Source organism: Gnatocerus cornutus, chromosome 9 (genome assembly GCF_029298725.1).
Source record: "Gnatocerus cornutus isolate USDA-ARS CGAHR chromosome 9, icGnaCorn1.1, whole genome shotgun sequence".
Lineage (NCBI taxonomy): Eukaryota > Metazoa > Arthropoda > Insecta > Coleoptera > Tenebrionidae > Gnatocerus > Gnatocerus cornutus.
In genome coordinates, this window is record NC_142241.1 from 12,205,340 (window position 1) to 12,488,084 (window position 282,745).

General features: G+C 35.0%; 24 protein-coding genes and 2 non-coding genes across 41 annotated transcripts in view; 12 read left to right on the top strand and 14 right to left on the bottom strand.

Annotated features, from left to right (window-relative positions):
• Positions 1–31,438: 31,438 nt before the first annotated feature.
• On the bottom strand, positions 31,439–39,010 carry Sarm (sterile alpha and armadillo motif). 2 transcript variants are annotated; one of them, XM_088044808.1, is made up of 10 exons: positions 38,897–39,010; positions 37,683–37,784; positions 36,907–37,266; positions 35,782–35,949; positions 34,120–34,356; positions 32,765–34,068; positions 32,181–32,709; positions 31,965–32,131; positions 31,679–31,915; positions 31,439–31,530 (listed from the first exon to the last, which is right to left on the bottom strand). In XM_088044808.1, exons 1-9 carry the CDS (start codon positions 38,987–38,989, stop codon positions 31,723–31,725), a joined length of 3,153 nt encoding a protein of 1,050 aa, XP_087900934.1. In that variant the 5' UTR covers positions 38,990–39,010; the 3' UTR covers positions 31,439–31,530; positions 31,679–31,722. The 2 variants fall into 2 exon arrangements, with proteins under 2 accessions (XP_087900934.1, XP_087900935.1); XM_088044809.1 differs by lacking the exons at positions 35,782–35,949; positions 36,907–37,266; positions 37,683–37,784; positions 38,897–39,010 and adding an exon at positions 34,667–34,865.
• Positions 39,011–48,421: 9,411 nt separating this feature from the next.
• Positions 48,422–48,493, bottom strand: TRNAA-UGC (transfer RNA alanine (anticodon UGC)). The gene has a single exon. It is a non-coding gene; the product is annotated as a tRNA-Ala (tRNA).
• Positions 48,494–58,846: 10,353 nt separating this feature from the next.
• Positions 58,847–58,919, bottom strand: TRNAM-CAU (transfer RNA methionine (anticodon CAU)). Its single transcript has one exon. It is a non-coding gene; the product is annotated as a tRNA-Met (tRNA).
• Positions 58,920–71,337: 12,418 nt separating this feature from the next.
• nmo (serine/threonine-protein kinase nemo) lies at positions 71,338–112,497 on the bottom strand. Of its 10 annotated transcripts, none has more exons than XR_015770829.1 (10): positions 111,666–112,497; positions 87,216–87,345; positions 86,923–86,978; positions 79,779–79,885; positions 79,626–79,711; positions 79,181–79,579; positions 76,555–76,756; positions 76,218–76,311; positions 73,249–73,432; positions 71,338–72,958 (listed from the first exon to the last, which is right to left on the bottom strand). XR_015770829.1 is itself a non-coding variant. In XM_088046668.1 (10 exons), the coding sequence occupies exons 1-9, from the start codon at positions 111,881–111,883 to the stop codon at positions 73,072–73,074; spliced, it is 1,371 nt and encodes a 456-aa protein (XP_087902794.1). In that variant the 5' UTR covers positions 111,884–112,497; the 3' UTR covers positions 72,872–72,958; positions 73,056–73,071. The 10 variants fall into 10 exon arrangements, 4 of the variants coding, with proteins under 4 accessions (XP_087902795.1, XP_087902797.1, XP_087902794.1 ...); XR_015770834.1 differs by having other exon boundaries at positions 73,249–73,429; positions 76,171–76,311; positions 111,666–112,496; XR_015770833.1 differs by having other exon boundaries at positions 76,171–76,311; positions 111,666–112,496.
• Positions 112,498–116,104: 3,607 nt separating this feature from the next.
• On the top strand, positions 116,105–118,172 carry LOC148168895 (uncharacterized). Of its 2 annotated transcripts, none has more exons than XM_088045281.1 (2): positions 116,105–116,448; positions 116,704–118,172. In XM_088045281.1, exon 2 carries the CDS (start codon positions 116,718–116,720, stop codon positions 118,104–118,106), a length of 1,389 nt encoding a protein of 462 aa, XP_087901407.1. In that variant the 5' UTR covers positions 116,105–116,448; positions 116,704–116,717; the 3' UTR covers positions 118,107–118,172. The 2 variants fall into 2 exon arrangements, with proteins under 2 accessions (XP_087901407.1, XP_087901409.1); XM_088045283.1 differs by having other exon boundaries at positions 116,107–116,448; positions 116,732–118,172.
• A 110-nt stretch (positions 118,173–118,282) lies between these two features.
• Positions 118,283–122,800, top strand: LOC148168896 (cilia- and flagella-associated protein 65). The gene is given in 15 exon segments (XM_088046260.1): positions 118,283–118,381; positions 118,425–118,644; positions 118,690–118,958; positions 119,004–119,478; positions 119,523–119,682; positions 119,735–120,016; positions 120,059–120,293; positions 120,340–120,675; positions 120,719–120,792; positions 120,835–121,105; positions 121,149–121,556; positions 121,597–121,844; positions 121,891–122,074; positions 122,077–122,453; positions 122,497–122,800. Coding segments are annotated over 15 exon segments (3,882 nt in total). The 3' UTR covers positions 122,741–122,800.
• On the bottom strand, positions 122,728–123,824 carry LOC148168897 (tRNA (guanine-N(7)-)-methyltransferase). Its single transcript, XM_088044827.1, has 4 exons — positions 123,529–123,824; positions 123,184–123,484; positions 122,919–123,134; positions 122,728–122,873 (listed from the first exon to the last, which is right to left on the bottom strand). Exons 1-4 carry the CDS (start codon positions 123,636–123,638, stop codon positions 122,742–122,744), a joined length of 759 nt encoding a protein of 252 aa, XP_087900953.1. The 5' UTR covers positions 123,639–123,824; the 3' UTR covers positions 122,728–122,741.
• Positions 123,825–123,883: 59 nt separating this feature from the next.
• Positions 123,884–130,747, top strand: LOC148168898 (ubiquitin-protein ligase E3B). Its single transcript, XM_088044826.1, has 12 exons — positions 123,884–124,138; positions 124,186–124,663; positions 127,565–127,753; positions 127,800–127,991; positions 128,036–128,471; positions 128,520–128,691; positions 128,734–128,852; positions 128,899–129,781; positions 129,830–129,959; positions 130,004–130,168; positions 130,222–130,333; positions 130,377–130,747. The coding sequence occupies exons 1-12, from the start codon at positions 123,978–123,980 to the stop codon at positions 130,547–130,549; spliced, it is 3,210 nt and encodes a 1,069-aa protein (XP_087900952.1). The 5' UTR covers positions 123,884–123,977; the 3' UTR covers positions 130,550–130,747.
• Positions 130,748–130,801: 54 nt separating this feature from the next.
• Positions 130,802–133,848, top strand: LOC148168899 (peroxisomal targeting signal 1 receptor-like). Of its 3 annotated transcripts, none has more exons than XM_088044491.1 (9): positions 130,802–131,107; positions 131,156–131,295; positions 131,344–131,535; positions 131,583–131,736; positions 132,341–132,654; positions 132,703–132,917; positions 133,164–133,329; positions 133,375–133,532; positions 133,579–133,848. In XM_088044491.1, the coding sequence occupies exons 1-9, from the start codon at positions 130,918–130,920 to the stop codon at positions 133,781–133,783; spliced, it is 1,734 nt and encodes a 577-aa protein (XP_087900617.1). In that variant the 5' UTR covers positions 130,802–130,917; the 3' UTR covers positions 133,784–133,848. The 3 variants fall into 3 exon arrangements, with proteins under 3 accessions (XP_087900617.1, XP_087900619.1, XP_087900618.1); XM_088044493.1 differs by having other exon boundaries at positions 132,703–132,893; XM_088044492.1 differs by having other exon boundaries at positions 131,156–131,289.
• On the bottom strand, positions 133,773–135,604 carry LOC148168900 (ran-binding protein 3-like). The gene is made up of 5 exons (XM_088044494.1): positions 135,512–135,604; positions 135,326–135,394; positions 134,475–135,280; positions 134,237–134,332; positions 133,773–134,187 (listed from the first exon to the last, which is right to left on the bottom strand). The coding sequence occupies exons 1-5, from the start codon at positions 135,528–135,530 to the stop codon at positions 134,071–134,073; spliced, it is 1,107 nt and encodes a 368-aa protein (XP_087900620.1). The 5' UTR covers positions 135,531–135,604; the 3' UTR covers positions 133,773–134,070.
• Positions 135,605–135,747: 143 nt separating this feature from the next.
• On the top strand, positions 135,748–140,065 carry cdm (importin-13-like protein cdm). The gene is made up of 14 exons (XM_088044490.1): positions 135,748–135,989; positions 136,035–136,202; positions 136,251–136,403; positions 136,449–136,567; positions 136,615–136,752; positions 136,805–137,000; positions 137,047–137,892; positions 137,941–138,105; positions 138,152–138,337; positions 138,386–138,523; positions 138,571–138,802; positions 138,851–139,178; positions 139,224–139,319; positions 139,747–140,065. Exons 1-13 carry the CDS (start codon positions 135,837–135,839, stop codon positions 139,315–139,317), a joined length of 2,916 nt encoding a protein of 971 aa, XP_087900616.1. The 5' UTR covers positions 135,748–135,836; the 3' UTR covers positions 139,318–139,319; positions 139,747–140,065.
• LOC148168902 (pre-mRNA-splicing factor ISY1 homolog) lies at positions 139,349–140,752 on the bottom strand. The gene is made up of 6 exons (XM_088044495.1): positions 140,563–140,752; positions 140,488–140,510; positions 140,067–140,434; positions 139,735–139,884; positions 139,581–139,687; positions 139,349–139,533 (listed from the first exon to the last, which is right to left on the bottom strand). The coding sequence occupies exons 1-6, from the start codon at positions 140,563–140,565 to the stop codon at positions 139,369–139,371; spliced, it is 816 nt and encodes a 271-aa protein (XP_087900621.1). The 5' UTR covers positions 140,566–140,752; the 3' UTR covers positions 139,349–139,368.
• Positions 140,753–141,719: 967 nt separating this feature from the next.
• ETHR (ecdysis triggering hormone receptor) lies at positions 141,720–168,283 on the bottom strand. Of its 2 annotated transcripts, none has more exons than XM_088045585.1 (4): positions 167,908–168,283; positions 159,714–160,192; positions 147,019–147,199; positions 141,720–143,001 (listed from the first exon to the last, which is right to left on the bottom strand). In XM_088045585.1, exons 2-4 carry the CDS (start codon positions 160,126–160,128, stop codon positions 142,224–142,226), a joined length of 1,374 nt encoding a protein of 457 aa, XP_087901711.1. In that variant the 5' UTR covers positions 160,129–160,192; positions 167,908–168,283; the 3' UTR covers positions 141,720–142,223. The 2 variants fall into 2 exon arrangements, with proteins under 2 accessions (XP_087901711.1, XP_087901712.1); XM_088045586.1 differs by lacking the exon at positions 141,720–143,001 and adding an exon at positions 143,008–146,186.
• A 19,624-nt stretch (positions 168,284–187,907) lies between these two features.
• e (nonribosomal peptide synthetase ebony) lies at positions 187,908–197,307 on the top strand. Its single transcript, XM_088045248.1, has 11 exons — positions 187,908–188,047; positions 191,259–191,678; positions 191,728–191,892; positions 191,945–192,234; positions 195,189–195,399; positions 195,453–196,004; positions 196,055–196,267; positions 196,319–196,454; positions 196,500–196,763; positions 196,815–196,998; positions 197,047–197,307. Exons 2-11 carry the CDS (start codon positions 191,267–191,269, stop codon positions 197,182–197,184), a joined length of 2,565 nt encoding a protein of 854 aa, XP_087901374.1. The 5' UTR covers positions 187,908–188,047; positions 191,259–191,266; the 3' UTR covers positions 197,185–197,307.
• Positions 197,308–201,945: 4,638 nt separating this feature from the next.
• Positions 201,946–204,808, bottom strand: Nelf-A (Negative elongation factor A). The gene is made up of 7 exons (XM_088046340.1): positions 204,555–204,808; positions 204,163–204,417; positions 203,935–204,112; positions 203,695–203,886; positions 203,498–203,644; positions 202,541–202,875; positions 201,946–202,488 (listed from the first exon to the last, which is right to left on the bottom strand). Exons 1-7 carry the CDS (start codon positions 204,762–204,764, stop codon positions 202,162–202,164), a joined length of 1,644 nt encoding a protein of 547 aa, XP_087902466.1. The 5' UTR covers positions 204,765–204,808; the 3' UTR covers positions 201,946–202,161.
• A 233-nt stretch (positions 204,809–205,041) lies between these two features.
• On the bottom strand, positions 205,042–217,678 carry Vps13B (vacuolar protein sorting 13B). The gene is made up of 27 exons (XM_088046426.1): positions 217,514–217,678; positions 217,359–217,464; positions 217,137–217,314; positions 217,007–217,091; positions 216,778–216,959; positions 216,520–216,730; positions 216,337–216,473; positions 215,892–216,287; positions 215,605–215,845; positions 215,238–215,553; positions 214,716–215,193; positions 214,280–214,669; positions 214,065–214,231; positions 213,884–214,013; positions 213,674–213,835; positions 211,872–213,625; positions 211,667–211,822; positions 209,221–211,618; positions 208,914–209,175; positions 208,496–208,868; positions 208,287–208,448; positions 207,857–208,240; positions 207,244–207,810; positions 206,951–207,196; positions 205,953–206,906; positions 205,718–205,904; positions 205,042–205,668 (listed from the first exon to the last, which is right to left on the bottom strand). Exons 2-27 carry the CDS (start codon positions 217,443–217,445, stop codon positions 205,085–205,087), a joined length of 11,187 nt encoding a protein of 3,728 aa, XP_087902552.1. The 5' UTR covers positions 217,446–217,464; positions 217,514–217,678; the 3' UTR covers positions 205,042–205,084.
• Positions 217,679–217,750: 72 nt separating this feature from the next.
• LOC148168907 (ribosome biogenesis protein BRX1 homolog) lies at positions 217,751–219,034 on the top strand. Its single transcript, XM_088046428.1, has 4 exons — positions 217,751–217,947; positions 217,992–218,268; positions 218,316–218,599; positions 218,647–219,034. The coding sequence occupies exons 1-4, from the start codon at positions 217,840–217,842 to the stop codon at positions 218,968–218,970; spliced, it is 993 nt and encodes a 330-aa protein (XP_087902554.1). The 5' UTR covers positions 217,751–217,839; the 3' UTR covers positions 218,971–219,034.
• On the bottom strand, positions 219,026–222,190 carry Ctl1 (choline transporter-like protein 1). Its single transcript, XM_088046427.1, has 10 exons — positions 221,928–222,190; positions 221,496–221,878; positions 221,284–221,450; positions 221,010–221,239; positions 220,794–220,961; positions 220,605–220,752; positions 220,265–220,550; positions 220,052–220,214; positions 219,786–220,007; positions 219,026–219,736 (listed from the first exon to the last, which is right to left on the bottom strand). Exons 1-10 carry the CDS (start codon positions 222,036–222,038, stop codon positions 219,602–219,604), a joined length of 2,013 nt encoding a protein of 670 aa, XP_087902553.1. The 5' UTR covers positions 222,039–222,190; the 3' UTR covers positions 219,026–219,601.
• Positions 222,191–222,216: 26 nt separating this feature from the next.
• Positions 222,217–223,394, top strand: MED19 (mediator complex subunit 19). The gene is made up of 3 exons (XM_088046429.1): positions 222,217–222,657; positions 222,704–222,960; positions 223,008–223,394. Exons 1-3 carry the CDS (start codon positions 222,477–222,479, stop codon positions 223,281–223,283), a joined length of 714 nt encoding a protein of 237 aa, XP_087902555.1. The 5' UTR covers positions 222,217–222,476; the 3' UTR covers positions 223,284–223,394.
• A 143-nt stretch (positions 223,395–223,537) lies between these two features.
• caz (FUS RNA binding protein cabeza) lies at positions 223,538–228,017 on the top strand. Of its 2 annotated transcripts, XM_088044625.1 has the most exons (9): positions 223,538–223,652; positions 223,846–224,031; positions 224,315–224,422; positions 224,473–224,533; positions 225,078–225,106; positions 226,505–226,626; positions 226,832–227,135; positions 227,346–227,691; positions 227,744–228,017. In XM_088044625.1, the coding sequence occupies exons 1-9, from the start codon at positions 223,643–223,645 to the stop codon at positions 227,787–227,789; spliced, it is 1,212 nt and encodes a 403-aa protein (XP_087900751.1). In that variant the 5' UTR covers positions 223,538–223,642; the 3' UTR covers positions 227,790–228,017. The 2 variants fall into 2 exon arrangements, with proteins under 2 accessions (XP_087900751.1, XP_087900752.1); XM_088044626.1 differs by lacking the exon at positions 223,846–224,031 and having other exon boundaries at positions 223,539–223,652.
• Positions 228,018–230,072: 2,055 nt separating this feature from the next.
• LOC148168911 (estradiol 17-beta-dehydrogenase 11-like) lies at positions 230,073–231,490 on the top strand. Its single transcript, XM_088044627.1, has 5 exons — positions 230,073–230,291; positions 230,345–230,507; positions 230,553–230,707; positions 230,762–230,939; positions 230,990–231,490. Exons 1-5 carry the CDS (start codon positions 230,287–230,289, stop codon positions 231,428–231,430), a joined length of 942 nt encoding a protein of 313 aa, XP_087900753.1. The 5' UTR covers positions 230,073–230,286; the 3' UTR covers positions 231,431–231,490.
• An 81-nt stretch (positions 231,491–231,571) lies between these two features.
• On the top strand, positions 231,572–234,879 carry LOC148168912 (sterol O-acyltransferase 1-like). The gene is made up of 6 exons (XM_088044624.1): positions 231,572–231,678; positions 231,725–231,895; positions 231,940–232,088; positions 232,135–232,268; positions 232,312–232,746; positions 234,415–234,879. The coding sequence occupies exons 1-6, from the start codon at positions 231,647–231,649 to the stop codon at positions 234,847–234,849; spliced, it is 1,356 nt and encodes a 451-aa protein (XP_087900750.1). The 5' UTR covers positions 231,572–231,646; the 3' UTR covers positions 234,850–234,879.
• A 3,436-nt stretch (positions 234,880–238,315) lies between these two features.
• On the bottom strand, positions 238,316–238,544 carry LOC148168913 (uncharacterized; the record flags this gene model as incomplete). Its single annotated transcript, XM_088046261.1, has 1 exon — positions 238,316–238,544. A coding segment is annotated over one exon (192 nt), but the record flags the coding sequence as incomplete, so codon positions are not given.
• LOC148168914 (uncharacterized) lies at positions 238,478–239,102 on the bottom strand. Its single transcript, XM_088046262.1, has 3 exons — positions 239,043–239,102; positions 238,839–238,998; positions 238,478–238,801 (listed from the first exon to the last, which is right to left on the bottom strand). The coding sequence occupies exons 1-3, from the start codon at positions 239,100–239,102 to the stop codon at positions 238,557–238,559; spliced, it is 465 nt and encodes a 154-aa protein (XP_087902388.1). The 3' UTR covers positions 238,478–238,556.
• LOC148168915 (leukocyte surface antigen CD53-like) lies at positions 239,063–241,956 on the bottom strand. The gene is made up of 6 exons (XM_088045508.1): positions 241,777–241,956; positions 241,535–241,726; positions 241,314–241,487; positions 241,085–241,267; positions 241,011–241,037; positions 239,063–239,291 (listed from the first exon to the last, which is right to left on the bottom strand). Exons 1-6 carry the CDS (start codon positions 241,834–241,836, stop codon positions 239,223–239,225), a joined length of 705 nt encoding a protein of 234 aa, XP_087901634.1. The 5' UTR covers positions 241,837–241,956; the 3' UTR covers positions 239,063–239,222.
• Positions 241,957–269,061: 27,105 nt separating this feature from the next.
• dpy (fibrillin-like protein dumpy) overlaps positions 269,062–282,745 on the top strand; it is a 125,357-nt gene continuing 111,673 nt past the window's right edge. The window contains exons 1-2 of the mRNA XM_088046342.1: positions 269,062–269,180; positions 281,170–281,222. Of these exons, the coding sequence (XP_087902468.1) occupies positions 269,171–269,180; positions 281,170–281,222 (63 nt within the window). The 5' untranslated portion in view covers positions 269,062–269,170. The remainder of the gene's footprint in view (positions 269,181–281,169; positions 281,223–282,745) is intronic.

A 282,745-nucleotide genomic window follows, 5' to 3' on the forward strand; every position in this document is an offset into this window, starting at 1 on the left:
CTACAGTCGAAATTTGCAAATTTTTGCAAAAAATCGTGAATAAAACTATGCCAAACTTCTGATATCGATATCTCTCTTATTTTTTAGAGTAAACTGAAGTTATTATACATCAGTGTAGGCAGAATTTTACGCAGATTCCAATTCTGGAATTTAAATTCAGATTCGACAGCAAATAACTGAGTTATGGCCGATCAAAGTTTCGGATAGTTGATTTTCATTTTTTCTCATTTTTAAAGTTAAATATCTCGGAAACTATTTGAGATATAGAGATGCGGTTTGCGCCATTGTTTTTCTCGCCTCATTTTACGTTAGAAAATGTTCTCAAAAGCCCAAAATTCGATAGTCGATTTTTCGCGAAAAAAAAATCCGACTCAAACGATGAAAATTTTTAATTTTTTTTATTTTTGGCCATAACTCGTAAACTATTTGACCGATGGATCTCAAATTTGGCCAGTAGATAGATTTTGAGCTTCTTCTTCGACTGCTGTATAATTCAAAGCTATTAAACGTTGTTTTCATTTTGAAAACATTGGTTGAAAATCACCCTAAAATGATGATTTCAAAACAGTTTTTGGCCAATACCTCGTTTATTTATTAAGCAAACTAAACAAATTTGGGTCTCATTTTACGCAGAATTTCACGCTGAATCCAAAAACATGAGAATTTTTGAATTTTTGTCAACCAATAACCGAGTTATGGCCGTTTGAAATTTTGGGTTGTCGCCAGAGGGCCAAATTTTTGAATGTTCAAAACAATTCGTGCTTGATATCTCGGAAACTATTTCAGATATTGAGATGCGGTTTGCGCCATCGTTTTTCTCGCGATTTTTTACATAAGAAACAATTCTTTTATTTTTCTACAGTCGAAATTTGCAAATTTTTGCAAAATATCGTGAATAAAACTATGCCAAACTTCTGATATCGATATCTCGCTTATTTTTTAGAGTAAACTTAAGTTGTTATACATCAGTGTACGCAGAATTTTACGCAGATTCCAAATCTGGAATTTAAATTCAGATTCGGCAACAAATAACTGAGTTATGGCCGATCAAAGTTTCGGATAGTTGATTTTCATTTTTTCTCATTTTTCGTAATTTTTAAAGTTAAATATCTCAGAAACTATTAGAGATATTGAGATGCGGTTTGCACCATTGTTTTTCTCGCCTCATTTTACGTTAGAAAATGTTCTCAAAAGCCCAAAATTCGATAGTCGATTTTTCGCGAAAAAAAAATCCGACTCAAACGATGAAAATTTTTAATTTTTTTTATTTTTGGCCATAACTCGTAAACTATTTGACCGATGGATCTCAAATTTGGCCAGTAGATAGATTTTGAGCTTCTTTTTCGACTGCTGTATAATTCAAAGCTATTAAACGTTGTTTTCATTTTGAAAACATTGGTTGAAAATCACCCTAAAATGATGATTTCAAAACAGTTTTTGGCCAATACCTCGTTTATTTATTAAGCAAACTAAACAAATTTGGGTCTCATTTTACGCAGAATTTCACGCTGAATCCAAAAACATGAGAATTTTTGAATTTTTGTCAACCAATAACCGTGTTATGGCCGTTTGAAATTTTGGGTTGTCGCCAGAGGGCCAAATTTTTGAATGTTCAAAACAATTCGTGCTTGATATCTCGGAAACTATTTCAGATATTGAGATGCGGTTTGCGCCATCGTTTTTCTCGCGATTTTTTACATAAGAAACAATTCTTTTATTTTTCTACAGTCGAAATTTGCAAATTTTTGCAAAAAATCGTGAATAAAACTATGCCAAACTTCTGATATCGATATCTCGCTTATTTTTTAGAGTAAACTTAAGTTGTTATACATCAGTGTACGCAGAATTTTACGCAGATTCCAAATCTGGGATTTAAATTCAGATTCGACAACAAGTAACTGAGTTATGGCCGATCAAAGTTTCGGATAGTTGATTTTCATTTTTTCTCATTTTTCGTAATTTTTAAAGTTAAATATCTCAGAAACTATTAGAGATATTGAGATGCGGTTTGCGCCATTGTTTTTCTCGCCTCATTTTACGTTAGAAAATGTTCTCAAAAGCCCAAAATTCGATAGTCGATTTTTCGCGAAAAAAAAATCCGACTCAAACGATGAAAATTTTTAATTTTTTTTATTTTTGGCCATAACTCGTAAACTATTTGACCGATGGATCTCAAATTTGGCCAGTAGATAGATTTTGAGCTCCTCTTTCGACTGCTGTATAATTCAAAGCTATTAAACGTCGTTTTCATTTTGAAAACATTGGTTGTAAATCACCCTAAAATGATGATTTCAAAACAGTTTTTGGCCAATACCTCGTTTATTTATTAAGCAAACTAAACAATTTTGGTCTCATTTTACGCAGAATTTCACGCTGAATCCAAAAACATAAGAATTTTTGAATTTTTGTCAACAAATAACCAAGATATCGCCGTTTGAAATTTTGGGTTGTCGCCAGAGGGCCAAATTTTTGAATGTTCAAAACAATTCGTGCTTGATATCTCGGAAACTATTTCAGATATTGAGATGCGGTTTGCGCCATCGTTTTTCTCGCGATTTTTTACATAAGAAACAATTCTTTTATTTTTCTACAGTCGAAATTTGCAAATTTTTGCAAAAAATCGTGAATAAAACTATGCCAAACTTCTGATATCGATATCTCGCTTATTTTTTAGAGTAAACTTAAGTTGTTATACATCAGTGTACGCAGAATTTTACGCAGATTCCAAATCTGGGATTTAAATTCAGATTCGACAACAAATAACTGAGTTATGGCCGATCAAAGTTTCGGATAGTTGATTTTCATTTTTTCTCATTTTTCTTAATTTTTAAAGTTAAATATCTCAGAAACTATTAGAGATATTGAGATGCGGTTTGCGCCATTGTTTTTCTCGCCTCATTTTACGTTAGAAAATGTTCTCAAAAGCCCAAAATTCGATAGTCGATTTTTCGCGAAAAAAAAATCCGACTCAAACGATGAAAATTTTTAATTTTTTTTATTTTTGGCCATAACTCGTAAACTATTTGACCGATGGATCTCAAATTTGGCCAGTAGATAGATTTTGAGCTCCTCTTTCGACTGCTGTATAATTCAAAGCTATTAAACGTCGTTTTCATTTTGAAAACATTGGTTGTAAATCACCCTAAAATGATGATTTCAAAACAGTTTTTGGCCAATACCTCGTTTATTTATTAAGCAAACTAAACAATTTTGGTCTCATTTTACGCAGAATTTCACGCTGAATCCAAAAACATAAGAATTTTTGAATTTTTGTCAACAAATAACCAAGATATCGCCGTTTGAAATTTTGGGTTGTCGCCAGAGGGCCAAATTTTTGAAGGTTCAAAACAATTCGTGCTTGATATCTCGGAAACTATTTCAGATATGGAGATGCGGTTTGCGCCATCGTTTTTCTCGCGATTTTTTACATAAGAAACAATTCTTTTATTTTTCTACAGTCGAAATTTGCAAATTTTTGCAAAAAATCGTGAATAAAACTATGCCAAACTTCTGATATCGATATCTCGCTTATTTTTAAGAGTAAACTTAAGTTGTTATACATCAGTGTACGCAGAATTTTACGCAGATTCCAAATCTGGGATTTAAATTCAGATTCGACAACAAATAACTGAGTTATGGCCGATCAAAGTTTCGGATAGTTGATTTTCATTTTTTCTCATTTTTCGTAATTTTTAAAGTTAAATATCTCAGAAACTATTAGAGATATTGAGATGCGGTTTGCGCCATTGTTTTTCTCGCCTCATTTTACGTTAGAAAATGTTCTCAAAAGCCCAAAATTCGATAGTCGATTTTTCGCGAAAAAAAAATCCGACTCAAACGATGAAAATTTTTAATTTTTTTTATTTTTGGCCATAACTCGTAAACTATTTGACCGATGGATCTCAAATTTGGCCAGTAGATAGATTTTGAGCTCCTCTTTCGACTGCTGTATAATTCAAAGCTATTAAACGTCGTTTTCATTTTGAAAACATTGGTTGTAAATCACCCTAAAATGATGATTTCAAAACAGTTTTTGGCCAATACCTCGTTTATTTATTAAGCAAACTAAACAATTTTGGTCTCATTTTACGCAGAATTTCACGCTGAATCCAAAAACATAAGAATTTTTGAATTTTTGTCAACAAATAACCAAGATATCGCCGTTTGAAATTTTGGGTTGTCGCCAGAGGGCCAAATTTTTGAAGGTTCAAAACAATTCGTGCTTGATATCTCGGAAACTATTTCAGATATGGAGATGCGGTTTGCGCCATCGTTTTTCTCGCGATTTTTTACATAAGAAACAATTCTTTTATTTTTCTACAGTCGAAATTTGCAAATTTTTGCAAAAAATCGTGAATAAAACTATGCCAAACTTCTGATATCGATATCTCGCTTATTTTTAAGAGTAAACTTAAGTTGTTATACATCAGTGTACGCAGAATTTTACGCAGATTCCAAATCTGGGATTTAAATTCAGATTCGACAACAAATAACTGAGTTATGGCCGATCAAAGTTTCGGATAGTTGATTTTTATTTTTTCTCATTTTTCGTAATTTTTAAAGTTAAATATCTCAGAAACTATTAGAGATATTGAGATGCGGTTTGCGCCATTGTTTTTCTCGCCTCATTTTACGTTAGAAAATGTTCTCAAAAGCCCAAAATTCGATAGTCGATTTTTCGCGAAAAAAAAATCCGACTCAAACGATGAAAATTTTTAATTTTTTTTATTTTTGGCCATAACTCGTAAACTATTTGACCGATGGATCTCAAATTTGGCCAGTAGATAGATTTTGAGCTCCTCTTTCGACTGCTGTATAATTCAAAGCTATTAAACGTCGTTTTCATTTTGAAAACATTGGTTGTAAATCACCCTAAAATGATGATTTCAAAACAGTTTTTGGCCAATACCTCGTTTATTTATTAAGCAAACTAAACAAATTTGGGTCTCATTTTACGCAGAATTTCACGCTGAATCCAAAAACATAAGAATTTTTGTATTTTTGTCAACAAATAACCGAGTTATGGCCGTTTGAAATTTTGGGTTGTCGCCAGAGGGCCAAATTTTTGAATGTTCAAAACAATTCGTGCTTGATATCTCGGAAACTATTTCAGATATTGAGATGCGGTTTGCGCCATCGTTTTTCTCGCGATTTTTTACATAAGAAACAATTCTTTAATTTTTCTACAGTCGAAATTTGCAAATTTTTGCAAAAAATCGTGAATAAAACTATGCCAAACTTCTGATATCGATATCTCGCTTATTTTTTAGAGTAAACTTAAGTTGTTATACATCAGTGTACGCAGAATTTTACGCAGATTCCAAATCTGGGATTTAAATTCAGATTCGACAACAAATAACTGAGTTATGGCCGATCAAAGTTTCGGATGGTTGATTTTCATTTTTTCTCATTTTTCGTAATTTTTAAAGTTAAATATCTCAGAAACTATTAGAGATATTGAGATGCGGTTTGCGCCATTGTTTTTCTCGCCTCATTTTACGTTAGAAAATGTTCTCAAAAGCCCAAAATTCGATAGTCGATTTTTCGCGAAAAAAAAATCCGACTCAAACGATGAAAATTTTTAATTTTTTTTATTTTTGGCCATAACTCGTAAACTATTTGACCGATGGATCTCAAATTTGGCCAGTAGATAGATTTTGAGCTCCTCTTTCGACTGCTGTATAATTCAAAGCTATTAAACGTCGTTTTCATTTTGAAAACATTGGTTGTAAATCACCCTAAAATGATGATTTCAAAACAGTTTTTGGCCAATACCTCGTTTATTTATTAAGCAAACTAAACAAATTTGGGTCTCATTTTACGCAGAATTTCACGCTGAATCCAAAAACATGAGAATTTTTGAATTTTTGTCAACCAATAACCGAGTTATGGCCGTTTGAAATTTTGGGTTGTCGCCAGAGGGCCAAATTTTTGAATGTTCAAAACAATTCGTGCTTGATATCTCGGAAACTATTTCAGATATTGAGATGCGGTTTGCGCCATCGTTTTTCTCGCGATTTTTTACATAAGAAACAATTCTTTTATTTTTCTACAGTCGAAATTTGCAAATTTTTGCAAAATATCGTGAATAAAACTATGCCAAACTTCTGATATCGATATCTCGCTTATTTTTTAGAGTAAACTTAAGTTGTTATACATCAGTGTACGCAGAATTTTACGCAGATTCCAAATCTGGAATTTAAATTCAGATTCGGCAACAAATAACTGAGTTATGGCCGATCAAAGTTTCGGATAGTTGATTTTCATTTTTTCTCATTTTTCGTAATTTTTAAAGTTAAATATCTCAGAAACTATTAGAGATATTGAGATGCGGTTTGCGCCATTGTTTTTCTCGCCTCATTTTACGTTAGAAAATGTTCTCAAAAGCCCAAAATTCGATAGTCGATTTTTCGCGAAAAAAAAATCCGACACAAACGATGAAAATTTTTAATTTTATTTATTTTTGGCCATAACTCGTAAACTATTTGACCGATGGATCTCAAATTTGGCCAGTAGATAGATTTTAAGCTCCTCTTTCGACTGCTGTATAATTCAAAGCCATTAAACGTCGTTTTCATTTTGAAAACATTGGTTGTAAATCACCCTAAAATGATGATTTCAAAACAGTTTTTGGCCAATACCTCGTTTAGTTATTAAGCAAACTAAACAAATTTGGGTCTCATTTTACGCAGAATTTCACGCTGAATCCAAAAACATGAGAATTTTTGAACTTTTGTCAACCAATAACCGAGTTATGGCCGTTTGAAATTTTGGGTTGTCGCCAGAGGGCCAAATTTTTGAATGTTCAAAACAATTCGTGCTTGATATCTCGGAAACTATTTCAGATATTGAGATGCGGTTTGCGCCATCGTTTTTCTCGCGATTTTTTACATAAGAAACAATTCTTTTATTTTTCTACAGTCGAAATTTGCAAATTTTTGCAAAAAATCGTGAATAAAACTATGCCAAACTTCTGATATCGATATCTCGCTTATTTTTTAGAGTAAACTTAAGTTGTTATACATCAGTGTACGCAGAATTTTACGCAGATTCCAAATCTGGAATTTAAATTCAGATTCGGCAACAAATAACTGAGTTATGGCCGATCAAAGTTTCGGATAGTTGATTTTCATTTTTTCTCATTTTTAAAGTTAAATATCTCGGAAACTATTTGAGATATAGAGATGCGGTTTGCGCCATTGTTTTTCTCGCCTCATTTTACGTTAGAAAATGTTCTCAAAAGCCCAAAATTCGATAGTCGATTTTTCGCGAAAAAAAAATCCGACTCAAACGATGAAAATTTTTAATTTTTTTTATTTTTGGCCATAACTCGTAAACTATTTGACCGATGGATCTCAAATTTGGCCAGTAGATAGATTTTAAGCTCCTCTTTCGACTGCTGTATAATTCAAAGCCATTAAACGTCGTTTTCATTTTGAAAACATTGGTTGTAAATCACCCTAAAATGATGATTTCAAAACAGTTTTTGGCCAATACCTCGTTTATTTATTAAGCAAACTAAACAAATTTGGGTCTCATTTTACGCAGAATTTCACGCTGAATCCAAAAACATGAGAATTTTTGAATTTTTGTCAACCAATAACCGAGTTATGGCCGTTTGAAATTTTGGGTTGTCGCCAGAGGGCCAAATTTTTGAATGTTCAAAACAATTCGTGCTTGATATCTCGGAAACTATTTCAGATATTGAGATGCGGTTTGCGCCATCGTTTTTCTCGCGATTTTTTACATAAGAAACAATTCTTTTATTTTTCTACAGTCGAAATTTGCAAATTTTTGCAAAAAATCGTGAATAAAACTATGCCAAACTTCTGATATCGATATCTCGCTTATTTTTTAGAGTAAACTTAAGTTGTTATACATCAGTGTACGCAGAATTTTACGCAGATTCCAAATCTGGAATTTAAATTCAGATTCGGCAACAAATAACTGAGTTATGGCCGATCAAAGTTTCGGATAGTTGATTTTCATTTTTTCTCATTTTTCGTAATTTTTAAAGTTAAATATCTCAGAAACTATTAGAGATATTGAGATGCGGTTTGCGCCATTGTTTTTCTCGCCTCATTTTACGTTAGAAAATGTTCTCAAAAGCCCAAAATTCGATAGTCGATTTTTCGCGAAAAAAAAAACCGACTCAAACGATGAAAATTTTTTATTTTTTTTATTTTTGGCCATAACTCGTAAACTATTTGACCGATGGATCTCAAATTTGGCCAGTAGATAGATTTTGAGCTCCTCTTTCGACTGCTGTATAATTCAAAGCTATTAAACGTCGTTTTCATTTTGAAAACATTGGTTGTAAATCACCCTAAAATGATGATTTCAAAACAGTTTTTGGCCAATACCTCGTTTATTTATTAAGCAAACTAAACAAATTTGGGTCTCATTTTACGCAGAATTTCACGCTGAATCCAAAAACATGAGAATTTTTGAATTTTTGTCAACCAATAACCGAGTTATGGCCGTTTGAAATTTTGGGTTGTCGCCAGAGGGCCAAATTTTTGAATGTTCAAAACAATTCGTGCTTGATATCTCGGAAACTATTTCAGATATTGAGATGCGGTTTGCGCCATCGTTTTTCTCGCGATTTTTTACATAAGAAACAATTCTTTTATTTTTCTACAGTCGAAATTTGCAAATTTTTGCAAAAAATCGTGAATAAAACTATGCCAAACTTCTGATATCGATATCTCGCTTATTTTTTAGAGTAAACTTAAGTTGTTATACATCAGTGTACGCAGAATTTTACGCAGATTCCAAATCTGGAATTTAAATTCAGATTCGGCAACAAATAACTGAGTTATGGCCGATCAAAGTTTCGGATAGTTGATTTTCATTTTTTCTCATTTTTCGTAATTTTTAAAGTTAAATATCTCAGAAACTATTAGAGATATTGAGATGCGGTTTGCGCCATTGTTTTTCTCGCCTCATTTTACGTTAGAAAATGTTCTCAAAAGCCCAAAATTCGATAGTCGATTTTTCGCGAAAAAAAAATCCGACTCAAACGATGAAAATTTTTAATTTTTTTTATTTTTGGCCATAACTCGTAAACTATTTGACCGATGGATCTCAAATTTGGCCAGTAGATAGATTTTGAGCTCCTCTTTCGACTGCTGTATAATTCAAAGCTATTAAACGTCGTTTTCATTTTGAAAACATTGGTTGTAAATCACCCTAAAATGATGATTTCAAAACAGTTTTTGGCCAATACCTCGTTTATTTATTAAGCAAACTAAACAAATTTGGGTCTCATTTTACGCAGAATTTCACGCTGAATCCAAAAACATGAGAATTTTTGAATTTTTGTCAACCAATAACCGAGTTATGGCCGTTTGAAATTTTGGGTTGTCGCCAGAGGGCCAAATTTTTGAATGTTCAAAACAATTCGTGCTTGATATCTCGGAAACTATTTCAGATATTTAGATGCGGTTTGCGCCATCGTTTTTCTCGCGATTTTTTACATAAGAAACAATTCTTTTATTTTTCTACAGTCGAAATTTGCAAATTTTTGCAAAAAATCGTGAATAAAACTATGCCAAATTTCTGATATCGATATCTCGCTTATTTTTTAGAGTAAACTTAAGTTGTTATACATCAGTGTACGCAGAATTTTACGCAGATTCCAAATCTGGGATTTAAATTCAGATTCGGCAACAAATAACTGAGTTATGGCCGATCAAAGTTTCGGATAGTTGATTTTCATTTTTTCTCATTTTTAAAGTTAAATATCTCAGAAACTATTAGAGATATTGAGATGCGGTTTGCGCCATTGTTTTTCTCGCCTCATTTTACGTTAGAAAATGTTCTCAAAAGCCCAAAATTCGATAGTCGATTTTTCGCGAAAAAAAAATCCGACTCAAACGATGAAAATTTTTAATTTTTTTTATTTTTGGCCATAACTCGTAAACTATTTGACCGATGGATCTCAAATTTGGCCAGTAGATAGATTTTGAGCTCCTCTTTCGACTGCTGTATAACTCAAAGCTATTAAACGTCGTTTTCATTTTGAAAACATTGGTTGTAAATCACCCTAAAATGATGATTTCAAAACAGTTTTTGGCCAATACCTCGTTTATTTATTAAGCAAACTAAACAAATTTGGGTCTCATTTTACGCAGAATTTCACGCTGAATCCAAAAACATGAGAATTTTTGAATTTTTGTCAACCAATAACCGAGTTATGGCCGTTTGAAATTTTGGGTTGTCGCCAGAGGGCCAAATTTTTGAATGTTCAAAACAATTCGTGCTTGATATCTCGGAAACTATTTCAGATATTGAGATGCGGTTTGCGCCATCGTTTTTCTCGCGATTTTTTACATAAGAAACAATTCTTTTATTTTTCTACAGTCGAAATTTGCAAATTTTTGCAAAAAATCGTGAATAAAACTATGCCAAACTTCTGATATCGATATCTCTCTTATTTTTTAGAGTAAACTGAAGTTATTATACATCAGTGTAGGCAGAATTTTACGCAGATTCCAATTCTGGAATTTAAATTCAGATTCGACAGCAAATAACTGAGTTATGGCCGATCAAAGTTTCGGATAGTTGATTTTCATTTTTTCTCATTTTTAAAGTTAAATATCTCGGAAACTATTTGAGATATAGAGATGCGGTTTGCGCCATTGTTTTTCTCGCCTCATTTTACGTTAGAAAATGTTCTCAAAAGCCCAAAATTCGATAGTCGATTTTTCGCGAAAAAAAAATCCGACTCAAACGATGAAAATTTTTAATTTTTTTTATTTTTGGCCATAACTCGTAAACTATTTGACCGATGGATCTCAAATTTGGCCAGTAGATAGATTTTGAGCTCCTCTTTCGACTGCTGTATAACTCAAAGCTATTAAACGTCGTTTTCATTTTGAAAACATTGGTTGTAAATCACCCTAAAATGATGATTTCAAAACAGTTTTTGGCCAATACCTCGTTTATTTATTAAGCAAACTAAACAAATTTGGGTCTCATTTTACGCAGAATTTCACGCTGAATCCAAAAACATGAGAATTTTTGAATTTTTGTCAACCAATAACCGAGTTATGGCCGTTTGAAATTTTGGGTTGTCGCCAGAGGGCCAAATTTTTGAATGTTCAAAACAATTCGTGCTTGATATCTCGGAAACTATTTCAGATATTGAGATGCGGTTTGCGCCATCGTTTTTCTCGCGATTTTTTACATAAGAAACAATTCTTTTATTTTTCTACAGTCGAAATTTGCAAATTTTTGCAAAAAATCGTGAATAAAACTATGCCAAACTTCTGATATCGATATCTCGCTTATTTTTTAGAGTAAACTTAAGTTGTTATACATCAGTGTACGCAGAATTTTACGCAGATTCCAAATCTGGAATTTAAATTCAGATTCGGCAACAAATAACTGAGTTATGGCCGATCAAAGTTTCGGATAGTTGATTTTCATTTTTTCTCATTTTTCGTAATTTTTAAAGTTAAATATCTCAGAAACTATTAGAGATATTGAGATGCGGTTTGCGCCATTGTTTTTCTCGCCTCATTTTACGTTAGAAAATGTTCTCAAAAGCCCAAAATTCGATAGTCGATTTTTCGCGAAAAAAAAATCCGACTCAAACGATGAAAATTTTTAATTTTTTTTATTTTTGGCCATAACTCGTAAACTATTTGACCGATGGATCTCAAATTTGGCCAGTAGATAGATTTTGAGCTCCTCTTTCGACTGCTGTATAATTCAAAGCTATTAAACGTCGTTTTCATTTTGAAAACATTGGTTGTAAATCACCCTAAAATGATGATTTCAAAACAGTTTTTGGCCAATACCTCGTTTATTTATTAAGCAAACTAAACAAATTTGGGTCTCATTTTACGCAGAATTTCACGCTGAATCCAAAAACATGAGAATTTTTGAATTTTTGTCAACCAATAACCGAGTTATGGCCGTTTGAAATTTTGGGTTGTCGCCAGAGGGCCAAATTTTTGAATGTTCAAAACAATTCGTGCTTGATATCTCGGAAACTATTTCAGATATTTAGATGCGGTTTGCGCCATCGTTTTTCTCGCGATTTTTTACATAAGAAACAATTCTTTTATTTTTCTACAGTCGAAATTTGCAAATTTTTGCAAAAAATCGTGAATAAAACTATGCCAAATTTCTGATATCGATATCTCGCTTATTTTTTAGAGTAAACTTAAGTTGTTATACATCAGTGTACGCAGAATTTTACGCAGATTCCAAATCTGGGATTTAAATTCAGATTCGGCAACAAATAACTGAGTTATGGCCGATCAAAGTTTCGGATAGTTGATTTTCATTTTTTCTCATTTTTAAAGTTAAATATCTCAGAAACTATTAGAGATATTGAGATGCGGTTTGCGCCATTGTTTTTCTCGCCTCATTTTACGTTAGAAAATGTTCTCAAAAGCCCAAAATTCGATAGTCGATTTTTCGCGAAAAAAAAATCCGACTCAAACGATGAAAATTTTTAATTTTTTTTATTTTTGGCCATAACTCGTAAACTATTTGACCGATGGATCTCAAATTTGGCCAGTAGATAGATTTTGAGCTCCTCTTTCGACTGCTGTATAACTCAAAGCTATTAAACGTCGTTTTCATTTTGAAAACATTGGTTGTAAATCACCCTAAAATGATGATTTCAAAACAGTTTTTGGCCAATACCTCGTTTATTTATTAAGCAAACTAAACAAATTTGGGTCTCATTTTACGCAGAATTTCACGCTGAATCCAAAAACATGAGAATTTTTGAATTTTTGTCAACCAATAACCGAGTTATGGCCGTTTGAAATTTTGGGTTGTCGCCAGAGGGCCAAATTTTTGAATGTTCAAAACAATTCGTGCTTGATATCTCGGAAACTATTTCAGATATTGAGATGCGGTTTGCGCCATCGTTTTTCTCGCGATTTTTTACATAAGAAACAATTCTTTTATTTTTCTACAGTCGAAATTTGCAAATTTTTGCAAAAAATCGTGAATAAAACTATGCCAAACTTCTGATATCGATATCTCTCTTATTTTTTAGAGTAAACTGAAGTTATTATACATCAGTGTAGGCAGAATTTTACGCAGATTCCAATTCTGGAATTTAAATTCAGATTCGACAGCAAATAACTGAGTTATGGCCGATCAAAGTTTCGGATAGTTGATTTTCATTTTTTCTCATTTTTAAAGTTAAATATCTCGGAAACTATTTGAGATATAGAGATGCGGTTTGCGCCATTGTTTTTCTCGCCTCATTTTACGTTAGAAAATGTTCTCAAAAGCCCAAAATTCGATAGTCGATTTTTCGCGAAAAAAAAATCCGACTCAAACGATGAAAATTTTTAATTTTTTTTATTTTTGGCCATAACTCGTAAACTATTTGACCGATGGATCTCAAATTTGGCCAGTAGATAGATTTTGAGCTCCTCTTTCGACTGCTGTATAACTCAAAGCTATTAAACGTCGTTTTCATTTTGAAAACATTGGTTGTAAATCACCCTAAAATGATGATTTCAAAACAGTTTTTGGCCAATACCTCGTTTATTTATTAAGCAAACTAAACAAATTTGGGTCTCATTTTACGCAGAATTTCACGCTGAATCCAAAAACATGAGAATTTTTGAATTTTTGTCAACCAATAACCGAGTTATGGCCGTTTGAAATTTTGGGTTGTCGCCAGAGGGCCAAATTTTTGAATGTTCAAAACAATTCGTGCTTGATATCTCGGAAACTATTTCAGATATTGAGATGCGGTTTGCGCCATCGTTTTTCTCGCGATTTTTTACATAAGAAACAATTCTTTTATTTTTCTACAGTCGAAATTTGCAAATTTTTGCAAAAAATCGTGAATAAAACTATGCCAAACTTCTGATATCGATATCTCTCTTATTTTTTAGAGTAAACTGAAGTTATTATACATCAGTGTAGGCAGAATTTTACGCAGATTCCAATTCTGGAATTTAAATTCAGATTCGACAGCAAATAACTGAGTTATGGCCGATCAAAGTTTCGGATAGTTGATTTTCATTTTTTCTCATTTTTAAAGTTAAATATCTCGGAAACTATTTGAGATATAGAGATGCGGTTTGCGCCATTGTTTTTCTCGCCTCATTTTACGTTAGAAAATGTTCTCAAAAGCCCAAAATTCGATAGTCGATTTTTCGCGAAAAAAAAATCCGACTCAAACGATGAAAATTTTTAATTTTTTTTATTTTTGGCCATAACTCGTAAACTATTTGACCGATGGATCTCAAATTTGGCCAGTAGATAGATTTTGAGCTTCTTTTTCGACTGCTGTATAATTCAAAGCTATTAAACGTTGTTTTCATTTTGAAAACATTGGTTGAAAATCACCCTAAAATGATGATTTCAAAACAGTTTTTGGCCAATACCTCGTTTATTTATTAAGCAAACTAAACAAATTTGGGTCTCATTTTACGCAGAATTTCACGCTGAATCCAAAAACATGAGAATTTTTGAATTTTTGTCAACCAATAACCGTGTTATGGCCGTTTGAAATTTTGGGTTGTCGCCAGAGGGCCAAATTTTTGAATGTTCAAAACAATTCGTGCTTGATATCTCGGAAACTATTTCAGATATTGAGATGCGGTTTGCGCCATCGTTTTTCTCGCGATTTTTTACATAAGAAACAATTCTTTTATTTTTCTACAGTCGAAATTTGCAAATTTTTGCAAAAAATCGTGAATAAAACTATGCCAAACTTCTGATATCGATATCTCTCTTATTTTTTAGAGTAAACTGAAGTTATTATACATCAGTGTAGGCAGAATTTTACGCAGATTCCAATTCTGGAATTTAAATTCAGATTCGACAGCAAATAACTGAGTTATGGCCGATCAAAGTTTCGGATAGTTGATTTTCATTTTTTCTCATTTTTAAAGTTAAATATCTCGGAAACTATTTGAGATATAGAGATGCGGTTTGCGCCATTGTTTTTCTCGCCTCATTTTACGTTAGAAAATGTTCTCAAAAGCCCAAAATTCGATAGTCGATTTTTCGCGAAAAAAAAATCCGACTCAAACGATGAAAATTTTTAATTTTTTTTATTTTTGGCCATAACTCGTAAACTATTTGACCGATGGATCTCAAATTTGGCCAGTAGATAGATTTTGAGCTTCTTTTTCGACTGCTGTATAATTCAAAGCTATTAAACGTTGTTTTCATTTTGAAAACATTGGTTGAAAATCACCCTAAAATGATGATTTCAAAACAGTTTTTGGCCAATACCTCGTTTATTTATTAAGCAAACTAAACAAATTTGGGTCTCATTTTACGCAGAATTTCACGCTGAATCCAAAAACATGAGAATTTTTGAATTTTTGTCAACCAATAACCGTGTTATGGCCGTTTGAAATTTTGGGTTGTCGCCAGAGGGCCAAATTTTTGAATGTTCAAAACAATTCGTGCTTGATATCTCGGAAACTATTTCAGATATTGAGATGCGGTTTGCGCCATCGTTTTTCTCGCGATTTTTTACATAAGAAACAATTCTTTTATTTTTCTACAGTCGAAATTTGCAAATTTTTGCAAAAAATCGTGAATAAAACTATGCCAAACTTCTGATATCGATATCTCGCTTATTTTTTAGAGTAAACTTAAGTTATTATACATCAGTGTACGCAGAATTTTACGCAGATTCCAAATCTGGGATTTAAATTCAGATTCGACAACAAATAACTGAGTTATGGCCGATCAAAATTTCGGATAGTTGATTTTCATTTTTTCTCATTTTCCGTAATTTTTAAAGTTAAATATCTCAGAAACTATTAGAGATATTGAGATGCGGTTTGCGCCATTGTTTTTCTCGCCTCATTTTACGTTAGAAAATGTTCTCAAAAGCCCAAAATTCGATAGTCGATTTTTCGCGAAAAAAAAATCCGACTCAAACGATGAAAATTTTTAATTTTTTTTATTTTTGGCCATAACTCGTAAACTATTTGACCGATGGATCTCAAATTTGGCCAGTAGATAGATTTTGAGCTCCTCTTTCGACTGCTGTATAATTCAAAGCTATTAAACGTCGTTTTCATTTTGAAAACATTGGTTGTAAATCACCCTAAAATGATGATTTCAAAACAGTTTTTGGCCAATACCTCGTTTATTTATTAAGCAAACTAAACAAATTTGGGTCTCATTTTACGCAGAATTTCACGCTGAATCCAAAAACATGAGAATTTTTGAATTTTTGTCAACCAATAACCGAGTTATGGCCGTTTGAAATTTTGGGTTGTCGCCAGAGGGCCAAATTTTTGAGGGTTTTAAACAATTCGTGCTTGATATCTCGGAAACTATTTCAGATATTGAGATGCGGTTTGCGCCATCGTTTTTCTCGCGATTTTTTACATAAGAAACAATTCTTTTATTTTTCTACAGTCGAAATTTGCAAATTTTTGCAAAAAATCGTGAATAAAACTATGCCAAACTTCTGATATCGATATCTCGCTTATTTTTAAGAGTAAACTTAAGTTGTTATACATCAGTGTACGCAGAATTTTACGCAGATTCCAAATCTGGGATTTAAATTCAGATTCGACAACAAATAACTGAGTTATGGCCGATCAAAGTTTCGGATAGTTGATTTTCATTTTTTCTCATTTTTCGTAATTTTTAAAGTTAAATATCTCAGAAACTATTAGAGATATTGAGATGCGGTTTGCGCCATTGTTTTTCTCGCCTCATTTTACGTTAGAAAATGTTCTCAAAAGCCCAAAATTCGATAGTCGATTTTTCGCGAAAAAAAAATCCGACTCAAACGATGAAAATTTTTAATTTTTTTTATTTTTGGCCATAACTCGTAAACTATTTGACCGATGGATCTCAAATTTGGCCAGTAGATAGATTTTGAGCTCCTCTTTCGACTGCTGTATAATTCAAAGCTATTAAACGTCGTTTTCATTTTGAAAACATTGGTTGTAAATCACCCTAAAATGATGATTTCAAAACAGTTTTTGGCCAATACCTCGTTTATTTATTAAGCAAACTAAACAAATTTGGGTCTCATTTTACGCAGAATTTCACGCTGAATCCAAAAACATGAGAATTTTTGAATTTTTGTCAACCAATAACCGAGTTATGGCCGTTTGAAATTTTGGGTTGTCGCCAGAGGGCCAAATTTTTGAATGTTCAAAACAATTCGTGCTTGATATCTCGGAAACTATTTCAGATATTGAGATGCGGTTTGCGCCATCGTTTTTCTCGCGATTTTTTACATAAGAAACAATTCTTTTATTTTTCTACAGTCGAAATTTGCAAATTTTTGCAAAATATCGTGAATAAAACTATGCCAAACTTCTGATATCGATATCTCGCTTATTTTTTAGAGTAAACTTAAGTTGTTATACATCAGTGTACGCAGAATTTTACGCAGATTCCAAATCTGGGATTTAAATTCAGATTCGGCAACAAATAACTGAGTTATGGCCGATCAAAGTTTCGGATAGTTGATTTTCATTTTTTCTCATTTTTAAAGTTAAATATCTCAGAAACTATTAGAGATATTGAGATGCGGTTTGCGCCATTGTTTTTCTCGCCTCATTTTACGTTAGAAAATGTTCTCAAAAGCCCAAAATTCGATAGTCGATTTTTCGCGAAAAAAAAATCCGACTCAAACGATGAAAATTTTTAATTTTTTTTATTTTTGGCCATAACTCGTAAACTATTTATCCGATAGATCTCAAATTTGGCCAGTAGATAGATTTTGAGCTCCTCTTTCGACTGCTGTATAATTCAAAGCTATTAAACGTCGTTTTCATTTTGAAAACATTGGTTGTAAATCACCCTAAAATGATGATTTCAAAACAGTTTTTGGCCAATACCTCGTTTATTTATTAAGCAAACTAAACAATTTTGGTCTCATTTTACGCAGAATTTCACGCTGAATCCAAAAACATAAGAATTTTTGAATTTTTGTCAACAAATAACCAAGATATCGCCGTTTGAAATTTTGGGTTGTCGCCAGAGGGCCAAATTTTTGAAGGTTCAAAACAATTCGTGCTTGATATCTCGGAAACTATTTCAGATATGGAGATGCGGTTTGCGCCATCGTTTTTCTCGCGATTTTTTACATAAGAAACAATTCTTTTATTTTTCTACAGTCGAAATTTGCAAATTTTTGCAAAAAATCGTGAATAAAACTATGCCAAACTTCTGATATCGATATCTCGCTTATTTTTTAGAGTAAACTTAAGTTGTTATACATCAGTGTACGCAGAATTTTACGCAGATTCCAAATCTGGGATTTAAATTCAGATTCGACAACAAATAACTGAGTTATGGCCGATCAAAGTTTCGGATAGTTGATTTTCATTTTTTTCTCATTTTTCTTAATTTTTAAAGTTAAATATCTCAGAAACTATTAGAGATATTGAGATGCGGTTTGCGCCATTGTTTTTCTCGCCTCATTTTACGTTAGAAAATGTTCTCAAAAGCCCAAAATTCGATAGTCGATTTTTCGCGAAAAAAAAATCCGACTCAAACGATGAAAATTTTTATTTTTTTTTATTTTTGGCCATAACTCGTAAACTATTTGACCGATGGATCTCAAATTTGGCCAGTAGATAGATTTTGAGCTCCTCTTTCGACTGCTGTATAACTCAAAGCTATTAAACGTCGTTTTCATTTTGAAAACATTGGTTGTAAATCACCCTAAAATGATGATTTCAAAACAGTTTTTGGCCAATACCTCGTTTATTTATTAAGCAAACTAAACAAATTTGGGTCTCATTTTACGCAGAATTTCACGCTGAATCCAAAAACATGAGAATTTTTGAATTTTTGTCAACCAATAACCGAGTTATGGCCGTTTGAAATTTTGGGTTGTCGCCAGAGGGCCAAATTTTTGAATGTTCAAAACAATTCGTGCTTGATATCTCGGAAACTATTTCAGATATTGAGATGCGGTTTGCGCCATCGTTTTTCTCGCGATTTTTTACATAAGAAACAATTCTTTTATTTTTCTACAGTCGAAATTTGCAAATTTTTGCAAAAAATCGTGAATAAAACTATGCCAAACTTCTGATATCGATATCTCTCTTATTTTTTAGAGTAAACTGAAGTTATTATACATCAGTGTAGGCAGAATTTTACGCAGATTCCAATTCTGGAATTTAAATTCAGATTCGACAGCAAATAACTGAGTTATGGCCGATCAAAGTTTCGGATAGTTGATTTTCATTTTTTCTCATTTTTAAAGTTAAATATCTCGGAAACTATTTGAGATATAGAGATGCGGTTTGCGCCATTGTTTTTCTCGCCTCATTTTACGTTAGAAAATGTTCTCAAAAGCCCAAAATTCGATAGTCGATTTTTCGCGAAAAAAAAATCCGACTCAAACGATGAAAATTTTTAATTTTTTTTATTTTTGGCCATAACTCGTAAACTATTTGACCGATGGATCTCAAATTTGGCCAGTAGATAGATTTTGAGCTTCTTTTTCGACTGCTGTATAATTCAAAGCTATTAAACGTTGTTTTCATTTTGAAAACATTGGTTGAAAATCACCCTAAAATGATGATTTCAAAACAGTTTTTGGCCAATACCTCGTTTATTTATTAAGCAAACTAAACAAATTTGGGTCTCATTTTACGCAGAATTTCACGCTGAATCCAAAAACATGAGAATTTTTGAATTTTTGTCAACCAATAACCGTGTTATGGCCGTTTGAAATTTTGGGTTGTCGCCAGAGGGCCAAATTTTTGAATGTTCAAAACAATTCGTGCTTGATATCTCGGAAACTATTTCAGATATTGAGATGCGGTTTGCGCCATCGTTTTTCTCGCGATTTTTTACATAAGAAACAATTCTTTTATTTTTCTACAGTCGAAATTTGCAAATTTTTGCAAAAAATCGTGAATAAAACTATGCCAAACTTCTGATATCGATATCTCTCTTATTTTTTAGAGTAAACTGAAGTTATTATACATCAGTGTAGGCAGAATTTTACGCAGATTCCAATTCTGGAATTTAAATTCAGATTCGACAGCAAATAACTGAGTTATGGCCGATCAAAGTTTCGGATAGTTGATTTTCATTTTTTCTCATTTTTAAAGTTAAATATCTCGGAAACTATTTGAGATATAGAGATGCGGTTTGCGCCATTGTTTTTCTCGCCTCATTTTACGTTAGAAAATGTTCTCAAAAGCCCAAAATTCGATAGTCGATTTTTCGCGAAAAAAAAATCCGACTCAAACGATGAAAATTTTTAATTTTTTTTATTTTTGGCCATAACTCGTAAACTATTTGACCGATGGATCTCAAATTTGGCCAGTAGATAGATTTTGAGCTTCTTTTTCGACTGCTGTATAATTCAAAGCTATTAAACGTTGTTTTCATTTTGAAAACATTGGTTGAAAATCACCCTAAAATGATGATTTCAAAACAGTTTTTGGCCAATACCTCGTTTATTTATTAAGCAAACTAAACAAATTTGGGTCTCATTTTACGCAGAATTTCACGCTGAATCCAAAAACATGAGAATTTTTGAATTTTTGTCAACCAATAACCGTGTTATGGCCGTTTGAAATTTTGGGTTGTCGCCAGAGGGCCAAATTTTTGAATGTTCAAAACAATTCGTGCTTGATATCTCGGAAACTATTTCAGATATTGAGATGCGGTTTGCGCCATCGTTTTTCTCGCGATTTTTTACATAAGAAACAATTCTTTTATTTTTCTACAGTCGAAATTTGCAAATTTTTGCAAAAAATCGTGAATAAAACTATGCCAAACTTCTGATATCGATATCTCGCTTATTTTTTAGAGTAAACTTAAGTTATTATACATCAGTGTACGCAGAATTTTACGCAGATTCCAAATCTGGGATTTAAATTCAGATTCGACAACAAATAACTGAGTTATGGCCGATCAAAATTTCGGATAGTTGATTTTCATTTTTTCTCATTTTCCGTAATTTTTAAAGTTAAATATCTCAGAAACTATTAGAGATATTGAGATGCGGTTTGCGCCATTGTTTTTCTCGCCTCATTTTACGTTAGAAAATGTTCTCAAAAGCCCAAAATTCGATAGTCGATTTTTCGCGAAAAAAAAATCCGACTCAAACGATGAAAATTTTTAATTTTTTTTATTTTTGGCCATAACTCGTAAACTATTTGACCGATGGATCTCAAATTTGGCCAGTAGATAGATTTTGAGCTCCTCTTTCGACTGCTGTATAATTCAAAGCTATTAAACGTCGTTTTCATTTTGAAAACATTGGTTGTAAATCACCCTAAAATGATGATTTCAAAACAGTTTTTGGCCAATACCTCGTTTATTTATTAAGCAAACTAAACAAATTTGGGTCTCATTTTACGCAGAATTTCACGCTGAATCCAAAAACATGAGAATTTTTGAATTTTTGTCAACCAATAACCGAGTTATGGCCGTTTGAAATTTTGGGTTGTCGCCAGAGGGCCAAATTTTTGAGGGTTTTAAACAATTCGTGCTTGATATCTCGGAAACTATTTCAGATATTGAGATGCGGTTTGCGCCATCGTTTTTCTCGCGATTTTTTACATAAGAAACAATTCTTTTATTTTTCTACAGTCGAAATTTGCAAATTTTTGCAAAAAATCGTGAATAAAACTATGCCAAACTTCTGATATCGATATCTCGCTTATTTTTAAGAGTAAACTTAAGTTGTTATACATCAGTGTACGCAGAATTTTACGCAGATTCCAAATCTGGGATTTAAATTCAGATTCGACAACAAATAACTGAGTTATGGCCGATCAAAGTTTCGGATAGTTGATTTTCATTTTTTCTCATTTTTCGTAATTTTTAAAGTTAAATATCTCAGAAACTATTAGAGATATTGAGATGCGGTTTGCGCCATTGTTTTTCTCGCCTCATTTTACGTTAGAAAATGTTCTCAAAAGCCCAAAATTCGATAGTCGATTTTTCGCGAAAAAAAAATCCGACTCAAACGATGAAAATTTTTAATTTTTTTTATTTTTGGCCATAACTCGTAAACTATTTGACCGATGGATCTCAAATTTGGCCAGTAGATAGATTTTGAGCTCCTCTTTCGACTGCTGTATAATTCAAAGCTATTAAACGTCGTTTTCATTTTGAAAACATTGGTTGTAAATCACCCTAAAATGATGATTTCAAAACAGTTTTTGGCCAATACCTCGTTTATTTATTAAGCAAACTAAACAAATTTGGGTCTCATTTTACGCAGAATTTCACGCTGAATCCAAAAACATGAGAATTTTTGAATTTTTGTCAACCAATAACCGAGTTATGGCCGTTTGAAATTTTGGGTTGTCGCCAGAGGGCCAAATTTTTGAATGTTCAAAACAATTCGTGCTTGATATCTCGGAAACTATTTCAGATATTGAGATGCGGTTTGCGCCATCGTTTTTCTCGCGATTTTTTACATAAGAAACAATTCTTTTATTTTTCTACAGTCGAAATTTGCAAATTTTTGCAAAATATCGTGAATAAAACTATGCCAAACTTCTGATATCGATATCTCGCTTATTTTTTAGAGTAAACTTAAGTTGTTATACATCAGTGTACGCAGAATTTTACGCAGATTCCAAATCTGGAATTTAAATTCAGATTCGGCAACAAATAACTGAGTTATGGCCGATCAAAGTTTCGGATAGTTGATTTTCATTTTTTCTCATTTTTCGTAATTTTTAAAGTTAAATATCTCAGAAACTATTAGAGATATTGAGATGCGGTTTGCGCCATTGTTTTTCTCGCCTCATTTTACGTTAGAAAATGTTCTCAAAAGCCCAAAATTCGATAGTCGATTTTTCGCGAAAAAAAAATCCGACACAAACGATGAAAATTTTTAATTTTATTTATTTTTGGCCATAACTCGTAAACTATTTGACCGATGGATCTCAAATTTGGCCAGTAGATAGATTTTAAGCTCCTCTTTCGACTGCTGTATAATTCAAAGCCATTAAACGTCGTTTTCATTTTGAAAACATTGGTTGTAAATCACCCTAAAATGATGATTTCAAAACAGTTTTTGGCCAATACCTCGTTTAGTTATTAAGCAAACTAAACAAATTTGGGTCTCATTTTACGCAGAATTTCACGCTGAATCCAAAAACATGAGAATTTTTGAATTTTTGTCAACCAATAACCGAGTTATGGCCGTTTGAAATTTTGGGTTGTCGCCAGAGGGCCAAATTTTTGAATGTTCAAAACAATTCGTGCTTGATATCTCGGAAACTATTTCAGATATTGAGATGCGGTTTGCGCCATCGTTTTTCTCGCGATTTTTTACATAAGAAACAATTCTTTTATTTTTCTACAGTCGAAATTTGCAAATTTTTGCAAAAAATCGTGAATAAAACTATGCCAAACTTCTGATATCGATATCTCGCTTATTTTTTAGCGTAAACTTAAGTTAATATACATCAGTGTACGCAGAATTTTACGCAGATTCCAAATCTGGAATTTAAATTCAGATTCGGCAACAAATAACTGAGTTATGGCCGATCAAAGTTTCGGATAGTTGATTTTCATTTTTTCTCATTTTTCGTAATTTTTAAAGTTAAATATCTCAGAAACTATTAGAGATATTGAGATGCGGTTTGCGCCATTGTTTTTCTCGCCTCATTTTACGTTAGAAAATGTTCTCAAAAGCCCAAAATTCGATAGTCGATTTTTCGCGAAAAAAAAATCCGACACAAACGATGAAAATTTTTAATTTTATTTATTTTTGGCCATAACTCGTAAACTATTTGACCGATGGATCTCAAATTTGGCCAGTAGATAGATTTTGAGCTCCTCTTTCGACTGCTGTATAACTCAAAGCTATTAAACGTCGTTTTCATTTTGAAAACATTGGTTGTAAATCACCCTAAAATGATGATTTCAAAACAGTTTTTGGCCAATACCTCGTTTATTTATTAAGCAAACTAAACAAATTTGGGTCTCATTTTACGCAGAATTTCACGCTGAATCCAAAAACATGAGAATTTTTGAATTTTTGTCAACCAATAACCGAGTTATGGCCGTTTGAAATTTTGGGTTGTCGCCAGAGGGCCAAATTTTTGAATGTTCAAAACAATTCGTGCTTGATATCTCGGAAACTATTTCAGATATTGAGATGCGGTTTGCGCCATCGTTTTTCTCGCGATTTTTTACATAAGAAACAATTCTTTTATTTTTCTACAGTCGAAATTTGCAAATTTTTGCAAAAAATCGTGAATAAAACTATGCCAAACTTCTGATATCGATATCTCTCTTATTTTTTAGAGTAAACTGAAGTTATTATACATCAGTGTAGGCAGAATTTTACGCAGATTCCAATTCTGGAATTTAAATTCAGATTCGACAGCAAATAACTGAGTTATGGCCGATCAAAGTTTCGGATAGTTGATTTTCATTTTTTCTCATTTTTAAAGTTAAATATCTCGGAAACTATTTGAGATATAGAGATGCGGTTTGCGCCATTGTTTTTCTCGCCTCATTTTACGTTAGAAAATGTTCTCAAAAGCCCAAAATTCGATAGTCGATTTTTCGCGAAAAAAAAATCCGACTCAAACGATGAAAATTTTTAATTTTTTTTATTTTTGGCCATAACTCGTAAACTATTTGACCGATGGATCTCAAATTTGGCCAGTAGATAGATTTTAAGCTCCTCTTTCGACTGCTGTATAATTCAAAGCCATTAAACGTCGTTTTCATTTTGAAAACATTGGTTGTAAATCACCCTAAAATGATGATTTCAAAACAGTTTTTGGCCAATACCTCGTTTATTTATTAAGCAAACTAAACAAATTTGGGTCTCATTTTACGCAGAATTTCACGCTGAATCCAAAAACATGAGAATTTTTGAATTTTTGTCAACCAATAACCGAGTTATGGCCGTTTGAAATTTTGGGTTGTCGCCAGAGGGCCAAATTTTTGAATGTTCAAAACAATTCGTGCTTGATATCTCGGAAACTATTTCAGATATTGAGATGCGGTTTGCGCCATCGTTTTTCTCGCGATTTTTTACATAAGAAACAATTCTTTTATTTTTCTACAGTCGAAATTTGCAAATTTTTGCAAAATATCGTGAATAAAACTATGCCAAACTTCTGATATCGATATCTCGCTTATTTTTTAGAGTAAACTTAAGTTGTTATACATCAGTGTACGCAGAATTTTACGCAGATTCCAATTCTGGAATTTAAATTCAGATTCGACAGCAAATAACTGAGTTATGGCCGATCAAAGTTTCGGATAGTTGATTTTCATTTTTTCTCATTTTTAAAGTTAAATATCTCGGAAACTATTTGAGATATAGAGATGCGGTTTGCGCCATTGTTTTTCTCGCCTCATTTTACGTTAGAAAATGTTCTCAAAAGCCCAAAATTCGATAGTCGATTTTTCGCGAAAAAAAAATCCGACACAAACGATGAAAATTTTTAATTTTATTTATTTTTGGCCATAACTCGTAAACTATTTGACCGATGGATCTCAAATTTGGCCAGTAGATAGATTTTAAGCTCCTCTTTCGACTGCTGTATAATTCAAAGCCATTAAACGTCGTTTTCATTTTGAAAACATTGGTTGTAAATCACCCTAAAATGATGATTTCAAAACAGTTTTTGGCCAATACCTCGTTTAGTTATTAAGCAAACTAAACAAATTTGGGTCTCATTTTACGCAGAATTTCACGCTGAATCCAAAAACATGAGAATTTTTGAATTTTTGTCAACCAATAACCGAGTTATGGCCGTTTGAAATTTTGGGTTGTCGCCAGAGGGCCAAATTTTTGAATGTTCAAAACAATTCGTGCTTGATATCTCGGAAACTATTTCAGATATTGAGATGCGGTTTGCGCCATCGTTTTTCTCGCGATTTTTTACATAAGAAACAATTCTTTTATTTTTCTACAGTCGAAATTTGCAAATTTTTGCAAAAAATCGTGAATAAAACTATGCCAAACTTCTGATATCGATATCTCTCTTATTTTTTAGAGTAAACTGAAGTTATTATACATCAGTGTAGGCAGAATTTTACGCAGATTCCAATTCTGGAATTTAAATTCAGATTCGACAGCAAATAACTGAGTTATGGCCGATCAAAGTTTCGGATAGTTGATTTTCATTTTTTCTCATTTTTAAAGTTAAATATCTCGGAAACTATTTGAGATATAGAGATGCGGTTTGCGCCATTGTTTTTCTCGCCTCATTTTACGTTAGAAAATGTTCTCAAAAGCCCAAAATTCGATAGTCGATTTTTCGCGAAAAAAAAATCCGACTCAAACGATGAAAATTTTTAATTTTTTTTATTTTTGGCCATAACTCGTAAACTATTTGACCGATGGATCTCAAATTTGGCCAGTAGATAGATTTTAAGCTCCTCTTTCGACTGCTGTATAATTCAAAGCCATTAAACGTCGTTTTCATTTTGAAAACATTGGTTGTAAATCACCCTAAAATGATGATTTCAAAACAGTTTTTGGCCAATACCTCGTTTATTTATTAAGCAAACTAAACAAATTTGGGTCTCATTTTACGCAGAATTTCACGCTGAATCCAAAAACATGAGAATTTTTGAATTTTTGTCAACCAATAACCGAGTTATGGCCGTTTGAAATTTTGGGTTGTCGCCAGAGGGCCAAATTTTTGAATGTTCAAAACAATTCGTGCTTGATATCTCGGAAACTATTTCAGATATTGAGATGCGGTTTGCGCCATCGTTTTTCTCGCGATTTTTTACATAAGAAACAATTCTTTTATTTTTCTACAGTCGAAATTTGCAAATTTTTGCAAAATATCGTGAATAAAACTATGCCAAACTTCTGATATCGATATCTCGCTTATTTTTTAGAGTAAACTTAAGTTGTTATACATCAGTGTACGCAGAATTTTACGCAGATTCCAAATCTGGAATTTAAATTCAGATTCGGCAACAAATAACTGAGTTATGGCCGATCAAAGTTTCGGATAGTTGATTTTCATTTTTTCTCATTTTTCGTAATTTTTAAAGTTAAATATCTCAGAAACTATTAGAGATATTGAGATGCGGTTTGCACCATTGTTTTTCTCGCCTCATTTTACGTTAGAAAATGTTCTCAAAAGCCCAAAATTCGATAGTCGATTTTTCGCGAAAAAAAAATCCGACTCAAACGATGAAAATTTTTAATTTTTTTTATTTTTGGCCATAACTCGTAAACTATTTGACCGATGGATCTCAAATTTGGCCAGTAGATAGATTTTGAGCTCCTCTTTCGACTGCTGTATAACTCAAAGCTATTAAACGTCGTTTTCATTTTGAAAACATTGGTTGTAAATCACCCTAAAATGATGATTTCAAAACAGTTTTTGGCCAATACCTCGTTTATTTATTAAGCAAACTAAACAAATTTGGGTCTCATTTTACGCAGAATTTCACGCTGAATCCAAAAACATGAGAATTTTTGAATTTTTGTCAACCAATAACCGAGTTATGGCCGTTTGAAATTTTGGGTTGTCGCCAGAGGGCCAAATTTTTGAATGTTCAAAACAATTCGTGCTTGATATCTCGGAAACTATTTCAGATATGGAGATGCGGTTTGCGCCGTCGTTTTTCTCGCGATTTTTTACATAAGAAACAATTCTTTTATTTTTCTACAGTCGAAATTTGCAAATTTTTGCAAAAAATCGTGAATAAAACTATGCCAAACTTCTGATATCGATATCTCGCTTATTTTTTAGAGTAAACTTAAGTTGTTATACATCAGTGTACGCAGAATTTTACGCAGATTCCAAATCTGGGATTTAAATTCAGATTCGACAACAAATAACTGAGTTATGGCCGATCAAAGTTTCGGATAGTTGATTTTCATTTTTTCTCATTTTTCTTAATTTTTAAAGTTAAATATCTCAGAAACTATTAGAGATATTGAGATGCGGTTTGCGCCATTGTTTTTCTCGCCTCATTTTACGTTAGAAAATGTTCTCAAAAGCCCAAAATTCGATAGTCGATTTTTCGCGAAAAAAAAATCCGACTCAAACGATGAAAATTTTTAATTTTTTTTATTTTTGGCCATAACTCGTAAACTATTTGACCGATGGATCTCAAATTTGGCCAGTAGATAGATTTTGAGCTCCTCTTTCGACTGCTGTATAACTCAAAGCTATTAAACGTCGTTTTCATTTTGAAAACATTGGTTGTAAATCACCCTAAAATGATGATTTCAAAACAGTTTTTGGCCAATACCTCGTTTATTTATTAAGCAAACTAAACAAATTTGGGTCTCATTTTACGCAGAATTTCACGCTGAATCCAAAAACATGAGAATTTTTGAATTTTTGTCAACCAATAACCGAGTTATGGCCGTTTGAAATTTTGGGTTGTCGCCAGAGGGCCAAATTTTTGAATGTTCAAAACAATTCGTGCTTGATATCTCGGAAACTATTTCAGATATTGAGATGCGGTTTGCGCCATCGTTTTTCTCGCGATTTTTTACATAAGAAACAATTCTTTTATTTTTCTACAGTCGAAATTTGCAAATTTTTGCAAAAAATCGTGAATAAAACTATGCCAAACTTCTGATATCGATATCTCTCTTATTTTTTAGAGTAAACTGAAGTTATTATACATCAGTGTAGGCAGAATTTTACGCAGATTCCAATTCTGGAATTTAAATTCAGATTCGACAGCAAATAACTGAGTTATGGCCGATCAAAGTTTCGGATAGTTGATTTTCATTTTTTCTCATTTTTAAAGTTAAATATCTCGGAAACTATTTGAGATATAGAGATGCGGTTTGCGCCATTGTTTTTCTCGCCTCATTTTACGTTAGAAAATGTTCTCAAAAGCCCAAAATTCGATAGTCGATTTTTCGCGAAAAAAAAATCCGACTCAAACGATGAAAATTTTTAATTTTTTTTATTTTTGGCCATAACTCGTAAACTATTTGACCGATGGATCTCAAATTTGGCCAGTAGATAGATTTTGAGCTTCTTTTTCGACTGCTGTATAATTCAAAGCTATTAAACGTTGTTTTCATTTTGAAAACATTGGTTGAAAATCACCCTAAAATGATGATTTCAAAACAGTTTTTGGCCAATACCTCGTTTATTTATTAAGCAAACTAAACAAATTTGGGTCTCATTTTACGCAGAATTTCACGCTGAATCCAAAAACATGAGAATTTTTGAATTTTTGTCAACCAATAACCGTGTTATGGCCGTTTGAAATTTTGGGTTGTCGCCAGAGGGCCAAATTTTTGAATGTTCAAAACAATTCGTGCTTGATATCTCGGAAACTATTTCAGATATTGAGATGCGGTTTGCGCCATCGTTTTTCTCGCGATTTTTTACATAAGAAACAATTCTTTTATTTTTCTACAGTCGAAATTTGCAAATTTTTGCAAAAAATCGTGAATAAAACTATGCCAAACTTCTGATATCGATATCTCGCTTATTTTTTAGAGTAAACTTAAGTTATTATACATCAGTGTACGCAGAATTTTACGCAGATTCCAAATCTGGGATTTAAATTCAGATTCGACAACAAATAACTGAGTTATGGCCGATCAAAATTTCGGATAGTTGATTTTCATTTTTTCTCATTTTTCGTAATTTTTAAAGTTAAATATCTCAGAAACTATTAGAGATATTGAGATGCGGTTTGCGCCATTGTTTTTCTCGCCTCATTTTACGTTAGAAAATGTTCTCAAAAGCCCAAAATTCGATAGTCGATTTTTCGCGAAAAAAAAATCCGACTCAAACGATGAAAATTTTTAATTTTTTTTATTTTTGGCCATAACTCGTAAACTATTTGACCGATGGATCTCAAATTTGGCCAGTAGATAGATTTTGAGCTCCTCTTTCGACTGCTGTATAATTCAAAGCTATTAAACGTCGTTTTCACTTTGAAAACATTGGTTGTAAATCACCCTAAAATGATGATTTCAAAACAGTTTTTGGCCAATACCTCGTTTATTTATTAAGCAAACTAAACAAATTTGGGTCTCATTTTACGCAGAATTTCACGCTGAATCCAAAAACATAAGAATTTTTGAATTTTTGTCCACAAATAACCAAGATATCGCCGTTTGAAATTTTGGGTTGTCGCCAGAGGGCCAAATTTTTGAATGTTCAAAACAATTCGTGCTTGATATCTCGGAAACTATTTCAGATATTGAGATGCGGTTTGCGCCATCGTTTTTCTCGCGATTTTTTACATAAGAAACAATTCTTTTATTTTTCTACAGTCGAAATTTGCAAATTTTTGCAAAAAATCGTGAATAAAACTATGCCAAACTTCTGATATCGATATCTCGCTTAATTTTTAGAGTAAACTTAAGTTGTTATACATCAGTGTACGCAGAATTTTACGCAGATTCCAAATCTGGGATTTAAATTCAGATTCGACAACAAATAACTGAGTTATGGCCGATCAAAAATCCTCAAACTTGAAAAACATTATGCGCGTCCTGCGGCGCAAGGAATTACGTTATCCCCCATTATAAACAATGACTTCATGTTTTATTAGTTCAGTGTCTCTTAAGAATGTAGCGGAGACGCTTGTGTGCGGTGATTACGTGGTGAGTTTTTTTTTTTTAATAAAAAATCCAGTCTCTTAATAAAATATATTTTTAAATTTAACATAAAAAACAACTTTATTATTACTAATGAAGTGTTAATCCTGCACATCGATATTATCGAACAATAAGAAAGGCAATGATGCATTGTAAAAACTTCGATATTCACCAATACTGTTGTTTTAAGCAAGTCTTGGCGTAATATACACGTTAAAACATTTAAAATTGATAAAATATAATGTTAATATATTGCATAAAGAAATCGAATAACGCTTAAGTCTAAAAAATGTCCAAAAATAGTTTACACTGACTTGAAAGGCTGCATTATAATCACATTTCATTTAAAAGCACAATTTTGTACTAAGTAATTTAGTTGCCATCAAAAGATAAAAATTGCTTTTCACGATTCTTCGCCTGTGCGTGTTTTTAGAAAGCAACTTTACAAAGTGTGGTAGATTCGAATGGCTGATCCGAATCTACCAATTTATAAACAACAAATAGGACATTAATAAATAAAATCGTATCACTTATACATCATGTATATGAAAATATAATAATTATCTACTAATATAGTTTACACAATAGTGAAGAACTACTTTTTAATCAGAGATCTCACTTTACTAACACATCGATCCATGAAATTTCGTTTTCGTTTAGAATCACTGGAACCGCTTTGTAACGACACTTTGTCGGCACTGTCCAAGTCATTGTCCATGCTTTGCGACTTGACACTAATTTTAAATTCGTCTTCAGTCTGACTTTTATTGTAATCCTTGTCTAAATCGTCACAACTTTTCGTATTTTCGGACGGAGTTTGTTCAGTTATAGTTGCGTTTGCAGCTGCACTTGGTGGCTCTGAGTCCAGAAGACCATCCAAACTACGAGATCTATTCGGTGTCGGTGGCTTACCAGCCACAATCGACGCTACTGGAGTATTGGAACCTCTTCGAGTGTAGGGATATTGCGGAGGTAATCCACGGGGATACCGGTTTGTGTTCATAAGCCAGTTCCGTGAAGGACTAGCCGTCTTATAAAACCTGCAAATAAGAACTGAGCTTTATGTTAGTCAAAGGGTTTGTTAATAGAAAACGGTGTGTTATAAGGTTTTGGGGGACGAAGCACCATGCATTTAAGGAATTAGAATCAAGTGATGCATCACCCAAAACTAGCTTATCAAAATCTTACCGAGGCAGCGGAGTAGGAGTTCCCGAGGCAAGGGGACCATCTAGTCAGTCCCTGGCCAATCCCGTATTGCCGTTCACATCCTTATCGGAGCTTTTACCACTTCCAGAGTCATTGCTGTGCATCCTCTGGTAAGTTGGGGGCTGCCGGACCAAACTCGGATTTGCTGGAGTTCCTGGTGTGATATCTCCTTTCCCAAACTTATCGATACATCGCATGTTCAATTCTCCTCGCATGAACCTAAATTTTTAATTAGATCCTGTCGCTACCACTTAGCTTCAAATATTACCTTTCTAGTTTGTCCACGCAGGCGTCTTGGTAGTCATGGATCCATCGAACTCCGTTAAAATGACACACTTGTCTCATATCCTCCGGAAGCTCATCTGCCTCAGGCCACTGGAAGTTGTCAATGATCGGAATTATATTACACTGAGCTTCTAAAGCTGCCACAATTTCCTGAAAATTTGGTGTTAAAACAATCTCTTTTTGTTATGGGAAAACTTACTCTGTGTACCCAGTCTTTGCCCTCATTATCTCCCCTACACCTCTCCAAAGCGTTCGGCGTCAACACCAACAAGAAGTGCTTCGCTTTCTGGATGCTTTGCAACAAGTTATTATCAAACTTCCCAGCTTCCAAGCGCTCCACATCAATAAAGACGCTGAAACCTCTTAACTGGAGATGAACTTTCAATAAACTAGCTAATTGTGATCCGTTAGATCTTCGGTAACTGACGAAGACATCCAGAGATTTGTCTAAGTTGTCTTCGGCGGAGTTGGCAAAACCGTTTTCTAACTGTCGGATGCCTTCCATGATGCGGAAGCGATGGATGGAGTTTAAGATTGCACACTCGTTTAGTAGTTGGTCTTCGGAAATGTTTCGGAGAGCGTCTTTGGTTTCCACGCCTGCGTTCAACAAGCTGTAAGTGTAAATACTGAATTCTGGCCCCATTGCTTGCAAGAAGGTGTTGATGTTGGCTGTGTCGCGGGAGGTGTAATCTGCCATTTTTTTGAGCTTTTGCAGTTCTCTCGTGAATCTGCAAACGAAGATGTTAGATGTTGTTTGTCGATTAACATTAATATTCTCCTTACCGTTTTCTTTTGATTCCATTCGTCAGTCCAATATCGTCCCTCAAGTTCTCTTCCGTTAGCTGCAGTAAGAGATCTCCATCTACTCTACTTTCTACAAAGCTAGGTGCATATTGAGCAAATCCAATTTGTTTGACCCATTCCTCCACATCTTCAGCGGACCACAAAGGCACTTGTTGACTCAACTTATGGGGGACTTCTTCCCCGATAAGTCTTAAGGCTTGTGCTGCATATTTGGAAGCGACAGCATTCGGGCAACTTGCTACTTTCTTCAAGGATTCAATAGCACCAATTTCGGCGAAAATATTCGTGTTGTTCTGTTCGCGTTTGATTCCCGCTTCCATGCAGAAGTGGAAAGCTGCCAGATTTCTGGCTTCTTCTCGTTTCGAGCTGAGCACCGGAACGAGGTGTTTGAGCCAGGTCTTGCTTTGACCGTGAGCATGTGCAAGGTTAGATTTGGCGAAATCGGAGGGATTGTGCGTGGTGACGAAGGGTTCTACTAAGCCCAAAGTACCGGATTGGAGTACTTCCGCTTCGATTTCGGCGTTGGCGACCAAGACAGTGATGGCTAAGCACGCGTAGTACTTGATGTTGTCGTCGTTGTGGAAAGCCAGTGGAAACAACCACATGGGAACTTTTCTTTTGATCATGGCTTCTTGGTTTTCGGTGCCTCCGTACAGACTTAGATTGGCAAGGGCTCCAGCACAGTGTCGTAACGTTTCCACGTCGCTTTTTCGGCATTCGAAGAGAAGGGCGTCCAAGCCTCCCAACGAGACCACATCACTACAGGTTTCTTCACTGTGTTTGAACAAGTGTTCGAGGATGCCGGTACCAACGCGCGAGTGGTTCACAGAATTCGCCATTTTCGTACACTGACAAGCCACCTTCACCACTTTGTCGAGGCCGTGCTCGACGACATGAGCTCGATTTTCGGTTGTCAAACACTGCTCCAGGAGTTTGGCGCTTGAGAATTGCAAGCTGCTGTCGGTTTTAGTGCAGTTGGTGATGAGGAGGTCGAGGCCTCCGCAGTTTCGCAATGCGTTGCATAAGGAGTACCCCAATTCGTGACCGTGAGTCGGGACAGCCCATGCCTTCTGCATCACGTCGTTGATCTTGTCGAGAATTCCAGGAGCGTTGATTGTTTCGTTCTTCTGCAGACATTTAACTGATTGATCGAGATACATGGAGTATTTGTGTATCGCTTGTTCGACCTCTTGAGGGTTGGACGCCACTGAGAGCTGCTCTAAATCGTCGCACGTCATGTTGAGAATCTCTTCTTCTTTCGTGCTACCATTCATTAGATGAAACTGTAAAACCTGTGATTAGCGAAATTAAATTGAATTAGTGGGCAACTGTACCATTGACGAGGCAGCCGTGCTGATTCCTTTCGTGGTGGTGGTGATAACTGAGTGACTAGACGAACTGTGCTTCTCTTGATTGAAAATTCCACTAGAAGTGACGGTTTGACGCTGTTGTTGACTTTCCATCGCCGTTTGCTCGCTTGTAAATTTATCCGTTGTAACTTTCATGTTCGTGTGAGCCATATTTTTGGATTCTTGTTGGCTCAGATCTCCGGCTTTCAACGATCTCGCCTCCTGCACAAATTTATGCATACTGTTTAAAAACAATTAACGACGGGAGTCGTGTTTTATGGTGAGATAAGCGCTAATAAATGTGGAACAATGATAAACGTTTCATCACAATTGTTAATTATTATTTAGGGAAAGATTACCACTTTGAGCCTCGCTACAAATCTTCATAATTTTGTCAAAATTTTCGGGAAACTACTACCACTTGCGACACTAGCAGTAAAACTGAGCAATGTTGAGATTAGTGAGTTCCATAAAACTATTAACATGAGTACGTAAATAGTTTCAAGGAAAGAGCAATGATGGAAATCTTTACGTTTTTCATAATGTGGAGCTTGAGTTTGGGTTTAGTGAGCGGCGTGTCACTTTGCCCCGTGCTTTTGAAAGCACCTTTCCGGACAGGCCACGGTGCCGACATTTCACTACACTTTCACATGTATGGAGCCCAAAATTTGCCAAAAAAGTCCGAACGGAGGCGGCAACTCCTTGCCCAACACAGATATAGACCTGACTGACAAAACTCTATCAACTGTGTAAAAATACGCAATGGGTTTGGATAACTGCCATGTTTTATTTGCGATTTGTTCCTGCTACGTATTAACTTCGGTTTTTAAACACTCTAATTTATGAGAGAAGTGGGAATTAGCACTCGGGAAAAGTGCAGGACCAACAATGCAAAAGTCCCAAAATAACCGCGCGCTTCGCAAGTGAATCACAACAAAAACGTATTTTTGCGATTTGCGTTAAAGTTTTAAATAAATAATGAGATAAATATGGAGCACGACCTTTGACGTAGTTATCATATTTTCCATGCGCATTTAATGGCGTACAGGTGCTCAAACTTTATAATCGCTGGTCTCTATCAGCCACACGTTTAGTAAATTATTACCGATCGTACCATAAATATTAATGTAATGGCGTAATAAAATTCTTTAAAATATCCAACGCCTTAGGTCAAGGCGAATTTCTGGAACGTGAAAACTGAACGAACCTTTACTAAGAATCTCCGTGTATTGATATTAGCCACATGGGAGCACTTCAGGAGATTTTTCGAATTGTTTATAAAAATGACCGCGATACGGCTCATTGCGTGAACACCATTGGTACTGAGGTCACGACGAGCGTCTCGACGCCAGTGGCGCACCACTGTATCGATTGTTTGCTCGAGGCAACAAAACTTTAGGGACCAATTTCGAGTGGGTGGAATCACGATAAAGTGGCAATTATATCGTGATTTTCACGGTTGCTGGGTCGATTTTCGCACTGAAATGTCTTTATGGCGGTAATTTTTATCTATTTACATTTATAATGCGACACACCCGAAAGGAGTGTTGTCTCAAATGACCTAAATAGCGATTCTAGGGGCCAAGGTTTGCAGGGCTAGTCCTGATATCTCCATATCAGTGGAAATGGGTCGTTTGTTAAATTTACCTTGGCTTTCATTTGGCTTTTTTCCGCTGAAACTCCATCGATTTCTAGTCGGGCGCGGGAAGCAGCTGCCGCACTGTTTTCTTCGTATGAGAGGTCTCCGGCTTGGATTTTCTTCATTTCGGCACATTTTGCGCTTTCTTTTTCGGCGCTGAATCCGTCTTTCACAACCTACAAGATCAACATGTTTTTGAAAGTAAACAGACAAAATGAATTGCTTATAAATAACACAAACAACCGATAATTATTACTCATTTATATCAGCTGTGGCCAATTAGTCTGCAGTTACGAAATGTTAATTGCCGGCTATAAATATTTCATTATGTAAAATTGCACTTAAAATGATGCTCCAACTCCCAAATGTTCGGATGTAACATGATATCGGCAATATTTATTTGCGAATTAGAAAAACATGCTTTTAACAACAGCCAAAGCAAAATATTGTTGACACTATCGAGATTAGGGATTATCTTATCCGAAATCATAATACCAGAACTGCTGTGAGAATTAAATTCCACAAAACAATAAATTCCATCGCGCCATAAACATTTCAATGTCAAATAAACGAATTGTTTGATATTTCATTCCTACAACTTAGTATTCAAAATGTGGGTTGACTTAAAGGATTATGAAGAAAATTGTAATCGGTCCATCAGCCCCAAAACTTGGCTTTGCTTGATTAGATCACTGTGCCAAGTCAACCAGAACAGATTTATTTAAAGCATGTTAAACGTGTCCAAATACATAATTATGCTAATCCTATCAAAGAAAAAACTCCCATAAATCTAGGTAATCTCCACCTACAATATTTCACGATTTGCGTGTAAAAGTACCGACCTAGTTCGCAGAAAAAGTGAACAAGATCGATCAAACTTTGAATTAAATTTCAAAGAACTGTATAAGAGTCTTATCAAACATTTCCTCTCGTGTTCCAATGTCCGATAGTATCAATAATCTCAGATAATATAAATACTTCTCGCGTTCCCGACATCAGTAATTCACAGAACGTTATCAATAAAATCAATCGTCACGAAATAATTTGGCACCAGCTCTGCCTATTTCTAGAAAACTCGTCCTAAAATTAGCCCCGTTTGAATCACCGTCATCGGGAATTTCGCCCATTTTTACCTTAGTCTTTTTGAAATTATTCATGGTCTTCTGTTCGTACTTCACCGTGTCCATCGTGTTGGTCGGAGAGCCGATTTCCGACGGTACCGGCGTGTCGTCCGGGAAAGTGACCAAAGGCTGTGAGATTTCCGTCATGTCGTCATCGGCATCGACGAGATTTTCGAACGAGTTTTTGAATTGTTGCAAATTCGAAATGCTACTCTTCATGTCGTTGAGGTTGTTCTTCAGTTCAACCAGATCAGATTTCATGTTAGATGCCTTCAGGTCGGAGGAAGTCACGTGTAGTCGTTGCGTGCTCGTGGAACTTGTCGAAGTCTTCACGCGGGTCGTTGTCGTACTAGTTTGTGAGTTGGTCTGTAACTGAATTTAAAAGGTCCGTTGATGAGACATGGCGTATTTTCAGTGTTGTGATTCTATTGATATAAATAGGTTTGCAACGAAACGTTGGACACTCTCCAGTTGTTACTACGAACTCAAACGGTTAGTTTTGGGCCAATTTTATGGTACATTGTGTCCAACTGACGTAAATATTTAGATGTGAGAATAAGAAGTTTGAGATAATCGTAGTGTAAATAAATAAGAAGTGACTTGACTACAATAGTTTTGATAAAGTAAACACTTGTCTTATCAGTGAAGTAGTGTGACCTTAACACGAGTTTTCAAGGTACGACAAGAAGTACTAATAACCAAAATCTAAATATTTAAAGTCGCGGACCACTGGCTTGTGTCGTGGTTCCACAAAGTGCGCCTCTTAATTATTTCAAAGGAAACATTACCTGTGAGGATGTGGCGACTGTCGACCTTGGTATATTTTTTATAGTCATCATTGGAGGATGTTCATTTCCATTGGTATTGTCGACCGACAAATCCGTCGCCATCTGCAAGACAACAAAAATATATCGAGACTTTCTCACAATCGGTTACAGACTAAATCCAAATACCGATAAGTGGGAACAGGGAAATTTGGTCTCTTATAAGACTATCAGGATAAGTTCTATCCATGGAAAGGTAGAGAGAACTTTCCATTATTACTTTCCTAATTAGGAATGCGAAGATTTGTCATCGAATTGATGAGGTTTCCCAACCGGATTTCCGTTAGTCAATCAATAGAGATGTTTATCGCGTCTTAATCTACGAGGGTTTCTTTCTGTCCGGATTGTCGACCCCATTCTTGCCATCATTGAGATTTATCGGGAGGATTTTGCACATTGTATTGTTTGGAGACCCGGAGGTCCGAAATTTTGGCGGGAGCATGAATCCACGCGCCGCGCTATCGCGGCAACTCGCTGATGGCACAAATGTTAATCATACTTTATGTCCCACTATCTTATTTATATGTTAATGGAGCGATTATTACAAGAAAACCCGCGACCTCTCGTCGATATAACGAACTATTATTAGTAAAATGATGTCACTAAACAATTCACCAGTTACGTATGAATGAAAACGTAATCCTCGTCGTATCATGATGTCACAACATTGTTTAATACAAGTTGAATCTTGTCTTATTTACAGTTTTTCTCAAGTTATTTGTTGGTGTGGGTGTCTTCCTCGTCCTTCAAACGAGTTTCTAACAAAAATAACAATGTCCTAGAAAATCAGGTGGCGTTTCAAATGCGTAAATGCGGTATCAACTGATAAAACTTCGAAATGGTGTAATTGGGCTAGTGCATACCCATGAATTTAGTAGCGACTTCCGCGCTTTTGAGGCTCTAAAAGGGAAATTCGATTGACTTATCGTTAGATAATAGTTACACCGATTTAATTTCGTTACTTTTATATTTGGATCATCTGCACCAGTGCCAAACGTGACGTTTTTGAGCGAAAATATCAAAAGCGCTCGTAATAGTGCAGTAATTTAACGTGTATCTTAATCATGATGCATTAAGAATGTTTGGAATGTCATTGCCAAAACAATAAAAAAAATGTTGTTGGTACACCCACGATCAACAAGTTTCCGGTAAAAAAACCCAAAAACCCAAAAACCTACCCCTTCTTTAGATCGGAAAAACTGAATCATGTCTTTGACCGAAGTTTGTTCTTTTGAGGGATAAGAAAACGGTCTTCGAACGGCCGAGTACATGTTAACATAACTTTCAAAAACTTAACACAATTCACATGGCGCCACGTCCGCTTCAACACAGGTAAGAAACTCAACTGACGTTATCTACCTGTTCTCGAAATTTTAAGACTCGAATTATCTCCCAGGATTACGATTCGTCAAGCGTTATCACAAAGATTTTTAATAAATAAAAATTACCTTGTAAGATTGCGAATTCGCACTGTTACCACTGCATTATTAAATCGATCATGTGTAAAACAAGCAAGCCATGACTGACTGAAAATCAGACAGTCATGTGTTTATACAAGGCCGGCTCGATCGCGAGCACCCACGGCATACTACGATGAATGGGAATGGTGAATTCAGATTATCCTGATTAGAGCTGCAGGATTGTTTTGGAACGGGAACGGAACGTAAATATTGGCGGAAGAAAGACCGCGCCGGCGTGTTTCGTCATTCTATTGTCGAGCTTTGTGGAATGCCAGGAATCCGAAGAGTCCCTAAATTTATAATTATGTAAGTAAAGCTCAACGTACACAATCATAATAGTATTTTTAGATCCTGTTATCAATGGAGGAATGACTCATTCCTAAGTGAGATGAATGAATCATCCGGATTCCTCGGATATTTCGAAGGAGTTCGGTTTTGACCAGCTGATTGACCCCGACGGTTACCACTCGGACAATTAACGATTTTTTCTGCAAAAAGCGGATGACTAATATTTTAACGTGCGGATTTTCGATGATGAATACAAACAACTCAAACCTGTTCCCCGGAATCGTTACGAGAATTCGAAACCGTTGCCATTTCAAAAAGCGAATGTTTTGGTACTGCGATCACCTGTTGAAGGTGCACTTCTTCAAATAAACACTCTTATTCCACCGGCGGATGTTAAACAGAAGTCGGAGAAAGTAGAATATGAAAAACGGAGAACTACCGTTAAAAGAAATGACTAATTTTGAACCGACAGGTCATTTCACGCCCATCAACGGTTAATCGGTTTTTGCGCCTTTTCGTTTCGTTTAAAAAATTGTCGAAATTTTCGTAAATCCTCAAAAGTAAAAATTCTAAAATTTACTTTTCTTGTTCTAAAATTTTGTAATTTTTCTCAGTTAATAAAAGACTATGGAATTTTATAGAAATAGTCAACATTTTTGGCTCCTTTTGAGAGACCAAAAAATTCTAAAAATTTCTAATTTTACGCAGTTATTTGCCGTTTCGAAAGCTGCAACTTCCCCAATTTTCATTACCTTGGTGTCAAAACTACAAAAATTACGAAATTTTATAATAGTCGACATTTTTGTAGACCCCCAAAAGAAAAATTTCTAAAATTTTCATTTCTTTTAAAATTTTGAAATTTCTCTCAGTTAATAAACGACTATAAAGAAATAACTTCTGCAAGTTTAATTGTCTTCGGTCTAACTAACAATGTTATAAATTTTTTTAGAATTAGTCAAAATTTTTTGCTCCTTTTGAGAAAACAGTAAATTCTAAAAATTTTCTCCAAGGGTCGATGGTTTTCTAATTTGGCGCAGTTATTTGCAATTTCAAAAGCTGCAACTTCCCCAATTTTCATTATCGTGGTGTCAAAACTACAAAAATTACGAAATTTTGTTGGAAATGGTCGAAATTTTTAGACCCCCAAAAGCAAAATTTCGAAAATTTTCATTTCTTGTTCTAAAATTTTGAAATTCCTCTCAGTTAATAAGCGACTTTCAACAAATAACTCCTGCAAGTTTAATTGTCTTCGGTCCAAAACTATTAAAGTTATGGAAATTTTATAAAAATGGTCGCAATTTTTTACTCCTTTTGGAAAAAAAAAATTTGAACAATTTTCTTTGTGGTTCCAAAATGTTTAAATTTGACACAGTTATTAAACTGCCTTAGCGTCAAAACTAGTAAAATTATTAATTATTATTAAAAATTTGGCATCCAGATGTTCCAAAAAGGATTAAGTCCGCTGAATGTATTCTTGTTTTCGCGGATTTGAATACTGGCCTGGTAACTGCCGGATTTGACCCTAAAATTCGCAACGCCATTTCTTCCGTTTTAGCAGGATAAAATTAGAAAATTGGGACGTCAAAATACATTAGAATATTGAATTTCGCCTTTTGGCACGGCTATGAAATTAATTATGAAGCTCAACCTCGTTGGAGAGACAAATAGATTTGTGAAAATAAATTATTTAGAATAAAACAAAAAAGTTTGACATTGTGGTGTCCCATCAGAGTGCACCTGGTGCATAAATTACGGAAGGAATTAAAATATCTCTTCCCACACGTTATGAAAATGAATATAAAGCTCCCTTTCCTCCAAAATTCCGTGTGTGGCAATGCATGAATTCCACAAAAGGTAAATTTGCCCATTCGTCATTGTTTAAACAAATACCACAAAAGAATGACGAGATAACTGAATGTTTGAGTGCACTCACGGGTCATGACGATAAAACTGATTCATGACGGTTACAGGAACGAATCAATGGAACTGTTTTACATTTAATCAAAAACAATAAATAATTCATAATTTCGCTGTTACAGAGGAAACGTGGGGGGACATTTGCATTTCGGTGATGTTTGAAGTAGTAATTAGCGCACAATTTTTAAGGTAACAAGGTAAATAGAAAATGATTCAATTTCTTGAAATAATTTCTACATTTCAAGTTGTAGGTGTTGAGAAACTGCACCATTCATGTCTTCAATTCGATTGACCTTAATCAAATCTGTATCAATTGATTTAAATTGATTTAGTGGATTGGAATTCGTTGTTTGCATAGATGATAAAATGTGGCACCGGTTGGCATGTTTCCTGGACCAGATGTATGTTTCTAAATTTTTTGACCCATTTTCTCTGATTTAGAAAGATTCGTGTTTTTCTTTGATCTGTATTATTTGTATAATGCGGGCGCCATTAATATGTAAGTACTTTGCGTAGGCGAGTAGCTGACAGTTAATTATAAAACCCGATTTTATTACGTTATTGTTCATACTCTCCACTGTCCTTGTTTGGTTCATTTACATGTAATTATACATCACGGTTCAACGGCTAAAAACAAAAATGGAATTTACTCAATTTGTCTCTCGTAATACTTAATAAATTAAACACATCACTTGCTAAGGCTCAATTAAACTTTACATTCAACCCGAAGAAGTGGAAGAAACGCGAGGCAGCTGATGGTCTGATCCAAAAATAAACAAGTTGTTACGCGGAAAAGAAGGTAAATTTTCCTTCTGTGCTATCGCGAGTAATACTTTGACCTCGGACATCTGTACGGTTTCTCCTATTACCAACAAGACTTCTTTAATTTCACCCCGTTAAGCTGTTTTTAAGCAGATTATAGCGATTTAAGTTATCGTCTCCGAGGCGCAAGCCACAACAAATTGCTGCTACGTAGGATCTAGGAGCAGGTAGAGGAAAGGCGCGAAAAATGGCACAAAGGCCTAATTTTATAACCCCTTCAGGTAGGAGCACCGCAAATTCCAAACGGATTTCAGAAGCGAGAAACGCACACATTTTCACCTCTGATGGGCATCGCTGTCACCGTAAATCTGCGTTTCAAAACGTAATTAACCCAGAAAACGGAGAATTTTATGAAGTAAAAATTAAATGTTCCAGGATGAAAGATATAAAATGGGTTCTGTCATAACGACGGAAAATACGAGCGAACATATTTTAAGCGGGCTTGGACGTTTGAAATTTTGGGTCAAATTATATTCTTCATTTCGGATTTTTTGTTGTTTCATACTTCATTTTACAAGCTTTTAAATTGGAAGACTTTACACTGTGTCAGCGTTTAAAAAAATGGTTTTTGTATTTAGAAGGAACAAATCTACAAGAAAATACTGCCATTTTATAAAATTCGAGCTTTTTGCCGAAATTAAAGATTTTAAATTGAAAGAATTTTTGTCGCTGCAGCATTTAAAAAAATCGTCTTTTTCTTAATTCTGTTTATTTTTGGACGATATCTTGTTTCTGTGTTTAAAAAGTGAATTTTAAGGAAAACTAAAAATACAATCTCAGTCTAATAAATCGGAAGAAACGAAATTTAAAGATTTTGAAGAATTTAAAAAATCTGCGGATTTGTTCGAGCAATTGGAAAAAAATAAAGTAAGTTTAGATCATCATAATAATTAAAAAATCAAGAAAATTTGAAACATCTTAAAAATCTGTGCATTTACAAAGTGCTTAGAAAAAAAAACAAACTAAGTTTCACTGAAAATCTCCACTAATTGCACGTCAAACTTCACTTTCTTTCCCCCCGTACTCTACTTTCGTTTGAAGTTTCATTTTCGTTTTCACATCAAATGAATGAGCTTCTTTCATTATTAACCGGTAATTTGGTGCATGTAATTCCTTTTTTTCGGAACCGGAACCGGAGCTTTAAACACAAATAAATAATGTAAATCCTGAACCGAATTCCTAAAATTCGAAACGCTTGAAAGCTTTCGTGTTGAGTCAGGAAACACGTTTGGTAACATTAAAATTTACCTTTGTTGGGCTTTTTTAGCTCTAATAATAAAACCCTTTCTCTATAGTCATGCATTATAACAATGCGTCTAATGCACGTTGGTTGGACAATTTATTGAGGAAACATAATCCAACAAAAGAAGTCCTTCATAACTGGTTGCAATTTAATGGGTCTTACATTCTATTTCGCGAAGATCTCCCCTATCTTCTCTGTCTTTGCACTAATAACTTGAAACGGAACATTGTAACAATGTGTCAATGAAAACTTTATGTAGCGGGTGACCCCGCAATGATCAAGATTACGCAATTCACGTGATAACTCCAATCTCTCAATCGCGTTTGAAATAGTGATAGCAACCGCGACAACTTCCCATAAATGCGGATATTTTTAATCCGGCTTGCGTACTTAGCACTCCACCGTAAATATTTACGCTCTAGGGAATTATAAACAATTTCTTCAAAATCGTAAAACTCGTGATTTTCGCAAGTCTTTGTTCCACCACGTTATCAAAAAATCGCCGCGGAATCGATCGATTTATTTGCAGAGGAACCATAAACTTCTGTTTACGTGGATGTGTTTATAACGGGCGCGAAAACGTTCAAATTACCTTTCTGTTCAAGAAAACACGACGCATATTCATGTTTGGTGGTTGGGCAGGCATCGTTATTTTATTCACAACCATAATTGACGATACACTTGCACTATTTCACATAAAAATCACATAACAAAATTTTATTTCAACAATGTGGAAACTGCAAAGTCGCGACTCTGAACTCTTGGCTTAGCACCGAGCCGTTCAACGAGCTTGCACGAAACTGCTTACTAAAGTCACTCAAGTCAATGCTGCTCAGTATTTAAATCCCCCTCTGCTACGTTTAGAATAGACCGATGTTCTGGGAAACGAGATGTGCAAAGACAGTGAACCGACGCTCGAATTTTGCGTAGAGCTTTAAAAAAAAAGAGCTTCCGGAAAAGTAAGAGGCGAGATGAGTCCTGTGGGCTCAGCAAGGATCAAAAGTGTGATTACGTGCTTTGTGTACATAATCGTGCCAAATAACCAGTCAATTTGTTAATTTACATGAATAATGACAAATATAACATTTATACACCTGTTATTTTAACGTAATAACACCTAATTAATAATAGAGATAATAACCTTGCAAAATTCATAATTCCCGCATGCAGACCTTCGCACAAAAATATTTCAAATGATGTCATAAAATATCAAAAAGGTGGAAATATAAAATGTTAAATTACTACAACATTATAACCACAAAAACGCATAAATCAATTAGCAACTAATATCTTCATCATAAACAGCAATATCATCAATAAACGCATAAATTTGTCTAATCAACAATTCCACTTTTATGTCGTTGTAAAGAACACCTGTCCTATCTTACTTATCAAAATCTTTGTACTAATTTTTGAATAAACAGTTGTCACATCTGTGACGCAACTTCTTCATTTTAGCAACGGAAAATTTGATCGACGTCATTTGAATCATTTCAGTTTTGTACTCTGAAGTAAATATCATTGATAACGTGCCAAAGGGTTCGTCGAATCATCAAAGGCGGTATTATATAATTTTATTCGCTGTAGTACCTAAAGTAAACAGTTCCTAGATTTCGCGTGCCAAAAAGTGAAGTGACACACTTTGCCACCAAAAAAGAATTCTGTTTATCTTTATGGAGTACGCTAAATTAAAAACATAAACTGACAGCGCTCTGTTGAGAGGAAGGAACTTATTATTAAGTCGTTTAAAACCACGAATACGGAAAGATGATGCATACAATTACACTAGGAAAAATAACCGTGTTATGACACATCAGATGAGGTTACGGATCGGAAAAAAATTGATAAGAGAAAGAAAACAATGTCAGGATCAAGGTTTAATTATAGCACGTTTGGAAGGTTTGTCACCGGAAACTACAATAAAGGTGATATCGAATAAATATCTGGAGGTTGAATGGACTTTTTTAGATTGAGATAGCGAATTATATGTTTGGAATTATAAAGGGAAAAATTTAAATTTATGGGCCAAAAAGACATTTTACAAGATTGTGATACACAAATTTAACATGAATCATAAATGACATCTGAAGATTGTCTTCTGAACTTATTTGACGATCCTCTATGGATTTGATTAAATAAGTAGTCTGTAAATTTTTATTTGATTATTTTTTCTAAGTATTTGAATTTTTTGGATCTTCTAAATTCTTTTTTGACATTTTCCCTGGATTCTATAATTTCGTTTTAGATTTTTTCTAGATTCTACTACATTCTCAGTAGATTTTCTTTAGGTTCTCCTTGGTATTTTTATAGCTTTAAATTTTTATAGATCAGTGATTTTTATACATTTTATATGCACGTATTCATTAAGATCCTTCGATTTTTAATTTTTTTTATTCTTTTCAGTCACTCTTATTTTGCCTCAATGAATTCTTCAACATCTGACAACTTATATTATTTAGTTCCTTGAATTTTTTTAGACTTCCTATACGAATTTTGCCTTAGATTTTTTAAATTCACAGATTCTTTTAAAATTTTCTATAAGATTTTCTTTATATTTTTGTCTGATACTTTGGATCTGTTTAAAATTGCTAGATTTTTTATGAATCTTCTAGATTTGACGGCACTTATTAGGCAATTATTACTGTTTTTTTTTATTTCCTAAATTTTCCTCAAATTCCATTTGGATCTACCTAAAATTCAGTAGAGATTAAAAAATTTTTAGATTTTTTTCAGATTATTTTCAAAGCCTCTAGTTCATTTTAGATTAACTATTAACTTTAGATTTTCTCCAACTTTTGTTGCATCTGTGCATTCTTCCAATGCTCCTTGAATTTAATATTAATTTTCTCTCGATTGAGCATAATTTTTTTTTTGTATTTACCGTAGATCCTCTTGAGTTTTGTCTTAGAATTCGTTTTAGATTCTTTTTGAATTGTCTCTAAATTTGCCCTAGATTCTGTTTATAATTTCCAGATTTTCTGTGAGTTTGTCTTCAAATTCCTTTTAGATTTTCTTTAGACCCTGTTTGGAACCTCCAGACTTTCTGTTACTTTATAGATTCACCATATGTTCGAATTTTCTTCAAGTTCTTTTTACTTTCTCTTAAATATTGTTCTTGAAATCTCTGCGTTCTCGTTACATTATTTATACATTTTCCTTAGATACTCGAATTTTTCTTTAGATCTGTTTCTTTAGATATATTTAGATATTTTCTATAGATCTTTCTTAAAATTCTCCTTGTGCATATATTTTTTATAAGAAATCTCATAACTCTCTCATAATTTACACAGGAGAGTGGATTAATACTTCATTTTTCCTATATTTTCTTGTTTGACATTCCGCAAGAATTGCACGAGTTTACAAAAATCAGCTGTTAAAGCACCAATCACAAAGCCACACATTTTAAATTTGGCGTCTATAAACAATCTCTGCAGGAAAAATGAGGTTTTGTTTAGATCCTATTGGTGTTGGGATTTTGCGGGGCACTTACCAACTAAATCCGCCTCTGGTGTTGAGAAAAATATTTTCGACTCAAAAATACATGAAAATGAACATTAAAGAGACCGCAGAGGAATATTTTTGGATTTCATTAGACACGGATTAGTTAAAACATATCACCGAATATCGGCAGATTAGATAGAGATTTCTGTTTTTCCTGCTTCCATGTGAAATGAAATAACAAAATATAAAACTGCTTTTATTTAATGAAACGGTATTTTACCGAAAAATGTTAAAAATGGTAGCAACAAAAAATAAATTATTCAAACATTTAAAATTTGAAATAGTTGTGATAAAGCGAGTATCTACATATTTTTTATTGTATTTATGCAAAAATTTGCAAATTTATTAAGGTTTCTACGACAACACGAAAGTAGCGAAAAGTTTTTTTCCTATTTGAGCAGACGTAAATGACAGGATATGAAATGATGTGGAAATCCGATTATGTCAGAACCTCCACCAATTCTGTGTCAATGTCTGGTTTTCAGGAAACATTTACGACAACGTTAAAATTTTATGTGTAAGCCTGTTGAATAATCTTACGCGGAATCACATAAACAAAGTATATCTAAAACCAATAGCCTTCAATACAATTGTCTAAATTTATTTTGGAACGAAATTATTATTAACTTTCGAAGAAGTCGGGTGGCTGGTTTTAATTAGACTGACATTTTTATTTATATCACGCTAAAAATACCTCGATAGCGGCAATAATTGCGTTGTGTTGTTCAAAATTGAATGGTAAATATTTCCGCTTCTTTTTCCTGCGGTGTCTCCATAAATATTTAGTTGCTGGATAAAATATTTCACAAAAAATTGTTTTACATTGGTAATGCAAGCAGACCTTGAAGATATAATAATCAGTGTCATATATTTGGAAGAGTCGTAGGATAAAAGGATAATAACAGAATTTCGTAATTGTTTGTCCCACACCAACAAGAATTTCGTCCAGACTGGAGTGAGTCAAAAATGAAGTGTTCGTAATAAACTTGAACCAGTTCTCCGAAAACCTCACGATGACACACCACTGTATTGATTTATTAATCTTAAAAACGTTATTATTTAATATTTGCGAACTCAATGAATCATGGTACGAGATTTTATAGCCTAGGAAACCACAGTAAACTCAGGATTAAATGAACAACTCATTCAACAATGTTCATTCAAGTGCTGGTTTTGCAAATAATTGCATTAGCCAAAATATATTTAACAAACACTCAGATGATAAGCGAACATGTTGATTTTCGCATTACAAAAACGAGCTCAATAAACGTGAAATTTTATTTTTACTGTTTCGACGAGACGACTTTCATCTTAAGAGAAAAACTAATTTTAAATGATGGGAACTGAGCGCAGACGCGACGGCGACGTTCAGACGAAAATTAGTCGGATATTGGTAGTTTGCCAGGATGCGTTTTCATTTCCAAAAAGTTTCTATTTGTAAACAGAAGAGTGGTTGGGAAAAAAGAAAAAAGTGGAGATGCCGGGGATCGAACCCGGGGCCTTTCACATGCAAAGCGAACGCTCTACCACTGAGCTACATCCCCGCGTTGGCTCCGGAGTGCCAAAGTCGCCTCGCGAGGCGTTATTTATGGATCAAGAGTTTGAAGAGTTTTTTACCCCAAGGCAGATGTTTAAGAGTTTTTCAAACAATAAATGATTAGTGCGTAACCCAATTGTACAAGGTTTATAATTTCGTGGAATTTGACTAAGTAGATAAATTTTAGAGTTATCAGGTCAGTCATAAGTTTCCGTCTAAATCTGACATAAATTAACTACACGCTCTATTTTAACCGGTTGGATAATACACAAACATAAATTCGAAGATAATTCTTTCAAAAAAGTCATTAGATTTTATTTACAATGACAAGGCAGAAAGTTTCTAGCATTTCTGGAAAGCGTGTTTATTACGAAAATTTTTATTTGATTTGTCGAAGACGAATGAACACAGATAACATTTGCATAAATTGCACGCATTTATTTATTTTTCGTATTTTCTCAGCTGTGTACTTACCATTGCAACCATTTCCGGTCTAGGCTAAAATACAAAAAAAGTCAATAAACTTGTTATATTTATCTTTCTATATTTATATTGTCAGGATAATATATTTCTCTGTACAAAAAGAATAAAGCAGAATAAAAGTAAATGTTGAAAAACTGAAAAATCTACAATCTAGCAACTTGAAAATGAAATTTAAATTCTCTGCCGCTCACAATTGGTTTAACTATTTATTTTGCAAGTAATGGTGAGTTCTTATTTTCCCAACAAATGTGCCAACAGTTATGAAATCCTAGACGAGAATATCCGACCCGAAAAAATTGACAAAATGTTTGCCAGATGTAAGAAGCTTTCAATCCATTAAACCGTAACCAAAAAATATTAATTTACGAATTAAATGTTTATAAATAGAAGCTGTAACGGTTGATGAAAACCATTCAAGGAGTCAGGTCATCGACAGCTCAGTAAAATTTTGAGAGTAATTTTTTTGAGAACAGTCTTAGATTTATATCAATAACAATTTATCAAAAATTAACCTTTGAAACTAGGGCAGGAAAATTGTGTTAGTGATTCAGTGTTATTATTTGTAATCAGCTGATCCTGACAGTTTTAATTAATTATCGACCTGAAGCTCGACCGTCTGTTTTGATTCTCCGCATTAAAATTTAATGAATTACACAAGGTAAATATTTGCACATAGTAGAAATTCCTCGGTCTTTCTAAAATTTGATAGTTGTTACATAAAGCAGTGCGCTGCATATTTAATTATGAACAAACAATTCATCAGAACAACAAAATTGTTTTCCAAAATCGGTATTAGCACAAAATGTTAAAACAAAAAGAATTTCACAACTCAATATTTGCACGTTCTTAAAATTCTTCCATTATTTACGACGAGCAGAGTCTGTATCTAAATGACATGATTCATAATGTACATCAAAATTTTCTTAACCGACAAACATAATAATTTTTGTACCGGAAACGCTTATAAAGTAATTATACTACATTTCCTGTGTGTAGTAATTCATGATTACAAATTTTAGGATCATTTCTGTGGTAATTATAGCAAAACTTCTCTTGGAAGTCCCCGGTGGTCTCCGTTGAGAAATGCGTAGATTTATTGTTTAATTGAAATAAATAAAGTCGTCACATTTCACTTGCAAATTAGAATCGCGAAATTGATTACTGAGCAGAAAACTTCCAATGACAAAGTCTAAGAAATTTATTTTTGTATCCAATTTGGCAGTGGTTCTAGTTGTGCTAGATCAGTCAAGAAGATAGCTTTCAGGAGCTAACTTTTCATTAAAATCGATGAGTCATAGATGTGACTGAATTTTGTGGTAAAAGAGAAATTGTCACAACAGGGCGTTACTCATTTGCTGACATTTTTCCATCAATCAGTGCTGATTGATCAACAAGACGTTAAATTAAAATGCGACATAATCCATATTAATGTAACTAGGTAATTCAGGTATTATAAATCTAGCGTAACATAACATGTCAAGGCGACAACTCCAAAAGAGGCAGTGGAATTCTAGAATTATTTTTCCAAGAAACTCGTCTTTGTCTGTGTTTTTTTGGGGCTAATCTGCGATTTTCGAGCACTGACTCATTAGAATGAGAGTAATAAAAAACTTCATTGTGTTATCGAGCCAATTTCCCGTTATCATTGCGTTTTTCCCCCGTTTTGTGCTCTTTTGGTCCTAAATAACAACCTCAACTTTCCAGTATTTTACAAACCCACACGACATGTTGCAACCAGAATCGAGGTGCAACATTTCCGCTGCCCACACCGCAGAATTACAGTCCAATATCATTATTATGGTTGTGGTACTTTTTATAATAACACACGTATCTCTATCATAATATTTTAATGATAATTAGGCTGTACAAATTAGATCGAATGTTGATTTCTCGAAGAAGTTATGAGCAAGATTCCAAGGTTGACCCCAGCTTTTGACCATCCTCGCCAACAACGTAGGAGGAAGAAGAATGATTCTCGTTTATCTTTTTATTTCTGCATAAACGAATTTGGCGTATCGCTATTAAAACAAGTTTTAGACTTATATAGAGATAAGGAAATTATTTGCATGTCGTGTGGGATGGACCTGTAAAGGTGCTATATTTTTTCTGGCAGGTTCTTGAGGTTTTGTTTGACCGTTAGCTGGTTTGGATCAAGTGGGGCAGATTGCCTTGCTATTCTTCAAGGATTGAGGCTGCACCGAAACTGCAGAGCTGCGCGAAAGCATGAAAAAATTATAGCCATGAAATTTGGGGAGGTTGCCACTCTTAACTCATTTATTAATTGTGGCAAAATTCAAAATTCTGGGATTTTAAAAAATTTTGTTTTTAGGTCGAACCTTAGTCTCAAAACTGTATAAAAAAAATTGTATCTTTAGTTGTTTTAACGCCACCACGATCAAATTTGGGGAAGTTGTGACTTTTAACTCATTTATTAACTGAATCAAATTTTAAAATTCTGGAGCTACAAACTCAGATTTTAGAAATTTTATTTTTAAAGCGAACCCAAAAGTTTCAAAATTCTATGAATTGTATCTTTGATTGTTTTAGCGCCACATTGATGAAAGTTGGGGGGGTAACGTTTTTTAACTCAGTTATTTATTGTATCAATTTTAAAAATTCTGGAGCAATCGTCTGACATTTAAAAAAAATATATATTTTTGAACGAACCCAAAAGTAACCCAAAAATTTCAAAATTGTATAAAAAAAATTGTATCTTTGATTGTTTTAGCGCCACAGTAATGAATATTAGCGAGGTTGCGGCTCTTGAACTCAATTAATAACTGTACCAATTGACCAATTGAAAATTCTGGAGCAACAAATTCAGATTTTAGAAATTTTATTTTTACAGCGAACCCAAAATTTTGTAAATTCTATTAAAAAGTTGTATCTTTCTTGTTTTAGCAGTGTTTTTGTTCGTTAACTTCTAAATGATAAGAGATAAATAGCAATGTTCTGGTCAGCGATTTAACAATTTAACAATTCTTGAGTTATATGTAAATTTGCATATAAAAATCACTAAAAAAGCGTTTTTTTTTGGGACAAGAAATCAGTTTTTCAAAAATATCTTGAGAAATACCAACCCTAGCAATAAGTCTTATAGGTCGTTAGAAAGCTTATTAAATTGGCTTTCTAAAACACTGTCGAGCAATTCCATAACTTTACACATTTTCAAGAAAAACTGAAGAAAATAACGGTTTGTACAGCAAAACCTGAAAAATCATTTTTCAAGACTATCTCAGAGTCCGGACCTGATGGAGCAAAACAGATTCGGAATCAGGAGGATTCCACTTTAGAAATGATTTTGCACTTTTCCAGCACAATTCGTTTTTTGAAATAAATAAATTTAATTTTACGAGGAGGTTCCTTTTAAGAAATCTCAGAATAATTTTTTATTGTTTTACTAAGATTTTTATTTCGTTTGAAACTTTGTTTTTTTTATATTTCAGTTCCTGTCAAATTGTGTTTGAAGTCTTTGCCAGATTCTTTATAATTGGATTGTTTAGATTCTTCGTCTTCTTATACACTTAAATCCACAGATTTTCTTTGCTTCTTTGAACTCTTCAGTATTGTCCTCTAATGTTTTTCGATTTTTTTCCTTTGCTTTCGTTAGATTTCCGTAGAGGTGTTGAAACGGCGGAGTTTACCTTTCACTAATAACAAAATTTAAACCATTTCAGCGATAATATCAAACGTCTTTCACATTTTAGATTGTACTCATAATTATAAATGTTGTTCCTTTTTTGACTTCTGGCCATAGAACGGACCATTACTTATGTTTATCACCTTTTCGAATTAAAAAAAAATTCTTTTTTTATCTCGCGAGGAAACGAAATTTTGATTTTGAAAATGGATCAAAACCGGGCGTTTTTCCCTGTTTATCATTTCCGTGCTTCCAAATCCGTGTTCGGACTATCAAGCGGATGTGTATTTAACACCAATTCAACAAGAATAATTTGATAACACAGTCATCTTTGATAAGGTGATGCGCACGTATGGTGTCACTACTTCAGATTTAGCGTAATGAAAACGTAAATTTAATACGCCAATTTCAGTGTGATAGATCACGTCCGTGACACATTTTGCTTCGACATCCTCTTCAACAATGGCGCCAAATCCAGATGTGAATCAGTCTCTACGCTCACTGACTCCATGGGATTTATTTACTCCAAGACACTCAAAAAAACAAACTCCGGCTGAACGCGCTTAGCGTAAACAAAAAATTACAGAAAAAACGTAACTGGTTCTCGTAATTGTTTAAATCTGACGTAATTAAAATACGCGACCATTCACAATTTATTAGGTGAACGGACCAACAGTCCAAAAAGCAAAAAAGTGCTTACTTAGCGTGTCCTAGTTTCTTTAATTAATACAACCCTTGCGAAACTACAAGTGCTGGTGCATTTAAAGTGAAGATGAAGAATTCTTCAAGTTCCGGTCGCAATGGCCACTCCTTCCTGCGGGAGCGCCGACCTGGAAGTCGGCCGCTTCTGCTCAGTGACTCACCTGAGCACCTTTTCTTTAAAATTCTGATCAGCAAACACTCCACCTCGTAGCTTTAGGGGAATTCTGCGTTTTGAGTGATTCAGCTGATAATTTTCGTAAAGCACGTGCGATTATGCACAAAAATGCAAATTCAAAAGTGGTCTTATAAGGAAGTGCCAATTAATTAAAACGTGATTCATGTGATCGTTCCATCGGAACGAATTACTTATTTTGTGCTGTTTGTAGTGGACAAATTAAGTAATATCTAACACAGTTGGTACAATTTTATCAAAAGGATGAGCAATGCAATTCGTGCTAGATTCTATTAAATTAGTTACAAAGGAGTTGACCTACTTTGGACGGGCAATTTTGTAAAAATTGTTGGAAGGTGTGTCTGAATAATCCACGATCTATGATAATAATCATTTTGCACATGTTTCTCTGTACTCGGAAATTTTTTCGTAGTCATTCAAATTCCCAGCATTTGCTTGTGGAGAAATGCGAAAAATTTGCGTCAATTAATTTCAATTTGGATTGAATTGCAGTTTAGTAGGCCAAACGGGAGCTTAATAATTAAGTAATAACTTAAGTCAATTAATTGAAAAAACTCCTTAAAAGATTAAATTGTCGTTGTTCCCATGTTTAACAAGAGCGGAGTCTTTGATTGCTTTTTTGGATCGAAGTGAAGAACACTTTGACCATGGATCAATATTTGTACAGTAATAACTTTAGTTTAAAAGGATATAGCAACTTTTAAGTTGAAGTAATAAAATTTGCGATGGCGAGTCGTTGTCACCGGAAAAATTAGAAGTGGGTGGCTACATATTATCTCACCTAGAATTTTCTAATTCTAATGATCACATTGAAGCCACTTACTTTTTATGTCTTCTTTTTATGTCCCTTCCACTGGGAGAAAGGACCTCCGTCCTTTTTATACTTACTTTGAATTAATTTTTCTGTTTTAACCTTGTCAACAGATTTTTATTTATTGCATTTCTGGTAACAATTGTATCAGTCATAATTTTATGATTCGATGATTTATGCACAAAGGCGATGCAATTAATAATCACGGCCGACGCCGTTCTGAATCATTTTAAAACGAAAAGCTATAAATTTCAAACTTGAACAATAAAAAATTCTATTTAAAACTGTGTCAAATGTATTTGTCTAGACGATTGGACTCATAGTTCTATTGGGCGCTGTGCACTGCATTGTGAAATTTTAAGAAAATATCTAAGGCAGAAATTGTCTAGAATTATCGATTATTTCAAATCAGTTCCGCAGATAACAGGGGAATTTGAATTTTATTTTTTTCTTGCTCTCCAGAACCTATAAATAAAGTTCGAGTAAATGTGGATTGTACGTTAAGAGGTTCTTAATTTTTGAAAGCCATTTTTAGGATCAAATGTTATTTTTGAAGGTCCACCTCTCGCTTACTTTTGGAGCAAATTTACGTTGTTGGGGCTCATATTACGCAGAATTTTGCGAGTCCAAATCCCGCCTCAAAATCTACATTTGTCGCCAGAGGGCTACATTTTCTAAGGTTTGAAACAATTCGTGCTTAATATCTCGAAAACTATTACAGATATTGAGATGCGGTTTGCGCCATCGTTTTTCTCGGCTCATTTTACGTTAGAAAATGTTCTCAAAAGCCCAAAATTCGATAGTCGATTTTTCGCGAAAAAAAATCCGACTCAAACGATGAAAATTTTTCATTTTTTTTATTTTTGGCCATAACTCGTAAACTATTTGTCCGATAGATCTCAAATTTGGCCAATAGATAGATTTTGAGCTCCTCTTTCGACTGATGTAGAATTCAAAGCTACTAAACGTCGTTTTTATTTTGAAAACTTTGATTGAAAATCACCCTAAAATGACGTTTTCAAAACAGTTTTTGGCCAATACCTCGTTTATTTATTAAGCAAACTCAACAAATTTGGGTCTCATTTTACGCACAATTTCACGCTGATTCCAAAACATGAGAATTTTTGAATTTTCGTCAACAAATAACCGAGTTATGGCCGTTTGAAATTTTGGGTTGTCACCAGAGGGCCAAATTTTTGAAGGTTCAAAACAATTCGTGCTCGATATCTCGGAAACTATTTCAGATATTGAGATGCGGTTTGCACCATCGTTTTTCTCGCGATTTTTTACATAAGAAATATATCTTTAATTTTTCTACAGTCGAAGTTTGCAAATTTTCGCAAAAATTTATGACTAAAACTATGCCAAATTTCTGATATTGATATCTCGCTTATTTTTTGGAGTAAACTGGCGTTATTATACATCATTTCATTTCACGCAGATTCAAAATCCACGTACGACAACAAATAACTGAGTACTTATATAATATAAAACATAGTTAAGTACGAAAGAATAAGAATAACAATCTAAGCTTGAAACAAGACAACACTTTTTATCTCCAGCCATCGCCGAAGCTAAATTATGCCATATATTTAATTACGAATATCTCCAATCATTAAATTTAATTTAATCACGTCGTAATTTTCGATTAATAAAATTTTTATGAACAGTTTCGTAGCTATGCATTTAAATTAACCATTAATTCAAAGTTTTACAGTAGAAGAATTGAGAAGCTACAAAGTTGATCGCACCGAAAATTTCACTGCTCCCAAACCGCGTGCTATGCATAAATTTTCGGCAAAATGACTTTGATTGAACCTCGAATTGTATTCACGATTTTGGTTTGCAATATTCCGTTCGCCTTGTACTTGATGACTTCGGGGAAATTTCGATGGGTCACGAATTTAGCAACGTGCTTTGCGAACCACAGACAGTTTTCGAAATGTTTATTAAAAAAACTGTAGTACCATCCTCCGATTGTTCAAAATTACAATATCCGCCTGTCAACAGTGCAGCAACTTTGTTCATTGAAAACAAAGCGCAAGGAACAAAACGCTTCTAATTAACCTTAATTTAAAAGCCACAAAACAAATTTTAAAACAAACAAACCATTTCACCACTTATATTTTATAAATAAACATCCACACGATCTGTTTTACGAATTATGCATTTCAAAAAGATACCATGTCGAAAGATAAAATGCTCGACAAGCAACTCCTTGTTGTCGTTATCATCATTACAACAATAATTATGCAATGTGTGTGCGGCAATCTTCTTTGAAATACAAATCGCACGTGGAGAGCCAGTCATTGTCCTTTTCCCTGGCGGATCTTCATTTTTAGGGACTTTGGGAAACACGACAGTGTGACGTTGGTAAACAGGATGATGGGGCCAAACCTCCACTTTCCAATTTGTTTATGTTTATTGAATGAGCAATGTACGCGATGCGAACGTGACGATGATCAGCCTTTATTAAATTCACTACAAAATTTATGATTCGACAATCACTACAGGGAAGTAGGTTGAAATTTATAGTTGCCATAAATTTGGGAAAAAATATACCGGTATACCTTAATTTATTTACTTTTTCTATTAATAAAAAAACTGGATTTATATTGGAAGGCTCGGGTGCTATTTTTGCATGCAGGTGTGCTTGAAAAACAGAATAGGAATGACGATAATTGCTTGAAAAATTATTCGCAGAACTAATTTAGTTGACGAACTGACAAAAAATCAAAAATTGGTTTGTGGTGATTATGTTTTTCTACATAGAATCTGCGAATTATTAATTATCTTTTCCAGAGTCCTTGGGCATAGTCCTCTGTCTATAATAAAATGGAACTTTTTACTTTGAATGAGTACTTAAAATTGAACTTTGTCTACAGCATAAAATTTGTTTATTTCAGAATATATACGAGGTGCAAAGGATAGAAACTAATTATAATTTTCTATGATCTTGAAAAGGCCTGACGGCGCCGTTCTTCAATTTTGAATGTTATCACGTTATCAGTTTACTGATTTCAAGAACAATTTTTCTAGATATCGTTAAGTGTAAATAAATATAAATATACAACACTACAAGTCTATCATTCCATTCCTGAAGTATGCAAAAATTTCTAAAATTTGATGTGAATTTCTGGAAATTATACAGAAACAACGAAGTAGATTTAAACGTTGAATCTTGATAAAACTTCATTATTTGATGCATTTCGATCTCTACTTTGCCGAAACAGCTTGATAAACCATCTGTTTATGAAGAAAATCGTCGTTTAGGTTCAAATTTATTTGATTTTCTGACGAATTTTGCAGATTTCAGCCGATTTAATCGTTAAATCTTGCAAAAACTTCATTATTTTATACATTTAGATCCCTACTGTGCATATACAGCTTCATAAACCGCCCGTTTATAAGAAAAATCGTCGTTCAGCTTTAAATTTAGTTGATTTTTCGACGAATTTTGTGGATTTCAAGCACATTTCAGCCGATTTCTCCAGATTTAACCGTTGAATCTTGATAAAACCATTATTTAATTAATGCATTTCGTAAACATATAAAATCTAGCAAAGAATCGATTCATTTTAATTCAGCTGAGTAAAAGAATAAAAGAAAATTTATATATAAATTAAACTACAAGTTTATCCTTCCATTCCTGAAGTACGCAATATATTTCTAAAATTTCTTCGATCCCAAAAAATCAAAAAACACATCAAAATTAGCAAAATATTTGTCACCTTTTAAAAACACCACTTAAAATAACCGTCGCTGTCCGTAATTAAACAGAAAATTCGGTTTACATATCTATGAACACTCTTCACGTGTGTGTTTATTCAGTACCGGTAGCTAGATGTCTTTCTAGCTGTCAGAATGGTGCCCACTGATTAAAAAGCGATTTCAAATTCTTCTATAAAATTCTTTGCACGTTCCAGTATATCTAAACTTTTAAAATATTTGGATCTTTATTTATATCTGCTCTTAAATCTATTTAGGGTTTACATATCAAAGTTTATTTCGGTAGTCCAAACTTTGGAAAACATAATTCTATCACGCCTGAGGGGCATTTCTAAACAAATCTGATTTGAGAATTTATGTGACAAATGATTCAGATTTTCTGCAAATGTGAATCAGGTGAAGCTTTCCTGAAATGTTGGCGCCGAAGATCTCATTTGCATTCGTAAATACGTGTAACATGTCGTCCAAGACACGTAATTTCAAGGCAGAAGAAAGTTTATTGATTCATGGAAATGGAAATTGATAAAAACAATTCCCAATTCGTCTTAAAAAATTCCGAAGAAATAATTTAACGTTAATTTTATTAATTAATGCTTAACTTCTTCGGTAATTGATTTAATTAATTTGTTAATGACACACTTCTTAATAATTGTCGCATTAATTTGTAATAATCAGAATAGATAAAATTGTTCTGATTGGATTTAAATCAAGAAAACAACTTAAATTTAATGTGACAATTGCATTGCGGGAATCTCCACTTTCCAAAATGGAGAAAGTTTTCTCTCCAAAATAGGAAAAAAATTGCCCCGGGTGAGGATCGAACTCACGACCTTAAGATTATGAGACTTACGCGCTGCCTACTGCGCTACCGAGGCAGTTGTGCACGGTTTCTTTTCCTTTGTTGTTGAACGTCCGTGTAAGGAAACGCGGAGAATAAAAAAACGTGAATTTAACACGCTAAATTAAACTATAAATACCCGTAAAACCGCATTGTTAAAACCAAAATTTGAGGCAGACACTCACCTTGAGCTTCAACTCTGGATGCTTTTGTTTGCGCTTATGCCTTTCAGGAACAATTTTTCCTTCCATTGTGGCTAATAGATCAACAGATGTGCACAGTTTTTTACTTGGTGTGTTATGTAATTGGACTACACTTAATTAGTTTTTTTCCTGCACACCGAAATGTATAAATAACCCAAGTAGAAAAGGAAAATTATTCAAGCAAGGCCAAGAAAAACATTGTGTTAGATGTTCTGGTAGGATTTAATGGGAGCAATGAGACGAATGTGTTAGATTTTTTATTGTATATTATTCTTTAGTATGGATTTTGATGGTGCTTTTAGGTCATTTTGTTTACAATTTTAGGAGCGAGGAACACACGTTCTCAATAACACTAAACTAATAAAAGTTACTTTCGGACAACCGCGGCATCTGGCGGTGTGGTCAAAGATCAACTCGAAAATACGCGAAAAGCGATAAAATGGTGGAAATTACAATAATAATTATATTGAAGCTCGAAAAATCACGACTATACGCCAAATTCGTCCTTAATTATTAGTGTGGGTGTTACATTCTAACGATTTTTTACTTTTTAGCCAATTAGTTGTAACATCATGTAACTTTTTTTACAAAAACTTTATTTTTATTAGTTAACAACATTATTTATTTATTTATTCTCGTCTTTATTGTTAAAAGTTACGGTTTTATTAGTCATTCTGCCCACAAAAGGTATATTGGGTTGCCTACCTCCAGCAGCGATCCATACTTTTATTAATACACGTCCTTCGTCCTTGGATACTTTTCGTTCACCAAAATATAAATCATCTTATCTTGAATTGTACAAAGAGCAGTATTTACATTTCCATTTTAAGCTCCACGAGTTCAAGCAAATTTCTGCTTGATTCCCTGTATCATCGATATCATATTAAATTCGTCTTCATAGAAATAATATTTTCATTTGCTTTACCATTTAGCAGGTAGAAGTTTTTCAAAACACATGAAACCTTCGTAGCGATTATTTTTTCATTTGCTTGTATAAATTGGTTCCTATTATTCCCATCATAAACCCGAAACACTGGAGATAATACAATCGTAAAACCTTCCAGAAGCCATAATAAAATTTTATGTAAAAATCTATAACCAGAATCCCGCGTCATTGTACAAAACGAAAAACATAAAGTCAGCCCACGAATAAATAAAAACGTTTCATGCTTCAACTGGACATTTTCATGGTTTTAAAAGAGAGGGATTAAAGGTATTTAAGAAGCTTTTAGCTTTATTTTTGAAGTAACTAACTTTCTGTGGCAGGAAAGCGTGTGAGAGAGGATAAGTGGAAATTGCCATTACTCTGATTACTTGGGAAATATAATGAAAATGAAAAAAAGCAAACCAATGAAAAAGATAGTAACCCAGCGCATCCACCATTTTTGATGGAAGCTAATTTTACTCAAGCAGTCAATTTGCAGTTCACAGGTTAAAATCTAAATGAAATGCGCATGCATAAGTTCTTAATTATTGTAATGAACTGTTCAACACGAACCGAATTTTTTGTCTGGAGATCGAAGTTAATTTACTTCTATTTATAATAATAGAACTTTAAAATTTCAAGGTACTTATACCCCAGAATAATACATACAGGGTGAACCCGCATAAAGTACAAAGATTTTAACCCCAATATCAAGCAACGTAGGCCAAATTTGGCGTTGACGTTTCCGAGAAAAAAATTATTAAAGTTTTTTGCAAAAATCGCCGTGCGTCTTTGAATTATGTCACTCCAATGCCATTATGTCAGTCAATAAAAACGCTAATGAACAAGTGGCAAAAAATGTCTTTATTGGAGTTCTCGTCAGTTCGTGGTAGAGAAATGTTGGTTTTATAGTGCCAAATTGTTCAAATTCTTCAAATTGGAATATCTTCGAATTAGATTTATTTATTCTTTGTCAGTGGTTTCTTCAAAAGTGTTGTGATGAACTTAAAGTTATAAAAAGTGTTATGTTTACGGGAGAAACTAAATTTACGCGTGATGACATTCTGGATGTCCAATGGAAGACATTTGGTTATTTTTCGTAATAACTCCAGGTAAAGTAACCCAGAAGGTATAAGGCTATATTGCACTAATACAAATTTTGACCGTCAATTATTATCTCTTTTGTACCCTTATCGGCAAGCGCGTGTCTCAACAATAAACCATGGTTTGTCTGAACTAACCAGAACCGGCTTAAAATATTTTAGTAATCATAAAATTAGGATTTACCTGCGGTGCTAAATTTACCATTTATTACATTCTTTAAGAAAAACAATAGAAATGTGGGTAATCTGCGATTAATAATAATCTCTTTGTCCAAGTTTGATGTAATTCTTGCACATGTTTCCATAATTTTTAAATATTATTAAGCCGGGACTGGTCGAAGTGACCAAAGTAAGCGCTGCGGTACAACCAGATGGTTTATAGTGAGCCGCTTTCACCATGGCGTACCTGACTTTTAGAGTCGAATATTATCTTATTGCACTCATAATGTGGAGGGTGTAAACAGGCTATTGTGTCCGAAAATTAAAATTTACGACATCTCCAAGTAGGTAGAAAAATGTGGACCCGTGCCTCTTCCAGGTATTAGCGCGGAGGCTCAAGATGATTGTTGATCCCTTCACCGTGTTTTTTTTAATGAGGCTGATAAGCTTTTAATTTTTGTTTATTAATTTGAAAAAACCGAGAGACATCAAGTTTTTACGATAAGAACGAAAAACGAACATGTTGGAACATGTGTATTTGCATAATTATACAGGGTCCGGCAACACTTGTGTCCACCCCCAAAATCGTCATTAATTTTAAAGTTACAATTTTAAAAATTTGCATACGCTCATAGTTGACAAAGTTCTAGAAGTTGACGCAAAAATTTGTTTTTTATCACCGATAGTTTTGGCGTCGCGACGCCTAAGAAGTATAATTTTTAGCGATTTTTGAGTTTTTGCGGAAATATTCGCAAATTCAATTTTTTTTCAACATAACTGTGGTACAAATATCTGAGTTTTTATTTTAAATCTAATGCAAACTGTGTTTAAAATTTGCGAAGAAAACGTTGTTTTATCAAGTTAGTTTTCAAAATTATGACAGCGCAGGGGCAAACTACGTCTACACCAAAATTTCACAAGTCACTTCATTCACTCTTATAAAGGTTAATTTTGATTAACACGGGTATGTTGCACTTTATGGACACCACAAATCGTTAATTAACATCGACAAAGCGACAATTTCACCAAGTAAAACTTTTGTTACAATCTAAAGCGAGCCAAAGGATAGATGTCATTTGTGACACAAAATGTTGACAGATGGGTGTAAACGTGGTTCCCAATTTTGACGTAATTAAATTGGAAACTAACTTGATAAAACAGCATTTTTTCCCCAAATTTTGAAGACATTTTGCATTAAATCTAAAATAACAACTGAGATATTTTTAACACATTTATATTAAAAAAAAAAAAAATAGGGGTTGATATCATAAAACCTCACAATTACCTAAAAATTAGATTTTTAAGGCGTCGCGACGCCAAATCTATCAGTGTTAAAAAACAAATTTTTGCGTCAGCTTCTAGAGCTTTGTCAACTGTGAGTGTATGCAAATTTTCAAAATTTTCTCTTTAAAATTAAAGACGATTTTGGGGGTGGACACAAGTGTTGCCGGACCCTGTATAAAAAAAATATAAAGAACATCCTAATCCTATCTATCTAATTAAAAATTAAACAAAAATTATGAAATTTATATAAAGTTATAAAGAAACTACAAATTAATCATTCCACATCAGAATCATCACTGTCATCATTATTAGTGTTTATGATGAGTTCTGGAAAGTCATTTCGACCTAGGAAATTGTTTTCCACGTGAACTGCGTGGTCAATACAATTGGACCAAAGAACACCGTCAATTTTTTGAGCCTCTTCGCGGATCAAATTAACGACAGAATTAGTCAAATTTGGCGTTAAATTACCCTTCCTAACTCGGTGTTTGAGTTGGCTCCACACCAACTCGATGGGATTTAGCACACAGTAGTATGGTGGAAGTCGCAAAACCTGGTGTCCACAGTTTTCAGCAAAGTTGTCAATCGCATATGATTTGGACTTATCCACGTCACTTTGTGTAATTAAAGCAACCAAATTCTTTTTTGTCTGCTTTAGACCTTTGGGAATGGGAATGTTCTCTTCCTGGACGAATTTCAATAAGGCATCCTTTTTTGAAGATTTAGTTGGGATTTTTCGGTCTTGTCTGGAGTGGTACGAAGCGTTATCCAGAACAATTACAGAGTTCGGTGTTAATTCTGGAAGAAGCCGATTCTTGAACCAATCCTCGAAAATTTGATTGTTCATATCGTCGTGGTAATCTGCGCTGCTGTCCTTTATGTTTTTGGTCGCTAAAACAAATGAATTAGGAATAAATCCATTTTTATTACCTGCTGCCAAGATGATGATTGGTGGCGTTTCAAAAAAACATTTCTTGGATCCGTCAACCCAACCTCGTTTTACGACATCATGACTATCGTACCACGTTTCATCAATGTAGACAATGTTTTTTCCCAAATCCCTAAATTGTCTAATTTTGGATATAAATTCCACTCTCCACGTCACTGAACGAGGTGTGTTCATTATGGAACACCGTTTGTCCAAAATTTTGTATCTAAAACCAATGGCTCTTAATAAGTTACGCATAGTATCCACGCAAAAATTTGCTGGGAACTTAGCTTGAATGAGTCTTTCTCTAACAGCCATTACCGTTGGAACTTGCTTTTCTTTATACATCGTGTAAATGATGGATCGAACAAAATCTAATTCTGGTTCACTGAATTTTTCGTGGACTTTCAGTCGGTGACGCCTATTTGGTCCACAGTTTTCTCCGGTAGAATTGATGATGCGCTGAACTGTCCGATATGGTATTTCCGTTAATTCAGATGTAACCTGGACAGGTGCTTTCTCTCCCCGGTTAATCAAGTTTTTAGACTTTTCTGACCAAGTCCTTTGCAGAATTGCACAAATATTTTCGCACCTCGCTAGCACCTAAAGAAAAAACAAATTTTATAGTTATTAATTCCATTTATAAATATTAGGTCCGTAAGAAAAATATCTAAATTTTATTTAAAATAATGAATTGATAATAAATAAAAATAATGGTTTTCTTCACTTACCTTCTTTTAACAAGTTTTGCTCTGGAACGTCCATTGGCTCTACACCAATTACGTCGATAAAATCATCATTTTCATCTTCATTAGATTGATCTAACCAAGGTTGCCACATCATGAAATAGGTCGTAAAGAAAACAAAGTGAGCAAAATTCGTCAAACAGTTAACTTCAAAATGATTTTTCGTACTTACCGGTCCTCTTTATACATATTACCACTCCTTTTAGTTTAACGACATTTTAATATTCCACTTAAAGTCCCCACTTTTTCTAAGAATTAAAGAATTAAGAACAAATAGGCAAACAGACTACTTACAAAAGATTCTGAAAAGTACCTATTTGTGGATTAATTAAACAGCAAAATTGGATTGCGATAGAAAACTAATTTTGCGTATGAGAAAACAATGAGAAGGAAACGAATGTTTATAATTCATTTCACAAATTCAGAAGCATTATGTTAATATTACATTTTGAATTACTTATATGTATTTGTGTTAGGATTCGAAAATTCTTTATAATTATGTAAAATACACGTTCCATCATTAAAATGATGAAATTTTTTCGTTGTAAAATTTTAAAAACTTGATAGCACTCCATTTTTTTAACTTGTTTAAAATTTAAATTAATAAACAAAAATTAAAAGCTTATCAACCTCATTAAAAAAAAACACGGTGAAGGGATCAACAATCATCTTGAGCCTCCGCGCTAATACCTGGAAGAGGCACGGGTCCACATTTTTCTACCTACTTGGAGATGTCGTAAATTTTAATTTTCGGACACAATAGCCTGTTTACACCCTCCACATTATGAGTGCAATAAGATAATATTCGACTCTAAAAGTCAGGTACGCCATGGTAAAAGCGGCTCACTATACAACTCTGGGATGTTTTCTATTGTAGACAAGTTAACTTTTACACAATGGGATAATTTTACTGCTGCTATATAGCCTTATACCTTCTGGGTTACTTAACTTTACTTTAACATTATTTTATTTCTAATTAAAATTTCAGTTTGGTTCACCAAGCGAGTCGGAAAAAGTCACCTTACGAACCAATCGAGATAAAGATTGGCCCTTTTGGGTGCTCCATTTACATATTTCAAACAAATTAACTTTTTGCAATACTCAATTTTTACAGTTTTTGCAGTCTTTGGGAAACAGTGTTTAAATTCAGTCCTATAAACGTCGAATAACAGGTAATCCAGGGGGATTTTGCCCCATTCGAGTTTTGCTTTTTTTGCAGAATCATTATCTACATCGGTCTCTAATATTGTGATTAAAATCTTTGCACTTTATTCGGGTTCACCCTGTATGTATATTTACTATAATTTAAATATAATTTTAGGATCTAAACTCGAAATTAATAACTAACAACAGTTTATGGTTGTACAATTTACCTATAACTAAAAAAAATTCAAGAATCGTCAATTACTTAAAAGCGAGAAATTCTTCTAATTAAAAATTAAAGGTCAAAAATATAAAGTGTACCCACAATTCCAGGATTAATTTTCAATTCCGCTTATACAGATTATAAATTTTGAAATACGAGGCGATGGATTTTTTTCCAGTTTTTCACATGAAGTTTACAACAGTTTTGTGCGAAAACGAATGCAATTCTCTAGTAATAATCTTTCAGTGCTGATTTTAAATCTGCAAGTCAAAATTTTAAAATTTCTCAAAAAAAAACGATAATTCATAAAATTTACAGATTTCCCAAGAAAAAAAGAAGAGTTTTTGAAATAATATTCTTTGCTAGGACTAAAAGTTTTGAATACTTTTATAAAATTAGAATTCTAATCATAACTTGGGAAAGTTGGTACTTTAGACATGTTTATTAATCATATCCAATTTAATTACGAACTTCTAGAGCAAAATACACAAATTTTAGAAATTGTCATTTATAGATCCACCCTTTCTTTATAGCAAAATGGAGAATCCGATTGAAATCGGAATAAAACGGAAAAAAAATTCATTCATTGGCTCGGTTTAACTTTATCACAGAAGTTTTTACAACAAAAAACGCACTGAAGCAACCAATACGATGAATACTTTTCATTTATTGGCTAGATTCAATTATTGTTTATTAAAACCAATTCGTGGGATGTTGATAACAAAATACGCACAAAACAAAAGAAGTCGAGCTGCCGATTTGCTGCGTAATTTTTCATTGGCTGTTGTTCAGTAAAATAAAATGTTAAATTATTATATACAAAAATGTTTATAATTAAACTTGACGTTTTAAATTTTCATAAATAGCAGATCCCCGAATCAGGAGTCTTAAATTAAACAAAAAAAAACAAAAAAATATTTGTAAATTTTGAGAACAAATAATTAATTAATAAATCGTCAGATTTTTAAGTCAAAATTAACTCTACTAACAAAATGAGATTGATGAGACAACTGAAAAACTTTGTATTAAAATTTTCAGAAATAAATTTCAGATTAGAAGTTACGAGTTACAGTTTCGTCAAACGAGTGTTAAAATAGATTAAGCGGATTTAAAAATATCGGGCCCAAATATATCATCGTGACCCAACAAAATTTTCTAGTTTGATAGCCAAAAAAAAGTTAACTGTTTAATTTAAATGACATGCACTGATTGAGTTCGTGAGATTTTAGACTTTGGCGCAGTTTTTAAAGTTGTTGTTTCTGTGTATTTCAGAGACTTTTTAGGTTCTTCATGAGCTGGTGGAAACGACTACATACTTCTCAAGGCAAATACAATATGTAGTCGCAGTTCCTTCTTAAAAAAGCCAAATTTTAGACGACAACTGAAGAAAAAGTGGTTCTAATATGAAGCGCCTGAAATTGTTACAATTTGACTTCTTTTGACCCAGCGCCTCCACCATTTTATAAAAAATAAATTATGTGTATATTAAAATTGTTTAATAAAATTTCTAGTTTTTTCTGTTTTTATTATTTATATTTTTCTGTCTGTAATTGAATGGTAATTCTTCTCAAATTACACATCTTTTCAATGCAAAAACATTGAAATCGATGTGAACTTCACCGACTCCTCAATTTTCGATTTTCTTCGGCCAAACACGCCCTTGTGGAAAGGCCACATTTCAAAGCGATGATGCTCAAACTTGTATTAATGCAAATTTTCATAATAATAAATAACCACGTCCATGAATCCTCTATTTTAAAAACCTGGGAATGATTCAGCGAAACAAGAAAGCCACAAAATAAAACGTCGACCCTAAGTAATTAAATTTTGTCCAATTTAGTAGAGTCAAATGTTGAACTCCTACGTTGTCATAGATTTAAATTAAAAACGCGTTGTATGAATACTGAAAACGCGACGAAACCTCAGTGATAAAAATGCAAAGCAGGTTTCCTTGTTGACTCATAATTTTGTAAAAACGTTTGCAGAATCAGGTAGAAATTCATTCTGGGTCTAGACCGGACAAAACGAACGCAGAGTTTGGAGTCATGCCATGTCTCTGAGCTACGCAACGATTCTGCAATTCTAGAAGAGATAATTTGGTAATTCTTATATAAAAAGTTTTGAAATTGATGAGTTATCGACACTAAAATCGACCGTGAAGAGTGCAGTGAAGGGAATCCGTGAATTTTATAGGTCATCTTAGATCTCAGAAAAATGATTTTCTCGCGCGAAGAATTGTGCAATCAACTAACCCATTGATCTTTAATAGCACCACTTAAGATTCTTGTATAAATTTATCCTTAAAAAATAAAAACCGATGATGTGATGAGATGATGGAAGCTGCCTTGTTCCGATTCATTGCATTGTTCCTACCTTCACAACAAAACAACGGTAAATAAATACTCGTGTCTTGCGTGCGTCTAAAGCATGATACATCACCCAAAATAACCAGAAAACGTACGTTTGATAAATGTTTATGTAATACTCTTGTTAAATATTATTACAATTTCAAGTTTAATACGTCTTTATCATAGTTTACTCACCGAAAATTTCGCTTTTTTATATTTCGGGGCGAAGCATTGCTGTACATTGCCCATCATCTCCAAAACACATCACAGAAAAACACAACAAACTAGGCACTGTCAATCTGCCAAATTAAATTTTCATCGTCTCGGACGTTAACACAAATTAATAACAATTAGATAAATTTCGCTAACAAGAATCATGATTTCGGACCGTTCGAATTGTTAAGTAAGCGCGCGCCTGTTTATTTTTTACGACGACGATGAAATTAACATATGTAGGGACCATGCGCGTTTCTTTTAATAAAATCCAACCGGTTAGAATTGCAACGAAAACTTTGAAGTTCATTCATTTGCCTGCTCGAAATGTACACTGGTTTTCTAGGTATGTAGGTGGAATTATCGGTCATACTCTAATCAATTACGTTAAATATTGTAACGATAATGTTTTATTATTCTTGAAAATACGTATATGTATAAACACGAGATAGCGCGAAACCTTGACCATTTTATTTGTTGAAAGCAAGTGTATATTTGTGGAAATAAATTAGTCGTTGGATGGAAATAAAAAATGATGGTCAAGATGAGTTGATTTATTTAGTCTGGATCTGTTTCGTGTTGGGCTTCTGGAAGGTTTCAGAATTTGACGATTTGACTATTAAACCGTTCAGTGTAACGTTTTTAGGTTCTTTCAACTTTATTTATCACAACAAACCAACAGAAACATTTTCTCTAAATCCTTTAAAAATGAAAATTAATTGAGTTCATCCAAGTTTAATTTTAAATCTTCATCTGATTTCAGTAACTCCATACCTTTGAAAATTGATTCGGAAAGAAAAATTCATTGATTTTATTGAAAAATAGAACACTCATAGGTTTTCTTAGAGCAGTTAAATAAAAAAAATCCAAATTGAAGCAAAGGAAATAATTTTTTAGGTTTTTCTAAAGTATCTCTGACGGCTGGAGCTGATTTAACATTGGAGAACTGAATTTATTTCTTTTTTTTTGCGAAATTTGTACACATGAAGCAAAGAGCGAATTATTGCCATTATTTTTTTTTTCTGGATTTTCTTAATATTCTGTAGGTAAATTGTTTACTTATATATTTTTCTTAGATTAATTTTGGATTCCCTCTAATTCTAATTTTCTTTTTCTGCTAACATTTCTAAATATGTACTCTTGAAATCTACAAAAATTTTTAAACTGCATAAATTCGTATTGATGTTTCTTCATATTCTCTAGATTTTTATTAAATGCAAGAATCATTAAATATTCAATAACAGGTAGACTTATAAAGATGGAGTTTCTAATAATAAATCAGCACTGATTCCAAATTTTAGTTTCTTTATAACAAGTCCAAATTTCGAGATATCTCAAGAAAATAACAATAATTCAAAATTTTACGTGTTTAATTTCAAAGTTCTACAACAAGAGACAAATTTTTGAAATACTTTTTACTGAGAGAACCAAAAGTTTTGCATATTTAAAAATTTTTAATTACTACTTTTAATGTGTCCAATTTTATTGCAAACTTCTGAATTAAAACGGACAAATATTAGAATTTCCTTTTTAAATTAATTTTGGATTCTTAATTTTCCATTTTTTTTCTGCTTACATTTGTAAATACTCTTGAAATTCCCTTAATTTTCTAATCTGTGCATAAATTCATATTCATTTTTTCTGAGATTCTCCACATTTTATTTAATTTTTTTATATTTTCATTCTCGTTATCAGAGTCAGCCTCAATTTTATGTAAATTTTTCTTCGGTTTCTTTATTTTTACCGACTTTTCTTTGGACTCAAACTTCTCTTTAAAATCTGTCTAATTCGCAATAGATTTTCTTTGAATTTCTTTTATTTTGTACAGAGCCTTCAATTCACATAATTTAGTTTCTATTTCTTCTTGATTTTCTTAAATTTTTAATTTTTATGACTCCTGTTTCTACTTTCAAAGTACAAAAAAATCTGAAGAATTTTAAATTGCAAACCTCGGCTTCGCTTCGGTTAACTTATATTGGCCCATTTTACAACTTTTTAAAATCTATCAGATCAACGAATTTTAAAATTTTGAAAATGAACGAATAAAAATACAAATTCAGTTTTATTCTTAAACACGACTAAAATTTATAATGCCCCATTTTTGCATCTCAAAAATTGAGAAGCGTCTCATATTCGAAGGATTGCGGTAATTCTTTTGAATCCTTTTAGATTGTAGATTATTTAAATTTGCCTTAAATTCTTTACATTCACTTTTCTCAGGTGCTTTAGCTGTTTATTTTTTTTAGATTTTCCATCTTTAGATTGTTCTTAACTTTTCTTTGCTCTCTGATTTTTTATTTTCTTTAGGCTTTGTTTAAAATCTCCATAATTTTTTTTGGAGTATGTAGATTCTAATTAAGTTTGCTCCAAAGATTCCTTTCAAAACCTCTATTTTTTTATTTATGCTTAATTTTTCTTAATTTTTTTGATCGATTCTCTAGATATAAATTCTGTTTCTGTCCAAATTTTCTAAATTTTCATGAATTCTTTTATAGAACCTGCTTTATTGTCTTTAAATTTTTCAAGATTTTCCTTAGATTCTCCAGGTTTTCTCTAGTTTATTTTTACTTACTTCCAATAGAATCTCTAGATTTTCTGTATATATTATAAGATTTTCCTTAAATTTTATTAGATTCTCTGTATTGTTTAAGTCCTTATTTTTCGTGCAATTTTTTTTTTACAATTTGGTTTTTTATTAGTTTGAATAAATTTAGTGTAAAATTGGGCTTTTGCAGGGCCCTTCTAAGACCTTAAAATGTTCAGACTGCAAGATTTTTGGAATTGGAGAACTGGAATCTTATAAAAATCTCAGATTATAAGCTCATCAGATTTTTAAATTGCATATCCCATTTTCATTTCGACTTTTAGATTACCTGTTTAAAATCTTAAATTTTAATCTGATCTGACCGCATGATCTCTGAAATTTAGCTTCATTGGATGCGGTACATTCTTGACATTATTTACCTTCAAATTCTACGTTTTTTTTTTAAATATTTGCTGACGTTATTTGTGACTCTTTAGATTTGCACTTCCTAAAAGGGGTCATCCAGTGTCAGTGACACACGACAGTCTGAAATTCTGAAGTGTAATGAATCACCCAATCGCAGTACTGTAAAATTAGACTACACTTCATAAATATGTATAAATGATTCATTGATAGCTCTCGGGAAAATAAGTAAATTTCTTAGTTCATAGTGTTGTTTATTTTTTTCATATCAGAGTATACTAAGTTAAAGTAAACATAGACTGACCATTACTCGAAAAAAGTCTGAATAAAGGCAGCCCTACACGCCCAATATTCTCATGCAATATAAATTTTGCATAATATTGAACGTTAAAGGGCGATGATGTGAAAAAACATAAGTAGATACAGTATTGCGTAATATTATTGCGCAATAATATTGAGCAAGAGAGGTGCCTTTATAAAATATATTTACATACGCGTTATGAGATCTCTGGAAAAACCATTGGAATAATTACACAAATTCGTTAAATAATGCTAATGGAACTCGAAAAGCGCCAGATAATATTTACATGTGGTCACTGACATATCACTACATGAAAATATTATTGATTAATTTTTTTTCGTAAATTTTTGCTAGAATTAGAATACAATTAACTAAACCTACAAAAGGAGTAAACATGAGACTATTTACAATTTTATACCAAAATTAAGAATCACCAACTTTGCAAATAATTTTGTTTGGTCGGTTAATCATTTGCAAACCAGTCAAAATAAAAGTGACAATGTGTACTGTCCGTGTTATATACAAATTTGGTTTAAAAAAAAAACTAATTTCCTACAGAAAAATTATAACGTAATAAAATTTACTAAAATTAGTCCTACTAACCTAAGGTTCTCTAGTGTCAAATTTTCTCTCACAATAAAAAAATATATTTACATAAAATTACACGAGAAAATGCGTAAGCCTATAATTTCCCTGTAGGAAGGCTGGTGCACGCTACAAATGAGAATTAGCACACATTTTTGAGCGTTGTTAATTAAATAAGAGTTCCAAATTAAAAGAGCACAAAGTAAAGGCCACAGTATAACCAATTTCACTTTTTACACTACAATTGCTTAGTAAAAAAAAACTAAATAATGAGAGCTGCTAATAAACAGTCTCAGTCTCATTGCACACTTAACATTTCACACAGAATACACTACAGTACATACTATTTATATGTAAAGTTGGCAATTATTTAACATGAAGTTTACTATAAAGGAATCTTAAGAGCTGCACATTGTTTTCTGGGTTTATGTAGCTATTCACAGTCTTTACCTTACAAGTCTTAAATTAATATTAAAACTACCAAATTTGAAAAACTTGGTGCTTATCGAAGGCAGTTAATTCGATGTCGGAGACGATGTGAAAAAATAAACTAAAAATTTTTGATTCTGTCCTGATTGGAACCGACAATGATTAACTGCCTGTTCGAAAAAAACTGCCAGTCTTATTGAACTAAAAACTCTAAAATATCTATACTAATCAAGGCAGTGATATCTGTACACTGTATCTAAATTGGCAGATCTACATGGTATAGATAAAATCACACTCTGAGCGACTAAATATACACAAAACACACACTACTTTAAAGTTGCAGCGCGATTGTCCAATTGTTCATATTTGCATTGCATAGAATCCCTGAATTATAATATTTGGTGTACTGTTACTTATAAATTATTACCCAAGTTCATTAGAAAGTTGAAAGAGAAGAGAGTAGTTATCTACGGACACTCCACGGTCAATCCCATTGATGGGGCGAAGGAGGCAACTCCGATGGGTGAGCTACAGTCGAACTGAAACAACAAAACCATCAAATAACGTTAAAACAATCAAAATGAGAGAGGAATGAGCATGCAAACAAAAAAAAGGAGCAAAAATAAAATCACTAACCTAAACAAAAATGTAGTCACGCGGCACAGAGAAAGATGACAGGTGATAACAAGATTTCTAGGGTCTTCTTGAAAGGTTCACAGCCTTTTTCTTTCCTGTACAACAACCATCATCTTACTTGGGCTCGTCAACAAAGCAATGGAGGGATGTATTATTAATGAGGATGCAGTTCGTTAGTAAAGTGATAACTTACTGACTTCCATGCATGTGTTTAAAAATTCTGATCTCGGACCAGATTTTTTAATCTGTCACTCACAGACAGGGTAAGAAATCTCGTCTTTCCATAGGTGCGTCATTAGTGGAGGAGGACAGTCAACATCAGGTCATAAATAAACGGAGAGGTTCAATTTCTACAGGGAAGAAACAGGTTCTAACTACTGCAAAAGATAAATAAAAATAATTGGAACGCACGCGCCAGCATGGAAATCATTGTGTAAATAAGTTGATGTTATTTTATGATTAAGAAGTAATAAAAAAATAACACTGAAACCTTTTGGTGCACGTTATTTTTTCACACAGTCTCAACATAACAAATTATAATCACCAATCAAATGAGAGAAAATGTCATGAAAAATTGGCAACAACACTAAAAGTCGGCTTAATCTCACTTAATTATCATTCGAACTTGGACCCGAATCGCTTCATTTTTCATTGAATGACAGAGGATTGCTCCTAAATGTATAATAAATTAACTTAACTATTTTTAAACTGAACCTTCGTCTCGAAAAATAGTCGACAAAGCTAACGTTTCACTTTCAGCCTTCATGTCAAAGGGATACAAATACGTTTAGACTTTTTCTCTTTTTCAGCTTTGTGGAATTTTAATGCAAAATTGTAAAAACGCAGGTTTAGACTCGGAGAGGTTACAAAAACAGGTTTTTATTTGGTTTTATAGAGTTCCAAATCGCCGCAATAAATAAACGCAGTACTGTAAATAAATACAGATTTGGATCGGGCGCCGAAGTCGTTGATCTAGAGAGTAAAACAAGTCAGTTTGTTACGTTAAGTCCTTCTTAACTCAGCTGGGCTAGTCCCAAAACTTTAGACTTTAGCTGGCGCAAGTGTCTAGAGCGGATAAAAAATTAGAAAGCTCTTGAGAATCAAAGAGAATACAGAAATTCTGGAAAAAACAAACTAGAGAATGTAAGATGTACAGTTTAGAAAATCCAGAAAATGTAGAAAATTTAATTTACTAAATAGTCGAATCTGATAATAAAAAATGAAGAGAATTGTAGAATAAGAAGGAGAGACTGAATTTCAAGTGTCTGGAGCGAATGAAAAATAAGGAGGATCTAGAGAATTCTTTGAATAATGAGACTAAAGAATCCAGAGAACAAAAAAAGTGAAATTTTGGCAAGCTGTGCAAATTTCGGCAATTTAAAACTTCTAGAACCCCTAGAAAGTTTTAGTAGAGGACGAGATTCTAGAACGTAGATAAAATAGTGTTTGTAATGAAAATTAATTTATAAAATCTAGATAATCTGGGGATACTACAGAATTTGGTAGGCGAATAGAATGCAGAAATTCTAGGAGGAGAAATTGGATAATTCAAATTATTTACGAGATTAAAGGCATTTCTGAAAGCCTACACAGATCAGAAAATCCAGATAAAAAAGTAGATTTTAATTTCTAGACTATACAAACTCGATAATTAGAAAATGTCGAGAACTCTAGAATAACAAGAAGAATCTAGAAAATTTATAAAATCGGAGAATCTGATAAAGAAGGAGAATCGTCAAAGTAAATGGAATTACGAAAACTTAAAAAAAAAGGATTAAAAAAGGTTTCAAGTGTCTAAAACTGAACAAAAATAAGGAGGATTCAGAGAATTCTATGAAAAAAGAGACTACAAAGAATCTAAAGAATCAAAAAACGTCCTGTTTGGGGTAGAAAATCCAGATACTGCAGATATCATAATTAACGAAATAGTTAAGCAAATCTAGAGAATCCAAAAATAAGAAGATGAATAATCTAGGAAATTTAAAAAATTGTACAACTGGGAAAAAAGGATTCACACTGTATGTATAAAAACCTAAATAATCGAGGAAAGAAATTTAGAGAATTCTAGAAGAAGGCAAAGTAGACAGTTCAGAATTCAGAATTCATAAGGTTTAGAAAACTAGAATATAGAGTTATTAAGAAACTAGAAAGTGTAGAGAATGGGATTTTTTTTTAAATCTAAAGAAACTGTCAAACTCTAGATAATAATTCTTTTTAAAAAAGGAATTCTAGAGAAGTAAATAAGTTAGTTAATCGGTGGACGATAGAGAATTTAAAGAAACTGGATAATTGATTCCCAAAAAGTCTAGAAAGAAGAAGTCTGATTTGGATCTAATTTAGAAGAATAAAAGAACAAAGAATGAATGGAAAATGTGGAAACTTCTTCAAACTAACTCAAATGTGGGAAATTGCTGAAGAAAACTGAAGAGTCTAAAAGATCTAAGCAATATTAATAAACCTTGGAAGTATACAATCTGACAATCTAAAGCGTCTAAAGCGTAAAAAACGTCTAAATACATAAAAATCTAATTTAATAGAACTAGGAGTAAAAAGCGAAAGATTTCAGCGCAACAAATTTATACATATTAGTTCAAATTTTTAAAAGAAGAAAATATGGGAGCGAATCTGGCATTTCTAAATATTACATATGACGCAAAACTCATGAGCCTAATGTTTACATCAACCTAATTCCGGAATAAAATATCCCCAACTGCCAAACTCTCGACCTTACTTCTTTTGGCCCTGTCAATTAAAACCCAAAATTAACTTTGAAAACCGCACAAAACAAAATCGATTGGACGCCCCTGACACACACCGACCTTGGATCAGAATCAACTCCTTCCAGTCCTTGGTTCACAACTACCCACAATATTGCGCCGTTTTTGTGTTATTCCATTTAAAATCCAACTTCGCGTTGCTATTTTTATTACCCGACCTCAAAACCCGAAGGTAACAATGACTACCGGGAACTTTTCCCATTTCTTCTCATGACAATTTCTGTGGTTTTTGTATAAAATGCTAGTTTTAGTGATTACACAAACGAAAAACACAAAATGTTAATGTGCATGTATGAATAAGTGCTAGAACGTACACCAAGAGGTATGTGAGCGGTCACCTATGCAATGGCGCTGCGCTGGTCTGCGGCGTCGGCGGCCGTCTTACCTGGCGAAACTCTTGAACGCCGCAGATTGGGGGTTTATGCAAAGAGGAACTCTACTTGTATTCAGTTGCTCTGCTATAAATTTATGCATCTCCTCTGGAAAAGAAAACGTGATTAGCGTTTCGACAGGGAAACAGATTTTGATTTTTTAGTCATAAAAATCCCTGATAAAGAAATTCTTGCAACACTCATTGTTGTTCTAAATGACTAATAAACAGGTGGTTCCATTGTGAGTTTCATAAAAAGTCAAATCATTAATTGCTCCCCCTGTTCTGGCAGTCTTTAAGAACAAGTCACCAAAAGCTGCGACTACACAAAGACCATCGATTTCATAAGCACCTTTCACATGTTGTACCGATGTAAGTTTCTTTTCCCAGTGATCGTCGAACGCTTGTGGGGCTGTTGTTTCGAATTCTGACGTGTATTGCCTCATTCCGCTCGCTGTGGTGTAGCAACATTTGCACATGCATGAATGGTACCTCAACCGTCCCTCGTCCAAATAAGGGTGTGCTAAGGCGTCAACGACGGAAATACGTTTATCCTGGAAAAGAAAAATTCGCTGTTAATGATACGTGAAACCGTGATGATACGCTTAATAGCCGGATTATTGTTGCTTTTACACGTGTTGGTGCTTTCACAACTTTCAACTAGTGAGGATTCTATTTCAGCGATTAGATATAGTTTTGTCCTTGACATCGCAAAATGGGAAGATAAATCCGCGAATACAGCAAATTGAGGGGTGAAATTTAAGACAAAATGCGTTTTTATTCCCTCTCTAAATTAACTTGCGTTTACTCTACCCGTCACGAGTTGGATGTTTTGACACTTTTAGTATAAGCGTAAGCTGTTTTGCAGAATTTTGCCAAAACATTGAACATGTTATGAGTAACAGTGTTGTACGAAAATCATAACAAACTGCTGCGAAAGCAGTTAAAATATTAAAAATTTAAAAAAAGGTTTATCCGAATTCTATGAACTAACGCTATTTTAGCGTCAATACTTACATTTTTAGCACCTTTTGTTTGGTTTATTAGAGATACTAAATGCGTTTTACGGTTCATTTTGCGTCACGGACATTGTGCTGCGTATTGGAAACAGAAAAATGCTCTTTAAACCGGTGTTAGCCAGGTGATTTCACTATTCATTATTTCGTGCAGGTTTTCACTGGGAATCGTAAATTTTACTGAATTTTAATTGTAAGCACACCGATGCTCTGCGGTTGTTTACTCGGTTATTTTTTAAATGACGGGAAAATTGTCTCTAAAAGTCCTGCATATTCTCAAATTCGCACTTTGATTTAATAATAGTTTATTAGGAAGGCCTAATCTTATGAACAAATTTTTCTCAGTGACGAAATGCTAAAATTTAGTCTTCCAAATTATCATAAATGATTAATCCTTTGGGAAAATTGTCTGCAATGGCGCTAAGATTACTTGTCTTCAAAACTTTTTTTGAAGTGTTCATTAACTGTGCCAAACTACAAAATTTTAGAACAAAAAATAGAGATTTTAGAAAATTTAATTTTAGGATGAACCAAAAATTTTTAACTTGTTAGTTTTTAAGCTATCACTATGAAATTTAGGAAAGTTACTATTTCTAAAGTACTCATTAACTGTGCCAAAGTACAAAATTTTAGAACAAGAAATAGAGATTATAGAAAATTTTGTTCCAAGACGAACCAGAAATTTTGAATTTTTTTTTATTAAAATTCGTATCTTTGTTTCTTTTTAAGTTATGGCTATGAAATTTGGGGAGATTACTATTTTGAAAGTGTTTATTAAACGTGCTAAAGTACAAAATTTTAGAACAAGAAATAGAGATTTTAGAAAATTTCATTTTAGGACGGACCAAATATTTTTAACTTTTTTTGATTAAAATTCGATCTTTGTTAAAAAAGACCAAACGAGTATCATAAAAGTATGTCACTTTGACAGCAATTAATTGTAAGTAAGCAATCGTTTTGTACACCCATTTATAGATGATTATCCGCCTTTTGTTAGATTTCACGCATATTCGCGCCGATTTCTCAAATTCCAACCGTTGAATCTGCGCAAAAATTCGTTGGTTATTGAATCCGCACCCCAAAACAGTGAAGTGTCAGTTTTAAAATAATTATCAGAACTGTCACTTGAAGTATTTATCGTTAAATTTTGCATTTTGTTGCGATTGTAAAAAAAACACTAATTTACTACACGTGCGAATTTCTAGTGCATAAAATAGATCATTTCGCAACTTGTTGCAAAAGTAGGTATTTCGTTACTCAAATACACAAGCAATAAAAGGTCTCCGAAATTTTGATAAAAACATTATTTTTACATATTGATAAACTTATAATCATCGGAAATTGTGGCGAAACATTGCCTGCAAATTTTTAACGCTTCATTGCTCTGTATTAAAGTTAGATTAACTAGTTTTTCAAGATTTCAAAGGGCTGAGAAACCTCTTAACTTAATTTTTCTAAAGACTTGGAATTATTACCAAAACCGTGAAAAACCTGACATAAAAATCCAATTGAAAGTCCTCATTAGCTATTTATCACTCATTTATTCTGTTTTCTAGTGAGGTTGTAAGGTGAAACACGTTTTGTGTCCTTCCATTTTTAACACTGTGACCCACTTTCCGGATTTTACGCCAAAAGCTTGGAGCAAAATTCAACATTTCCCTGTTTTATCGTTATCTAGCGCAATAGTTTTTACCCCGAGTAGGTCGACGTGCTGATATCACAATTTCTATTGATTTACAGGGTACTTTTTACGAGCGATTAAAAAATCGTACTTTTATACCGAGTCACGAAGAAATAAAGATAAAATAAATTAAACAAAGCGCACGTTGTGGTTGAAGTAGAGTAAGGATTCGTCGTATTGTAGCACAAGCAGAATTTCCCTTTGATTTGTTTGTAATTTTACTCGGACAATGAGTTGATTCCCCGGAAAGTGATTAGAAATTTAGAGAATTTTTTACTTACTGGATCAAAGACAAGCATCTGACACAACAGATGGACAACTTCGTGCGTCGCTTGGGAACTCAAAGTATAAAAAGCAGACAACGATGGTGGTTTGGGCGCCCTCCGCAACATATGCGTCTTCGCACCTTCGCAGGCATATTTCATGTCATCTAGCGACGGTGTTCCTAACAATTCTGTAATTAATTCTAATTGTTGGACCGGATTCTGGGCTTGGAATAATATCCTTCTTCCCAGTAATTCCCCAAATATACACCCAACAGACCACACGTCTACAGCAGCTGTGTAATGTTTGGCACCCATGAGGATTTCAGGAGCCCTGTAATACTGCGTCACCACTTCTTGTGTCATGTGTTTGGACGAATCGGGTTCTTCTACTCTCGCTAAACCAAAATCACAGATCTACAAGAAGAAGAGAGTTAAATTGGACTGGTAATCAACGACTTACCTTAAGAACACAATTGCTGTTTACTAAAAGGTTTCCAGGTTTTATGTCTCTATGTAATATCCTAGCCGAATGTAAATATTTTAATCCTGAAAGTGAGATTATCATATAATGGGACCGTTCGTCATAAGCGTGTGAAAGTGTTTCATTACTCACCTCTAAGTATCTGGTATAGAAAAACTTTGATGTGATCCGAAGAGAGGGGCTGATGTGACACTATAATTTTATGTAAATCACTTTGTAGTAATTCCGTGATTACATATCTAAAAATATCGTTAAGGAAATTACGGGGAAACTCCAATTCTACAATTTACAAAGACCACGAAATGATCTTTCCACGTTATTAAACAGCAAGAAAAATAAAACGATACGGGCAAATTGTTATTACATACAATAAAAACTATTAGAGTTTTAACTGCGGTCTCAGCATGATGATTAACGTCGATATAATACTATAACATTAATAAGCTTGTCAAATTCATTTTTATCAGAGTGAAGAACATTTTGCAATAAGGAAGTTGTTACTTTTATTAGATAGCAGCTCTCCTTCCTTCAGAGCGTTTGCCATATCCACCGATAAGTGAAAACATTCGATTCAACCATAAATAGGTGGAAATCATAAAATAATAGCACAAGTAGAACACGGTGACATTGACCCATTATTGTTGTTTACGCCTTCAATATGAAAAATTGGATCAGACCTGGGATATGTTTAAAATTAACGATTTCCCAATCCTCTGAGTTGACACATTGCGATTTTGTTCATGAAGTTAAAATCAATACAAAACGTTCGTTAGTGTCATGGTCAGGAAACTAAGATGCTCCGTATTTCGAAACGTTGTCGCAAAAGTGATTTGCACTAGTTTCGTGTTGGTTTAACACCGTTTTAAGAAATTGGAATTTACTCATTATGGTTTAACAAAGACAAACGGGACCGGTGTTTGCAAGACTATTAGGAGGGACGCCAAATATTGACAAGACTTTCCTTTTCGATAATTTTTGCTCGGTGTTGAACGTGATGTTTCATGTTTCGGAGATCCGGGCGAACTACAATCAAATAATTCGGGATCGTTAGGGCGCGTTTGCAGGTAGACACAAAACATTTTAATTGGCTATAATAAGTACATAGAACCCAACAAGGTCTATTTTTTCTGCTTGGTTTTGACTAATTTCCTGTTTTATCATGTGATTATAATGAACCCGTCAGCAGATCGAAAGAGGATCGGCGCAAAACAATGCGTGCGCTTAAAACGTATTAGAGGCACCATAAATTAAAAAATGGTAATTTTAACCATATACTTCGATTATAAAGATATTTTTTGATTTTATTCACAATTTTGGCACGTGTTCCGAAACCGAAAACCCCATTTCTCTATCTGTTGTAGCTTCCGAATTATCGAGCGGTCCTTCAAAATTTCGGCTCTCTGGCGACAATCCGAAATTTAATTCGGCTATAACTCAGTCATTTTGAGCACGAATTCAGATTCAGCGTGAAATTCTACGTAAAATAACCCCCAATAGCGGACACAAATAAACTCGATATTGGCCAAAATAGGTTTTCATATCTTTTTGGGGTGATTTTGTGAAATCTTTTTCAGGGGAAAAGCGACGTTTAATGGCTTTGAGTTATGGATCAATCGAAAGAGCAGTTCAACGTGTTTCAACTGGCCAAACTTCAGATTAATGGGTCAAATCATTTACGAATTGTGATCAAAAAACGAAAAATTAATTTTTTTCCGGGGATTGAGCCGTATATTAATTTTTTTTTTCGAAAAAACTGGCCCATCAAATTTTGAATCAAAGGACGAATCCTAAATAACAAAAGGACGAGAAAAGCGATGGTGAAAACAGCATCTTTCACTCTGTCGTAGTTTCGAAGATATTGAGCATTAAAAATTTCGAAAATAAAAATCAACTATTCGAAATTTAATCGACCATAACTAAGTTATTTGTAGTCGTGTGTGGATTTTGAGAATGGATTTGGAATCTGCCTGAAATTCCGCGTAAAATGAGTTTCCTGTAACTTAAATTGGCGGGATATCGACCGAATTAGATTTGGACAAATTAAATCCAAAAAGAAACTTTTGGTCGAAAAATTGCTTTTTTTAAAAATTTTCAAAATCGAGATAATACAAGATTCTTATGTAAAAAGACGCGAAAAAAACGATGGTGCAAAACATTTTTTTCAAAATCGAGATATGACCGATTAAATTTACAGTTTTAGTCGAACTTTTATACCAAAAAAAAATAAATTTTCGAAATTCGAAAAATGTGTAAGAGCGAATTATTAGCAAACAAAATGTGAGAAAAATCTTTCTGTCGTTTCCAAGATATGGCACAGATATTTCCAAACCTTCAAAATTTTGACGATAACCCCAAATTTTAATCACCCAAAACTCAGTTATTCGACTGTCGACAGAAATTTTGAGCACGGATTTGGATTTAGCGTGAAATTCTGAGTAAAATGAGCCCCAATAATGCAAGTTCGCTTCACAAAGAAATTACATATTGACCGAAATATGTAAGTTTGCAAGAGGTTTTTTGAGATCATCAAAGAAGTTAATAAAAAATTGAAAACATTTAATTGCATTTTTTTTATGATAAAGTCGATAAAACAAATTATAATAAAACAGCCGAGATTTAAAACAGAAAACACGTTTTTATCGGTTCCAATGTGGAATTTTCTTTATTTTTTTCTTTCATAATTCCTTCTCTATTTGTTTATTAATGTTTTTCCAATTTCCTTGAATTACATTTTTACCCGAATTCCCGTCAAACTCGCGCTTCGCTCCTAAAAAGTCAACAAACACAAATTGGCACGTGCGAACATTTTGGACACAACTTCTGCATATTTGTAAACTTTTTCTGAAACGTAGTAAGCTAAATCCATTCACAACCAATAAATTTTCAGAAATCCCACGACCCAAAAGTACTGCCAAAGTAATTAAGCTCTGAGAAATATTACCAAGTAAATATTTAGCCGCTGCTACTATTTTTGGGTTGATCAAAACCCTAATTTGTAAAAATTGGTCTAATCAAAAATAGTTTCACCTGAAAGCATTGTCGCAAGTGGTTTGAACTAGGTGACAGTTCTAAATTAACCAGTCATGAGTGGATGCGGGTATTCTCAATTTACTCAGAATTCATGTCATTGAGGTGGATTGTCAAGATGCATTTAAATAGAATAATTTTAAAATTCCATCCATTTTTGTCTTCACAATGGTAGTAGTTCCGGAAACGGCGACAATGTTGGGAATCTTTGTGGTTTTAAGATTTAAAAGTCAAGTTGGAATTTAAAAAAGGCGGATTTTGACCCGCCTGGCTTTCAATAAGCAAGTAAAACGATATTTTTGGACCACTGCTTTGTTCCTTGTTCTTCATTTTCTCTTGGCATGTTTTGTGTAAACAGGAATCTCGTTGCAACGCATCTGCATTGTCAGTGTCATCTTCGTGCAATTACATTCTCCCGAAAATAAATACGACGAATTTAGCCTTCTACGTCACTGTTTAAAAATACTGAAATTTAAAATTTTATCGACCATTAATAAATTCCAAAACCGTTCTAAAAGCGTCAATCTGTCCGGAAACTAGCAAAGAAATTTAGTAAATTCCGTGGAATCGCTGAATCAGTGACAGTACAGTGGCACACAATCGTGGGAACGTTAAACTCTTGTAAATCTGAGTAGTAGGAAAGGGCAGGATGGTTGTTGGTCATCGGCATCTCCGCTTGCTAGCTACCAAGGCCGTCGGGCCTTTGTACCATCCAAACCCGAGCCCAAACACCTGACCTGCTACTCCAGGTGAAGGAACAAATCACCATGCAGAGAGCAATGCCTCCTCAGTGGCTGTTGGCCGCATCGCCTCTACCACAACAAAAATCAAATGCAATTATACCACACGTTTACAAGGAAATTCCTGCTCGCGGATGCTGAATTCAGCGGTTTGAGACAACGAGAGCTCCGAGTTTAATTGCATCCAGAAGCTAGTCAAAATTTAAAGATTTTTGTGACTCCAATAGAAGACAACTCCGCTTATCTAAATCTCCACGTTTCTCCGAAACGCCATCCACGTGTTATACAATACAAAAAAACGTCAATAATTCTTAGGTGGTCGTCCCCACGCTCCCCTATTATCTAGAATTCCTCGGCTGATCTTTTTGGAAAGTGACGCTTCGTTACCATACCGATTACACAAAGTGAACACGTTTTCCTTGTTTACCTTATTTTCAACTGGTTTTATTGCTTTCAAGACACTTAGCAAAACCGCACTGAAAATCTCAATTTCGACAGTGTGAAGAAAATAAATTATCACTTCTCTTTGTTTCCCAGAGTCTCGATTATGATCCACGATCTCGTCAGCTTTTAACACTTTTTACAAAGAAGCCAAGTTGAAAATCGGAGTTTTAATTGGAATTTTTATCAGAGCAACAGGAAACGAACTTTGAGCAGACCCAAAACTCTCCACCCTCGCAGACTTGCGCCCCTAAATTCAAATTAGTTAATAATAATCCGCAGCTTTTTGAGCTTCAGTAATGAAAGCTCGGGAAAATGTATCCACACGTGTTATGTGACGTCACACCCTTTTATTTACCCCACCCTAAATGGGCTCCACCCCCTCTTAAGACTACAGCTGGCCGATAACCGGCGAAATAGGTCGCGTTTTTGTTACAAATAAATTAGAGGCTTGTTGCAATGTGCAGGCTGACTTTAGCTTCAACGCCACTTTTTTCGTTTATCTCCAATTAGTTTCACACGTTTGCCACTTTTTGTGGAAAAACAGTCGTGGGAACTTACTTTTTGATTCCCACATTAAAGTTGTACCAAATTTTTAATAGCACGACCCTCGTCAAGTGCTGGGGTGAAGTTCCAAAGACATAACTCAGACGACCGATAAAAGTTTGTCTTTCCAACATAAATCTCGAACTGAATTTTAGTTTTCGAAATTTCCCATAGATGAAGTTCAAGCGGATGTCGCTAATGGCCCGGATAGGTGCACACATGTGTCTAAGACTATACAGGTGTTCCTATGCATCTGTCTAATTGGGTTGCAGAATGTTAAGATTTGTGCACGTCCACATTCCGTGAATATTACTTGAAATGAAAAATCATTATGACTGGTTTAATGGGTCATAAATTGAGTGCTTTGGAAAAAGTGTGGTGCACAATTGCGGCATTTTCAGGGAGACGTTTCGGACTGTCGAAGAGCTCTTCCAGCAGGTCATCAATTTATGAAAACCACAATTTTAAAACTATTTAATCTTGAAAAATGTTTACAGAATCATTGAAATTATTGGAGAAATTAATCACTTTTTCTCATGTACAGGTGTTCCAGAACTCGCGAAGCACAAATTCCATCTTGTGCTGTGCTAATTTGCGAATAAAAATTGTAAACACATAAAATTTTAGTTTGATTTTGAAGAATTTCAATCATTATGACTGGTTTAATGGGTCATAAATAGAATGCTTAGGAAAAAGTGTGATTCGCAATTGCGGCATTTTCAGGGAGACAGTTCTAACAATTTAGACTTTAGGTTTCGGACTCTGTAAGAGCTCCATCAGGTCATCAATATATGAAAAGTAATATTTTAAAACTTTTTAATCTGGAAAAATGTTTGTAGAATCAGTGAAATTATTGGAGAAATTAATCACTTTTTCTCATGTACAGGCTGTTCCAAAACTCGCGATGCACAAATTCTGTCTTGTGTTCTGTTAATTTACGAAATATAATTGTAAACTCATAAAATTTTAGTTTTATTTTAAACAATTCACAAATGTTTTATTATTATACGTCGTTTTTCCTGCAGAGAATTCTCGGATTTACAAATGAGAAATTTTATAAATGATACCTGTAATTTGATTTAATAGATGGCTCCACAAGCAACGGACAAGTTTTTTAGTAATCGCAAAATTTAATAATAAAAAACATAAAATTTTAATAAAATTTGCACTGAAAATAACAAAAACACGTTTATTACTGATGCTCTTACACTTTGACAAATGTGACACTTCTAGTTTGACACTCCGCAGGAATTGAACGACCAATCACAGAGCCGCATTTTAAGTTTGGCGCCTACAAAAAAATTTCTGCAGGAAAAATACCCTTTAGTTACTTAGCAACATAGTTTTTGTCACAAGAAGAAACGTTTGTGATTGGTCATGTTCAAATTGTGACGTCTGTGATTAGTGAACTTGAAATTGCTCAAATCTAAAATCTCATGAGTTTAGATTTTTTTTTCGCTAATTTACGTCATTGGTTTTGGAACAGCCTGTAGCTTGACTATATTTAATTGCTTGAAAAACAATACAGTCTCGGAAAATCGCATATTTGCATATTTTGAAGTCGAGATGAGGGAAATTATTTACACAATTTAAGAGTCTCGATTTAGCTTCCGGCTGCTTCACAATCTTTAAATATTTTTCTTGTTGTTCTTAAAATTTGTGCGTCAATAACTTTATCAGATAAGAATAAAATTGTTTTCCATGATTTATTTTTGTGTTTGTGAATTACTTATCGAATGATTTGAAACGAAGTTCATTCAGATTTTCCGATCGAATCGAAAAATTCGTGGCTGTCATAAATACCATATTGTATGAACAATAAACGCCGCAAATTAAATTAGGAGAGTTCAATAAATCGCAAAAAGAATAAAAACGATTTGATTAGATGTATTAAATTCCCTATGGAAAAGCTCCCACCTATTTCTGATTGTTCACCGTACTAATTAATAAGCAATCTAGAATTACAATTACGAAACGGTTATCCAATTTGTCGAGGTATTTTCAGAAAATGCCCCCACTCGCTGGAGCGAATCAATATCAAAGTAAAACAATTCGACCAAACTAGCATATTTACGTCAAATAGTAATTTTTTTAAATGATTCGAAAGTGTTCTGTCAATTTTCTATGAATTTAATTCCAGTGTAATTGGAACCTGTCAAGCAGGAAAAAAATTAGCATTCAGTTGCCCTGGATTGAATCTTGAACGGCGTGCTAATAATTTATGGCGTCAATGTCGCAAATTCAAAAAGCGGCTTTCCTCTGTCAATTAGAGCAGTTTTTAACGCCGCCACTGTCCATAATGGTTCATGTAATAATGCATTAAAGCATGGTACGTGTATCTAAATTATGTATCTTGAGCGCAGCTAGTGAATGAACCACTGAATTCACTCATTTAATAGCCAATTAAACGTTAACGGAAGTTGTAAATTAAAAACTCAGCATTCAGATGATTTCGACCCCAAAGGTTAACATATCCGATGAGGGTTAACCAGTAATGTACATCCAACGTTAAAAAAGGATACATTTCTTGGAAGAAGTCTAAATGAGGCGGTTGGAGGATATCTAAGGCGGAAAGAACCTGAAAAAAATACACAGTTATCCCAAAATAGCCCAACACAAAAGTGACTTTATTCCATGAGTTGGTTGAACTTTTAATTATCATTCCTCGAATCATCCACACACCCTTCAGTTTTTTTCGTGCAGACATTTTTAGATAACGGGTCGATGGATGAAAACCTGCTGCCTGACACGTGTTGATTTTACCGAGTTTTATGTGTGGGTAAAAAATCCCAGGATAAGAATCGATAAAACTTACGTTTTCGTGTTTGAAAAAGCACAGCATTTTCAGTTCTCGAAACACTCTTTTTGATGAAACTAGGGATTGGAACACATTCGGTAACTTCTTCAGAGCGACTCTCCTACCATCGCGAGGATCCGTCACAGCCCTGCAACAAAAAAACATGTTGAGTCTTCAAATTGAATGATTGTGATATTATCGCATTTCGAAAGTTCGGATTACGGGTTTGTTAGCACCTGTTTTGACAGGTGTTGGGAGGAAATAATCTTCAGACAGGCAGATTAAGATCTGCTGGAACAAGTTTACAACGCATGGACCACAGGATTTCGTATTCGAGACGTTGAAAAATTGAGGAATCTATGGTAAATATTATTTGCTGTGACCTGCATAATTCAATAATGAGCGAGCTCTTTTTACATGACTTTTATATTGAAATTTGTAACAAACAAAGGGGACGACGAAGGTTGTGGGTTTGGAAATTTGTGTTTCAAATTCTAAAGAACGCTCCATCTACACGTCTGGTTTAACTATTCCAATTCTCTCGGCGTTTTTCAAATGACAACATGAGAAAACCACTAAAATTAGGCGTTTTTTACAAACATCCTGTATATTTAACTATCGTCAACACAATTTGTTTCTTGTATTTCCATAATTGCAAAGGCTCTTCTTCTTAAAATGTATTATATTCAGAAAAGCTCGGTCAAGGCCGTAACAAACATACTAAAAACTTGTTTGTCTATAACAAAATCTTTCAGACTGCAAAAAGGTGACCTACAATACGAATCTATTCTTCTCATATTTTAATGGTCTGAGAAGTTTCAGGAAAAGTCATAAATGTCAAGAATCCCAGAAGTTATGAAGTTTTAATTAATATTTTGTTCATTAATTCGAAAAAAATGCACCTCCGTAGACTGGAAAAGTTAAAAAAAATACGTCAGCAGACTTGAAAATTTAAACAATTATATTTAATTAACGAAGACCAAACATAACATTACGTGGATTACGTGCAATCAGCATTGGTCATTTTTATTATGAAGTTGCGAAATCCATTCAAGTTTTCGAAAATAGGTCACGTTATCGTGTAATGAAGTTTGATCTGATTTGCGAAGAACTTTATCGATTAGGTTTTATATTTATTTATTGGAGCAAAACTAGGTGGTCCTCGGAAATCTGTGGATCTAGCTTTTTCGTGGACCGCTTTCATAGTATACGATTGAAAATTAGTAACTTCACTAAATTTCATTGCAATAGCACGAAAATTGTGGCAATTACGAATATTTTTGTTAAAAAATTTGATTTTTTTTTCTCAAAAATAAAAAATTCTTAAATTTATGTTTTTTGCTCTAGAATGCTGCAATTTAGTGGAGTCCATTAGTAATTTCACCAATTTTCAGTGCTATACCACGAAAAGTGTAGGAATTACGAATTTTAGTAAAAAAATTAAAAATTTTATTTTCTATCATATTTTTTTAAATTTGTATCTTTTACACTAGAATATTGAAATTTGGTGAAGTCTATAAACAACTCAAAATTAGTAAACTCACAACATTTCATTGCTAGAACACGAAAATTGTGGAAATTACGATTTTAGTAAAGAATTTTGAAAACTTTATTTTGTTTTAAAAATAAAATTTTCTGAAAATTGGGTGTTTTGCTCTAGAGCGCTGCTATTTGGTGGACATTATAAACGACTCAAAATTAGTAACTTCGTTAAATTTCATTGCCATAGCACAAAAATTGTGGGAATTACGAATTTTAATAAACATTAGAAACAACCAGAACAGTCTGCTGATACAGTGGAATCAAAAGCACTCTAAAATGTCTCGTTTTAACGGGGTTCCAATTTTGGTAGTATTGGCAATGTAATTTAGGAAGGTTACTACCCTGTGTTAAATTACAGAATTACAAGCACAAAGACGAATTTTTACGAAATTTGTAAAATAAAAGCTTTTTTTACAGACAACACAATGTCACTCCATTTTCGCTTTGTTCAGCAGGTGGTTATTATTTATCGCTGGAGACCCAAAAAGAAAAATCAGCAACTTTCGCTCGATAAATTTAATTTGACAGATTACACATGTACGGTACAAGATACGACGTGCCTTTCAATAACAGGAACATCACACTTAACGTCGCTTCTTGACAGGCCGTTGGTGGCAGATTTGCAAAGTCGTGCGTACGTAAATGACAGAATTTAGCGCCCGTATGTTTCCCCGGATTTCTGCAGTTTTGATAACAAAGTCGATATTCCGGCAATTATCGCCGGAGTGACCTTTACCATAAACCACATTAGCCTGCCTATTTGGTCCCGGGCCTCGAGCTTTGCATTTGATATTAGCACTGATATCGGCGAGGACCTTAACGTGTTTAGTTTTTCCTTACCAAAGTGGTATGACCTTGGTTTGGAATTTCTTTGAACTTAGTGATGGCGTTTATTGATTCCGGTGCGGGGGCACGTACGCCACTGGCATGGCAGGTCGCTCCGGTCTTTGTCTACCCAAGGCGACCTGCTGCCGTCTAGACGGACCGTCGTCCTGGCTGCACCACTGCTCATCACCAACTTGATTTACTGGAACTCCGAGCCGAACACCTCAGGGAAAAACGTGTTTCGAAGCTTCTTGTGTCCGGGTAACTGCAGCAGCGTGCATGCTAATAATAGGAGGGATGATGGGGAAAAGTGCGAGGAGCTTTTTGACTAGGCGAGCTAATTTCATTTGCATTTGACCAACATTCCGAACTAATGCCAGGAGGCGAAGACATTCACCTCTTTTGGTCCGACAAACTCCTCAAAAACCTCAGACAACCTTTGTTTAGGCACAAGTTATTCGAATCGTGACCTTCCTGACTTCCGTCGTATCGCGATCGGCGTCATGGCTTCCTCCATGACAAGAATACACCAGAATAATTAACTCGAAGAAAAAGTAATTTGCTGCGAAAATTACCAAACTTCTTCCTCTCAACTTAGTTCCCACACTTTCAAGGTTGAAACTTGTCTATGATCCGTCCCTAGATATTTTTACCTGCTAGAAAAATTCGCAGCAAAGAAAAAATCGCACCAGTGCCGTTCGGAACAGTACAAAATCTCGAGTTTAAATTTAGTTCGGGATACTTGTATAGGGAATGGTTCACAAAGCGTTCTCTAAATAACCCAACATTCATCTTCCGACACAAAGAAGCGAGTTCTTTTCATATTCACAATAACATATGCGTGTGGCTTTCACACGATCGGACTGAAGAGTATGACTTATCTTTGAATGATCGAAAATACCACCATTGGGGTGATTACTGATCACCGATAAAAACACAGTAAAATATCGCCTGACACGACGAATTAACGAATTTTCAACAAAACTCGAAATACGTAATTTCGGGTTGCAAGAGCCGCGAGCACTACAGAAATTACAACGACATTTCCAGCGCTGTGGTTTCTTTTATCAAAAGGTATAATTCCACCACATGGAGAAAACATGCGCTGAATTAATTCGCCAGTTGGCGAATGAAAGAAATTAATAAAAATTTCAAGATCGGATTTACACATCAATCCAAGCGAGCAGGAATTCTTCCTAGAAGTACCGTTAGACTGATAAAATCTCGTGCAAACTGTCAAATATATTGTTAAGTTCCACCCGTGGGTGCTTTACTGTTAAAAAATAGTCGCGTAACTACACCCACTTGTGGAGATTACATCGCGCCCTATTGTTGCAAGACCTTTTAACAAATCAACACCAATCGCCTGGAGACGGCTCTGAAGGTTGCTCTTGTGATAATTGGTCGCAGTGTGTTAACACAGCGCTGATTACATGAAAAAGTAATTTATCATCAACAATGAGATTTCTAAATATGCACTATTTGTTTATATTCCTGCGCAACCGTGAATCATGAAAATCATGAGACTTACAATGTAAATATTCCTGAATAAGAGCCATTTCCAGCCTTGGTACATATTCCCTTGTTCTATTTTAAACAAAGTCAGTGCGTTATTTATAGAAGTGCAATGACTGGACCACCTACCAAGCAACCACTTAATTAGAGAAAATATTAAAAACATTTTACTTAATGTAAATTCGCTTTTAAAGTCTGTGCCGATAACTAGAAAGGACTGGTCATTATCACGTTTACGATAAAGTAATTTTCATGTGGCATTTAAATCACCATCTGCTGGAAGTGCTGTTGAGCACAAAACTAACTCGAAGAACTTGTCCTCAAGTCACGCTTTGAGGTTTTTTAAAGAGAATCCGCAAAAGTGACCGGAAATGGGGTACATTTTCAACAATTGAAATTGGGAGAACAAAGAAAATACTAATGACCTTGAACCTCTCGTCCAAAGCCGGCTTGGATATTTACCAAGTTCAACATCCTTACCTCGGAAATGCTAAAAATACAATAAAATGAATATGCGAAAAGTTTTTCTGTCTAAATAAAATTTCGTTGAGCTTTCTTAAATCACGAGTGTTGGCTTAGGTTGTGATTGTAGTAGCGTGCTTGAACTTTAGGCACCTCCCTAATAGTACATGTGCTATTTTCGCAAAACCTTGGTGACGAAATTAGCCGCGAATGCGTATTGATCATTATTTTCAACGCGATGAAATCTTGACGAAGTGGTAGATCTAGTATTTCAGGATTTCTACACGAGATAATAAAAGCGTCTTTGGGCTTTGTTGAGCTGCTTCATCAGTTGTAGGTTCAATGTATGGTGGACAAAGAGGAACAGGTATAAAAGAACTTGGGTTTTTAGAGGAACACCTGTCTGAACGCCCGCTTTCACCCGAAATTTCATAGAGCACTAGGTAAGGCGACCAACAAAAGGATGCAAAAGACTGATAACTTCAATCAAAAATTGATGGGGTTCCACAATGGATGTTATTTCCACAAATTCCTTATTTTTATTTCGTGTTGCGATGCTTTTTATAGGATGCTGTTTCATCAATTCCTGATTTTGCGGATTTGCTTATACGTGTTGAATTTTTATTTTATGGGCCTCAATTTCTAATGGCTCATTCATTATATTTCGAGACTTAGATTGAACGGAGAGGATGTGCTTTTAGACTCCTTTTATATGCAAATTTCCCTTCTACTTTATGAATGTTTAATAAGCGAAAATTTTAAAACTAATTCTAAGTTTGTCCTCACAAGGATTTTCTTTAATACGTGAATTCCACATCGGAAATTTTTACTGTGGGCTGAAATATTCTTACATTACATTCTTTGAAAATCCCTAAATCGAAAGTTTTCAGCTTTGCACGATTCCGGGATTTTCAGTTTGAAAATTTGTAGAACTGTCCCAAAGCTTTTCCACTCTCAATTCGTCACAGTTTTTCAGGTTTTCAGTGTGGATTTTTAAGAATAAGGCGTTCTGACAGTTTTAGATCTAGATTTTTGATCCCGAAGTTTCTGTGTTCTGATTCGTCTAAAAGTAGGAAAATGGAAACTTCGGACAGAGAAATCTCTAGAAACTGTCTTCAGAAAGAGATAAACCAGAAAATATATGTTAGAAACTAAAAACCTGGGAATATAACAGCCAAAGGAAGACGCTAAAAACGCCAAAATTTGGAAAAATATATTAATTAGGATCGAATTGAATATTTACATACGAAAAATGATATCCCAATCATTTTCTCAATTCTCGGAGTTTTAAGATTCTCACGTTTGGGAGTTCAGATTCCAAAGCTTTGGTCTCTCAAATTTCGTGGCTTCAGGTTTCACCCGCAGTTTTTAGTTCTGGAAATTTAAGAATTTAAGTTTCGAGATTGTTCGTTCCTAGGCCCCCGGTTTCCCAAAGGTTTTCCGCTCTGAAGTTATCAGAAATTTTCATGTTTTCAGTGTGGGAGTTTTCAAAAAGCCTTTCCAACCAACATTTTTAGATCTAGATTTTTCTGAAGTTTCTGCGTTCTGATTCGTCTGAAGAACTTTGAACAGTGAAATCTCTAGAAACTGCGTTGAGAAACAGAAAAACGCTGACAGTGCGAAAATGTAGAAAAGAAGAAACGAAGAACCTTAAAACCTCATCGAATTGAATATTTACACATAAAAAAAGATAATCTCCAGTAAAATATTACCCCATGTCTGGCCTTTGATTGTCACGCCCTGTTTATAAATTACCCGTAAAACAAGAAATTTATTACTTACCGAAAAAATCCGATAATGTTCTTTGTAACTTTGATAAAGCCATACAAAGGTTTCCATTCTAACCCGAATGAAAAATGATAGCACTGAAATTAATTAACGAATCTAAAGTAATCCCTGAAATGGAAACCAAACCCTGTCTGAAAATATTTTCGTAGACAATTAATGCCAGGCTGTATAATAGCGAAAGATAATCACACCACGTCATACATTACAGTTATTATCCAGTATTACGGCTCGACATAAGAAAATGACCACTAATGATAATGATTCAAGTAGAATTGCCGGAATTAGAATTTCAGCTCACTTTTCAATCAAGTAGTTAATATGTTGCAATTGTGTCTGAAAATAGCACAAATCCTCGAGTGATTTTTCTGACCCTTGCGCTTTTCTATCCTTGACAACGAAACCATGTAAGTAAGTGTGAATCGATAATGAGAAAGTCATTTGTTAATGTCACGTTTACATAATTTCGGAAAATCCTTGGGTCTTTTTAAAGCAGAAGCGTGTTTACCTAGAAACGCGAGACGACACGTGGAATGAAAGATGTAGGTAATAATTGTTGACAAAATTGTTCGCTTTCAATGCACTTGAACTTAAATTCGCCTCCAACCTACTTACTTACGTAGGACCGAAGTGCAGACGAGCACTAAAATTATTATTATACTTTTGAATTTTCGACGATCAAAATCAAAATTCTTCAATGATTTACAACTTTCAACGGACGTAAAACTGCCGAACCGTAATACTTAATCATTTAAAATATCCCACATCTCTCGACAACAGCGTGAAATGTATTTCACTCGACATTGTTTCGGTTTCTTGATCAGATAAATGCAATCTTGAGATTTATTTAACTGGATTTTGGCACTGTATACATATTCATGCTCCTTTCAAAATTATGCATTTATGGTAATCAATATGGCCCATCTCTGCACAAAAATTCGAGATATTCCAACGCTGAAATTCGCGACGGAAAGCAGTAGAAAGTCATCAGTTTTTCAAATATATCATGAGAAAAACTAACCCTAGCATAATGTTATATAGGTCGCTGGAAAGCTTAATGAAGGGGCATTCCAAACCACTCTCGAGCAATAACTTTCCATAACTTTGCTCGTTTTCAAGAGAAACTGAAGAAAATAGACTTTTAAACAGTAGAATCAAAAAAATCATTTTTTAAAATCAGGAGATCATTCCACTTCTGAAATGACTTTTTTCAAAAATTTGTTGACTTAGTTAAATATTCTAAACTGGAGAAAAAGCTGCATCGTACTCTCAAGTTGCCTACAACTTTTGGCAAAATTCGTACTTTTGATACTTTTTGTGCTACAGCGATGAAATTTGGGGAAGTTTCTCTCTTTGAATAGTTTATTAACTTAACCAAATTGCAAAACTATAGAACAAATGACCCAAATTTTAGAAATTTTCATTTTTTAGAGGAGCAAAAATTGCCAACAACTTTTGCCAAAATTCGTACTTTTGATAATTTTAGTGCTACAGCGATGAAATTTATGGAAGTTTCTCTCTTTGAACAGTTAATTAGCTCTGCTAAATTGCAAAACTGTAGAGCATAACCCTCAAATTTAAAAAAAATATATATTTTCAGGAGCAAGCAAAAATTGCCAACAACTTTTGCAAAAATTCGTATTTTTTATAATTTTCATGCTGCAGCTATGATATTTGGAGAAGTTACTCTTTTTGAATAGTTTATCAACTCCACCAAATTGCAAAACTGTAGAACAAAAGACTCAAATTTTAGAAATTTTAATTTTTAAGACGAAGCAAAAATTGTGGACATCTTTTGCCAAAGTTCGTAATTTTGATAATTTTTGTGCTATAGCGATGAAGTTTCTCTTGAATAGTTAGTTAACTCAGCTAAATGGCAAAATTTTAGAAAAGACTCAAGTTTTAAAAATTTTCTTTTTTAACAGCAGCAAAAATTGCCAACAACTGTTGTGAAAATCAGTTTTTTGAGACATGAGATCAGTTTTTCAAAAATATAATGAGAAAAACTAACCCTAGCAAAAAGTTTTATAGGTCGATGGAAAGCTTATTAAATTGGCTTTCCACAACTTTGCAAGTTTTCAAGAAAATGGATTTTTGAACAGTAAAACCAAAAAAAGCATTTCTCAAAATATCTCTGAATCCAGACTTAGTGAAGCAAAACGGACATCAGATTCAGAATCAGGAGACCAATTCACTTCCGAAATGACCCTTTAACAAAATTTCTTAACTTATTTAGTTATTCATAACTGAAGAAAAAAGTGCAAGTTGCCAAATCAAGCCGCAACGTTAAAAACCATCAAATAGAAAAAGCACAAAAACATGCTCTATTAATTTCCGCACTGTTAATTATTTCCGAAATTAATTTATCGAGAAAATAGAAAGCTGCACTTGGTGATTAAAAACGACGTTAATGAATCCACATGAGGGATATCAATAATTGTAGCAATGAGGTCACGAAGATTTTTTAGGGAGTTACCAGTTGAAACGCTCTTGTTGCTTCTACTGTGGTTTTTAGAGAAAGATCAGTGAGAATGTGCAAATGACTGCAAGAACTACATAATTAATAATAGTACTATAATTACAGCGTAATGGAATTAAAACACACACGCGATGAGTCGGATGCCTTGGGAAAACGGCGAAGAATAAGATTTCGGCGAACATTTCAATGTTAAATTCTTTTACCAGGAATCATATCAAAGCGGCGTGTAAACAGTATTATAGATAAATCTTTATCAATATCAATTCCACCAGACTTCGCAAACAAGGTGCAACTTGCAAAGCGTCAAGTTAATATCAGAATGATAGTAACATTCTTACAACTTTGATAATTCCGGAACGTCGAAACAAATACAAACAGGCATCAGTCTCATATTTCATCCTTAGCATTGATATAGAAGCGCAAAAATACACAATTTGCGCAGTATGAGTTCCTGGATATCGATATTTTAATAGCAAATCTTATTCGGAGGATTAGCTATGATTACATTTCAGACGCAATCGCAGCGAAGTTTTTTGAAGCCACCTCACTTATATGGATCAAGTTTTGATTGTCTGTCATTTTGGGCACAATGTCGACCTGGTCAGTGAGTAATAATTATCCAAAGCTTAATGCCAATGAGTATCGACGTCTCTGCCAAGATACATTAACCCACGCTGTCGATAATAATGAATACTTTAGTTGAAATTCGTCCCTCTGCGAAATTAGTATCATCGTCCTGAGCTCTTTCTATTATATTTTATGTTGGTATTTAACAGCCCACCACAATTTATTTGATGTAAATCACCGATAATTTACACGAATGTAGTTTATGTGGTGCTGAAGACTTGATCTCTATAATTTAAACGAAATAGAAATAAACCGAAATTTTCGCGTCGGAGTAACGATTTGTGCTCTTCACCGCCAGCATCCAACTGCAGCATTCGGGGGGTGAGCCCCTTGCCCTTTAGATCCCACCGGAGTCTAGCCACCCCTTCATTTGTGCAACACCCCAAAACTTTTTTTATCGATCGGGGCTTTATGTTTATGTCGGTATATAACAAAAAGACTTGATGGCATTGGTCGAGCAAAGACGTTAAGGTCGCTGAACGCTGACTCCTCTGAGCCGGTCTAGAATATAATTATACACTTTTAATATCCACATCCGACTCAGAAAAGCATAATCTCAAGTTATTCCGCGAGTCATGAAACACGTACGCGATACTATGCAAAACTATTCAAAGTTCCTCACTGGAAAGCTGCAGAAAATTGGAGGTCATTGCTAATGGACACTGGAAATTCATTCCGACGTTCGGTGAAAAGTGAAACAAACGCCCGGCTTAGTACTTTTCGAATTAAACGCTTGAGTTATTTAGATCGTTGCAATTAATAATTGTCGGAGAAGTGTTTCCTTTTAGAACTAAAGTTACAAAATTTCTTGTTTTTTTACTTTCATTGCTGCGCAACATCATATTCGTGATCAGGAAGTGTGGCAAAACAAAGGGTTTGGTCACATTGTAGGTATTTGAGAAATTATGTACATACCTTTACAAGAACAATAAGTCTGTTAATAATGCTAATTTAGAGGTTTAAAGAGCACAAAAGCTGTTTGAAGTTTTCGTTAGAAGCTTACAGCCGAAAGCACCTCGTTCTTGTAATTTTTGTTTGAATTATAAGCTGCTAAAGTTTCTGGTTATTGGAAGTGGATTTCTGGGATATAATACTTCTTTTATTTGGAGCTAAACTCTAACTACACCACTCAAGTACGAGATATTCATAAAATTGAATTTTAAGTTCTACTGAACAAACACAAATTTTCCGAGATTAATAAAATTCGTAATTTTGGAAATTTTATTTATACAGCGATAAAATTTGAGGAAGTTACTACTTTTCAGTCGTGTACTCACTACACCGAATTGTAAAATTGTAAAGCAAAAGACTCAAATTTTAGAAATTTTTATTTTTAAGATGAAGCAAAAATTTTCGACATGCTGCACTAAAAATCCTAATTTTGGTAATTTTAGTGCTACAGCTATGAAATTTGGGGAAATTACTATTTTTGAGTCATGTATCAACTCCAGCAATTTGCAAAGTTGTAAAGCAAAAAACTCAAATTTTAGAATTTTTTTATTTCCAAAACGAAGGAAAATTTCCGAAATCCAACATTAAAATTTGTAATTTTGGTAATTTTAGTGCTACAAAGATGAAACTTGGGGAAGTTATTAAACTTGAGTCGTGTACTAACTATGCCAAATTGTAAAATTGTTAAGCGAAAGACTAAAAATTTTAGAAATTTTTATTTTAGAGATAAAGCAAAAATTTTCGACATCCTTTACTAAAATTCGTAATTTTGGTAATTTTAGTGCTACAGCTATGAAATTAGGGAACGTTACTATTTTTGAGTCGTGTATTAACTCAACCAAATTGTAAAATTGTAAAGCGAAAGACTAAAATTTTAGAAATTTTCATTTTAAAGATAAAGCAAAAATTTTCGACTTCCTCCACTAAAATTCGTAATTTTGATAATTTTAGTACTACAGCTATGAAATTTGGGAAAATTACTATTTTTGAGTAATTGCGTATCCACTCCAGCAAATTGCAAAGTTGTAAAGCAAAAGACTCAAATTTTAGATTTTTTTATTTCCAAAACCAAGGAAAATTTCCGAGATCCAACATTAAAATTCGTTATTTTGGTAATTTTAGTGCTACAGAGATGAAACTTGGGGAAGTTATTAATCTTGAGTCGTGTACTAACTATGCCAAATTGCCAAATTGTAAAATTGTTAAGCGAAAGACTAAAAATTTTAGAAATTTTCATTTTAGAGATATAGCAAAAATTTTCGACATCTACTAAAATTCATAATTTAGGTTTTTTTTGAGCTAGAGCTACAGCTATGAAATTTGGGGAAATTACTGTTTTTGAGTCGTGTATCAACTCCACCAAATTGCAAAATTCAAAAGCAAAAGACTCAAATTTAAAAAAAAATCGTTTTTGAAATGAAGCAAAAATTTAGACATCCTCCACTAAAATTCGTAATTTTGGTAATTTTAGTGCTACAAATATGAAATGTGGGGAAATTACTATTTTTAAGTCGTATATCAACCAAAACAAATTGCAAAGTTGTAAAGCTAAAAACACAAAATTAAGAATTTTTTATTTCCAAAACGAAGCAAAATTTATCTAGATCATCATTAAAATTCGTAATTTTGGTATTTTAGTGCTAGAACTATGAAATTTGGAAAAGTTTCTCGTTTTAAATAGTTAATTAACTCTTCCAAATTGTAAAACTGTAGAACGAAAGACTCAAGTTATAGAAATTTTCGTTTTTAAGAGCAGCAAAAATTGCCAACATTATTGCTAAATTCGTAATTTTCATAATTTTTGTGTTATAGCGAAGAAATTTGGGGAATTTTTACGAATATCTCTGATAAATAAAGAGGCAATTCTACCACTGCTCCAGTACAAATTGTATCCAAAATTTTAGTTAGTCAGTTAGATTTCAACTATGCACTGATAAAATTGTCCACCAGTTGTGTAAAGGTCCGGAGAAACGCGTGAAAGTAAAACAGCACAATTGTCCTTTGGTAAGTAGTTAATTGTCTGTGAACTAGATGTATAACTTTATTGCACTATTATAATTGTTGGCTGCAGGGATAAATAATTTCAAACGAAATGATTGGTTTGCCCCCTTTGGGGTAGCTCTTAGTTTCACTAAACGACCTTTGATAATGAGACTGTCCGCTGACAATGTCACTTTCTAATGTGTAAAATCGTCATTGACGTCACGAACATATCATCTTAGTTCAATGCTCTATTTGTCAGATAATCTATATTAGTTAATGATGTACACTCCGTCCAGCGAGGCGTCCAGACTCGAGCCCAATTCGTCCAGTTGCACCCCTTTGTCGCGCATCTCCACTTCCTTATTTAATTTCGAGGTTATCAATCTGACTAGGATCGTGTTTTATACGAAAATCTTCTCAGTCAGTAGGGGTGCGCAACCGGCTTGGGTTCGATACCCGGGGATGCTATATCGAACGGGTCAGTGCGCCCTCTCGCCAGTTTCCAAATTATACAGCAGGCAAGCGTCTCCGTGACGTGAAGTTTGAAAACCGGCACGAAACCAAGGTGAACGCATCTTTGTTGGTCGTTGAGGAAATTGGTATTGTTCACAAACACATAAATCGTCCGTAGTTGGTTGGAAGATGAGGCGTGTGCAATCGAATAAATCTCTAGACAATATCTTGGACTCTAAATGCAGAGGATTTTCGGCGGATGACACCTACGAGGGGTTAACGGATTTTCAAGACGAGACGATATAAAATTTCAAGAGCTGCCAGTTATTTCGGGGCTATTACCTCAAACTACAAATTGAAGTGTTGTAATATGTTAATCTTGACGGAGAGACCGTCAACAGAATTCTGATGTCCACAATTCTGTTGTTTTTATGGTTCTATGAAAAATTTTCTATTAGTTTAGCAGTTTCCCGCATTTTATCTCTGCGTCATATAAAAGTTTCCTGCTTGTCATACTAAAATTTTTTGTTGATTTTTTTAGGTCAACGCTCCAGTTTTCCGGCGTCTAGCACTGTCTTAGCCAAATTACACTTCTCTGCAAACAGTTTCTACGTACGGGAGCTTAAATTAAGCTAATTGGAGGTTTGGTGGAGCTGACCCGATCGATCAGTTTTTACTATTTTATATCCACTTCCAGGTACTCAAGAATTTCATTTTAAAAATCGTAATTTTGGTAATTTTAGTGCTACAATTGTGAAATGTGGTAAAATTACTATTTTTTGAGTCGTGTATTAACTGTAGCAAATTACAAAGCTGTAGAGCGAAAGACACAAAATTTAGAATTTTTATTTCCAAAACGAAGCAAAATTTTCCGAGATCCATCATTAAAATTCGTAGTTTTAGTAATTTTATTGCTACAATTATGAAATTTTGGGAAATCACTATTTTTAAGTCGTGTATCAACTCCATCAAATTGCAAAATTAAAAAGCAAAAGACTCAAATTTTAGAAATTTCCATTTTTGAAATGAAGCAAAAATTTTCGACATCCTCCGCTAAAATTCGTAATTTGGATAATGTTAGTGCTGCAATAATGAAATGTGGAGAAATTACTATTTTTGAGTCGTGTATTACTCGTACCAAATTGCAAACGTGTAGAGCAAAAGACACTAAATTTAAAAAAAAATATTTTCAAAACGAAGCAAAATTTTTCGAGATCATCATTAAAATTCGTAATTTTGATAATTTTAGTGCTAGAACTATGAAATTTGAGGAAGTTTCTCGTTTAAAATAGTTAATTAACTCTGCAAATTGTAAAACTGTAGAACAAAAGACTCAAAATTTAGAAATTTTCTTTTTAGCAAAAATTTTCAACATCCTCCACTAAAATTTGTAATTTTGGTAATTTTAGTGCTGCAGCTATGAAATTTGGGGAAGTTACTATTTTTGAGTAGTTACACTTCTCTGCAAACAGTTTCTAAGCACGGGAGCTTAAATTAAGCTAAGTGGCGCTGACACGATCGATCAGAATTTTACATTTTTATCTCCACTTCCAGGTGCTCAAGAATTTCATTTTGGATGTTTCCAGCATTTTGCCAGTCTCTCTAATAACCAAAAATAGCCGATGAATGTGTTTTGCAGGTCTGACTATCGAGTTCCAATTTATTGCGACTTTCCAATAATTTGGTCTTGATTGAATAATGAATATGATATCGATTACGTCTAAATTTCCGATTCACTTGAAAGTTGTCTTCTTAATTTGTTCGAGCCAATCGAGAGAGGCTATTTCTGCATGTTTAATACCGTCGATTTTCAATAATTGAGGCCACAAAAAGACACTGACGGATTTTAAACAGCGCCATTCATAATTAAGCATGTTCCATTTTCCTTATTAAATAATCACGAACTTAGCCGCGACTTTCCTTGCTCCAGAAATCACAAATTCAAACACCGCAAGATCACCTATTTCCCCAAAAATCTCAAGAGAAAGTGTTCAGCGCTACCGTTTCAAACCCACAAATCCGTGCAATTAAGAGGACATCCAAACAAAACTAACCATAAATGTATCAACGCGCTGTTTTAAACAAACTAAAGCGTTTGGTATTTCACACTTGACCATCCTGGTTATCGTGTCAACAGATGAATAAAAGTAAAAACCCGAATAAATCAATCGTGGGAATAAAAGCGTCGATTAAATTCGAGGTCGGTGTGGTTTATTGAAAGTAGAAAAAAAAGTACAGTAAAAGTGCGTGAGATTGTGATAATAAAGAGTACCGGAAGCTATGCACTAGTTAAATGTTTATAGGTGCCGCGACATATGCCATTTGTTAGTTTTATCATTTCTGTAACGGTTAATCGACGTTTCAGTGGTGGCCAAAAAATGGTGAAGTTATTACCGATATTACAGCGGAAAAAAGCGTGGCGCGCCGGCGACGACTTCCTCAGTAACTGTTCGTTATTTATTCACAATATACTGGTTGATGTTGCAATACATCGAAAAATTCTGTAATGAGTTCTGAAGCCGCTAATCTACTTAAGTCAGAAAAAGCGAGCAGGTGAGACGTCACCTGCTTGGAAAATATTGAAAAATGATGAAATCACCTGCAAATGGGACAAATTTGCTGATTGCGGAAATATTATAAAGGTCAACAATTAACCTTGGCCCTAAAACCGCCAACAATAGGAATCCACAAGGAAAGTATAAAAATAAAAGTAGAGCCGCGTTAAATCGTAACCATTGTAGCAATCGCATGTTGTGTCATAAGTCAAAGTATGCCAGTGGGTCACCTAGCATCTTCCTTGGTCGTGGGGAAAATTATAACAGTTTTTATGGTCATGATTGGAAGAGGATTTAGCCGGAATTGTGCGAATAAATCACACATGATTTGAATAAAGAGGATAAACCCTGGATATTGGATTTGCAAAACAGATTAACTAACGGCGTGATGCCAATTGGCGGTTGTGTTCTACAATTTTTGCTTCAATTTATGTAGCAATTAGCTACTGCTTAGCATTTAAAACGAAAGCGGAAAAACGTGGTAACGACCCAAATTCCGCACTGCCCAAAATGAACCGCATTTGCCGATTTTTAGCCATGGAAAAGGTGACTTGAGTTTTGAGGACATTGATTTCTTTACCATAACAGCACACTTTAATTGTAAGTGGAACAAGAAATAAATCTTTTTAATATCACATTCATCGAGGCAAGTTACTACTAAATTTCGTATTTTTCTCCTCAACAAAGTTATTAAATTGTGTTGTTCCCCAAGTCCCACAAGTGTCGCAAACAAACCGCACGAATCCTTTACCCGAATCATAAATATTCATTCTGTTTTAATTCAAGACATTCCTGAATCAATTCCCTGTGTAATTTTTACGCGGAAATCGCCCCCTAAATGCCATTTAAAAAATCATTCATCAAATTCCTGGCGAACTTGCACCCAACTATACGAAACCGATCGCTCGGTCAATTGCATTGAACAATTCGCAATAATTAACTTGTTGATTCAACCCGGTTCTATGACCGTTGAAAAAATGTTTTCAACGATTCAGAAAAAATAATAGCTTTATAGATAAAAAGGGGTTTTTCCATATTGATGGAACATTGCAAAAAGTACCCTAATTGTTACATTTATCACTATTGTACTTTGTGATCATGCACCCCTACCCTTCTCATCAAGTAGGATCGATCCAGGACACCCTAACGTTTCTAGTGACGTCACGGACCGGCGTCGCAAACTGCTGTATTCCACAGTTTCAAAACTTCTCTCTCTATACAATTATTACATCACAACAAGAAGAAAGTCATTACATTTTTTTGGGTAATTACAAGTTGGTTCGCTCTGATTAGACAGGAATATTGGCCACGACCATTCGCGTTCGAGGGAAATTTACATTTTACCGGGGTGGCTCTGCAGCAGTTGACCAGTGCAGTGGCTTCTGCACTTCACAAGCATGGTTTTGCTCGAAAAATAAAATTGGGGACTGTGCTCTGATTTACAAATTGATCAATTAAATCAATACAAATTGTGAATATTAATAAATTACGACCCTGATCGTTGCAATGTAAAAATAAACTAGTAATGAATCAACGAAATCTATTTTCTACTATTGGACTGAAATTAGCTTTGATGTTGCTGTTTATGGATTTTTATAATTCGCGAACTTGCATTTAAACCGGAAATTGAGGTTTTATTTTGTTTTCGAAACTCGACTTTATTTGGGAATAAAAACTTTCAGCTTAATGTTTATTATTGTTTTATTAATTCTGACAAAAAGCACAGTTGAAATTCGATTTCGACCATCAGAAAGCACTTTTGTCTGAAACCGAAATTGGTATTTATAATCCAAAAATTTATTTGAAAGTCGCTTTATGAGGAGCGGAAATAAACGCAGAAAAGATGTACCAAAAATTTATTTAAAAATCCAAGATAATACAAAATACACGCGAAAATCGAGGGCGTAATTTAGATTCGCCGAAAACTTAACATTTCTCAGTTTTAAAACAGTTTAGTCTACATTTTACAAGCAAAAATGAAATGATATACAGAGTGTTGCATTTAACAAATATTCGCAAACTAATTTTGTACGCCTCGGTTTGTATACTAGTTTATTCAGTCATAGCTAAAATCTACCAGATTAAAGAATTTTGAAACATTTTAGAAAAACTAAACAAAAATTCTAAAATTTTGGAAAAATTAATATGCAAATTCGGCTACGCCTCGGATTGTATACTATTTACCAAATTAACAATTTACCAAATTAAAAAAAAAAAATAAAAAATTAAACACAAACCTCGGCTACGCCACGGTTTGTAAACTATTTTATTTATCATAGCCAAAATTAACGAGATAAGATTTTTTTTTAATTTTGAATTGATTAAATGTAAACCTGGGCTGCGCCTCGGTTTCTTTGCTATTTTTTTTTCATAATCATGGCTACAATCTACTAGATAAAAAAATAGAAAAAGTTAAATACAAACCTCGGCTACGCCTCGGTTTGTCTACTATTTGACAATAATAACTAAAATTTATGCCCATTTTTGTGTCTAGAAACTAAGAGTGCCTTTTATAATCAATAAATGGATGAAAATCAACAGTCGACTCTCGATAATTCTTGGATAATTCGAAGAAATTCTGTGAATTTACTGCTCGTTAAAACGAATTTTTCTCGGAAAATAAAGATTTACGGCAAAATCAAACTATTCGGTAATTCAAACTCAGTGCCTTGAAGTTTGAATTATCGAGAGTCGACTGTAAAACTGATCGAAATAACACAATGGGTACAGAATTGCCCATTTAAAATTTTCAAGGTAAAAAAATCCAACTTTGGTGTCGCAAAACATGCGTTTTACTCGCATATTCGAAGAATTTTCAATAATAGAATCAACCCCTAAATGGATGCGGAAGACCCAAGGGGACCAACGAACTACACAAAGATCTAAAGAATCAGCGCAAATCAAAAGAATGTGGAGAATACAAACAACCCAAAATTTGTAAAAAATTGAAGGTAGAGCCCCTGGGAAACGAAGGAAACACAATAAAATACCTATAAAATTAAAAATTGCCCAAAATTAATTAAACGGGTACCTGAGAAATCCTAAAAATTTAATGCGTAGAGATTGAATTAGAAATGACCCCGTGAAGACGAATTAGCCGTGCAATGAGTTAGACAGAGGATAGAAAATTAACAGCCAAAGCGGTTTGGACAGAATGAACAAAGGCCAGTGAATTTGGAGAGAAATGAGGACGAAAAATCCAAGAACGAGTGTTTAAAACAAACTTTCTGAAACAGAATCAAGTTTACTATTATAACGATTCGTGTGTGGACTTGTCAAGTTCAAGTTCAATGTTTCAGTCAAATTCTTTAACCCTTTAGCCCTTTTTTCTTAACTTTTGTCCAAGAAAAACAATACGAAATGTTGACTCAAACTTTGCAAAGTATTGTTTAGACGTGTATCATGAAATATTCCGTTGTGTCATGATGAAAAATTCATAATTTTAATTATTAATTATTATTAATGATTGCGCGAGTTAGTCATAGTAAACCGAAAGCAAATTATGTAGTCCTGGAAATAGCAAAGATTATTCACATTCTTCTTCGTATTGTAATTGAAATACTCTTCTACATAAGAAAGAAAATTGCAATTAATATGCGCGAATAAATATTTTGGGAACTAGAATAGCACCAATGTGTCTAAATTAGGCGAAGGCTCGTGAAAGAGTCCATTATTTTGAAAGAACTTGAAAGCTAGCGGCTGTAAATAACGCGTTTTACACAAAAACTACTGTACATCTATTATTCCACGTGTCCCATTTTTCATTGTGTAAATGTAATAAAATCTGATCAATACCACCACATATTTTTGCCTAGTAATGGATGACGTGCACGCATTATCTGTGGAATTTTGGGTTGTGGTTCGTTCGCACTGCAGCAGTGAAACCCGATTTCGTTCGAAACAAAGCTTCAACATTTTTGATTGAATAACTTAACTACATTTAATGATCCATAAAGCCCGCGTGATTATTTTTAGAGCTAGTTTTTCAACAGTGTGAGTTTAGCTTATCAGAATGGTTGCGTTACCCTACTAATTCAAATCAGACAAAGCTCCCGCTCCTGTCCTGTTTACAAAGCCGATGAAGACACGTGCATGGTATCTACTCAGTGGAATAAAAAACTCAGTAATCCTGATTTAGTGACAATAAAATAAAGTGGACACTTTCGAATCTCCCGATATTCAAATGGCGTCAAGGTGGTGATGCAACCAACCAGTCTAATTGCCAATAAAATGAGTAATTATCGCAAGAAAATTGGTAAAAAGCGCCTTGTCGCCCCTATAGCATGTTGTCGATGTGCTTTCGCACCATTAAGATTGTACCTCAGTACATTTCTTCGCGTGCTTTGGTCATCTTATGTGAACCCATTTTCAATCAGACAGATGTAGAACCACCTGCCCCAAAACAACAGCTGGCTGCGCCCGTACGAGCCCTCAGCGTTGTTTTTTTTCTCTTCAGATCACTTTTTAAGTGCTGCAAGTTGTCCATGCACATGGTAAAACAAGCAGCTTAATTAAATTTATGAGAACACAGTTAATCAACTTTTCCGTTAAAGCAAAAACGGCTCAACTCAAAAGTTGAAATGGAGGCGTTGTAAGTTGTACGCTTGGAGTTCTCAGAATCGACCGATAGGTTCGTTCTTTGTCCTGAAACCTGATCTAAAATCTACCTGAATGGAATTGTAGGTAACTAGTCAAATATTTTCTGCAAAACTGACCGTACAGGATTAAAGAAGTCTATATTGTTCAGCTTTTCAAGGACGGTGGCTGGTCTATAAAATTCTAGTCGTGGAACTTGGAAATATTATCTCACTTTTTATTAAGTTTTTCTCTGATCTGTCGGTAACTTAGATGCACGTCTGCGCATGTGAATTCCTTCCGGTGATCAGTTTTCACCCTAGTCAAGTGAAATTCATAGCCGAGCTGCTCCCACGCTCGGTTTGTCTTAATTGCTAATATTTAATACCTGGAACGGTTTATTGGTAATATTTCCAATAGTAAGAAGGGAAAAATGCAATGCAAATAAGTCCGGTTTCCTTTCCGACTAGTCATCGCTTCATCATTATTCGAAGACTTCTATAGAACGGCACCCTCGTTTTATGCGGCGAAACAATTTTTAATTCAATCGACGACCAAAGTTCAAAGAACGCCCTCCACCGCTCGTACGCTTGCCTCCAAAATTATCGCATCATCCAATTTGTAGTTTATAGATTCAGATTTCCATTGAAATTCAACAGAAATTTAAAAGAAATTGTCTTTGGTGGGTTTTTAACACGGAAAGAAATTTCTCTGATATTTTTCCTGACTGTCGCTTTTGCTGAAGGTCTTTATCAGCAACATATCGATAATCGGCTCGCGGGTATTCAAAGATTCCATGAAAGTAGAAACAAGCCAGATTTTTGACCCTACAAACCCTCACGCAATTTTTACTTAGAATCCACGCTCAAACGTCCAAAATTCGATCAATTTTTTTTTGAAATTCTTTTTTTTTGTACGTCACTCGTAAACTATTTGACATAACAATCTAAGATTTGCCTAGTTGGTAGATTTTAAGCTACTCTTTCGATTGATGTAAATCCAAAGATGTTAAACGTTTTCGCTCTGAAATGATTGCCCAAAAACTCCCGCCTGAAAACTTATTTTAGTCAATATGTATCTAGGTAATTTGTAGCAAACTTCCGTTATTATGACTCATTCAACGTAAAATTTCACGCAGAATCCAAAACTATGCAATTTTTTAATGTACGTCTACTAATTAAAGTTTCTAAAAGTGAATTTTTAATGCTCAATGTATTTGTAACCACGGCAGACAGAAAAACGGTCTAAAACGGTCTCCGCCATAGTTTTTCTCGGGCTTCAGGAAATCTATAGGAAATCAGGGAAATCAATAAGAAATCGCTAGCAAATGAGAGGAAATCATGGGGATATCAGGGGCAATCAATACGAAATTAGAGGATGTCACTAGGAAATCAGGGGAAATCAGACGAAATCACGAAGAAATCAGGGGAAGTTAGACGAAATTACCAGAAAATAAGGGGAAGTTAGACGAAATTACAAGGAAATAAGGGGAGGTTGGACGAAAATCACAAGGAAATCAGGGGAAATGCTATTTTTGAGATTAACCCCTGGAAATGAGAGGATCAGTTTGGACTCTTACATTTTGAGCATTTTGAAGGCATTGGTGGTACAATTTAAGCCCTTTATTTATGAAAATGCCCGACAAAGCAGGACCCCACGACATTGTCAGGCAGTAATTAGAGCTAGAGAACGCAAAAAGCTCTCTGAGCAAAGTTAGAGTTCTTGTTTTAATTGTTTGAATGCTTTTCACATTTTCTCTTTTTTCTTCCTTTTGATACATTAATTCGTAAAGTGTTGATTTGTGAAAAAAATACCAGAATTTTATTTTGGATTTTAAAAGTGACGCGATAGTTTGGAGGCGAGCGTACTTTGGTTAAATTTCGCAGTCTTGAGAAAAACCTGGAAAACCTTGGAAAACCTCTTAATTTGAATACGATTTCAAGGCAGCATTAATTAACGGTCATCGCGTTAAAAATACATTTTGGAGTAGTGGCTTCAATGTGATCACAGCTAATTATGCATGCGTTTTGAAAAAACTGCAGTTCCGCATCAACTTCTAATCTCTCTGTTCCTTCCGCGCGGAATCTAACTGTAAGAAACTATCGACTATTGAAATTTATAAAAACAGATTAAACATCCACAACGGACGTATTACTAATACATCTACTTAAAGACCGCTATAATTAATCTTCAGTTGACGTTGAAGACTACAAATCGAAGATGAAAGATGAATAATCGCGCGGTTGCGCTTTTTAGTGGCAAGGTTAGATTCTAGGAGGAAGAAAATTGATGTTTATAACAAAGAAGGAAATCACCTCCCACAACTGCCATTTTCGAATCGATAATTACTCAACACAGCGTCCTCTTGGAATACACAAGAGACTAGCTCCTTGAGAATTAAATACTTGAAACCAAAGGCTTAAGGCGGCTTAAACAAAATTTATAATTCACGACATTTACAGTCGACTACTTTACAACTTTGATCGGTGGAGTCATTTTCTAAGCTGTCACCCAACAAAGGACTCAGCGTTTATTGAGGTATTACGATAAAAGAATATTTATTGTCTGCTTGCTTATAGAAGGACCGCTGACTTTATGATAATTATTCTGGTTTGTTTAATTTGCTGATAGGCAAACGTGGTGTAATTGCTATATTATAAACCACACGTCCAGTTGAACCGGCATGAATAACAATTCTGGCTTAAAATACCGTTGCAGTTGATATTCAAAAATGTAAGTGCAAGTTTGTACCCACATCTCAACACATGCTGCTTTTAAAATAATTCAGTAAAAGAACATGCGGTTACCAAACACGATTCAAGGTTTAGTGTACATAATTACTGGATAAAGTGGCCTAAATATAAAGAAACCACACACTGATGTAAGAAGTTTATAGAGGAAGGAGTGTTTTCTGTGCAAACTGGAAGATAATCCTGTGTAAAAACATTCCATATTAAAATTCCAATTAAAAAGTTCAACAAAAAGATAATGGGTTGTTCACTGCCAAATTTCCGCCGACTTAAAACCGTGACTAATTCGAAATAAAGACGACTTATTATTCACCAAAATGAGTAATGAGCGCACATTTCAAAATTCAGTTATCTAAGCAATTTGTATCCGAGAACGGGTTTGAAAAAGAAAAAATATCCTACTTTCTATTCGCCGCTTCCTTATCTCCGAGCTTTTTATTTAGCCATAAACTAGTGCCTTTATTACACCTGCTCAATTCGTCTTTAAAGGTATTGTTTGAAAGCGTCTCCAGGCCATCGACCTACGCAGGACCGCGACAAAGTACTTTATTTTTGGTGCGTCTTTGTCCAAAATATTTATAGTTCTTCAAGATAACAATTGTCCTTTATCGCGGAGTCATGATCTGGACGTGCGTAATGATATAACAAAAGGAACAGAATTTTTAGATAAAATTCGAATCGGTTCCACGGCGCCGGTATTTAAAATGCAAACAAGAAGCTAATGACCTTATCCTCCGGTCATAAAAATTTACATTTGAAAATATATTTACATCTCGAATCGTAATCAGTTGTCCAAATCACATTTTCCAGTCAGGACTCATATCACAGTTGGGTCCTTTGAAATTTTGATCCAGTTTCATGGGAATCCCAACACTATTATTTACATTTTTAATCCGGCTAGCCTTAATACGGACTACTTAAGAAACAATAAACATTTAGGTCATATTGTATGTAAACTGTTATAACCTCATTATTGAAGAAAAGACCCTAAAACGCTTTCCCTTGAATTTCATAAAGTTACAATTATGCTGGCACGATCTCAAAGTGACACTTGCACTCTGTCAGGGACAAGGTGAAGATTTTACCAAACACGTCACTCTTAACCTCGGCTTTACGACTCTATATTTACTTTTGTTATTTCAAATAACAGTTTGCACCAAATCGTTTCTAGATAAAAGAGACTTTAATGAAGAAACAAAACAAAGACGAAAGCGCAGTTTCATGAATTTCCAACTGTCTTGACCCCAATTTGAATGCAGTAAAATTTAGTTTTGGTGGTCAAAAAATTTAAATTAGCCTCGTCAAAGTAGGTGGAATGGAAATGTGGAAACCAGGAACAAAAAATCAAGATAAGCATTGCTTCCAGATTCAATGTTGGCAATATTGAAGTGATAAAATTGACCAAGTGAGCAAATATTTGATAAAAACGTAGAGAAGGTTTTATCTTCAGGACAGAAAATTGGCTGATAAGGGACATCGACAAAAATATTTAAAAAATCGTCGTCACCTAAAACTACACTTTTTTTCGAAATTCAAATGAAAATGAAGTCCTGAAGGTCCCAATTTCCCACTAATCGATTAATTACCGGCAATGATAAAGGATATCGAAGAGATTAAGACGCAAATTGGTATTTCAGTGCGTTAAATTTTATCGTGCGCTCACACTGATTATCTTGAATGGGTGCAGATAATTTAATTAATTTATTTGTATAAGAGCTCAAGTGCACTTCTACGGCATTTTCCGGGGCGAAATTATCGGCCAATCGGCGGAAACCAGACAAAACTAGCCGATTTAAAAAGTTCTAATTAAAAAAATAGCGGCGAATGCTAATTAGTTAAGAGTAAAACGGCCGTTATAGGAAGACGGAGTGCACCCAGAGAGGCAGTAAATGCGTCGCGTTCTCCCCCTCTGTTCCACCCTCTTGTGCGTCCTCGCACCCTATCAAAGCAACAAAGGAAGACTTACCAGACAACTCCGAAAGCCCCATATCCAATAGGCCTGTCCGGTTGGACTTGTTCTTGGGTGTGAGCCGGAGCGGCAGCATGCTGGGGGTGGTAGTAGGGCTGCGCTGCATGCAGCCCCCCTTGTTGTCCTCCGGCGGTGGGGCCGGCGGTACCCTGCATCATGCTCATGGATACAGACATGGACACCCTTGAGTGGCGGCTGGGGCCCACCACAGCCATGAAATATTGCACCAGTTCGCCGCTGTTTGTGTCCACCCCTTATATCGTATCGAAATCAGCACAGCACCACATGCATAACGAGCGGGCGAAGCGAGCGTCTTTGTACGAGAGGGGAGTTCTTAACGCCTGATTGTGCGACAGACGTCACGTATTTTGTTATCCTTGCGAGAATTTTTTAAATGCCTTTTGATTATGCTTCGTACTAGTTATCCTTGCCTTTTATTCGTTATTTATTCTGAAATTGTTGATTTCTTCCCTTGTTACTGACGGTATTTGCGTGGAATTTGCACTGTCTTCATCACAGGACGAATTTCAAATGAAAACTTGACGGTAAAATGCAAATTTCGAGTCCTTGTAAAGAGAACTTGTAATTAAATTTAATTTCACTGTCATATTATCACACTTCGATGCACTGTGGTTTTTCCAACCGAAAACGAACGTACCAACATAAATTAATTTAGCAGAAATTTCTTAAAATAAAGTTACTGTTTAAATAAAAAATAAGGAAATAAGTTGGAAATTTGTGACACACAATGCACAACTTACACAACCGTTCGATGCGAACTGAAATTCTACTCAACATGGCTGCATCGAGGACCAAACATTTGCGGACCCCACTATTCCTGCTTTTCCTGCGCATGTACAGCGGTCTAACAGCTGACTACAGTCACGTTACACTCATCGAAATTCACTAACCTGAGATACAGTCGGACTACCTAACGCTACTATCATATACAGCTTGGTTCCAAACTTAATTTTCACGGATTCTTAGCAGAAAATTCGCATTTTATGAAGCGCCTACCAAAAGCTTCCAACTGATGAAAACTGTTTCAAACTTGGAGCAAAAAATAGGAGGCTGTAGACTCTTGTAGGTAGATAAAGTGTTGTATGCAATAATTTTAGAATATGAAGGTCCAAAATCTATTAAAAACCGTAAAATGTGGAATAATTTGCACACGTATAAATCAGCGCGGGCTCTTTTCATGGCTTAAGGGGAGTGAATCTCTAAAAATCCAGTTTTAGTGCTACCACGAAGGGGCACTCTCCCTCAATTGCGTATTCATAAACCCATTCGTATGTTCACAGGATCGTTTATAGTGAACCGTAATGTTGTCTTTGCGCTATTTATTTAAATTTCACCCTGTATATGGAATTGCATTAGCGCCAGTTAAGTAAAAATGCAAATCACGCAATCTAAGTCATGGCAATTTTTACCGCACACGTAAAACACTTGTGGAATTAGAAAAACACACAAACAATGAGCGAAGTAATAATAAACAATTAACTTCTTAAATCTTGTCTTTACAGTGCAGCTGGCTCCTCCCGAAAAATGTTTCCACTAAAATCACGATTTACGAACATAAATGTCGCGAAATTGCCATCAAGAAGCTCAACCAAAATTGAATCCTTTCTGAGAAACCTCAAAGTCTGTTGAAGTGACCGAAGAATTTCAAGCAGAGGATTATAAAGTTAAACTTACCTGAGATTTATGACTGACAAGAGTTGCGCCCACCAAAGTCGGTGTTGTAAAACATAATTGCGGTGCAGCTTGTACGAAATTTAGGGGGGTGACAATATAAAAATACCTGGAGATTAGTCAAGGGACGAAAAAGTTCATGTTTGGTGTTCAAGGGTTGTGCGTTCGACCACTTTTCGTCACAATATTTGATTCATTTTTTTACAAGTGGCGGTATTTAAAAATATCGATTTTCGTGACAACACAAGTTTGTCATGTTTTTGTTCTCTTTTAACTTAAAAACTTTGTGAACTAGAATTTCCTTTATCATGACCGAGAGGTAAGAATAACAGGAAATTACATTTTTCTTGGAATGCGTAATTCTATTATTTATCAGTTCTATTTCAAGAGTGGCGTAGTTGAGTCTTAGTCATTTGAATAATCTTCTTATCAGCACCAACAGAGTTGTCTACACCTGCCTAAATTACTTTTGAATACTTTAAACTTTTACCTGACTTATTACTGTCATAAACCAACAAATATTTAAAAAAATGTCACTTATAGTAGTTATTTTTTAGAGTAAACTTAAGTTATTATACATCAGTATACGCAGAATTTAACGCAGATTCCAAATCTGGGATTTAAATTCAGATCCGACGACAGATAACTGAGTTATGGCCGATCAAAGTTTCGGATAGTTGATTTTCATTTTTTCTCATTTTTCGTAATTTTTAAAGTTAAATATCTCGGAAACTATTAGAGATATTGAGATGCGGTTTGCGCCATTCTTTTTCTCGGCTCCTTTTACGTTAGAAAATGTTCTCAAAAGCCCAAAATTCGATTGTCGATTTTTCGCGAAAAAAAAATCCGACTCAAACGATGAAAATTTTTCATTTTTTTTATTTTTGGCCATAACTCATAAACTATTTGTCCGATCGATCTCAAATTTGGCTACTAGATAGATTTTGAGCTCCTCTTTCGACTGATGTATAATTCAAAGCTATTAAGCGTCGTTTTCATTTTGAAAACTTTGATTGAAAATCACCTTAAAATGACGTTTTCAAAACAGTTTTTGGCCAATGCCTCGTTTATTTATTAAGCAAACTCAACAAATTTGGGTCTCATTTTACGCAGAATTTTACGCTGAATCCAAAAACATGATAATTTTTGAATTTTCGTAAACAAATAACTGAGTTATGGCCGTTTGAATTTTTGGGTTGTCGCCAGAGGGCCAAATTTTTGAAGGTTCAAAACAATTCGTGCTCGATATCTCGTAAACTATTTCAGATATTGAGATGCGGTTTGCGCCATCGTTTTTCTCGCGATTTTTTACATAAGAAATAGTTCTTTGATTTTTCTACAGTCGAAATTTGCAAATTTTCGCAAAAATTCATGACCAAAACTATGCTAATATTCTGATATCGATATCTCGCTTATTTTTTAGAGTAAGTAAACTTAAGTTATTATACATCAGTGAACGCAGAATTTTACGCAGATTCCAAACGATTTTATTCTGGTGATTCTGACAAAAATTTGATAAAGCAAAACAACTTATTTTTGGAATCGTCAATTGCTCCAACTTACCTCATTAGTATAATTTGCAAAAAATTGATTAATAAAATAAGTATACGATAATAACGTGCACAAGAACACCAAAAATCCGCAAACTTAACATTATTCCAACTTAAATATTTACCATAAACAATTGATTGTTCTTTAATAATATTTACATACAAATCATTATAAGTTAAAATCGAATATTCATTACTTCACGACTGTTTCCATTGCAGCTTTGCTCATTTAGAATTCATTGAATATGATTATGAGACTCTAAAACTAATCTCTTTACATACCGGCGCTCAATCGTTTTTGTCCGCTTTTGGAAGAATCCTCCAACACTATTCAATTAAAGCAATAATTTTCATTCAATAATTATCACCGCACAGTGTGCGCTAAACAATCACCAAAATTCCATAAAATCGTGATTAGTAACGGCAAATTAACAGAAAGTAGCGTTTTCTTCATTCAACTGACTGAAATCAACGTTTCCTTCATAAACTTGGTACGACACAATAACACATTGTGTAGGCTACCATAATAGGTACGCCATGAAAATGGACTGGATGAAAATAGAATAATAATAACACAAACTGGCAAAAAATGATCGGAATTTTATCTGAATAAATGACCGGATCAGACACCATCCAAAACGGAGAAATTAATAGGTTGTTGAACATAGTGAAGCGTGTAAACAAAATAAAATCCGTTAAATACTGGTGACTGTGGAAATTTGCATTTTTTAATGTGTGCAATTTCTATCTTAGTAAAGATCTTGAATATTTTAGTTTCCATGGAAAGCAGATGTCTAATTAAATCTTATAAGGTTTAGCCCTCCATCAAAAATAATTTATCTCGTAAAATACGGTATTCGCAATCATTTCGGTCGTAAATAAATTGAAATATGGTTTCGTCCTTTGTGTTTTATGACCAGTGAACGGTGTTATTAATACTCATTAATTGCAAAACATTCGATTTTTCAATTTAGATTCTATAAATGGAGCAGGTGTCATTACGACTTTTCCTACGCTTTATTGAGTTATTTAAATGTAAAAATTCAGTGTTGGACACGTGTTTTCAGGACATTTAATTAGTGATTAGTTGTTGAAATGGGAATAAGTAAATCAAGAGATTAGAACTTTCATCCCACTTTCAGTGATGATATAATAGCGAGTACCACGATATTTAAATTACGTGTTGTATTCCTATTATCCCGCTGTTAAAACCGCCTGATTTATATTGACGTCTTGAATAAGTCTCTTAATTTTACCATGGAACACTTTGAAACAATGTGTTCCCGAAATCTACGTTAAATCGAGAACAGTTCTCACGAAGCTCCGAGGCTTGGCCTTGCTAGATTTTTACATCAGACCCACGGACACGCTAAAGCGAAGCAGAGTTTTGAAACGGTAACTGCACAGTTGCATTAATAAGTTATTGTGTGCGTCTTGTGCGAAGTTCGCGCGTTGTAACAACGAAAAATGTTGCTTTAAACAATTATGTAACTGCCAAATCGTTCGTTTTCAACAGTACAAATTTCCAGTTCCTCTCTGTAAGTACTAACGAATTTTAAGGTCGCTGCACACCTGACCGAGTTAACGCAAACTTATCTCAAAGTGCGATATCGCACCCCACGACTCTTTTATCAGTTCTTCGGTTTAATTCCAGTTGATGGGGCCGAAGGGTCAGTTAAAACGAAAACTTAGTCGTATGAGTGTACAGTGTGCAGCCACCTTAACAAGATTCGGTTGTTTTTCTTCTTCGTCCGTTTAAAACCCGTTTTGGTAATAAAACTAGGGCTTTGTAGGCAACTCTTCATACATGTTTTCTTGCAGTACCATGGACAAATGGATCTTCGCAATCACCAGTATTACCATAATTAAGTTAGCATTAAGTATGGAAGTATCCAAACTCTGCAGGAATAGAAGTGGGGTCTTGAGCGGAGAAGAAACAATCTGTCACAACGCGACTCTTCTCCTCTTCAAAAACCCAAACTTATTCGTTACAAGAGTCCACAAACTCGCGTGTGAGAATTGTTTGTTACCAACCATGGACGGTACTACCTTCAATGTCACCAAAAACAACATCCATCTTCTCTCTTTTACGTCTTCGAGAGTCCGCACCATCAAACAACACACCTTCAGTCAATTCAAGTTGTTGCGGGTGTTGAATCTCCGGAACAACTCCATCATGGATTTGGACCCTAAAGCCTTCACGAATTTAAAACGGATGGCGCATCTTGATCTGAGCCACAACTACATCCGGATACTAATAAACAACATGTTTGAAGAGTTACCAAATCTAAATCTCCTGAATCTCAATCGTAATTATATTTACTACATCCAACCGGAGGCTTTCAGGGGGTTGCAAAACTTACGCCATCTTTATCTCAACGAGAACCGCCTGGAGAAACTTGAAGGGTTCATCTTCAAGTACCTTCCAAACTTGTTGTTGCTTTATCTAGAACACAATCAGATTCTAGAAATAGATTCGTTCGCTTTTGCGAATTTGGGGAGTCTCAACTTTCTCTATTTAAACAACAACAAGCTGCAGTTTCTCACACAGTACAATTTCAAACCTTTGAGCAATTTGATCGACCTGCAACTTCGCGGTAACAACCTCACGGAAATCCAAGTCAGTTCTTTTAACGGGCTGACAAATCTAAAGCATCTGTACCTCGGGAACAACAGCTTAAAAACCGTAAAACGTTACGGTTTCGTGGGCTTGGATAATCTCCAAAATCTCGAACTGATTGACAACAAATTCGAACTATTCCAGCTCAGCTACATCGAAAACATGAAGCATTTAAACATGCTCTGGTTACAAGAGAACCGAATTTCGAATTTCACCGTCGATTTTAAATTAGATCCTTTGGAGTCTTTACATAGTTTGGGGCTCAATGACAACAATCTCACTGTTTTGAATTACAGGTTGTTGTACGATAAGATGCCCAACGTTCGAGATATTTTTGTGTATAATAACACGTGGAAATGCGAGCTCCTGGTGAATATGTTCAACTTTTTGCAAGAGAAAAATGTGAGCGTTTGCGCGAGTCTTGACTGTAATGTCAACAAAACTAAACAGTTTGTTGAAGAAAATTGCGTTTTTGAGCAAGAAGACGAGGAGGATGACTCGGATTTCGTGAGCGGAAGCGGAACCTGTGTTAGAATCAGCGTAATTTTAATCGCAGTTCAGTTGATCTTTATGTAATTATGGTTAGATAAGATGTTGAGCTACCTCATGTTTTCAAAGCTTTAATAAACAAATTTTAACTAATTTATTTCTTCTATCAATCTTTTGGAGTGGTAAAATCTCGTTGCTTCACTTTTTGAAAACGTCACCTTTCACTGATTTTTCAGACAGTTTTATTGTCATTTTTAGCAAACATGGATCCGTCAGGTTTTAACAATTACGACATCGACTTCGGAGAGGTTCCTGTGGGCACCACGTCCTTGAAACTCCACCAAGTGAAGAACCCGAGTTATGTAAATTTCGTGCAAAAACTTCGGTACTTAAAACCGTTTTTAGAACCGTGTTACGTACTATGTCACAAGAAGCACGCAAACCAACCCCATTTACTACGCCTTCGATGTTAACAAATACGAATTTAGCGTCAAAGCGGAGGCAGTGTTCCAGCTAAAGATAATGTACAATCCTAATCTTCCAGGTCACGCGGATTTTGATTATTTCACTGTTACTGATAACAAGGAGTACTATTTTCGGCTGCGTTTGAAAGGAGAGTGTTTAGGTAGTAATTTTATAGTACCGACTGGAGATAACGTTGTTTTTCAAGGTCCATCAGTTGGGTGCTCTGTTAAAAATTTAATTTTCTTCCGGACACCCAAACGCAGAGTCGTTAAGTTGGTTTTTACCATCACCAACAACTCGGTTGTTCCGGCCATTTACAATTTTGACTGTGCTGCTGAAGAGCAAGGCCTCTTCAAGGTGGAACCAACAAGTGGTACTTTAGCATCTTCCAGGAGTGGGTATGTCACTATCAGGTTCATCGCACAAACTGCAGGGATCTATTCACGGCAGTTATTCTGCTTGGTGTTACAACAAGTAAGAGTATTTATCTTATCATCCCCAAGACCTAACGTTTTTTAGGAACCTATTGTCTTGAATCTCTTCGGTGTTTGCTCCAATAGTGTTGCGTATGATAAGGTCGACAACAACTTAAGATTTTATCCGTTTCCTTATGAAGAGACAGTCGGTTTCAAAGGGTATTTCAATGACAGCGTCACAGTGAAACGGGTGCCGCCGCCGGTTTCACTAACTGTTAATTTTCTTGATTTTGGGAGAATGATGCCCGAGTGTTCTTGTCAAACATTGACCACAAGCCTCACTAATCATCTCTCTCAGGATGTAGAAGTTGATTGGGAGAATATCAGTCACTTTCGCGTGTATCCAGAGAAACTTACAATTCCGCCGCAACAGTCAGTTTTATACGAATGTCGGTTTCAACCAGACGAGATTTGCAAGCTTTCGATGACGATCCTCCATGGATATGTGTCTTGGAAGTTATCCGATCGTGACGACGGTCTTGTTAACGCGCCAATACCAATTTCTTTGCGTTTAATTGGTGAGTTTACAAGAAATGGAGGTGTGGCTGAGTGTAGCTTGCAGGGCACAGTTTTCCTGACGAGATGTGGATACCCTCTATTACCATCCCCAGCTGTGTTGTTCTACCTTTGAGTATTCCGTCCAATCCGTGTTGGACGACGTTTTTAATCAAAGTAAATGGGCATTTACCAGTTTTATACAAACTGATTCCTCCTAGACACTCGTTGGTCTTATTGTCTTGGTCCAAAACATTTCAATTCGCTCGTTTCTTCCAGAAACTTTATAATGAAACCCATGATCGGGTTAATAAAAACCCACCAAGTAGTCGCGGTACAACTCGAAGCGAACACCAACCAAAAGAAGTCTTTTATTGAACAATGGCAGATTGAGCTCAACGGACGGTTACAAGAATCGATCCCACTGTACGTCAAAGCGCAAACTGATATTCCCGACATCAAAATCTCTGAAGACAATTTAATCTATTTTGGACCGATGCAACCGGGAACTCAAAGTATTCTTTGCGTGCCACTTCGAAATACCTCCAACTGTTGCCTCCTGTAAGTAATTCAAGTCCCAACTTCTTGTCACCTCTTGTTTAGGTACGATTTTGAATTAAACGAGCAGTTTACAATTCAACCCCAGAGAGGTGTCTTAGCACCAAACGAAGAAATTTTCGTTACAGCGAGCTACACCTCCAACTTACACGACAGTGGAGTTAGGAAAATATCAACGTGTTGTCAACTCAGAGGTGTTTTTGGCCGAGCTTCTTTAGTTGGCGAGCTCTGGACGGTTCCAATCACTGTTATAGGAGACGTTGTTTTCTCGGAATTATGTGTATGAAGTAACCCGGCGCATCCACCAATTTCCGCATTTTTTTTAGGCGTTACCACAAAGTTACGAGTGCAAAGAAGTTGAGTGGAACGCGTTCATTGAAACCTGCTTCTATCTCTTCAACTTCGGACAAACCAACATTAACTTTAAACTCTGTCATAATCATGATTTGAAGGACGTGGTTTTGTACCCAGAGCATGGGCGTTGTGGTCCAAGAGAAAAACTCGTTGTAAAAGTGCAATTTACGGTGCGAGTTTTGGGGAAAAATTGTTTGATGATCGGATACAAGAACCGCTTCAGCGAGTACTCGTACGATAGTGTAGCGAACGAAGGAGTTAAAATTGTGTTCAAACTACAGTATAACTGTCTCATGCCAATTCTTCAAGTATGACTATCAAGTGTCGAAAAATCCGCTTATTTTTTGCTAGATTGTAGGTTTGGAAGAACACAACTATAGTTTATTCAGCAATCAAGACTTGTGGAGATTGTTAAACATCGATAAGTAAGTCTTCCGTTAGATTCCAGTGATTTTTATTTCTTTCAGTATCAACGCCGCGCTCGCGGAAACAAATCAAGGAGAGATAAGAAGAGTGGACTTGAGAGTTCCGGAGTTTGAACTCGGAAATAAATTGTTCTACTTAATTTTTACCCTGAAAAACGTTTCCAAGCTTTCTTTAAAACTCAAAGTTAAGCGGAGACAAGTCTGCGGTTGTCGACAAAAGACGATTCAAAACAGTTTTACTTTTCGAGGGAAATACTTTGATTGTCCTCACAGGGACTTGTGTGAAATTGGAGTTTCTGAGACTTGTCTGCCCGTGCGTACTTTTATTTGTTGTTTTATCTAACTCCAGATTGTAGTCTAATTCGAATGGGACTCTTCGGATATGTGTCCGATACCTCCTCCCTGAACAAAACATTCTGTCTTATACTCTACAGCTGTGTCATGAAAGAACGGTGATTTTGAACATTCTAATTTCGAGTGTTTCTCCGGAGAAACTTATCTTGTCTGTGTATGACAACAGTTACACTTTGGACGTGGGCTTTGTTTATATAGGTCTAAGAGCGCCCCCGGTTTTTGCCTACTGGTTGCATAATCCCACTAGTTATCCGGTGGGTTATATTCTTGATGACACAGACGTGGTAAAACTGTGCAACAAAAACCAATTTCCGGTTCTAAAATGTCTCAACTCCACTGGGTACTTACAACCGTTCACTAGAGCCCCACTTTTGTTCAAATTCTGGCCCATAGAAGCCAAACTATACAAAGTAAGATACAGTTGGGGAATCCTCACTTTACCCCGAATAGATTTCAGTGCCTTTATTATTAGGACAAAAACCGGCTCAGCTCACTTTTCAAGGACACGGAACCGCTCAGAAGAGCAAAATCGAGTTCAAAGCAATGCGGCAGGAAGAACTGAAGCCGGTGAACAACAACGTTCTTAGTCTCTCAGTGGATCATTTGATCACAGAGCCTCTAATTGTATCGACTTCCACCGAGCGCATGTTGTTTATTCGACTCAATAAAACTAAACTGATTCAATTCACGTGGAAGCCGTGAGTTTAAAACTCAGATCCGTTTCTTGTTCAACCAACTTTGTAGATGTTGTATTGACGGCATTGTCAACATTGAAGCCTCACCCTCGCAAGGTGTGATCCAAAATAACGAGTCTCTGCCTGTTGTTGTAAAAATCTCTTCGTTGCAAGAACCGTGCAGCCTTTGGATGTCGCTACAATTGGAGTTTGTGGATTTCCACGATCTAACCGAATATAATAAAAATGTCAGCGAGAAAGGAAACTGGTCGAGGCTCTCCGTAACGGTGATTATAAAAAATCATTTTTATTTAACGTTTTAACGCAGGAATCTCGAGACTCGCAATTCCTGCAAGAGCCTCGATATTTTGTTCTAGCGCTACCGATTTTTGTTAATATTGTGGGTAGTTTGGATCGAGATAATTGCATAACTGTGGAAGATCAAATGAGGCAGCAGCCGTGGTCGGGGGCTTTTGAAGACGTCGATGAATTCGTAGCGACGTATTTTGAGAAACGAAGAACTAAAGAGGCGCCAATACGACCAGTGGTCCAGAACCTGAAAGAACCAGAGGAGACAACTAAAATGATTATCGACAAGAAAATGACTGAAGAGATATTAGAACAACTGATCGGGTATTTTTCCTCTTCTTTAATTTATTGTGACCAAAACTTCCAGAGACGCCGTTCATAGCAATTACTTCTTGGAGATTTTAAAGAGTATGAAGACCGCACCGTCGCCTCTTTACTCTCAGATCAAACTATCCATAGCAAGGAGAGGCGAAGAGCGGGAAGAGCACACGAAAAAGACTCTCCGGCAACCACCATTACCGGAAGTCGCGAGTGTTTGTCAGAAAATCCTCCTTGATTCGCTAAAGACAGTTTTCCGCACCGGTTCCAAACGCAGGTCAATTAACAAATAATTTAATTAGATGAACTACAATGGGGGTCTTCAATTCGTCGGAAAACGGCTAAAAATTTATCGCCATCATTGCGTGTCACTTTCTGGCCCTCTTCTGAGCTGCTGTAGAGTTTGTCGACTACAGCATCGTTTTTCTGGAATTGCTCTGTCTATTTAATGTCATCTGAAGAGTAACTTACCAGTTCCTCATCGTCAATTTGTTGGAATAAAGGGTGGTCTTGAAAGTGTTGTTTCATCCAGTCATGCAGGTCTTTGACGTCGGTGACTGTGTACACTATGCCCCCCACAGATAGAATATACGCGTATTCAGCCAGTAAACACTGATTTATAATACGCCACTTATGTTTAGACTTCTTGAAATGGGGGTCTGGGTACAAAAAGAACATTTTCTTCAACTAAAAACGACAGATTTACCAACAGGAAGGGTGAAAACTGTTATTTTACTTGTCCCTTCTTGAAATAATTGGGTAAGTACTTCATGGCGTTGGTTCTTAGACAGGCTATATTATGGTATTGAGTTTCGTGCTGGGAGCGAAGCGCCGCAATCCTATCAACCACATAATCAGACACTTTTACTCTAATTTCCATTCCCAACATTAGACTTTCTGGGAAAAGGGGCGACAGGGTTATTAACAGCCCCCCATAGCCGCACCCTATGTCAGCAAACTCCACCACTGGTTTAGCCTGTCGTTTAAACATCTCTGGATAATATTTAGACCAATCCATGTGATCGGGGCTCCGGGGGCTACAATATCTCCTTAGAAAAATGAGGTTAATTTGAGTACTTACTAGTCAAAACAGTGATCCGCTATAGGGTTAGAATGAGCCCTTTGCCTGTAGTACCTTTTCTGCGGCAAGGAGAGACTTTGTTCGAGTTCCTTAGACATTTCGACTTCCATTTTTTAGGTTATATTTACATGTGGATTTGACAAGTGACAGGTGGTGTGACAGCTGACACTACTGACAGTTCTCACCGGTGTTGCCAAATATCTCCATTTAAACTTCAAAACATTATTTTTTTCGGATTTGTGTCCTTTTAAACCACTAAAAAGAAGTGTAAAGTGTTTGATAACCACCAGTCTCACTGTTTATCAAGTTTGTTTGATTGGTACACAACAGTCACGATGGTTTACGAATTCAGTGCAATTTGTGAAGCAAACAAAAATGTTAGGTCAAACACATTTACCTCTAAAATTTCTTTGTGATGTGTTTAAAGTCAAGTCTGTGATCACATCGTAATGTTTCACAAAGCGGACAACTCAAAAGGTAGTTTCCTAGAACAAACCAAAGCAGCTAGGGAAGAAAGGGCCTTTGAGAAGAAAAAAGAAAAAGCGGCTGTCGTAATCCAGGCCACTGTCCGAGGATGGCTCACTCGTGCTCAGTTCTGTCGCAAAATTCTGTAAGTACCCCCTAGGGAATGTATCACAACTCTCATGGTTGTTGTAGGCAAGAATTTGATGACACCATCCCTGATATTCCAGAGGATGGGGCGAAGCCCCCCGTTAAGCCCGCGCTGGAGATCTACACCCAGTCACGTAGATTGTTGTTTATATGGCGCAAAGAAAGGGATAAAGACAGGTTTGAGAAACTATGTCGATATTTGGTCAGTACTTTAGAACTAGAGTCCCCAAAGTTCAGCTATGTGGGAGTAGCTTTGAGTAAAGAACATGTGATAAGATGGATCTCTCATATGAATAATATTCTTTGGAAATGCTGTGAATATTTAAACGATTTAAAACCAGAATTCGCGGGTGATATGAAGTCTATTGTTTTGTACTTGCACATGTTAGTTTCTTTCACCAGCACCAGCAACTGGATGGTGTTGAAAAACAAGAATATGGAGGTTCTTAAACCAGGGTTGAACCAATTATGCGCTAATTTAATGGGGCAGTTGTTCCACAAAGGGTTTTATTTAGTTTTGAAGGTAAAGGGACTACTCCATTAACCCTTTAACTGTTATAAACGTATACATACGTTTTGACATTTTTCTCATAAATTACATAAGATGAGAATTTGAAATTTTGGGAACAAAAATAAGCGAATAAGACAAATCGAATGACAATATTCACGTCTTCTTGACACTTCCGGTTATACCGGAAGTAGTAGTCAACTTGCTTATTTAAAATGGAACACTCCATATATTATTGCATTTTCAGATTCTACATCCAAATTAAGGGTGGCTTTATGTATAATGTATAATGTGTTATATGTACTTACAGAAGTAAAATTTTCTTTCCGAGATAAATGTACCCTATAATCTATTTTAAAATCGCCACGTTAATTGGAAAATAACACTTCGGTCAAAAAGTCCCGGGACTAACCCACAATTGGTTTCACATTTAAAATTTATAAGTATGCGTTGGATAGTTTCAACCTTCAAAAGATACGTGTCAAAATTTCATGACATTTTGACCATTAATTTTCAAGGTATTGAAGTTATTGTGAAGCTACTTTTGATATTTTCAAAATAATGGAAAAAAGCGAATTTAGAGTGCTTATTAAACATTGTTTTTTGATGGGAAAAAATACCGTTGAAGCTCAGCAATGGCTTGAAAAGTGTTACGGGGAATCTTCTCCATCGAAAACAACAATTTGTCGGTGGTTTGCTGAGTTCAAACAGGGCCGTACAGACACTGATGATGCTCAACGCGCTGGACGTCCAAAAGAGGTCACAATACCAGAAAACAGCGAAAAAATCCTTAAAATTGTTTTGGACAACCGGAAGGTAAAGTTGCAGGAGATAGCTGACATCGTAAAGATTTCGAAAGGCAGTGTCTACAACATTTTGCATAATTATTTAGGCATGAAAAAATTATTTTCCAAATGGGTGCCGCGCTTCCTTACTGACGAACAAAAACAACAACGTGTTACTGAATCCGAGCGTTGTTTGGATTTATTTACCCGAAATAAACGGGAATTTTTGCGTCGGTATGTGACAATGGATGAAACTTGGATACACCACTACACTCCAGAATCAAAAAGGCAATCAGCTGAGTGGAGGGCAGAAGGTGAAAGTCGTCCAAAACGACCAAAAACGCAACAGTCGGCCGGAAAAGTTATGGCTTCCGTATTTTGGGATGCACATGGTGTAATTTTCATTGATTATCTTGAGAAAGGAAAAACCATTAATAGTGAATATTACTCAATGTTATTAAATCGATTAAAAACCGAAATCAAGAAGAAACGGCCTCATATGGCAAAAAAGAAGGTGCTGTTCCACCAAGATAATGCGCCGTGTCACAAGTCAATGGTGACGATGGCAAAACTACAAGAACTGGGCTTCGAACTGCTGCCGCACCCACCATATTCTCCCGACTTGGCCCCTAGCGACTATTACCTATTCGCAAATTTGAAAAGGATGCTAAAGGGAAAAAAAATTGGGACAAATGATGAAGTTATATCTCAAACAGAAATTTTTTTTGAAGACCTTGGCCAATCGTTCTACAAGAAAGGGATCGAAAAGTTAGAAACGCGTTGGAAGGAATGTATAGCTCTCAAAGGAGATTATGTTGATGAATAAAGTTAAATTTTTCAAAAATTGTAATTTTTTAATAGTTAGTCCCGGGACTAATTGACCGAAGTGTTAAGCACAATATAAACGTACAATAAAATTTTGCGTGGACTCAAAACTATATAAAAATTTCTAAAATCTGTGTCTTTCGCTCCAAAATTTTGCAATTTGGTAGAGTTAATACACAACTCAAAAATAGTAACTTCCAAAAATATCATAGCCGTAGCACTAAAATTGTCAAAATTATGATTTTTACTGGAGCATGTCGCCAATTTTTGCTTTGTCTTAAAAATAAAAATTCCTAAAATCTGTGTTTTTGCTCTACAATTTTGCAATTTGGTAGAGCTAATACACCACTTAAAAATAATGACTTCCCTAAATTTTATAGCCGTAGCAATAAAATTGTCAAAATTACAAATTTTACTGGAGCATGTCGCCAATTTTTGCTTGGGCCCAAAAATAAAAATTTCTAAAAACTGTGTTTTTCGCTCCACAATTTTGCAATTTAGTAGAGTTAATACACAACTCAAAAATAGTAACTTCCAAAAATTTCATAGCCGTAGCACTAAAATTGTCAAAATTATGATTTTTACTGGAGCATGCCGCCAATTTTTGCTTGGGCTCAAAAATAAAAATTTCTAAAAACTGTACTTTTCGCACCACAATTTTGCAATTTGGTAGAGTTAATACACAACTCAAAAATTGTAACTTCCAAAAATTTCATAGCCGTAGCACTAAAATTGTCAAAATTACGATTTTTACTGGAGCATGTCGCCAATTTTTCTTTGTCTCAAAAATAAAATTCCTAAAATCTGTGTTTTTTGCTCTACAATTTTGCAATTTGGTAGAGCTAATACACCACTTAAAAATAATGACTTCCCTAAATTTTATAGCCGTAGCAATAAAATTGTCAAAATTACAAATTTTACTGGAGCATGTCGCCAATTTTTGCTTGGGCTCAAAAATAAAAATTTCTAAAAACTGTGTTTTTCGCTCCACAATTTTGCAATTTAGTAGAGTTAATACACAACTCAAAAATAGTAACTTCCAAAAATTTCATAGCCGTAGCACTAAAATTGTCAAACTTCCGATTTTTACTGGAGCATGTCGCCAATTTTTGCTTGGTCTCCAAAATTCTTTATGTATTGGACACCTATTTCCTACTAAAATACGGAAAAAAGAAGCGTTTTTACTCTTTTGTTATCAATTTTCAAAATTTCAAATTCTTATCATTTATTTTGTGAGAAAAATGGCAAAACATACATATACGTTTACAACAGTTAAAGGGTTAAGTGTGCCTCATATTTTTTTTAGAGTTTGCTCATGAGGGGACTGGGACGTATCAAAATAGCCTTCAAACATGCGACATTGTCTGCGATTCTAACTCTGGCGCTGAGACCTCTTGTTGCGGCTAATTTTTCCGACAAACTCATGACGATGTTTCTTATTCATATTCTGTCAGTCCCTGCTCTTATTCAGCATCTGGAGCATCTAACACCTGAGGTAACCCCCTTGCCCGTACCTCCAGAAGATTAATTCTTATTTCCAGTGCATTACAACAATAAACAATCATAGACTATTCTCGAAAAGTCTGGAGCTTCTTTCTAGCCAACAATCCATGAGGATAGTCTTCAACACTCTTGAAGGCAGCTATGCGCTTTGTCTCCTTGCGAATCTCTTACAGCTAGCCTACATGGAACGAGACGGTGCCTTGAAAGATCTGAGTTTTCCGACGTTCACTGTACGTACCTTCAAAGTCACGAAACGAAATTAACTCTTTTGCAGGTTGTAGTAACTGGTTTGTTAGAAAGTTGCCAAAATTACGTAGTCAGTAAGCAGTCCAACCTAACCCATTGGCATCCAGTGTTGGGTTGGTTCGCCCAACCCATGGATCCCGCCCTCAACGCGGCGATGCCCCATGTAAAAATCCAACTCAATCTCTTGTGGAACTCCCGAATTGTGTTTATTTTACTGGGAGACCTCCTGCAGTTGCTAGTCCAAAACGTTGACTCTCCTCAGCCAAGTCCAAGCCTGCAAAGTATTAATTTCAGTGGTTCAAACTTTTTTAAGAAAGTTCTAGAAGCTAGAGGGAATAAGACTAATACTCTGAAGAGTTACCGGGCTTTAGGAAGTCCGGAAGTCCATAGAGTTGTTCTTGTGTGTTCTTTGTATCATACGGCTTTAAATACTTTGACTCAACTCCAGTTGGACATATTAACAGGTGCTCGAGAAGAAGTAGAGTTTCTTCTAGTAACGGATTTGATTCCAGGACTGTGTTACCAGAACTCGATTTTGTACAACTTGTGGTTGTTTTTGTGTTCATTAGGACCCAACTGCGGACTGAAAAACTTCTTAGATCACTTGGCGATTAACACAAAGTGTACAGCTCCAGAGTTTCAGATGCTACAATTGTTTTGTGATTGCATGACCCATTATGTAACGTAAGTTGGTCTGTTTTCCTCAACAAAAAAACTGTTTTGTAGGATTTTAGACGACGTCGAGATGTACGAACAACAAAACCCTTTTAAATTAAGTGACTTTATTGTTTTATCTTCGTTTTTAAACACGTTTTTATACAAAGCCGTGTTGGGAAATTTATTCGGTAAAAACGCCGAAAGTTGCGTAACAGTATTAACTCGTTTTTGTAGACTTGAAAACTATACAGACGAATCCGCTTTTCCAGTCATTGCACACTTTATTGATGCTTCTGTATCGGAGGGACTGTCGGAGGACGTATACACCTCAAGGCCATTGGTTACTTAAGGATATAAAAGTGTCGAGTTTTATGGCCGATTTGGAGAAGAGTCGGAAGGCGCCTCAATTGTTGTTGCAGACAATGCCACATATCATCCCACATGAAGACAGAGTTAGGTTGTTTCGAAAGTATATAACTAATGAGAAGACGGTGCTTGGGCTGACGGAATCGGCGTGCGCTTCTCCTCAATCCACCCTGATAACAGTTCACAGATCGCGCATCGTGGAGGATGGCTACCGTCAACTCGCCCTCCTTCCTCCTCAAGCCCTCAAGGGGGTGATCAGAGTTCGGTTTATCAACGAGCAAGGTTTAGACGAAGCCGGGATTGACCAAGACGGCGTCTTCAAAGAGTTTCTTGAGGAGAGCATCAAAAGGATCTTCGATCCTTCGTTAAATCTCTTCAAAGTTACAAGTGAAGAGCGCTTATATCCCTCTCCGTCGTCTTACCTCCAGGATAATCACCTCCAACTGTTTGAATTCGTTGGGAGGATGTTGGGGAAAGCAGTATATGAAGGAATAGTGGTGGATGTGCCTTTCGCGTCCTTTTTCTTGAGCCAGGTGTCGGGGCAAACTGCCCAAGCTTTGTACAGTTGCGTGGACGAATTACCTTCTTTAGATCCAGAGTTGTACAGAAGTTTAAGTTACGTCAAACACTACGATGCGGATGTGTCTGATTTGGATCTCACGTTTAGTTTAGACGAGGAGTGCTTAGGGAAATTGGTGACGCACGAATTGGTCGCGGGGGGCAAAGCAGTCCCTGTCACCAACGAAAATAAGTAAGAACCTAAATCAATTTAAATCAGTGCGCTTGGAGGGTTTTCTAGGATCAACTACATTCACCTGATGGCGCATTTCCGGATGCACGTGCAGATAAAGGACCAGACCAGCTCTTTTATTCGGGGGTTCCGGTCTATTATCAACCCTGACTGGCTCTCTTTGTTTTCCACACCAGAAGTTAGTTTTGTTTGTAAAAACCCAACAATAACTTTAATTTTTAGTTGCAACGTTTAATCTCGGGAGACAACGTCCCTCTTGACATGAAAGACTTGAGAAAACACACCCAATACTATGGGGGCTTTCATGATTCTCACAGAGTCGTCGGCTGGCTGTGGGACATCCTCGAAAAAGATTTCACTGAAGAGGAAAAGGGGATGTTTCTCAAAGTCTGTTTTTTTCTTCATTCTCCCCTTGTATCACTAAATTGGCGACTTTTTAGTTTGTAACGAGTTGCTCCAAGCCCCCTTTGTTGGGATTCGCGCATTTGGAGCCCCCATTTTCCATCAGATGCGTTGAAGTAGGGGATGACGAAGACACTGGGGACACAATAGGTAATTTTGATCGACGTGTCAGTTTTTTTAATGCAATTGGTAGGGAGCGTTTTCAGGGGCTTTTTCACGATCAGAAAAAAGGATCCGCAGAATCGTCTCCCGACTTCTTCGACATGTTTTAATCTGTTGAAACTCCCCAATTATCAGAAAAAAAGTACCTTGCGAGAAAAATTGCGATACGCCGTGACGTGCAATACTGGATTTGAGTTATCGTAAATAAAGGTGGAATTGTTAACATATACAGAACTCATATCATTTTTTGTATTTTAATAATCTACAATTTAAGTTAGTCCTCGTTAAGTTTATTACTGCTGTGTTCTTTGTCATGTAAGTTTTATTAGTCTGTTTGGTTTAATTCTCTGACGCTGTAATTGTGATTGTATCGTGAAATAATAAGTCTATTTTAAAGTAAAATTCCATTTATTTAAATTTGAATTTGGTCTGGGGGAAAACTTGCGTCATGTTGGTCGGTTGGTGCCCCTGCGGTCCAAGGTTGTGGACTGAATGTCAAAAACGTCAAAATTTCATACCTTGTTTTGACAAATGTTTTTCTAGTTTAGAAATATTTTAAAATTTTTAGAAAAATGGCATTCAATCCCTTAACAGAAGCTGAGTGTGGACAGAAGAACCCATTGGCCCGTTTGACGTCTCACATCACACATGATCACACATTTGCAGAAGCCCATGGTCATGCCTTCCCAAGCAGTTCAGACCAATTGGTGGAACAATTCTTACAAGAAACGAAAACAATGCCACAGAGCTTCAGGATGGACGGTATTTTATTCAAATTTTAGCTCATGTGGCGGTAATAAACCCTTTTAGATTTAATGAGGGAGATGCATGAAATCGAGTCACAAAGGTCAGCTGTGCCCCCTATTCCAGCCGCTACTATCAAAGATCAAATACATGACGATGCTTGGGCTCAGCAGTACATTGAAGACGGGAAAGTTTTCAATGTAAACGTAAAGGCGCAGTTTTTGCTTTGTCATTATCTGAAGGTTATTTTTAAGGATAACGCGAATAACGAAGCAATTTGGGCAGAGATTTCCTCACAGGAACAAAGTAACAAAACGCACTTGGAGGAATGGAATGCAGAGTATTTTCAAGAAGTGCTTCCTGGACCAAGTCAATTTAATGCAGCTCAACAAAGTGCTACAGAGCTCACAGACTCAGTAGAAGACCCTAAATTTGTTTATTCAAAGGTTCACAACACCAAATTGTCGTACAAAAAAACTACTTTTTTTTCTAGTTCATGAGATTTATGCAACAAGTAGGTGATGGGGATGTTAATCTAGAAAACGGAAGATTAACTGAGGCAGAAGCAGAGTCGTGGAGTAAAGAATTCCTTCAGGATGATGAAACCAAAACTGAAAAATTGTCAAAAAAGTGGGAGAAAAATTATGGTGAGATTTCCGCTTATCTTTGAAGTGGTTACATTGTAACTGACATTTTATCAAATGAAATGTAGATAAAAGTGTACCAAGGTCGGCAAGGCTGTAGGTTCATAAATGAATGTAGCCTTGGTTGGAATTTGTAAAACGATAAAATCAATTAGGTGGTTTTTATTGGGATTGTATTGTGGTAGAACCTGATTTTTGCAGTCATGAGGAAGTTAATTCTTTTGCATTTTATGAAAAGAATCAGTTGACGTAATTTTAATGTTGCTGTCTCATTGTTTACAATAATTTTAGAAAAAAACTACTGGCGAAATGGGTAATATTTTCCAATTAAAATTGCCTATTGATTTTGAATTTCAAGCTCATTTTGCTTTTAAAATTTGATTGAATTACAGTAGAACCTCGATTATTCTTACCTCTATTATCTGGATCATCGATTTAAAAAAAAAACACTTGGCGAAAGGTTTTCTGTTGTTAAACTTTTATAATAATAGAAAGTTTTGCATAATTTAGTCCGGATAATCGAGGTTCTACTGTAATTAAAAAACAATTAAACAGTCCGCTGCTAAAAGGAGCTAAAAGAAGTTGAAATTATTTTCGCTGTTCACAGAGGAAGATTTCAACTCGAAATTTTGGGACAACCTGCAGGAAGAGCTCAAGCAAACTCTCGACGGCGGCGAGTCAAGCGAGAGTCCGTGGCTCTCCGAATACGAATCTTTTTATTCAGGTCCTAACAATGACTATACATTTTCCGAAGAAAACCCAATGTTTGATATTCCCGATCCTTTACAACGAGGAAAAAAGCTCCTGGAAGACGGAGATTTGCCTTCAGCTGTTTTATGTTTTGAAGCAGCTGTGAAACAAAGTCCTGAAAACAGTGAAGCCTGGCTATTATTAGGAAAAACCCAGGCTGAAAACGAACAGGTTTTTCCCGGAATTTTGTTGTAATTCGTAAACTTTTCTTTATTTTAGGACTGCAATGCCATACCAGCTTTAAAGAAGTGTTTACAGTTGGAACCGAACAATCTGGCGGCTATTATGGCGCTAGCTGTGTCATATACTAATGAAAGTTATTACAGTCAAGCCGGACAGATGTTATTGAAGTGGTTGGCGAATAATCCGAAATATAGCGATTTGGTCCCTGGCGATTTTCAACTGTCTGGGCAAGTTACAAGCTTTTTACAGCCGTAAGTGATGGTGTGGGCATGTGCTTCTCTGTTACCACTTTTAAACACTGTAAATATTTTTTCAAGTGTCTAGAAACAGGAAAACAAGACAAACTGTAAATATAACTCGCTCGCTTTTCAGTGTGCTCTATTTCTGGACTCTTCACTGTTGCACTTCTGTGATTAATCTCCGCTTTTCTTTAATTCATAACACTCGACATTGTGTTCCATAATCTGTTCTTTTTCCTAAACTGTCTTTCTTAACAGAGATCAACAAAAAATGATACAAGATCTGTACATAAAAGCGGCGCAGAGGCAACCTGTGGATATAGATTACGAAGTACAGTGTGGCCTTGGTGTTCTTTTTAATTTGTCGGGAGAATACGAGAAAGCCGCTGATTGTTTCCGATCTGCTCTAGCTGTAAAATACGACGTAAGTTCTATGGTTGTACTGCAAATCCTGATCGCTTCCTTCCAGGATGCCAAACTATGGAATAGATTAGGTGCAACTTTAGCAAACGGTTCAAAATCTGAAGAAGCGGTGGATGCATATCATCACGCCCTCAATCTTGAACCTGGTTTTATTAGGGCTCGGTATAATGTGGGAATTATTTGTATAAATCTGCGGGCTTACAGGTGAAGTTCTCTGGAGGTTTGTTCTGGTTTTTTAATTGTTTTGCAGGGAGGCGGCAGAACATTTTCTTACAGCGTTAAACCAACAGGCTCGAGGGAGAGACGTAAAAAACACACCCGCGTTGTCCCAAATGTCCGACACAATTTGGTCTACTTTAAGAATGTGTATTTCTCTTTTAAATAGGACGGATTTGCGGCCAGCGGTGGACAACAGGGACTTGGAAACACTCAATAAAGCATTCGACATTGCGTAACTAAAAATGTATTCAAAATCGGTTACTTTTGTATAATTAAAAAAGTTATTATACTGTTGATTTTTTCAGCTGTTTTATTGCTTATCTTTACAAAATATTCAACACATCCAATTAAATCATGTTTTTTTCTATTTTTAATATTAATAATTACAAAATCGTTTCATGCGCCCTGTCTGACAAAAAAACTATGATTTAATTAATTAAAACTTAATTTACATCACATTTGTAGATATCAAAATGAACTTTTCTGCAAAATGGTAAATGACAATGTTTCAGAAATCAACAAGTTAATTACCCCCTGAGTCAGTATCTACGGAAACTTTTTTATGTTTTTGTGCTGCGATTTCTTTCTGGACTCGCGTCTGAATTTGAGAGTACAAATGTTTGCTATCTTCAATGCTAGCCTGGAAACAAATTATAACCATTGGAATTTTAAACGTGCGGTGGCCTTACCATTACAAGAAACACTTTTATCACTCCTTGGGGGTCCAACGCCGTGAACCGGACGCTCTTTTCACTAGCCTGCTCCACAGTCATCTCCGCCCAAATCTGGAAAAAAATCTCTTCTTATTGTTCTCGTTACATAATATACTGATGAAATCACCATCACCTGGCAGACCGTAAAATTGGGTAAAAACTAACTTAATTAAAATTGCATGCGCTATAATTGGCTCCTTGAGCATAAACTCACTTTGGTGTTAAGGATAACCCTCCAAATCCCGGTGGTTCTAAACAGAAGCCGACTTTGAACATGACCATCCCCTTCAAAGTCATTCAATCTTAAAACTCCTCTCCCTCGCTCCTGCCAGCTTCCAGAAGCTTTATCAAACGCAAAGAGCTTACAGTTAATGTTTAAAATATTAGTTTCGTCTTCCTCCCCAGTTATGACTTCAACCTCTTCATACTTTCTTTTCACCGCTCTCGACTCTTCATACTCCCTTGCAGATTCGCTCAGCGACTTTGTTTCTTTCGCAACATTCCCATCAGGCTTGACTTCGTTCTTGATAGCGCTGCTAAACAGCATTTCTGTTGTTCCATTCGAACTTAAACTAGTCGACGGTTTGGGCTCATCGGATTTATTTTCACTGTTTACGACGCGCTCTTGGAGATTTTGACCAAAGACGAACGAATTCGACGCCACGGTTGGCGCGGAAGTCGTCGGTGTTTGTGAAGTGGTGGATTTGGGTTCTGATTGAATAAGAGGGACAAATTTTGGTGTTTCTCCGTTGATTTGGCTGTTTTTGACTTCTTTAGAATTTTCATTAGCAGGTGCAGCGGCAAATGGATTTAATCGACTTGGATTTAGAACAAAAGGTGGCTTACTTGAGTTATTGGTGTTGTTTATACTCAGTTGAGGCGGTTTTAGGATGCCACGAGTTACGAATTTATTTTGAGAGTTAGAAAAAGGGTTAGTTGGGATGTCTGTTGATGGAATTCTATTAGGGCTGCACATTTTGAATTCTTCTTTATCTTCGTTTTTATCGTTTTCGTTTAATTCTGCAAATGAGATTTTAGAAAAAAAAGGGCGAAATTGCGATATACCTGATTTGGAATCTTCTGGCGGGCCTTCTACCCTCATTGTAATTTGAGGGTTACCACTATTTTCCAGATCTATAAAAAATTGAAATAATAGTAACACCACCCCAGCATAGAAGTAACAACAATTATCTCGAATTACAAGCACAGGAATTACGAATAAAATAAAATAATGTTGTCAAACAAACTCACTTTTATGCGTATCCGCCATTTTTCTTCAAGAACTGCTGCACACCATAACCTCAAATTTCCACCAAAAAAACTTTTTTCCACCACCGAGAACGCAAACCTCGAAATGCTATGAAATTGCAAGCATTGAAGCTAAAACTAAATTCCACTCGAATTTAGGGCCAACTGAACGGTTTTTACGACTTATTTAACATGACATCTGACTTTTGACAACTAACCACTTTTGACGGTTATTGACGTCTCGCGGACTGTCAGTGTAAAATGTAGCAAAGCAAACAGAAAAAATTACGAATTTTAACTATTTAAACGAAAGAGTGTTAAAGCCAGCATGGAATACACGACGGAAAATTTAGAAAAAGCGGTAACGTTATTTTATAGGACGGAAGCGGGGCAGCAGGCGGAGGCCCACCAGTGGTTAACGGAGGCCCAGAATTCGCCACAAGCATGGAGTTTCGTGTGGGAACTCCTGAGCCCCCATAGAGTAAGTCTCTTGTTTCACAACTTCTGATCTAACAGACTTTCATAGAATTCAGAAGTGCAATTCTTTGCTGCGACAACTTTACACACAAAGTTGATGAAGCACTGGAATGAGGTACCAGAAGACCACTACGAACTTCTAAAGAAGCGGATTTTAGAAGCGATAATTAATTATGCTATGGGTCCCAAGATTGTTTTGAACCGCCTCTGTATTACCGTAAGTTCAGTTTTGGGGGGAATACAAAGTCCTGAGAGTTTTTTCTAGTTGTCTGCTTATATTATTCACACGGTTCCTTCGCATTGGCCCAACGCTTTTGAGGAGTTAGTTTCAAGTTTTCAACCTCAACATTTACCAAATGTAGAGCCAGAAAGAGTGATTTGGATACTTCTAGAGATTCTAACTGTGATACCTGAAGAGGTATGGAAAATTCCCGACTTGACCCCTTTTTAGTTTTTTTTTTAGTTTCAAAGTAACTTATTAGCGCTAAGCCAAAGAATAAGAGTGCGCTCTGTTCTACAAGACGTTTCTAAAGACATCCTCAAAGTCGTTGAAATGTGTCTGATGCCTCTACCAAGTGCTGGGTATGAAATCTTATCCACATTTCCATTATCTGAGTAATAAATTTTAGCTTTGACATGTCCAATTTAACGACGTATTTGAACGCCGCGCGATGCGCCTCCGCGTGGATACAACTAGGGGGCTTAAATATTGACGATTGTACTTCAGTAATGGATCTTTTAATTAATTTGACTTGTTTCGCGTATTGGTAAGAGCTACAAACACAAAAATCGCTCGTGTTTAACTGTTTGATTTTGAAGGAATAAAACAGACCCTGAGTGCATGTCTTCAGAAGAATTAGAACTGATGGAGGTAGCAGTTGAAGCAATAACGGCAATAATCCAACATCCACACACCAATAGATACCAAACTCTTGTCATGAAATGCAGTGCAGATATGTTGTACAAATTCGAGAAAATCCTCGAGTGCGAGCGCAACAATCCCGAGTCTAATAAAGTGGGTAAAATTAGAAAATTCCCAACAATCTCCTTAATTTTTCCAGGACATCGTCGCGAATTTGTACGGCTTGCTAGTCAACATAGCAGACGTCCATTCTAAAATCTTCATCAACAATTTGAAGTCGGACCATCCTGAAGAGCAAAGAATCAGTTTTGACTTCTTCAACTCTATTTTGAAGTGTACGAACTTACCGGGATTGTACCCTGTGGATGAGTCCAGCAGTACCTTAACTTTCGGTTTTTGGTACACTCTCCAGGACGATATTCTCTCGCTTGAAACGGCAGAATGCGCCCAATTGTTGCTGATGATAAAACCATATTACCGCGACCTTGTTTGTATAATGTTGCGAAAATCAATGTACCCCCTCAACGAAGATTGTGATTGGTCCCTCGACGATCAAGAAGTCTTCAGGTGTTACCGACAAGATATCGCCGATACTTTCATCTACTGCTACAACGTCCTCAACTTAGAAATGCTTGATATTTTAAATACTAAACTAATTGAAGCTTTGCATAAAAATAACAGCAGTGCGGTGGTACCACCGATACAATGGAACGAAGTGGAGACTTGTCTGCACGCTTTTGGAGCAATCGCCGAATCTATAGAGTTAGAGAATTTATATTTGCCTAAATTAATGATAACTATTAAGGATATACCGTTCCGGGAGCTGCACAAGAAAGTCATGGCTTCGGCTCTGGAAACAGTGGGATCTTATTCTGACTGGATCACCGAACATCCGGAGATGTTGGAGAACGTGTTACCGTTAGTCATCTCAGCGCTTGATAAACCGGAAGTTGCCACCAGCGCGACGATGGCGTTGAAGGATTTAACTCATAGTTGCCAGAAGTATTTGTTGCCTTACGCGGACCACATTTTAATAGCGGCACAAGTAAATTTCGCCTATTTAAACCTCAAGATCACTTACTTTTCGTTTCAGGCGGCTCTCCAAGGAGGCACGTTAAAACTAGCCGAGTGCAGCCGCCTCATGTACAGTATCGGAAAAGTGCTAAGTATTTTGCCAGTCCCTCGTATAATGGAGTACCTCAATATAATCCTAGCACCATCTTTCAAAGAGATGCAAGAGTTACTTAATGTTGAACCGGTAGGTGTTGAATCCCACCGGATTTTTTGTAAAATCGTGTTTTCAGTCTCCTGCGGTGAAAACTTCTCTGATTACTCGCCTCAAGGTGTTGTCGTCTTTATTTAACTCCCTCTGCGTTAAAAAGTCTCCGAATCAAATGATCGATCAACCCACAGTACTGGTGATGCAGAACACAATGCCGTTGTACAAAGTAATCGGCGAGAAATACGGCACAAGCAAGGAAGTAATGGAAGTAAGTTAACTGACTTATCGCCGACGCAACTGCTAAACTACCTTACAGGAACTGAGTGTTTTGTTTAAATACGTGGTGACTACACTCCTGGATGACTGTACGCCGTTGATTAACGACATTCTTCAGTTGGTGGTCACGGTTTATCGCGAGTGCCCGCAATCTAACATTTTGATGGTGGCTAAAACAGTGAGTTTCCGGTATTGAATTTCTGTTTTTACTTCAGTTTTTGTCAGGTAATGATCATGTTCGGCAACGAGGAGCAGTTCAGATCTTTAACGCACCAACTTCTGCACGAAATCGTCAGCACGACGCTCCAGATGTGCGCGCAACTTAACAGTACAAGTCAATTGGCTGAAAAGACCGACGTTCTTGAAGGTTTCTTCGCAATGTTAGCGCAGTTGTACAAGAAAATTCCACAAGTTGTATTTGCTAGTGGTATTGACACCGCCGCTCTCTTCCAGTGTGGTACGTATTTCTCTGCGTTTTAGAGTGTTGTTAATCAACTCTTTACAGCCGTTCTTTGCTTGTCTCTACCTGAAGCGCAAACTCTCAAACTATGCGCTAGTTTTCTAGTGAATTTCATATCGCAAAGTCGTGAGACCGCTCAAGCTAGTGTCGTCCAAAACTACGGGGAAAGTTTGGTTCTGCGAATACTTTTGAATTTAGGAAGTACTGCACCGAGATCGTCCGTCGATATCTTCAGTGATTTATTACTTGCTTTAAACAAAAAATACTGTGATAATCTTAGTAGGTGGTTGAATACTTTATTGGCACAGGAAGATTTCCCATCACCGAGGATTTCCAGGCAGCAAAAAGAGAATTTTATTCGACTAGTTTTACGGTAAGTTGTTCGGAACATGGAGGGAATTTCATCGTTTTTTTGCAGTGAAAAAGCAAATAAGAGGAAACTGTGTGATTCCGTTCTAGAGTTCACTTTAATATGTAGGGGAATTTTAAGAGAGGATCCAAACATGCCATAAATGTAAGTAGAGGAGTGCGAATGAAACCGAATTTAGAAAAAGTTCTGTTTATTATAACGGTTGGTTTTCTTCTTGGACGCCGTATTTTTCTAACAGTTCTTGTTTGCGGCGTCTGAGCAAAGCCTGCTCGACTTCTTGTTGGCTGGGTACAGGCACATGTGCTATGAATTTCTGGTCGCCTTCCGCTTTCTTTTTCTCGACGTCTTCGTCGTCGGACTGTAATAAAACGATTACAAAATGAAAATCGCTCGATTTTTACTCACGTCTTCCACTGCGTAAATGTGTTCTTCCTCTGGCATCTCCTCATCCTCGTCGTGCGTCAATTGGCGCTCCTTCTTCTCCTTCCAGTCCGCGATGGCTTTCTGTATTGCTATAACGAGTGTTAGAACAAATGCGTGCTTGTGTTTGTTGACTTACATGCTTTTTCAGCTACCATCTCCAAAGGTATAAGTATACCGTCATCGTCGTCCATATACCCGTAGTAGTCCGCATCTATATCTTTCATCATCTCCGCCCTAGTTTTCCTCGGGGGAGGCGGTGGTTCTTGCTCAAACAACTCCCGGACTCCTGCAGCGTAAAGACAATACTCCACTTTAAACACAATCACTTTTTCAAAGGAGCTACGATTCAAATGTGATGTTTTCCGTTACCAACTATTGTTTTATTCCACATATTAATAGACAGTTTTTTAATTGTTCGATTTTCGTGTAGATAAATGAATTAACATTTGAATAAAACCCGAAAATTACCTGGCAGTTCTTTCGCCGCGCCGAAATACTTGTACCCTCTGTTTCCCGGGACTTCCTTCCCTTCATGGTCCAACATTCGTGGGCCAGTTCTTTGATAATCCGGCCCTCCTAGTTCTTTTATCCGATCTTCCCAGTGTCGTTTTTCACGTAGAAGCTTGTTGATTTCGTCGTTTAAATCGCGGATTCGGAATTCGCCAAGACCCGCGTTTTGGATTTGAGCTACTTTTTTGGCGATCTCGCGGATGATTTGCATCCGCCATTTTTCGCACGAGTATAAATTGCTACATTCGGAGGCTAAATGGGGCCGCCGGCGCTTCTGCTTGTCCACTTCGCCTAGTTGGGCCGCTCGCCAACGCGCCAAGGTGGTCCTAAATTAAACGAATTGATAAATTCGGTTAAAAGGTTCATTCTTATTACTTACATCGCTTTTTCCGCGTTTCTGGCCTAAAACAAAGTCAGTGTTAGCGGTAAAAATTCTGCGAAAATTACGACTTACCATGATTATGTCCTGTGGAGAAAATTCTTCTTAATTGTGGAATTTTGTGGGGGAAATATCAACTTTTCACCCTCACAATTGAAACTTATTTTAAATTATCGAAGGAAACACAAAAACGCGTTTAAACGTCATAACATGACTTTTTGTGGTTAGGATTTTAGGTTATGCTTGCGACAGAGGCGCCATCTCACGGAAGGTGCGGCAGCTTACATTTCAAAATGTTTTCTTTTCAGGAAACTGAAAATTTCGCAGTTTTCACCAGGCGTAGCTACTGGTACGAAGGGAAATACAGAGCGGAAAGTCCGTGTTAAAATTTACGAAAATTGTACCACAGTTATGCATAATTTTATTGGCGAAATAAGTATGGAAATAAATATTTTTTGTTTAACTTTTTTGGATCGCGTGAATACTTCAAATTCTTCGCTCTCGTATTGTTTATTTTACCTGAAATTTTCGCTTTTTTTAATGCTTTGGATCCATTAAATTCTTTACATTCTTGGATTCGTTTTACATGCTTCAGATCTTTGCTTTTAAAATCTTGTTTTTGGGGTTGTTTGGACCTTTTAGACTTTTTTTATTCAGATTCTTTATTACCTTGCATAATTACATCCTTTGAATCCTCGTACTTCTTTAAATAGCGTAAATTATTCTGATTTTTCTATGTTTTTAAATGATTTCTATCGATTTATTGGATTTATTTACTTTTAGAAATTTATAATTTTTTTTATTGATGTTATTGCTCAACCCATTATATTTATTTTTTTATTTTTATTAGAGCTTTTGGAATCTTTAGCTTTGTTTAATTTTTCTTTAAATCAAAGTTTTTGTTGATTTTTTGCGTCCTCCAAACTTCCAATATTTTTTTTAAAATTCTTATTCTTAAACCGTTTAACTTTTCTACATGCCTTGATTTCCTTAGATCTTTTAGAATTTGTAAATTGTCTTTATTTCGGTTAATTAGACACTTTTGATCTTCTAGATTTGGTCTTTTGGTAAATTATTATTTCGCGACTTAAGAATTATAAGGTTCTAATTAAGCGAGCAGTGTCTGAGTGGATTTGCTGTTTGCAATCAGTAAAGTCTAATTGGCGTATTATTTGTTGTGACATCTTTATTTTTTGAAGAGTTGTGACGAGGTGGGAGAAATAAATACTCACTAATTTAAAACACATTTATTTTCATTAATAAATACAGAAATTGGTTTAATAGAAACGAATAGAGTATGCTCCTTTACGGCCCTTCAGCTATTACAGCTCAGATTTTGATGAAATCCGTTCGAAAGCACCATCCCTGAGAATCTACAGGGTGAACACTCTTACAATTACCACGTTTCGTAAAACCCAGTGAGAAATAAACGTTAAAGTTTGCGTTTTATTGTCAATAAATTAGTCGGCAAGGATATTTTTGGAGTACAATGAATAAATATATAAAAGCCACCCTTCAAGAAAATTCTCTACTTTTGTTAAATTAGTGTTTTACGAAGGGAACACATATTGTCATTGGTGGGTACTCAGTTTGGCTCCTTCAGGGTGTCTAAACCAATCGCGAGTACCCTGTCCTATACTTAACCGTATCAGTTCTTTCAGAATAAGTGATTGTACCAAAATATATGCTTTTTTGGAGTCTTTTTGGGTCGTATTGTACGTATATTATAATTTGTCCTAAACATAAATCTCACCGTTCGAGAACTTTTGGCCAAACGGAGCTCGAACGACATAAAAGTCTTTACTTTTATCGGGGTTGCAAATATTCGTTTCTTCTTGGCCATCGGACACCTCTTTAATCTCCCTGAGACTGTTCGTGCATTTTTTCTCGGAATTTCGTTTACCGCTGTTCAGAAAAGAATCGGAAGTTTGATGCGACGAAGTATGAGTGGAAGAGCTCGTACTTTTCCTAGTGATTTCGCGTTTATCTTTGCGCCTTCTTTTAATAACCTTTACTCCGCACAATTTCAGGAATCCGCTTCTGAATTTCGAGCTGATTATATTGTATAAAATCGGATTGACGGCTGAATTTATATGAAACATAATCCGGGCGAAATAAAGAATGTTGTAATAATTCTCGAAGCCGATTTCGAAATTGGAGCCTGGTGGCGCAACGATGATCCAAAAAGTTAGTGCCCGGAATGGTAAAAGACACAGAAAAAATGCCAGAACTACCGCGCCTAACATTAGAATCACTTGTTTCCGGTATTTTATGGCACTTTGAGATGGCATTACGGTTTTGGTGCCGGTCATTGCTACAGGGTGATGCATTAAAGTCTTCGCGATGAGGATGTAAACGATTATTAGAATAGCCAAAGGGAAAATAAAAAAGATTACAATTGAACCGAGGAAGAAAACGCACGGTAGAGTATCTTCCACCAAACTGAAGCAGACGAAAACTATGGAACCATCGATGTATTCTTCAGGACCGTACTGGGTTATTGCCAAGATAGGGCTGCAAAATTCCAATAAAATAAGTATCGCATAAAAATTTCAACGCCTAAACGCTACGAGGCGTGTTCACATTTTTCCTCGTGATTGTTCCTAGAAAATGAGAACTTCAAAGGTACAAAAATAGCGTGAACAAGCCTCGGAAAATGTGACACGTTGCTTTAAGCGTTGGTGTCAGTTCTAGTAAATCAATTAATAGAAGCAACTGTCAGTGGAGGCAAAAGTGGACATAAATTATTTCCAATTATGATTGATCGCTATTGATTTAATTTATGTGAACCTGTGCCTGAATGAGACCAGTCGTGTTAAAGTATGATTGCTTAATAGAATGTAAATTAAAAATTAACTAAAAGATACTTACTCATAGAAAAAATATTCGAACTTGATGTGGATATGTTCGGAAGGTTCTATTTTTTTCTAGGGGTTAGTGTACAGCAACTTTCATTTGACGAAAGAAAAATGTGGATAGTTGACATAATGAATCATCTCGCTCGCTTCGTAAAATGGGTTATTTACAAGAGTGTTCGCGTTTACATGCCAGGACTAATGTTCACTGAAATTTATTTCACGCGTTCGAAAACGAAAGGATTCACTTTGTCGTCCATTCTTACAAAATAATAAATATATTGTTTATTATACACGTATTCTTTGGTTTGATAAATGTACTAATATCTATGGATAAATGCACTTGGCAGATGAAATCGAAAGTAACAGCTTAACTAATTATTACAACAAACTGTAGATTTACTGGTCTATTAGTAGTTCGAGGTATTTACAAAGTTGTCTGACCGAGGTGCAAAATGGAATTGTTTAGCATTAAAACCATTCACAATCTTTTGGAGTAATTTTTTGAGTAATTTTTGATTATTTAAGATTCCAAAAAAGTTTAAGATCTCTTGAAAATTATCTGAATTTCTAGGATTCTACTGGAAGTTCTATGACTAGAAGTTTATAGATTCTCTGGAATTCGTGGAATTCTTTATGAATTCTTTTTTATAATTTTTTATATTTTAAGCATTTTTGAAGAATTTATTTTCTTCAAACACCTCTAGAATGTTCTAAAATTCTTTAGATTGTGGAATCGTTTAGGTTTCTACATAATGTAGAATCTTATTAAAAAGGATGACTTTTTTTATTTAGAATTTCCTAGAAAATTCAAGATGTTTTAGATTTTTTTAAGATTTGTCTAGGATCCTATAGATTTCTTTAGAATATTGTGAAATTCGAAGGAATTTTGAGATATTTTCTACGTTATCAAAAAGACAATTTATTCCCAAACACCAAATTTCGTCAAAAATTGCTGACGCGCGTTTCGATAGCAATGCTACCATTAATCATCGCTCTGATTTCTTCCTTTTATTTATTTTTAATATTAATATCCTGTTTCTCGAAGTTAAATTTTTCATGCTTTCCGGAATTCCGAATTCCATCAATTCTTGGATTCTTATGGCTGTTCACTCTTTAATTTTTCAATTCCTGTTGATTCTCTAGATTTTCTACATTTTTAATTCCTGTTTCTTTAAATTTTTGAAGTTTCTTCTAAATTTTTTTAATAGCGCATAGTTATTTCTTTTGGGTTGCCATTTTAGATCTTTTGAATCCTCGTCCTTGTTTGAATCCTTTTTACACCCGCTCTTTTAAGATTTTCTAAAATATTTAGCTCGACATTCTGAGATTGTCGGATGATAATTTTACTTTTATTCCTTGTCTCAAAATTTTATCTCAAATTCTTTAGTTTTTGAAGTATTGAATCCTTTAAGTTTCAGTCTTCACAAAAAATGAAAATGAAAAACTTCTTAAATTAATGGACTAGAATACTGCGATTTGATACATATTTTTGGATTCCATCTTCATTTAATTACATATTTAGTTTTCAGGTATTCCTTCAAATTCTTAACAGCCTTTAATTTCCAGATCTTTTTCTAAATTGAATTGAATATAAATTAAATATGAACAAACTGAGATTCAGAAAAAATAAAAAGTCAGGAAAAATTAAATTTAGCAGTTATTAATTTTGAAATTAACGAATTTTGTGAAAATTTGGGCGTCCAAAATGGTACAAAATCGTATCCTTTGGAGTAATTGGATTCCTGGGACGGTTTCTACATGAGTTTTTAATAAAACTGTCATTAGACTTTTTCATAAAACCAGCCGAAAAATCAGTTGGGTGGACGTCCCCACTCCTCGAAACAGAGCCTCAATTATTTATTGCATCGAATAAAATTAAAAAACGAAAATTCCACTCTTTATCTAAAAGGTCGTGAATGGAATGTGCTTGTTTCACTTAAAATTGGAAACATGTTGGTGCTTTTCCTGTCCGTGTAACCCGTACAAGAATGGCAAAACAAGGCAATAAAAATAATTTCCTCGGCGCAAAACCAATATTTCAGAAAAAGTGATTATACCATCAGTAAAATGTATTCGCATTTACCGAAACGCCTCCATGACCTTAGTGTCACTCAAATGTCAAAGCCCGCATAATTTTGTATCTAAACTGGATGATGTTTCAACTCGGAGTCGTCGCTCCGGTTGGATTCCGGTGAATCGTTGAAATTTTTGATAAGAATGGAATTATTTCTCGGTCTGAAACAGACATTGTACTCTTCTCGATTTCTGAACGTGCTACTTCGACATGAATTAGCTGTGGTACTGAAAGTGCCGTTTCTTGTGCGTTTGAAGTAAAATTTCCGGTTTGTTTCGGAACAAATAATAAATCCAGTCCGGAATTTCGAGCTCATTAGATTATACAAAATCGGATTGATCGCGGAATTTAAATAGACCATGATTCTGCAAAAGTACAGTATGTTGTAATATTTCTCAATTTCTAAATGATAAACTTGTTCTTCCGGGACTAAAATGATCCACAGTATGAACACCCGGAACGGAATCAAACATAAAAAGAAGCTTAACACTACAGTTCCTAGCATCAAAACCACCTGTTTCCTCGCCCGCAATGAAATATTGTCGATGTGTTTGTTTAAGACTTGCGTTGCTGCATTCGACATGAGATTCTTGGCGATTATACAGTACAGGATGAGGAGGATTATGAGAGGAATTATGAAAAAGAGGAAGATTATACTTAGGAAGTAGAGGGCGGACCAAAATGTATTGGCCAACGTGTGACAAGCTGGTACCTTGGAACCGTCGAAGTAATCAAGTTGTTTGTATTCTGCTATGACAAGCATTGGGCTGGAAATTTAAAACACTGTAACTAATCTTCGTCAGAATTTGAGACAACCAAAACCAATCTCAAACCTCTAAGCCCGCTGTATACAGAGAGAAAATATATACAGCAAAGCTGGACACTCAAATTTTATAAATTATTGAGCAAACAAAAATCTTCTTTTTATTTTCAACTCTATTTGCTCTGCGGTTAAATGAACTTAGCCGAAACTTTGATCCTGCAAATAATGCAAATAAATAAAATAAATCCTGAGTCAGATCGACCATTTCCAGCTTTCCTTTATCCTTTTAGATTTCAAGGGTCGGAGATTTTTTATTTAGGATTGGGATCCTAAATGTGACAATAGATGAGCTTTGCACTCATTTTTAGAAAACAGAGATAAATGATCTATAAATACTCGCTTTTGTGGTGGTTTTTAAATATTTGAAAACCTAATTGCCACATCTGTTCGTATGAATTTAGATTTTTGTTGGTAATAAATGTGTCAACGTGAAAAAAAAACACCGGAAATTCGTTTTTTTAACTATTTGTTGAGTGTCCAGCTCCGGTTCTGTATACAGCAAAGATGTACCAGTCATCTAAGGGTTTACAGAGGTGCTTTAAACATCACAAAGGTTAAAACACAAACACAAGGCCACACAAAACAAGGTTAAGGACGTGTGGAGGTGCTCTTCATGTCAATTTTAATCGTCTAGTGATTATTAGAAGGATCTCCCATCACCATTTGTTTAGAATGAATGTGGTGCGTCGTGTAGAAATCATAAAACGTGCGGTTTTATGGTTTCTTTTATAGTGTTCCAATAGCTACTGGTGTTGAATTGCAACCCTGTTTCTTACCTTGTAAATAAGGCAGCGATGAACCAGGCGAACAAGCAGATAAGAGATGCTCGAGTTTTGGTGCATATGTAGCCAGCTTTCAGAGGCTTACATATGGCATAATACCGCTCGAAACTGATGGCTAAAATGGTCAGGACTGAGGCATGGGCCACTGTGAGCTCGACGAAGGGCACGGCTTTACCTAAAACAAAAGTTGCGAGGAAATTAATTTAAATGTCGCTCTTGATTAAAAATCACTTACAGCTTTGGATATTGAATGGAAAAAAAACTCATTTGTACCAAATAAAGAAGGACATCCCAGCTTATTATCGCTGACAGCATCAAATTAAACCGGAATTTAAATTTAATCTTAACAACGCATTGCCCACTAAAGAGGCAATCAATGACTTCAATGTGTAATAAACAACGGCTTAAGTCTGTACTTAACTATCTATTCTATTGTGGCCAATAAACTGCAATGCTAATGACGCCATACGTTCGTTTTGTACCATTTAAAATGGTTTTTTATAGGTCAGTCGTCGCAGTTTAAAAATTTGTGGTTCAGGAATTTCACTCAGTCCGTAAAAACCGGCATTTCCCTAAACAACCTCCATTTCTGATCCGCGAAATTCTCTCTTATCACGCTTCTTTATTACAACAGTAATTTATAAGTTTCTTCCTTTTCGGGACTCGCTCGAAATTTATGACTTACTTAACCTGATGTTTGAATAGAATTGCGAGAGATAATTAAATATGAAAGTTTTACGCGAGATAATACATTTTGACTACATCTTCCAATTAAGGGAACAGACACTAAATCGGTTAGGAACAACCGGCCAAGCACAAGAGATATTCGCCATAGTAACAAATTGAGAACGACTTTTCCGGTTATTTTAAATTCCAAATAAAAGTCAGAAAGCTTTTGTAATGATTGAACAAAGCCCGGCCGGTAGCAACGATTCACAATTAATTACGCCCACTCTTGTTAGCTTTTATTTAATTGCGGAGTTTGTTAATTGATACAAATGTTAGGGGAAATGTGAAGAAGATATTCGGTTTTTTACGTTAGAAGCGCTTATAGAGACGGACAGGGCAAAATTTACGATCCAATTGTTCGATTTTTGGTCCATTCAATGACACAAATTCTAAATTTTTCATCGTCTAACTCGTTCCTGTTGCAAATGTTGCAATGGCTGTGTTACGTGAATTGGGTTTTGGGAAATAAAAGACAGCAAATCTCATGTCAAATTTTGCCAACCTTGTCATTGTGAAATTTTTAAAGCTAATTCATTAAGATTCCAACTTCAAATAAAAAAATAACTGTGGATATTTGCAACCTGATTCAACTGTAAAGTTTTAAAATCTGATTCGGTCAATATCTCTCTTATTTACGGAGCAATCTTAAACTATTGGTGCTCATTTTACGCAGATTTTCACGCAGAATTCAAAACTTTCGCGTACGTCAATAAATAACAGAATTATAAGTGTTTCTAGTTGTGGATAGTGAATTTTTAGTTCCGAATATACGCAAACAAGTGTGAAAGAAATTTTATCATAAATACCGTTTGAAAGAAATTTTATCATTTTTATTAATATTTATGCTTAAATTAACACGACACTGAATAGAAATAATACATAGAAATGTCAAATGAATGTGAAACGTCAAATGGCTGTCAATTTACAATGCGGTTGGTGTAGGCGCGAACATTATTTTATTAGTAATATAATGTAAACATTGTTTAACTGCGATTTCTATATGGATGTTGTGGATAATAATACGAACATTTTGTGACGCCCGAAAAAAAAGACTCGTTGCCTATCTCCACTGTAAACAAATTCTGATGATTATCCATAATAGCCGCGATAATAATAGGTTTGCTATAAAACAGCCACGAGCCAATAAGTTTCGATAATTTACTTTCTATTTTTAAAATTCGCAGCATTTCTCAGAGTTAATCATAGTTTTAGCATATTTTTGACACTTTCTCTATCATCTGCAGGCGAAAAGGAGTGTCCCCTCAAGAAAATATTTCCAAAGCGTGAAGGTTTAACAAATCAATTTTACTTAAGAATGACAATTTTTTTCACTATGCTAATTTTAAAATCGCGTGTCTAATAAAATCAGGAACTTGCATATTATTTTCCAATGGAGAAATAAAAGTATTACGTTTGGTTTAACTCGCGAGCAATAAATCTGAAATTATTTGGCTATAATCTAAACATTGGAAATCGTGTTATGTCAGAGTTGGAAATAATTCGATGCTATTTTTGCTTGGTTCGTACTTGTTTATTGTAACGCTGTAATAATATGATTAATAAATTATCCTTCATGTAATTTATTAGAAGAATAATAAATTTCATTAAAACGGGAAAACGAAATACTAATTCTATTGAAAAGTCATGAGAAAATATTACTTTGAATGTGTATAAGCTTTCGCAAGCTTTATTACCACGTTTGTGTAAAGGATTGTGACATTGGATCTCTCATTAAATTGTATTATACTGAAAATGGGTCCCTCATCAGTATTACCTTGATAGATGACAGTGTCGGAATTAATTACATGTTGTATGAAACGTATCAAATTTCCCATTCACATTCGTAAAAATTTTCAATACAGAAGGTACCAATTTCAATAAATTAAAGATTTCTTCTCCCAGCAATGTAAATAACTGTTATTAACTTACAAGCCCACGCAATTCCTGATGTGGGCTTCAAGCTTATTTTCGCTGTCACGGAAAGAATTATTTTCTGCTTTTAGTTCAACCGCAAAAAATCAATTAAGTAATTTAGCAATGTCCATATCTATCATTGTAGTGTCAGAGGTGATGTTCGTAAAAAATGCTTGACGCTACTGGAGGGCATGTAGGCGGCACTTTCTATTAGTTTTAGTTTACATACAATCATTCTGAATTTAAAGGCGCCACTATGGGCGTATAAATTTAGGTGGCATGTTTATAGCGACATTTTAAACGGTTTTAAGGTGAGGAGCTGCCAACGAAATTTAGAGGAATTTTTATTCGGCAAATCTGATTAATTAGCATGAGCCTAATTGGTCTTGTAATTATTCTTTCTGTTCCCCCAGTAATTACTTAACAATATTCGATGAATCATCTCCGTCAATCTGGTTGGTATCGATTAAAAAATAAATTGATTCACATCTCCCCGATACGAAAAAAATCTGTGATTTATGTAGTGACGCGTCGAAATAAATTTCTAAGAACAATAAAATTTCCCCGAGCAATCTCGTCCACCTATTTACACCGGTTTTAATTAAAACATCTGACAATTGCTCCAATTAATTTAGTTAAATCGCGCGTAAATGAAGTGATAACTTTAATTTTGTTGTGGACACCGTTAAATGTCTCTCATAATAGCGGCGATATATCGAGAAAAAAAATCCCCATAACGACCTCCAGTGGAAATTTTCTCGCCCCTAATGCACTTGATGTGTTTCGACAAGGTCAGTTCGATTTGCGGTATGGACATTCACCCCAATTACATAAAGGCACAACGTCATTTGTGACTGCGTCGGGATAATTTTTATTCGATTTGATGGCGTTGATATTTTACAGACGTCGCGACGCTTGAAACGGGAATTAATAAGAAAAGTTGCGCCACTTGCAGAAGTTATCACCCTCTGACAATACTCTCCGAGGATGACTCTCATTTTAATTATATCAGGAATGAAAATAATAAAAAATCTTCGGGCGTCATCAAAATTGTTTCAGAGTTGTGTACAAATTAGGAAAGATGGTTATGTTTGGAATTCGCAACGTCCTACACTTTCCACGTCACGTTCTTGATGCAATATTGAATAGGTAGAATACGTCTCTTGAAGTAACGAATACGCGAATTACATTCCTGTCAACGTGCACCAGTAATAAAGCTAGTTTCACTTCGTAATTAAATCATTACACCTATTTAACGTCAAAGTAATTAATTGGGTGGAAAATTAGCACAGGTCAAGGAATTCCATGAAAATCTATTGTGCGAAAACGAAATTTTCAATCCCTACAAGTAAAAGCTTTCTCTCGGCATCGTTCACTCGCAACTTTCTATTCCGAGTCATATTTTCGTACTTATATGGGCACTTGCCTCTGTCAAAATTACGAGTACGTTTTAATTAGGTGTCAGGCTTAAAAGGCCTTAAAAGCAACGCCGGTTTTCCCATCGTTATTCTTAATTTTGTCAATTATTATTGAGTTAATCAAGCGATTTATTGCTACTCCTCAACATGACATATTACTTGTTATTAAGCCGAAGTAACTGTGCTAAAATCACGAATTTTAATTAATCTTAAGGATAAACTACCCACGCTTCTCTCAGCATTAGCATTTAATTGACTTGACTTGTTGGTGTACAAAAATTTTGTGGAAATGGTGCAAGCTTCGAGATTACACATTTAGGAAATGGGTGTTTGTTAATTACAAATATACGCCAGGAAAAGTTTCAAACAGCTCTTTATTTAATTAAAAAATCGCAAAAAGTACAGACTTTGAAAACCCTAGTTTTTTAAATCCTATTATCCTTTAATGGATAAATCGCCAAAACACAAACGTATAAAAGTTTATACCCAATTATTTCATGCTACATTTCTCAGACGAGTCAGTACGGTACTTGTATCTGCTGTACTGGAGAAAGTTGCTCTATTGTGTAATTTTTTGTATTCCTTTAAGATATGTTTACTTGTTTTTCGCTCTTTTAATAGCCCAACAGGGAATTGGATTTAGTACAAAATTGAATTTAAATTTAACACCGAACAACTTACCTGAATTTTTTTCAAGAGACGTGCGTGGGTAAATAGAAATGAAGAAAGTTTCCAGAAGGAAAGAATCGCATGCAAATAAGGAACTTCATTGTTTAAAATTTCGATCAATGATTTCAAGGGCGAAGAACAAGGATAATGGAGAGGAACAGTAAAAACTGAATTTGACATTTTGGAATTGAAAAGAGGAATTAGAAATTTGACCAACACATTATGTCGATCTGATTCTAAAAAAATACGATAATGTTTAAATGAAGAAATGAAAGGTAAAGAAATAATGAAGACTTTTTGTTAGATGTAGGAAGATCAAGATAAAATTTTGAAGGAAGTAACGGGACACGAGATTCTGCTGAAGATTGTGTCATAATTACGGGGCCACTAGAAGTGTAAATTCTTCAAAATAGAAAAACGATGAATATAAACAAGAACACGGATGACGTTCCTATAGTGGCCGAAATACATCGCTTTGTAAAAATCAATTTAACGAAATTCTGAATTAGAGGGCTCAAAATTTAAGAAAAAAAATGGTTTTAAATGGGCGCACAAAAAATGGGCAATTTGACAGTTGGTTTATGAAAATATATTGATTATGGATAAAATATTATATAAACCGAGGCGTAGCCAAGGTTTGCATTAATTTTCATTTTTTTTTAAATTGTTTGATGTAATTGATTTTAGAAAAATGAAAAATAAACTAGGCAAAGTTTGCACTTTAATTTTATCAAAATTCCTTGATGCGATATATTTTAGAAATTTAGAAAATGGGCTATTAGTGGTCGTGGTCGTAAAATAGTATACAAATCAAGGCGTAGCTGGCAAAATTGTCAAAGTTGTGGACTTTAAAAGTAAAACTCAAATTTTGGGCTGCTTAGAAAAACAAAAAATTAAAAAATTCAAAATAAAATTTTTAATTTTTGTTCTAAAATTTTACAATTTGGCACATTTTATTAGCATATTTAAAGCAACAAGTACACCAAATTTCATTGCTTTATCGGCAAAATTGGCAAAATTGTGGACCTTAAAAGAAAAATTTGAAATTTGGGCTGCCTAGAAATTCTAAAATTTGTAATTTTGGTTCCAAAATTTTACAATTTGACATACTTAATTAACATCTTCAAATTTTAATTCTTAAAGTATGAGAAATATGAAGTTTTAGACATAAAATGTAAGCATCTTTGATTCGAAAGATTACAGTAATTGAAGAAAACAAAAGCAACAATCTGAAAAAAAACAGAAATTGAAACAGCAAATTTCGAAAAAATCAAATAAAAATTTTGTTTTTTTTTGCTCGTGGTAAAATATTATAAATTGTTAATTTTGTGCGTTGCAGGTTCACAAATACACTCGAAAATCCATACTTTGTCGTATTTATAACCAAAATAAAGTTCGTTCGTAAAACCACTAAATCATCCGTTTGGACTGGAGGTCACGAGCTCCAAGTACATCGTCGTTTTGAATCAGTTATAAAATTTTACGCACGGCGATAATAAAGCGGTAATTGAATTAAGCCTCGGAGACACGAAATGATATTAAAATCTCATTATTATGTTATTATTAACAATGAAATTGCGGCTTAAATATAAGGATTTGATCGTCTATTTATTTGAGATTGTTTCCTCCCACGTTTAGTGGTTAATTAGTTATAAACCGACTGTTAATAAAAGCAAACTAAGAGCTCTTCGTGTAATTTGATAAAGGAGGTTAATTTTACCTCAAATAGCAACTAAATGAAGCGTGGGTGGATATATTTATACACCCTATAAACAAAATAAATCGAAAATGTGAAATTTGCCGAAATAGGTCAAAGAACAATGCAACGGAATTTGCGTATATAAACCTAATTTTGGGTATTAAATCATATTTAGTCACGAAATCCCGTAAATAAACAGGTACACGTGAGGTTCCTAATATGGGCCTCGATAAAACACTCGAATATCTGGAGCTGAAATTTTTTCAGTGTGAGAAAAATTCCGAGGAGCTTGTTTACGGCTCGCATAGTTCGTAAATAAATTTGACTATAGCCTGACCCCACGTGATAATAGAGAGCCACATAAGCACACACGTGGAAAATAAATCACACGTGTGTGTGGTTGACTTGGCTTCATGTTGTACGTGTCACAAAGGCAGTTTCCTGTACAGGCATTTATCAGATTATTGTCGTGATAATTTGTATGCGGAAAACGTTGCTGTATTATCTAATCTACTCAAAATGTAGATACATTTTGGAAAACAGGCAGGGCGTAGGTGTAACGTCAATAACACAATTTAGCTTTTAACATTAACCCAGATATTGCCATTCAAAGATTACAATAACTCCAATTTTATTAAGTTAGGTAAATATCATGAATTATTTATCCGTCTCGACGAAAGAGACGCCAAAAAAAAATATTAGGAGACGGCTATCAAAAGAAACGGATGCTAAATCGAACCGTTTGCAGTGTTATTTATAGAGCTAAATAACACGAGACTTTATTTGCTTAACTATTACGATCTGTCAATATCCATCCATCGAAATCAATTACACTCCTAATAAAACAAGAGTGTAATAAAGTAGCAAACTACTCAAAATCGCGGAGAATTTTTCATCGTCTCGTCAAACAAACTCATTTTTTATTAATATCACCGGAATTAAGTTTAATTTTTTATTCTCTCGGTAAACAAAATGCAGAAATGAATAATTGTTTCACCATTCATGAAATCTACTTTTATTTTGCATTCTCTTCAAATCCGACGACTTCCACAATGAATGAGATTTTTTGTTGCGCCAGCAGAATTATGCGCTCGAAGTTCTACAGAATGTGACTACCATGTGTCTTTTTTTATTTATAGTCCGATAAATTCTACATTTTTATACGTTTGATGAGCAGTAAAATCTTCATCGGGCTTATAAGAGAATAAACAGGTGCTTTCGTTTAATTTAAAACCATAACTTATTTGTAGATTTTCGTCTGAAGTTATCAGTTGAATCTCTTCTAAATTAATTCGTTTCAGAATATCCAAAATATTCGATCTTTCAATAACGCTAGTCGACAAATTTTGAAAAAAAAAAATTTCCATAGTGGAATGGTCTCCTGATTCCGAATTTAAAGTCCGTTCTCCTCCATCAGGTTCGGATTCAGGAATATTTTTGAAAAATCTTTTAAGATTCTACTGTGCAAAAATTTCTTTTTTTCAATTTTTGTTGAAAATTTGCAAAGTTGCGGAATTACTCGACAGTGTTTTGGAAAGCCAATTTAATAAGCTCTCCAACGACCTATAAAATTGATCGCTAGGGTTAGTTCTCCCCATGAAATTTTTAAAAAATTGATCTCATGTTCCAAAAAAAACGCTTTCTTGGTTATTTTCCTATGTAATTTTGCATACAACTTAAAAATTATCAAATACATCGATTTGTTATAGTAAAGCATTATTGAAAAGACGGATCTTATCGCTTTAAAGTTACAAGACAAAAAAGGAGTTTTAATTAAAATGTTTTGTTATTTTTGGCGATTTAAAAAAAAATTAATGCCATTGCTTACAAAATCGTAATTTCTAGGCATATTTTAAGTTTTAAAATGACTTTAATGCCAACACAGCCTAAAATAACACATTGTAGAAAACGTCTTGATGCTGAAGAGTTGTTAGTTTGGCTATAGACCAAAAAAATTAAATGGTGGAAATCTTTGAATGGAAAATTAGGATAAAATGGGAAGATGGATGTCACTGAAAATTTAGTTTTCAATTTGGTGGCATCTGGCGTGATGGAGCAAAACGGGCTTCGAATTCAAAATCAGAAGCCAATTCTACTTTAGAAATGACTTTCCAAGACTCCAGTACCAATTTCATCCCACTTTGACTTTTGTAGTTTAGTTTTTTAGCACAGAATTTCCAGATTCTGTTGATTCTTTCTTCGAATTTCCACGGATTTTTGTCCTCCCGAACTAATCAACCTCGTTCCCCAATTTTTATTGAATTTTTACTGTTTTTCCACAATACGCAGTTTATCATTCATTTCGATTTATAGTCCACAAATTTCGCAAACTTGGGAGGGCTCGGTATAGCCCACGTTTATTGCTTGGGGTGTATGGCATTAATTAAGAACACGATTCGTGCTTAATTAAAATACTAAAATGTTTCTATTAAGCTCAGTTTATTTCCATAAACAATTATCACACTTTCTGGGCAATTATTAAACAAATATTTACAGTACGATTAAACTCAAGTACATAAATTTATTATTCATTTCAACTACTAACATTTAAATCATACGCAATTCGAACTTACGTGAGTTCACGAGAAGATGACATTTCTAATGACACCATTATTTTTCAATAATTACCAGCATCCATTTGCTAACCGTTTCCAATTCCGATTTTAGAGCCACAATAAGATTCATTGCCCTTAAATAAAAGATCCGATGCTCCCATTTTAAAGAAGCAGTATTTTGGACTTTTGCTTTTGTAGTTTTATTTATACCCACTTTCATTCCTTGTTAAATTGTTATTTTATTTAGATGTTCCAAATCGCTAAGAAAACAACACAGGATATACTCTTCATTCTTTAGAAGCTCAATAACAACAAATTCATAAATCAGCGGGACAGTAGTCGAATCACTAAATGCTACACTTAACAAAGTGAATAAACAGCCGGTTTTTAGCACGTCTTTGAAATGTTAGGAGTGTAAACAAGGATTTAGAAATAAATATCTGGTGTCAATGGCTGGGTTCCGGCAACAAAAATAAATATTTCGCGGTGTTTTTAAAGGAGACAATATCTTTATCTGGAAGCGATCACCAGTTGTATTTTTTATGGTAACTGCAAAATTAGAGCATATTTACCATATGGTTGTCATCTCCTATCAGAAAAAGCAGATGCTAATTCCACGCCAGCAGGTGGTCCCATCTTTAGCAATGGTATGCTTTAAAGTGCACGTCAGTTTTTTTTAATTTTCCCGGAACTTCAGACGCTGAGTGAAGTGCAGTGAAAATAATTGCAATGTGGGTGTTGGACCTTCGATATTTCAAACTCCATTATTTCTTCTTATGTGGCCTCCAGGGCTAGTAAAACCGTGGAGGGATAAGCGATAAGCTCTGTCCATATACATTATTAACCAAAGGCTCGCAATAAATAACAAATTATCTCCGAACCTTTATGGATCCACTTCAAATCTGATTTCAGAAGTCATTTGCCTTTCGGAATCGTGTTAGTTTTAAATCACGGTCTTGTCAAGAATCCCAGAGAAGCAAACATGCATGACGAATTAAGCGGAGATTTATTAAGGCGGAATAAAACGCGATTGAAGGAAAAATCGATTGAAATTGGGTTTTACTAGCAGATGTAGTTTCAATTGCTTCAACACCTACTTACTCTGCTTGTTGATTCTTCTTTTATTCGCGAACATTTAGTCCAATTTATAGTTCTCCGAAATTTAGTTACAATGCTTTTATTACTGTAGGCAGATCGTGATTTTTATTGTGTTATTGACGGGAAAATTACGAGGTCAATTTCGTGTAGGAAAAGTGTCTCTTTGACGTCCTATTTATTTATTAACAATAACTTAATTCTCTTTAATTTGAATAAATTTCCTAATCGGTACGACAGTACAACTTTCGGAATTACCATAATGGAATTGATAGACGAAAAAAACCTAACCAAATGTGCAACTGCTTAATTTTTCTTCGACAATAATATGACTCTGATGACATATTCTGACTTGTCACGAGAAAGTTGATTGGGTCACTGTATACAAAAGGTGGTTTGGCGTGTAGGTCAGCGTTTCCCAAACTTTTTCAGCTGCCATGGTCGGCTGAAATGAATTTTACAATTTCTCATATCGGGTTAAAGATTTTATCAACTTATCGGTATAGAAATCTTAAAACCTTTTATGGATGCAATCATTTCAAAATTATCACATAAATCATACACAATCACATACCAAGTTATGAGTGATCATCTTTTTGACGTTTCTAGTTTCACACGACATTAAAATTTAATCTCAGTGGTGCAATTATTTTGATAATGTGGGATGGCTTCAGGGGGAATTTTTGAATTCATTTGAATCTTTAATTTGACGCAGGGGGCTCTTTCAAAAGTTTGAAGCGATGGACTGAACTTAACTTTCTTGGTCGAAGGAATATTTTATGATTGTGGTAAAATTCTTCTTCAAAATGATTGTTTTTTTATTTCTTCTGTTGCATGCGCTTTTATTCATTGCTTCTCCTCTTGTTCTACTGCTTTTTTTATCACCTTTATTGTGTTTTTGTTTTACATTTTATAGCTTTCCAAGCATCGTAATTCTGTTTTGAGAGATCAGTTTTGTATAATTTTTTTGAACAAAAATATTAAAAAGCAGGCAATTTTGTACTAGTAAAACGCCCCCAATTATTAAAATACAAAACGGACATTAGAAAATGAACCATTTGAATAAAATAATAATCAAAATTTTATTTTAAAGATTTTACTTTAATTTGTTACTGCTTCTGTCTACTGTTCGTTTAAAAAGACGCCCTAATTAAGGTACAAGGGCAAATAACTAGTTAGAAATTATTATTTGTAATTTCATTTAACATCATTATGAGAAAATAAAGTTACAAAAGAATAAGAAAATTAACAATTTTTTTAGGCATATCTAGGTTAAATTCTTTCTTTATTGGCGATTTTGACGTTTGACAAGTGAACCAATGACAGTCCAAAGTGACAGAACTATTTCAAACACAGTTCAGTGAGAGCGACACAAATGGAATTACGTTCCAAAGATATCTAGATGAAAATCATTTTGAAACATCCTGTATATTAAATATTCTATTTTTGAGTTGCTTATAAAATTTAAAAATATTTAATTTTTAGCGAAAAAATCCTCGAATATAAATAAAACTCAAGACTGGCTCCAATTTTTCCGGAACAAAAACCAGCAAAAATTTAAAGAATGGCTGTATTTATTTTTGAATAATAATTTCGATAATTGCCCATTAAAAAGCGATATTATTTAGTATTGCAATCGATAGTCAGATCAACTTTTTTCAAAACTGTGATCCCGTGGGAAGTGCTTACTGCTAACAGACACTTACTCGTAATTCATCGGGCAATTTAAAGCTACATGTATCGCCGATAAAAATGTTACAACCGTCCATTTCCTTCATAATAAATGATATAACGGCAATAAAATCTCTGAACTTATAAAACTACATCTCTTTAAGAATTCCATATTCGCATACTCTAATAACTCCACTGTATCGAAAGTTGAACAAGTCATTTGATTAACTTCATATATCTTCTTCCAACGAAACTTTTTTAATGTTTCCAACAACGCAAGCGCTTTATTATAAAACTCTTCCGAAAGTTGTTAACGCTCGAGCTAAAAGCACATCGTGGTCCTGCCGAAACTGTGAGTGGCAAAGTAAACAATAATTGTACTATGTGACTGATCCTCGGATATAATTACAGATTGGTGTTCCCTTTAAATTGCTCCAATATCAACTTCTGCGAAATTTTATCCAGGTCAAAGTTTAGATTGGTTTTTTCCGAGGTGGCGCGTTTTCCTTTGATAAAGCCGCGGCGAAAATTGCTTTATTCCTGGTGTATCGCAACGGTGATAACAAAATTATGGTGTTTTTAAATGTGGCGATTAGGTGGAAAGAGCATCCGGGGGCAAACAATGCACCTAGCGTATTGGTGATAATAAATTCGTATCTATATGGGTCGCCGTGTGTATTAAAAAACGGGCGGATATTTCGCGTTCGGTTAAATATTTTGGAATTTAGGAGCGCTTCTATGAAATGTGACGACACGTGTATAAGTTTTCTGCCAAAATGAAAGAGATCTCAGTGTTGGTTTCTATCAGTTCGGACGTCAAACTTTAATTTACCTAATGTAAAGTGTAAAAAGCATTGGCCAAGTTTTCAATTAGGACACACAATAAAACCAATCATAAGTAATAAAATCGAATTCTGTTTATCCCCGATGTATACTTACACATCTCCTTTCCAAGGACCCAAGTCTCCGGTCGAGAATTAACTTCGACGAGGACGGTCGGCGTACAAACCAGTAGCACCATTAAATCAGCAACACTTAAGTTTACTAAAAATATATTCGTGCTGTTCCTCATATCCTTAGTTTTAAAAATAACGATAGGCACCATTACATTACCGATTACACCCAAACACATAATAATTATACAAAAAACCATAGAAGTTGTCCGTATGTAACTGGGAAACACTGAAGATGATGTATCGTTGAAATGCGAAACGTTAGATGTGTTGTAAAGATCTATGGCTGATGATGGAGTGTAAAGATAGTTAGCGGTGCTAATGTTAAATTCTATCAAAGGCGTCGAATTGGGAAAAGTCGATGATGCGGTCGTCGTTAGGGTGAATCTTGTCGAAATCATATCATAGTAGGCTTGGGGGTGGAAAGTCAATTATCACTGCTGTCTGGATCCATTTCAAGTCATCCTGCAACATTTTATTAGATTTATTTGGCGAAGAAGGGATTTTAGAGCATCACTGCTAATCGGAAGTAAACAACAAAAATAAACACAAAGGCGGATATTGGGGTAATTATTCCAGTTTTTATGTTCGGGCCGAATTAATCCCCTTAACTTCTAACGGGATTACAAGGAAAACACACTTTTTCACTGAATTTTTATTTGTTTTGTCTTAAGTATTAATTAATTTTTTGCACAGGATGCAAACTTTTAGCATTTATTCACACATTTAAAACAGAAAAAGGTCACCAGCAAGTCTACAAATAAACGAAAAGTTGTGTTTGTTACCGCTGCCATCGAAAATGAACAGAAATCATGTACAGCACTCTCGCGAAACGGTCATAGCAAAAGCTCCCTCACATACAGCTCGTGGTAACTATTATTCACCTGAACTTTTAAGCTTAGCGGAGCAGAAATTTTGGGGTTGCAACCCCTCTCGTCTTTGGATTTGTTATGATTTTATCGAATAAAAATAAGGGAAACTGATAAAATCATGTGGCTACCAATGTTCTGCTGTATTCATGTATTCACCGGTTGAAGTTGCGGGTCACCCCGTATATGTGTGTAAAAACATTCTTGTTTGTAAAAATCCGCAATAAATCAACAAAGAATCTCCATTAGAGCGATTATAAAATCATTTAATGAAAGTTCGTTCAATTATCTAATTAGCTGGAAAGTTGTAACGCTAAAAACGTCAACTCTTCATTAACAAACAGTTGGCCGGCAATTTTTTCTTTATTTTATTATTATTTGTTTAATCTTATCTTTATAGTCAGTCCTTTCTAGCTAGTTCATTTCCATAAAACAGCCAATTTATTTGCATTTTCAGCAATAAATTCTCAAATTTTTAGATTTCAGATATTTCGCAACTTGTGGAATTTAAGTTATTTCATTAAGGGAGTACTTCGGACACTCCCCTCTAACACAGGTCATTTATTCAGTTGTCACTTTTACTATCTGTTATTGGATTCTTTTGGGGCCCTATTTTTAGTTTCATTTGACATTCTTCTTAAGTATGTTATTTTATTTTCGAACCATTCAACAATACATCAAGAGAGGACGAGAATAGTGACAGAGCCAAAAACTCACTTATGTAACAAACTTTGTTTGGATTTTTGAGCACAGGCGTGTGACATTTACATATTTAGAACAACGGAATCACTTAGATGCAGTTTTGTATTTTTAAAATTGGTGGTAAACTGACGGAAATTGGTGAAGTCAAGCGTACCAGACACTAAATTTTTTTCCAACTTAATCGATGTAAAATCCACGAGTTTTCTACATTTTTTCCGAACAAAAATTACGATAGAAACTAAATAAAAAATAGTAATAACATGGTACCATTCCATGAGGGACACAAACGTTTTTAGTACCGTTACGTAACAAAAATTTCAGGCATCCTTCAATAAAAATTCGTAATTTTGGTAGTTTTAATGCTAACACTATGAAATTTTGAAAATTACTAGTTTCCAGTCGTGTATTAACTCTAGAAAATTGCAAAGTTTTAGAATGAAAAACACCAATTTTAGATTTAGCAATAATTTCAAGCATTCTTCACGAAAATTCGTAATTTTTGCAGTTTTACTGCTACAACTATGAAATGTAGGGAAGTTACAATTTTTGAAGCGTTTATTAGCACTAGAAAATTTTAAACTTCTAGGACGTAAGACGCCAATTTTAGAAATTTCTATTTTTAAGGAAAAGCAACAATTTCAGGCATATCTTTCACAAAAATTCGTAATTTTGGTAGTTTTAGTGCTACAGCTATGAAATTTGGGAAAGTTTTTATTTTTGAGTCGTGTTTTAGCTGTAGCAAATTAAAATTATAAAACAAAAGGCACAAATTTTAGAAATTTTTATTTTTAAGGAAAAGCAAAAATTTCAGGCCTTTTTCACGAAAATTCGTAATTTTTATAGTTTGTGCTACGACTATGAAATTTGGGGAACTTACTATTTTTGAGTCGTGTATCAACTCAAGCAAATTGCAAAATTGTAAAAGAAAAAACACAAATTTTTGAAATTTTCATTTTAAGGCGAAGCAAAAATTTCAAGCATCTTTCACGAATTCGTAATTTTGGTAGTTTTAGTACTACAGCTATGAAATTTGGGGAAGTTACAATTTTTGCAGCAGGTATTAACTCTAGAAAATTACAAAATAACAGAACGAAAAACACTTATTTTAGAAAATTTTATTTTTAAGAGAAAGCAGAAATTTCATTAATTTTTCACGAAAATTTGTAATTTTGGTAATTTTAATTAGTAAAAAGTCGGAATTTAACGGAAGTTAGATACCTTCAGTTTAAACTTTTTTAGTTCTTACAGTAATAAATTGGACAAAATTTGAAAGAAATTTAAAAGATTTTTTCTTAAAATTGATCCCTCAGTGTTAATCAGTTTTTCGTTATACATTTTAAGATTCATTCAAGTGACATGTAACTAAAAAAACGGTTTATTTTGCTTGTATTTTCGGTGTAAATTCACATTACATAACAATCTCACGCCACCGTCTAAATTTTTGATTAAAAAAAGTGTTACCAATTCAATTAAATTATTTTAAAGGAAGTCAAATCGAGCCACCGACAAAAATGGCAAAAGTAAAGTAATCATGTAACAAGGGGTATTATTTTATTTATTTAGTCGTGCTCGGATTTTCGTTCAATAAAGACGTGCTGTGGGAGCTCGAAATTTGTTTTAGTGATTTGTGATTGCCAGGAATTAAAGACAGGGCTCTCATGATGTTTTAAAGGTAAGCGTGTATTATTTGGAGATAAATATTCAATTTTTTACTTATACGCATTTTTGGTTTCAGATATCAACTTCGGATTTTTTACTCGAAATCTTGACAAATATAAGAAATAAAGATTAAGGTAGAAAGAACTTTGAAAGTAATGTACTCACGGGGGTTAAGTTTGAGACCCAAATTCTCCATTGCCATTTTAACATTTTCATTACTTGTCAATTTATCTACATCAATTTTCTCTTTTTTTTCTAATTATTCCTTTTATTCAAATTCCACCATTGATTTCGAGTGCCGAAATTTTTAGTGCGCGAGATAGTTCACTTCAGTTTCAGTAGTGTCTTAAAAATAAAGTTAAAATCGTCTTTAAAATAAAGTGAGTGAGTGGTTCCTGGTACCTCGAGGGGGATGCATTGGTAGGAGCGCGACGATACGACTTAGGGATCAGGATTAAAGGGTAAGTTAACTACTAACTTGAAATTGTTGGTTCAAATTTCTAATAAAAAATTTCTATTGCAATAGGTCCGTGTACGAAGATGATGGCAACGTTGGATCTAACAAGGTAGGATTTTTTTCCTTCTGGTGGTGGAATTTGAACGATGATGGACCTCGCGTTGGGATGTTTTCTCTTTCAGAGTTGCGTTTTCGCTTTTTCCCGAACTCAATTGCCACTATTTTGTTTGCTACAACTGCCAATATTTTTAACTCCGCCTGCAGTGTCCTGAAGACGCTGCTGCCGGTCCCAAGACCGGTTAAAGGAGGAGGGTTTTCTTGCAAATTTGACTGGCAATCTGCCCAAAGTAACTTTTTTCGTATATAACCGTGCAGCCTTTAGTGGAAAACCAAGAGGAATTTAGCAATTTACTATACAGATTCCATCATCCGGCGACCAAGATGTTTCCTCAGCGAAAAGATAACAAAATGGTAAGTTCTTTTATTTTAATCACTAAACATTAAAGTAAAACGTGCAGTGTTTGATCCGATGGATATCTATAACATGTAAACTTGGAAAATTGAGTTTTTCCTTCTTGGAGCGAAGTTTTAACTTAATTGACTATAAAATGCTTTCACTCGGTAGCAAATTTCATATCCTATAATCAACGATAATGTACATGTAACTGTAATAATTGAGCCTCTATTAATAGTTTACAGCTTTCATTAGATTTATTGAAGGAAAGTTAATGTTCGCATTTGCGCAAATTACAGTCATATTTTACAAACTAGCGAGGTTCGTCCAAATATTGGGATTAAATAGGTCCCGCAAACAAATTGATTTATTTATCTGAGTGTCGTTTGCTTTTTACTGTTCCAGTTAATTTAAGGTTTATGGCTGATTAGTAAAATAAATAGAGAAAAAATTAATTACATTTCGAGTGTTTCCAGATCGTTTTACACTTGCAGGTTGCAATGTAAACACCGTCAAATTTAATTACAACGCAAATATAATTCAACTTTGTATTTTAATTTAGTGACAACACAGATTTGTCTCGTAAATATTTGCACCGCCGCGACGCCTGGAATTAATTTGAAACAAAACCGCGATATTTTTGTATTGAAAATTTCCGCGATCTTCTGGCCAAAGTTGCGTCCTTCACTCTGCATTTTTTTGTTACAGGGACAAATTATTTATTTACGTGAAGGGGCATTCCTCTCGCATTCCCATCCTTCAAATCATTTATAATCATTTCCGGTCCACAAGAATTAGAGAATGTGTCCCTTTTGGCGGTCGATCGTCCTGTGAAGTCCACAAAAATGATAAATCCCGTCAAATTTGTCGGTGGGAACGCAAACAGGAACCGTGTTCATAATTTTGTGTTTATTCGACGAGTGATGATGCGTTTGGCAAGGAATGGATTTGTTTGATTTATTTGAGGAGCTTTTGTAAGTTCAGAGAACAGCGAGTTTAGACGACGGAGTTTCTTTTATTGTTGCCTCATCACTTTCCAATTTGTCGGTTTAAAACTGTGGATTTTTTTCTTTTTTTTTCGGTTTTAACTCCATTAAACTAACATGTTTTGAAATATTTGAAAGGAATTTATAAAGCTGTCAGATTATATTGAGTTGCCGACTGTCTATGACATAATTCATTGCAAAACTTGAAGCTTTTCGAGCTTGTATCCGAAATTGAAGTTATTTTTAGTTCCCGATGCAACTAATTTCAACACAACGAGATCTTTAATTATTTTCAATTTGTTACGACGGATTTATTTTATTTCGTCGCCCATCTGCTCAAACTTGCAACAAAACAAGCCGCTTTCGGGATATCTCGAATGAAATCTGTAATAGACTCTAATATTTTGTCTAAATGTGTCTTTTTATACATTTTCAGCGGTCATAAACTAGTTTCCTTTTTCGTCAATTATGATCAAAAGTGTCACTTCTAAATTGGAATGATAAGATACACGTCTAAAAATTACACCATTAGTGAATGCTTAATCGGTTTATTATTCAAATGGTTTTAAGAGACTGAAAATGGGCGCACTAATTTTTAATTGACGATTTGACTATAAGTTTGTTTTATCCAATTTTTAACAGGGAAAATTGATTAGACTCGAAAGATAAATTACATCAGCTGCTGAAATATCTCCTGTGAATTTTAAAGTAAGTGGTTCGATGCGGATATCACAAATGATTTCGAAATTAATTAGCAACAAACATTATAATTTGAAACAATTATAATGCGGAATTGGGAGGTTTTCTTTCTTCTTTGGGTAATTTGCATAGAATTATGGTTGTGCTCGATTTCGTAACGAGCGGAGATTTTAAAGAATTTTCATTCATTTCGATTCTACCAAATTCGTTTGGATTTTTAGGATTTAGGTATTTTTTTATCTATGACTTTGAATTTTTAAATAGGAATGTAGCAGATATTTCGAACTTTTTTTTTGAGACTTAAATTTACACTTTAGTAAAGATTTTCTAAATCAAAAATATTAAGAAAAAGACCATTTTGATGGTAGAGCAGCACCCTTTCCATTTTTGTATTTCATTTTCAACAAAACTAGAAATTACATATTTTTTGAAAAGTCTTACATTAGACAAAAATTTTAAGTCATTTTTTTAATTAAATATCATATTTTTGTTAGTTTTGAAGTTATGACAATGAAATTTTTGGAGATTACTACTTCTAAACTATTCATTACCAAATTGCCAAATTGCAAAATTTTATAACATGAAATAGGGATTTTAGAAAATTTCGTTTTAGGACTAACTTTTTTTATTTAAATTCGTATCTTTGTTAGTTTTTGAGTTATGACTATAAAATTTGGGGAGGTTACAATTTTTGAAGTGTTCATTAACTGTGCCAAAGTACAAAATTTTAGAACAATAAATAGAGATTTTAGAAATTTTCATTTTAGGATAAACTAAATTTTTTTTACTTTTTTTCATTAAAATTCGTATTTTTGTTAGTTTTTAGGACAAGACTATGAAATTTAAAGAGGTTACTATTTTTAAAGCGTTGATTAACTGTGCCAAAGTACAAAATTTTATAACAAGAAATAGAGATTTTGGAAACTTTGATTTTTGAACAAACCACCGAATATTTTTTACATTTTTTATTAAAATTCGTAGTTTTGATAGTCATTAAGTTATGACAATGAAATTTGGGGATGTTACTAATTCTAGAGTGTTCATGATGTGTACCGAAGTACAAAATTTTAGAACAAGAAATAGAAATTTTAGTTTAGAAAATTGAAGGCTTTTAAAAAAACTTTAAACTTTTATTTTAATGAATAAAGTTTAAAGTACAGTTATGGCCAATATTCAAATTTTAATATTTATCAGTTTTATAAGGGAGTGCAAAATTTTTGATTCAAAATTTTTTTTCTACTTTTTTGATTTTATAGCTACTATGAATTAAAATTAGAACTTGTAATTAAAAAAAGTTCAAAATATCTATTTTTTCATTCGAAGTCATAAACGGTAAAATTCCCTAAAAATTAAACAACCAAACGAAATCTACTAAACCGTTGGAAGCAGGAAACTTGAAAAATGAGCCAAAATTAATTTCTAACAACTTGACTTATTGTTTCATCCGATTTTTTTATTACATCGAAAGATAAATTACATCTGCTGCCGAAGTATTCCGAAATCGGAAAAGTAAATAAATGCTTCGCTGCTGCTATAACTCACAAAATGATACAGATCTCAAAATTAATTAGCAACCGAGCTAGAAATCAGAAAAAACCTAATGTGAGCTCGCGACATTTTCCTTTCTTTTGCTCCAATTTGCATAAAATTATGCCTGCGCCCATTTTCATAAACGATATTAAAGAATCTCAAAGGGTTCCGGTTGTATAAAAATTTAATATTTTTAAGAAATTGAATGCACGACGCAAAGAGTTATCATGCGAGATGTTCACGAAACATTTATTTTACAGATAATGTCAAATCCGATGGGTTGTAATTTTTTGCTTTGTGGTTGCGCAAAATGGACAATTAATAAAGTTTTTTATGAAGGTTTGCGTGGGCTACCTGTATCTAGGGCAAGAAAAAGTAATTGTGTAAGAAAATGAAGTAAAACTGCGAGGTTGGATAAATATTTATCATTTTCCTTTGCCCATTTGTGGTTTATTGTTGTTTTCTAAGGTAAAGTCTAAAGTGATTCATAAAATCGCGCGACCTTGCAGGTTTTCCCGTTTCGTTTCCAGAGTGTCTAAAAGCTGAATTAAGTTTTCAATGTTCTGAAAGTTCGCGACATAAATCAAGCTTTACCTGATCATCCTTTGAATGGAGCTAAGTTTTATGTGTTCTCAACTTTATCATTATTTCACGGAAATGACAGAAAATAGTGCTCTGTTTGAATTTGACGGGAAGCTTGTACCTTGTCATTTCGCGAGTAATAAAGTTTTGACATGCAGTCATAATATTTTTGGCGCAGTGATGCTCGACAGTAAAAGCTCTTTTTCGCATAGTACGTGATAAAAAAAATTGCTGGCACTTACCTAGGATATTTCTTGGTCGAAGCAAAATGTAGGTTTCATTCTTCGGTGTGAACTTTGGCGTTTTTTTTCATTGCACGTTTCACAGTAATCTCCCAGCGAATATAAACAAACACCTCGTTCATATTTTGGGCTCTTTCACGTGTCATTTCCCGGTTACGAAAACTGTCGCTCTCTCAAACGACTTATTTGTTTTTATAATTTTTATGTGTCATGATTTCACAATGAGTTTTTCTCGTCAGTATTGACAAGTTGATGAATTTTTAATGTTTAATTTGCACCCCACAAATCGTTTTATAAGTCGCATGTGACATCGCAGGGTGTTGTAAAATTTTCACCAACTCTTACAAAGTGTTATGTTGACGGCTTTTGAAAACAGACTGGCAAAGAGCATGGGTAGCGCGACGAAGCGCCGGTTTCATTCACCCAAGATACTACCTATATAGATATGTAGTCATCCAAACATTTCCTCCTTTTATTGGCGCAGACGCGATTCCTGCAAATGACGCTTCAATCGGTTGGTCGACTCCAAAACCGCTCAATTCTCTAGGATTTTCAATGACTTGTATTTTTTAATTCACAGGTCCTGTTGAGATAATGAGCTCCCGAAGGATCCTGAAGAAACGCGCAAATTACGTTTTTACCACAAGCGGAAATTTACAAAAATCCCGCTGAATTATCCAATTAGGGACAATAATACCATAAAATTTCCATACTAGCGATTTCATTACCAAAATAACCACATTCATAAAATTCAAGTTGATTGTAATTGACAGAAATAAGTGTTTTGGTGAAAACTGCCAAATAAAAGTGCAAACGATTTACAGGTTTAACCCTCGCGAAATCGTTGGGTGTAAATATTTATTTAAAAATGGACCAATTCGGATTGTTTATAAACCCAATAAAAGACCTCATTGGATGATTCGAAAAATTTTACTTCAGATTGCTCGGAATTGGACAATTAAGGACGATAACATCGCGAGATTTCCATCCGAACAACTTCATTAATAAAACAAAATGTTTTCACAACATTCTGTCATCGTTTATAATTGAGCTGTTGGTGGCTCTACATATTTAAATTAGCAAGACCACTTCGGTTTCCACTTTTACGGAAACAGATTTGGATCTGAAAGGACGATAATTAAATCTGATTATTTTTTAAGACATTTCATTTTCTGTGGGCTGCAAAAAGCTAAATTGGTAGCAGTTGGGTTCATTATAAAATTTTCTAAATTTACTTTGAAAACTTAACTGGTGATATTTGTATCGTTTTAATGATGTTTCACACGCATACCTGAATATCTTAATGTCTGTCAATTTCTCGCTTATTTTTTGGAGTAAACTTGAGTTAGTTACATCAGTGTACGCAGAATTTTACGCAGATTCCAAATCTGGAATTTAAATTTAGATCCGACAACAAATAACTGAGTTATGGCCGATGAAAGTTTCGGAAAGTTGATTTTCATTTTTCCTTATTTTTCGTAATTTTTAAAGTTAAATATCTTGGAAACTATTTGAGATATTGAGATGCGGTTTGTGCCATTCTTTTTCTCGGCTCATTTTACGTTAGAAAATGTTCTCAAAAGCCCAAAATTCGATAGTCGATTTTTCGCGAAAAAAAATTCCGACTCAAACGATGAAAATTTTTCATTTTTTTTATTTTTGGCCATAGCTTGTAAACTATTCGTCCGATCGATCTCAAATTTAGCCAGTAGATAAATTTTGAGCTCTTCTTTCGACTGATGTATAATTCAAAGCTATTAATCGTCGTTTTCATTTTGGAAACATTTGATTGAAAATCACCCTAAAATGACGTTTTCAAAACAGTTTTTGGTCAATGCCTCGTTTATTTATTAAGAAAACTCAACAAATCTAGGCTCATTTTACGCAGAATGTCACGCTGAATCCAAAAACATGAGAATTTTTAATTTTCGTCAACAAATAACTGAGTTATGGCCGTTTGAATTTTTGGGTTGTCGCCAGAGGGCCAAATTTTTGAGGGTTCAAAACAATTCGTGCTCGATATCCCGGAAACTATTTCAGATATTGAGATGCGATTTACGCCATCGTTTTTCTCACGGTTTTTTACATAAGAAATAGTTCTTGAATTTTTTAAAAGTCTAAAGTTGCAGTTTTTTGCGAAAATTCATAAATAAAACCAAATTTCTCGCTTATTTTTTGGGGTAAAACTTGCGTTATTATACATCATTTTACGCAGAATTTTTCGCAGATTTTAAATTTGGCATAATATTTAGATCAGACAACAAATAACTGAGGTATGGCCGATCAAAGTTTCGGAAACTTGATTTTCCTAATTTTTAAACTTAAATATCTGAGAAACTATTAGAGAAATTGGGATGCGGTTAGCGCCATCATTTTTCGTTTTGAGATATTCCGAAAGTCGAAAATTCGATTTTTTTGTATAAAATACACGACTAAAACTATTTCAAAGTTCTGAGGTCGAAATCTCGCTTAGTTTTTTAGGCTTCTTGAAGAAGAATTTTCAAATTAAAAAAAAAAGAAAAATTAAAAAGACAAAACTTCAATAAATTAGTTTAAATTAATAATGACAGCACCACATAAAAAATTGTGCTTTGCATTTTATAGCCCACCTACTTTTTAATGACTAAACCATCAAAAAACAGATCCTTTGTTCCCCAATCAGGGCAAACCACAAATTTATTGGTAAATAAAATAAAAAAAAATGCCACCCACATCGACTTTTTTTAAAAATAACAATTCGTCGATGAAAGGCGTTCAGATAAAAATTTTCCGATACTTTTTTTAATAAAAAATATTCTTATCCGCCTTTCAGCTCCTCTTAAGACACTGCAACCTCAATATGAAATATTTCCAGCGCGTTTTTTCATTTCCTTTCCGTTTCTTTGTCAAGGTCGCCCGAAAACGGTTAGATTAAACCGCCGTTTTAAGCCACCACGGAAAAATTATTAGACATTTAAACTGATGGAAGCAGGTGGAGTTTTTAAACAAACGATAATAGCATTACTTTTATTGTCGGCTCGTCTTCCAACGTTTATTTTCAGATGAATTTGTAAATTTCAAAACTGCGTTGCAAGTACACCGATGTCAATAGGATTTTTACATGGGTGCGAACCTGAAAACCAGCCATTAAAAAGTTAGCGGACAAAGTTTCCACTTAACTTTCCAGGGCAAGTTTGTACTAGTAAATTGCAGAAAAAAGTACATTAGATGCGCGCCATAAAGGATGAAGTTTCTTATCTGAACTCGTCACATTACTGACGTTTTAATCGATATGAGGGACATCTTTATATGAAAAATACCAACGCTGTGTGGCCGACGGCTCTTTCTTAGCAAATCCTTTGTCCCACTCGTCTTTGGACGATAAATTTCGCAGTGAGAAGTGAATTGTCGGTTTTATTCAAAAAAGAAAAATTATCGTTGTACTGGAGGGTTTAAGAATGTCGCTGTTTCTAATATCTGTCATTTCCAACATGATTTACTCGCCTGCAAGTTTTTCTCGGACGTTTAATAATCACCTTCGAGTTAGGGGAGAGTCAACTTCACACACTCAATTTTTTTAATTCTCGATCAACATATTTCCAGAATGTGGAGTCGTTTTAAGAAAGAACAAAATTGCTTTGTCGCAACGAGCTTATGACACAAACCTTCGATTCGAATATAAAACCAAACGTCTTTGAGAACTCTACTACATCCACTTTTCCCCTAAGACAGTTTACAATACCTAAATCAGCCAGATAAAGTCGAAGGTCCTCGGGTCACTTGGCCACGCAAAAAACCCTAAAAAACCACACAATTTCGCGCCGATGGGCGATGAACAAATTACCTCCATTTCAGGGGAAGTGGCAAGCATTTGCAAATCACCCTCGACCGCAATTTAAATTAACTCAGAGCTGTGATCTCAGGGTTGAAAGGTATCAACAACAGGTTGTTTGCAGGACGAAAAAGAGATATTAGCAATTAAAACAGTTTAACTTCATATCGTGCCAAGGTAATTTACAGTGTTCACGCAAATGGAATGAAACGGAGAATCTTGTTAAAAAGTGGGGTAAATGACACTTTGGGTGATTTCTCAAGGTTCGTTCGGGACGGTGTTCATCAAAGGTTTTAATTAAAAGATTGATTTCGCGAGCGCTGTAATTAGTATAGTAGGAAGTGTCTTGTATAATTGGTCGATGTTCAGTGGATTCTATTTTTTGAATGAAGAGATCAAATTTGTTGATCGCGAGTTAAAGCTAAATTTAAGACTTGCGGGTTTATTTTCGGAGGCGTACGTTACTTCTGATATATCTGTCGTCATTTGTCGTTTGGCGAAATTCGGTGGAAATGAAGAAATGCACTTTTGCATCCAGTTATGTAAATAAATGCTTTCATTTTTTTTATTATTTATGACTTGTTAACAAATAGATAAAACGTTCTGTAAACAAGTTAATTAAATAGATACAATTTATATTCCTTCTACAGTGTCTCCGCCAATTTATGAGGGATTATTAAGTTATCATAGCGGCAATTTAGTTCATTATTTTTCTGTTGCTCTACGGATAAAATTATGAGAATTTTTTTTTTAGATTGTAACAAAAAAAATAAGAAAATTTTGCTTCGTTTTAAAAAGAAAAATTCTAATTTTTGTACCGTTTGTTTTGTAATCTAGTAAATTGGTACTCTCAATAAGCAAGTCCAAAATAGTAATCTCCTGAAATTTCGTTGCTCTATAGTTAAAATTAGTAGAATTAATTTTTTTAATACAAAAAATAAAAAAAAATTGTTTTGCTTGTTTTTTAATTTTGTAATTTGCTACTCTTAATAAGTAAGACGAAATTTGTAAACTCTTAAAATTTTGTGGTTCTATTACAAAAATTACTAGAATTACAGATTTCACCAATAAAATTAATACATTTTTGGTTCGCTCTAAAATAAAAAATTCTACTTTTTGTCTCCGTTTTTTCTATAATGTTTAAATTTGGTGGTCAGTAAGCAAGCCAAAAGTTGTAACTTCTTCGAATTTCGTTAATATACAATTAAAATTACCAGAATTACAGATTTTAACAATAAAAATTAAGAAATTTTCGGTTCGTTTTAATATGAAAAAAAGTCTAATTATTGTCCCGTTTGTTCTACAATTTTGTAATTTGGTGTTCTTAATAAACAAGTCATAAATAGTAACCTGCCTGAATTTCGTTGTTCTACAATTAAAATTATCAGAATTACAGGTTTTAACAATAAAAAATAAGAAATTGTTGGTTTACTCAAAATAAAATTTTTAAATTTTTGTTCCGTTTGATCTATAATTTTGCAATTTGATACTCTCAATAAGTAAGTCAAAATTTGTAATTTTCCCAAATTTCGTTATTCTACCAAACAAATTACCAGAATTACAGATTTTAACATTAAAAATTAAAAAAAAAATTGGTTTATTTTAAAATAAAAAACTCTAATTTTTGTCCTGTTTGTTTTATAATTTTGTAATTTGATACTCTCAATAACCAAGTCAAAAATAGTAAGCTCCCCAAATTTCGTTATTCTACAATTAAAATTACCAAAATTACAGTTTTTAACAACAAAAATTCAGAAAATTTTGGCTTGCTCTAAAATAAAAAATTCTAATTTTTGTCTCGTTTGTTCTATAATTTTGTAAATTAACACTCTTAATTAACAAGTCAAAAATAGTAAGCTCCCCCAATTTTGTTATTCTACGATTAAAATTACCAAAATTACAGATTTTAACAATAAAAATTAAGAAAATTTTGGTTTATTTAAAATAAAAAATTCTAATTTTTGTCCCGTTTGTTTTATAATTTTGAAATTTGGTACTCTCAATCAACAAGTCAAAAATAGTAACCTCCCCAAATTTCGTTATTCTTCAATTAAAATACCCAGAATTACAGATTTTAACAATAAAAATTAAGAAGTTTTTGGTTCGCTCTAATATAAAAAATTCTAATTTTTGTCCAAGCTTGTTTTATAATTTTTTAGTTTGGCACCCTGAATAAGTTAATCAAAATTTGTAATTTGTAATCTCTAAAACCGTAATTCTTGAAGCAACACATTTCATTTTGCATTAAAGAAATGATTTTTAGCTATATCTAAAAAGATCGCATTAAAATTCACCAAAACTTGCAGTCCTTCCGCAATAAAATAAGAGTTGTGTACCCTCCAGCAACCAAAGGACTGAAATTAACTCGTATATTCCGCCTTTACAGCCAATTCCAGTCACCAAAACTTGCTAATTGCAACCCAATATTTTAACCATTTTTGTGGCACAACAATTTCGCGTTTTGAATCTCAGCGGGTAGCACACCGTTAAATAACATTTTATGACACATTTTTAGAGGCCATAATTTACAGAGATGAACCAGAATGGCTGCATATATTCGCGGTATTTTGCAGGCAGATGACATCCTAATTGTGGCAATCAGCACACACCTCCATAAAATACAAATAGGGGGAAACTCCCACTAAACTAAAATGCGTGCACTGGGAAAAATCACACTTCTAAATATGAAGTGAAACACTTTCAATCATGCAACAATTTAATTTACAGTTTGTGTGGTCGTAATAGGTAAGAATTATTCTTTAGTAATTGGTGCGTGGTTTAATGATCAAGGTATCCTTAAAAGACGCAAATCACGTTTAAGGACATCTGCGAGGAACCGAAAGGTTATTAATAATGTCTAAAATGGAAAGTGGGATAACTTCCGGGAACGTGTCTATTCATCCCGGAATCGGTCTGACTTAAAACCCTCCAAGGGCCCACAAAACTAGATTTATGCAATAACAAGACGACACCGTTTTTCATGAAAACAACCTCATTGGAATATTATTTGAACATTACGTAATCGGGGGTTAATTTGAATTTGAAAAGATGCTTATTATGAATTAAGGATGCAAACTGAAACCCCACGCTAACTTATCATATGAAATTCTTATTATAAAAGGGAGCAAAAGAGAGACACAATAATGGTCCGTGCTTTTCCTTAGAGCTCTTTATGTAGAACATGTTTGTTAACGAGTTGGTGAATGAAATCAGCGTAAACTTTGTGGTGTTTTTAAAATAGAAATTTAAACGGTTTGTCTCGTTTTGGCCTGAACGGGCTATTTATATTATGTTCTGCTCTTTGCCTGTACTTACAAACAAGAGAAAATTATACAATTATTTCCAATAAGGCGACTATGTGTGCAACTTTTTTAAATAAAATATGGGAATTCATTTTGAATTCAAATGATGCGTGTTTTACTTCCACTTGATGTGGGTCAAAGATATAAATGCGCTTTACGAGTATCACTGCAGTTAAAAACCAAAAACAGATTATTTACTAAATGGAAAAATTACCCAGCTTACAAAGTATCAAGGGAAATCTGAGTTGGGTATGAAAATTGGGTCAGATTTTAATAAAATGGGGGTGCACCGAAATTTTTAATACAATATGAATGGGGGGTTTCACTTGAAGCAGTTGAAGGCGGCGTTTTAAAGCGCCCGGTCATTTTGTTTTTATTATTATTGTTCTGTCTTGTTCGGTTGAGAAGAGACTTCGAAATATGAACAGAATTTCTGCCTGCTGCGAGATAAGTGACAAAAATGCCTTTTTTCGGACTAGTTCTTCGCTTAATGCAATTTTGAGGTTTGTTAAAGCAGTCGTTTTGACGGTACTCACATTCCAATTTTTGTCGGGCGGTTCATTATCCAATTACGGCCAAATATATGTCATTAAATTGCGAAAATATGACAATGTCGAATTTTAAAAAATATGACTTTTTCCACAATCGCCTTATAAAGTTAGCATTTTTATTTTCATTTTAATTTCGAAAGTCCGTGAAAACTAAACTTTTATGCACTGATATTGTAAGTTTACAACGTGAAATTTGTTCAACGAGGCGGTAGGGAGACTTGAGACAACATCTCGCGTGCGTGAGATCTATTTGCTGCGATTGTAGAAAAAATCTTGTTTGCTACACGTGCGAAATGTCTCTTACGCACGCGATTTCACATCTAATGTCTATAAGTCTAGAAAATCTTAGCTTTTCAGGAATAGTCTTAGATTTATTACTAGATTTATTTTTTAAATTATTGTTTTTATCTTAATCCCTTTTATTTGTTTACATTGCTTCCTTAGTTTTTTGAATTCTATAACATTCCTTTTCCTTTTCTACAGATTTATCAGATTTTTTAGATTCTTTATTGCGGAATTTCTTTTAAATTCTTTGGATTTTTATTTTTCGAATCCATGGAATTCTTGAAATCCTTTAATTTTATCCTTGATTCTTTAAACTGTTTTTTCCTTGAAGTTCTTTAGTTTCATTATTACTTTAGACCTTTTAGATTCTTAGAAATTTAATAGAATTGACGGATTTTAAAAACCAGAGAATTTAAAGAATCGAAAAATCCGTAAATTTCTAACATACTAAAAAAACCAAAAGAATCTTTTTCACTTCTTCAGAAAATTTTTAGAATTTACAGAAGTCACAGAGAATTTGAGAATATTAGATAAACAACAATGACAATTCAGAAAAAATAATCAAATACAATAAAAGCAGTGGTGAAATTAAAAAAAAAAAAGATTTACAGACCAAGTTTTATGTAATTTTATGTAAAATTTTGTAAGTCTGATAATTTTTAAGTCAGATCTATAAAATTTTGTGGACTTATTACTTTAGAAGCGTGTAAAGAATGTACCAAATTACAGAATTTTAGAAACAGCAATAAGAATTTTAGAATTTTTTATTTGTAGCCGAACTCAAATCTTTAAATTTTTATAAAATTCTCCAAGTCCGACAATTTTTACGTCTAATCGATAAAATTTTATGAACTTATTACTTTTGAAGCGTGTAATGAGTATACCAAATTACAAAAATTTAGAAACAGTGATGAGAATTGTAGAATTTTTTATATATATGTAAAACCAACTTAAAATGACTTTTTTTTCAAAAGTTTTTTAAATTGGACAGTTTTTACGTCAGACGTAAAAAAATTGGTAGATTTATTACTACAGATCTGTTTAATGCGTGCTTAAAATTCCAGAATTTTAGAAACAGTGGTGAAATTTTTAGAATTTTACAATATGTGGGAAAACTTAAAATTCAAAATTTTCTGTCATTATTCTGACAATTTTAATGCCACACTAATGAGATTGTTTGGACTGATTACTTTATGGCTGTTTATTGCGGCTACTGATTTACGGAATTTTAAAACAAAAAAGAAAGATTTTAGAATTTTTAATTTTTAGTAGGTACGAATTCAAAATTTTTACTCGTCTTAAAATTTTTTACATGCGACAATTTTAACGTCAGATCCTCATATCTAGAAAATTTTAAGGGCTTTTTTTGGGATCTTTTCGATCCTTCAAATTCTCTAATTTTTGAAATCCTTCAATTTTATTAAATTTCTTCCGATTTCTCTGATTTTTCTGAGCCTTTGTATTTGCTTAAAAAAATTTATTTGCTTTTAATTTTTAATTTTCAGTAAATTTTTTTGTATCTTATGGACTTTATTTGGTTTTTCTAAATTTTCTTTAATACCAATAAGAATAACTAAAAAATTGAATATCAATTTTTCACAAAATCCCCGTTTTCGTAGGAGATTTCGCCATGAAACGAAATTAACATTCGCATTTAAAGCACGTTTTTAAAATAATCTTTCTGCTATATTTGGTGTCTAACGAAAACGAAAAAGGTAAATTTTAATCTTATTATTGCGTATGGTAATGAGGCCTTTATACTACTTAAAAAGATGTAGAAATTGATTTGATTTTCTTCACGATTTACATCGCACCTAGTCAAAACTCGTTACCAACAAAATCTTAGTTAAATAAACCGTGTCATTTATACTCAGAAAAAACATGATTTATTCACTTGGTGTTAAACCTGATTCATGTTATAAATATTGAGTCTGCAACTCAAATAAATACTACCACGTACACGCATATACAAAGAATAAAAAGTCATGACGACTAAATCCCCGATTTTTTGCAAGCTCGTAACGAAGACTATAAAGATCAAATATTTCTCTTCAAAGGAAAAATAAACTCGCCGAAGTTAAATAAGTGTATGTGCAGACTTGGAGGATAAGTGTATTGTTGACATCGACCTCTGCAACATATTTATACAAACTTGAGTCGCAATTTTTAATAAATATTTTGAAGCCACTTGTCCTACTTCCACCACGCCAATACATTGAGAATCTTTCATGAAACAAATTGTTCATCGGAAACAACAAACCCAAAAGCATACTTTTCCCGTCCGTTCAGTAATATGGTTAAATAGTTTAAGAAAATTTTGCTTTTTTGTTGGGCACTTTGCCGTAATTGCCCAGTGTCCTAAGCCTGTTAATCCCGTGTCACCATCACAAAGGAGCTGGTTTTTCTTTTAGTACGAAAAAAGCGGTTTTTAAGACCAAACTTTGCTTTTAAAATCTTCCACGGCCTAACATGTTGGTAATACCCGTTTGCTACGTTTGAGAATTTTCATAAACTGAAATAAAAATCGGGTTAATAGCGGGCAGTAATCCGCTCGAAACGAAAAAGGTTTCCACTAACCCAGCATGTATTTATACATAACAGGATTTGATCAGCAGGGTAGAGCTGGAGCACTGCTGGATAAATTTCCTGCATTTCTTTACTTAACAACTTCACCAACAATGCGGTTACTCTATTAATATTTATGGAAGTTGGATTTCACATTTTCAGAGGTAAATCACTAGAACAGGTGGATGCAAAAAATTGTAGCTAACATTTTGATTAGTCTCTTGCCAGCGTATTGTTTCCTGCAAATAAAAATGTTATGTTGTTGTTAAGACAGAAATGTCTTAATGGTTGCGGAGCAATAAGGGGGAGAATTAAGAGACAATTTTATTGTTTACAGAGCCCCTCTTATAAAACCCTAATTTATCAAATTTTATTTCAGTTTTTTGTGATGATAAGTTGTATGAGGTAAGTGTACAAACTCATTAATTTCGTAACAAGTTTTCACGTCGTAAAAATAAACGATTCGCCATAAATAAATCACTGCCTTGTCTCAGTACCGCGATGATTCATTTTAACACGTGCGGTTTTCTATGGAATTCTTCACATCTTTATGTTTAAATTTTAATTCATCAAACTTTGATACCTAGAAGTCTTTATTTGTTTATTTTACTGTTTAGCATGAGCGGGATTTTTTTTGCGGTTTCCACCGCGCTGATTCGTTTACTGTAAAGTAGTTCTTTGATGAGTTTTAATTGACTTCTGAGAGTTATTTACTCGGTGGATATTTGATCAAGCACCTATAAAACACGCGGTGTAATGAAGGAAGTTGTTGTAATTTGTAATGGATGTCTTTGTGAGTAAACTTTCTGGTGGCACTTAAGTAAATGAAGACTTACTCTTAAAGGACAATGAATTTTCCGACGGGGGGGAGTGGAGTGGAATAAAATTAAAAAAATTGATCATATTTGCCACCAGATCTGTTGAATTTTTGTTTGGGTTGTCGCCAGAGGGCCAAATTTTTGAAGGTTTGAAACAATCCGTGATCAATATCTCGGAAACTAATAGAAATATTAGAAAACCGTTTGCCCCATCGTTTTTCTCGCGATTTTTTACATTAAAAATAGTTCTTAGATTTTCCAAAAGTCGAAAGTTGCAGTTTTTCGCGAAAATTCATCACTAAAACTATGTTAAATTTCTGATATCGTTATCTCGCTTATTTTTTGAGGAAACTTGCGTTATTATACATCATTTTACGCAGAATTTTGCGCAGATTTCAAATCTGGGATTGAAATTCAAATCCGACAACAAATAACTGAGTTATGGCCGATCAAAGTTTTGGAAAGTTGATTTTCATTTTTTCTCATTTTTCGTAATTTGTAAAGTTAAATATCTCGGAAACTATTTGAGATATTGAAATGCGGTTTGCGCCATTCTTTTTCTCGGCTCATTTTACATTAGAAAATGTTTTTAAAAACCCAAAATTCGATAGTCGATTTTTCGCGAAAAAAAATTCCGACTCAAACGATGAAAATTTTTCATTTTTTTTATTTTTGGCTATAGCTTGTAAACTATTTGTCCGATCGATCTCAAATTTGACCATTAGATAGATTTTAAGCTCCTCTTTCGACTGATGTGTAATTTAAAGCTATTCAACGTCTTTTTCATTTTGAAAACTTTGATTGAAAATCATTCTAAAATGACGTTTTCAAAACAGTTTTTGGCCAATGCCTCGTTTATTTATTAAGAAAACTCAACAAATATAGGCTCGTTTTACGCAGAATGTCACGCTGAATCCAAAAACATGAGAATTCTTAATTTTTGTCAACAGATAACTGAGTTATGACCGTTTGAATTTTTGGGTTGTTGCTAGAGGGCCAAATTTGTGAAGGTTCGAAACAATCCGTGCTCAATATTTCGGAAACCATTACAGATATTGAGATGAGGTTTGCGCCATCGTTTTTTTCGCGATTTTTTACATAAAAATAGTTCTTAGATTTTCCAAAAGTCAAAAGTTGCAATTTTTCGCGAAAATTCATGACTAAAACTATGGAAAATTTCTGATATCGTTATCTCGCTTAATTTTTTGAGTAAACTTGCGTTATTATACATCATTTTACGGAGAATTTTCCGCAGATTCTAAATCTTGGATTGAAAAATCCAACAACAAATAACTGAGTTATGGTCAATCAAACTTTCAAATAGTTGATTTTTATTTTACCATTTTTTAATGCTCGATATCATCGATAAAAAGAAACGGTTTGCGCCATCGTTTTTCTTGCGTTTTTTTTTCATAAAAAATTAGTAGGATTCTGAGTTATATTATTTTAAGCAACACAAATTGAGTGACGAAACGGTCATCTCCCAAAACTTCCCCAATAAAAATTCCAGTTATTCAAAATGGGGGACCCTTCGAAAATCATTTCCCCCCATTCTCCATCATTTATTTTGTTGTAAACTACCCCACTAAAACCCAAGACGGACAACAGTTTTGTTGTTGAATGCTTTTGTTTTCCTCCTTTTCCGTTAACACGAAATCTTAATTCACTGGAACGAGAAAACTATTGTATTGTTTACCATAGAAAAAACTCCGAACTTCTTTCCAGTTTCCTTCCTGCAAATTATTTATTCTGCATCATGTAAAATTTTAGAATTCCATTGCCCGTTCTGCATTGCAGAGTGATTATGAAGATTAAAGTAATCTCAAAATGATCTGTAACTTAGCAACAACATTAGCAAGAGGCTTAGCTAATTACGCATGCACGGTGACAATAAGGGGATTCACTGGTAAGAAAAGCAATTGTGCCATCACAGCCCCACTGAAGCAATTCGAGGACGTGCTATAGAGCATACAAAAACACATTTTATTGGGAATTATTTCGAGTCGCAACAGTTTTAGAATTCAATGGACGTTTTGCATGTAAATTAATTTTTAAGTTTGGTGGGAAATGGGAGTAAATAAAGCGGGGAATTAATAAAAAAATCGTTGATGTGGAATGGCGAGGAAATTTCGTCTTCTTTTAATGAGCGCTGTATTTTTATTTAGGTGAACAAGTATTGTTTCAAGTCGAGGTTCAGTTGTAATAAAAATATCCAAAATGTTCGCGAGTTCTGGAACTGTATAAACTCTGCTTAGTTAGAGCATCATGCAGCAATAGAGACGAATTTAATCTAAAAAATTCCAAAGAGCGAGATAAAGAATCTGGATCATCCTAGTACAATCAATTGAATTTAATTATCGAGTTGGCAGTCTATGAACGTATGTCTTGATATCTGTCATTCCTTAACAACTGTCAATAATTTGGCTTTTAAACCTCAAGCTACGACAACACGTTTCCAAAGTACTAGCCCACTAGATAATTTGGAAAGTCTATTTAAAGAAATTAAAGAATAACAAAAATTTTACGTCTCATTTATCGCTTTATTGCATTGCAATATATTGCATATGTAAATAAAAATGCAAACGCGACGTTGTTATTCTAATCAAGCACTACCAAGAAAAACTGTCAAGCCAAGAGTTGTGGTAAAATCCCGACACCGCGTCTAATCCGATTATTTTATATTTCCTCTGTAATTAATATGAAGATAAAAGTACAAAGTCATCGCTTTATAACTACTTAATATTAATCGAGTGGACTTTACAATGTTATTAAATTCCGAGGTTTTGTTGGAATTTCTGATTTTTTAACCACTGACATAACTCCACAAGGTGTGTCGAATTTTAACACCTGTCGATAGAAATTAAACGCATGTCTGGATTTTCCAAATTTCTCTCCCGACCAACAATTCACTTTTCTGCTCCCAGCTATATTTAATCCAGTTTACGATTTCTTCGTTGGTTCCGCGTTATTTGTAAAGTTGCAACTTGAACAGAACGAAGTTTCCGACGAAAGATAAAATGTAATGATATTTTTTCCACTGAAATAGAAGATTGTAGTTTTACACCAGTCCGCCTAATTTCACAATAACGATTCGAAAAAAAAAGGGTGAAAACACCGTGTCATTTCTATCAGTTTTACGATTAAGAACGCGAGAGTGGGCAAAAGATAATAAGAAACTAACGGAGTGTAAATAAAGATTCCCGCGTTATGATAGGAATTGAAGAAGGGTGAAAAGTGGTAAGTGCGTGGGGTCTTTCACCCTAACATCAAGAGTGCAACGGACGTTTGTCTATTATACTCGGTGACCCACATATAAGATTGCATCGGAGGAAGAAAAAACAGAGTCGGATCCGGAAAAATAGCAAGACGGAAATAGAGAGTTAATTAAGAGCTCGATTTTTTGGGGGATTCTAGTCGTGCACGAATTGCGACAATCCGGCTCTGTATTGATCCTAATCGCCAACAAATAACTGCGCTCTTTGATTGCATCACGTACGTACTGGTCATAAATAAGAAAAACGTCGGAAATGCAATGAATGACACCACTATCAAACCAGAGAAATGAGAAAATCTTGGGGGTTTTTATTTTTTAATATCTGGAGTTGTTTAGAACGGACCATTACACCTTTCACGTCCTGGAAAACAGAAGACGTTTTGAAGTGGATGTTGGATCGCAGTTTACATTTCTATATAAAGTTTCCTTCCAGGAGAAAACCCTTTAAGCTCCTGTTACACTCTTGGAAAACTTCGGGGTCAGCTGTGCACAATCACACAACGTCCGGTCTGAAACTGAAATAACCGCTTTTCTTGGATCACACTATAAACAAATTCATTTAATTTCACTCGTGTTCTGCGTTACGCGATGCACCCTCTCAGGGGCGCGAAAGCTCACTCTAATTAAATTTTACATCCCCTTTAACAAGAGTTTTTAAGTTAATATTCGAGAACGAAATAAAAGTATTACGCCAAAACATGCAACCGTATTTTTGTAGATTCAATTAAAATTTCAGTGCGTTTTAACAATGAAAGTTTCCGTTATGAAAGAAACGTGATGGCGCATTTTAAAGACGAGCGGAACTTTGATTTAGCGTAAGCGGGATCGCAAGTAGATGCGGATGTATTTTAGACTAATCAACTTCGTTATGGAATTATTGGGATTATTAAAGAGCGGAAAGGGATGGTTCTGGAAGGTTCATTCACTCGGACGAAGAGTTTCATTAAAAGTGTTCCATTCCAGACGGGAAACTGCGAAAAGGCAGAAAAGGGGAGTTGTTTTATTGCATATTTTAAATTTCTGGAGCCAATTTTGGAAAAAACTGATTCCGACTCTGAAGTCCGTTTTGCTGCATCAGGTCCGGTTCACAGATATTCTTAAAAAAATATCTTTTTTATTTCTAGTGTATACAAACATTTATTTTCTTCAGTTTTTCTTGTCGTTTAGAAGTTACAAAACAAGTTTTTCAAAATATTAGAATTTTGTGTCCACAAATTAAGTTTTCAAATGAGTTAAACTTAAATACTCGTCAATTTGTTGGAAAGTTGTTGGCCAGAATCCGTCCTCAAATATCCAAAATTTGATGGTCGTTTTTTTAGGTAAAAAAAAAAATTCGACTCGAACGATGAAAATTTTTGAATTTTTGTTTTTTTTGCCCCAGTCTTATACCATTTGAGCTATCGATCTGTGATTTGGCCAGTTAATAGACCTACAGCCTGTTCTTTCGATTGATGTATAACCCAAAGGTATTTAACGTCATTTTTCCTTCGAAAAAGCTTCTTGAAAATGATCCCAAAAACCCCCTCTGAAAGTCTATTTTGGTCGATATCGATCGATATTTCGTTCATTTATTAAGGAAATTTTTGTTAAATGAAATGACTTTCCACTGCTCCAGTACAAATTTCGTCCAAAATTTCTTGACTAGTAGTATTTAGTTAAAAAGACAAGTGGTTTCAATGTGATCAATAGAAAAAGAAGTTTCTCTTCAAATTTTTCCTGTTTTAAAAACATGCAAATCAGGTATTGAGTTTAAAAAAGGAACAAAAAGCCATTGCGTAATATTGCCGACTAAAAACAATCGCCATCAATTCTTATTAATATTAATAAGAAGTTTTATGTAATTTGGAGGAATGTTGTCCTTTTAAAAAAACGGAAAATCCACTAATAACTGCTCTATTTAATTAGATAATTTTGCAAATATACAATTTTTCTTTAGTTTGGACTTCACAGCCACTGCATTTGCGTTAAAGAATGTTCTTTTTATCACAATCATTAATCAGTTGGTGACTAATTAACATAATTCTTTATTATTTCAAGCTAGAAATGATGAAACCTTCAATGAGTATGCACAAAGAAGTTGTTAATATAGTTTTCTTTAACCTTCTGGGAGACTAGATAATTAATTAAAAAAGTAATAGCGTTAAATTATAACATGATAATGTATTAGATCTATAGTGGTAAGTAAATGGAAAAGTGAGTGGATTCTTACGTCTAAAAACAAGATTTTAAATTAGTATTTTCTGTGTTAATAAATGCAAAATTTTTATTTTACGTTTTGTAAAAATTTACATTCCGGGGACTTCACAACGCTGTAATGGTAGATTTTTAAGACTCATTGTAGAAATGAGTTCTATTGTTTACTAATTGGAAGTTAATGGCTCGATAAAAATTATCTTATTTGTTTCCATCATTACTTAGATGCTTTGAAAACTTACGAAGTTCATTAAGTATAAGGATATGAAAAATGGGGTCAAAAATTTATTAATTTGAAATTGAATTTTCCTACTCGTAACTTTTTTTTCGAAAACTCGTAATTTTGATAATTTTTGAGTCGTTTATTAACTCTACCAAATTACAAATGCGTAGAGTGAAAGACACAATTTTTGAAAATTCTCTAGATTCTCTTGATCCCATTTTAATCAATTTTTGATAAGCCTTCCAATTATAGAGGTCACAAAGTTTGAATTAGAGAGGTTTTAATGTATTAAAAATTAAAATGTTAATCGGCCTTATAAAACAGAATAATAAGTATTTTACCAAGACGATAAATTTAAAATAAATCAATTTGAAGTCTCCATTTTGGAACATTTTCCTAGAACGGTAAAGTTGGTGAAACCTCATTCAACTATCAACTGTCATCAAAGGACGTTTATTATTGAATGAACTTCATACTTTTGACAAGCAATGACAGGAGACCAACTCACAAAACAGCGAATCAAATTTTATTCGGTTAAATTACGACTTTAGAGACTTTAGGAACAACCTCAAATTTACCAAATTTTATGAAAGTTCTGCTGACCGAAACTCTGATTTACAATAATTAGTTTCATGTTTGACAAAGGAATGGCATTTTGCTGCAGGAAACCATAAAATGAAAACGAGAATCAGCGTAATTATTCTTATCTAATAATGGCATCGCGGGATACTGAGAATGTTTTTGTTTCCTGGATGCCCCTATACGTTAATATAAACATAACTCTGATAGATAAAACACAAATGTTACTTAAAGAGACGTTCATGTTTGCAAAATCATCCATTGAATGTTTGTTTACTATGTTTATGTTTACTTATTACATAATCTCTTCTCCTTCTTATTTAAAAAAATTCAATGTCAGACAGAAGAAGAGTTATAGCGAGAAAATGTCCACACATAATTAGGGATACTGACACGTAAAATAATTCCATTTAATTGCGTTGTTTATAGTTTGTTTATTCCAACTTCTAGAGTTTGTCAAAATTCAAGTCTATAATTTGATCATCATGACGCAAATCATTTATTTTATATTTTTTTTATTTAAATAAGTGCCACGTTCACGAAGAACGAGTTACGACACTAAAGTCAATAAAGCTAATAGAAACCGCAAACATTTTAAGGCTAGTGCTTCATGTTCATTCATTCAATAAAAAAACTTAAAAAAAAATGAGGCTATTGCTGATCAATTCGTCGATTTTTGGGTCATTAAAATGGTTCCGAGGTTACTTCCGAATAAATATCGATTAAAATAAGAGTAAAAATAGCGCACTGCTTTAGATAAGAAGAAAAAACAGTTCAGATAAATCGCGCTCTGATCCATAAATAAATTAGGAAAACCCGCGAGTGAAATAATTGCAACATTGGTTTCTTCCAGAGATCACAATTTTGCGGCCTCTTATCTGTTATCTGGGTGAAGAACCCGGTGCCAAAAATACTCTCAATTAGCATGTATTAATCTTTCTGTGGTTTTTCCCTTGTTGAATTAAGATTTATTATTTTGTCTGAGTTGACAGAGTCTGTTTGCCGAGGCTCTCTCCCCTTTCCATTCTGTTGTTTCTTTGAGATTCGTCGACTTTGCTAAAAGCAAAGAGTCTACAAATATACTTATTGTATTATTTTTCTAAACACTGTAGTAAATGCAATTAAATTTATTTGCGGTGCGGAGGATAAAACCGACACTTCTTTACGCCACAAACAAGAAAATCCAACCACGTGATTAATTTCCACGCGATTTTAACCAGATGCTGGAAATTAGTCGGATTAAAAAGAGTTCGTTGGCTCAATTAATAAATCACCTTGTGTGCGAAGAATAGTCCCTCACATTTCAAGCAACCTTGGAGTGCAAGATTTGCATGGAAGAAATTACAAATTACTGTAAGGTGTAGTACCAGTCACTGTGTTTATTGATCTAGGTCAAAATAATTATTTCCTTTGTGATTGCCTCAAATGCTTTGTTTAGTCTTCAATTAATTAATTGAAAAAGGACGATATTAATTAAAATTAGGCCTGATTTAATAATGCCACTTCCTCATTTAAACAAATTTAATAATTACGAATTCATGGCAATAAGTAAACCCGCGAATGTGTTTCTCTTGTCGTAATTTCACCTTGGGTGCTTTCCTAATAGTCTTGTGCAACTGAACCAGTCGTTGCACATAAAATAAACACCATCTTCCCCATAACGAAATTATTGAGTTGAAGAAATATGGGATGAAACTTTTTTTCAGACGTGCCAAACTTTTCCCGATCTAAAAGCTTTTGTGCGGGAAGCTAGAAATAGTTATTACCAGAGTTAATAGTTCCAGTCTTGTGTGAGAATTCAATGGAAATGAACTGAATCAGTAACAAGATTTCTGAAGCAAATGTAGCTTAAACGAAAGTCCTCGAATGCAAAAAGTGGCGCTTTCTTTCCCAAATAAGGTTTCATCAACTCGTCAATTTTGAAACAATTCTTGGCAATTCGCAGTTGTCAAGTTAGCGCCCCATCATTCACAACGGCATCCGTGCTTGTTTCTCGTATAGTCCATAAATTTTTCCTTTCAATTGAATAAAACGACTTTATTCTGAATTTAATTCCGGCAAAGTGAGCTCGTAAAACCTCAGTCACATAATATCCTTGTATTATTCGCCGGAATCCAATCCCACTGGGAAAGCACTGATTCGAGGTGCTTTTAAATTTAGATTAGAGACACCACAATTATCGTATGTTATTAGATGTACTGATTGCAATTTTCTTGACGGATTTTCCCGCGTGTTTTAGGTCAAAAAACCGGAAGAATATCCCACGAGATTAGCTTCCCAGTATCAGAATGAACATGAACGTAAACAGTCGTATTAACATCGGTGTGGGTTTTTACTATAGAGGGGGACTACACTATTTATTCAAAATTAAAATTGCTTTCCCCCTCTTGGTACTTAAGTTGTAACCATCTCTTTTTAATGTACGCACCTTTCTGACTTTATATATTTTGCACATGACCACCGGCTCTTTTAGTTGCTGGAAGGCCATCATCAATTTTGTGTTAAGTGTTGGATATTTAAACTAACAAAAACCGAAGAGGTAAGTTTTGACACCGCATCAATGACTTATTGTTACTTCTTCATTAAGGTAAAGGTCATCTTCGCAATCACGTATGAATTTACATATTTTTGCGGTAATCTCAACAATAAATTCCGAGTCTGCAGCGTCGGAATGTATGCAAATCGCGAGATTAACAAACTAATTGCAATTTTTCAAAGACAATAAAAGCGGCGTGGTGCCTCCTTTAACTGTTTACGAAATAAACCATGATGGCAAAATGTCACTCCACTTTTATTACCTATTAAATCTCAATCGATGGAAAACGTCCTTTATTGCGGTGAAGCCGTGAAATGAATTATAACACGTTTGGAGATATGTAATCATAAGCATCACCGATTTTCAGCAAACAACGAGCGATGAATTTTAATTACTACCTGTTTGAAAGGACGCTAATGATTTGTGAGGTGTAATTAATGCTGTCGTGCCACTGAGGAATGTAACAAAAATTTAATTAGCTGAAGATACGCGAGAACGTCACAAAACCACAGCGACAAAATTCATTTTGATGAGGATTTGCAAGAGTTAGACAAATTCAGGGTTTTGTTGCGCTAGATCAGGGTCGCAACAATAAAATTATTATCATTATCGCGTTTCAGCTCTATCCCGCTTGTAATCTTAACAGGCATTAATCAGATCTGTTCTGTAATGGTTATAATTTAAATACTAAGACGAAGGTTGTAATGTTTCGTAATATTTTAATTAAATAGTTTTTATTTTACTGACATTAAAACTGAAATGAAATGCACTGACATACTTTGCGGTTAGGTGTTTTTTACATAAAGAATAAATTGTTTACAGCAAAATTAACATATTTTTTATTACTAATTATTTTACACTTTGATGTAGATGGCTAATTGCACCGAGGAAAATGTTTATTGAGGTGTTTAATGTTTTGAACATGCCTAAAATTAGACCTTGAATTATTTACAGAATTTAAGGTAAACGGATGTTCTAAGTTATACTAATATTTCGGTCCTGAAAATTTGAGAATCTTAAGCCAAATGTGGGAACTCTGAAATCTCGCAATATCAAGAATTGAAAAAACTTTGAACTTATTTAAGGGATCATAAAGTTTATGGAATTAAAAGCAAAAAAAAACACTGCACAACAAACTTAAACTTGATTTAATTGGATCTTATTGGCAGAACTGTGCCCGCTGAATTCAAAAATGGTGTTCACCTCACCCCCCATTTATTTCTTTGTAAAAAACAATTTTGGTTCAAAAACTTGTTAAATGGGAGCTAAAATCATTTTTTCTGCATGGATTTTTTTTGTAGGCGCCGAATTTAAAATGCGTCATTGGTCAACTTGTCAGTTCAGCTGATTTCTAAAATTACTCGTTTGTTTGGTAAATTCAATGAAGGAAAAATGACCTATAGAGTGGTTACAAAATTTGTGTTTTTTGATCTGATAACAGTCCTGGGAGGACCTAAGAATCAGACAGCTAGAAAACACTAAAAATTAAAAATCTAAGAACCTCTAAGATTTAAAATATGTGATAATGAAAACCAGTTCCTATTATGTGTAAACCCAATATCTCGCGTATTTTCAAAGCAAACTTAAACTATTGGTGCTCATTTTACGCAAAATTTTTCGCAAAATCCAAAACTGGGCAATATTTTCACGTACGTCAATAAATAATCGAATTAGGAGCGTTTAAAATTGTGGATAGTGAATCTCAAAAATTGAAAAAAAACTGAAAAATAAATTTAGGTTTAAATACTGGAGTAGAAAAAAATAACAAAAAACATTTCAATCTAAAAGAGGTTCCTAGAAGTACCAGTAACAGCACCAAATTTAAAATTAAAAAAGAAAGCTTCATTCAATTAAATTATCCACAAATTAAGTTTCATAAAATGATAAATTTTAGTGATTTGAACGTGATAATTGCGTATCATTGGCATTGTAAAAATTAGAAAAAAATTTCGTTTACTGGAGTTTTGGTCCCGAATTTTAAACTTTTATAAAATTTTCGGTTTCGAGTAGTTGGAAAAAACTAGAGCAGTTTTAATTTTGGAGACCACTGCTTCGTTTAGTATAATCGTTCATAAATTGGAGATAAAAATTCGTATCTTTAAAAAAAAAAAGTTTTTCGAATAGCCCTTTGCTTTGAAAATTCACATATTTACCAGAATTCGTAAATTACTGAGTGATATTTATGATTTATGACAAATTAACACGCTTTTCTTGTGACCAAAATAGGGATTTTATTTGTGGTGAATTACGAGAAGTGTGTAAGTTGGGTTGCTCTTTGCGTTCACCAAAAACCTTTTCCTTGACGGGTTTCTGTATTAAAAATTTGCCAGAAAAAAAAATGTTTTGAGTAGTACCTTATATTTATATGTTCATTATCGAAGAGAATGAATTGTTCGTTTCCTAACCTTGTCTAAAACCCTCCTCCTACATCCGTACAAATAAATAAATGTGTTATTAACGAAGGTAAATATATTCTTAATTACGTTCTATTTTTACACAGATCTACAGTTTTTATTTAAATCTATACAAAAGAATGAATATAAATCAAATGTAAAAGTAAAACTTATTGCCATGGAATGTCAACAAACGCTAAATAAATTATTCCGATTAAATTAAATGAATAAACAAAAGTATAAACACAGCAAAGGTTGACGTAAATTCCACACAATATCCATCATATTTTCAATATAGTAATTGCGCTAAAAAATATTTCAACTGAAGGAGAAAGCTTTGAAACGCGTCATAAAACTTTGTCGTCAGAACTACCGATTCAAAATTAGAAACCTAAAAAAAACAGCAATCTAAACGATCTTCAATATTTAACTAATACAAAACGCGAGGCAAAATTGACAAAGGTAATGACCTCAAGGAATGAGGTTCTTCTCTTTGGAACAAAAAATCTGATTGTTTGTGGCACGAAACCTGCTTCAGTTTTTCTCTCTTTGGGTCCAAACACGGTCGAGTTTTATTTCAACCATGCGATTGTTTAATTTTCGTATTTCCAATGCAAACTTTGGAAGGAAGTTTATAAATTACAAAATGCACATTCAGAATTACTTTAAAATGCACTTCCAAGGTTTCAAATCTAACCTTCCCCACACTTTCGTTAAAATTATTACTAGTGCTGCCTTGAATTATGTTTCAATTAAAATTGATTTTATTTAATTTGTTCCGCGCATAATTGCTTCAACACTTCGTTTTTTTTTTATTGTAGAACAAAAAATGGGTTCCCTTCCTCAGTTGTCAGTGCTGAAAGGACCAACGCGAGCTTTAACCCCCACGCAGATCAACAAACTCTTCGAAAGGGTTGCAAGTCTTTCGCCTAATAACCTCGCCCTTCTTATTGAAGAAAATGAAGAAATTCGACAATTATCGTATTTGCAAGTGGATAAAATAACAAATCGTTTAGCCAGGACGATTGTGGAATCCGTGCGGAGTAACAAACTCGCAGCAAATTCTGACGGCGATTTTATAGTTGCTGTGAACATGCACCCTTCGGATCATTTAATTTTGGTTTTGTTGGCAATCTGGAAAGCTGGAGGTGCGTATTTACCGCTCGATCATTCTTTCCCCGCTTCAAGAATTGATCATATAATCCAAGAAGCTCGCCCTGTCATCGTTATTTATGATGAAGGTAAATCTTGATAAAATCCGCGAACACATTCTAACGTTTGCTTTTTAAGACACTAAAAATTTCTCTCAAACAACGAAATTATCATATCAACAACTCGCCCAAATGAGCGATAATAAATCAGAGCAAAGTTTGGAAGAAGTTGAAAGACTTCATCACCAGAAAGACGACTTGGCTATAGTGCTGTACACATCAGGAAGTACAGGAATTCCCAAAGGTGACGCCTGAAATGAGGTAAAAGCTTGCCACGACTAATTTCGTTGTTTCAGGAGTGAGGATTCCACATAAAATTATCCTCAACAGATTGCAATGGCAGTTTAAGACCTTTCCGTACTCGGAAACTGAAAAAGTGTGTGTTTTTAAAACAGCGCTCACTTTTGTCGACAGTGTGTCGGAGATTTGGGGGCCTTTGATTAATGGATTGACCATTTTAGTCGTGCCGAAGAGTGTGACGTTGGATCCTGAAAAACTCATCGAGAAACTGGATCATTACAAGATCGAGAGGCTGGTTCTGGTGCCGTCGTTGTTGAGGTCGATTTTGATGTGTCTGGAGCTGAAGGTAGATGAATGTTTAAAATTTTAACACAATGTAAAAAAACTTAAGCTTCATGGTCAAATAATAGCGTATTATTGACCTAGTTGGGGATTTTATTGGTTTTATTATGATTTTTTACAGCGGTATTTCATCTCAAGGAATTCCTAGAATTATTCACTTGGATCAGTTGTTTACAAATTTAAGATGACTTTGGAAAATTATCTTATAAACATGACAAACAGAATAATTATAGTTACACATTTTAAATTACGTCCAATTAAAATGTCAATTTGAAAAAAAATAAGTAGGAATGACGTCAAATTGTGATTTTAAATACATATACACAAAAATTTGAATTATTTATGTGAATTTTGGAAAAAGTTTGTGGATATGTGGAAAATTCAAAGAATAGGAATCTACACTCTACTGAATCGAAAATTAATTAAAACTGAAGAAATCAGAAATTGAATCAGCAAATGTAAATCCTGGCGCATCCACCATCTTTCCACATTTTAAAAATTTCGAGTTTTCTTTTCAATGAAAAATTTGGAAAAAGTTTTGCTTCTGCATTATCTTGACACGATTGATAAAAGTTACAGTTGTAATCAAAATTATAAAAAAAATTTGGCATCGAAAATTTTTCCGGCAATTTTAAAAACTAGTAATTTTCTTTCTGCTCTGAACATTTGGAAAATTCTTCGTTTCTGTGTTTAAACATCCATTCTAAAAGATAATTGGTCCATTTAAGCCATTTGATGATTTTACAAAAATTAAATTTTATTTAAATTAAAATTAAATCTTTATTTCTGCATTAATACAGATATACAGATCAGATATACAAAATTCGAGATATTCTTATACAGCAAATTTTGGGCATCGATTTTTTCCGGTAAATTTAAAAATTCGTAAGATTCTTACTGCTGTGAATATTTAGAAAATTCTGCGTTGCTGTATTTAGACAGATCCGTTCAACAAGAAAATGGGGCCATTTCATCTATGTGACAGTTTTAACATAAATTACAATTTTTTTTTTCGAAACAACAATGAATTGTGGATCGACATTCTTGACATTCTTTTCAATAATTTTAAATAATCGTATTTTTGTTATTTCTATGAAGTTCTGGAAAATTTTTCGTTTCTTCATTCATTTAGATCAGAAGATACAAGATGTTAGCACATTTCATAAAAATAAGGGTTTTATAAAAAAAATAGAAATATTGTTATCGAAACAGGGCATCGATTTTTTTTCGATAATTTTAAAAACTCTTGCTGCTGTGAATATTTAGTAGATTCTTTGTTGCAGTATTTAGACATATTCGTTCTACAAGAAAATTGGCCCATTTCATCTATTTAGCAGTTGCAATGATTTGTGCATCGATATTTTTGTTAATAATTTTTATTTTTGTTAATTTTATAACCTTTTGGAAAATTCTTCGTTTTTTGCATTCATACAGATCAGATATACAGGGTCTGGCAACACTTGTGTCCACCCACAAAATCGCCTTCAATTTTAAAGATAAAATTTTGAAAATTTGCAAACGCTCATAGTTGACAAAGCTCTAAAAGCTGACGCAAAAATTTGTTTTTTATCACTGATAGTGTTGGCGTCGCGACGCCCTTAAAATGTAATTTTTAGTTAATTGTGAGGGTTTGTGATATAAACCTCTAATTTAATTTTTTTTCAATATAAATGTGTTAAAAATATCTCAGTTGTTATTTTAGATTCAAGGCAAATTGTCTTCAAAATTTGAGAAAAAAATGCTGTTTTATCAAGTTAGTTTCCAATTTCATTACGTCAAAGTTGGGAACTACGTTTACACCCATCTGTCAGCATCTTGTGTCACAAATGACATCTATCTTTTGGCTCGCTTTAGATTGTAACAAAAGTCTTACTTGGTGAAATTGTCGCTTTGTCGATGTTAATTAACGATTTCTGGTGTCCATAAAGTGCAGCATGCTCGTGTTAATCAAAATTAACCTTTATAACAGTGAGTGAAGTGACTTGTGAAATTTTAGTGTAAACGTAGTTTGCCGATGCGCGGCCATAATTTTGAAAACTAACTTGATAAAACAACGTTTTTTTCGCAAATTTTAAACACAATTTGCATTAGAATTAAAATAACAACTCAGATATTTGTATCACAGTTATGTTGAAAGAACATTGAATTCGCAAATATTTCCGCAAAAACTCAAAAATCGCTAAAAATTATACTTCTTAGGCGTCGCGACGCCAACCAAACCGTGATAAAAAACAAATTTTTGCGTCAGCTTCTAGAGCTTTGTCAACTATGAGCGTATGCAAATTTTCAAAATTGTAACTTTAAAATAAAAGACGATTTTGGGGGTGGACACAAGTGTTGCCGGACCCTGTATAAGATGGCACATTTCATAAAAGTAACAATTTAATTAGAAATTAGAAATATTTTTATCGAAACAGCAAAGAGGCATCGATTTTTTTCAGATAATTTTAAAAATTCGTAAAACTTTTCCCGCTGCAAATATTTAGAAGATTCTTCGTTGCTGTATAAAGACAGATCCGGTCTACAAGAAAATGGGTCCATTTCAGCTATTTGGCAGTGTTAACAAAAATTAGAATTCTCTTTCAGAACAACAATGTCCATCGACATTTTTTCAATAACTTTAAAAATTCGTATTTTTGTTAATTTTATGAACTTTTGAAAATTGCTTTGTTTCTGCATTCATACAGATCAGAGTTTTGTTAAAAGTTAAAAATAGTCTTTTCGAAACAGCAATTGTAAAAGAAATAAAATGATAAATCCATTTTATGTAATTGAATTTAGATTTTCCACCTAGATAACATAAAAAATTTTAGTTTTATTTAATTAATCGTTATGTAATTATGGGTTTTATAAAAAGTAGATTTTTTTATTTAATTTTTGTTGACTTTGCAAATATTAGACACTTCAATGTAATTATTCGACCTAAAAGTTTTTACACATCAACTGAATTTTTTTCAGAAAAGCAAAACCTTGCTAAAGTCCTTAAAACTGTGGGTTTGCTCCGGGGAGACCCTAACCTCGTCCTTGGCCGACGAATTTTTCAAATACTTCCCCGAGAACGACTACCGCCTCTGCAATTTCTACGGAAGCACGGAAATAATGGGTGACGTGACATTCTACATCATTTCCAACAGTCAACAGCTCAAAGACCGCTTAACTATCCCCATAGGTACCGCAACAACTCTAAAAAAACCCGTCTCTATGTATTTTTCCTAATTACAGGCATCCCTGTTGACAACACCATCATTTATTTACTCGACTCCGACCTACGCCCAGTAAAAGACGGCGACATCGGCGAACTCTTCGTCAGCGGTTCAAACCTAGCCGCTGGCTACGTCAACGGCCGCGACAAAGACAAATTCTTGACAAACCAACTCGCAATCGACCCCGTTTTCTCGAAACTGTATAGAACCGGTGATTTCGCTCGTTTAGAAACCGGCATTTTACTGTACGAAGGTCGGACGGATTCGCAAGTAAAGATCCGTGGTCATCGAGTTGATCTTTCCGAGGTGGAAAAAGCAGTCAGCGGCGTTGACGGGGTGGAAAAAGCGGTTGTTTTGTGTTATCAACCCGGGGAGATGAACCAGGCTCTTTTAGCATTCGTCAAAAGCAGCGCTTTGATGAACGAAAATCAAATAGAGAATATTTTGAGGACTAAACTTACTGCATACATGGTCCCGCAAGTTATATTAGTTGAGAGCATTCCTTTGTTGGTTAATGGCAAAATCGATAGACAGGCCTTGCTGAAGAGCTATGAAAATACCAACAATAATGGTGGGTAAACTAGGTTTTATTAGTGTTGATATAACGAATTAATTCCGCAGACGACGCGTGCATTGAAATCGAGATTGACTTCACCGGAGTGCCCCCGGAGCAAATGCCCGCCGCTAAAGTCCTCTTCGATACCGTGGCGTCGGTGTTGAACAGAACGGCTCGCTCAGCGATTTCGCTCCAAGCGAACTTTTACGAAATCGGCGGCAATTCTCTCAATTCGATCTACACCATCACAAGGCTAAACTCAGAAGGATACCACATAAGTAATTAGCACAAAATTAATTAATTAGCATGGCTTAGTCATCACTTTGTAGGTATCGGGGATTTCTTATCAGCCATCAATTTAGGCGAAGTTCTCGACCGAATGACTTCATCCTCCAACATTGAAAGTGCTACTCCAACCTTCACGGCTGAGTTGCTGAAAAATGAGCACAAATCCGAAGTCATTGAGTAAGTGGGAGGATTTTTGGGGCCTTAGTTTATTGTTTATTTCAGTATAATCACGACGAGTTTTTACCAAAAAGCTGATTTAGAGCAGTGGCTGATGCCAGACATATTAGAATCAGACTATAAGGAGCTTATAGATGCTCTTTGGGAGCCTCTAGTCGACAAAGCTTTAAGTTTCGTTGCCAAATCCGATTCCGGTAAAATCGCCGGAGTTGGGCTCAATTTCGACGCTAGGGATGAGCCCGATGTACAAATTACTTCTAAATTAACTGTGATATTCGAATTCCTCGAATGTGTCGAAGGACCAGTGAGGTAAAAAAAAACACCCCGTTTCAACCCCTCACTGACATTTTTTTTCAACAGAGACTCTCAACTCCCCCCCGGCAAAGGTAAAATTCTCCACTCGTTCATGATGGGCACTCATTCTACTTTATCACCAAAAGAAAACGTAGCCGTTATGCAATTTATGGAGGATGAAGTGCTTAGACTGGCGACTAAAAGACACTTTGACGGGATATTTACGACGAACACTAGCCCCTTGACACAGGTAAAAAATATTCCCTTTCTGTTTTCTCCTTTTAATTTATTGTTTCAGCAACTTGGAACTGATGTTTATCATTATCAAACTTTGCTCGATTATCAAGTTAATCAATATGTTGCTTCTGATGGAACAAAACCGTTTGGCGCTGCGCCCAATTCACAGAGAGCGATCGTGCAGTGGAAAACGATCTAAAGAAGAGAATTTAATCGTTTTTTAACTGTTCCTATCGACGTATTTATTATTAATTGTGATTGTCTCCACTTCATTGTACCTATTATCATTAGAGTGCTGTTGTAAATAAAGGCAATTAGTGCAGCTAATCATTTCAAACAAACGACCCTCATTAACCGGTGAAATATTTGGACTAAAAACACAAAAAGGTGGTTCACCTTAGTTTAAATTTCAAGGCGACGGAAACAATTATTCAAATGACGCGTTGATTTTTGGGTGATCCACTATGTTCAGATTAAATTTTCTTTCAGAGTGACCCTTTATGAGACTCCTATTTCCTACAGGAAATTTACCTCCTTTACATTCCTGACCGTCGTCTATTCCGGGAGAATGAAACGTCAAAGCAACAACCCGATCAACCATAAAGTGTCCTTTTCGAATTTTGTTGTTTTCATCCTTTCAATAAAGATGATTTAGATCTGTCCCAACAGGATAATTTTGCCATAAATTCTTCCAAAATCTGAGAGCAAGGTCAAGGCAGTTTTCAACTTGCGTAACTATTAAATAGTTACGTTGCTGGAATTTTTTATTGAAGTTATTTCAATACTTTGCTGACGTTTTTGAAATCGCAAAAATTTAGAATTCTTAATTTGCGCACATTTTAGTCTGGATTTGTAGAACTTTTTTGAAATATGGAATACCCTTGAATTTTCTTCAAATTGTCTAAAATTCTTTAATCTTCACTATTCTAGGAATTCCAAATTTTTTTACAAACTAAATAAAAAATCTGCAGTAGCTCTAATTCCAGTTTATTCTCAATATCTGCATTTTTTTATAAACTCAAATGTTGGAGCTTCTTTCAATTTTCGAGTTCTTTAAATCGTCCGAATTTCTGGTCTAATTTTAAGACTTTCTGCAGTATCCAAAAGGTCTAGATTTTGTAACAGCAAATACTGGAAATCTCAGATCTCACAGGATCTCTAAAAAAATATGAAAGTGAATTACACAACTTTAAGAGTCGATTAAATACTTACCATCATGTTAAAACGACATGTGACCGATAGTTAGAATTTCTGGTGCAATTTTAAAATTTCTGCGGTCTTTAAAAGGTCTAATTTTAATTGCAAAGATCTGTGAAATTAACAAAGACTGAGTCGCTTGGTTTCAAACGTTTAAAACAAAGCCACAATATGTACTTATTATTGTGCTTCTAATGAATGTCGCCTAGATCCATGAAGCAATAGAGAATGAAGATATTTGAAAAATTGTACCTTAGGATTTAGAGCTCGAGTTTAAAATTAAATTTTACCAAACAAAGTCTATTATGTTTGACATTTTTGTTTGGTGTTATTTGTACTTTGTAGCAGTTAATATTTCCTTCAATAAAAATTAGTCCATTTATTCAATTCTCTAATGTACTGGAAAAAATTACAATAAAAATCCCATTCGTTTTGGCGGTACGACTCATTTTCCATTTTCCCAAAATCAGAGATATCTGGATTTTGAAACCAAACGACACAAACTTCGAAAATAATGGCTCTAAGGTAAGACTAAGCAAAATTACTAATACGTATCTTGAAATCCTAAAAATTCTTTTATTTTCCAAAAGATAAAATCTAATTGTTTCAAATAGAAACTTTTAAAAAATAAAATTTCGAAGTACCAATTCTCCATGACCTGCAAATTTTGCCCTCTAATCAAATTTAATTTTTAATTTTTAAACTTTTTCGAATCGCTGAACTTTGACCTCTTAGCTAATAAATGCATAAAGATTTATGAAGCTAGATCTCGAGTAGCTAAACTTATTATTTAATATTGGTGGAGGCGCCGGGATAACAATCAAGCTTAAAAACATGCACTGTTATTACGTCTTCACTAAGTTCTAGTTTCTAAACTAAGTTTCCGATTTTATGGAACATTCAATTCATGCAGAGGTGGAGCAAACACTTCTCCATCATATCAATGCTATTCACTCCTTTAATAAAACACCTGAAGTTGGTATTATCTCGATGAAATCCTGATAAATAATTTTCAATATATTAGGCGTATCTGCAATCACCCCTCGAAGCGAGCAACATTTCGAAACTTTATGAAAACGTTCAGTGCGTCTAGACTATACTCCATATCTTGAACCCCTAAATTCGCAAAGCCACGGACCCGGCAAAATCTGCAATATATTACATAGTAGAAGGACGAAATAAACTCAAAACGGGTGTAGAGTTTTTGCTCGCGTTCCCGGATCGTAACATGCACTTAAATTAGATGACAATATATGCGATAACTTGTGTTTGAGGGTTTTTCTCGACACAAAAATTCACTATCCACCCCTGCGATATTGCAGTGTGTGATTTATGGCGGGAAGTTTTGGGTTACCCCTGCAATAAACTGCAGTTTGGATTGTAGGGTAATTTCGGGAGTAGTTTATAATAGTTAAATTAATAAAGATAGATCTGAGGAAGCGAACAATTTTAGGCCAATTCAGAGTTAACGACTTTTGTCGACGATTACTTTCGAGTCACTGCTTTTATAGTCTATACTGAAGATAAAATTCTTTTAAATTTCAAAGTTTTAGATAAGGAGAGGATTGTAATGGGATTTTGCAGGTTCTGATAGTTTTTAAATCCTGAAATTAAGGATGGATCGTAAATTTGAAGGTGTTGAAAGTTTGGTGGTGAAAACAGAACTATTCGACAACTGGTTGGGGAATTTATTTGTAGTTTTGCCCACAATCATCGCTTTTATTTGGTCCGAAGTGGGATTCTGTGTTTGGTAATAAATCTAAAGCCCACACAGTTGTCATAAAATCATAATCGAAAAGTAATAAAGAGTAATTGAGGAAGGGAGGTGTCCTTATTCAATTTGGAGAAAACATTTCTGTTACTAAGGTGTCCTGAAAATGCATTTTCCGTTTTGTCTCGCAATAGATCTCCAGTTCAAGCTCCTAAGATTACGGTTCTGCAAATTGCATGTGCATACAATTGAAGGACATAAATCCTTTGACATATTTCGCATCCTCCACCGCAATCTCTCCAATTGTCCCTCATAATATACGGCACAAACAAGTCATCCAAATAATCCTGTGTACACTCCATATTCTTTGATTGCCCGCACCAACAACCAACAACTTCTTCACGGATTTGCGTCCTCAACGCCACTTAAAGTAAAAATAGGTCAAATCCTAGTGCAACAATAGAACGTAAAACGTTCTTCGCTTTAAGCTCACATGATTCACAACGTCCCGTACATCACGACTATTATTTCCAACACATACATAATATTTGCAGATGCGACGAGGTTGGAGTTGAAATCTGAGCGAGCAAAGTGGTTACGTGACGTTGTTCGCCAAGAAAGCATCAGTGTTTTCAGACGAAATAAATGTCAGAACAGTGGGCGAAAAGCGCAAGTAGCTTATAGTAGGAACGTGGAAAATTTGGTTGTTTTGGAATTTCAGATCCCCAGGTAGTGTTTAATTATTTGCATTGCTATAAAGATCGGATTTAAGAGCAGGGCTCCTGATGGACAATTAAATTTATGGCTGACCCTTCTCAACCTATTAGATTTAGAGCAGAGCCTGTTTTTTCCGAGGCGGTTTTTTTTGTATTGTGGGGGAGGGTGATGTGTTCACTGCACTCAGGCCGCAATCTTCATGAAATCTCAAAATTCGTAGAGAAATCCGCTTATTTTGAAGCTAAATGGCAATTTTTCGTCCATTCTGGTCGTTTTCTGGATTGGATTCGCAGAGTAGAGCTTGAAATCTCGAAAACTACCAATTTTTATCAAGATTCGACGGCTAAATCGCGAGAAAACAGCAGAAACTTCACAAAATCTGCAAAATTCGTACAGAAATCCACTTGTTTTTTAATGCTAAATGACGATTTTTCGTCCATTCTAGCCATTTTCTGATTTGGATTCGCAGAGTAGAGCTTGAAATCTAGAAACCTACCAGTTTTATCAAAATTGCGGTTTGTTTAGACGAGATTTATTTAATTTAAACAGCGCGTTTAATAAACGTACAAAAATTCAAGATTTACAATCGAGTTTGACACTTCCATCAATTTCGTGAACGGAGGGTTTTCCACAGAGGCCCTTGAAAATCTAAAAAATAATACTCCCAAATCCCCAGAAAATATGTTAATATTTGAGCCGTCAGATCGAATGAATCAATTGTTAAACAGATTGGCAATTAGCGGGCGATTGCTGTTTAAAATTTTGATTAAAATGGTGGATGCGCCGGGTCCTCTACCACCTCTTTATAAAATTATTGTTTCTGGATTTAAACCGGTGGAATCTACAAGTACAAAAATTAATTTAAGAAGAACGAAAACACATTTCCATTTCCACAAAATCGTAATAATCTAACAATAACTCGTCTAAATTTTATGGTCATTAATATTAAACGTTGTTTCTCCAGCTTTGCAAATAGATAGGAAATCTGCTAAACCCGACAGCATGAGCATGTTGTATTTCATCCGAAAATGACACTCAATTACACAAGACCACGGAGGAAAACACATTTTTTAACCTTTCCAGAGCCGGCGCATAATTCTCATTTTCATACCGAAGTGCTCAAAAAAAACTTGTCATTCATGTCTCCTTCAAACCTCATTTACACAGTAATGGTAAACCCGCTTGGGGCACAAGTAGACGTAATTATGTGTGGACTCCTGTGGCAATCACATGGGAGTAACTGGGGTGGTGTTTTCAAATATGTAGCACGGGTCTAAACATTAGTTTATGCATAGTTTGGGTGACGAAGAGGGTAGTTTGAAATGAAACTGGGGGTGCTTTTGAGGGTTTATTTTTATATATTACAATATATACAAAAAATGAATTTGTACAGCAAACTTAACATTCGACCAGTGGAACTGGCAAAAACGTCATAATTCGATTTATACACTATATAAACGGTAAATAAATATCTACTCAGCGACAATGAATATTATGATAAAATCAAGTTATATGCTTATTAAATAACAACAAAATCTCGTTTAAAACATCTTAATTCCCTATAACAGTCGGAGTGGGGGTGTTCTGCGGCAACTGGTCAACAACATTCTCAATGTGTTTGTACTTTTTAATCCTCTTCCACTCCCCATTATTATAATTCATTTGGAAATGCGTCTCTGCCAACATCGTCAAATAAGTATCATCAGGTTGCAAGACATTCTCTTGGTCTTCTGACAACTTTATAGTAACAATGTTCCCCAAATGAGGACACGGATTATCCCTTGATCCTGCCATAAATCCCAAAATCAACGCCTTCTCCGGCCTTGTCACTTTGTTCGCTGTACGGAACATATCTTGCGCTTCCAACATTTGTTCTCTCTACAACACGAAAAAATAACATCCCTGCAATTTTATTATTTCTCCAACAAACCGTCAAAGCGAGACCGCGTCTCTGAAGTGCATTCGACGTCGTCTGAGGCTGTATCCTTATATGCGTCACAGTTTGCGTGGGTTGGGTCGTTCGCTGGGCTATCGCGATATTTGAAACTTGCCCAATGGTCTTTCCCGACTGGTCCGTTAAAATGGTACGTTGACCAGCGGGCGTTGTCGCCAACAGAGGAGGGACTGGACGCATCGTCGGTGTTATCTGTGCTGTGGGGGTTGTGGCTAATTTTACTGTTGTTGGGGCTGTTATTTGCGTTGTCGTTACGGTTGTAACCACGGCGGGCACAGCCTGGGTTACGGTTGTTAAAATGGAAGACGCGGCTGCAAAAATAACACACTTTTAATAAAAAAATAACAACGTATAAAATTACGCAAATTGCCTCGTCATGATTCTAAAAACATACTAATTGAGTTTTTGTACTCATAGTCATAACTCATGGCCGATAATTGAAATAATCTGCGCGTTTTACGGTCATTGCGAAAACCCAATGCGGTCACGTTTTTGTACTGTTTTGAGCTATTAAGTTGCGACCATAAAAATTAAAATTTTACCGTTGTGATAAGGCAATCTTTTTAAACTCTTACAAGGAAAACTCAAAATCGTGTGTTAATTTTTTTTATGCACTCTGCTTTGAATTTTGTTAAGCACGTGTCGCGGCTTTTTGGTGGTGGGGCTTCTATTTTCGAGAGAAAATTTTTTGAAAATTGGCAATTTAACACCGTACAGTTTAATACGATTTGCGCTTTTTCAATTATCAACCCAGTGGAAATCGTTCCACTTTTCGATCCGAGTTTTTTGGTTAGAATTTTGCCGAGGGACACTTTTTTTTATTTTGTTTTTTCTTAAATTTCAAGTTTTCGCGAGTCAAATGTGTATGAATGTATTACGTCAGTAGTAGAAGTTGCAAGTTTAAGAAGTGCAAATCCTCGCATTTGTACTCACTAGTTGGTGTAAGAATTGGTTGAGGCGTTGGCGGTGCATACGCTGGCGTGGAACTGAGTCCAGCGGCGTAGTCTGGAGTGGCTCCTGTAACAGGAGGTGGACTTTGTAAGGCAGTGTTTTCCACATTTTTCTTTGCATCTTCCATTTCTACAAAAAAAGCATGAAAAACTTTGTGGATCTATGATCCAGGATCGTACCCTGCATCTTTTTCCTTTTCTTAGCAGCAGCGTATCCTAAGGGTTGGTCTGCGATATCGAGCAATTTAACCCCTCCTTCTTTGCGTCCTGCTGTTAACCGCGCCAAAGGAGGCCTATTGTTCAGGTTGTTGTTCAAAACACCTGATCTAAACCCTGAAGTGGGTACCCTGCTTGGAATTCCTTTTAATGGTGCTACAATGGAGAAATTACAAAACTGCTTGGGACTCAGTTGATCATTACTTGTGTCAGTCATTTTCCTCGGCATTCCTCTTGATCTAACTGGAATAACAGGAGCTGAAGACTTCTTAAGATTAGAAGCAGCATCCGACGATTTTTGTAGAAGATCGGCGCGAAGAACTGCAGATTTCTGTTTCTTTTTGATGGTGAAATGTTTAGTGGGCTCTTGTTTATGACCAACCTAATAAACACTCATGTGACTTGTGTCTACTATCTAAAAATACGACTTACAACAGAGATGAGCGCTGATTTGTTCAAATAGTGACATTCCATAGGCAGCATCACATGTTCAGCTTGTCTTCTCACTAATTTCTTTAAATCTGTCACTAAATCAGTGAAAATAGGTCTGACTTCATCAAGGTCTGAGATTTCTGTGTTTAAAGAACCTGTCGCTGGGTACGTTTTCAAAGCTTCAGCTAACATAGCAACCCACAATTCGGAATCGGCTACAGCAACGTCTAGGATCTGTTCTAGCTCTAGTTTCCACTGAAAGAATTGGAGGTAAGGATCATAACCTCAAACAACTTTGATTCGTGTTAGATTGTTAGATACGTTCTCAAAGAGTACAACTAGGATGTTAACAGTGAGGAAACGTTAAATTTGAGAGTTTTAAGTGAACATACTTCTTCCAGGTTCCTGCGCGGGATGTGGAAAAAACTTAATAACAGTTTTAATTTGACTTGCGTCTGAAGGTCTGGAAAACAGTCTTTGATGTTCCTCAGTACTTCTGCGTTTAGCTGCGAACATATTGAGCCTCCAGTCCAAGAATCATTCGAAATTCCCAATTTATTGTGTAACCATAAAGACGTATCACTGTCACGCACATTCGCCATTTTGCCTTTAGTTTACATCAGGATTGCCAACCGAACGAACACAAACAAACGTGTTGCTGACGGTACGTGGGGAAAAAAAAATCCCTAGATTTTTCAAAATTGTTTTATTTTATTATAAATTTTTAAAAGGATTATAAATTACACAGTTCCTACTTGTCCAAAATTTGTTTTGCTGTTACTGCCACGTCTATTAATAAAAAACAATAAAAAATAATTTACGAAAACATTAATTTTTTGTACTTTGATTTCTAATTGCTTGTAAAAAAATAAATCTATGTTTGCTTCGTGACTTCTTCGTGTTTTATTAACATTATTAAAATTTATAATACAGAAAAACTAAAATTACTGTTCAAATGTTTAGCTAATGATAGTAAACAAACAAAGTAATCTCTGTTTTGCGGGTTCACATAACAATTAATCTGTTCATTGCTATCATCTTGTAAATGTTGAGCACTTAAATCGGAATGATCGCGACTCGTTTCCCCCGGAAGTTGCAACAAACTCGCTGTACTTCTCACATAATCAGCAACGCGAGCTCTACACGCAGGATCCATTTCTACCACATTCTCTTCTTCAGTTTTCTTCATTATTCTGAAGCAAATATGCGTAGGATCATGCTCATTCACAACCACTTGAACTTGCGCTAAACTTATTATCCTTTTCACTTCGTCGACGTCAAGATTTACTATAATTAAAGCATCACAGGTTAAAACTAAAGCAACTCCTTTAAAGTCCGTGTTGTTGAACATTGTAGCTTCTGTTACATACAAGACGTTTTTGTAGGAAATGGAATTAAGTATCTTCCACTCGTATTTTATTGGAGCATTGGGATCTGTGAGGTTTAAGTTTGCAATGTCGTTGCGGGGTTGGGGTAGAGGGTTCCACCCAGCGCCTTGCAGAAGCCCTAAAAAAAACAGTTTTATGAACTCAAAAGTTGGGGATAAAAACTTTACCTTGTCCGGTCAATGCGACTAGCTCAGCAGCCCCACTCAGGGGCTTCGTGAAAACTCCAACGAGCCCCAAACCAACTCCAGCTGCCAAAGATCGGGGCGATGCCCCATCAGCCATGAGCGACTGTAAGGGGTGATGGGCGATTCCACCCACAGCCCCTAATAAACTGATGCCCAAACCCGTTAAACCCTAAAAACGATCATAATCTATGAATAATTACACGAATTGTGACCATACCAGCATAAACCCTTGAGTGACTCCTTGAGGCTTCAGTCTTCTCTGCTCTTCAGTTCGCTTCAAGTGTTCTTCGTCCAAAGTAAGTCGGTCTAGATTTCTCGCGACACTTGACGCTAATTTAGTGACGGATTGTAAAGTACCCGCAGTTACATGCTTCATTAGAGAGGCTGAGCCATGGGTGACCCCCGCCAGAAACGCCCATGGTCCTTGTATCAAACCTCTGTACGGTAGGTTAATAAAATCGCGTAAACCTGTGCCCATCGCACGGGCTAAACCACTGGGACTTCCAAGGAGTTCCAAAGAACTGACGACCCAACCAGCACCGAAAATTGCTCCGGATAAGTAATGCATGGTCATTGCGTGTCCCAGTCTATAAGGAGTGGTCAAGAGCCGCCGTCTTTCAAACCTCCCAAACTGCAGAGGCGACTGATCCAAAGCTATGTACATCTTAAGAGATGAATGTACGGAGAGAAGAAGAGATAATGGTTCGATGGTTATATTCCTCAAGCTCAGAGGACGCGCCATGACGAAGGAATTCCAGAAGACTATCTCAGGAACCTTCACAGACACGGCGTTTGTGTTTGGAAGGTCTTGTTTCGGCGCAACTGGCAACTTCAACGGGAAGAGATGGTTGAAATATTCAATAAGTTTGTTGATGTAGAGGTCCTCAACGTAAATTGAGAGAGGATTTATTTTCACTTTAATATCACGAACGCCTGTTATTTTCATTTTTCTTACACCGTCCATGCAGGTTTCGATCACCACGTCCACAATTAACAAATTTTCGTCTTTGATGTTTTTAATTAAGTCTTTGGCTCTTCGCTCCAGCAAATTAGTCGTGCTTTTCGGCTTGTTCTCTTGACTCACGAGGACCACAGGAAAGTCGTACGACTCTTTGGTGTAGAGCTCGTTATCGAACTGAATGTCCAATATGCAAATTGAGATGTTTAAGTTCTGAAAAAATGAGTTAGAAAGGTCCAAGCAACAATAAGAAATACCTCGATTTGTTGGGCCTCAAACCCGATGTCATCAAGAGTGAAACTGACCACGGCGTTCTTCTCCAGATCGTCATTATAGTCATCCAGAAATACGATGCTGAAGGATTTTAAGTACGCGAAGAGTTCTATCAGTTCCCAACCTTGCTCCATTGGTATGGTTTGAACAAACAGCGATTTGTACAGCGACGATTTTGAAAAACTTTTTTCCATAAAAGAAGAACCAGGGGGTGGAAACCTCTCCAAATCCTATAAGATTCAATCAAGAAACTAAAACAACCTAATTTTTCTCTTACCTTCGACCGGTTTTCCTCCGTCCCAGACTTCCCCAAGACAGTTTCCAGTTCATGTTTTGATAAGCGCCCCCGAATATCGATAGCATTGATTTCAAAGTCGCTCACAGAGTCAATCGTGATCAACGTCGTGAAAGTCGTCACTTTCACAACAATCTTCACGTCGCCAAAATTGGGGATTTTAACGAACTGTTCGGAGTCGCTGAGGATGCTCACAGGAGTTGACCACGTGAAAGCCTCCAAGATTTCGTTAACAGAAGTTTGGGAAGATTTCGGGTTGTCTTTGCAATGAACTGCAAAAACGATTTTCTCACTGAAGCACGTTTGAGGCAACTCTGGGAACTTCTCGGAGACGAAGGGCATGGAGTAACATACTGTGGTTCCGCGTTCCAGTTTGGTAAACCATTCAAAATGACGCGACTCATGGGCTATGGAACCGTCACTAACCGCCTGCGCGCAGTGTAAATTAACGGAGCTTCTGTTATCAATCGTAGTCTGGGGACAGTCGTCGTGGAACAACGACAAGAAGATTTGGCCTTTGCGTTCTTGAGACGTCAGCACTAGAGGAATCTACAAGAAACGCAGTGTTATGGTTGTTACGATTTGTACGACTTACGGATTTTTTTCCAGAGGTTCGGACTGAAATGCTCCTTCTTGAGACGTTGTCGTCCACGCGCACCGGACATGACCACCCGTATTTACTATGGAAACAGAACGACATGTAAAAGATGTAATTCGTGTTAACATCGCCGTTATCGGAGTCCAAAGCAAACCAGCGTATGATTGAAATCCCAGAGTTGGTTTTATCCAACTGGGGGGCCACGGAAAAAGAGATTTTTTCCACATTTGAAGGGAAATCGAACACGGTGTTCCAATCCGGGACCGCTAAGCAAAGAACTTGGATCTGATTTATGAGGTAGTTGCTGAAGACGTGGGACGAAGACACTCTGAGAAGGCGGACTTGGTCGGATTGGCTACTCGTGATAGACACCATCGCAACCTTGAATAATTTCATGTAGTTTTGGGAATAAAAGAGGCGTTCTTACGTTGGAATCTGATGTGATGACTGTTTTAATATTCCCTTCTGGTGGTAGAGTTCCTGAAATTTTCGGCATGTAGAAGGTTTGGCTCCAGTCGGAAGTCGCCAGTTGGAGAGGCGGCGAGTAGGACCAACCGTTTCCGGTGTCAACACCCAGATGAAAGTTATCCTTAACAAAAACCATCGTACTACTTAATTAGTTGCAAGAAAACTTACATCGAGTTGAGGAGGCGCTACTATTCCATACTGCGGGATCTTGCAGAGTTCTGTCCCATTCATGAGCAAAGAAATGGGGCAACCAAAAGTGTTAACCAGCAGACACCACGGTAACAGTTCCACTGTCAGCGCGCTTGAGTATAAACACGCGTTTTGGTACCTCACTTGTATGGCAGTCTGTGGTTGCTCGTCCACGATCCACTCAACATTCTCGAAATCCTCACCAAAATACGGCCACTTCGACACGTTAAACTCCCGCAAACTATCGATAATTTCATCGATATTCTCTTTATCAGCCTTTTTAAAGAACTTCTGTTGGTCCACCAGACTGTAGTTCAGCGGAATGTAAGAATCAGACAACGAAGTACCATCGCTGGAATAAAAAATTACTTCTGGTTTTCCCCCCATTCGGTCTTACTGCAACTGAAAAGTGAGTTGATGCGAATGGTCGACAGTCCCTGGGCAATAAAGTTGTTGCAGCTCTCCTTTGCCCTCCACTGTTGAGTCCAAATGCACGTCCAGAGTTGGAGTTTCAATGTGAATGTTAGAAGTGATGGGTAAATTAGATTTGACCATAAAAAGCGGCCACAACATTGCAAGGATTCGTTTTCCTTTCTGGCAGTTTTGGACGACGATATGACACCAGATGCTGAGGAACTGATCGCGTTCTTGCAGCGGTACTAAAATCAACAGTTACCACGAAGACTTCTTCAGATAGTCCTTACCTTTGACCAACCAAGGCTGCGCTCCTTTTGTATGTTCCATAAGCGGAATATCCCCAGTCCAGGCTGACTCCAACCCGTAGAACCTCAAGCGAAAGAAGTAGTTGGCTCGATCATCAATAAACATCGAAGGAGTGATAGTCTTCCCACCCAAAACATGACATGGCGCTCTCCTCATCTCCCTTCGTTTCACTTTGAATTCGAAGTGCTCCAGCAACATGTTGGCGATGACAAACTGACCACCGATGATAATCTGTTTCTGGGTCGTGGAAAGCGACTTCACACTAATAATAACGTTTAAGTTATTCTCCGCGCTGATGACGATGGACTGAGTGCCCTCCTCGTCAACTCTGAAGGGTTGCGACCACAACCAACCACGTTCCTCGAAGGCCACTTTTAGTTTACGTTTGTGCTTCTGCGACCTCCAACAATACAAATGGAAGCAGCGACTCGGCAATAAGATGTCTTCGTCTGTGGTTAGTTGTCCGAACCTCAAATTAATGTTAGTGTCGTTGCAAACCACGTATCTTGTAAAAACCACAAAGTCTGTTTCCTCCGCGTCGATGGATTTCACGTTTTGGCTCCACAGTTGAGCGTTGACACTCAAAGTGTGGGCGATTGTTGGTCCACAAACAATGCGAATGGGAGTTGAGACTAAACTACACGACAACTTCTTCGCCAAATTCCCTTCCAGTTTAAAAGAAAATTGATCAAGAAGTGTCTGTTCCGTTAAAAATGTGTAATCGAGAACTGTGCACCTCATGGTGGTACTCAAGTCCATGTAAAACATTTTCATGTCCCAACTCGCCAAGTGTTGTCTCAGGTTGCTCCAAGTAACTTTGAAAAAACAGTGAGTTTCCGGTAGCGCTTGATCCGAAGAGTACTGTTTCAAGCAAGTGGGTAGTACCACCGCACGCTTATTCAAACTGTTGATCAGCGAAACCTCCAACTTTGAAACGTACAAAGCCATGGTAAGATTCGGTACTATCGCTTTGTTAAAGTACGAATCAATGCGCATACACGCCGCTAAAGCTCGCGGTGAAATCAAATTCCTCCCGAGTCGTACCCCATCCATGTCTAAAGTAGTCAAAACAACCCGCCATATGTACGCAACCGCTCTCTGAGGCTCAGTTTTCGGTAAAGTAAGATAACAAACTTCACTCTCTGACAGGTTAAACTGCGCATATGAAATGTACGCGCAGTGGTACTCCGACCAGTATTGTAAATTACAAGTGACTTGACAAGGCTGTGGATCGATCGAAATCTCCAGTGGTACTGGAAAAATCCTGACTTTGGTAAGAGCGCGCGGTTGCGGGTACCGCCACGCCATAGCGTTGATCTCTTTGTAGTTCCAAAACATAACTTGGTATGGTAGCGGTAACTCTTCGCTGTTTCCATTACTGGCTTCAATGAACTGAAAAGCGCCAGCTCTTAAATCGTCTTTGTAATGCTGATCTTTCTCTGGGATTGCCGCTGGTACCGGGACTTTCTCTGGAATGGTGTCCGAGGCGAAGTACGACGCGAATTCAGAGAGTTCCTTCACGATTTTTTCGACAAAAACGATCTGCTCTGAGCTAATATCCAACATCAAGCAGTCGCTATCAACAGCGAGGTGGATTTGGGGGCTATCAGTGCTCTGCCACGACTCTAAAATCGCACTAAATTCAATGGAGATGCTCCACGGATTCAAGAGGAGTCGTTGGACGTTATCGTACGTGACAGAGAAGGCCACGCAGTCAAAAGAAGAGAAATTGTGGATTTTCTCAGGACGCTCCGATAAGAACAACTTGTTTTTCGTCCGGTTAATAACGAGACTCGCGCTCAGGTTATGCTCAGTCTCTAGAACTAGTACCAATTGGTCCGATGCCACCTGAATCGAATCGATCCCTTTCAAACTCTCTTTAAGGCGCCGAAAAGCCGAAACTTCCTCCGATTCTGGTTCCACGACAACTTCTTTCGCCATAGTCGGGAAACTTTCAACAATTTTGTTCTTTAAAGTCAATAGAGATGTTATCTTCGGGACGGAAAACACAATCTTCGTTGGTCTTGATAGCTCAATTTGCAAATTAGTGGATTTGTTGTGCTCCTTGGTGCACTTCAGAGTTAAGAAAGCGGGTGGTATCCCGGTTATATGATCAGGATTTCCAGAGCGCGTTGTTATCAAATCTAACGAAAAATTTTGGGCTGTTGGTACCGAGGACGTGGGACCACAACTGGGATCACTGAGCTTGATGCCAAAATCGAAACAAGACAAGTGAGTGGTCGCTGCCAGTTGTTGGGTTGAGGTGTAAATGTTGGGTTGAGAAACAAAGAAGTATACTAACGGCACGTACTTCTTGTGGCTTTTGATGGCTTCGTCGACGCTTTCTTCTTCGGAAGCTTCGTAGTTCCGATCTTCCTCCTGAAAGGGAAAGTCTTATTTGAATCCCATAGAACTTGTGGAACTTACATCAAGATATCTCCCCTTTTTGCTCCTGTGCATTCCTTGAATGCTCTGGGTGACGCAGAACTGATACAAACAACACGAGATTTTTCCAGCTGTGAAAAGCACCTCCTGAGGGATTTCACTAGGAGGTGCCACCACCTTTTGCACTTCTTTGGTTGCCTGCAAACACAGAATTTAGAACAAATTTGACTGGCGGCTACGATTTTACCGGCATCGCTGATTTCGATGAAAACTGACTTCGAATCTCTGACGTATCAATCCCGGAGTCTTTATAAAATTCAGTTAGTTCAGTCTCAAGATCTTCCTGAAGAAAATCGAATCTCGTGTACGGATAAGTGAACTCTGCTCCTTTGAACTCGATTTCAGTCAAAGGGAGTGAAACTTCGTGCAGCAAAGCCGAGGCTAGTTTGAGTTGATCAAGCGATAAGAAAATCGCGATGTCAGAAACGAAGTTGATTTCAAAAGAACTGCTGCAGATGATCTCGTTTTTGTACACCATAATGGGGGCAGCAACGACGCTAATGTCAAACTTATCCACGACTTGTTTCAAGTTGAGAATGGGAACAATGCTCAATTTTCCTTGTTTCAAATTATTCCATTCCAGAGCTGGATTCTCACTGATCCCTCTGACGAGATTTCCTCTCATGTTCAAAACTTGATCCAAATCTTTCCAAGTCGTGGAGCTAACAGACATTCCAGCGACATCTAATTGGTACTGGCGATCTTCAAGTTCGCTTCCTGGAATCGTCAGCACTCTCGCTTGTGCGGCTTGTCTGTATATATCAGGTCTTAGAGGAGTCCGACAGATGGGATTTACCACCAGAGGACTCAAACTGATCTTTTCAACTTGCACGACAAAGACGTCGTGGTTGCTTCCGCTTCCTGAAAGTTCCATCGATGGTACAATCACCCGAATTTCGTGACATTCTAAGTACGTCAGAGGGAGAGTCTGGTTGGTAAACCACGGCGTTGTTTTCTGTTGGATCTCAGTCTGACTTTCCTCTACGTTACCAAGAAAAGGAGTCACGATGGAGTAGAAACCCAACAGAGTTTTGAGCGACAGAACCACGTCAATGGGTTGGATACTAACCACGATCTCTGTTATAAACCGCGAGGAGGATGTCGGTGGAGGTTGAGCGCGCTTTTCTTTTGGAGTCTTCTGAAGAGCACCCCAGAGGTTGTGAGTGTGGTGACTACTAGCTCTAGTTATGGTAATCCCAATAAAACCACTCTCTTCCGGTCTTTTTTCAACAGGGACGTCTTCGCGAAGTCTCATAACGACGCCACAAAACGGCCCTCGTTGCCATTTCGCCTTCTCGGAAGCGCGTTTATAGTGTTGAATGGAAATCGAACCAATCTTGCTCTTCATTTTTAAGTACACGTTCTGGTAGTCGAGAGAGCTCACGATATCTTCCACGTCAATCACCAACTTCGTTTCTTCGTGCGAGAGCAACTCAATTGAAAATTTCGTAATCGTCCACTGAACCCAAGCCGTTAGTTTAACATTTTCATTGTTAGTAACATTATCGGTGGTGTCAGGAGCCGGTATTGTCCCACTCGTGTTATCAAGAGTGTTGTCTTTCGCCGTTGGTGATAAAGAAGGACTCGCAACTGTGACAATAGACGGGATAGTCTCCTGTACTTTTTGAGACTCTGCGCTCTTCTTCGGTGTTAAACTATTAAAAAAGTCCGTTAAACCGTACATCAGACTCGCGAAAAGATACATCTGGGCCTCGGAAACTTTTATGATAATGGGAGTAACATCAATGTGCACATAAACTCCGAGACTTCCCAGAGAGTTTTCAAGAGGAGTGTTAAAATCGGGAGTTTTATCACTTTTGGTGGACAAACCAACCGTTGCGCTTATTCCAACTGTTTTTAAAAACGTTATTTCTTTCTTGTGCTCCATGGAGTAGCAGTTTAGGTCTGATATGGACATCGTCCACGGAAAACTGGACCTGTCTAAGTAAATTAAAACGTGTGAAGTTGGTTTTCAGGGGGAAAACTTACCTCCATTCCAGATCGTGTCAGGGAGTTTGACTGGTAAATTTTTTAAGTACTTCACAATGTTGTGTTTTTGCGCACTGTGGATATTAGCGTGGGGGAGAGTGATGACCATGACGTTAGGCACGAGTTGTTTGTTTAAGGCCTCTTTTACCGCTTCCTCGACGCCTGAAATTAACATTTTTAACGAAAGAAACGACAAATGAGGCGGAGTACCTTGAGAGCCAACAGCGGAGATGGAAGCCATCGGGAAATAAATAATACACTGGGAGACATGTCCGCTTAAGAGCATTGTCTTCCAAACTGGGTGCCACGTTTTCAGGAAGTCGTAGATCTTCTCTTGAAGCTAAAATTACACAATTTAAGCCTCTGGGATGTATATAAGAAAAAAACTTACGTCGACTTCCTCTTCTTCTTCGATCACCGGAAGCTTCTGGTGCCCATAAACAATATCCCTGTCGGAACTGCTATGAACCGACTCGATTTGCGTCCCGCTCCGCCTTTGAGTTTCAGACACACTTCCATAGACTTCACTATAGCTCAAACTCTTATAAAGATGATGCTCTACGATCTTATTTTTAGTATAATGTTACACAACTAAGAAATACCCACCGTCTGTTCGATGAACTCCAATTTTCAAAGGATGATAAAGCAGCCACTTACAAACTAAAGGATCTACACACACGTTAATTTCTTGTAAGTTAAATATGACCAAGGAAGGATGAGCTTGCGACTCCGGCTTTAGAGGGTACTGCACAGTTGCCATAAAAAGCGGAAGTTCTTCACTAGAACTAGTTTTCTTCCCAGTTTTGGGTTCCGGTCCCGACAAGAACAGCACTTGCTGGATATTCGTCGCTGGGATTTGTTTATCGTGGCGGCTTTCGTTCGATTCAAAAATGAAGGCTTTTACTGATTCCAACGCGACGTCTATGGAGACAGTGGTGTTTGTACAGACTTTTTTGAATCGGATTCCTTCCACGTAGAGCTCCAAGTACGGCATTGCTGGAAAGACTTGTTAAAATCGGAAAAGATCCTAATTCGTTTTTACCATAATCCTTACTGGCGTCGTACAACAAAGACGTGTATCTCAAAGACTTCAGGCCAGTGTTCGTCTGTTTCAGGACGTTATTAATTAAATGAGACACAACTATGAGTTTGGCTTTAGTGCAGTTGAAAGTGAGGCTTTCCGAGTGAAAATTCATTTCGGTGTGCATAATATCAGGTTTTATCCAATACTGAGGACTAATAATACTTTTGCTCTGATATGACAGATTGAAAGGAACAATGAGTGTCGTGTGGTTATTCGGTTTCAAAAATAAGCGACTACACAGTCCGACGACGTTCACAGTTACGTTAACAAAACAAGCGTCGAACATCTTCTGCGGGGGCTCCGGTAACTGACACGTCGTGTGCACGAGTCTGTTTACATACATCGGATTTAACACGCTCATTTCAATCAATTTGCTTTCAATAGTAATCTTCGGGAGTTTCTCCAATTGAATGCTAGTCCCCGGAGCTGAACGTTTCTGGAACTAATAAATGAGTCAACGAAAACAATACGAGAGTTTACCTTCGTTTTTTTAAATAAATTCGATTTCGTTGGCTGAAAAAATGGATGGTCCATAAACTGTAGTTCTATCACAGGCTCAAAGAGCATAATTTGAAGAGTGCGACTGGGGATAAATTCGTTTAAAGCATCAAAGTCTTCTTCTGATGCTGGTAATAGGTCTTGGAGCAGAGGCTCGGGTTTGGGGATGAAATAAGGAGGGTAATCATAAGTTGAGGCTGCAACACTCAGAGTGCTGGTGCGATGGAAAAAACCGGAGCACACGCGGAATTTTAGGGGGGCGATGTAAAGGCGACAGGACGCTTTTTCTGCCATGTTGCTGTAAAGCGAAAGATTCATTGATTCTCATTTTTTTTGGTATTGAACTGACCTATACTCCAAATTGCTTCCCAAGTCCGACAAAATATCGCTGTTGGCGTCTTCGGGGATTTCCATCTGATACACAAAATCGCAAGCGAAGGCCGGAGTTCGCTCTAAAAGAACCGCCTCAGTGTTGGTAAACATGTGAAACTCCCAGTTTGCGTTGTAGTTTCTAAACTGCCCCAAACCGTTGTTTTCCACAGCTTCCGCATCAAAAAGAGAGTTGCTTTTATGGCCACAAGACTGAGATCCTAAAGTCACATCTTCAGAAACACGAAACAACAAAAAGTAGAGTACCTATTGATAAATACGGATAGACAGTAGAATCTAGAGCTTCAGGATAAGCGCAACTGCAGGGCCCCACCGGTAGCAGCAAAATCTCGCTGATACCAAACATCATGTTGGACCATCTCCTCGCTATTGAGATCACTTCCATGTAAATCCCTTGTAGTTGAAGGGTAAGAAATGGATGGTAGCGGATTTTTTTCTGACTGTAGTACCCTTTGTCATGACTAGTTTCCGATACTTTGAATGTGAGAGACGCGTTATCGACGTAAAACCCAATTTGTACGATGTGTCCGAATTCGTTTAAGAACTGATGGTTCTCGTTCTCTTCATCCCATTGCGTTGGTAAAACGTAAGAGACATAAGACCAAGCCCAACCCGTCCATGATTCGGTACCAGCTGCATTTTCTGGAAAACGACAAAGGAGATTCTAATTTTTTTGTGGAAATCAAAAAACCTCTGTGTTCTTGACCGGCGACTAAACTCTCCTGCGATTCGTTGATGGATTTTAGTTGTTTTTGCTGCAGAGCCATTAGTAACATTAATAGTCGCATGAACATAGGCACTTGTTGCTCCGTCATGCTGAATTCCATTCTGCAAAACTCAAGATAATAAAATTTACGATTCAAAGATTCCTCACTTGTTGCAATAAACATCGAGACGTGTCAACGACGTCTTGTTGGACGTCGACGCATTATAAGTCCTTAATAAATGCATGGTCATGGAGCAACGGTACAACATGGGTTCTTGGTAGAAATCGATTTTCCCAGAGGCATTTCGTTTGTCTAAGCAAACTGTTAAGTCATTGATTGTTATAACTTTCCTCATGATGACATGAGTCGGGGAAATATCTACAAAATGGAATAAAATTAAACCGAAAAGTGAAAACGAGTCAGACCTGCATAGCAAGCCTCCCATTTCTCGTTACAAGACTCTACTTTCAAGTGCTTGACATTCATGGAAAGAACAATGTCTTCTTCAACGTATTTTAAAATGACATTGTTGCAAAATATCTTAATATTGTTGACTATTTTGTTGATGAGTAATTGGACGTAGTTTGGGGGCGCCTCCACTTCTTTACTGCATTGAAAAAAGTTATTACAGTTAAGACAAAGTTGCAATTTCACCTTGTTCTTGTTCTTGGTCGCTCTTTAGCTGGTGAGGCGTCAGAGGCAACGCCATCATTTCCATCTTTCAGTTTTAAAACACACTCTGAAATTACTAGTCAGTATGAGGAAATTTTCAGTGAAAATATACCGATGGTGTTGATGGTGATGGTTATAGGCTCTGAAGTCAGTTTTGTCCATGGCACATGTATTAAAAGCTCCCTGATGTGGCCTGAAATAAAACTAAAAGGGGACTGTAATTCATGCTCCAGAACTTCTAATCGTAGATCCAAGTTGTGGAAAGATGCGTCACCGCCCCATAATGACACCTACAATTTTATTTTAGATCCTGAGTCTGAAAGGTTTTATTCACCTGTGAATCTTCCGGTCGTAAATTTTTTATGTACTTATCAACATAACTGAGTAAAATAGGTGCTATGTAGGACTCTAGCTTGAACATATCAGGAGGTTTTCAGTACCTACAAAATCGTTTAAATAATCTTAAAAACACCACAAATTATTATTTACGGAAAAGGAAATTATCTCCCATGCCTGGTCATCATGTTCTTTCCACACACCCCATACCTCATTCAGTGACAACAAAAATGGGAATATTTATGTAAATAACACAAAAAATGTCTCGTCAAAACGTCAGACTTATCAATTTCTGACACTTATCAGTTTTTCTCTCTCAAAATTGGCAGCTTGGGGAAAATTTTAGAACGAACCAATGAGCGTTTACGAAACCTGTGACGTAACAGGAAAAACACACAGGTACCAACCTGACCACAATTACTCCTTTTTGATGTTTGAGGTTGGATTGCACAGATCATTTCACGTGTTTTCTTGTCAGAATGAAAAACTTGAAGAAACGCCGTCGTAGCGAAGCTGAAGCTAAAGAAAAGAAGGAACCGGAGCCTCTTCCTTCAGTGCGACTCTCTGATGAGCCGATACCGAAAAAGGTACTTGTTTTATTTAAAAACTCTAATAATTGCGATGGTTTTAGGCGAAATGGACCAACAAACAACGTGTTCTCGTGTTTTCTTCGCGGGGGATTAATTATAGAGACCGTCACTTAATGGAGGACTTGAAAAATTTAATGCCGCATCACAAACCTGAGTCAAAAATGGAGCGTTCAAAAACGTTGAGTGTTGTAAATGAAGTTTGTGAAATGAAGAATTGTAACAAGGCTGTGATGTTTGAGGGGCGTAAAAAGATGGATTTGTATATGTGGTTGGCGAACGTACCCAATGGCCCCAGTGTCAAATTTCTTGTAGAGAATGGTGGGTTTGGTAAAGTTGCAAACTTGGTCTTTGATTGTCTTTTTTAGTTTATACAATGTCTGAGTTGAAACTCACTGGGAATTGCTTAAGAGGCTCAAGACCTATTCTCAGTTTTGATCCGACTTTCTCAGAGAAACCTCATTATGCTCTTCTACAAGAACTCCTAACTCAGATTTTTGGGGTGCCTAATTACCACCCCAAAAGCCAACCTTTCTTTGATCACGTTTATACTTTCACAGTGTTGGATAACAGGATATGGTTCAGAAATTTCCAGATTCTTTCAGAAGACGGCGCCTTAACTGAAGTAGGGCCTAGATTTGTCTTGAATCCTGTAAGTTTATAAATTGAAAAGTTCAATTAGAACACGTTTTTTTGTAGGTAAAAATTTTCTCTGGGAGTTTCGGCGGGGTTACTTTATGGGAAAATCCTTTCTATATAAGCCCCGCGAAATACAGACAGCAGTTCCGATTAGCTGCAAAAAATAAATACGTGAATCGGTTGCAACAAAAGGCGCATTCCATTGCTGCCAAGGCCGAAAAAAGTTACGAAATGACACCTTTAGATGATATTTTCCAAGGGGATCCTTTGGAAAAGGCGCAAGAAATTGAAAGTAAACCCAAGGAAGAGAAGGTCGTGACGAGAAAGATCAAAAAAACGGGATTAAAGAAGAAGAAGAAAGTAGTTAAGAAAAAGGTTTTATAATTTAAATAAAAAACTGAATTGTTTTTATGGGGGCGCAAAAAAAATAAAAAGTCGATGTTCGTAACAGTTTTATTTCCATTAATATAAAAGCTAAAGTTATCAATACAAAAATATTTTCATTGCAATTACTAAACGTTTGTTACAGAATAGGTCAGAATGCTGCCTATTTAAAAAAAAGAATAAATAAACGTGTCAGAATGTGCGTGAACGAATAAAGTAGTGCCTTATATAACCATTTATTTCCATTAAAACTAATCTAAAATTTCATCTATAAAATATTTCCATTGCAATCAATGAGGGAATGAACGCATTTGTACCCAAACTAAAATCTCACAGCTGCTAAAATATACTGAAAAATCACAACCTTGTTCCCATTATAATATCTCGAATTTAAACAAATCATCCAACAATAAATGTCTCAACAGTAATAAATGATTTGCTGAGTAAAACAAGTCGTTATTGTCGTTAATAAGTGCTTATGCTACGTAAAGTGGAGTGCGCTTAAAGTACGGTTTAGACTTAGACAGATTAAGCATTTGGTTTACATTTATCAGTACAGACGGTTTAAAGCTGCCTCAGATACATCGCTAACATTGAATAAAATCTGCATCTGTTAAGTCTAATATGACACTTATTTAATCGGCTCCAACTCCGTCGGTTGTGCGTTGGTAGTACCCAGATTTCGAACTCCAAGATTTTCCATTTGGATGCCATCAACGCTCTCTCCATTCTGGCAAATGCACAAGTATACCGTATCCAGCACCATCTACAAAAAAAAAATACAATTTCGTAATCACCCTGTATTAATACCGTACCTCGTACAACGAGAGTATACAGTGCGCCACAAAAAACGCAAATATGCAAACAACCAAAGTGGGAGCTGCGTAGAACTCCAATTCGGGATTTCTCCTGAAAATGAAAAGACCCACGCAGCCGGTAATAACAGTGATCAAACATTTCCCCAAGAACAAAATAAAGTCGCCCAAGCCATTGATGGTAGCCACTTGGAGCGCGTGTTCCGACAAGACTTGGAATGCCTGGAAACGACTCTTATTGCAGTCAAAAACGGGAGATGACTTACGATTCCGGCGGCTTTACAAAAGTTGACTCCGTCTATCGCGATGACAGTATAAGCATTGTGGTTTAAGTACCGGATGAACTTCTCCATGCAATAGAAGCAGCAAATACAACACTTGAGGCAACAAGAGGCGCATTCGCTTCCTTTATCTTTATTGTAGCGGAGCCTTAAATGAAGACGTCAGTACGAAAAAAATTGTGAATTTGTTAAAGCAACCTTTCATGTAAATACATTAGAATGAGCCTCGGGACTTTGAAAATGGTGATTAATAAAGAACCGATGGCCACTGAACCCAGATGGTACTTGATCAATTTACATATAGCGTAACAAACATGAGAGTTGTCCTTGTATTTGTGTCGATAGAACCAATGGGCTACTGCGCCAGCGATTACCATTTGTTGGCACCCCATTATAAACTCACACGTCCAGATTAACCCAATGAAGTACACCCACCACATGTACTTGACCCATGTGGGGTCTGTAAACTCCACGACGGTCATTTCTGGAATTATACTCTTAAATTACAGTTAAAATTAATAAAAAGTGGGAAAAATACTCTCTAGGATTTTTTCTGTTATGGAAATATTATCCAACTTAGCCACTGGTTCTGTGGGGCTCACAGGTGTCGTGAAAGTGGTAGAGTCGTTGTAAAACCTGAGATTAATTCCGGACGTCCCTGGGTAGTAAGCGGTGGCTAAACATAACTAAATCAACTATGATGGTAACTGCTTAAATTGGTACATACCACTACAAAAATCCAGAACATGAAAAAAGCAACCAAGATAATAAACGTTAAAATGGGCTGGAAGAAAAGTCCAGGCAGATGAAGCAGACACTTGGAGGTTTCTTTGAAGAGGTCCGACAAAAAACTGACTTGTTTTCTCATAACAATTACGATAATTAAAATCACGACCTGCAATCACAACATGAGGGTGCTAACAACTGTTTTTTTTTTTCATACTGTAAGAACTGTTGCCACTATTGAGTACCATAAGAAGGCAGTTTCGTTTCTGACTGACTCCAAAAGGAGCATGTGCTTGTTGGTTTTATCCAAATTGTATTTGATATCAAAATATGTATACCATAAAAATGCAGTTCCCAAAATACTAGTTACGGTGAATAAAATCATTATAATGTAAGAGACTAAATGGGCCAGCAGGTGTAAAATTGAAATTGTTACCAAAGACAGTACTAAAAAAAATTGTTAGTATTTCAGAGTGATTCTGATTTTTTACCTAGAGACAAAAACGTTAGATATAAAATTTCGGTCCAAGTGTGATAAATATCCGTCAGGACTTGTTCTAAAGTGTCCCAACTGTTTAACAACTCGTAAAAATTACTCAAAACTGCGTCTGTGAGGTCTTGGAAGGATTGAGGAACACATCTGTTTAATACAGGCTTGCTGAAAATTCCAGAGAGTAAAATAACTCCTCAAAACCAAACCAACCTTTCATAAATGGGAAGTGAAGGACATGGCCCCAAGTAGCTAGTAAAGATGTTCTTATTTGGGATACTCTTATTGTTAAAATGATTATAATCAAAATCATATTGGCACAAATTGTTGCCTGTTTTCTTATAGTAAGCCTTAATATCCTCAACTTTTCGTAACGTCTCATTGGGGCATTCCTTCACACAAATCTTCAAACATTGCTTCAATTCCTTGATGTCATAAAATAATAAATAAGGTTTATCTGAAGTATCTAATCCTGATAATTCCAAGTTGCTCATTTTCTTATTATGTTTAGTTCCACAAGTATTCCCAAATGAATCATATCCATTTATAATTCTTATAGGATTTCCGTAAACAAAGGAGAAGGCGGCGATTAATACCTGTAATCCACCAATTAAATAAGTAATGAGCTAAGACAAGGTTATTCACCATGAGTAACAAAAACGCGATGTAGACGCATAACCAGAAGACGTCGGTACATCCTCTTTGGGTGTTTTCTTCTTGCTCTTCTTCTTCTTTCTTACTTTCGCAACAACCCATTTTGACCACTTCTTCACTCTTGTTACGTTTTTTTCATGTTCTTTGTATCACGATTGTTTGGGGGCGGCGGCTTCGACGCGGTATCTTAGCAACAACAACAATACCACTTATGCAACCACAACAACGGGTGACATACCGTCACCAACGTAATAACGACAAAGCCACTAGATTCTAATGCAGTGAACTTAGCTCTTTTCAGTCAAGTCAGGTCTACCGTTGCAAAAATGTAGCCGAATTTCAAAGTCTTTCGATAATTGGGTGATAAGTGCAGAAATGGTGGAGGTATTCGAAGTGGAGTTTCTTGTACTTTCAGCGCTAGTTTTCGTCCCTGACTTCGCAAGCAATTGCGTTATTTCTTGTTGTTGTAGTGGTACTCGCTTGTCTCGGTGACATTTCCAGTTTTGCTCCATCGTTGTTACAAAACGATGAAGTGGTAAGATGATGGGCGATCAGTTTCGTAAAGTGGAACAATATTCACCCAAATCGTCGCCTAGGGGGGCTCGTTCCCCGGTTGTCTCACGTCAGGACTCATCCGGAACATTAAAAACGACGATTTTATTAGGAAAAAACCCATCGATTGTCCCTAGCGGGCCTTTCTATTTGATGAAAGAGCCACCAGGTAAGGACAACAACACGCAGTAGCATTTGTAAACAAACTTTTTTAGTGGAATCGGAACTAACAGGGGCTAGAAATTTGATGGCCTATTATGGTCTTGAACACTCATACAGTAAATTCAGTGGGAAAAAACTCAAAGAACAATTGTCTTCTTTTTTGCCAACTTTACCAGGCGTCATTGACTCGCCTGGACAACAAGATAACAGCTCGTTAAGGTCAGTTATTGAAAAACCCCCTATTGGGGGTAAAGAGTTGCTGCCTTTGACAAGCATACAGTTGGATGGCTTCAGGCTGCACCCAGGAGCTGTAAGTCTTAGAAAACTACTAAAACTTGAACTAACACAAATTTTTAGCTACCAGAGCAGTACAGATATGCCAATGCAGCCCCCATAAAGAAGCATAAAAACAAACACAAGAAACATAAACATAAAGAAGGGGGCTTACCAAGTCAAGAAACTACAATCACTGATGCTGGAAGTGACACACATGAGAAGAAACACAAAAAACAAAAAAGACATGATGAAGATAAAGAAAGGAAGAAGCGGAAAAAGGAGAAGAAAAGAAAAAAGCAGAAGCACAGCCCTGAACATAGCGGGGGCCTCACACCAAGCCAGCATTCAAACTCCTGAGTACCTTATAACATCTAATTGTTTTAGAAGATTAAATTGTGAATAATTCCAACCCAATTAAGTTAAGAACTATTATTTATTGTTTATTTTGCTCATAAACACTTATTTTTATCAAGCCGTTTTATTTAATTAAAAATTAATAATCGCGATAAGTTGATACAATATCAGTTTATTTTGATTTTTTGCTTTGGCGCATCGATTTTATTTTGAAATCTTCAAACTTTCCGCTCTTTTCTAGGGATTTTGTTAAAATTTGCCCACCCTGTAACTCGCCATCTTGCGGCAACTCACCGCCATCACTTATCGGCGTAAAACAGCATCGTTCGTCCATTTTTTGTTCAGTTTTCTTGCAGTTCATCATGGGCGATCGTAAGTACTCCACCTTTTTTTCTTTTTCTGAGGCATCTCCTGCCCATTTTGTTCAATTCTTGCATCGATAAGCTCCAATAAATCAAACAATCCCACGCCAATTAATATTTTTTGTAAAATCCGGCATTTTCATGGAATTTTTACTTTGACCTAAAGACGCGTTGGTACAAACTGTAGGGTATGTTTATGTTAGGTGCCAACTTTGGCGATTATTCTCAACCGCCCCCAAGCACCGCGTATCCCAACACTTACGGGGCACCGGCGGCTGGTGGTTATGGCGCCCAAGGAGGTGGCGGCAATAGCGGAGGTGGAGGAGGAGGAGGTGGCTCTTGGAACCAAGGTCGAAGCGCTGGAGGCGGCGGCTATGGAGGCAACCAAGGTAAAATAACGCTTTTTAAGTAGCGACATAGGCATGGTTCTAGTTCCTCATGAGCTTGGAAGCCTCCTACTATGTCGCAGATTAATCAGGGATTTGATAGTCCCTTCTTCTATCATATTAGAAGGGGTAGACAATCACCTGAACATTTCATTATTCGAATATACAGAGTGAGCATTAAAATTTTAAGTGGAGTAAATTCTAGTATTGGAGATTATGGACCAAGGAAACTGCATAAACACGTCAATTGGAGAACTTTCCACTGACTTCGTTTTGTTTTTTTCAGGAGGCGGAGGTGGTTATAATCAAGGAGGCGGCTACAACTCCGGTGGTGGAGGAAGTGGCAGTTACGGAGGCGGTGGCGGAGGTGGCTACGGCGGTGGCGGCTATGGAGGTAATTTCTCTTTCTAGCTATCTTTCAAAAATTACGATCGTTTTCTTTAGGTGGTCGAGACCGAGGCGATTATGACAAAAGAGGCAGTTTAGATCGTCGAGATTCTTATGGGTAAGTTATCACGTTTTGATCTTTCTACCATGTGAAGAGTGGGAGATAAAAGTATTTAAATAGAATGAATGGTTGTTTTATCCTAAAAAAATCTATGAAACTGTATTAATCAGTTTGCTTGCAGAGTTAATAATGCGTAAGTATTGTTGTAAAATACACGTCTGTGTTTGTTGTTGGTAGCCCTGAAAGTACGGGCGAGAAATTCAATTTTTATTTAAGAGATTGGTTGTTAAAAAGTAATGGTATAACCGTTTGGTTTGGTCCTGGTGTTTGCATTTCAAGGGTGCTCTGATTATGACTAAGGGTTTAAGCAACTTGGTTGTTTTTATTTGTTGTGTTGTTGACAAAGGTATAATAAAGTGTTTGAGAGTTTAAAAATAAGGTAAACATCGTACATAGACGTGACAACAACTAGAAATAGGTGATCTTCGTGGATGAAGAAACTTAGACAATGTGTATGTGATGCCAACATAATGGTTGGTGAAGTGTGTAACACCCCCTCTCCATTCACTCGACAACTACTGATGTTTTACTTCTGTTTTAGAGGCGGCAACAGGGGTGGTTATAACAAAGGTAACAGCACTGAGTCAACATGACCGGTGCATTTTTGTACACTTTTTAATTGGTATTTTTATTGGTTGTTGAAGAGCTGTTTTTAACTAATTTCGATTTTAAATTAGTACTCAAAATTTAGGACAATTTTGATTATTTAGTACTCGTTATTTTTCTTAGATGATTTTTGCATTAGTTCCGCGGTTGTAGTGAGTGCTAAATAATCAAAAACGCTAAAACATAACAGCTCTTCTAGTTTTCACCTGCGTATGTTAGGATTGCGCTCTTACTAATGAGTTTGGAAATTGTAGTAGCGTTAACACCTGAAGTCGCTAATGAGAGTTAGAAAAAATCCAGCGAATAATAGCTACTTTTTTTTCACTTCAACCCAATTGGGTGTTATTCAAATATCAGAAGTTTCCAACAGCTCAAAAGAGTAGTTAACTGTAGGTGTGCATTCAACTGTTGAATAGAACTTTCACAACCTTTACGAACCGATGGATGCGTAAACTTGTTCATAAAGATCAATTTTGATTCGAAATATTCAAAAGGTGGATACGAGTTGAACTAGTAGTCTTGGCCTCTGAATATTCTGCATACACTCAATTACTCCCATGTTTCCTTCTTTACATATTTTGCTTTGCGATTTTGAATTCGCATAAAAACAGTGAAATTTGAGTATAGCCCGTTCATGTTGCATTTGTTCAGTTCAACAGCATTAAAACAATAAACCACATTGACAAAACTTACACGATCATCTTTTGTAATTAAAAACATGTATTCAAATTACACCTTTAAAATAGCAACAAATAAGACCATAAAAAATTAATTAAAATTGCAACCTGAACGGACTGTATTGTTATTGCAGCAGTTTGTTTTTTTTTCTGATTTTTTCGAATTTTTAAAGCTTTGAAGATTAATGGAACCGTTGGCAAAATTGGTTTTAAAATCTCATCAAGTGTTTTATTACCAGTCAGATTTGAACTTAAAATGCGATAAAAATAGTTTTTACGTTTCATTTGGTTATCTTATTTTATGTAACAGGTTTTTTGCGCACGGCAAGAAAAAATTTGGGATGATATATCAGTTCTTCAAATGATTGGTTTAAGATTGATTTTTTTTATTGGAATACTACTAATTGTATAATAATTATAATACAAAAATATTGCCGTTTTGTGTTATTGTTGGTTTTCCATCATTAATAGTCCTTGTGGTCAAAGTATTCTGGTTTTACATACTTCTTGCAACATGCAACATTATAATTTGGTTATAAAAAATAGGAAGGATCGCCGAAATAAGCAAAAACTGATAAAAACAATTTGGTCAAAAATGATTTGCGCCAGGTTAATATTCTTAAGATATTCTTTAGTAAAGTTTTTTGCAGTTGCCTATTTTAACAGAATTATTGTTCATTTTCAGACAATGGTGGCAATGGCGGTAACCTAGTTGTCCAAGTCGACACAATTTTCGTGTCTGGAATGAGTCCAACTTTAACAGAAGATGAAATTGCTCAACACTTTGGATCAATCGGCGTCATCAAGGTAAATCAATAAATTATCTTTTTACGTGCGGCTAGCACTCTGTGCTTTGACTTCTTATTAGTCAAGTTCAATTTGAAATGCCGCTATAGAATTATCCAAATCCTATTCCTTGGTTGCAAGAAACATTTGCAAGCAGGTGTATTCAATTTGTTACATACGTTAAAACAAATTTTATTCTGTTATTTGATTATTTTTTTTTTTTTAGATGGATAAGAAGACCCAAAAGCGCAAGATTTGGCTGTACAAAGATAAACAAACTGGTCTGTCCAAAGGTGAAGCTACAGTGACTTACGACGATGCTAACGCTGCCCAATCCGCTATTTCATGGTTTGATGGAAAAGAGTTCGGAGGATCTGTCATCAGAGTACAATTAGCCACCAAGAAAGATAACTGGAGCGGCGGCGGTGGTGGTGGTGGTCGTGGAGGAGGACGAGGTGGCGGTGGAGGCGGCGGAGGAGGAGGCCGCGGCGGTGGTGGATTCGGAGGTCCCAGAGGAAGAGACGGAGGAGGTAACCAAAAAAAAACAGTTATAATCATTTATCATAACCCCCCTTCCGACCTCAGAGTTGCTCCTACTTAGTAACATCTGATCTTTTATTTTACGGGGGGAAATCAAAGTCCCCATTAAACACACAGGAGCACCACTATTGCTCCTGATGTATCCTGTCTAGGGAGACATTTCACAAATTTAAACAAGTTTTCTAAACATAATCTTACAGGCTTCGGTGGTGGTGGCGGCGGCGGCGGCGGGGGAGGCGGTGGCCGCGACCGTGAAAGCCGAGAAGGTGACTGGAAATGCCCCAATCCAGACTGCGGAAACACCAATTTCGCATGGAGAAACCAATGCAACAGATGCAGCGAAGAAAAACCAGAAGGTGCCGGCTCAGGTGATGACAGACGTGGTGGCGGAGGCGGCGGTGGTCGTGATGGCCGCGATGGAGGTAGTCGAGACCGACGAGGAGGCGGATTTCGAGGTGGAGATAGAGATCGTGGTGGTGGCCGCGGAGGATTTGGCGGCGGAAGAGGAGGAGGTGGCCGAGGCGGATTCGGCGGCGGTCGCGGACGGTAAATTGTGTAACTTCTTACAATCACACAAATTATCGTAATTTTTTTACAGAGATCGTGGCGGTGGTCGTGATGGAGGCAGGTCTAGACCGTATTAAGTTTAAGAATTTTCCGTAGGTTAGGTTCAATGAGTGTTTTTATCAGTTCAGCACGTTGTTCATTTTTTATTCTTCTGATGTAAGTTTAATTTTGTATGTGAAGATACTGTAATTATTTCCATTGTAATTGTAGCGAGCACTCGCTTATAGAGTCATATTTTTATGTAAATATGGCAAGAGTGGTTGGTTTATGTAAAATACAATTATAAAGAAATTTCTTTTCGTAAACCAAGATCTTTACTGAGACAACCAAGACCACTTCCAATTAAATCCAATACAATTCAGTTATAATTTTTCAAGTTTCCTGATTTTTTTTTTAGATATCCTTAGAAACTGGTAGAACAATTCCGAAAAATCCCTAATTTTCCTATGGACCTCTGAATTTTAGTTTTAAATTAGAACCAAGTTTGAAGAATTAGAAACGCAGAAGTTGGACAATTGCAGGTATTCAAAACTTCAATTTTTAATTGTTTGCAGCACCTTTATTGTTAAGAATCCCAAAAAAGTACCATTTACAGTAGACTCTCGATAATTTGAAATTCAAGGGCCCTAGCAAAAAGTTGAAAATATAGTGTGATTCAAATAATCGAGAGAAAGAGTGGAAAAAGTTCAAATAAACGAAAGTTTAAAGGCAAACAGACAGAATAAACAAACCAATCAGAGAAGAGAGCGTAAAATCCACTAGCTCCACTTGGAAGAAATATCGTAAAACTGTTTTGTAAGCTATGAATTCTGGTGAAACAGATTTATGCTGCGACGAAACTTTCAAATAACCCTTTATTAAAAGAGTCAAAAAAATCTTATTTTAAAGCTGCAATGGAATTTTTAAGAGTGTCTTGTTCAAAAGTTTTCTGTTTTTCTTGTCCGCCCGGGAGAAAGAGTAGATTTTACTTCTAATTAACGAGGGGACCAAAATACATTGAAAATTTTCAATTTATCGAGAGAAATCAAGGGTACCCGGAAAAAACTTCAAATTATGGAGAGTCTACTGTAATTATAAATCTTTGATTTAATTCGGTTTTTTAGTTATATCAGTCTACAGGTTCTACTAAGCCCCCGAAATTCCCTATTTCTTAGTTTCCGACTTTCAAGTTATCTTGAATTGTCCAGAGTCAACGACACGAGCTTTCAGATTCCCAAAAAGAGAAAAAGATTTGATGTGACTGCTCTTCTAGTTTTTTTTCAAAATTTTCAGCAATTCAAGATTTCAAGCTCCTAAACTCTGAAGTTCTCATGCTTTCGGTCCACTTTTTTTAGGTATGATTTTCAGGTTTTTCGTCTTTCAAGTTTATAGATTTTTTTTAACTCCACTAACTTACAAATTTGAGTGTGGGAGTAATTTACGACACTGCGACACCAATCAAATATAATTAATTAAATAAATTTAAATGGAATTATTGAATGGATCAGAAAATGTTTTCATAACTGAGTCTTATTATTAATTAACTAGTCGTCCACGCATACAATACTTATGGTTTATTTTTTAATTATAACCAGCGATAAAACAACAATGCGCAACTAAAATCTGTAAATTGATCGGCCTGTTTTTAATTAGCATTGTACTCGAAAGGAATATTATAGTTTTGAAGTTGTATATGTATATATGTTTGTAGTTTTATATTCTGTGGTTACCTCACAATCAGAAGCAATTTATTAAGTTTTTATACTATGATGTGAGATTTTATAAATTACACTAGTCAACAGTTTTTATAGTCGTAAAATCCAGAAAAAAATCAAAAAAATTTTTCAAAATTTACAACAAAATTTTGGATAATAATAAATTAGGATAATTTTGGTAGCGTCAGTGAAGATCACAAATCTTTTAGTTCTTTCTGATTTTTTTATCTGAGAATTAAAAAAAAACACAGATCGGTGGAAGAAAACGCGAAAAATTTATAATTTATTTCACCATCAACCCTTATTTGAACGGTGTAATCATCTCGCAAACTATTTTCCATACACTCTTGAGATAATTTTATACCCTAATTAAGAGTTTTTCTATTTAAAAAGTGAACGTCCTAGAGAAATTTCAAGGCCACCATCGTGCTTCGAATCAAAATCTCACCATTTACGCATATTTTCAGCAAGACAACACGTTTTAATTTTATTTTGTCAACCATCAGTAATTTATTTAATTACTACCGCTTTGATCGAAATATTTTGCACGCGAGTGTTTACGTTTCTATAACTAACGAGTTATCCTGTTGTTATCAAAACAAAACTCAAAACACATAAACAATTTACTTTTTTATGCCGAATTTCAAGTGTTTGTTACGTTACTGATAAAATTATTGCTACAATCCGGCGCTATGTATAACCGTCAGGACACTCTGTAATCAGGAATGACTTGAATTTATATTTGCTAAAGGTCGATGAAAAAATAAAACAACCCATTCAAACAGGAGATAGCGTCTCAACATTATCTCAAAAATACTCACTATCTGAAAACACGTAAAACGAACTGCACGTATTTTTAAGAGTTCCTCACCGTTTAAAAATGTCGTAAGTAGTTCTTCTATTAGTTCCATTTTTAATTATTAAAACAACATTATAAGGAACCAAGGTCAACAAGATATTGGTGCTTTGCTGGTGCAAGTCACGCAAGTAACTGCAGACGTTCTTGTGGTGATTCTTCAAATATTTTATTCCATTATTTTGAGTCTTGGACGTTTGGCAATTCCGAAACAGCCCAAATCAGTGAGAGGTGAAATTGTCTTGGTAAGTAAATTTGCGTTTGTTCTCAACGCTCAAGAGGAATTTAAGGTAACCGGTGCTGGACATGGAATGGGAAAAGAATTGGCGCTCTTATACGCTGCAGAAGGTGCAACTGTCGTCGCTTGGGATATTAATGAAAAGAGCGGTGGGCAGACAGTGAAGGAAATCGCGCAGAAAGGATATCCTCAAGCTCATTTCTTCCAGTATGTAACCACGCAAAGACAGTTTTCTCCGAGTTTGTAACTCTTTTTCCGTAGATGTGATGTCTCCAGCCATGAGAGCGTCCAAACTGCCGCCAAAGAAGTCCAAGACAAAGTCGGAGATGTTACCATTTTGATTAACAACGCAGGAATCATGCCAACTCACTCGCTGTTAGACCACACGACTGATGAGATTGAAAGGATCATGAAGATTAACGTCATGGCACATTTTTGGGTAGTTCAGATAACAAAGTTCATAGATCAAGAATGATAATTGAGTTTTAGACTCTACAAGCTTTCTTCCCGAGCATGAAAAAACACAACTATGGACACATTGTGTCGCTTTCTTCAACAGCCGGACTGTTTGGAGTGCCGAATTTGGTACCATACTGCTGCTCGAAGTTCGCGGTCAGAGGGCTGATGGAAGCGCTGTACCAAGAGTGTCGACAAGACAAGAGGAACGAAATTAAGTTCACTTCGATCTACCCTTTCATGGTAAACACGGGGTTGTGTAAAAACCCCAAAATTAAATTCGACAACGCAATGCCTATTGTGGACACCAAAGAAGCTGCTAGAGAAATAATGAAAGCGCAACGACTGGGTCTTAAGGAAATCACCATTCCTCGACATCTCTTCTATCTTAATTACATTCTTCGACTACTTCCGGAGCGTGCTCAGGGTTATATTGTCGATTTTGTTTCAGTGGGTCTGGATTCGGACTTGTAGCGCTTTTTTTACTGTTATCAGACATGTTACAAAGTTGTTTAAATAAATCTGAAGAAAACACAGAGTTCAATCACTTGCGATAAGAAGAGTCACTGATAGATCGACGTTAGTTAGAAAAAAAATTACAATGAAGGCAGCGTCGAGGCTAATCTTTTTTCAATAACCTTTTATCAGTATTCTTGTAAATAGTCTCGAAGCACGACGTTGTCAGTAACAATGGCTGCTACTGAAAACCACGTCGATGCGAAGTAATTTTTCCCTAAAATTTACCAAAGAATTGATTTGTTGTTTCAGTGATCGTCGAAAGAAAAAGTTGTTTGAAAAAGACTTCCAAATCAGAGAATCTCCAATGACTGTCAGATTCGAACAGAATGAAGACATAAAAACGATATACAACCTTTTTGCAATTATTCTTATCAGTTTGTTAACAAACACGATTATTCATGATTACACGAAGACTGGACAGTAAGTTCATCATTTTCACGCTTTTTATTAATTTTTTTCTTTAGATTACACTTCGGATTTAGACTCATCGTCAAAGGTTTTAATAAATTTCACCTCGTGATTGGGGTGTGGGGCATTTTTAATTTGTTGGCTATTCTATCGTGTTTTTCTTTCAAGTTTTGGGCCAAAACTCGGACTCTTTTGAAACCGAAAAGTAAGTGGAAGGTGTGTCTAGAACTGTACTTTCAGTGAAGTTTCAGCCGCGAAGTTTTGGGACAAGATATGGATTTTTGTGGTCGTGCTGTATTATTTTTTGTCATTGCATGGTCTCCAGAAAGTGGTCAAGAATTTGGAGCTGGCGCCAGGCTCCGCCACGATTCTTTTTCTAGAAGAAGTAAGTTCACCTCTGGTTTATTATGATCTAAATTTTTTTTTAGGTAAGACTTCTGATGAAGCAACATGCTTTTATCCGCACCAACGCGTCTTCAGTGTTAAGCTACAAACCTCATAGTGAGAAAGAGTTGAGACTACCATCTCTTGGAAACTTCCTTTATTTTTTGTTTGCTCCAACTCTTATCTATCGCGATGAGTATCCCAGGACCAAACGCATCCGTTGGACGTTCGTCCTTTATAACTTCTTGGAAGTTCTTAGTATTATATGGCTCCTGAGTTTGGTAGTTGAGCGATTTTTAGTACCACCATTCGAAGATATTTGTATAAGAAAGTACACTTTGAGTGAAATTGTTGTTCCAGTGGTCGCGAATTCTTTCCCAGGGATTTTATTCATGTTGTGTGGATTCTACTCAGTTCTGCATTCATTTCAAAACGCTTTTGCGGAAATGCTCAGATTTGGGGACAGAATGTTTTATAAGGTAAGAAATTGATTGATTACGTGAATATTTCGGTGTTATCAGTTTTGTTTACTCGACTTTGCTTTCGATTAAATAAACAGTTATCTAAGGTGTAATCGCAAGTTGAAGTTAGAGCGTTGATCTTTGACTTTGAGGAAAACTTATTTTTATTTTGGGACGGGTGTGTTATTCTCTACCTGCTTGTTGTCGGGTGGGCGATATCGTTGTCGAAAGTTTAAAAAGAAGCAGGGCCGGTTTTACAGGATTGTTTACATGTGGAATAAGAAAAATATCTAAAAAAGGTGGTCTAAGGCCGAAAGACGTGTCACGTCGAGTTCCACTGAAACTTCGACTCATAGTTTCACTTTTTCCACAATTTTTAAGTGTCGCGTCACCTTAGTCTGTTATTTTTAATTATGTCTGGAATTTCGAAAATCAGAGATTAGATTAGATTTTTTGATGATCTCAAATCTTTCCCATTGTTCAAATATGTAGTTCTAATTTTGTCTCATTTAGATTTTTCAGATTCAGAGTCTAGAAATTTTTCAAATCCCTTATATTCCCAGTTTTCAAATTTCTATAAATTGTGAAATTGAATCAAACTTTCCAGTTATTAAATCAAGACTTTATTTCAATTAATAATTATTTCAGATTCTTGGATTTCAGGTTCTTAAGTTTCAGATTATTGTAAAGTTAAGTTTCTTAAGGTTTTTTATGCTTTTTGCTCGTCGTCTGGCTCAAAAACCCATTTTGGGTTATCAAATTTTTCGGTGTCCATGAAATTAATATTTTGAGCATTTCATTTTTCAAATTCTCCGATTTTCTAGATATAAAATTATCAGCTTCTTCATTGATTTTCGTTTTCTTAGATTTTTATGTTCTTTGAGATTTTCGTGTTTTGAAAGATTTTAGCTCACAGATTCACAAGTTTGTAATGTTAAGGTTTTTCTTCCTTTCGGTTTTTGAAGTTTTAAGATTTTCTAGAATTTTTATATTCCTAAGATTTTAGATATTTTGTCTCTCAATTTTCATTTTCTTGAATTTTTAGGCTGACAGTTTTTGTTTAATTTGTTTCTATTATTTTGTCCTAAACAGATGTCCAAATTTTTGAGATTCGTTATAAATAATAATTATTTGTCTTATACAGCTGTCCCAGAAAGCTCGAACTACTTTTTGAATTACAAATTCCCCATTTAAATGTCAGATAATTTTTGTATCGCACAATATTCAGACATCTATAAAATTCAAATTACTACAATTTTAATTTAACCAATCAGATTGCATCTGCGTGCGACATAATGAAATTTTTTGCAGATAATTTTGCAATGGAGTATTATTTAGCGCTGTGATTGGCGAACTCCAGATTTTGATGCACAATTTCCTGTTTAAACAAAAGTGGGCGACCTGCAACACCGGTGGATTTAAAAAAAAAAATTGTGAAAAATATGTTGCCAGTGGAGTAACATATGCTCGGGTCCGGTTTATCGCGGGGTTCTAAAATGGCCATTTTTTGTGCAAACAATTAAAACCAATTTTTTTGTTACATTTTAAGATCCCAAATTCAGAATTTTGTTAATTTACCCACTATGAAGTAAAAACACCACAGAACCTCTGTCGGTACGCCGCTGTTCAGAAAACGAACGCACCCACAGAAAGTGGACAACCATAACAAAAATCCCTTTTTTCCAGGAGTGGTGGCTGTCCAGGTCCCTCTCGGAATATTACCGCACCTGGAATGTGGTGGTCCACGACTGGCTCTTCACCTACATCTACAAAGATTTTTACGAGGTGCTCGTCCCCAAGAATAAAGTCGTCGCACAATTGGCGGTTTTTCTAATATCTGCTTTATTCCACGAGTGGATCTTAACAAACGTGTTGCGGCTATTTTTACCGGTGCAATTTCTTCAGTTTTTTGTAGCAGGAGCTTTCTTGGCTCTACTCAACATCCTTGACTTACCAGTCGGTAATCTAGTCGTGTGGTATTTCATTGTCTTCGGCTCCGGAATGCAGGTAAACCTGTATACTTTGGAACTTTTTGCGCGCGAAAACTGCCCTTTTGAACAAAACACCACCTTCGTGGATTTCTTTAAACCGAGATTCATCACTTGCGGTTGTATCGAATGAAAAGTTTAAATAAATTGTGTCGTTTTGTTAGTTTATATGTTTGTTATGCAACCAACAATACTCAACTGCTTTTTCTCGGTGGAAAGCCATCATCATTTTTCAACTACCTCCTAACTCCTCTGCGACCCTAATAGCGGAGAGCGTTTTGAAAGTCCGTTTGACGACGTTGTCGGGATATTGAGCGCATGTGATAGGAGGGGGCAATGTTAAATATTTGATTTTTCCTCCTTTTTTAAATTTTCTCTTTCTATACTGACCAGAGGGGTCAATCTAATGGTCAAAGTAAATACAACCGTCTCTGTCGGACACACCGGTTTTAAGCGATAGCCTCTGTCCGGTCTTCAAACGAACTCGATTAAATTCCCTCACTCGGCGGCAACCAACATTTGAAATAGAAAACATGTTTTGTGAAATTGTTAGGGGAAAATAACAGGTTTGGGATTAGGGTGAACTTGATCGGAAAGAAACGAAATAAGGGAGAAGATGTCCGGAGAGGGTGGTTAGACGACGGTATATTCGAATTTCAACGACTTAATTAATTGTTGTTTGAACTAATTAGCACTTAATCGAAGACTGGAGATAACAATGAACGACTATCCTGTTGTTTACAAATAATAAATTTAAATTAAACGGACAATTGATTTTGTTGATAAATTATACAACAGGAAAGACACATTTTGACGACTGAATAAATTTAAATTTAAATTTGAATTTATAACGTCACTGTTTTTAATTATCAAAATTAGAACACCCCTTTGTGTTGTGTCGATTTTTTTATCCACAGGTGGTCAGAATAATTACCACCAATTTTTGATATTTGATTGATATTATGAGAGCTCCTGTCAAAAGTAAACAATACAAAAAGTTAAATTCAAGTAATTTTGTAAAGTCTCTTGGGATTTAACAAATTTTCCTAACAACTTTGGAATGTTTAAAATCGTGTAGAAAAATCTTGGAGAAAATTAGGATTCGTTCGTTCTCATTTTTCCACCAACCAATAAGCAGCGTCGGCACCACAAGTTATTAGTATTAAAATATGTACACACCTACTGCTGATATTCCGTCACTCTCCACACTTCTTCGCGTTTATGATGCCTTGTGAGTTAAGCCCTCTTAGTTATGAATTATGAGAAATAGTAATAACTCCAATATGGCTGACATAATATTTAGATGATTCCGACGATTGATAAAGCCACATTTTCAATAAATATTGACTTTCCTTTCCCTGATACGAAGGAAATTCGAATTAAATAAAACAACGCTGAGAGAGAATATCATTGTTAAAAGCAAATGATTCGTTAAAATAATTAACTTTTTCTATATTCATTGTTAATGACATTTATCATTGTTATTGTAGTAATTCAATTCGTTTATTTTCTTCTAAAATTATCACTTGTTTGTTGATCCAGACCGAAATTAACAATTTTTTGACAGAACCGCATTTATTTAACATTATTATTATCATTTGAAGTGATATAAATAAAAATATCCATCTCTTCTTTCCACTTTCCTCCATCCCCACACTCTCGCTCCTTTCGTGGTGTTTGTTGCGTCAAGTTATCAAAAGAGTGCTCCATGTATTAGGAGGCTAGGAGACTCGAGAGATCACGAATCGAACCGAGCGAAGCGATCTGAACACGGCGCTGTAATTTAGCGACCACTTCGCTTTGCTGTGATCTTGTTAACAAGACCGCCAATTTTGCGCCTAAACAGCTAGAGAATGTCATGGAGGCCATGTTCAACTTAGTTCGGTTGCCAAACCACAGAGGGCGCCACAAGGCTTGAGTTTCACGGTTGGCAGCACTATTTGAATAAGGTTGTAAAATTTGTGTCTTTTGATCTAAAATTATGAAATTTGGTAGAGTTATTTTACGTCTTCCTTCTTCCTTCTCCAAATTTCACAGCTGTTGCTAAAAAATTACCGAATTTACGAATTTTAGGGGAGGATATCTGAAGTTATTGCTTCGTCATAAAACAAAAATTTCTAAAATTTGTGTCTTAAGTTAATTATTACTAGGAGACCAATTTTAGGAAAAATATTTCAATTTTTAAAATTCTAAAACCAATTTTCAAGTTTTGTCCATCACTTATCACAGTCAGCCTTATTAAATCGTATTTTCATAAATCAGAACTAAAAACGTCTAAACTAAGCACAAACACTGCTTATATTAAACTACTTTTGTTAACTAACAAACCGAAAAACTAGCAATTAAACACGTTTACGTTAACGTTTTTTTTTAATTGAAAATCCTCTAAAACGTATTAAGCGAATAAAGTGTACATACCACCTACCTTACAAAAAATTTTCTCAGTACAACACACTCCCGAAACGAATCCCTTCTCTAAAAGTCGAAACACAACTGATGCCAATAAAACTATTTTAATACGTAATTTCCTAATGCTTATCACTACCTTTTTGTTGAGCGAACAAAAAAAAGTCAGGTGGCGCGGCGCTAATGCCATAAAAAGGGTAATGAATTACAACTTTTCAGAAGGTCAAGTTCGAAAATAAATCCAAATATGTATGTATACAGTGTCCGAACGATTTGTTAACAAAACTGATTTTACAACTTTCCAAGCGGTCATTTTGACAAAATATCATCCCTTAAATGTCATTGTTGTAATGTCGCCTAAACTAACATATAACTGACAATTTTTTTTCCTTACAGGATTGGTTAAAATGCTATATGGTTCCTGCCAAATTTCAAGTTCTTATCTCAAATTACAAATGAAAAAGGGGTAGTTTTTCAGAAATTAACATGCCGCATATCAAACGTGTCGCGTAATAAATTGTAGATTCCAAATATGTAACATATGTTAGGTATTTTATTATCAATAGTTAGGGTTTAAGAAAAATCTTCATTTTTAGGGGTCGTGTCTTCCAAATTTAATTTTCTTTATATGGATCGATAGAACTCTGCAAGGCTCATCTTTTTTGTCGTAGATGCAAGCAGCGTCAGAGCTACCATTTCAGAGACATTTGGGCTGAAATTTCATTGTCGAACCTGAAAATGACACCCCAATTGAAGTGTACTAAAAAAAGTCTAAACTAAGCCCAAACAGTGTGAATACTTATTAAACTACTTTCTAACTGTAATGTGACGTATTACATGATTTTCTTTAGTATCGTAATGACAGGTTTTACCGCAGTAGTAATAAAGAATCAAGAAATAAAATTTTGAAATTAATAATTTATTATTGTAGAACGTACAAATAAAAACATAATTAGGCTACATGTTAGGTTTATTTGAATTTGAATTTCGCGCGATTATAAGATAGTGTATTACTTACTGTAATTGATGTTTATTTGTCGAGACAACCTTACTAATTGTCAGTTCTACCAATCTTATTGAAATTATCTAAGGAGAGGAGCAATCGGAACTTTTTGATCTGAAAACGAGCGATAAAATTGGGGTGGGTAAAACAGAGCTCTGCTTACATTTGTCGGAGTAACAAAGCGAGCCACGCGGTGATTGGCTGGAAGGGAACTTAAGCTCTTGGAGTTAAGAAGAGTGGCTTACCTCCGGTAAAGAAAAGACGAAGGATATGTACCCGATGACTTTGTACGACGTGTCTATGAGATGAGCGTAGATTTTTGAGCACCCTTGGGTGTACACCTCGTCACAATTCTCATTACAGCAACTCGGAGGAATTTTGGCGTAGTCCTTCGGGCCATGAACTCCGCAACAACTGTACTACAATTAGTGTTAATTTGAGTAGACGCTCATCCTTTTTACTTTCTTCTGGATCTGGTCCAAGCTGTGAAAGAATTGTGTGTTGTTTTCTTTGAATTGTCTTTCAAATTCTTGATCTATTGCTTTACTGAATCCTTCTTCTGATGGGTGGAGAGTTATTGATACCAGAATTCCCAAACTGATTTGAGCCAAGAAAAGAGCAATGAGGAGGATCGCGTACTGGAAACAGAATGAGTGGTGGTGAAGACATTGCCCCCCTTTTTACCACAAAAAGAGCTTGTCGTTTTTCCGAACAGTTTGCATAATATCCTAAGATCGTCACTGTTAACATTACCAAGCCTAAGATTAAGGCTGCATTACCAATACAAAACCGATTTCTGAAGGGATGAATGGTAATATCATGTTTTTCGACAATATTTAAAGTCCCAAAAATGACCAGAGCTATGCTACTGACCTGGAATGTCTATGATAACGTGGTTTGAGGAGAGAACTTCTTACACTGAGAAGAGTGTTACAAGTATAGATAATAAACTTTATAATTTCTTTACAACTATTCATTTAGAATTGACACAACTGTCAGGGTAAATGACAAGTTACAATAAGAACGTGTATTTACAAAATTTACAAGTTTTGCTTTGGCTTCAAAGTTAGATCTTCAGTTCCATCATCGAAGATTAGCTAAATCGACGTTTCTTCCACTTTGTGTCCATTTAGTTTGAGCGCTCTCTTAATGTTCTCTCGCCTTAGCTGCAAAGGGAAAAAAGTGTAATCTTACAATTCGAAAAATCTACAATAACAAGATAAATCATCAGCGTCAATTCGATTAAACTCCGATTTTTTCATAGTTCCGATTTTATGGAGGGAATAACTGATTCATTGCCGTTATTTGTTATCTTGGTGCTTACGATTTTATTATTTCCATGGTCATAAACAGTGCTAACCACATCAAGATACGACCTGTTTAAAGCTCTTAATTAGACAGTTAAATTTAAAAGCTTTTTTCCCGTGAGTTAATTTTAATACGCTTCTGCTACGCCAGTAGTTGCACTGTAACATTTCATAAGCGATCGCCATCAGATGGTCATTAAGATTAATTACAAAATTCTTCGTTTTTATCAAGATTGAGTCTATGATTGATTGTCGCGAAAGTCACACTTCAACGGTCCTAAAGGGAACTGTTGAGTTCGAAGTCTGTTGGTAGCACTGATCGAGGTGACATTTTAAGCTTATCCGTGGTTTTGCGAAGGTTTTGAAAGTGCCAAAAACAGTGTTACCACACTTGTAAAATTATAAGGCTAATCTGACCGCTCAAAAAAATTGAGAAGATTCTCGAGGAGTGACTAAAATGTCGAGTTTGCTGATTCTGATATTTCAAGAATGTTAATATCTCCAAATCACGTCATATTAGATCAGATAAACCTAAAGACACGTAACAGATATCTGAAGTTTTTATCTTTAATCTAGAATATATTTTTTTTTGTTCGACGAATCACAAGCAAGATTTCAAGTTATCAAATAAATAAATAATCTGCGAACTTAAAAATCAACAGATATTTATTTTTAGTAACAGAATAATGATCAAATCAACTTGAACAGTGGCGTAGCTGGGAGCTCAAAATTTATGAAAGAACTTTGTGTTAATACCTACTAATAAAATGATCATGTTATACATTAAATCTCATTTTTAAAACAATATTTTGGAATTGTGTGTTTGAAATAATAAATAAAAATTATAATAATAATAGTAAAAAAGTACTTGAGCAATGAGATTTTTGAAAATGCTGCAAAATTAGAAAAAAAATTGTATGAAACTCGTGAATAAACAAATTTTATCCACTTAAAACATTATCGCACTTGGCTTTGACTCGTAAGTACGCTAAACTATTTTGTCGTAGATAAAAAATTATTTTGGACATCGTTTTATTAAAATTTTGAAAAGTTGAGTGTAGTCTATGCATTACTGTCAATTTGACGCGCAAATAAATTTTGACAAAAGTCACAGTAATAATGAAAAATATAAAGGGTGCTTTACACTTTATGACAATAAAATGGCTTTGATGTCCAAAACAATGCTAACTTTGGTGATTTTAGTTAAGGAATTTAGGGAAGTTACTATTTTTTAAACTCATTTATTAAGTCTACCAAATTTTAAAATTATTGAGCAAAAGACACAAATTTTTGAAAATTATTTTTTTTTCGACAATTAATTTTAAATTTTGCGCCTCACATTGTTTTAGAAGTAAAACTAAAATAACTAAATTTAGTGTTGACATTTGACAATTTGCGCTTTTTGAGGTTAAAAATAAAGCGAGTTATGATCTTTGGTTAAAAAACCCTAAAAATAAGGCGCGAATTATGAAATTTTAACACCTAGTGGAGAAAGAAATTGTATCAAATTATTGATAAAGATTACATTAAAAAATAGATGAAACTTATGAACTGGCTAAAATAATTAATTTTTCTTACCAAAAACGAGAAAATGGAACCACCAAGCTGCAAAGAATACTATAAAAATGTGAACAACTCTTCAACTGTCTTACCTCAACAACAGCAAATGCAATAGCGGCGTAACCTATTATTTCGAGGTAAATTTTGGTGGAATCTATAAACGCATCAACACATCCTTTGGCATAAGGGGTATAGCATGGAGTCTTCCCACAACAACTTTTGGGATATTCCAATTCCCCATAATCTGAAAAATTGTTAACTCCGCAACATTTAAACTGGAAAAATTTCATTTAATCTTGGCCAATAAAAGCAGATTTTTACTTGAGTTTGTATTTTATAAAAGGCACGAAGAGAATCTGCATCCGATTGGTCGAATAAGTCTGCAAGAGCATCTCGTACGAAACCGAAGAAATCGTCCTCTTTTACAACCTTGATAACAGTGAAAACTCCTAAAGCGAGTTCTATTGCAAAAATAATTAATAACACGACACCATACTAAAAGATTTCCAATAGAATTGTAATATTTAGATGATGATTTTTACCATAGTTAACAAAAAATTGTTTTCATGTATTGTTCCAAGACATCCAAACCCGGCGACAAAAAATATAATCACTCCAACTCCTATTATAATATAGCCCAATGAAAAATCAGTTCCTGAGAAGAACACATTTACTCCTTCACTTTCATCAGTGAAGTACATAATTCCTATCACTATTAAAATAATGGAGCAAGCCTGAAACACACGGGAAAAGTGTAAGTTGTAAGGAAGCATCACTTACTTACCCCTAGTAAAAAATTTAGGACAAATAACACCCATTTAGCAAAATGCGAAATGCAGCTCATTTTTGTGCCGTACTTCACTTCACTAACTTTGAGATATTTTATCTGATAACAACCTTCACTACCATTGTATTTGATAATAGAATCGTGATTTGAACAGTAAGAGAATGATCTCAACAGAATCTGGCTATTTACTGCTGGAGCTGGAGGGAAAAGAATGATAAAATATCAACTGATAAATCCGATAAGAGTATAGTGGTCTAGTGCAATATGACCTTTTTCATATAATTTGCATTATCACACAGATAGATAGTTAATACTTGGCTTTAATTTCATGACGCCCTAATCGAATCATCAACAAAATCGCTGCCGTAACCTTCAATAAATTTCATTTTGAGTTTATCAATTTTTTCAATCTTACTGTGACTCCGGCGGAGATAATATAGGCGACTTCTAACATCATCAAGTGGCCCAGGACCACATTTCCTATTTTTTTTGCACATCCTGTAAAATCGCTCGTGGTGCATTTTGTTTTGTAGTCCTGCGTACCGAAGATTCCACAACATTGCATCTAAAGTTCGTTCAAAAGAACTAAGATTTTGATTTGAATTAATTACTTGTTTTTGTAATTCTTCCATTTCTGCTGTTATCGGCTCTGTATTTTCTTCGAGTTTTTCAATTATATTTAGAAATACTAATTCGTGGGTATCGAACATGGACGCGATGTAAAAATCGATGATGGAAAGACTGAATAAAACAGCAATAAGCTGAAAAGTGCGTGGAAATTTAGTGGGAAAGTAGATTTTGTTTTACCGGCTTCAGCACGTTCGGTTTTCTGTTGAGGATGGCGTAAGCGAGCATTATGGAAGTTAGAATCATTATGGTACCAATGGAAAATGCGGGAGTTCCGTGTTTTGCTAAGATGGTCCGCAGGAAACTGAGTTTTTCCGCTTGGATCAGTATGGTGATTGCAAGATAACTTAGGATAATACCGAAAAACTGAAAAAGGGGTTATTATCAGATGTAGAGAAATATTCTTACAGAGAGTAATCCGGTGGAAACCAGGACTAGGATTTTAGATATGCGGTCCCAATTCATTTGTGTAGTTTTGTCTAATTTGACAGTAATTAGAATGACATCTGAAGCTTTTCTGCATTTAGGAAAAATTGGGGTTTTTGGGCTTCTAAATATAAACATATCAGTTACTTTTTTAAATAATTTTAGGGCTTTAGTTCAAGTATCAGTACTTTGATATTATCCCGAGGTCTCAAAATATTTAAGAAGATAAGATAAATATTTGCGTTATCATTTATAACAATGTTCCGAAAATATGTGATTAAACGGTTGATTGCATTGCAATATTAACACTTCAGATTTAATTATTTTAAATAAAAACTTCAAAAATTTTATAGCTTTTGCGTTTTTTACATGTTGGTAGTTCTATATCTTAATTTTTCAGATTTTTGTTTGTTATTAAAAGAACTGCAAAAACCTTTCACCAATTTTAAATTATTTTTTAATTCGTGCGTTTAGGTTGCAAATGTTCATTTTTTATTTAAGGTTGGAATCTTGATAAATTAACTTTGGAAATTTTAATACGGCAAGGTTGATATCATTGTCCCCCAGAATTTGACATTTGTCCATTTTGACATGAAATTTGGGGTGTATTAAAATTGCGTAATTAATTAGTGCGAGCCCTTAAAGATGATCAGAGTGATGTAAAATTTCCCCAAAATGCGACTGCTGTTTAAAAACGGTAACTCAACCTTCTGAAAATTCGTTGTCATTCATTACTCTCGGTTATGCCATCTTATTATTTTTTGTTCGCTCAAGAAAAAGATGTTATAAGTTATATTAGCCATTAGGAAATTATGTATTAATCTCGTTATTAGAATCAGTTGTGTTTCGACTTTTAGAAAAGGGATTCGTTTTGGGCGTGTGTGTGCTGTTTTGAGAAAAGTAAGTAAAATAAATTTTATCCTCTTTTTAATTGAAAATTTTATAAAATTGCAAGTAATTTTCAATTGTCAATCTAAATTTGTCGCTTATAAAAATTTGAATTCTTCATTCTGTCTTAGGGAACTTGGCGGAAACAAGGTTGGCTACACTGTTTTGGGGAGTTGCCAAATCTAGGGAATTTTGAGGGGTTTTAGAGACTATTTTAGAGAACAATTATTAATTTATAATAATGTTTTTAGAATAATTTCCTCTGCGTTCTCACAAATACAAAACAAATAGAAATTTATTATTTTAAACAAAAAAAAAAGTAGTTTCAATTTAACGCGACAATCGACGCAGTTACACTAAATTACAGTGTCGCTAACAGAGAACCACCAAAAACCCCTAACTTAGAATCTGTGTGTTAATTTAAGAGTTCAATAAACTGTTTTAAGTTTATTATTCAGGTTATGAATATTATTATCGGTAAAAAGGGTTGGGGAAAAGTAAGGAAATCTAGGGAAAAATTGTGTTCGACCTAGTAAAATATCCAAAACGAAAGTTGGCGGCAGTAGGATTTTACGAGTGACGTTTTCCAAAATGGTTTTAAAAAAAATCTCCAAAATTTGGTGTTTTTTTTGTGAATAGTGGACTACTATCTAAAACTTTGTGTTTCTAATGTTTCATTTGTTGTGCGCAACTTTCAATTTCTAGCCTGTTTGGGTCGGCAACTAACAATACACTACGCGATTAAATCACGTAAATTTTCTGCATACTCTTTTCTGTCTCCAGTGGTTTTGTTTATTTATTTGTTTTCACTGTCTATTGTATTCTACTTTCATGATAGCTCTTCGGATTGTGTGTATTTTGGACGGTTTTGTAACACAAAAAATAAAAAAAAAATAACTGATATGTTTACTTCTTTATTTTAAAACGGTAAAAATAAAAATTTGAGCATTCTGAAACATTTTAAATTACACCTCTCGGTACACATCTCAATCATAACTAAGTTTCTTATTAAATTTGGGACCGTAATATCAAAATTACTATTCAAAGCCCAAATTTCAGCCTCAAGGCGCTTAAAAGCCCGAACCCGGATCTGCTATTATAAAACCAATTTTCATCGACTTTTACAACATTGAATAGACACCTGTAGGCGTCGGTTTTGGTCACCGATTATAGACAAGTGACTTTTAAACTTTTTCAGTTTCATTGCTACATTTTCTTAATAATTTCAGGGTGTGTACAATTAACAACAACGCAAAGTAATTATTGGCGAATACCTCATTACAGACGTGCAACGATGTTCCTTATAATGAACAGGTATTAACAGTGGCAAGTGTAATTCGTCAAATCTGTCAACAGCTCTTGCTGTACCTTTCACATGCACTTGTATGAAATAAATAGTTGCATTATTCATAGTCGGGAATTTTTTTAAGAACCAAATGTGGCTGTGCCGCTTTAACCACAGAATGGGAGAGTTAGTGTTTCGTTAGATTAAGTACGTACTTGTAAATTTCTGCAACAGACGTGCGGTATTAAGTGAAAAGATGAAAAAGATTTAGCTCCTCCAACATACTTCAGAGGGAAGTAAATTAAAATGGGTGTTTAATAACTAACGAGACGTTAACGACTTAACGAGTACTCGTAAAAGCTAGTTGCTTAGTTTTCAAGCGAATGCACTTTAAAAGGGTGAATATTGGATCTAAAACTGGCGACGTCTGCAACAATTTGATTACAAAGATCAAAATCAAGTTAATTTTCGGGACACAAATTAACTGGTTTATCAAACAAATAACTACAATTTGTCTGTAGCCTCTGTGGGTATGAATAACAAGTAACTTTCGATTTCCAAGGCCAACGGAAATGCAAATTTTTCATCAAACGATATTATTAATAAAATTACAAGTTATCCAAAAAAGAGAAGATTATACAGAGATTATTACTTCAAACTTTGTTTCTTATACTTATAATTCCCCGATATCACCTGTAATAATTACCTGGAAACGCTCCGATGCACCGAAAATTACGTTAAATTGGTTCGTTACGGCTTCCTCTTAATATTTTCAGCTCATCTAGCTTATCTAATCACAAATTTCATTACCAGTGTCATTTGACTGCGCAGACAACAAAATTACATAAATGACCGCAATTATCGTCGTAAAAATAAAATAGGTCAGGTTTCCTTAGCAAAATCTATTTAGTTTCACCAATTATCATTAATCACCGAAAGTGCATTTTTCTGTTCAATGTTAATTGAATAATAAAGCAGACACGGCTGTTGAGGAAACATGAATATAAAGTAATAAATAGAAGTAATTACTCGATACGTAACATTTATAGAATTTCACGTTTTGTGATACAAATTGACTGAAAGTTGCAGCGAAGCGAAAACAATAGTGAAGGTGAGAAGCAGTGCAAAATTATAAAAATCCGATAATTGTAGTAAAGGTAATTGGAATCGAATCCAAGGTAAAAAACTGACAATTGTTCGATTTTTCGCACAGATCACATTGAAGCCACTTTTTTTAAAATGAATCGTAGCTAGTAGCTATCAGTTGAGTTCTATTTAATGATGTTCGGAATATTCTGACATGAAAATTACGCTTGCTGCTACAACGATCAATCTCCTGCCATGGAGCAAAATGATTTTTTTGGAATTACCTTTGGAGGCCCATGAGAGCCCATGCATTATCTTTTCCTGGTAGTGTTAATTTTATCTTTTTACATTGACGTTTACATACGTGTGTACAAGTGGGTAATTGCGATTTTCCTGGAGAAGTAGTAATCAAAGGTGGAAGTTGTAAACTTGATAAATGTTGGAATCGTATCATTTGCTGTTTTAATTTCAGAGAGAGCTCGGGATTTCAGTGCGGAAAAATGGATATTATAAAAGGTGAAACTATAAAATATTGAATAAATTGTAGATACAGTTTAGTTTTTAGGCCGCCGTCCTTTTTTAACGCTGTTGGAGACATGTCAATAGGCCTCCAAAAACGAAACTAGTTAGTTTTATTATTTAATGGTTGGTATCGCATTATTATCAATGACCAGGAGTCTGAAGAGGAATATATTGTTTTATTTCCAACATAGTCGCTAGACGAGCAACCTGGCAGAGTAAAAGTCTCTTGATGAAATTTTTTTAATTTTTTAAATTTTGTTGGCCTAAAAAATACACTCAGACTTCCAAAATAGCATTAAATGCAAAACCTGACATCTGCATGCAGCCATAATTTTTCGGGCAATACAAAAAGCTTCTAGCGCTTTTACTTTTAAATGTTGGTTGATAAAATTTTGTCAGTTTTTGAAAAAAAGCTTGTAAATTACGAAGGTAAACTTTTTCAAAATTTGTTTAGAACCAATTAGTCACAATTACCATATTGATGTGTAAAATTTCGGCCTGATGCAGATGTCGCTTCTTGCATTTTATATTCAGAGGAAAGTAAAACCACAAACCAATACTTCTAAAAAAAGCTGAAAAAAACCTAAGAAAAATTATTAACTATTTGCATTGTACTTAGGAAGTCGAAAGAAAATCACAATCTAGAGAATTTAAAGAAAATCTAAAGGGAATAATAAAAAGAACAGAACCGAGGAATCAAGATCCATTTTTAAGAAGTTCAATATTTTATCATACAACTTGGCCGATGTTAATCCGCCTCTGTAAACTGAAAAATGATTCTTCTTGTTAACTTTTCATACGTCACGTTTTTTCCAACATCTCTTTTGTGGATTTCAATAAAATGCTGACATAACAATTTCAAGAAAACTGAAAAAGTGGCCACATTTTGTGTTACAATTACAGCATTTAAAAAATCGAGTAATCCTAACAACTAAAATTTATTCGTTACAAGAATCTCGTTGAAAGTAATATAATGGCAGTTCTGATTCATTTATGTGACCACTACTTTATCGGATGATTTCCAGCAGGTCTTTTATGTTGCGGTCGACTTTTTATTTCCCTGAATGATTGAACTTTCAGCAAGTTCTTGCGTCAAATAATTGGCGTCAAGGTTATTTGTTTCTCATCTCACATGGTTGGCTGCAAAAAGTGCGTGATTGAAAGATTCGGAAACCACTGCGATTTTTCTATGAGGCTAATCCGGCGCAAAATTACCATCTCGTAGCAATTTAAAAGTAATCATTAAACAATTTTTTCGCATCGTACACGTCTGTGGTGTTCTTTGTAATTACAGCGAGATGGTACTGGGTGGGTGTAGCATCCACCAACATCACAAATCAAAGCAGTTCTTCGTTGGAAAGCAGATCTAATACAAGCGAGTTCAGCGTTCTTCAAGGTCCATCAAGGACGACTTGCTTGACGTCATCCTTGGACGATACAAGAGATCATCGTTTTATGATGGACTTTTTGCTAACTTATGCAATGGTTTCACTTTTCTCATTACCTGTGGTGGTAATTAAGTTTGATATTCAACACTTGTAATTACTGAATAGACAGACACCGCGAAGATGAGCCAATTTTACGACGATTTTAAAGCGTCCTTCAAATCTAACAACGAAACCAATGGCACACAGTTTTATTAGTCTGCGAGCAAGATTGTTTCGGGTCAGAGGTCATGGCTTGAACTCCCTCACCATTGATTGAATTATTACATGTTGTTGGCGCAACACGCCGTATGGCTTTTCCCTATTCTTCTCCACTCAACGCGGAAAAGAAACACCACAAACCGCGAAACTTCCTTTATTATTTACATTCCCATGACAAGAATTCCCAGTGTCAATAAAAATCACAAAAGTGTCGTCCCTACTATGCTAATTGTCCCATATTTGGATAGGTCCGAATTTTTTGTGAAAAGTGAAGTTGGTTGACCGGACCAAAAACCCACACCGACTGTTTACCAAAAGGGATTCGTTTTCTCGGAGCGTGTGGGCTAAAAACCCGAAAGTGGGTGGTGAACTTTTACTTTCTGTGATTGAATCAGCTATAAAGGATGAAATACCGTTGCGTGTACATGCATTTCATATTTTGTTGTTTATTACACGAGCAAAATTATTCCCACGTAACTATATTCTTGCGAGTATGATGCATGGAATGTTTTTCAAACGAAGCGAATTTTGTGGTAAACGAGCGTTAGAATAATGGATTTTCAAAGACACAGTTCGATGTAAAAGTTGAAATGCATTTACTACTGCAGTTCTCTGAACTGCATAACTACTACCTTTTAAAGTATAATGCACTCGTGATTGCTGGCAAGGCTATATTATGATGATCTTTGCAATACAGGAAAACCGTTTTTGTTGCCGTTTTAGTTTTATCTTCCGCGCGCGAAAATTTCAAGCCGGGATCGTCCAATTTGCATTTTTTTGAGATTCTCGTTGATTTGGTGATCGTCTTGCACGTTCTTAAGCTTTAGATTTCCAATTACACTTTTAAGATCTTCTTAAGTAGGAGTATTTTTTTTTGTTTCTCCTCAAAGTCATTTATTCCTACATTTTTCTTTAGATTTTTAAGAACTCTGTTTTTTTGTTTTACTAACTCTTTTCGCTTGTTTCTATTCTAATTTGTTTGGACACTTTTCATTCTATTAAAATTCTCATTCTTGCAGATTTTTTTAATTCTTTAAAATTTCTGATTTATGAAATTTATATTCTATTGATGAACTATTTGTTACGTTGGGGGGATTTTTGGATTTGTTAAATATCTTCAATTACTCAGTGTTTTAGGTCTTGTTTTAGGTCTTCCTCATTATTTTTTTTATTTCTATTTTTAGGTATCCTGAAGACGAACCTCAATTTTTGAGATGCAAAAACGGGCATTAGAAAATGAGTCATGATTGTGACTGAACTAAACCTCATTTTCCTGCAGAGAATTTTTTATAGGCGCCAAATCGAAAATGCGGCTCTGTGATTGGACGTTCAGCACAGCGAGTTACACAATGCTGATCAGAGTCTGTTCTTTCAGAATTTTGAAATTTTGTACATCTAATAAAACGCTAAAACAACCGAAAAATATTTTTTTATATAACATTTAACCTTTTGGATTTGCTCTAAAATAAAAATTTCTACAATCTGAGTCTGTTTTTCTAGAATTTTGAAATTTGGTGCAAGTAATAAATAAGTTAAGAATTGCAGTCTCTCCAAATTTCATCGTTGTGACGCTAAAACCAACCAAAGATACAATTTTTTTATAGAATTTTTAATTTTTTGGGTTTGCTCAAAAAGTAAAAATTTCTAAAATCTGAGTCTGTAATTCCAAAATTTTGAAATTTAGTGCAGGTAATAAATGATAATAATAAATAATCGAAACTTCTCCAAATTTTATCGGTGTGACGCTAAAACAACTAAAGATATATTTTTTTTATCGAATTTTGAAATTTTTGAGTTCGCTTAAAAAGGAAAAAATTCTAAAATCTGAGTGCGTTGTTATAAAATTTTGAAATTTAGTGCTGGTAATAAATGAGTTAAGAGCCGTAATCTCCTCAAATTTAATCGCTGAGACGCTAATACAACCAAAACTACATTTTTTTATACAATTCTCAAACTTTGGATTTTGCCCTAAAAATAAAATTTTCTAAAATCTGAGTCAGTTGTTGCAGAATTCTGAAATTTTGTACAACTTATAAATAAGTGAAAAGTAGCTACCTTTCCAAATTTCATCACTGTGGCGCTAAAACAACCAACAATATGATTTTTTTATACAATTTTGACAGTATTGGGTTCGTCCTAAAAGTAAAATTTCTAAAATCTGAGTTTGGTGCTCTAGAAATTTGAAATTTGGTACAACTAATAAATGGGTAATAGTTGCAATCTCCCTAAATATTATTGTCGTGGCGCTAAAACAACCAGAGATACATTTTTTTTATACAATTTTGAAATTTTTGGGTTTGCTCTAAAAATAAAATTTTCTAATATCTCATATGTCTTTCGACTTCTTTTGATTCTATAAATAAATACTTGAAACCCTACAGTATACTTAGATTTTACTAGTTTCTTAAATTCTTTTGAAAAATCAAGTTACTTTTTGAACGCAGTGTGCATTTTTTCTAATGGCTAAAACGCACGAAATCTATTCGACAGCCCACAAATTTCAAAGAATTACTTCTAAAATCCCCATTTAGAAAAAGGCTGCACCGAATTTGTCAGATTTCGTCTAAACTGTGAAATTTCCCATTTTAAACTCACCTATTGTGGCGTAATTGGACCTTCGGAGAATCAGCAAACAAAAAGTTGACTTAACCGGAAAATCTCGGCGCCACCACAATCAATATTTACCCATAACTGTTAATTAAACCAGTCATAAATAAATATATTTTAACTCGCAATTAGCCAATACAGCACACAATAATCTCAGTTATTTTTAGACCTGCGTTCTTTGAATTTTTCTTCATATTCCTTGCCGTAGCTGTAAAAATCGCGTACAATAGACGATTAGCATAAATGAAAAAAAACAGAGGTATCATCGACAATTAACATTTTTGTGGTCAATTCTCTGCAATAACTATTTACTTTAATGATATCATCTTTGTCAAGTATCGTCATTGAAATTGTGTTGAAAAAATACTAAATATAAAAATGCAGCAAACGTCCCCGCATGAGTATTTTTAGAATTTTGCCGATGCAACTAAACTCATGTTTATTTATACCGATCGAAAGTCATTGTAATTCAAGATGCGGCTTTGTAAACCGCGAAAAAGTGACAAAACAAAAAGAAGATGGTGATTAAGATGTGGATCAGGTAGGTGGCGAGTACTCGTCGTTTTTTATCCAGGTATTGGGATTGCATAAACCGGTATATAATTAAAAAGCCGCAGATTACAATTATTTTTTTTCTAAGGTTTGACTGGTGACCCCTTGGGAGCGTTGTGGGTTATTACTCGGAATGATTTAATAGGGATGGTTTAATGATGCTCGACGTCGCCTTATCTGTTGATAATACTTTGGAATATCGCGAAATGGGTGTAGTTTAGTAAAATACACGTAATTTTAGGCCTATTAAATGCATGCAAAACATACGACTAAAATAGCAGTGATTTAAATTTTTTTTCTTTGATCACAGAGTATCAGTTCTACCTCAACATAATTATAATTGTTTTCGTTATTATTGTAGATAGAAAAATAATGATAACGTTGGCTCAAATCGACGGTAACTCCTAAATCATAAGACTGGAAATAAATTTGCACAGCGTCAAAATACTCTTGAAGTTAATTGCAAGTGGTGGATTGCGGGCATTATGAGAGATGACAGTGAAGAAGGCCGCGAACAAACGTTTCTAAACGGTCAACGCCCACACAACACTGAGCAATTTACTTTTCTCTTGAAGAACATCAAACTGATGGACCTTGATCATAGTGAAGTCCATAGAGTTCCTCCTACTCTACAAATTCCATATCAGAATTTTGCCTCAAATCACCCATTGTGGAGGAAGATCCCACTCGGTATTGCCCACTTGTGCAAGGCTTCACCTTCGTGGAACGAAAACCACCAATTTATTTGCCATTGCGCAAATTACGCTAATTTCGTGTGTTACAACAGGGGAAAATATTTTGTCGGGAAATATTAAGATGCACAAGGTTGATATTGAAAGGTTTCGCGCCTATTTTTGGATTCTTTAATAAATTTTACATATTTATAGCTCGCCTTTTTTGGCGTTGATGGTTTTTTGAACTGTTGCAGAAGAGCATTGACACTGATCACAAAAGTTGGGAGTTTTATGGACACGTTTTAATACCTTCCTAGAACGTGCACATACATATTTTAAACACATTTATTAGAATGTCTCTTGTACTTTTTATTTTTGGGAGACATTTAGAATTTTTTAGATTTTTTAGGTTTATTAAGTTTTTTATTTAAATTCTTCAGTTTTTCTTAAGAACTTATCAAGTTATCAAATTGCTATACAGTGTTTTGGAAAGCCAGTTTAAATAAGCTTTCAAACGACTTAAAAATAAAAATTTCTATAATCTCAGTGTGTTGCACCAGAATTTTGAAATTTGGTACAAATAATAAATGAGTTAGGAGTAGCAACCTCTCCAAATTTCATCGCTGTGGCGCTTGAACAACCAAAGATACAATTTTTTTATGCAATTTTGAAACTTTTGGAAACGCTCTAAATGCAAAAATTTCTAAAATCTGAGTCTGTTGTTCTAAAATTTTGAAATTTAGTACACTTAATAAATGAGTTAAAAGTCGCAACTTCCCGACATTTTATCGCACTGACGCTAACACAACAAAAAATAAAAAAAAAATTAACAAAATTTTGAAACTTTTGGAATCGCTCTAAAAGCAAACATTTTTAAAAACTGTCTGTTGCCCCTGAATTTCAAAATTTTGTACAAATAATAAATGTGTTAAGAGTAGCAACCTTCCCAAATTTCATAGCTGTGGCGCTCAAACAACCAAAGATATTTTTTTTTATACAATTTTGAAACTTTTGAAATCGCTCTAAAAGCAAAAATTTCTAAAATCTAAGTTTGTTACTCCAGAATTTTAAAATTTTGTACAAATAATAAATGAGTTATGAATCGCAATCTTTCCAAATTTCATCGTTGTGGCTCTAACAACCAAAAATATATATGTATTTTTTTTAATTTGAAAACTTTTGGGATTGCCCTAAAATAAAAATTTCTAAAATCTGAGTCTGTTGCGCTAGAATTTGAAAATTTGGTGCAGTTAATAAATAAGTTAAGAGTCGCTGTCTCACCAAATTTTATTGCAGTGGCGCTAAAGTAACCAAAGATACAATTTTTTTCTACTTTAGAAATGACTGTCTGTCGCTCCAGTACAAATTTAACTCTCGAGATTTATTTGCACCTCTTAAATTTTCAAAGACTTTTCATCGTCTCTAAATTTCGCACATTAAAACCACAGGATATATCCTCCATAAGTCGGGCTTTTACACTATCCTAAGCCATTATCTAGACAAAGCTCGTTCTCTGCGACGGTCACATTTTAGTTTTCATAAATCACTCGCCCAACTTTTCGCCATAAACCTTTCATTTCGCTTTATTGTTTCGGAAAATAAATCAATGGTTCATTAGGAGCTTCGAGAAGCTTTAGAACTAATGAACATGAAGCGTCGACAAGATGACCGAGATAAAAGAATTTTTATCACGTTTATCACATACTAAAATTCTCTACTTCGATTCAAGATTTATGTAATCAGTGGGTTTTACATGACAAGGATTAAACCTGATTCTCCGCTATAGATATGCTATCTGGAGTAAAACTACTTCTCTTGTTTTTCTCTGGGAAGTTGTTGACAACACGATCAATTGTTCTAACAATAAAACTAAATGGAAAAGCAGAAAATAAATAATACATAAGCTCTATTTTTGGATGTGTCCAATGATGTCATTCTATTTAATTCCTTTTCTAAGTCACGGCAATGTTTGTATTGTTAGAATTAAATAATAGGAAAAATGTTAAGCTTAAGTACTTTAGTAATTTAAAACAATGACGTGATGGTGGGTTAGTATAAATAGCCATTGCTAAGTTTTTGTTAATTCCTGGTGATTTATCGTGAAGATATTATGCAGTCATCAATCATTTAATGGTACAGAATTAATGAGTTAAAAATAGGAAAAGTGTTCAGATTGATTGCAATTAGCGAGCTATGTGGGCGTGATAGTATTAAAATATTTTTTGTTGTTTTGATACCACGAAGGTAACCAAAAAAACTGTTTTCAAGACTTCAAACCTGATGAGCTCATGAGTTTTCTGACGAAATCGAAAGTAATTAAATTATTTGGTGGTCCGCTATTTTAATTTTTATTCATTTATGACAGCGTGGGTACACAGGAAGGATAAATTTAACATTGCGACAAATTATTTAGTAATTAAGGCAAATTAATTTCAGACCGTAAATTTGCACAAGCACAAGTAGTACTTATCGATACAGGATTGCGATAGGAGTCTTTATTGCTAAGTAATGTTCATAGAGACTTATTATTAAGAAATGTTAATTATCTGCGGAAGCTGCTGTAAGCTTAACTGCTCTTCTAAAATATGCGGCATATGACTCATATTTTTAATAAATTACAGGCATTAATTTACTGTTTATAGTTATTAAATGGTGTAATATTTACAAATTGGCCAGGAAAGCGGCTCTCACATTAGTAATCTATCTTGGATAAGTAACAAGTCCCAATAAAAAAAGTTCAGTACGCTTGGCTTATTAAACCACAAAATCTCAAATTAGGGATTACAACTTTCTCATTTTACACCTCTGCTATAACGAGTCGAGGACAAACTAATTCGCTTTATGAGCAAAACCACTCTCATTATCAACAAACTCTCTTCTTTCGCGTGCTTCAAATGATTTTAGTTTACATTACTGTCGAATTTTGAAATTTTTGGGTCCGCCTTAAAATAAAAATTTCTAAAATCTGAGCCAGGTCTAGGATGTTAAAATTTGGTACAGTTAATTAATTAGTTAAGAGTCGCAACTTTTCAAAAGTTCATCGCTGTGGCGTTAACACAACCAAAAAATACAATTTTTTTTATAATGTTGAAACTTAGATTTGTCTCAAAAATAAAAATTTGTAAAATCTAAGTCTTTTGCTGCAGAATTTTGAAATTTGGTGGAGTTAATAAAGGAGTTAAAGTTCGCAACCTCCCCAAATTTCATCGCTGTGACGTTAACACACCCAAAGATAAAGAAGAAATTTTACACTCGTTAAAACGTTAAATCGAGTCGCGGACAAACTAATTCGCTTTGTGAGCAAAATCACTCTCATTATCATCAAATACTCTCTTCTTTCGCGTGCTTCTAATGATTTTCGTTTTCATTACTTATTCAGGTTAGTTTGGGCACGATCGGAAGCGCAACAATGAAATTATACCAATTAAAATTAAAATAAAAAATCAGGTTTTGTGTGTCAGGGTTGAGACCGGTTTTTTCCTAAACACACATTGTAAATTAAACCAAATGAGCTGCTATCAATTCATGATATGCTAATCTATTTATTGTAGAAGCATTGAAATATAGTTTTTCGCATCAGTTGTCGGAACAAATCATAATTAATTAATGAGGCAGTGTGTGGGTAAGAGCTGTTATTGCCAAGTCTGGGAAGGCTCTATGGATAAGAAACCATAAAAATCAAAAAACAATAAAGCCTAACTGTGCGCTTTTATCACAGTGTTGTATTGTTAGGAATTGTTAACCCCGCGTTCTTCTTGTATTTATCTTCTTTCATACAGAGGAAAAAAGCAAGGTCGTACCTTACTGAGAAACAAACTTTTTTTCACATCAAAACGGCAATTATCATTAGCGTTTAACGAAATTTCTAAATTAAGTCTTTAAAGAACACGCATAAAAAGGTACTTACGCTTTTTATAATTTAAAGATAATTCCTAAGAAACTTTTACTTCTTGCCTCCGGTGCTGCGAAACACAGAATGAGAACTATATTTAATGAAAATAGCTTAGGTATACACCTGCCCTTAAATAACTCGAGATTAATGATTAAGCACGATTTAATGGCAATAAATTTATTTGTTGTTTATTACTTTGACAAAAACAGGTAATTTCTTGTGCCTCTGTGGGAATGAGGATTTGTGTTTCGCTTTGGTTTTATTTGTGGCATTTACTATTTATTGGCTCTAAGATTTTATTGGGTAAAGAAGCGATAATTGAGGTCAACATAAAAAGAATATGACTGTATCACCTTTGAAAATGATCATGGTAATATCATTGAAAGTAAAAATGACTTTCTTCAAGCTTTACTTAACCGGTGAATGCGTTAATGTGTTTTGATAAAAACGATACAACTATGTAGGCTTCATTAAAACTGTAATGATTGTGTGTTGTTGCTATTCTTTGCAAATTGTTAACATTCTAAGGTTTTTTATACATTTATTTACATTAGATTCGCAAATTTATTCAATACATTCGTCAATTCGTCATTTTCAACCATTTGATTATACAATTTCAAATTGTTTGGCTTTACATAATTTCACACCTGCAACTTTATGCTCTTTCTTTTGCTTAATAACACCACTTTTAATTCCAAACAATCAAAATAAAAATTACGAGTAAAATTTAAAGACAATCTAAAAAGGAGGATTTAAAAACAAAGCTCAAAAGAAAATATATAAATACTTACAGTAAACAAATTTCTAAAATCTAAATCTATTGGACTAGCATTTTTAAATTTGGTACAGTTAATTAATTAGTTAAGAGTCGCAACCTCTCCAAATTTTATCGCTGTGGTGCTAAGACAACCAAAATTACAATTTTTTAATACAATTTTGTAACTTTTGGGTTTGCCTTAAAAATCATAATTTCTAAAATCGGAGTCTGTTACTTCAGAATTTTGAAATTTCGTGCAGTTAATAAATGAGTTAAAATTCGCCACCTGTCCTAATTTCATCGCTGTGGCGCTAACACAATTTTTTAAATTTTTGGGTTCACATAAAAAATAAAAATTTCTAAAATCTGAGTCTGTTGGTCTAGCATTTTAAAATTTTGTACAGTGAATTAGTTAGTTAAGAGTCGCAACCTCTCTAAATTTCATTGCTGTCGCATTACCACAACCAGAAATATTTTTTTTACATAATTTTGAAACTTTTTGGTTTTTGTCTCAAAAAGACAAATTTCTAAAATCTGAGCCTTTTGGTCTAGGATTTTAAAATTTGGTACAGTTAATTAGTTAGTTAAGAGTCGCAACTTCCTAAAATTTCATCGCTGTGGCGTTAACACAACCAAAAATACAATTTTTTATACAATGTTGAAACTTTTGCGTTTGTTTTAAAAATAAAAATTTGTAAAATTTGAGTCTTTTGCTGCAGAATTTTGAAATTTGGTGAAGTTAATAAATGAGTTAAAGTTCGTAACCTTCCCAAATTTCGTCGCTGTGACGCTAATACAACTAAAAGTACAATTTTTTTTATACAATTTTGAAACTTTTAGATTCATTTTAGATTAGAACTTTGTGAATAGAAATAAAATATTTCAAAATTTGTGGAGACTTATCAGTGTAAGGAAAGTTCCTCTTTAAAAATATAATGTTCGCCTTATAAACCTTAAGTACTCTGCGCATTTTTCAGCCACGCCCTTCGCGTGGTCATCAATTTCTTAAAACGCAACCTCTGTCAAGTAAGTATATAATTTCTTTCATCTGCCATTCTCGCCAAGTAAAAATTCCCTGAAACATTTCGTTCCAGCGCGTATGTATTTAATTAAGTGATGGCCGTTATTTTGCACACAAAACACTAAGTTAGCCTATAATAAGGTTTAATCGTCGATAATTTTACCCACTTTTTCGATCCTCAAGGCTATCATCACGTCTGTTTTGATTGAGACGGAAAACGATTAAAATCCAAGACGTGGAGTTATAAAATATTGACGTGGAAAGAAAAGCTATTGAATTCTGTCGTCTTTAAATCGAGAATTTTAATAATGAGCCTTGGGTGCTTCGTAATTGTCTTCTTGAAGATTTGTATCTATTCGTATCTTCAGAATGTGGCAAATAATGAATTGCTAATATAGTCCGTTTTATTTACAGCTATTGTGTTAATTAGAATATCGCGTGGTCCTGTGTGGGATATTGTCACATAATTGGCGTGTTTGCAAAACTTTCAGTTTCAGTGTCATATAGCAGGTAATTATTGGGCGCTGCTATTTAGTTAATATTTTTTCTTGTTTCGCAATGATGCTTATATTTCTGTGAAAAGAAAACAATGCTGTCCCGGATAAATGTCGTCAAGTACACTTCTAATTATAAGTGGTGAAGCAAGCAAATTTTTCTTGTCAAAAAACCACCCACCGTTATCTGACTCATTCACATTGCGAAAGTAATGGGAAAGAACGAGACCGGAGGCAGATTTGTGCAAATGGGTGGAAGTGGGTGGTTGACACCTTGGTAAGACCTTCACATATTGTCCATCTAGTTTCCAAAAACTTTACGCCCATTTATCCATCCACAAAGGTCAGCGTTTTCCTTCCGATCCATCAATCAGACATAACGGTCAACATATCTCCTGGTACAATGGACCCATCTATCAAAATTTTTTCGACGCCAAATAAAATTAAACAATGAAGCCGAAACAACGGGTGGTTTTCATTGAAAAGTGCGTTTCATCCTCGCAGACAAGAAAAAATGACAGACTCAGATTGGAACAAATTATTTAGTGGTTAATTGGTCATGTTTTTTTAGGAACCTTGGGAACTTCCTTTTATTCAAAACTGATTTATTTTTGTCGTTGGTGATGTCGTGACGACCATGGGATCGTGCGCTGCTCATCTTCAGTGAAGATGTGAAGAGATAACTGGCTGTCTTCGTATTCTTAATTCTAATTATTACTGCTTACATCAGGATACAACATGGATGGCTGCTTGGTGACGTCATGTATTTAAAGTGACTTCAATTTCTGTTTTTTTTTATTGCGACGCGGTGATAAATGCTTCGAAATGATCAGTTAGAAACAACTTCTGCTGTTTAAATACAAAAAGAACGAGTTTCAGCTCAAGACGTTTAATGAGGCAACTTGAGGTTGTGCAGAGACGAGTTTGTATTAAAATATATCAACGGTTAAATGGAATTGCGTTAAATAAGGGATTTTATTAATTTAAGGTTAACAAGACCGTCAACAAATGGATTTAACACGTTTTGAGCTTTCTATATTTTTACAAATTCCTCGTTATTTCATCTGAATATTTTTACATAAATTATAATTACAGTACGAAAGGAACAGTTTTACACCAATAAAAACTAATTTAATAAACCTGTATAATCATTTATACAATTGAAAAACTTATCTACTTAAAGCAAATTTTTATTACTACTTCACTCTTCGAAAAACTTGACTTGTGGCGACATTGCCACTATACTCCTAAGAGGCTTAGCATGATTTTATGTCAATGAGTTGTTTCATTGTTACAATTTTTGATTTTTCAATTTTGGAGATCTGAACGTTTCTTCAACACTTTGTAATTTTTTTATTTTTGATGAAAATTGTGGAAATTACTAGGTTTGAGCGACTTATTAAAAGCCCAAATTTTAAGAAATTTATGTCAAACAGTATAATTTTTGGGAATTTGTATTGTGAGGGCTCTGAAAATTTTCTCCATTTTTTCAACACACTGCAATTTCTTTATTTTTTGTGTTACAATAACAAAATTTCTGGAGATTACCGGCCTTATTAACAGTACCTAAGTGCCTAAAAATTTACGTCAAAAAGTATAATTTTTGGACATTTTTATATTAAGAGCTCGAAAAATTCTTTTATTTTTTTCAACACACTGTAATATCATCATTTGTGATGATACTGTAATAAAATTTGTGGAGGTTACTAATCTCGACCAACTTCTTAAATCAACCAAATATCAAAAATTTACATGCAAAACTACAATTTTTGGAAATTTTTATATTAAATGCAGTGAAAAATACGTCGAAGTGTATTGATCACTCAAAAAAGATCAAATTTGGTGAGAGATGCACCTTATATTTAAGAAAGTCTTATATTTAAAAAATGTCGTAATTTTTGAAATTTTGGTGTCGGTATGTATATCTGATTTTTAAATCTAATGTCCAATGACTTAAGACTTGGAATAGTTAATTTTCCTATTTTGAAATGTTATTCTTTTGCGTACGCAATAAAACCTCGAATTACAATTAAGTACATATTTGAAATTCGTGTCTCATTTATTCTAGTTCTTCCGCTGCTTTACATACAAAGCCATGTTCTTCTAAACGCCTCGAAAAGTGTAAAATTTAGAAAACATCATGACATCATCTCGTCTCAAGGGCAAAAAGCAGTAACGAACTGGATTAAAAAAAAACTAAAAAAATCTGTAATTAATATCCCATATCTCTTGCCCGTTGGTTTCCAATTTGCCTCCCAAGTTTCTGCAATAAAACGCTTTTAATCTCCTCGTCGTTTTTCCTTTTCCAAATTTGTTAACAATTAAGTACACTTTATCAGCTCCCACCTAAACCGCACCGCTATCTTGTGGCGCCCAATTAAAAGTCTGAGCCATTCTGAACAAAAAAACTGCTAACCTGCTAATGTGGGTGTCTGAAAAATAGCCGACATTAGTTTGTAAATTTATGCATAATGACCGATTTTATGGTAGGATATGGTATATAAATGAGCTTCGATAAAATACATATTTTTTCACGAGGAATTACTTCAAATATGGATAAACAAATAATTTCACTCCGGACAAGAAAAAATTGTTTATTTGGTTAAACACGAATTATTTTCAGTCGATTATATCACTTATGCAGTAAAAACTCAGTCTTTAACGATTTTATAAATCATGTAAATTATGGATTTTATGGTTTCTCAAGAACGACGGAGATTTTTAAAATGCACGGTTAATCTCTATTTAATGGGGACAAAAAGCTTCAAGTGTCTAGAGAGTTTTCTTTTTTCTGTTTGCTTGGAAGAATTAGTCATATTTTTCAGTATTTATAGCCTCAAAGGTTTAACAATGCAATTTATGTTTTACTTGAAGCTGAACGTTACGTTGATTGTTTTCTAAAAAAAAAGCAATTTATTTGTTATTTCTTACTGATGGAGTCAATTTTTGGTTGTTTGTGCAAGGTTAGGACAAAAGTTTTTAGCACAGCGTTGCAGCACAAGGCCGAAATCCGGAGTGAGTTTTCCGGTGAATGGTGGAGCTTCCTTTTTTTTAATTGCGATTATTTCAGCGGATAAAAATAAATATTAGCAAAATACGTGTTTTATGCCAGCAATTAAAGCAATCAGTGGGTACAAGTAAATCGCATCAAAATTAAAAAAAAACTATAATTTGAAATGTTCAAAGATTGCGGCCTCGTAAGAAAAATTCTTCTGCTTTATTTTTGTGCTCATTATTTTGCAGTTGCAGTTAAAATTGCTTTGTTCACATGGCGTGTCTGATTTTTGATAAGAAAAACAAAGAGTTGCACTAGCTATGGTTTACCAAATTAAAATAATCTTAGAAGTCCCAACATGTTATAATTAGGTGCAATTATAAAAATGTATTAAAAATAATTTTAACCGTTGAGGATTTGCCTGAAGCTCTTGTAGGTAGTTCATAATTATTCAAGATAGTGCCGCTCGTTAGTTATCTCCCTGAGAAATAAATTTTTAAGTCACTGTAAATCTAATTTCGCCCCGATAACCGAAAAGTATAAAAGAACAATCTGAATAATATTGACCTTGGGGGTATTAAGCTGATCTTGAGTACCGATAAAGAGGCAATTTTGTTGTACTCCTCATCAATAAATCAATTATTTGTAGTTTTCAATCCAGATAATTCTGTTTATAGCAGTGACTTAACACATGAAGCTGCAATTATTGCAATTTCAGAGGAAATTGCTTTTGCAGTCCAATTTTTTGCGCAACAATTCTTAATTACAGAATTAAAACAAAACGGCACTAAGCTATTTGCTTTTATCGCCCATGAGCAAGTAAACATAATAAGCTCTTGCGCTCGTTTAAAAATAAAAATCCGAAGATATTCGAGGAATTCCGGCTAATATTAGCGAGCTTATAGCGACCTTGGAGGATGGCAAGGCCGCAAGACCAAATCGTTTTAATTGCACCCCTCCACAACGGGTATTGTGGTTCCAGCTACTGTGAAGATGGACTTTCGTATGCCTCCGGTGCTGGATCAGCTCAACCGGAACGCCAAGTCACACATGACCCGTTCAGGGCTTTTCGTCATCCAAATCACTGTAATTAAGACATTATTTCATAACGGTTACACCGATTAAAGCTAAATATAGATCGGGAAGAGAATTATTTCGGGCTGAGCGGAAAAGATGCACTCTTCATCCAGCGTTGAAGTCTCCGAACAGGGCCGAATTTAAAGCGCGTTTTTTTCATGACTAGGGGGATTGTGGGTGTTTTACGGACCAAAATAAAAATTAAAATAGTCGTTAAACTGAATTGTAGCAGTTTTAACATTTTATGGAGAAATGATGTAAATAATAACGGCTTGGAAAAATCCATTTCACATGGTTGGAAAATTTCACTGAAATTTATGATTACAATTATTTTGGTGGGAATGTCACCACGACAAAGGATCAGGCATAAAGAAAGGAGGATTTATAAAAGAGAGTGGTGCAGATGATGTCTTACAAGACTCGATCACAAAAAGTGTGGGTCAAAATTTCATGAGCTAATTTATGTAAACCTTCTTCTGTCGATATCTCGCTTATTTTTTAGAGTAAACTTAAGATATTTACATCAGTTTAACGCAGAATTTTACGCAGATTTCAAATCTGGGATTTAAATTCAGATCCGACAACAGATAACTGAGTTATGGCCAATCAAAGTTTCGGAAAGTTGATTTTCATTTTTTTTCATTTTTGGTAATTTTTAAAGTTAAATATCTCGGAAACTATTTGAGATATTGAGATGCGGTTTGCGCCATTGTTTTTCTCGGCTCATTTTACGTTAGAAAATCTTATCAAAAGCCCAAAATTTGATAGTCGATTTTTCGCGAAAAAAAATTGCGACTCAAACGATGAAAATTTTTCATTTTTTTTATTTTTGGCCATAACTCGAAAACTATTTGTCCTATAGATCTCAAATTTCGCCACTAGATATATTTCGAGCTCCTCTTTCGACTGATGTGTAATTCAATGCTATTAAACGTCGATTTCATTTTGAAAACATTGATGAAAATCACCCTAAAATGATGTTTTCAAAACAGTTTTTGGCCAATTCCTCGTTTATTTATTAAGCAAACTCAACAAATTTGGGTCTCATTTTACGCAGAATGTTACGCTGAATTCAAAAACATGATAATTTTTTAATATTTGTCAATAAATAACCGAGTTATGGCCGTTTGAAATTTTGGGTTGTTGCCAGAGGGCCAAATTTTTGAAGGTTCAAAACAATTCGTGCGCGATATCTCGGAAACTATTTCAGATGTTGAGATGCGGTTTGCGCCATCGTTTTTCTCGCTACTTTTTACATAAGAAATAGTTCTTTGATTTTTCTACAGTCAAAATTTGCGAATTTTCGCAAAAATTTATGACTAAAACTATGGCCAAACTTCTGATATCGATATCTCGCTTACTTTTTAGAGTAAACTTAAGTTATTATACATCAGTTTACGCAGAATTTTACGCAGATTTCAAATCTGGGATTTAAATTCAGATCCGACAACAGATAACTGAGTTATGGTCGATCAAAGTTTCGGAAAGTTGATTTTCATTTTTTTTTCATTTTTCGTAATTTTTAAAGTTAAATATCTCGGAAACTATTTGAGATATTGAGATGCGGTTTGCGCCATTGTTTTTCTCGGCTCATTTTACGTTAGAAAATGTTCTCAAAAGCCCACAATTCGATAGTCGATTTTTCGCGAAAAAAAATTGCGACTCAAACGATGAAAATTTTTCATTTTTTTTATTTTTGAGCATAGCTTGTAAACTATGTGTCCGATCGATCTCAAATTTGGCCAGTAGATAGATTTCGAGCTCCTCTTTCGACTGGTGTAAATTCAAAGCTATTAAACGTCGTTTTCATTTTGAAAACATTGATTGAAAATCACCCTAAAATGATGTTTCCAAAACAGTTTTTAGCCAATGCCTCGTTTATTCATTAAGCAAACTCAACAAATTTGGGCTCATTTTACGCAAAATGTCACGCTGAATTCAAAAACTTGAGAATTTTCTATTTTCGTCAACAAATAACTGAGTTATGGCCGTTTGAATTTTTGGGTTGTCGCCAGAGGGCCAAATTTTTGAAGGTTTAAAACAATTCGTGCTCGATATCTCGCAAACTATTTCAGATATTGAGATGCGGTTTGCACCATCGTTTTTCTCGCGATTTTTTACATAAGAAATAGTTCTTGAATTTTTTAAAAGTCGAAATTTGCAGTTTTTCGCGAAAATTCGTGACTAAAACTATGGCAAACTTCTGGAATCTATGTCTCGCTTATTTTTTGAAGTAAGCTTGCGTTATTTAACTCATTTCACGCAAATTCCAAATCTGGGCTCAAAATTCACATTCTTCAACAAGTAATTGAGTTATGGCCGATCAAAGTTTCGAAAAATGAATGTTCAGTTTCGAAATTTTAAAGCTCGGTATCAACGAAAATAAAACAGATAAAAAGTTCCGCCATAGTTTTTTTCGCGCCTTTTCACATTATAACAACCCAAAATAGAGAGGTCATAAGGTTGACAAGGTTAAAAAACAAACACGTAAAAGGTTTGAGTCAGGAGATGATAAATAAAATAAACAGAATAATGATGAATAGCAATAAATCACGACAAAAAGAGGAAATATAAATTTTGCAATGATTTGTACCTTCTTGCACTATAGAGAATAAATCAATTGAACAAATATGAAGTTTTTGCGTATTTGATTTTTCACTTTTAAATTTTTAAAGGAGACAATAAGGTACTTATTTAAACATAAATGTATAAATAACGATCGCGATTAAAATATCGTAAAAATAATATCAAGTTTCGACACAACTGCAGTAAAAGATAAGCCTACAAAAGCGACAAATAACATAAATGCCCCAAATAAAATATAAATCTCCTCAACAGAATTGCATTCTCCACACTTGGATTATCGACTTACCCAAGATAAGCATAATTTACGCCTGAAAATCCCCGATTACTGTCCTTCACAGATCTCGCGACAACTTGTCGTGGGAGCCCCAGCAGGACCATAAATATAAAAAACAAGCCTTAAATTTGTCAAATCACGCAAACACGGCGTTATAGGAACAAGTTAAATGAGCATAATTCCCATATAATCAATTTTCTGTCGTCTCAACTTACTTTATGAACAAAGTCCACCTGTTGAAAATTTAACTAAAGTCCAGCAGGAGGTGTAATTGCGGAAGTGAATTACTACAGTAATATAATATTAATTAATATGATTATTAGAAGTTTCAATGAAGTAGCATTGCTATAAAGCCACGTTTATGGTGCTGTTTAATGTCTCAGCGAAAAGGCCTTTTTGTAAGAATCAAGTGATTTAGCGGTACATTCGCGTTCTATGATTGGATTTTATGGCATTTGGTAATGCCGGGACAAAAGGGATAACAGCTAAGATGACATCAGAATTTTATATTAATTACTACAAAGTGTGTTAATGTCACTACGTTTTGTTTGATTAACGATGCATTTGTGAAAAAAAAATACAAGACCTCTGATTACAGTAAGCCTCACTCTCTAAACCATAAAACCACTCAAGGATCTGACGAAAGGACCTTCCGGGATGCACCAAACATTGTCATAGACTCAAAATAATCATGTCATAAGTGATAATCACTCCGGCCTTAACGAGAGAATGGAAGATTAATTGATAAATAATCATTAACGATGCGGTGTAGGAGGTACTCTGCCGTTACACCAAAAAGAAGGAAACTAACATAACATAACAGGTCCGGCAAATATTAAAAATCACAGTTACTTTGTCAGTGTTAGTTCCCGCCAAACCAATTAAACAATAATTTGTCTTTAATTAAATTTTAATTAAAGCCCGCTGAGGTCAGATGGCATTTACAGATTAGGTTTTGACCGGGACCTTGTGGATGCGCGCACTGATTCCCGTTTTTCAATAATTGTTCCCACAGTTTAATGTGGAGACTTTAATGCGCGACCATTATCTAACATAATTATTTCTTGCAATTAGACGTAGGTAAATAAACTAATTTCTGAGGCACAGGTAATTAGTTTTATAGAACAACTTGCAGAGAAAATATGTAAAGAGATCACTGTATCGAGGACCTTACAAATAGCGACAGGTTCTTCATCAGACCTATAAATAGTCAAAAGAATCTTAATTAAATGACCGCTCGGCTGAAAACTGTTTTAAATATTAGCTACGACTGTAATAATAAATTTTTATCTGGTTTACACTCGTTATCAGTTTTATTGGTCTCATTACACAAGCGGAAAAAATAAGAATATTAGCGTATTTAATATTAATTTTCCTGATGGGTTCGATTAATTTATTATTCCATTACGGTTAAGTAGGTTCAAGCTTGAAGGTTGCAGGAATGAAAGAAACAGAAACTCATGAAAAATAATGGACGATGATGGCTAATTGATACGATCGTGACGCCTCCTGGATTGCCGAATTCATTGTTTGAGCTTCCTTCTTTCGCCTCACGTGGTAATTAGAGGTTTATTTTTCCATTTCATCAACAGAGAAGAAGTGATTTGAATGACACACTAAATTCTCGCAAAATTAAACAATTATTGGAGGTGTAAAAATGATTGTCACTCAAGGCGAAAGAGCGAAGTGATAAGGACATTGTAATAAATTAATGCGAGATGATGAACTCATATTAATTTGAAGTTTTCTACTTCGTGAAAAGGCAATTAAGATGTTAGCGCTTCTTTTTGTTGCAGTAGCATAAATTACTGTGGTAACGGAGTGTGTAAGCTCGCTTCGCCTAAGTACAAAAATAAGGGAATTAAAATAAATAAAATTCCGGAGAACTCCTGACATCTGCCTTATAAAGACTGGGTATATGTGTCGTAAAATAAATATCATGTCATTTCTACCTTTTCTTATACACCCATCCAACAAGCAAGGAGTGTCGCGAGATATCGATACTTGAAATTAAGTTATGTAGATTTCGGATTCCATTTTGTGGTGGAATACTTTCTCCTTGTCTTTCTTTTCAGAAGAATTTAAATTGAAAAGACAGTACCTAATTAGGGCGTTTTCAAATTAGCTTCATTTGTCAAACATGATCGATGGTTAACCTTCCTAAATGAATTATGTGATAAAAACTGGAAATTGGATGTAAAATAATAAAACGAAAACACAATTAAAATGAGATTTATTATTATTATGGCAATAAGTTAAACAGTTATTTTCTTGATGAAATAAACTTGTCGTAAATTTTATATTTGGAGACACTCATATGCGGTTATGTTTTCAATTTTTACATCACAGAAGAGTTTACTTAGCACTGAACCGCTATGTAGCGGTATGACATATCTATCAAGCATTTTAGAAATGTTATTTCTGAATTAGGCTATGTACACAGCTTCCAGGATGTCTTTATTTGTTCGATTATCTTGGACTATTTGGATTCTTAAAATCCTTAAAATAGATTTTGATTTTTCGGAAAAAAATTGAAATTATGTAAAGTTTGCTCAGTCGATTTCTCGCTTATTTTTGGCCTGAACTTGTGCTATTTAGGCTCATTTTTTGCAGGATTTCACGCAGATTTCAAATCCGGGCTCATAATTTACATACACTAATAACTGAGTTATGGCCGTTTGAAGTTTCGGATCGTTGATTTTAATTTTTCAAATTTTTAAAGCCAAATAAATCCGGAACTAAAACAGATATTAAGAAACCCTTTGCGCCATCGTTTTTCTCGGCTCATTTTTTTTTAGAAAACGATTTTGTTTGATATCTCCGGAATTAAGGCAAATATAAAGAAACTCTTTTCGAAATCGTTTTGCTCGCAATTTTTTAGCTTAGAAATTGGACTTAGCTAAATTTTATTTTTTCAATGTAAAAGTTAGTTGCCTTTTGTCTCTCGTTCAAACTCGGTCGATATGTCGCTTACTTTTGTAATAAATTTGCGTTGTTTTTTACTATTTTTGTAAATATTTTGAAATTTTGTGAGCGTTGATTAAAATTTTCACCATTTTGCACCCTTTGAATGTCTTAAATAATTCTTTATCTGATCGTTTAAAATCTCCAAATTTTTCAAAGCTTTGTATATTCTGCAGTTTGTTTGAACTTTTGCCATCATTTCAATAATAAGAATGGACTTAAAACTTTGACTCTTTACGCATTTTTTTTCGATTTGGTAAAATTTGAATTTCTTTCATTTCTGGGAGTTTATTCGATTATTTAGTTCGTTGGATGATTTCAAACCTTTTGATTCTTTTGATTTATTCGATTTTCGTATAACGTTCGGTTTCTTCATTTGAACTTTTTCTTGCATTCCTTTCCTATTCTTCGTATCCTTTAAATATTTTAACTTGCTTAGATGCTTTGAATTCTTCAAGTTCTTTCGATTCTTCAAACGCTTCGGATCCTTTTGATCATCCAAATTCGATTTTTTGCACCCTTCTAATCAAACAGAAAATCTGTTTAATAAAATGCCGCCGAAATACAGAAATATTTTTAAAAGAACACCACCGCAGATAATAAGCATCCTCGTCTTCGAAGAGCAATTCATTACGTGAAGAATCTCCCAGCTCGAGGGTGCTCAGTGTCGTGTACAAATTGCCCAATTTTCTGCCTTCACGCCCTCAGTAATTCGAAGCTCTTTCGGGTTTTCGCACTTATGGATGCGGTGCGTTCTTCAGTAACTAGATCCTCCGGTTGCAGGAGTCAAATGCAGAAATATCCGTGGGCTCCGGTCTGTATCAGAAGTGAGTGACTTCGCTATTCTCACATACGCGCGATAGCCAATGAAAAGCCGCGTCTCACGGTCGAGTCGTTCGCCAAGACGCTACGAACTCTTGGAGCACTCAGTCTAGTAGAAGACTTTCAAGTGAGTAGCAGTGCCCCAAAATTTACAGTGGAGTGATTAGGGGCCCAATAGCCCTGGCAACGTACAGCCATGGCGACTGGTAAGTCAAAAAAAAATTACTAAAATCTCCATCGTCGGCCAACTAAAACCAAGTGTTGAGATTGTGATAACAGCTGTGAAACTTTCGAAGTGTGGCGCGTTGGAAAACTCGTGAGTGTCTTGTGGACTGTTGCATTTCCGAGAAATTAAACAAGGACCTTTGGACTGCTTGCGTTGAACGTAACGAGAGAAATCATCGACCTAAATACACCCAGAAGAGACTAGTGTGGATTTTAATTCAAACCGAACGTTGGCCGGCGATTCCTGCTCCTTGACAATCCTTACTAACCCGAAATTCCTGAAGTTTAGTGGAGATATCAACGGTGCACCAAGCGCGAAACCCATGTTATAGAATTCCCAAGATTGTTACAACATAGCATAGGTGTCCGGTTAATGACAGGACTCTGATTAATTCCTTTCGGTGTCCATTCAGTTTCGGCAAAACTTGTTTGGAAACGGCAAATTTTCTTGTTAGCATAACGGTGCTTTCACAGGCTCAAATCTCCTAAAGTCGGACTTTAGCTGCTATGTTTAGTGCAATTTTCATGTGGCAGTTTTGACACCGTTGCAAAGTATTGCAAAGCGTTTCTAGGTCCACTCAGCTTCTGACGTAAACACTTTCTCTGGCTGCGGGGGCGATTCTGAGTTCCTTCTATGCATATGTTCGGAAATTCGGGCAAAACGACCATTTTGCAAACTACCCCTCTATGAAACTACCATGTTTTAATCAAAGGGGGCGAACGCCCCCGTTTTGAGTGAAAAAATTGTAATAGAGCGAAGCTAGAATTTCCTCCTTGGCTAGTTTCTCAATTTCCGGTCATTACAATTTTGGATTTTCATTGTTGGCTCTGAATCGAACTGTGAAAGGTTGGATATCTCGCGGCAACGTGAAAGTCGAGTAAATATTGACAGTAAAAGACCTGAAAAACTGGACTGAAGTTGAGTGTTTTCCAAACAGAAAACCCGAGACGTGGGCATTCTTCACGACCATTTTTACCTTTAACATTAAGACAAGGCCGCCTGTTCTAAATGTTAGCGACATTCACATTATTACTTTTTTAATTTAAAGCCCTCGATCGGCTCTTCATAAGTGCATCCGTCTAGATTACCTTTACCAACACAACGATGGAATTCCTCGATAAACTTTTAATGTTACATAAAAAATTACGAAGAGAAACTCGTGCCGACATTTGAATAATCAACAATAACTCATTTCTCAGGATAGACCATTATGGTGTTGTCGGTTTTGTTGTCCCCAAACGTCGCATCCATATTGATTGTCACGTGTCGACTTTTTGGATAAAAATACTTTCTCTTATTATTCCGAGGACTTTCTAGTGCGCTCGGGTTTTAAAACACTGGAAGATTAAGCTTCTAGAAACGGTAATTATTGATACAGTTGGGGTTACCCAACTCGAAATGTCTTCGGCTGGTTCTTTCAGCTCTGGTTGACCTCGCTCTCTTGCGAAATCTGACTCACTGCAAATTCTATGGGCCATGCAGGGGAGTCGTAGTACAACTGTTAGATGACTTTTCAATTCTTTAGGATGACAATGTAGTGTTTGATGACCTGTTAATTCCCCCGTAAATCTGATCTAAACACCTTAAATTCGTTTTTTCGGACTAATGGACCCAAAATGAGTCCTAGATGACCAGAAAATTGCTCCTTATAAAGAGTCTGAGTCAACTGTGACGTAGATTGGCGAGTCTCGCCCCAAACCTCCACTTTAATATTATAAAAAATCGTGACTCACACCGCTGAAATGTTACCTGCGCCTCAAATTTTGGCTTGCTATAGATGCGATTTTTCCAAATTCCACGTCTCAGCTCCGCAGAAATGTTCATTACAGTTATGAAGTAAGGAACTCGCTTTACTATTATAGTAGCGAATGTGAGCTCGGTGGGCATGAAAATGCTATTACAAAATTATAGCACCTTTCTTCCTAGTACAAAGCTTTAAAACGTCCGTTATGCAAACATAGTAATATGTGATCTCACGTCGAGCGAACATTAAGCGTGAATTATTTCAAGTTACGGCTTCTTATTACAAACGGTAAATCTTTGTTATCATATCACTCAAAGTAGTGCAATGGTGTAAATTTTTTCTTAAAAAAACCGTTAGATATGTCCGACCGTGGCACAGTTCGCATGCACAATGAGGGGCGGAACGCGAGGGATCCAACACATGTTGCTATCTTCGAACAATGTTAACACAGCTTATCTTCAGCAGGTAGATAACCGTTTTTTGTGTGGACATAAAACCGGGGCTTGTTTAATTTTTGGATCATTAACCCCACACGGAGAAAAATTATCCCGCACCATATCAATCAGTTTTCCTAGTAATCATCCAATTAGGGTGGGTTGGGAGGTAATTTAATCGGCGTTTACGCGTTTTCGGCCCACATAAATCTTGCTGGGAGAAAGAAATTAACATTGCGGCGTAAAAAGTTATTGCTGGTGTCCTAGGGTGCTCGCGGAAGAGCTAATGGCATAAAAGTCCGAGCGGGATTTTTATGGGCTTTATTTTATTCTCCATGCATGGAATGCTTGCAAATAAAAGTAAACTGATTTAATGGCTTAGTTTCTTAATTAACATTTTGTGGAGGAATAACAACTCAAAGCGAACAGTAAGCAAGGACGCGGCTTATCTCAAAATCGGATTTTTATTAACGTAATTATAGACGGATAATTGATAATCGCTACTTTGTACAAACATTTATTCAATAATGTTTTAATGACATAAACTACCGAAAGAACAATATAAACAACGTGCACAATCGCCAATTAAATTACACACTTTATTACATCATCTGTGAGCTTAAACAAATTATTATAGTAAATCCGAGACTTCTATGCAAATGATTTCAGAAAAATATTAATGTTGTTCGATGCTGTCTTACGTAAGTAGCAAACAGCTAATCATTGACCATCAAATCTCACAGAAAAAATAATAGTAAATTTTACCAGAATGATGTCACACGTTGTAAAGTACCCAAGCATGTAAATTGTCGATTATTACGGCATAATGATATACAACTAACAATTCTGACAAACATGTTCAACACTTCGGAAATGAAATTTGTTGTCGAGGTAATGTTTTGAAATTATACTTTAATGAGGGCTTTTAAGCACGTGTTCTTGGATTGTCAAGTGACACGAAACGCAAAACGAGGTTGTGAATTGGTTTTGGGAATATTTGGGGTCGCCGGAATTTGCGGGTGACAAAAAATCTTGATTTTTGCATATATGGGGTCATGAATCAAAATATTACATTCAAAAGTCGCAAAAAAAAGGATTAAGTTTTCTAAAACTGACATTTTGGGCAAATAATAAATCGTCTTCTTTTTAAAGTTCACCAGTTTTTAAATATTTATAACTGCATTTGCATAGAAATTTCTAGGTTTATAAATTTTGACCTATCCAACGACTTTTAAGTTTATTGAGGACGCGTTCAGAAATTGTAGTTTGTTCATTTGGAGCCTCATTAACTAGTTTTTTGTTTCCTTATTTGAATATCTAGAAAAGTAATTTTTCTATGGTTTTATCACTATAAAAATAAGTAGTTAACATATAAATTAATATGGATTTATTTTAAATACAAGTTACAGCAGTTTTTGGGAAAAGATTATTTAAATCCAACAATAAAATTCGTAATTTTAGTAATTTTAGTGCTACGGCTATGAAATTTCTTGAAATTTTTATTTTTAAGTAGTACAATAACTCCACCAAAATGCAAAATTGTAGCGCAAAAGACACAAATTTTAGAACTTTTTATTTTGAAGGCGATCTAAAAATTTTCGAAATCTACCAATAAAATTCGTAATTTTAGTAATTTTAATGCTACGGCTATGAAATTAACGGAAATTACTATTTTTAAGTAGTCCTTTTATCTTGAGAAACTGAGAGTCTGGATATCTAAGAATGAGAATAAACAGAACAAAGAGTCCGGAATTTGCCTGGAGGATAATTGTCAATTGGCACAAAAACTGTTCTCCGAAAATATGATATCTATAAGCTCTGATTTAAATAAAAAGAATAAATAATTGAGAATCTAGAAATAATTTCAGATATCCTCCTTTAAAATTCATAATTTTAGTAATTTTGGAGCAATCATCGGTCTGATGATGGTAGCATTGCTATCGAAACGCGCGTCAGCATTTTTTTACGAAATTTGGTGTTTGGGAATAAATAGTAATTTTGATAACAAATTTTAGAAATTTTCATTTCCAAGACGAAGCAAAAATTTTCGAAATGCACCTAAAAAGTTTGCTATTTTGGTAATTTTAATGCTACTAATGTGAAATTTTGGGAAATGACTAGTTTTAAGTAGTGTATTAACTCTACCTAATTGTAAAATTGTAGCGCAAAAGTGGAGTATTAGCTCTACCAAATTGTAAAGTTGTAGTGCAAAAAACTCAATTTTTAAAAATTTTCATTTTGAAGACGAAGCAAAAATGTTTGAAATCCAACAATTAATTAAATTCGTAATTTTGATAATTTGAATGCTATGACTACGAAATATAGGGAAATTACTATTTTTAAGTAGTGTATTAACTCTACAAAATTGCCAAATTTTAGCGCAAAAGACACAAATTTTAGAAATTTTTATTTTGAAGACAAAGCAAAAATTTCCAAAATCCACCAATAGAACTCGTAATTTTGAGATAAAAGACAAATTGTTTAAAACCTTGTAGTTTAGTTCAATTGTAGCTCCAGTAATGAATAATGAGGGACACCGTTTTTTTATTTAGTTGAGAATCTAGAAACTTAACTTATTCCAAGGTTATCACTTCAAAAATAGTCCAAAATGTACTTGACAAATTTATATTTAAAAGAATCATTTCATTGGATGTTGATAACAAAAAACGCACAAAACAAAAGAAGTCGAGCTGTGGATTTGGTGTGTCACTTTTTCATTGGTTAGTTTTCCGTTTATTATAATTTTTGTAATGTTTAGATTACCAACAAATTATATTCGCAAAGAAATCAACCGGATCTAAATTGTCCCGGAAACAAATTTCCTTTTTCTGTATCCAACTAACGAATATTCTTCAGGTTTTTGCTTTTTCAAATGTAAAATTTCATAAATTCTTTGTATATTTTTAGAGTATTCTCCTTCACCTTCGTGCATCATTATTTTATAATAAGCAAAAACCTCCAAAAACTACTTTCTTTAATTAAGCCAGGTTCAACTTTTCCTCATAAATTTTACAAAATTATTAAACTGCTAATAAAGTCGTCCAAGTTCGACAAACCCACACCTTCTCTTTCCACCTGCCATAAAAATCCAATCTTTTCATCACAGTCACAAAATTCCCCAAAACTATTCATGGAACTCAATTTCCATAATCTGATCCAAGCTTCCCATAAATTCCCCAAATAAGGAGATCAGTCTTTTGTCACCAAGACACGAAAACCGCACAACCCAACATAAATCAATTCCGTGCATCATTGTGGGTAGCAAGGTAACATTTTGCCCTTTACCCAGGGTCAGCACCACGGCTAAAAAATAGATTTAATCCAAGATGGCGCGAATTAACCCACAGCAATTTCACTTAAGTAGTCCGGTTTCGTAATTGTCTCAGAGATTACTTCCTTTAACCGTGACGAAATTCCTCGAAGTACTTTTTTACGAACAACTTGATCAACTTGGTTGCTTTTACGTAAAGTTGGGCGTCCATGCTTAGCAATGGGGTTAGTTAGTGGATTTGTGATGGTGGATGAGAACCACAATCTGGAATTTACTGTGAGCAATGCATAGAAAGTTGAGTTGAAATGTTAAAGACCATCTAATTGTTGACTTTGCAATTACGACAATTACGGAAAGTGAGCAGAAATTGCACTGGCCCCGTTTTTGGAAGTGAATTTAGTTCTAAATGTCAAACGATCGGATAATAAATTCTAACTTTCATTTTCGGGAAAAAAAGGATCCGAATTTTCTCTTCAGGAAAACCAGTTAAGTAGTTCGATGGCCATCTTCTCATACATTCTTACATCATTGTTTGTACCTAGATTATTACTTCAGTATTGAATCACCTGAGAACCGTCGTAAAGTAGGACATGGAGGCGAGATAGTAATCACTTTACCGCTTGTGCCACTTCACCAAATCTGATACATTGTTGCAAAAATTTCTTATTTGAAATATTCATTACATTAAGCAAACAATTGCACTTATCCTGCGACAATTTGCACCTTCTAACCTTTCTTCAAATATTGTGAAAATCGCCAGTTGTTTGTGTAGTCTCGACTTGACGTTAATTGTGCTCAGGTACTTGATGGGCAAAAAACAACCCAGCAGGTGGTGTAATTATGTCTGAGCCCCATGGGGGAAAGAGCATTGTATGCAAGGGTGTGAACATCAAAAATTCGCTGCTCTTCAGGTGATATTAAGAAAGTCCGGTTTGGAAAGATCACGACTTTTAAAATAAACAAAAAATAATTGGTACCACTGAATGATACCATTTATATGATCGATAAGTGAAAGTTGACCATATGGTGTGGAGTTACAATGGAGAGATTAGAAGTCTTATGATATGTAAAAGGTCAAACGATTGATAACATTGATCTATTATTAGCGCAGTAGTTGCATAAATTAATCCCGATCGCATCCTCTGGCTATTCAGGATAAGCCTAGCTTAACACATCTTCAAATTTATGTCCACTGGCACATGCTAATTTCATGATAATGAGCCAATTATATCGAGTCAATTTCATTTTATTTCAAGTAACCAGACTCCTTGTATTTTTATCAAACCACTTCATTAATCAAGATTAACATCGACAATTGATCTGAGTAAAGTTTACAGGAAGACTTTTATTTTCCAGCGATTCACTGTTTTTGCTCCTTTTAATTCGAGTAACTTGCAAGTTCCGGACAATTTCATTTAATTACTTCGAGGGTCGTTTAACTTTTACAGTTGGAATAAACGAACAGTGACTTTATGCCAACATGGCAAAAACAGAGCTCGAGGAAGTCATAAAAATTGACGCTTATTAACACCGCCGTGTTAATTAAGGCAGGGCATCCACATCCATCAAACAAAAAAAACGATTTTGGCCAAACTTGATCCCCAGTTTAATGAGCGCGGATTCTGCAAATTTCTCCACATTTCGGGTCAGCGCTTCGATTAAAAATCCGATTTTTTAATTGAATTTCTGGCGACGCCCACAGGTCACGGGCAATGTCCTTCAACATACAGAGGTGTTAAGAAATCGCTCGTTTTGACAATAACACATTGCGACAATCGAGATTAAGATTGCCCCGTGAAATAATCACAATTAAAATTTAACAACCGCAAAATGATTCAAGAATGTCAAAAGAACCACAACCACCAAGAGTGTAATTGACAAATGTCTTGACAAGAAATTGATATTCGTTTATTAGAAGGAATGGAACAGCTGCCATGTGTCATCTTGCTAACAGACCACCCACGAGTGGAAATTTTTATTCTGCGAAGAATTAGGATTTTTAGTGTTGGACGGCTTCAGAAATCTGCTGGGGCTGTCAGAACCAGCTTCAGACCATTAGACACAAAGAACGCTCAAGGTTCCAAGAGCTTTATTACTATATAAACAAAGGAGAAATGCTAATTTGGACAAAGTAAAAACAGAAGAGAGTTAAGATGAGTTAAGCAAAGACAAAACTTGGTAATTAAGATGGTTTGGTGTCAGAGTCATAAAATTCTCAGCGGTGTAGCCAAGGGGGGCAGGTCAAGGCTGCTGTTCCTTACAAAAACAGAGGTCCGAGAAATCGATTTTGAGACTTGGAATCCAAAGATCCTTTAGAGTTTCTTCATTGCCGTAGCATTTTTGGGTTGTTTTGAAAGAGAAAATTTGAAAAAAACAGTCTCTTCAGCTTTATAACAACTATTATAGACTTACATAAAAAAAATGGAAAAATGTTTCGCCCTTTTTACCCGTTTTGATCAAGAATCTCAAAATTTGAAATTATTTTACTTTATTATTTTATTTAAGGTGAACGTGTAAATACGAGTTAACACGAATGTCTTGAGATATTTCTAAAACGTGTATCTTATATTTTTGTAAAAAAATACGAATTTTTAGAAAATTTCCTTCACAATGTTCTAGGAAGTGTCATAACTTGATCAGTTTTCATAGCAAAACGGTAAAATTTGGTGGGTTTACTACTTTTTATCTGATCGTCTACTGTGTCAAATTGCAAAAATTTTGAGCGAAAATTAGATTTTTTAGAAACTTTTGTTTCGACGGCCATACAAAAAATTTCCCTTTTTGTATTGAAGTATGTAACTTTGGTAGTTTTATTCCTAAAACGATAAAATTTGGAGTTCTTACTGTTTTCGAATTGTTTATGAACTGTGCCAAATTCCAAAATTCTAGAGTTAAAAACGGATTTTTTGGAATTTTTTGCAGACAAACCTAAAATGTTCCCTCCTTTCTATTGAATTTTGTAACTTTGCTAGTTTTTATTCAAAAACACTGATACGATAAAATTATAGCAAATTAAAAATTGTAACTAGAACAGTTCTACAAGTCATAAATGATGGAATCTGATCCAACAGATTTTTAATGAAATTTAAGCCAAGTTTTGCCTTATTTACGCTCTAAATCCGGCCCCGGCTCCATTCCAATCCATCAACCTCTTGGAATATCTGATGATATTGATAATAGACTTCTAATTCGTCTTTGTAGCACTCAAACCAGGTCGAGGATTAAATGTTAATTGATACAACATGTTTGTCTAATAAAAAACTCGTTTTTGACAAAGCCTCACACTGTGATAAAATATATTGAAAGTGACTCCTACACTTTTACCCAAAAAGGAAATATTGTCTTTCATATTTGACATTTACCACGGATGACCACCCAAGACAGTGGATTTAACACCTTAGCGCCAACTTCGTGGAACAATGAGAGAACAAGTTATAAATTACAGATTAGAATTAACTGAACTCAATAGGAATTAATTCTCTCAGTGAGCATAAAAAACAGGAAATTGTATTAATTTGCTACTCAGAACTTACAAGTTCTTAACATACTCATCAGAGTTACAAGTGAAGCATAATTGAGTGTCACAGGTGTGCACATGAAAAACCGTTAAATAAAACGACAAATTTTTAATTTAACGCTAGTGTGGGCTAACTGTTTCTACGCGATTAAGTCGTTAATATGAAAAGTGAAACACTCCCACAATCACGATAAATCACTCCAGAGAACCGAAATATCGAGAGAAACTCGATTGAAATTTTGTAACCATCGGACTGGTTTAATTATGTCGGTGAAAAAACAACATTCTAGATAAATGTTGACTTTCCATAATCGAAAGATTTGTTTTATTGTAATCTCGAGATAACCATCTCTCTTCTGTATTCGAGTCAGGGGCGTTAAGAATCTGGAGATAAAAGTGATTTATAACAACAAATCGTCGAATTTCGTCCTTGTCTAAACCAGCGGATATGCACGTGAAAGGCTGAACCTCGGGGCCGAATTATAATATATTTATTTAAATATTACACGAACTTTCAGTCCTATTTCTCTGTGCAAATTAGCGTAAAACTCCGCGAATAATTTAACCCATTCATGTGGTAAAATTAGTTAACACGTTTGATATTAAAACGCACGCAAACTTTCTATTCAAAAAACGGAACGTAATTTGCGTAACACGACTCTCTATTGGGTGAAGTTCAGTGTTCTTCACATTGAGAATGCACACGATCCTCTCGAAACGTGCAAGTTATTATTTTAATAAATGCGAAAATATGACCGCACGATTCTGAGGAATCCAATTTATGACCTTATTATAGAATTCTTCGCTTTAATTTAGATATTCCAAACGGTTCGAAATAGAAAGTAGCCACACATTATGCAATTAAACGCGACTTAAAAGTATTGTAGAGCCACGCCGCCGCCGTTAGGCGATCTTGGAATGTTTCATGAATCACTCTCCATTCAGGAAAAATTTTCCAATGCACGCAACGCGAAATTACAAGGGTCCCAAAATGGAATCATAATTATAAGAATTACCAGTGCGCAAAGGCCCCATCTGCTACGAAAATTAGAGTATGCAAAACCGCTTACGATGTAATTGTCGTAATTACAAAAAATATTCGACCCGGTGACTATTTTTAAAACCTTGAGTACGACGAGCTTCGGAAAAATTCAAGTTATTACTTTTGTTATTTATGGGATGTTGAACCATAGGAGAAGATCATTAACTCTGGGCCGCGTACAGATGGATATCCATAGAAAATTGAAAAACTGTAGTTATTTATGTGAAGCGGTAAAAACGATTTTCTGAAGATAAATAATGTGGGACTACTTTCTGACTTGTTTTTACGGTAATGTTGCCTATTTCTGCATTTTGCGCACTTCTTGAAAGAGAAAAATATTGGAGCTCATGTACCGTAAAGCTCAAGGCCAATCTGGTATTAGATTTGAACTGTACCAACAGTCCGACCTCTAACTGTTAATTGTTTGTTTAATGGGAAGAAAGTTACGTTTACTCTCAAATTGCCGTAATTAGGAAATTGAACCTGCGAAAACAGATTTTAAAATTTTCCAGTTTATGCCAACAATAAATTCGTTGTCTGGGAGTGGTGTGATAAATCTCATTGGAAATATTTCTGCCGTGTAAGCTTATACACTGTTGACTCATATTAATGTCAACAAAAAGATTGAGAACTAAATTTTATGTATCGAGAAAATGTAAATTTTTCATTTAAAATTATAATTCTTCTGCTGTATGGAAAGGTGTAACCTCTGCACTTTCGTTTTTCTTGTACAAAAAATTACCACATGTCGCTGTCAAGTGAAATCTTCATTTTATGTCACTTTTGTTACCTTCCAGGTAATCTGGGTCATTACAGAATAAACGTGCACAATCACATGTTATTCTATTGACGTGAAAAGAACAATAATATTCCACCATTGAATTTATAATTAATCCAATCTTTATAACACCCTGTCCATAAAAGAAGTAATTTATTCTGATTCAATTAAGAAAGGAAAGAATTTCCATCATGAAGAAGTGTGTCGCAAGAGGAGTTTTTATGGACCGATTTAACAGGGGGATTGAAGCAAAAGCATGTTATTGAAACGTTCGATAAATTACCCGCATAAACTCAAAATCGGTCAATTAAGGTCTTAATTGCACAAGAAATTAAAGTGATGAGCCAGCACAATTTAACTTACAACCATATTTTAAAATGTGATTAGTATTAAATTAGGGAAAGTTCCCCTAAGTTGCAAAATATTCGCCACTTTATGAGGCGTGTTAAGCAGTTAAAGGTCATTTTCTCTCTAATTAGTACAAACTGTAAATTTAGTACCTAATGTCCCCTATCAATATGTGCAACTTTTAATTCCGTACCTCATGTAGCGTTGTTTTGATGTAATACCCTTGCGGTCGACCTAGAATATGATTGAAGGTAAATCAAAAAGTAACAAACAATTGATTTCTTTCGATTTTTCCACGTTTTTGTAACAATGTTGCCGGCAACACCGCGAATTTCTTCAAGAATGAGGTTAAAAAAGCTCCTACAACAGGAAACGCTGATATTCCTTTCTGCAATGAACTAGATGTAATTACTATCTCGCCACTTTTGTCCACTCTTGAAAGTCGAATGTGGCGACCTAAAAATGAAATTGAAGATTAACATGACACCAGATCATTAAGGCCTACAGCTGCAGGCTGAAAAATGCAGACTGTGGTCATAAAATGCACATGATTAATCGAGCAAACTGAAATCATGGTTCATCTAGACCCACCTCAAAAGCTTCAGTTCAGATTTATTATCTCACAACCTGTTTGTATTTTCTCATTATTTAATAGCATGCATTTGAATGAAGAGGTGAAAGGTCAGGAAAATGAGCACGTGCAGATTTGCATAGAGATTTTCCGCGTCCTAATTTGATTTTTGTGGCACCGTTTCTCCATTAAACATTTCCCAATTCCAATTAACGGAACCGTTAGATCTGATTGTTTGTTAACGTATTGTTTTCTTAATTGCAGCAAAAATGAAGATAATACTTCCGCTAGTCGTTTGGATTTGGCTGCAGACTTCGGTGAGTATTTCGTTAATTCGTTAAACTTTAACCTCGCGTGAATTATTATCAATTTGTGCTGTAAACTCGTGAAAAAATGGAAATACCTGAAATGTGATTGTTGCGCCGAAGCGAGATTTAAACATAAACCACGAGCATTTGCCGTAACTGCAGTGGGAATACTTATTAAACGTCTTCGGCTAAATTAAATTTTCTTATCCATACGCAGTAATAAATGATAATGGCTGTGTATTAAGTCTATTAACCATAATTGTGAAATTCCAACTACTGCCATTACCGACGGTTCTTTTTTAATTCGCGAAAGATAAAAGCGTCAAACACCTACTTGGAAAATAACATAACTCATCTTGATGTGGGCTTTGATTTTCCCGCTCCAGGTTCAACGCTTTTTTAATTTAGGGATTTTCTCTGGTGGGCGTACCAACTCCAAAACCGTCAAATTAATGAGTTCTTTCACGACTTAAGTATACGTTTCATTTTGATAAATTAATTTCTGTGGGACACCTTAGGTGGGGCAAAATATCCCTTTCTTTGTATGTAAATCTATTGATGACTGAATAAAGTTGGCACTCTTGCAATCAAGGGTGGAGTATCAATGTTACCAACGTGATCCAGATTGTGATGTCATCGATACAAGGTGCTGTTTTTCACCTGCACCTGCAAGTTATGGTGGTGTTTCCGTTTATCAGTCATATCCGTTGTCTCCAGAGGAAGATCACGTACTTCCTGTTACTTCGCTATTGTGTCTCGAAGTCATTGACGCTTGGATATTCAAATGAGCGATGACAAATTTCTTGGCGCGAATTCACACTTTCTGAAAAGCCTTGACATTTACCGGTTGTTCTTCGACAAACACCTACTGGGAATTGAACACTTTTGAGAACAACACTAGGTGACACGATTTGGACGAAGTTTGTGCAAGTCCGAAGTCCGTCCTCCTCCATTAGGGGCGGACTCAGAGATATTCTTGAAAAATGAGTTTTTTTAGGTTCGACTGCCCTCAAACTTGTTTTTTTCGCTTTTTCTTGAAAACTCAAAAGGTTATGGAATTGGTCAATAGTGTTTTTGAAAGCCAATTTAATAAGCTTTCCAACGACCTATAAAACTCATCGCTATGGTCAGTAATTCCGTTTTTTTTTCAAAAATTTCTGGACTTGTGTAATAGTTGTCCGCAATTTATTTGACTTTAATTGTTGCGGTCAGCACACGATGTCATCGTTTATAGTAATTAATCTAACTGCTTTCATAGAAAATAGACGGTATAATTACGTTACGTCAAGGCCGTCTTGTGACCTAAAATTTACCGCATTGACAGACTTGTAAAACTGCTATTAAATCCACGAAAGAACAATGACACCTACACGTAAATGCTCTGATTTACAAGAGCCTCGTTCTTCGTAGTAATTTGGAGTCAACCACTAGACAAAAGGTTAATCTGTGATTGACATCAAGGATTCTTGTGTTCTAACGGACCGATAAATGGGCATCTATCATTATTTTTTTGGAGAAAATGCAAAATCATT

Bases quoted from the DNA above. Each gene is read 5' to 3' on its own strand.
- Sarm (XM_088044808.1), bottom strand. From the start codon at position 38,989: ATGTACTCGGCCGTTCGAAGACCGTTTTCTTATCCCTCAAAAGAACAA. The intron at 37,267-37,682 runs GTAATGTTTCCT...TTTTAAATTCAG, and splicing joins CAGTCGCCACATCCTCACAG to TTACAGACCAACTCACAAAC. The intron at 32,132-32,180 runs GTAAGTTTTCCC...CCAAATTTTCAG, and splicing joins GCAAAGACTGGGTACACAGA to GAAATTGTGGCAGCTTTAGA.
- nmo (XM_088046668.1), bottom strand. From the start codon at position 111,883: ATGGCTGTGGTGGGCCCCAGCCGCCACTCAAGGGTGTCCATGTCTGTA. The intron at 79,712-79,778 runs GTGAGTAATGAA...TCTCACTTTCAG, and splicing joins TCTATACCAGATACTTAGAG to GATTAAAATATTTACATTCG. The intron at 79,580-79,625 runs GTAAGTCGTTGA...TTCTTCTTGTAG, and splicing joins ACAGCAATTGTGTTCTTAAG to ATCTGTGATTTTGGTTTAGC.
- LOC148168895 (XM_088045281.1), top strand. From the start codon at position 116,718: ATGTTTTCTTGCAGTACCATGGACAAATGGATCTTCGCAATCACCAGT.
- LOC148168897 (XM_088044827.1), bottom strand. From the start codon at position 123,638: ATGGAAGTCGAAATGTCTAAGGAACTCGAACAAAGTCTCTCCTTGCCG. The intron at 123,485-123,528 runs GTAAGTACTCAA...GAGATATTGTAG, and splicing joins GCGGATCACTGTTTTGACTA to CCCCCGGAGCCCCGATCACA. The intron at 123,135-123,183 runs GTAAAATAACAG...TGTCGTTTTTAG, and splicing joins ATTATTTCAAGAAGGGACAA to TTGAAGAAAATGTTCTTTTT.
- LOC148168898 (XM_088044826.1), top strand. From the start codon at position 123,978: ATGTTTCACAAAGCGGACAACTCAAAAGGTAGTTTCCTAGAACAAACC. The intron at 127,992-128,035 runs GTACGTACCTTC...ACTCTTTTGCAG, and splicing joins TGAGTTTTCCGACGTTCACT to GTTGTAGTAACTGGTTTGTT. The intron at 129,960-130,003 runs GTTAGTTTTGTT...TTTAATTTTTAG, and splicing joins CTTTGTTTTCCACACCAGAA to TTGCAACGTTTAATCTCGGG.
- LOC148168899 (XM_088044491.1), top strand. From the start codon at position 130,918: ATGGCATTCAATCCCTTAACAGAAGCTGAGTGTGGACAGAAGAACCCA. The intron at 131,536-131,582 runs GTTCACAACACC...TTTTTTTTCTAG, and splicing joins CTAAATTTGTTTATTCAAAG to TTCATGAGATTTATGCAACA. The intron at 132,918-133,163 runs GTAAGTGATGGT...CTTTCTTAACAG, and splicing joins GTTACAAGCTTTTTACAGCC to AGATCAACAAAAAATGATAC.
- LOC148168900 (XM_088044494.1), bottom strand. The intron at 135,281-135,325 runs GTATATCGCAAT...TCTCATTTGCAG, and splicing joins GCCAGAAGATTCCAAATCAG to AATTAAACGAAAACGATAAA. The intron at 134,188-134,236 runs GTAAGGCCACCG...ATTTGTTTCCAG, and splicing joins TAAAAGTGTTTCTTGTAATG to GCTAGCATTGAAGATAGCAA.
- cdm (XM_088044490.1), top strand. From the start codon at position 135,837: ATGGAATACACGACGGAAAATTTAGAAAAAGCGGTAACGTTATTTTAT. The intron at 135,990-136,034 runs GTAAGTCTCTTG...AGACTTTCATAG, and splicing joins AACTCCTGAGCCCCCATAGA to AATTCAGAAGTGCAATTCTT. The intron at 137,893-137,940 runs GTAAATTTCGCC...TTTTCGTTTCAG, and splicing joins ACATTTTAATAGCGGCACAA to GCGGCTCTCCAAGGAGGCAC.
- LOC148168902 (XM_088044495.1), bottom strand. The intron at 140,435-140,487 runs GTAAGTAATAAG...CGTTTAATTTAG, and splicing joins AGAAACGCGGAAAAAGCGAT to GACCACCTTGGCGCGTTGGC. The intron at 139,534-139,580 runs GTGAGTAAAAAT...GTTTTATTACAG, and splicing joins ACATTTACGCAGTGGAAGAC to TCCGACGACGAAGACGTCGA.
- ETHR (XM_088045585.1), bottom strand. From the start codon at position 160,128: ATGATTTCGACAAGATTCACCCTAACGACGACCGCATCATCGACTTTT. The intron at 147,200-159,713 runs GTAAGTATACAT...CTTTTGTTTTAG, and splicing joins GGTCCTTGGAAAGGAGATGT to GTAAAGCCGTGCCCTTCGTC. The intron at 143,002-147,018 runs GTAAGAAACAGG...GGAATTTTGCAG, and splicing joins ATCGCTGCCTTATTTACAAG to CCCTATCTTGGCAATAACCC.
- e (XM_088045248.1), top strand. From the start codon at position 191,267: ATGGGTTCCCTTCCTCAGTTGTCAGTGCTGAAAGGACCAACGCGAGCT. The intron at 191,679-191,727 runs GTAAATCTTGAT...TTGCTTTTTAAG, and splicing joins CATCGTTATTTATGATGAAG to ACACTAAAAATTTCTCTCAA. The intron at 196,999-197,046 runs GTAAAAAATATT...TTATTGTTTCAG, and splicing joins ACACTAGCCCCTTGACACAG to CAACTTGGAACTGATGTTTA.
- Nelf-A (XM_088046340.1), bottom strand. From the start codon at position 204,764: ATGGCGAATGTGCGTGACAGTGATACGTCTTTATGGTTACACAATAAA. The intron at 204,113-204,162 runs GTAAGTCGTATT...AGTGTTTATTAG, and splicing joins AATCAGCGCTCATCTCTGTT to GTTGGTCATAAACAAGAGCC. The intron at 203,887-203,934 runs GTAATGATCAAC...TCTCCATTGTAG, and splicing joins GAGGAAAATGACTGACACAA to CACCATTAAAAGGAATTCCA.
- Vps13B (XM_088046426.1), bottom strand. From the start codon at position 217,445: ATGTTCAAGCTAGAGTCCTACATAGCACCTATTTTACTCAGTTATGTT. The intron at 217,092-217,136 runs GTATATTTTCAC...TAGTAATTTCAG, and splicing joins CATCACCATCAACACCATCG to AGTGTGTTTTAAAACTGAAA. The intron at 215,554-215,604 runs GTCAGTTCAATA...TTCGCTTTACAG, and splicing joins GGAAGCAATTTGGAGTATAG to CAACATGGCAGAAAAAGCGT.
- LOC148168907 (XM_088046428.1), top strand. From the start codon at position 217,840: ATGAAAAACTTGAAGAAACGCCGTCGTAGCGAAGCTGAAGCTAAAGAA. The intron at 218,269-218,315 runs GTGGGTTTGGTA...TGTCTTTTTTAG, and splicing joins CAAATTTCTTGTAGAGAATG to TTTATACAATGTCTGAGTTG. The intron at 218,600-218,646 runs GTAAGTTTATAA...GTTTTTTTGTAG, and splicing joins CTAGATTTGTCTTGAATCCT to GTAAAAATTTTCTCTGGGAG.
- Ctl1 (XM_088046427.1), bottom strand. From the start codon at position 222,038: ATGGGTTGTTGCGAAAGTAAGAAAGAAGAAGAAGAGCAAGAAGAAAAC. The intron at 220,551-220,604 runs GTATTTTTCCCA...GTATAATTCCAG, and splicing joins AACAGAAAAAATCCTAGAGA to AAATGACCGTCGTGGAGTTT. The intron at 219,737-219,785 runs GTACGGTATTAA...TTTTTTTTGTAG, and splicing joins GTATACTCTCGTTGTACGAG to ATGGTGCTGGATACGGTATA.
- MED19 (XM_088046429.1), top strand. From the start codon at position 222,477: ATGATGGGCGATCAGTTTCGTAAAGTGGAACAATATTCACCCAAATCG. The intron at 222,658-222,703 runs GTAAGGACAACA...AAACTTTTTTAG, and splicing joins TTTGATGAAAGAGCCACCAG to TGGAATCGGAACTAACAGGG. The intron at 222,961-223,007 runs GTAAGTCTTAGA...ACAAATTTTTAG, and splicing joins TCAGGCTGCACCCAGGAGCT to CTACCAGAGCAGTACAGATA.
- caz (XM_088044625.1), top strand. The intron at 224,032-224,314 runs GTAAAATAACGC...TGTTTTTTTCAG, and splicing joins CGGCTATGGAGGCAACCAAG to GAGGCGGAGGTGGTTATAAT. The intron at 227,692-227,743 runs GTAAATTGTGTA...ATTTTTTTACAG, and splicing joins TTCGGCGGCGGTCGCGGACG to AGATCGTGGCGGTGGTCGTG.
- LOC148168911 (XM_088044627.1), top strand. The intron at 230,508-230,552 runs GTAAGTAAATTT...GAGGAATTTAAG, and splicing joins TGAGAGGTGAAATTGTCTTG to GTAACCGGTGCTGGACATGG. The intron at 230,708-230,761 runs GTATGTAACCAC...CTTTTTCCGTAG, and splicing joins CCTCAAGCTCATTTCTTCCA to ATGTGATGTCTCCAGCCATG.
- LOC148168912 (XM_088044624.1), top strand. From the start codon at position 231,647: ATGGCTGCTACTGAAAACCACGTCGATGCGAA. The intron at 231,679-231,724 runs GTAATTTTTCCC...TTGTTGTTTCAG, and splicing joins GAAAACCACGTCGATGCGAA to TGATCGTCGAAAGAAAAAGT. The intron at 232,089-232,134 runs GTAAGTGGAAGG...GTGAAGTTTCAG, and splicing joins GACTCTTTTGAAACCGAAAA to CCGCGAAGTTTTGGGACAAG.
- LOC148168914 (XM_088046262.1), bottom strand. From the start codon at position 239,102: ATGAATAGTTGTAAAGAAATTATAAAGTTTATTATCTATACTTGTAAC. The intron at 238,999-239,042 runs GTAAGAAGTTCT...TAGACATTCCAG, and splicing joins CTTGTAACACTCTTCTCAGT to GTCAGTAGCATAGCTCTGGT. The intron at 238,802-238,838 runs GTTCGGAAAAAC...TGTGGTAAAAAG, and splicing joins CTTAGGATATTATGCAAACT to GGGGGCAATGTCTTCACCAC.
- LOC148168915 (XM_088045508.1), bottom strand. From the start codon at position 241,836: ATGAGCTGCATTTCGCATTTTGCTAAATGGGTGTTATTTGTCCTAAAT. The intron at 241,727-241,776 runs GTAAGTAAGTGA...CGTGTGTTTCAG, and splicing joins TCCTAAATTTTTTACTAGGG to GCTTGCTCCATTATTTTAAT. The intron at 241,268-241,313 runs GTAAAAATCTGC...AAATTTTTCCAG, and splicing joins TTTATAAAATACAAACTCAA to TTTAAATGTTGCGGAGTTAA.